The sequence below is a fragment of the Sebastes fasciatus genome, chromosome 8 (assembly GCF_043250625.1).
Source record: "Sebastes fasciatus isolate fSebFas1 chromosome 8, fSebFas1.pri, whole genome shotgun sequence".
NCBI classification, from domain to species: Eukaryota; Metazoa; Chordata; class Actinopteri; order Perciformes; family Sebastidae; genus Sebastes; species Sebastes fasciatus.
In genome coordinates this window covers 16779422-17024535 of record NC_133802.1, presented here as the reverse complement: position 1 = coordinate 17024535, position 245114 = coordinate 16779422, and the positions used below count along the sequence as shown (strand labels likewise).

The following is a 245114-nucleotide window of genomic DNA, read 5'->3' as shown; positions in this document are numbered from 1 at the left end:
CTCTGTGATAACCCTGGCTCTGTGATAACCCTGTCTCTGTGATAACCCTGGCTCTGTGATAACCCTGGCTCTGTGATAACCCTGGCTCTGTGGGGGCAAGCGTTGTCATCTTAGAGGATGAAGTTAGGTCCCAGATTGTGGAGATATGGGATCGCCACTGGCTGCAGAATCTCATCCCGATATCTCACTGCAATGAGATGGCCTTCAATGATGACAAGCCTTGTTTTGTTAGTTAGCATTTTGGCAAATTTTTCTTGGGCGCTACCCACATAATCAGATGTGCTGCTCATCCCACAAATGCATGATCCTAACAAGTTGTACATCATTGTGAAGGTAAATAAACAGGCTTTCCAAACATGGAAAATACAATGCCAATTAGCATTGTAACAACAGAGAAATAATCGACCAAACACAAGTTTCCGAACTTTTATTTCCCAGTTTATATATATATACACTGTTGTCATGGCACATAATAGACAAACTGCGTGTGCATCTGCTACTGTCAGGTAGGCTGTGCATGCAGGCTTCTCTCCCCCTGTACAACAGGACACTTTGAAGCTCAGTTTCTCAGCGCTGCAGCCTGCAGCTGAGGTGCAGTACCATACACATGGGGAAAGGATGAGCAGCAGCAACAGGGGAAGTGGGACTGAGGTAAGACATTTGAAACCATGCTCTTTTTTTTTTTAAAGGGAAACAGGTAAATTGTGTGCTGTGCAACACTAAGCTTTATATGTGACCATTTTTTTAAAAGTAGAATAGATTGTGGGTTGCAAAATTACAACTGCAAGAAAATGAGAGAATGCAACATTTCTCTGCACCACCACAGGGTTTTTCATACATGCTTTCTTGCAAATAATTGCATCTAAATCCAAACATAGGAAACTCCAATAAGTGCCAAGCAAGTGCTCAAAGATGGACCTGGAAAACTATGGAATTCAAAGCAGCAGTCAAGTTTTCAAGCTTACATTGTTAATTTTTTGTCTGTCAAGGCGGTGTTGATTCAACTTTGTGGTAATTTCCGCAGCCTTAGTTTGTGGTGTTGTTGCATTTTTGTGTAAGGTGATCATGTTGAAGTATCCACCCCCTGTGGTTTTTCTGCATTTTCATCTCTTCTCATATTGCATGTTGTCTATATGAGGGGTGGGGGGGACTTTACATAAACTTTGCAGAACAGAAATGATGCACATCCACACAGAAACAAGTCAATAAAAGAAAAACTTCACGTCTGTTTCAGGCATGCACGGTCAGATAACAGTCTGCTGAAGCATTGTTAGCACCTGAGTGACCTTATAAATAATGAATGCCCTCCTTTGTTTCCACTTCACTAGCCAAAACGCACACACGTAGTTTCACTTTTACATAATGTCATCCTACGTCATGCCACAACGAGGGGTGTTTATTGTGTTTTATGTGGCGATTAAAGTTGCCATTTGACACGTAATTACAATATATAGTAGTTCAGATGCAGTTTTACAGGGCAAGGAAATGGGCATTGCTATGTCATCTCCGCTGTCTTTATAGCATCATTTAATTTCAGATAGATGTTTAAGTGTGTGTTTGAGGAAGAAGGGAGGAGGAAGAGAGAGAGAGAGAGACCCTGGCAGCCAGAGACACTTCCTTGTGACTGTCAGAGCTCAGCCAACAGATGCAGAACCTAATACCCTTACGCTCAATAAAATGAGCAATTGGTCTCATTTACAATGTGTCTCGCACCAGTGTGAGTCAATAGGAATGGAATCAATCCATGGTGTGGCGCGAATATCGTATATATGCAGACTTTCCACAGGCTTTTAATACCTGTGCTGGTGTTGCACTGAAATCTGAGACCAATCTGATTCTGTCTCAGCTGCCAGTACAGTGCCAGCACATTCTTGAGCATGTCCTTTTTGCTAATCAGTAGGTTTTAAACTTCTCTAGAATGAGAAAGTCCTACAGCGGGATAGACCACGCTATGAAACAGCCATGTTTTCTTTGCACTGTGTAAGGCTGTAAAACCAAAAGCCCTACAGAGAATCATGGAAATTAGATTTACAGCTGGGTCGATCCTCATCTGGACGAGGGCCAGAGTTTGAGGTGAGCGAGAGAGGGAGGCTGCTGATAGGACGTGATGGATGGAAGGCAAAGAAGTGCTGATGTATCAGAAAAAAAGAAACAAAAGGAAGGGAAACACACACATCCGTGCAGTAACAGATGCAAGTTCATTTGCTTTTTCATCGTGTTGCTGAACAGCAGCAAGTTCAATTAGCTAAATAATAAATGCAAGGTCTCACCGTGTCTTAAGTGGCGTTTTGCTGCAAAGAGCTTTCTACATGTCAGATGCAAAGCAATAGTCATGGCATACGCTCACAGTAAGTGACATGCAGGTATTTAGCTTAGCGGTAATCATTTAGTGTGACGATGTGGGAAATGGGGAAATATTTAGGATTAGACGTGCAAGTTGAATGAGTTCATTTCTTTTGCTTGGAAGTAAGCCAAAACTTAAGTTGGATTTTGAATACACAGAGTAAAACTGTGGTTCATCTCAGGAATATAGAAACTGCAGCCTTTCCAGAGGCTGCAATTTCAAAGCAGGTGACTTATTGCACTGCACCTATAGCTATGAGGCAGACATAAAGATAGTTATTTATGATGGGAGACAACTATATTCACTGATGTGTGCTGTGGATGTAAAGAAGCAGTCTTTTATTTGTTTTTAAGACACTGCATAAATTATTGTAAATTTACTTAAGATCAGCATCAAAAAAATTGTAATCTTATTTGGCTGTTTATTTTCCTCCTAACAAAAACATGTATGCATATCTTTTAAAGATAGAGTGTGTAGGATTTAGTGATATCTAATGGTGAGGTTGCAGATTGAGTACCCCTCCAATCATTCCTCCCTTTCCAAGACTGCAGTAACGTGAGCTGCAGAGTGCAAAACTGATAACGCTGTTCGCCACACTCAGAGGCCATCCTTACCATAATAACACTTCTTTAGGAGCAACAGAAGTCAGACGGTGGCTGGCGGTACCACGGTTTTGCTCTCTACGGCTCACGTTACCGCAGTTTCACAAGCATGTCGGAGAACTACGGTGGCCTTCAGTTAACGTAAAAACGTGAAAGGCTCTCTCTAGAGCCAGTGTTTGGTTTGTCCGTTCTGGGCTACTGTAGATTCTTAGTTTCAGGTGATGATACACTAATGAAAACATAGTTATGAATATTATATTCCATTTCTGCCAATAGATCCCCTGAAATGTTACACACTGTTCCTTTAATCAAGTCATAATTTCTGTTGAAATTTAGTTGAGTTAATGAGTTGAGCTTTCCTCGTACCCCCATCAGGAAAATGCAGAAGTACTCCTGGTTGGGAATCACTGCACTATGAGATTTTATTCCTCAGATTACTTTTAAAATCCTGTCAAGAAGATCTGTTTCATTACTCAATCTACACACATGACTGTGATTGTTCCTATTGTATCTGTTTTGTGTTCTTTGAACTGTGCTTTCACAGTTTATGTAGGCCTATATATAACAAAAATATTATATTCAAACAATTTTAGAATAAGAAAATGTTCTATATTTCCTAGTTTTGGCACAGGCAGTCCAGGTTGTTTGGGAGGTATATATTTATTTTCATTAATTGATTCATTCATCAATTTATAGAAATGTACCTGATCTTCTCAGTATAGCATTTTGGTCAACATTAATCATTCTTTAAATAAATGACTTATTTAACCATCTGATTTACTTTGAACCACGTTCTCTTAAACCCCTATCCTGTAATATTAGTGACACCTGATCTGATTCTACGGAGAGGCAGATATGTTGAATATTATTATGTGAATCTATCTGCTGTTCCACACAGTGACGCATTGATCTGACAGTTAAAACAGATTCAAACAACTTTTCTATCTCTCTCTTTCCTCCCTCCCCTCCTCTTCCTCCTCCCTTCCTCTCACTGTGGTGTGTCCCCTGAGTCTGTTCCAAACAAGGAACACAGTGTGAATAATTCATCACAAAAAATAAGCATTGAAACCCAGGACCAGTACAGAGCGATTGACTTAATGAGAACCTTTCGTTTTAGATTGTGCAAAATAACAACAGATGTGTAACGACTGCGTGACTGACAGGCGCTCTGTTTCTCAAATGGGGAAACAAAAGGCAGTGCAAATATGGGTTGTTATGGGTGTTTTTACAATTTGTAGTGTTATTCAAATGAAAGCTTGGATCGTGTCATATGGGTTTTTGCGTGTACACATGTATGACAGGACAGTGTGACCATGGCCTATATTCAATATCTTTTTGTTCTCCTTTGCTGTGATTAGTTGTTATCCTATGTTCTCAGCCATGTGATATGAGTAGACAGCAGGATTAAAAGCTTGGACTGGCCTTTAGCCTTTGCCTAGTATATATACAATACTAAACTATATGTATATACGTCAAAAAAAGTTCTTTATTTGCTGGTGAATCTCTGAGAAAATCCATCTGTTGTGTTCCTAGACATACTGACTGCATGTTTCCAACCTGTGATCTCACAACAAGCATTATCTCACTGTTGACTCTGGGATAAAGGGCTGTCTCTGAAAAAGCCTCTGTCAGTGTTTGAGAGCAGATTGGTTGACCCTGACACGTCATGACAGTGTGCCATTTGGCACAAATCACAGTCACAAGGGCGCTACGCCACACCACGTTGCTTTTCCCGTGGAATGTAGGGAAACATGTTTTGAAGAGCTGTTTGATACCTTGTTATGAGTCTTACCACGGGGCATTATGGCTCCAAGTGAAAAAGATTTGGAAAACTCCCCATGGAGACGTTTTTTTTTTTTTTTGAAGGTTTGCTGGATGTTGTCGGGATGCGGTGTTCACATGCCAAATTATAAAATCTGAAATGATAGGTACGCTGCCAGATGAAGAACTTGGCCTGTGACACGTGTAATCCATGTCCTGAAAAGCGATGGCTTATTAAGAGAATTAAACATGGCCTGTCCAGTGGTTATCACAGGATTTAAAAAAAAAACTCATCAAAATAATTACTGCAACTAGAGCTCTTCTCCAACCCCCAGGACCACACCTTCTGTACAGTTTGTACTTCCCCCTCATACATCAACTTAACCATGCCAGCTGACTGTTGTGGATCTCTTAAATACATTGTAATTCAGCTGTAGCCGACCCATGTAGAAAATTAGAGGGTGCAGTTCTTCTTTCCTCTATCTCTTGAGCAGTGGGAAGACAGTTCCTACCAGCTCTGTGGTTTGGTTAATCCCTGACAAACTATGCTCTCTGCAGCTGCAGGTGGGGGGATGTTGTGAGAAAAAACGGAAGGCTTCAGTGTCAAGGACGAGACTGATTATTTTATGTTCGCAGAGAGTGCGCAGGTTTTGGCCTTGACGACTGAATGTTCAGTGATGATGCTCAGGTGTTAGCCAGGCATCACTGAAAGGTAGCTCCAAGTTCATTCAGCAGCAGTGCTCTGAAGGAACATGTATTTTCAATCATTTTAAAAATGAGTGATTTCTTATTCATCAACAAGCATACTGTTTATGCAGCACCTGCTGGCCCAGTAGGGGAGAGCGGGGTCGGTTGGGACACTTTTGTATCGACACCAAATAACCTTCCATTACTCACAGACTACAGTAATGAAAATATTTAGGTCCCTGAACAGATACAGGTGTCTGATAACAATTTTTCAAGGTTTTTAGAGCTCAAACGCGAAAGGCACTATTTAGTGTTAAAGTTAAATGTACAAGGAGTGCATTTTCCCAAAATGTACTCCTTGTACTCCCTAGGTCGGTTGGGACACCTCGTTCTGGGCTAAAAGGATATCATTTAAATTTTAAAAAATTGCATAAATTGTTTAAATATGAACACTTTATATTTACAATGTCACTTGTTCACAAATTGCTGAGATATGGAATTAACAAGGTAGAAACGATAAACAATACTGTCCCAACTGTCCCCGGGAGAGCAAACACAATTTAGACTCCTGTGCTAGCTACCAACAAAACTTCAGACAGCTAACACTAGCATCAACTGATAGGCCAGCAAATAAGCTCTCCAAGATACTTAAAAGTATACTTTTTATAAATTGCAAAATGGGCCAATTTAGTCAATTGTTACATCCATTAGTACATTGATATTATTACATAAAATATACTTGGGATTATACTTGACCTATACTAAATTTACTTCATAAAATAAACTTGAAGTATTCTTTTTTTGTAAGGGATGACCCATAACTCATATATCAGACACACTGCTTTGATTTGATAAAGTCAACAAATAGTGGAATAGAGGGCTCACAGCAACACATATGATATAATACACAAAACATGTGCAGACTGAATGTGATCATTTCAAACCGTAGAAGCCTTGAACACTGTGCATGCTGACTTGTTCATGTCAATGGTTCTGCTTTCAAAGGTCACTCCTCTGTAATGGCTGCTTGTTGTGCTAATTAGGTCAGAATGATAACTAGATCCTTACCATCAATGAACAGGAAGCACAAAATTACTCATCAGCATGCTGCCTTGTTGCTCTACTGGGAGAAAAGAAACGCAGCACAGAAGCATGCCTTTCTGTTTATTTCCAAGCGTTCTTCTTTCAGGCGCTTTATCTCAAATCCATAAACATTATCTATGTTACTTTCTTCTCTCCCCCCAGGCCTCTCATCCAGATGTTGGGCCCAGCAGCCTGGCCCCTCTGAATATAAACCACTATGCTAATAAGAAGAGCGCAGCTGAGAGCATGCTGGATGTGGCTCTGCTGATGGCCAATGCCTCCCAGCTCAAGGCCGTGCTGGAGCAGGGGCCAAACTTCTCCCTTTACGCCCCCATCATCACCCTGATCAGCATCTCCCTCTGTCTGCAGGTCACTGTCGGGGTCCTGCTCATCCTCATAGGTGAGAAAAGAAACAGCCCTTTTGGTATATATATATACAGTATATACCACAGGGGCAAGCTCCACATCTGTCGACCTTCACCAGCCCTCTGTGTGTCCCTCAGCAAGATTCACCAATGTCAAGTCCACTGACTCTTGACAAACATCCCATTACCGGTTGGTCTCTAGCCGTAACCACGGCAACCAGGCCTGACACCAGGTCAGAGTTCACAAGGTTTTAGTGCTGCTGTCAGCACACGTGGGAGTCTGCTTCGATTCTCTGCTGTGTACGTGCCTATAAATGTGTCGATAAGTGTCAGCGCTCATGTCAATGTGCATATGTTGGAGTAAATAGAAAATAGACAAAATGTAAAAATGCCATCTATTCACACTTCCAGAGATTTTGAAGATGTCTGCATTTAACAGCCACATGGAAAAACGGGTCCATTGAGAGGGGAAGATGAGTTAGGATGAGTTGAAGCGATGTACGTTAGACTGACTGACCAGCAGGTCAGTGAACTTTAGCCAGGTCACAATGACTCATCTCAGCTCTGACAGCAGGAGTAAATAAAAGACTGTTTGCAGTGTTGAAATGTAACTAAGTACACTCAAAGTACTGTACTTAAGTACAAATTCCAGGTACTTGTACTTTACTTGAGTATTTCCATTATATGCAACTTTATACTTTTACTCCACTACATCTTATAGGGAAATATTCTACTTTTTACTCCACTAAATTTGTTTAAGTTTAGTTACTTTTCAGATTACAATTTTCCATATCTGTTCTGTCCTGTGTGTGAAAACCATGTATCTCCAGATATGGAAAATTGCATCAAAGCTGAAACTAGGGCTGTTTTTCTGAGCTCATGAAAAGTTGACTTTTTAGAGATACGTGGTTCTTGCTGGACAGCGACGCTACAAACATATGATGAAGTTATAGACCATGATGCATTGCTGTAGATTAAATTACCCAACAGTATATAAAGAATTAAAATTAGCACAATCTTAAACATCTACAGCAGTAAAATACAACATAGACATTAGTGCAGCAGTAATATTAATCCAAAAACATCATATATAAAAGTTAGTACTTTTACATAATTAATGGATCTGAATACTTCTTCCACCACTGACTTTTGTCAGTATCCTCTCCATATCTGAAATATAACCACCCTATGGTACATATTAATTTATCTCTCTTGTAATCTATAATCATAATAATCCAAAAATAATTAATCAAATATTTTAGGCCATAATGTCATGAATGTTTGGTTGATTTTCCTTCTTACCTGAACCTCTCTTTCTATATATTTCTACAATAGAGGTATTCATTATTTACCAGGTTGTATGTTTGTCTGTGTTCACAAAAAGTCCCAATAGTCGTAATTAATCATCATTATTATAATCAATCCAAATTAATTGTAAAATAAGATTTGCACATTTAGTTTCTTGCACTGTGAAAGATCACGGGTCAGAAAGAGGGTCGGTCAGCATGTGAGAGTCATCATCACACTTTCATGAAGACCTGCCCCCTCTGACCCCCTCCATCCACCAAATCCTCTGACTCCACCGGCCCCCCTCTATCGTCTCCTCCACCAGAATATCAAACACATCTCATTCTCATCGCTCTTTTCATTCCTCCTCCTTCATTTCCTTTGGCTGTTCTGAACCCCGCTGCCCTCCCTGCTCCTCCCTCTCCCGTGGATCCAGCTCTGTCTAATGGAGCCAGTGGTGCGTGATGAGAGTGGCCTACATACCACCGACCCCCCAACCCCACTCTAACCCAACCCACACACACACACAGCCAAGCGGGGTCCTTACACCGTTTAACCTTTGGTAACCTCCCTCAAACACACACATACACACATGGACACATGTGCCTGTAGAGTCACAGCTACTGTATACTCCCCCCCTTACACACACATTTCCCTGAAACTGACCTAATTTACCGTCATTCACAAGCCGATCCCCGTGATGATGAAGATGACAACCTTTATTAGTTGCTATGTCATTATCACAACATGGATTACTTGTTTTCTTTTATCATTTTGATTACATCAAGGTGCTAACAAAGCACAAATGAGGCAGGGAACACAAGCTTCCCTTGATCAGGTTACTCTTCTTTGTATTGTTCTTTCTGTTTATTTCCATGTGCTTTGAATCAAAAGCTTGTGTGTCTGTCTTAAATGACTGAATCCACAGCAACAGACTGATGCCGAACATATAATAACAGGTATTTGGATGTTAAGTTGAAAGTAAAGACACTAATGGCTCCACAGGTGAAAAAGTGATAAAACTATATTTTATCAGTCATACCTAAAAATAATCAAAACAACCAACAGACAGTTGTAAGTGTATACCATACATGTCCACTACATCTCTGAAAATTAGAATGAGTTACGGTCAAAAACATGTTTTGTGAGGTCAGTGACCTTTAACCTTTGACCACCAAAATGTATTCAGTTCGTCACTGAGTCCACGTGGACGTTTGTATCAAATTTGAAGAAATTTGTGTGGTATTTGTACTTTTACTTATGTAATGGATCTGAATACGTCTTCCTGTTTGTCCTCTCCATACCTGAATTATGACCATCCTATGGTTCATCTCTCTTGTAATCTCTCTTGAAATTGTCATAATTATCATATGAATTCTTGAGTTACGGCCAAAAACGTGTTTTGTGAGGTCACAGTGACCTTTTCATCAGTTCATCACTGAGTCCAAGTGGACGTTTGTGCCAAATCTGAAGAAATCCCTTCAAGGCGTTAATGAGATAACACATTCACGGACGGACATACGTAAGGACATTCCGATAACATAACGCCTCCGGCCACGACGGCGCATAATGATATCCGTCTTGTATGGTAAACATATAAACACTAAATTGTTCATGGAGTTTATTGTGTTTTGTTGACATTAGCTTACCAATACTGATTGTTTGGGGTCACACAGATGTATAAAAATAGCAATAATAATTTCACAATCACTCAATCTGTCCTTTAATTTGTCTTCTTTTCTTCTGACCTTATTAAAAAAGCAATAAGGGTATTACTGTGTAAACAGCTACTGTCGACACAAATAACAAATATATATAAAGCAGGTTAATCCAGTGTATTTAACCAGGTTTTACAGCTGGAGTCTCTGAGACAGAAGTTGTGCAACATCTGAAACATTTCATCAGATCAAAAAATCATGTTTATAAGCAATGCTCATAGAATTGGAAAAGTCATGAAGTATCAAGGTGATAAACAATGTGAAGTATATTTTTTGAACTACTAAAGAGGGCCAAAACATTAGTATTATATATTTTATACAATATTTTTTTCACATACTGTCGTGTTTGTTGTTCTGTTAGCTATTCATTAAAAAAAGATGTAATTATTTGTGAAAATTAAATGGTATTCTGCACAAATGTTATTCAAAAACTCATCAAAGGAAAATAACAGATTGCAGAGCGAAAACTGAATCATGACTGCTTTATCCTCATATGTCCTTGTCAAAATTAAATATTTGATACTCTGCATTTTTTTGTGATTACTCATAGACATGAGAATTAAGTATATATAGATTTATGGTTGACAGTAAATCTGTGTATAATGACTTGGCTTGAGTCCCAGAATCACGTAGACGGCTGGTGTTTGGTTAGACATCCACTGAGTGTGTGTTTGTGTTTTGTTTGATTGTATTTCCTTGTTTTGTCTGCAGTTCGATGGAACCTGAATGATGAGCAAAAGCACTGGAGGCTGAACATTATGGAAAACGTGGCCACAGCCCTGGTTTTTATCATAGTGGTAGTCAACGTCTTCATCACGGCCTTTGGAGTTCACAGGCCATTCCGCAGCGACTGACCAAGAACACACACACACACAGGTATTCTTTCTATTTCTGCTGCTCACATAGATCCTTTATGCTCAACTCTCTCTATACAAAGGTATTTATCTCCTGCTTTACTGTGCAGTTGTCTCCTATAGACATCTATGTAGTCAGCATGTTTTTGGGCCCTACCTGACCTACAAACACACTGACCTCTCCAGGCTCTCAGAGAAATTTCCAACTCACACAAAATCCGACTGTTCATTTACCAGAAAAGCATTGTCCTGCAGCAAACAAGAGAGAACCGGCAGTAGTGACAAAGAGGTCTGGTACATCAACAACACAACATTTGTTCCTAGTTGGACAAACAGGAAAGTGGAGACAACTGCAGTCACATGTGAGCTCACACTGTCTGTCTCTCCTGCTGCCCGAGAGTGACCCCGAGCACCGGCCAGACACAAATCCACAGTCGCACACACACACACACACACACACACACACACACACACACACACACACACACACACAGACAAATGCTGACAGCAGGACAGGCTTCAATTTTTAATAGCACTGATGACGTTCGAGCAAGATGTCATAGTTCTTTTCCAGACAGCTCGGACCAGGAGGTTTGACGGACAGAGCAGGGTGTGCCTCATCTGACACAAAGCTCCGTTCAACCTCCACAGCGTTCACCTTACCAACACATCTGCCCCCGACCACAGGCGTCATGCCGAACATTCAATTATAACAATGTTTGGTTATGCCATGACTCTCGGTGCTCTGAGCGAAGCTGGAGTGCGTCTGTGGTTCTCTGGACTGGCAGCAGCTGGTGAGTCAGAGTCAACACAGGACAGACCCCAGCAGAACCGCTTGTTAAAATGGAAGCCTTAATTAGACCCGTGTTCAAGCAATGTCAACGAAAACCCCAATTAGAGCCCAAGCAAATGCTCATTTAATACACTTCAGTGGTTTAACACAAGAACATAAAAGCAGTTTGAGCCTGTTTCACATAATCATCTGTGAAGAATATTCATGTTGCTATCTATAATTTCCTTCAACGCGATTGTGACAAAGCACCTTTCAGATGACAAGCCGACGTCACAATCTGATCCTTTTCCTCCTCCACAACTATCATCGGTAACCGTGGAAACAGCCAGACAAGGCGAGAGCCAGATTGATGACACACACAGCTCCACTCAGGGCAGATCTGTGGACTGATATAAATTATATATAAAATGTATGTGTTTGGCTCCTACACTGCTGGCTCCGTCGCAGTCCTGAAGTTGAATATGACTGGCTTTATGGGGGTCCGACATCAGAGGAGGCTGATGATCATCGAGGTCGTGCGCAGCAGGACTATTAATAGCTCCCTCGTGGGAATGTGGATGCCAGTATTCGAACTGAACAATAACCCTGGTGACACTTCCAACCCCCTTTAGCACCTCCCCATCCCTCCTCTCTCTCATCTGTTGCTCTCTCTTTGTAGAGAAGAAAGATGGGGAAAAGTGCTGCAAATCTCCTGAGATGAGACACCTGAGGTCTCCTCCCCCCCAGAGCTGTACCGTACAAACCATCATTTTCCCCACTGATTCATTACTTATACTGAATACTTGAAAGGGCTTCAAAATGATCCGCCCTGCACACAAGTCTTTCTTCAGCAGTTAACAGCGCTTAATGTAGCGTTTAATTAAGTTGACTCCATTCATTCAATCAATTTGATTGTCATTATTAATTAATGAGGGCTGTCTGTTGCTCCAGTTTGTCATTGTTATAGCACACCAGAACATTTTCCATCATCCTTGTGTTTCCTACTTTGGTGCACTGAATGAGCAGCGCCCTCTAGTGTATTTATGGATGCTGTTCAATCAAATGTTTAATCATCTCATCTCCATTTCATGTTCAAAGTGCCAGACACAAACCTATAGGACAGCTAATCACTGTGAATGTTGTATTTGATGCTGATTAATTGCTTACATTTCTGTGAATGGCTTTGTCACACTAGATTAATAACACGATACAACTCCAGCTGATGTCAAAATGTGCTTTAATGGAGCAAAAACATTATTATAGTGCACTTTAGATTTTTCAAGAGTCTCTTTATCACAGTATTAGAAGGCACTGAAAGTGGGTGAGCGGGTGGAAATGTCTGTTGTGCGTATGAGAAACTGCACTGTAGTGTGTGTTTACGTGCACGGCACTGTTAAATTCAATTGAACCCTTACCAAAAAGAAGTGTATTCAAGTGTGCGGTGTAGTATACTTCTTTTAAACTTAAAATAAGAGAGTATACTTTCACTTTACTTTCTATGTACTTATCAGAGATCAGAACAGTCTAAGTATTCTTGCCTTATAGGCCTACAGAGAGGTATACTTGGCTTGTAGTTGTGCTTACTTTATGATAGAGTAGACTATTAAAGTGTGTGCTACAGTACTTGGTTCCTGCACTCTAACACAGGTGTTTTCATGTATGTTGCCTATTTAGTTCAGGACAGTATGTGTGTGTACAAACTGTGCTTGACTGACATCTCCCTTGCCCTCCTGTTGGTTTAGTTGTACCTTTTAGGGCAGGACAGCTTCACCCTTTATTATTCATATTAGCACATAGAGTTTGGTGACACGATGTAATAGCTCCGACCCAGCTTTAAGCTGAGCAGTCTAATCAGCCAGAGTGACTGAACACAGATGTTCATATTACGCTTCATTTTAGCTGATAATGTGATTGGAATTATTATTGTTCTGTACACGCAACAAATCCAGATAAGACTCATTAAAAAAAATTTTCTCATGTAAAGAGATGTCAGCTTTGGGAATTCAAGACAGGATGACTTGCGTTGATGTCAGCTCCAGATTAAAAAACAAGTCAATTAGTGCTTACAAATTCATATAATTCTTAGCTCTCCAAGTGTGTACGAGTTTGGCACAGCAAAGTGGCACAGCGTGTTCTTCTCACAGGGATACTTCTTAATCATTTCAGCATCTTAACGGCCTCATTTGTTTTGCTTTCCAACCACAGCGTAGGAAATTAAAACATCTTTACTAAATCTTGCTGCAGAGCCGTGAAGAAACGGACCAGTGCCTCTCAGAGTCTCGCCCTCTGTGGGCAGAAAGAGTGGCAATAAAGAGTTTTTGAGAAATATGGAGAGAGTGGTTTAGAAATGATTAAACACAAACACAGTGGAAAGTATTATTTAAATGTGAAATAAAAGAGTTAGAAGGGGCTTTGGGTACTTTTGTACACTGGTAATTCTTGATATTCAAAAGAGATTTCAATGCCCAAGGAAAGTCTGAACGCTTCTCCATCTTTCTGTATGACTCACCTCCGTAATAGTAGAGCATCGCGATACCGACTGCAAAACTGAAACAGCTCAGGAAGAACATTGGTCCTGCAGAAGGAAAGAGAAGAAATAAAGTTCTCATCAATATAAACATATGAATATCTGATCATTTCTTTGTATGACTCATGATCGGGAGTCACCACTGATGACCTATGTCCCTTCTGACACACCTTTGACCCAGTGGATGACCCCTGACTGTTCAGAGGAATGCAGGACAGGACAGAGGAAACCATTTTGGCCACGTGAGCTTAACTGACCCACAAAGCCAGAGCCCTGGATGTAATGGGATGATGAATGGGCCCACATTCAGATGCTGGGGGTTAAAAGGTTCAGCAGACAACTATGTTTGTTGAAGAACAAAGCTTAGTTGGGCTTAAGGGGCTTATCTGAGGATCAGAGAGGGGTACAGAGGAACCCTGACACACGCACACAAACTGTAAGACCACCACATTAAAAAAGAAAACACCCTATAGTCATGCTGCCAAATTAAACTTCTACAACTGCAGAGTAAAGGGCCATTAACTACAAATTATTATAACATTACACTACTGCCCACAATTTCCCAAAGTTTTCAATTGGTCTTAAGAAAGACTTCCTACCTTTCAGGCAGCCACCGGTTTCTGTTCATGGATAAAAAAAGTAAATTTGCAAAGACTAGACACCTTTCTTAAACAGGTAATGCATCACAAGGCCCATTGTCTGACTGTATTTGTATTCACTTATTTTATTGTATTTAAGGTGTAAAATTGTATTCTATTTTATTGTTATTTTATTAATTACTTATTTCATTTTATTTAAGTTGTATAATTTTATTCTATTTTATTTTAATTTTATTAATCGCTTATTTTATTGTATTTAAGTTGTAAAATTGTATTCTATTTTATTGTTATTTTATTAATTACTTATTTCATTGCATTTAAGTTGTAAAATTGTATTCTACTTTATTTTAATTTTATTAATCACTTATTTTATTGTTTTACTACTATTACTTTTAATTAAATTTATTAAATTTTTATAATTATTTCATCTTTTCTGTTGTTCTCCTGGTACACATTTGTACTTTTTTTTATTTGTCTGTTTATTTTTCTAAGTTTGCACTAACCTGTATGAAAGGTGCTATTCAAATAAAGTTTTATTTTTAAAAAGAACATGAAAAATAGTATTACAGATTAGATCATCCAGGGCAATATATACATTGGGTTGTGTTACTTTCCCCATTTTCCACAAAGAAAATCAATACACATGTCATTATTAAAGCCTTTACCACCTCATATAAACGTACAACTCACAATGCACATTTTTTTTGTCTTCCTCTAAAAGTTATGTAATCACATTTTAATGTAGTTGTGAGTAGGGACATTCATGTTTGAGAGATGGCTGCTAACAGTTTTGCACTTATAAGCTCTGTTGTCATGGAACCAAATCAAATATACTGTAAATCAATGGAAAATAAATCATGGATTGTACATACTTTATGTTGCACCAACACTTAAATAGTATATGTCTGCATATCAAAAACATAAAGCTCATATTATGCTCTACTGTACGGTGTTGATTAGACTTACCTCTGTCATTAAGCACAGCTCTCTCTGGGTGGATTGCAGTCTTAGTCCATTTTGGATCGGCCACTTCTAGAACAGAGAGTGAAAATGGTTAATGGGTAAACCCCACACTTTAAATAACAGCTCGTGTCATGTCACATCCACTACTTGAACTGCAGTCCAGGCAGCACATTGGCTTCCGTCTGTATCTTGGGATAGGATAAGCCTACATAAGGCCAGACAGGGCTATTACACAGCGGGGGATCCACCGCTATGGGACACCGGGGAAGCTGCTAGTGAGATCTGCCAAACCATCTCACTTAAAATAAACTGGGTAAACTGCACAACAAAACTTTGAAAACATAAAAGAAAAAGAAAGAGTGCACTTATGGATAGACGTACTAATACAGACAACACCAGGTTAAAACCACCTCATAATGTGTCAGTGTACTGCAGTAAACTTTAATAACATTATGCACAGGAATTTTAGAAAATGATGAATGGACAGTTTCTCTGTTTGAACGCTGGCACATGACTATACCACATAGATGTAGATTAACACACCTTTTGGTGTTTTGTCACTTCCATTTTATTTGTGATTCTACTGTACATTTCATTTCATCCTCCCACTAAATTACTGCAACGGCAGGCCTGGGACGATATGCTTATCTCCTGACTGATTCAATACTATCAAGGTACGCGGGTGCTGATTTGATATGAATTGTGACTCTACAAGTATTGCGATTCGATATTACTATTTATTGTGATTTTTGTTAACTTTTTTAACACTAGACCATGGGAAAAAGTTGCATCACACACTTTTAAGGGACTTTTACGTTGGAATATCTCTAAATTGATACAGTAGAGATGTTTGATTTTCAGCATGTACTGTATGTTGTCAGAGATGTACTGAAGTCATATATATCAGCCATTGTCAGGAATGATGGCAAAATGTGTCGTTATAACACAAGCATTCAGAAATGCAGCTATTTCAAGGTACAAATACGGGACTTTTACTTGGGAATATATCTAAATTGATACAGTAAAATGCTTGATTTTGTGTTTGTATCTAGGCAGATATGTCCTGAAGTCAAATATATCAGTCATTGTCAGGAATTATGGGTTGATTTTCTTTCCAGCAACCCAAAAATAAAACAATAAAGACATTTCCCTCACAAATTAGTGGTACTTTCTTTTTAATTTATAAGGTACAAGTAGGCATGTTTTATACTTCTGGTGAATATAATCCAATTAATCTTATTTCCATATATGTATTTTGTATACAGTATACCCTTTTGTTAACACCTTTTTTGTGAAAACAGGACATAATCACACATGTGCAAGACATTTCTGCATCTCAAAAATATATCGATATGCGAGTGTGCGGGATCACATCCCTGAGAATAGAGGGTTCCCACCTACTTGGCCACTAAAACCTACTCAGTGTTGGTACCTCTCTGTATGACTCTGGTGGGCAGGTTGGAGTAGACGTCCTCAGCGTGGATGTGAAGCCCTCTGTAGAATTCAAGACATGCCTCCTTGCCCTTTCCATGCAGGTGCTTCAACAGATCAGCTAACCTCACCTTGGTGGGCACGCTCAGCTTCCTGAACTGCAGGGAGACACATGCTGAATCAAATCACTGCACACCTGGATACCTGCACACTGAGCTTCTGCTCCAAGACCAAATTCAGTTTAGCAGATTTCAAGTGTAAGGACATGATGACTGTTGAAACTGGATGTTTTGTTTGTTGGGACGGTGTCAAATGTTATCTGTAGTGACCCTGTGGGCCTCCTTGTCACTGAGTATCTGGGGGTGGATCCTGTTCAGCTGCAGCACCAGTCTGTCAACCAGTTCAGTGTCCATCCTCTGATCTGAGCACAGGAACTGGGCGTCCCTCTGGAGCTGCTCGTGGTCATCGTCAGTGTCTAGTCAAGAACGACAGAAATGACAACATTAAAGACGAGCAGAGAGTGTCAAATAAACTGCACTCTACACTACATGCACACTTTAATTCCTGAATTTATTTTCATAAAGGCATCAGTTAGAAACAAGGTTATGACCCTGTAAAATTAAAGCATGCTACAAAAGTCTAATTGAAGGCCGGCAGATTTTATAAGTAGTTTTTTAGTAAGCTGGTCTTGGCATCAGTCCTGTTCTTAAAATAAAAGACTAAGAGGTTTATTCTCCTGTTTAGAAAGGTGAATACAGTTAAAATTGTCCATTTGGCAACACTTTATGTATGAACGACATGTTTACTGAGTGAGGGTGTGCATAAATAACAGACGTGTTATAATAGAAAGCCTGTGAGGCCTGAGGTAAATACCAGTTTGGTAATATTATTTGTTGACTGTTAAAGGTGCTCGTTCAACTTGATGGTCATTTGAGGCTGTATTTTGTAGACATTTTTAAACGATACAGCGCGTGATTTCACCATAAAATCACACAACTCACTGTTGATGTCCTCCCCAGATCACTAGATCAACACTGAGGTGTGAAGGAAGACTGGGGGCATTATGCCAAAAATGTGATGTGCAGCATAGAAGCAGATCTCCTCTTAGTGAGGGTTTACTCGTGAACATTGCTTATCTTTGCCTGTGCAGAAATGTGTATAACATCCGTCATTAGGATTTCTGAAAAATGTCCACATTACACAGGCAAATGTGTGTTCGCAACTGATCTTCAACAGCTAGTAGAGATGCAGCAAATATATTAAGTAGGTAAGAAACTGAAGAGTTAAGGGGAGACACCCCAGGCAAAAAGATCATTTTCATGCACTTGTCAATTTTTAGATTTGGGCTATTTTACTTCCTTAACACATCTTCTGTCAGACTAGTGGAAAGAAATTATCCAAAATACATATTTAGCTGTTCATTTTACTACTTTGTCTGTCTGCGTCTGTAGATTTCTCATAAATTCATCAAAAGTTAGCAATGGATAATGCCTCATTTGCATATTTAAACATACATTTTTCAGACAACTTGATGTACAAAAAATAATTGTCTTCATGTACCTAAGTAATCAACTGGGGACATTTCATGGTGATATCTATTAGTTAGAAATGTTTATTCTATCTACCTGAGGTGTCTTCAAAATGTATGGAATTTCCCAATAAATATCTTTAAATGCCGTTTTCTCAAAATATTTTTTTTTTCTCACTCTGAGCCAGAAATATCCACTTCAGTAGCACTTTCATTCATCAAACTTTCCAGTTTCATTCCTATCTATATTCTGAAGGGTTTTTACAGAGTGGTTTGTTCATACAGTATATCATTCATAGCCTGATTTATAGACCAATTTATTCCCGGCGAAAAACATGGCAAAGTTTATTTATGCCTGTGGACGGTATTTTCTGATTTATGTAGTGCTAAAAAGAGATGACATATCCAAAATTCCCTCTATAAAAACCGTTGACTCCAATATAATTTATGTCAACAAAATGAATCAAGAATTTTGAACCTGGCTTCATACAATGGTCAGATTAGTGTTCTGAAAATGTATGCAAATTAGCACATATTTCATTATATAATGCCTCAGTTTGCATATTTAAACATAACATTTTCAGAAACTTTTTTTCATGGCGATATCTATTTAAGTTAAAAATGTTTACCCTATTCACCTGGAGCGTCTCCACTTGTTTGTCCTGTAACATTTATCATAATTTAATCTCTGTAAAACTGACAAGAACTGCACTTTACTGTACACCAACTGTCTATCAGTACTGCTCTGGTGTAATTCATACTGTGCAATATCATTTTCAACTTGTGCAATTTTGTTAATAGTCTGTTTATTGTCAATACTGTATATAATGCTCCTTTTTTTTTTTATACTTCCTTCTATTTAAAAGGTTCATATTTTGTTACACTTTGTTTAGCTCTTTTTTTACTGTGTTAGCTGATGCATCTTGTTTTTTGCACTATCCCCTTTGCTGCTGTACACTGCAAATTTCCCAACTGCTGGACTAATAAAGGAATATCTTATCTTATCTTATCTTATCTTATCTTAATCTATTGGCTAGTTTTATTTTTCTTTATTCAATACAACTGGCAACATCTTGTGTATAGGCAGAATATCTTGCTACAAACAAACAAACAAGATGAAATAAAAGTGCCTCATCCTATAATGTCAGATTTAAGTCAGCTCTTTAAGAGACATTATTCTTAAAACCAAACTTCAGATTTAGATGTGACTGACAAGAGGAGCTTCATCATGCATATCTTAATTGGCTGCAAAGCTCTATTACATAACATCATGGAAATGCACCTGTCTATCAAACTGCTCATGGTTTATTTATACTCTGGATATCTCAATAGAAAAGTAGGTAGTAGTAAGTAATTAATGTAGTCCTATCTGATCCCACATTGCTGTAGCAACAACTAAACTTATAGATTTGATGCAACAGGTGGCGCATCGACGCAGCACAGCGGGAGGTCAGCGCGCACTGATTTCAGTAAATGATCCAAAAACGAGCCAAAACATGTTGTGATTCACAAACCTGTCATACTGACAAACAACGTGCTCTTTCCAGACCGACAGCCTCCCGGTGAAAACTTCCTGGTCCCCCCGGTGTGACGGTGTCTGTTGTCCCGTTACATCCGCACCACATGACCGCACCTCGGAGCCACATGGTGAGTATCAGTCCGCAGACAGACAGAGACACTGTGGAGCAGACTGAGCTGATTAACAGACAGCAGCTATTGAAGCTTTCTCTTGCACTGAACACTCTACCAAAGAGGTGTCATCATTATCACTTTATTTTATTCCCCTGCTTCCATTTATACTGTCAATTAGCTCTGTCAATAATAATAATAATAATAATAATAATAATAATAATAATAATAATAATAACATAATATAATAATAATAATAATAATAATAATAATAATAATAATAATAACATAATATAATATAATAATAATAATAATAATAATAATAATAATAATAATGATAATGATAATAATAATATTAATGATAATAATAATAATAATACTTATAATAATAACAATAGTAATAATAACAATAATAATAATAATATAATATAATAATAATAATAACAATAACAATAATAATAATGATAATAATAATATTAATATTAATGATAATAATAATAATAATAACAATAATGATAATAATAATAATAGTTTTGCCTTTTTTCACCATTTCACTTGAAATCCCTAGGTGTGTATAAACAATAAACATTTGGACCCTCAAAATGTACACCGTTGCACTCCTTCCACCCCAATATAGTCTCACTCATAATAATCAGTAGAAGTCTTTCATTTATTTACATTCTTTAAAAAAAAATTATATTTACATACTGGTGCCAGTGCTTTTCAGCTATACTCTCCTCAGCCAACAAACGGACTTTACAGTTCCTCAGACAACTTCCTCAGCTGCCTACAGTGAGTTATCCCAATAAACACCTTAATTGTAAACTTTAACCAAAACATAACAATTTGATGGGCTTGTGAAAAGCTCAGTTTGAGGGCATGAAAGTCCCTGGACCTTTTAATAACAGGGAGTGACATCCAACAAGGCCGGTGTCCTCAAAGTGCAATGATTCCCCTTTTCCAACAGAGGGCAGTGTGCCATTACAGTTTACTAAAAGGCACATGTGTCTGTCAGATCAGTATGCCTATAGAGCCTTTATACTGTGCAGAGCTGCAGACATTATCATTTTCAACAAGATCAGGAATGTTCTTCTCGTAGTCCTCATCGTACCAGACCAGCATCTGGTCAGTAAACAGGGTATTCACCTCCTGTGTTATAATGTGTCCTCACACTGATATAATCCGAATGTTGGATTCTTTGGCAGGGTTCATACTCCTCGTGTTGGTCTCATCCGTGTTTGATGGCTTCACCCCTGAAAAAGTGCTCTGCTGTCCTCCATACTGCCACACCACACCAGGCCCCACTGCCGAGATCTGGACCAGGCCTGGGCTGGTGGTCTGAGGAGGTCCGCTGTATTCAGGTGGACCAGGGATCTGTGCAGACTCTGGGGTTCGGGGTAAGAGAAGCTGGTTGTAGTCGTAGCCGGGGAGATTAGACAGCGGAGGAGGGGGGCCGCATGGACCGTAGGCGTCCTGCTGGTGACATCTGTGGAGGAAAAGACAGGAAGTTGTTTCTTTAAAGTTTCTACTGGTGTGTTCAGGGACATTTGCTCCCCTTTTTTAACCATTTAAGCAAAATTCAGTCCACATCTCACCTGCAGGGTCGCATGTTGTCACACATGGCCGGGTTACGGGTGTCCCACAGTGAAACCTTCTCCTGGCTGTTGTTGTTGTTGTTGTTCCTGCCTTTATGGTTGTAGCGAGACCTGTCGTCCTCCTGCTGTTGGGCCTGCTCCTCCCACTGCCACATACTATCAGACTCCCTGTTTTAAAAAAACAAAACACATTTAAACCTGCACGTCAGTATTTCAGTTTGTAAATGCATCGCAGGAAACTGACTGATAACTCTCTTCTTTGTTTCTTCTCCATTCTTTGCTTCGAGTGACAGAAAGTAGCTAAAGTACATTGCTAAAGTAAACACAATTTTGAGGTAGTTAACTTGAGTATTTCCATTTTATGTTACTTAATACTTCTACTTCACTCCATTTCAGAGAGGAATGTTGTAGTTTTTATTAAATTACATTTATTTGACAGCTACAAGCATTAGTTACTTTACAGATTTTGTATACTTTCAGTACATTTTGCTGATAATACTTAAGTACTCTTACATAAGTATTATCATCAAATAATTTGTTTTACCTCCAGTAGCTATGGAGCTATTTCGTTTGTCTCATCCACGAGGATGCACATGCATGTTCTGCCACTAGTTTCACACCAATCCACTGATCCACACGTAGCGGGAACTTGCCAATATATGCAGCAATGCACCAACAAAGGCAGGGAAGAAGAAGACTGACGGCTAGTAAACAATACTTAAAAATCAACTTTGCAAATGTTTTATTAGGAAGGAAACGCCTTCAACACCTTTGTTAGATACACTCACCTTTAGTTACTCACCTTTTGGTGAGTAACTTTAAAGGTGCAATGTGTCTACAAAGATCTGGCACAAATTTTTGTTTAAAACATCGTCCTGAAAAACATTCCAAATGGCGTCAACATTTGGTTTTGATGTGGCTGTTTTTGCAACTATGTTCTTGCTAAAACTGAGTTAAGCAAACTATAACATAAATGTAAATTTTTGCATATTCTTACCCTGCTTTTAGTTAGTAGTTGGCTTTTTTTTTATCAACTGATGACTGTAAATGTAGATTGTGTGGACCCAGTAGTAGAGCTGAAATGCTGCCCCCTATTTGTTTGGAGCGTGTGGCCAGGTTTTACACAGTGCACCTTTAATGATTTTAAATGAAGGACTTTCACTTGTAACAGAGTACTTTTACATTGTGGTATTGGTACTTTTAAGTCACCTCTCATGCTTTTTCCTTTCGTCCTCTTTGATGCAGTCGAGCAAACAGCAGGTGATGAAGGCCACGGACATGAAGAAGATGACGGCCGAGCTTACGATGGACGCCAGCACGGCCACACGGAAACCATAGTCCTCATATGGAGTCAGAGCTGGAGGGTGAGAGAAGAAGACTGTTGACGGATTTATCGACTTTATTTCCATGTCATGCACTCAAGGTATAAGACAGCTCCATTCATCACGCTGCAAAATCTATGTACAACAACTCCTTATCAGACTCTGCCACCTTTACAAATAAAGGCCGCTGTATCACAAGTCTTTCATTAACCGGAGGAGACTGGCAGCAATAAATTCGTTTTACATGCCAGCTCATCATGGAAAGGACAATAAAATATAAATTCCATTTTAATTTCTTTCAGTTTCACAGCGTCTTCTCTCCCACGATGACTGACCCTGAAACATAATTAAGATCCGGCTCTCACTTTTTTCCACTCACTCATCAAAAGAGCGGCTAACTGTGCACCTGCTTGAAATTATTCCTCTCTGCCTCCATTAGCATTAATATTCTCCTTTAATGAGCTTCATCCCCAAGCAAGGAATTATTTTCTCTCCAATGTGTCCTCACATAATTTAGAAGAATTCATTATTGCAAAGCCAAATCATACCTCAAGTGTCTTCATGTAACATTGCCCACAGCCACAGTGCCTATCACATAATGTTTAATATATATCCCATCTCCTCAGAATAATGAGCAGACAGTTCAGGGGAAGTTTTGCAGTCGCTGCAATTCTCCCAGTAAAAGCATTTGGAATATTTCGGTTCTAAATGAATGAGTGCCACTCATTCTATATTAACTGTCACATCAAGGTCTTAGTTCCTACTCACGTTTACAGTAGTTCTCCCCCACCCAGTGGGTGCTGTTGGTGTCCATGACGCACATCAGCTCACCTCCTACCAGTCTGTGTTTGGCGGGGCACTGCAGAGAAAGGACGGTGCCCACAGTGGTGCCGTTGCCCTGGATGATCCTCTGGGTGCCCAGGGCTGGCAGGGGCATGGGTCTGCATTGACCCTGGGTCTGACCTGTAAGAAAGAGCACTTGATGAATACATTTTACTTGGGCGGCTCACATGTCGATGTGTCCTTGAACAAGACACTTAACCCCAAATTGCTCCCGAAGGCATAGCCACCGGTGTGTGAATGAGTATTTAGATTAGATCCTGATGGGCAAAGTTGGCACCTTAGCAGCCTCTGCCATCAGTGTATGAATGTGTGTGTGAATGGGTGAATGCTGACATGTAGTGTAAAACGCTTTGAGTGGTCGGAAGACTAGAAAAGCGCTATATAAATGCAAGTCCATTTACCATCCATTCAAGTCCCCACACTGACCAAGTACGGAGTGTGGACTGGTAGCTGGAGAGGTGCCAGTTCGCATCCTGGGCACTGCCAAAGGTGCCCTTGAGGAAGGCACCTAACACTGCTCCCCGGGCGTTGTATAGTAGCTGCCCACTGCTCCTAATATACTAGGATGGATTAAATCTAGTAGCTAAATTTCACTGTGTGCTGTGCTACATTTACATTGTGTGCATCAAAAACAGTGGCTGTGATTGAGTTATGTTGCAGATGTTAGATGTGTATTCATCACCAAAAGTTCAGCTAAAGTTTGAATTCATGTATAATTCATGTATCCTCAGAAGAAATGTGTTTTCACAGAGATGATCAGACAACTCAGAATTCACAAAACAACTATTCAGGGTGTGGACAACAAAGAAGAATGGAGCACTGCGGATGAGATTCAATGTGGGATGGGACAATCATTCCACTTGAGCTATCAGCGCTGAACCCCTGTAGGGCTGCATGACAAAACTCTGCCTCCCTGTAAACAGCCTGGTGCTGAGCTGCATCCAGTTCTAACAGTATCGAAGCAGGAAATGTGATAAATCATTAAACAAAAGGCCTGCGAGGCTGGTGGAAAACACACGGGCCATCTGGAGCCATGCTAAACAACCGGTTATCATACAGCATAGCCAGTACAGTGCTGCTCAGCATATTACAGGAGGGGAGGTTTCTCTCTCTGTGTCTACTAAGTACGCCAGCAACCTACAAAAATAAGAGTATCACTTCATCATGACACAAGCTGTAGGAATGCATATAAACACAATGACATCAAGTCGGTGATTTCCAACAAGGACTGGGAGGGAAGATGTGATCAGGCGTCAGGGAAACCGGTCATTAACTGAGGGGAACCTCCTAAGAAAACAATGGATTATGGCATTGGAGAGATTTGGGATTGTTAAACATCCAAGAATGCGAGGAGAAACATGTGGTGCACTTTTATCACCACAAGGGGTGCCGAATCACACCAGAAGTTCAGACAGACAGTCAGAAAGAAAGACATGAGGTTAAGTGAAGCCCATTTTCTTTTTAAAGAATTACCCACACTTCTGATCAAACTTTACTGTGACACTAGACCAGACTCAACTGGGATAAAATGCTCCCCTGAAGGCTATTAGCATTTATATTCAAGTTTATGTAATGACAAATAGAGAGCATCACTTTTATGTAACTTGTGTGCATGTGTCTGCGTGAGCTCCATATGTTAAAGCCACCAGAGACCTCCCCTTTTTCACTTCCTCTTTCATAAAAAAAATTTAAATAAATTATGACATATGGAAGAAAGGTGTGCGTGCATGAAGTTCATTTAATTGAAATAATAATAATTTATCATGTTTTATTAATAATCACAATTTAATGGAATAAAAAAGGTTAATTTTCCCTTAAAAAAACAAACAAACCAGAGGACTCACTGTATGATGTAAATTGTATTTCTTAAGAAATGATCACACACCCATTAACAAAAGATACAAGTCTGCAAATGCATTACATGATATACACCTTGACTATTAATCCTATAGAACAATTGCTGGGAAACTGCTGTCACAGCAAGTACTGTAAGTCCCTAAAGGGATATTACACAAGAGCAAATATATAGGTCTAGCTTTAAGGTAACACACAGTACATCTCTATAAAATGTACTTTGAATAAATGACACAATTTACATATTACCCTCTCACAAAACATGTTTAAGTAAAATTCTAAAATAGCTACAGGCTTTTATGTTAATACTGGACCATAAGAGCAAATTTTCTAAGTCCCTGAAGGGATATTGCACAAGAGGAAATATAGGTCTAGCTTTAAGGTAACACACATTACATCTCTATAAAATGTGTAGTGATCTTTGAATAAAAGACACAACTTATATATTACCCTCTCACAAAATATGTATAAGTAAATATGTAAAATAAGTAAAATCCTAAAACAGCTACAAGCCTTTATGTTATTATACTGGACTATAAGAGCAAATTTGCTAAGTGCCTAAAAGAAATCCCCATCCCACACACATCCATACACACGCTCAACTCGAGTCTGCTCTAGACACCACACATTTGCTTCGCTGTTTCTTGTCTTACCTGACTTATTCCGCTCATCTTTGTTTGTAAAAGCAGTCCTGGACACATCTGCTATTGAAGCTGTTGCAGCTGACATGGTTGTGACAGACAGACAGACAGACAGACGCACTCCTCGCTCCTGCTCTTTGGGTTGTGCGTAAAAGCTGCTGCGCAACGGTGCAACTGTGTGCCCGGTACCGAGTAAACAAGTCGGGATTCCGTGCGCCTCTGTCTGTCTACCGTCCACTGAGCAGCTTGTCATCCACAGAGTCCTCCTCCAACAATGATCTCTCTCTCACTGCAACATGAGGCTGTGGCTGCGGAGCGGATGAGAGCTGGAGAGGTCGAAGAGAGAGGAAAGTGATCGGTCGAGACCTTGTCTACCAAATGCATCAATGACTTTGTGGATTACACACCAGGTCAGGTCAAGTTGGATAGCTGCTTGCGCTTTTTGTGTGAACCGGACAGTGAGGATGAGGAGGAACCACAATAGCTACCTGCTCTCATTGTGGGCAGGATGTCGCACCCCTGCTCTGAAACAGTCAGGATGTGGTGCTTGCTTCAGACACGTGATGAAAAAAAACACACATAATCAGTGATGTCAAACTCATCTGTAATGTGGAATATGAGGCCATTAAAGCAGCAGTGGGTAGAAATGGAGCAAATATGGTTAAAAAAAGTTAGTTTTGTAAAACGGTCACTATATCGTGACAGTAGTGCATGAGACAGGTAATCTGAAAAATAAAAATCATGTGCTTCTGTGTCCATATGTGTCCTCCGGTGCTCCAATCAGAGACGAGCTGGAGCCTGCCATCTCTGAGCAGCTGTCAATCACTCGCAAACGGTCAAACTAGGCAACGCTGATCAAATATGAATTCTGTTACTGTAATGCCTATTTCTCTCCTCAAATGTTTTCAGAAACATCTTGTAGTGTACTGTTTAGCTGTGAAATGAGAAAGTTTGTGATCTGTTGAGGAAATACCAAGCACCGCCCACCAGCCGGAGCACAGCCAATAGGAACGCTCTCTCTCTCTGAAATGACCTGTGGTTGGTCAAAGTCTCCCGTCACAGGCTAGATTTTTTAAAACCTGAAAACAGAGCCATGAGGAGGTGCAGAAGTCTAGTTTTCTCTCAGAACACTTGAATTGCAATATGATGAAAGGTTATTATGGAACTTATGACCAATGATGACAAAAGATTTCTGTCTACTGCAGGTTTAAGAGATTCTGTTTGCCACTGCACAGCTTACAATCAGTATCCACATTTCTACAGCTAATGTTTGCACACACACACACACATCAAGTGTTTGAGAGAGTGAGTTCCTAATGGAAGAGAGCTGATTTATAAAGAGATTTGTTGCTTGATTGTGTCCAAACTGATATTCATCATCGGCTTCAAAGTAAGATAAGATATACTTTATTGTCCCAAGGGGAAATTTTGCTAGGGCAATAGTGCTGTACACAGCTGCAATCAGCTTAAAACAATACTTAGTCAATAAGACATAACAGTAGATAAACATGTCAAATATTCCGCATTCCCTGAGAAGTAGGAGATACAGGATGCTCATTTAAATAATGCAGGCAAGTTGCAACAGTAGTGGAGCCAAATACAGAGTGATATTAGCAGTCCATGGGAAACATTTGACTGTACGATGTCAAAAGTGCTGTTTCCCTGTAAGTAACAAATGTTACCACACCTCTGTCTGATAACACGTCAGGCTGATTTTCACTTCTCTGTCTGTGTTTCCCTGTGACACAGTTTGGTTAGGCTTGTGGTGGTGAAGGTGATAACCGGTGACCTGGATAATATGAATCATGTAACTGCTCTGTTTTACTGACATGTTTTTTAACCTGTTCCACTCCCCTCTTTTTCATAGACACATTTTTGTCTTTCTAGGGGGGGTACAGGGGGTCTTTAGGGGGAGATAGCAGGTCAACAGTAGATGTCACATAGAAGTGGTGTACATCATCTGAAAGTTGGGAACCTGAAGAGTAATTTGAGATGCAGCTCATCACTGTGTGTCAAGGTCTTCTAGTTATTAATCAAAAATTTAGAAAAATAATTAATTAATTAAAATAAATTGTTAAACTGATAAGGGACTAAGAACATTATGATGGAAGTATATGATGGTCATTCCCCATGCTCTATTATGTCTCATAAGTTGTTGCAGCAATTTTGGGGTTGATACCATTTGTTACACAGATTTGGTGCTAAATTTAACCATTTTTTACCACTTGAGAATTGATAAAGATGATCATAAATCCCTCCAAAATACCACAGTAAGACACCAAGACCTTGAGGAACACCATAGAAAAAGCCATGCTGTTATTTGGTATCATATGATTGGTATGATTGGATGGCAAGCACTTCTGTTCTCCCTAGAAACCCCCTTATTGTCAATCTACCTAGGAAATCCATCAATCCCCTGAATGCTCTAGGTCTCTAGTTTGTGGCTGTAAAGTTTCATGAGGCTGTGATTATCCTAGAGGTCACCACAGGTCATTTTATACAGTGAGGTCAAGTTTCAAAAAATGGTCTCACTACAATGAAATGTCTACTATGGGGACTAACGTCATCACACATGAATACAGTTGGGCTCATTGGATCCACAAGAGTCTCAGTTTTACAGTCAAACCCAATTTATGTAATTCCAAGACTGTTTAGGGACAAGAAATATTGAAACACACCATTTTAGAAAAGGCAAAAATATTATAATAATTTATACTGCATGTAAAAAACTGCATGGTTTTTGCCCCAAACTGCATGTGATAATCATAAAGTGGGCATGTCTGTAAAGGGGAGACTCGTAGGTACCTATAGAACCCATTTTCATTCACATATCTTGAGGTCAGAGGTCAAAGGAGACCTGTGAAAATGGCCATGACCTCTACAACCTCTGAAAAAAGTGAAGTCGGCCGAGGAGTGACCCTCACGGAGTGGAAGAGGTTGAATGAGTTACCATGGGAAGTTGCCATGTGGAAATGTAATGATGATAAACAGCTATGAATGAAACAAAAGACAAAATACCTAGTCCATTATCTTTACTTTAACATTGAGAAAATCTATCTACACACACAAACATAATAGAACACAAGCAACACACAAACGCTGCACACATAATGTGAAGGTTCCTGTTTTCACTCTGCATCCTCATCTAAAAGCAGCACTTCTCCCCGTGCTCAAGCTGCACTTTGGCCGGTCTCACGTCATTGAGAATTCTGGGCATGCATGAGACTGTTTCTGCTGTGGGTGATAAGTGTCTCCACAGGCGCAGCCCTGTTCACCTGAGCAAACCCCCACACACCACCTCAAACACACTGGGAGCCTCTGTTCAGACAGCAGTTTGCCTCATCACTCATGAATATATTAGCATAGCTGATTAGTGTTCATACTTGAGACTTAAGGACTATGTAAATGCTCAAGAGTTATGTTCAAGACTGTCCTGAAATGTGCTGCTTATTGTGCCCTCCGTGTTATTTATCAACACTGTTCTTTAAGATGCATTTATCGATAGAGAAAACGTGACAAGTTAGGAAGCCAAGTGTTACGGTTTCCAGGACAAACCTTAAAGGAACAGTGTGTAACATTTCAGGGGATCTATTAGAAGAAATGGAAAACAATATGTTTTCATTTGTGTCAACGTTGCAGATGTACAATAATTATTGTATTTGAGCGATCATTTGGCCCTCTGAACTACCACAAATAACGCCCAAAGTGCCATAATATACGATAATGTGACCATTTTGTGATGGTTACATTTAATAGTTGGTTTTCGTCTGCACTGTCATTCATTTCCGGATGAACCCTACGTCTGTGTTTAGGCATCTCTTCTCATGTGACCTCTTTCCAGCCAATTATGCTTGGTGTAGGCTATAATGTTGATGAACGTGACTCGCGAGCACGGCTGTCACTCTCTATCCCTCCGATCTTGTGATTTCATTTTTTGATAATAGGCTACAAAAATGGTCAGACTGATGGAGTTATGGACACATACCCCCTTCCACGTATCATAGCTACGTCAGCTCGCTTTAAAGAAAAAATTGATGAGGGTAGATTTATAGGTGTGTCAAAAAGTTGTTTAAATACATGTTTTGTAAAATTACATTAACATATTTTTGTTCTCGTGGTTATAACTCGCATATACTGTAGTTTAACATTTCGCATCTGGCAATGCTGATTAGTGTAAAATCCCCTGAAACTAAGAATCATGTTTTTGTTAGCTTAGAATGAGTCTTTCATATCTACATAGGGAGCGGTTCCTCATTACAGAGTCTGTCATATTTCTACAGTAGCTCAGAACGGAAAAAAACAAACACTGGCTCTAGAGAGAGTCTGTTTCATGTTTTATGTTACCTGAAGGCCACTGTAGTTCTCTGACACGCTTATGAAACTGCAGTAACATGAGCCGCAGAGTGCAAAACCGTGGTCCACCAGGCACTGTCTGACTTCTGTTGATCCTAAAGTAGTGTTATTATGGTAAGGATGGCGAACGGCGTTACCATGGTTTTGCACTCGGCAGCTCACATTACCGCAGTCTAGGAAAGGGAGGAGTGAGCGGAGGGGTCCACAGTTGGTTGCAATCTGCAAACACACCACTAGATGCCGCTAAATCCTACACACTGTACCTTTAATTGTTTCTAACTCTTCATCAGGAGACATGAAACAAGTCTAAAAAAAAAATCTAAATTTGTGCAACTCTGAAAAACAGGCTCAAGTTCCCAGTGCTCCCAGATGTTGTTGAAAGTCAAATCCCTTAAATAAACTTTTTGTTAAATCAACAGCTGAGTGTCCACAGTTACACCACTTTGGATTCTACGAATTCAGTGTTCAAGGCTATGTTTAAATTACCTTCAGAGGAGGAAGGAGATAGAGAGGACGAGGACATTTTGAGAAAATTAGTCTGCTTAAAGTGTTCGAGTTTTCTCTCGTAATTTGGAGACGGTTGCTACAGCAACAGTTAATGTGTTCTGGCATCGTCTCAGTGGGTACAGTTTGGGCTCTCAGTGCCTTCTACTTTATTCTCTGCCTGGGCTCGTGTGCTCTGTAATCTGTGCAGTTCAATAGACAACCAGGAAGCTTGCTAATGAAGCCCCGGGACAGTCAATGATGCCTCTTTTGCTGTGTTAAAACTGGATAAAGCTGATATTGAGTATATTGCTTACCGAGTGAAAAGCAGAAATGGACGTCGTAAGATTCATTTGACCAATAAGAAGATGCTCTACCGGCTGTTGCTGTTTTATTATTAACCTGATCTGACAGCGGAGACAGAGAGAAGGTGAGGCAGGTGAGAGTGGTCAGCTCGGCGTGTCCGCACTGCCCCTGACACAGTGTGACACAGTGGCTCCGCTGGGTGGGGAACCACTCCATCACACAGGTAATTAAGTAGAGCAGGAGGGACATCATCTCACACCGCCATCAACACTGCTGCTCCAACCAGGCCACATATGGCCGGAGGTCTGGGTGGAGGAGACTGAAAGTGCCCTCTCTGAAGTGCCCTTGGTTAGTTAGTTAGTTCCTAAAGTGTTAGGACAGTTAGATGTTGATGTTAATTGCTCGGCTGCGGTGCACCATCCATGAGGCAATTATTTTATTCAAAGGTTTCTTCTACACGGGCTGAAGAGCTTTATTGAGTGGGTCATCATAAACCTGCAAAATAAGCTCTATTTTCAACTGAAACATAAAGTTGTTTTAAAAAATAAATTACTTAAGGCTGAAATACTTTCCAGAAACCATTTAATGTTAACACCATAGTCTCATTAAGGATGGACTGTCTCTGTCCTGCTGAGAAATGCATATGTTTGAACCCCCTTGTTAAGTAAAGTAGAGACGACTTCCAAAATGACACCCACATTATCTCTCACTCTTTCTCACACACACCTGGCGATCTGTCCATAACATCATTATCGCTCCTTTCTCTGTTTCCTGTGTCTGTAATCTCTGAACAAGTCACTTGCTCAGGCTGGATTGTGGCCACCAACAACTGAGACGCTCCATAAATCTGCACCTCCACACACACACACACACACACACACACACACACACACACACACACACACACACACACACACACACACACACACACACACACACACACACACACGCTGGGAGAGAGCGGGGAAATAGAGGAGATGGGAAACGGGTGGCAGGAAAGAAGAATGAGACTTTAGGAGGAAATTGAGGTGATCAAGCATCTCTTTGCCACAGACGTGCACAGCTTGCAAGGCATGGGTTACAGATGCACAGCATTTCTCACACAGCACAGAGGCTGAGGGACAGTATTACTGTGGCGGTGCAGGCAGGAGAAATGGAGTCAGTTATGGCATATACTTATTTTTGTGAGGGATTTGTTTAGTAAGGCAGATTGAATAGCAACCTTTGCTTAAATATCCATAAGTTTATATGATATATAACTCCATTTCCAGCTGGTGATTGGATTTCATCACACAAGTGCATAATATTTGAAGCATTAAATGTAAGAGGCACTAAAAGAAATAGCCTTTTGAGAAATTGAGCGGTTAGACTGACTTTGGCTTTTGGCACTGACACTAAAACAAGAGCCATGCCGGTGGCTCTGTGAGGCTGTAGGCTTACTTAGGCTTTGAGCTAAATGCTAATCTCAGTAGTGACAATGTTAAAGGAACAATGTGTAGGATCTGACGTTATCTAGCGGTGAGGTTGCAGATTATAACTTCTCGTAAGCATGTAGGATTGGTGGCCGACGCAAAAACCCGAATGTCCCTATCTAGAGCCAGTCTTTGTAAGTGTGTGTGTGTGTATGTGGGAAGTGAGTGGTGAAGCTAGAGAGAGAGAGAGCGGCGGCGACGGCAGCGAGTAACGTTATCGACTCCAGCTGAAGAAGGAAAAGTTAACTTCCTCCAAAGCCACTCCCCCCAAATTATTAGATTAACAAGAAAAGTTATGAACGTATCATAATGAATGTAAACAACGAACATGGCTGTTGTTAGTACTCGCAGCTGTCAAGCCAGCAGCTTGTAGAAGACTCCATTGACACGCAATAAATGCAATGATTGGACGGGTTTATTACAGTCCTGCGACAGATATCGATTTTACTCTTTTTTTCGTCAGAGCATTTGATATATTGATTGCTGTCGGGATGTAATGATATATTCAACAACATATTCAACAAATATAGCAAAAAATGTCTCCAAAATCTTTACCAACCCTACCTTTAACATGCTGATGTTTAGCAGGTATAACGTTTACCATGTTCACCTTTTAAGTTTGGGATATCAGCATGCTAACTGTAGCTGATATCTGATTGTCAGACTGACAATTACTCTTCAAGTAACGCAAATTTCTGTCTGCGTATATGTTTCTATTTGTCTTTTACGAAAAAAAAACACACAAGCACACAGGCTACAAAAATACTTTTCCTAAGAGTGAGGAGCATAAATTAATGTTCATTTGATGTGTTAATATCACACACGAAACAGCATTCTGACGGAGTGTAAGAGGATGTGGCATATAGGCTATTGTATGTGTGCAAAGTTTCTGTGCGCATGTCATCAAAGGTTACTATAATGTAGTTTTAGTTCCACTCCTTTTAATTTCATGTTCACTTCCAGTTTTCACTTCAGTTTAATTTATGAATAACGAATGAAGATGGAAGTTAGGATTGATTTGGTATTCAGTTGTTAGCCTGAATTCAAACAGTGGTGCTATGAGACAAATGCTAACATGCTGATGTTTAGCAGGTACGGTTACCATGGTGACAACACAATAATTCACCAACGTTATTACAGTTCATTCTGACAGGAAGATGAATGTCATGTCATGTCATGTTGGATGGACTGACATGACATTCATCTTCCTGTCATGACATGACATGACAGGAAGATGAACGTCATGTCAGTCCATCCAACAGTCATTTCACTCAAAAACACAAATGTCGACCCCATGATGGGACAAGAGAAAAAAATCAGGGGATCACAAAAATCAGTCAGATTCATCATCTAGGAACAATGAATGTCTGTACTAAAATCCATGGCATTCCTCCAATAGTTATTGTGATATTTAAATCTGGACCAAAGTGTTGGACCGACTGCCATTTCAATCCCTAAAGCCACACTGCTAGCATCGCTAAAAATGTAAATATTGTGAATAATGTATGACTTTATTGACCAATGAAGAGAAATTCTTATTTTTTGACACCCTTCACAGAGATATAGAGTGGCCAGTCAGCTGTTATATCACATTGCTGCAATACTTCCAGTTAAATATTCCTCCGACAGCCCTCCACCCAGAGGCTCAGTTCCTTTCAGCATCCCCCGTCACCAGAGAGGAAGAGAAATAGACGAAGAGCAAAGAGGGAGAAAGTGTAGGAAAGCACGAAACATAGCAAGAGAGTTGCAACAGCTTCATTGTGTCACAGCTACCCTGCAGGTTCCTTAAGTGTTTGGACTTCCATGTGTGCCAAGCAGTGTTAATATGACTGGGGCAACCGGGGATGGTTCCCGCTGAGGTATTGACAGAGAGCTAACAGCGAGGCGCCCCGGCGGTGCTGAAGACAACAAATGAAAGATGAGAGAGTCTGGAGGGAGGCAGGAATGAATGTACTGAGAGAAAACAGGAGAGAGAGGAAAGTGATAAGGTGGCTCAGCCTCAACGTAGAAGGTGGGGAGGTGAGAGATTGTGAAAAATGGAAATCTCTGAGTTCAAGTGAGGGGGTAGTGCGCTACTGCAAATACAGGAAGCTGTATCACTTTTCGAGAGTTTTGCAAAGGAGAGACACAACAGAAAACAGAGAAACTCCACTGTGAAGTTCATCTACTTCTTATCTTGGGTCTGTCTCTCTGTATGTTCATCTTCCATCATTCACATGACCAAATTTACAAGCTACACCTTATTATCACCCGATTCGACTCTCATCAGGCCATTAAATAGGCGTTATCAGTCGCTATAAGCACCATAGATGTGGGTTATTAGGGGCCTACTACGCCCACTATGTTGTAAAAGTGACAGTGAAACTTAAAAGCAACACGTTCCAACACGTAAGAGTGAATGAAACGTCACTTTTTAAACACAAACAAAAATGTTTCTTTAGGTTTAGGCAACAAAACTACAGCTTCTTTAGGTTTAGGCAAGAAAAAACACGTAGTTAAGTTTAGGGACAAATATTGTCTTTTGGGTTAAAATAACTACGAACACAAAGACAACTACACTGCTCCTGTCATAATTACTATGGTCGCTAGAGGTCGCTGTTGTGTTCTTTTATACCTTCTTTCAGTGATCTACTATGTGAATAGATGATAAAACCTACTAGTGGGTGTAGTAGGCCCCTATTGGACCACATTTATGGTCCTTTTAGCGACTGATAACGCCTATTTAATAGCCTGAAAACGGTTAATCGGCTGTTATTATCTAGGACATTTGAAGAACAGGGTCGCAGCAAACAGTACATAATGTCCACACAGACCTCTGGGTCCAGCAGAGCTTTCACTAAAACCTCTTCATGTTAAGTGTCCTCTCCAAGGTGAGTAATTGCTCCAGTATAGTGACTGCATGCGGCTCTATAATAAAAATGTGTTGTGTATCTTGGATAAACAGTGCCTTTCGAGGTTATATTTATGTATGTGCACATTGTGATTCTGTTTAGCTGCATCTCCCTTTACTTTTCATTTACATGCTGCTGCCAAATGACTCATTCTGAAATGATTGCTGTTATCTAAAATGACTTGTTGTTTCTTTCAGGGAGCTTTAGACGCTGCCACATCACTCCACAATGTTCCACACAAGCTGATGAGATATTAGATGTTCTGTGTGTAATAAGATATTCAGGTGTGGTGTTTCACAACATCATTTGTTCAATGGCCCAGAGTAGACAGTGTTCAGTTATGGATGGTGTTTTCAGTCATTAGATGTGCTCATTTAGGCTGCAACATAATTAAAATAGTGCGAGTGCATTCAAGTTCACACTCGTTTGCATATCTGTCAGAATAAAAACAGGTGAGGAATAAATTAGATGTTATGTTTACTTGGGAGTGAATTGAGAAATAATGCTGCTTTCTCTAGAAGAATTTGAGGAATTGAGCTGTAGATAATGCAGCATCTCCGAGGCCATTCTGGTCATTCACTTAAATAGACCTCAAATCATGATCATCAAATCTATCTTAATGATTTCTAATTAGCATATAATGACAGGATGAGCAACCATCTCCAGTGGATGTGAACCTGAATGAGATTTATTTTGTCCCACCTCCACTCAGGCTGTGAATGAGACAAAGATGTGAATGATGTTGTCTCTGGTGATTGATTGTCACTATTACAGCAATTCATCATCATCTGGTAAATCTCTGTCATGTACCTTTCGATTCTGTAATTACAAGTAGGACATTTTCCCCAGGGCGTCTTGTTGGACGTGTGTTTCAGCGAGGAGGAGGCTGGCGTTGTGACACGTTCACATTCTACCAAGAACAATGGTTATGAAATTTGATTTTGAGTAGCATTTAACCTTCAGAAAGTAATTTGTTTGATGAGCTGTGAGAAAGAAAACTGCATCAACTTGCGTCAACCGCACCCAGGATATGAAACTCAGGGGGCAGGAGGACAAAACCTCATCTTATCTACAGAGCACAAAGCATGAACATGCCAGGAAACAGTTGCAACCACTTCCTTTGCAGTAATAGAGAAGTGTTCGCTTGCTTTCAGCATTTGTATGTTTGTGTTGCTGCATATATGATGGCTGACTGCAGCATGACACAACAGATTCTTACTATGATATGTATGGTAGGTATGTATGACCCATGGTTATCAAATGCATTTTTAACCAAGGGTGAATGCTCCAAGTGGAAAATGAACCCAAACACTGAAATAAAATTGTTTGGATGGATGAAAAATTTAGACTTTGCTATTTAATACTACTGGTAATACAAAAAATGTACAGTTTGACCCGAGGGTGATGTCAGAGGAAAGGTTTATCTGCCGTACAGTGGTTGTAGAGGACACCTCAGATTCAGCTTGTCAGGCTCCGCTGTATACAGCCACACTTGCCTCACCTTTCATTAGTCTAAACTGTAATCAACTAAAAAGGTGATGATGTCAATCAGTGTTACTGCAGTCTTAACTTCTCAGCCTCCTTGGGCCGGTGGTTCTCAACCTTTCTGTCTTATGACCCTTTAACGTGATACAAAGTTTTCTCATGTCACCACCTTACGGGTCCCATATGTCTATGTGTTGAGCTCTTCTCAGATTGCTTCCTTTTGATTGCTTTTAGAGGCCTGCAAAACTATCCAGTAGTTCACAAAAAAACTAAACAAACAAAAACAAGATTCAAGAAAAGTCCGAAAAAATAACCAAAAATCGAAAAACTCTAGAACAGTTGTTCTCAACCTGCGGGTCGGGACTGTTTATTACATTAGATCGCCTGTAGCAGTGATATAATTTGCCTCAAAATAGATTTTATTGAGTGTTTGTGAGAATCAAAGTGTGTCTGCAGATGAGTTTCTGAGGGGGATTTCTGGCGGGTCAGGGAGAAAGGAAAAAGTCAAGAAACGCATCAAAAATCCACAGTACCAGGAGCACATTGGACAACGCCTAGGTGCTAGCTGTTCAAGCTAAACAAAACTGGGGGATCGCGACCGCCAAACTGCTTATTCTGGGGGGTCGTGACTTGAAAAGGTTGAGAAAAACTGCTCTAGAAAATGCTAGTAATTGGAACTTCAGTTAAAGGTGCAGTGTGTAGGCTTTGGCGGCATCTAGTGGTGAGGTTGCAGATTGCAACCAACTAAAACTTCTCCTGTGTACCAAGCGTGTAGGAGAAGTATGTGAAAACAGGAATGGCTCCGTGAAAAACGGCTCATAAGGTAACAAAAACACAACAATTCTTATTTTCAGGTGATTATACACTAAAGAAAACATATTTATAAATATTATATTCCATTTCTGCCAATAGATCCCCCTAATTTTTACACACTGGTCCTTTAAGAATATTTCGTGAAACTATCCCTGCGTTACATTTGAAATGGGAAGTCGGAATTTCCAAGTTCCTAGTCGGAAATTTCAACTGGAACGCCCCCTGAAGTTGGATTTCCAACTCGGAAAGTCGGACGAACGTCACCAGCCCCGACCTCAAAATCCAAAAAAGGCTGCTCTGTGCATCAACAGTAATAAAACTGTAGTAAATACTGTTTATTAGCACTTCTGCCTTACTTGAGTCTCACTAAATCAGTCGTACACACAGTACTATGTTACTTCTATTTGCGGACGTGTTGCTACGTTGTTTGTATGCCCAAAATGTGACAAAATGTGACTTCATTCCCGGCTCCGACCTCCGATTTCTGAGGTAAATCGAACTGTTTCCTTTTTCCTGTTTTGTTGATCATCTTTCAGCTTCTAATACTGACATTGTAAACCCCCTGGGAGCTCCTGACCCCCTAGGATGGGAACCACTGCCCTGGGCTAAGGCTGTGCTTTGAGCTGAATGCTAACACGCTACTATTATCAGCCAAACCGCTACTCTTAGCATTAATCTCAGAGTACAGCTGAGGTTAATGGGTATTCAGTCATAGTTTTAGAGGTGTTGTTGGCACTACATAAAAAGTCAGGGTTCCTATGAATCATCCTCAAGGGACCAAGAACCGAATGTCATGTCTATCCATCAGTAGTTCTGTCACTCTGGACTAAAAGTGTTGGACCGACAGGCCAGTCAATCTGGACCGCTGGTGCTTGAGTGGCTAAAAAGAGCTTAATAGAGTAGAAGAGAAGAGAAATTGGAGGCACTGGATGTGAAAGGCAGGTGGTAATAGGTTCTTCCTACTTTCCTCAAATAGATAGGTCAGCAGGGTGGTGCATTCAGAGATTTGGGAATGCAAAATGCAAATGTTTCTGGGCCACACAGATGCACACACACACACGAACAGCTGGTAAGAGGCTTACGCTCCAGCGGCATACGACAGCTTTCCCATTAAAACCATTCCCCTCAGCTGTTGTGGGAGTGGAACAAGCCTCACAGAGTCGTGGACACAACCTGAAACCCTAAACAAATATAATCATTGGAGGTGAACTGCTTTGCTTTGCTTTTACCCACAACTGTTCTGTAATACATTTCTGGCGACAATAACGGCTCGTCGGTTCAACAAACTATGCACTTTGTGCTCATTCAAAGAGGTCTGCGCCCTTGATGAATAGAGCCATTAAGGGAAGCCTTGGAGGTAAATTTGACATATTTACAGTTCCACTGTAACCTTGGTGGAGCTGTTACTGCAAACACACATAAAGAAGTGAAAGAAACAAAGAGAGGTGCGATGCGCGGTAAAAAGTAACTTCCTGCCACAAACTCAGGTTGTTAGCCTCAACTTTATTGTTGAGAAAAGAGCTGCTCGATATATTTTCAAAAGGAAATAGAAAGTCAAAGATTAGTTGGAAAGAAAAACACAGAGACTGGAGTTTTCTCAGAGAGGACTCTGGAGAGATGATGAAAGCTTATCTCAGCGTGGTCTCCGTCCTGCAGCAGACACAGTACCCACCCTGCTCCACTCTGTTACAGCATGTAAAATGACAGAAGGATGCAGTCAGCACTTTGCTCTCCAGCTCTACAGAGACACCAGCCTTCCAATTCATCATTTTGACACCCAGTGTTGACTCGCTAAATAAAGAAGTTACGGTTCACACAGCCTATCAATAGCTGTCCGCGCCTTTTTTTCCTGTAAATGTACATTAATAAGTTTATGTCTACAAGAACTGCAAAAACAAGGGTGATGACGACAAAGTGGAGACAAAACAGAGGGAGGGAGGATGAAACTGAATTAAATCAAGATGTAGAAAAATGGACAGCTTTTATACACACACACACACACACACACACACACACACACACACACACACACACACACACACACACACAGACACATATCTGAGAGTTGAAATCAGCCATAACTCAAGAACCCAACCCTTTCAGTAAATCGGATTTCCCTATAATTTATACCTTCCCTTTCTCAGTTTTGCATTGTCCTGTCTTTCGAGGGCTGCATAAATAAGTTTTGAAGTATCCAACCACTATACACTCTGCATACTATACATTGTTCAAACAAGCACGATATATACTGTACAGCTGTGGCTCCCTGGAGTCATTATCCTCTGATATGAGATAGAAAAAGCAGTAATGAGATGATGACCATGAAGGGATCGGCCTGTGTTCAGAGTTTCAATGCTGTTCTCATGGTGACTGCTACAGTATACTGCTGCACACAGCAGTCAACGTGTGTACCTGACTTCATGTCCCACCATTGCTATATGGATCTATTATTGTCCAGCAGTTTGAATCCATATTAAAACAGACAATTGCATGCCAACAAAAAAATTCACTGAGCCAAAGCAACTTAAAATTGCATGAAAAACAGTAAACAAGGAGGTGGAAAAACCTGAACTCTAAACTGAGAAATATTTTTCATTATCCATGCTAGTGGCATGGCTCTAGGTGAAGGCAGTGTCTGTCTGTCAGTCGACCACTATTAGGTGGATTGCCATAAAATTTGGTGCACACATTCATTTCCCCCCAGGATGAATTGTAATCAATTTGGTGATCCCTTAAAGTAACAGTGTGTAGCATTTAGGGGGATCTAATAGAAATGGAATATAATATTCATAACTATGTTTTCATTAGTGTATAATCACCTGAAACTAAGAATCATTGTGTTTTCGTTAGCTCCTAAAGTAGTTGTTCAGTTTTGCACTCTACAGCTCACGTTACCGCAGTCTTTGTAAGAGAGGGGTGAGAGGAGGGGTACTCAGTTGGTTGCAATCTGCAACCACACCACTAGCCAGATCCTACACACTGCTCCTTTAACTTTTGATGTAGCGCCACCATCAGGTCAAATTTTGTTTTTTGGAACAACAATTTTGGAACAATATTCCCATCAGGTTTACTTTGTGTTTCGTGATAATTAGAAAAAATAAGCATGTATGTAACACTATAGAATTGTCAAGGTAAACAAACCTGCTAAACATCAGCTGATGTTAGCATTTATCTCAAAGCACCACTGTGCTTAAGTATAGCCTCACAGAGCCGCTAGCATGGCTGCAGACTCTTAGTCCTGTTTTTTAAATAAACATTGTTTTTATTTTGTCCTCTGCTATTACAGTGCAAAGTACAAAGAGAGTCAGGCAAAATACTGAATACCAAATTGTAGTGAAAACTGGAAGTGAAGTTAAAAGGAATGGAACTAAAACTACAGTATAGTATCCCTATATGACACAAAAAACTCATTTGCACACATACAGTATACGCCACATGGTCATTAATCCTCTTACATCCCATCGGCTTATTAAATCAAATATCTGCTGGCAATATTTCATATGCTGTTTTGTGTGTTATATCAATACAAGATCAGTGGTGTCTGTAGTGAATGAGCATCAATTTATGCCTGTTTGTGATTGGTCTTTCTCTCACTCTTTGAGAAAGTATAATATCTGTAGTGTGTGTTTTATAAAAAGACTAGGGTTGTCAAAGTTAACGCGATATAACGCGTTAACGCAAATTCGTTTTAACGCCACTAATTTCTTTAACACACTTAGCACACTGACACACTGACAGCGTTGTTGCCTGTTGGGCTGCAGGTTTCTGGACAATACTTGTCATTGTTTTGTGTTGTTAATTGATTTCCAATAATACATGTATACATACAGTACAGTTGCATAAAGCAAGCATATTTACCCACTCCCATGTTGATAAGAGTATTAAATACTTAACAAATCTCCCTTTAAGGTACATTTTGAACAGATACAAATGTGTGATTGAGTCCCAATTAATCATGGACAATCGTGCGATTGATCACTATTAAATATTTTAATCGATTGACAGCCCTAAAAAAGACAAACAGAAACATATCTGCACACAGTAACTCATGACACGTGAAGATCTTGTTGGACAGCGCGTACTGAATGAATCACAATGTCTGTTTATTGATGATATGCTTGACTGCTTTTCCACTGTGCACAATCCATGTTTAAAACACTCACTGTGGCTCACTTACAGTACGACAAGAATGAATCCTGGAGCATAAAAAGAGGGACAAGGGGCAGGATTTCAGAGCACGGTACATAAATATGATGAGTGAGTTTACATGCACAAAAAGATCCAAATGACAAGGTTTTTTTTGCTACTTTTGCTTAAAGGCTGGTGGCTGATAGGAGCAAGGGATGGGGGGCAAGGCAGAATTAACAGTTTTACAGTACAGTACTTGGTTTCCATCACATCACCAAAGGGGGAGAAAGCAGGCAGACGGTTGCTATGCTAAGAAAGAGAGAGAGAAGTATATGGAAATGATTTATTAAGCATGTGTACAAGTGGAGTTATTGAGGGACTGAACCTGCAGCACAGGGTCAGATTGAGGCCACTTGATCCCATTCTGGCTGTGTCCACTCATGTGGATGAGTCACAGACATGACAGAGTGGAAATGTGGTGGATCAAACTCAGATTAGAGGTCTCAGAGTCCAAGGACAATGACGGGGGGGAGTTATTACCTCTATAGATGAGAGAAGTATGAAGAGAGGGTCTGTAAGATGGGAGCTGACAGTGGGAGCATCAGGTGGCCAGCCACAAGCGTACACATCTCTGTGTCTTCTTAAGTTAAAATGTCTTTTTTTCTTGTTTTCTTACATCGCACTATAGTATACATACTGTACAATATATCCACTGAACTGCCCCTGTGTCCCCAGCAGGAGTGAAGAGAACAGAACAGAGGTTTCTTACACTAACGTTCAATACTTAATAAACACGGGAGGGGACTCGCACTCAAACATACATACTTTCGCACAAATGGAAAGACGGACACATAAGATTTAATGCTTCACAACACAGTCGCGTAATGTACAAGAAACTTCATCTTTTAAAAAAATCATACAGGAACCTTCTTCAGCTATATTACAAATAAAACATTTAGTCCTCTCCACCGTTTGAAAAACACTAAAATATCCGAACCACACACACATACATACAGTGGCGTTGGTGGCTTGATAGCAAAGTCCTTGTTATTCTGTGTGTTCAAGAGAGACAGGGAGATAAAAGAGAGACGTAGCTGTGTGGTCATGAGGAGAAGATTGAAGTGGCATAGGAAGGATTGAGTGGTCCTTTCAAAAGGGGGAAAAAACAAAAAGTGCCAAGGTAAAGTGAATTCAAGTAATGTGTGCTCTAAACACACGAGAAGGAGGGAGGGGGAGCGAGTCCTGTGGCTCCAACATGGCCGCTACTGTCTCTTCCTGTGTTCAGTCAGGCTCACGATGTGTCTGTGGGCGTTTCTCCACGGGTAGCTTTGGAGAGGACGTCCACCCACTTGGCCTGAAGTTCTACATCTTGGGCACTTAGGAGCAAAGTTTGCTGGGCGTAACTGAGCCGGAACGCGTATTTGATGTCCGACTTCTCGCCTCCCGACGGCGGCAACACACTCACTTCGAACCCAGGGAGAGGCACCATCCGCGCCCCCTTGGAGTCCTACGGAAATGAGCAAAATAGGTCAAACCAGAAGAAATCTGGTGGTGAGTTTCTCTTGAATAGAGAGGAAACATACTGTATATGCAGCAAGTGACAGCTTGTCTCTTCAGCTGGAGGAGAATATATCCCACCAGGCATGTATAATGCTCTCTCCCTTCCCCCTCTTTCTTTCTGTACAATCAGGAAATGCTTGTCCAACTCCCATTAATCCTAATCTTTGGAATGGCAGCTTTCTGCAGTGGGATTGGGATATTAGTCTTGGAAATGAAACCGGGTGAGGCTTTAACAGGCTCACTTCCCTTCTGTGCCATCCGCTATGAATGACAGAGAATCACAGTCTTTAGCAAAAAAGCCTTCCAAACATGATTGCTTTGAGCAGTCGTGTAAACCACTCGTGAAATGCATCTCCTTTTGATGTTCTGAGCAGATTTACTGCTACAAACAGAGCCAAGATTTCAAGGAACGACTTTAAATCCAAAGAGTTGCTTCATGTGGTTGGTGCAAACTCGTCACACACAGTTGAGCAGCGTCGCCGACAGCAGCAGCAGCAGCTATACCTGAGGTCAGACTCGGGACAACCAAATCCTCCTGGCCCAAATCTACAGAGCACAGACAGTGTGCAGACAACCTGGCGCAGGCAGGATTGGATAGATCGGACTTACACATGCTCACTGATGTGCCCAGGCGCTATACTGTACATATGTCCTGCTTCGAAAGGAGGAAGCAGGCGGGACGTATAGAAAGGCCAGACGGGTGTAGCAAGAGTTTATGACGCACACGGTTTATGTGGCCATGTAAGGGGAACTTGTGTGCAATGTTTACTGTCCCTTTATTTCTACAATGCTTACTTTAACAGGGGGAACACATGTTATATAATATATGTATTGTAAGTGATGACTATCGTGAGTAAAATAAATAAAGGGTAGATTATTTATACATAAAATATATAATCCCATAATCTGATAAAAAAAAAAAAAAGTGGGATATTTTGTAATGAACAGCTAGATCGTCATCCTATCTGCAGATGTGTGTGTGTGTTGACCTCGTACCTGTCCGCTGCTCTGCAGGTACAGCACCAGTGGCTCAGCCTTGGTGACAGCCACCCACATCTTGGACCAGCTCTTCCCTTTCTCCTGCACTTGAAGGTGGCCACATAGCAGGCAGTTGTCCCCCGTTAGAGATGTCTGTCTCTAAAAAGATGATACGACAATATAGAAGTTTATATGTATATGTATATGTATATGTATATGTGTATGTATATGTATATGTATGTATAAGAGGACAACCACTGTTATATCTGTATATATAAAACACCTAAGGTGTTATAAAATACTGTTTACTATTATCGATTTGGATAAGCTTGCAATTGAAATCCGTCTGAATCATATTTTGGGGATTTGAACTTGACGAGCAACTGACAGCGCAGATCTTCCGCTGTTCACCGTTACGTAACGACAATGTAGGACACAGTGAGATTTGTACATGGACAGGTGTTCAAGCTCCTGCTGCCCCTCGTCTAATCCCTGTATGGCCTACAGCTCCCTCATCTGGTCACTAATCTCACTGCAGATAGATGAGCTCTTTTGTCTCTTGTCACTGAGGCAAACCGCCTGAATGAACCGCCCGAATCTTAAACAATTTCGACAATATATATGAATAGTATGGTTGTCATCTTTTCGGTATAACCAGAGTAGACTGTACTGTACATCAATCCACTAAAAGGAAATGTATAAATAAATGTATAAAGAAAAGAATACAGAAATAAATAAGTTTGGGGAAATAAATAGGGGAGAAATGCAAAGGGAAAAATCCTGCAAGTACATAAATATATAAATAAATACATACAATTTAATAATTAAAAAATAAATCTAAAATAAAAAATAAATGCAAAAATAAATACATACATTTAAAAGTTAATAAAAATAAATAAATAAAAGGGGAAATTAAATCGTAGAGTAGATAGATAGGGGAAGTAATGCAAAGATTAGAAAATTAAAACAGAAATATCAGTTTACGTCACGTTTTATCAATAAAAATTAATGCCTACATTTATTTTTAATATTATTTTTGTTTCATTTAATGGCATATTAATTTATTTATTTATAGAGTCATTTATTAATTTTATTCTGGCAGGTTCTGTCCTCCATCCCCAATATCCCAGACAGACAGAGACACCTGAAGCCGCAGCTAGACTGTGGAGTCAGCGGAGACGACTGGTCATCCATAAGCTGAGATCTCATTATGATATTAGTCATCAAAGAGGGATTAGTTGATCTTTCAATGTGAGTCTGTGTTAATTCAGAAATGCCCTTGTACTGCATGTGTATAATGTGTGTTAATGTGTGTGTCCGCAATGATTTCAGACAACACAGTGACTTTAGTGTTCAAGAGAGAGAGTGGACTGGACTCAGTAAGTAAACTATTGTGTTTCTTTCTTTGTTGCCAGCAGTGCAGTCTGGCTGCTGAACCCTGGTTGACATTGACGGTTGGTTATACTGGGAAACGTGGTTCTAACTGGACTGGCATGAATCGAGGCAGAAAAATAAACTATTATGCACATGCTGCTAAATGTGTGTGTGTTCTTGTTTTTGTTTGTGTCTCACCTCAGGCACAGTTTTCCTTTTCTGTTCACTAACACCTCGAGTCTCAATGCTGAGGCTGGCTTCGAAACACTCCGGGCACACTCGGCTCGTTTTGTTGTCCAAGGTCTTTGAACACTTTGCACAGATGGCCTGCAGAAGGACAGAGAGAGAAAGAGACGGCATTGAGAAAGCTGCTCAGTTGCTAACAGTTAATTGTCCGAAAGAAAATTTCCACTTGTCCTTCCGACTTCCATCTCTCCATCCTTTCATTTTTACATCCTGCCAAACAATGCCCAAATGTCTTCTGTTCCATCTATGCTCACCGCTGCGCAGGACTTGCAGTGGTGTTTGCGCTTTGTGAAGTTGAAGGTCTCGTTGCAGCCTTTACACGTTTGCTTCTCTTTCTCCTTTTTCCTGGAACTCTTCTGGAAAATGTAAAAAAACAAAAAACACACAGGAGTCATGTGTCAAGGTCTTCAGTCTGTTCAGTTTCAGCTCAACTGAAAGAATGTCTGACGGCTTCATTCTTTGTTTGTCTGGCTGCCTGTCTTTCATTTCTCCTTTCTATTAACAAAGACACAGACACACTATCCCTCTCTTAAAGACAACTAACATGGAGGTCAGACGGAGGTGTCCACAGGCTGTCAGATTGTTATTATAAATGCATTGTGGGATGAGGAGTTAAATTCATCTCCTTTTTTATACAGATAACAAGAGAGCCCTCTGTCTATTAGCAGCAGGCTGGTCAATGAGGACAAAACCTTTAATCATTTAAGCCTATTTATCAGCCAAATGTTCTTTTATTAAGAGCAGGGTTACTCCAAAAAATGGACAGATGCACTGTTGCAGTTTCAAACTTTCTGTTTTACTTTAAAGCCTGTACACACCAGTGGTTAACCCGCACAGGCCTCTTCTCATCGTCTATCTCATATCGTCTTAGGTTTTGGATATCGTAATAGCATATGTGTTGTCTTTTCCTGGTTTTAAAGGCCACATTACAGTAAAGTGATGCACTTTTTCTGAACTTAAGAGACTGTTTTAGCTCTTCTATTATTTTTCTTTTACACTTAGTCATTATATCCATATTACTGATTATTATTTATTAAAAATAGTAAAATTAAAGTGTAAATATTTTGTAAAAGCACCAATGGGCAACCCTACAATATCATCGCAATATCAATATTGAGGTATTTGGTCAAAAATATTGTGATATTTGATTTTTTCCTTGTTGCCCAGCCCTAATATAAACAAACAATATTTCCTGAGTAAGAAGTCAATCCCACCCGCTCTCTCAAACTGGCTGGCATTCGGAGAGCCTCGCCGTTTTGTGTGTGTCAAAGTTTAGGCGAGTCAAATTTGTGTCTGTGCTTGATTGGCACTCCCTCCCTCTTTTGTTAGTTTTATTGCGCGTTAAGGCGGGACAACTTATAATACACAGACTTGACGTCACATAATAGACCTTTTTCACAGCCGTCATTTTGACGAACAAAGGTGTAATTGATGACATTAAAAATGGCCACATTCCATTTCGATGAGCTTGTTCTAGGGTGGTGGTATTGTGCATGCTGACTCACTGTCATGGCTTACTAGGACACTTAATACCACTTAAGAGCCATCGTTAACTAAATTAGTTCCACCTGTGTTTTTCCTACTATGACACGTCAAAATGTCTGCTATGAAAAAGGTCTATTACCAGGACAGCTCTGCCCAACTCCACCCTGAGCAGAGGCCTAAGCAGCCGGGAGGATTGAAAACACCTGTCCTTTAAAATCATCATCAGGAGCAGGTAGAGTTACCAGGAATTAACAGCTAATTTATACCAGGTGTGCTAGCTGATTGCATCAGTTAGGATGATGATCAATACCACATATATGTACATCAACACAAATCAAACATCAAATCTCAACATCATGTCAACAACTTTAGTTCTTAAGAAGCTTTTGGATCTGTTCAAGGAAGATGTATATCTGCTAATAACATGTCTCTAGCTTCTCTTTTCTCTATCATACAAACCGGAGTGTGGGCTTCATCAGACTGATGCAACTGAGCAATCAGCTGGCACACCTGCTACACCTTTACCTTTAGCTTTAAAACCAAAGCTTGGAACTGCAATACCTTTGTCCTATTTTGGAGTAACTCTACTTTACTTAAGAGTTGTTGTTTTCCCACTGCAATAAGACACCAACCCTGCCCGAAGGCTTCACGTTCAACATGTGGCAATTTGTTTCTGGTAATTTAATTAACTGCAAATTAGTTTGGTGCTGTGTGCACAGTTAAAGTACATAAACCAATAGGCACTTGAAGGCAACATCTGCATGATTACATAATCTTGAGACGCCATCTTTTAGAGTTAAAATCTAGTTTTAAAGAAGTTTATTATTTCTGCATTTACATGGTGCATATTCCTGAATAAATTAGTGCTTAATCAAGTTACAAGCTTGTTACTAATGACTAACTAATACACACACAATACACAGATAATACACAGACAATGGGAGAAATGGGGCAGACAATAGGGGCCCATAACTAATTACTGCTCTGGATTAACCCGGACCTGCTGCAGAGACGGTGTTCACTTGTTTATAGTAATTTATAATCTAATAACACACTGTGTAAATGAGTACTCATCCAAGCACAACCATATAAAGTATATATACTAGTATCTTACCCTTTCATGCAGTTTCTCACCATCTGAGTCAACGGATGCGTTGCACCAGGGACCCTGAGGAGAAGTAAAAACACATTTAGCACCAGCAGCTCCAGCCTGATGTCATACATCATCCCCACCACTAGGTGTCAGAGTAGACCATCTGAATCAAGTCCTCTGGCTTGTGTCAAGTTACGTTTGGCCAGCGTCCAGCTCCAGCCGGCCCAAAGTGGGTCAAAGCAGATCCATAAGAGTTTTGTATACACTTTGACTTGGGCCTTCCCTATTAGGTCATGAGAGAGTTCTGGGAGAGGAGACTCACAGACGCTACGTGTGCAACTGTCAGGGATGGAAAGACAGAGCTTCTTTATGTGTGTGTATGATACTACCACATCCATAGATGGGAGAGCTGTTCAGGCAGACAAAGACCAGACTATGACAAACTTGTTTGGTGTACCACTCGTCTCCCGTGATTCATTGCACAGGATGACCCACTAATTGACTGATCAATGAGCTGATTGATTAAGGGAGAGTGAGACTGACCGGTGACTCAGGGGGGTGGTCATCTTCCCGGGAGAAGGAACTGTTGAAAGCTTTATTGAATGTCTCGCTGTTTTGTTTGTGCCGTTCGATAGTGGCCTGGATCACCTGAGAGTCAGAAGAGATTTAGAGGACAGAGGAGGAAGGATGGAAAGTGAGGGAAAAAGAAAAAAGAAGGGATGGATTATCAATCAGACACATTGAATGCATTTATTCTCACTTTGCTATGCTAAATTGCAGGATTACAGCGTGATGTAAAAGTGTCTGATCTGATTTAATGTATCATACATTCTGTTACTTGTAGGAAGTGAAAAAATAAGTTTTAGGGAGGTAGAAAGCCAACTTTCCTTTCCATGTCTGATTGGGGAGCAAAGACAGCGTGTGTGGCGTGCTGTCTGGCCAGACATTGCGCCAAACGAATGACATCACAGCTCCAAAAGCATCATGGTCCTACTGAGCCTCACAGCCAGTGTCTCACTCCAAGATCTTTTTAAGTTTACATTCCACTGTCTTTTTTGAATGATCCCTCTATTCATCTCATCCCGTCTCTCATGCTTACACACAGACGGAAAACAAACCTCCCAAACCTCCTATGTAATACTCCCACCCCCTCTTCCAACACGCAAAATGTTTTAATCAGCTTTACTCTGCTGTAATGGGCTAAATGAGCAATAATGAGGGGCTTTATTTTTGAATATAATTTCCAAACACACTGAATAAATGTGGGGAGGAAATCTTTGCTAATTCTATTCTCTAATAACGCAGAACTAACAAAGGCACAGGTCCAAAATGCTGCATGTGTGCACAAGAGACCGTGTGCATAATGTGCGTGGGTGTACTACTATATCTATACGAGCATGTGTGTGATCCTTGCCTGAATCCAATCTTCTTTCTCCTCAGCTGTCCTGTAAAGCAAATAAAAGATCATGAGATTAGATTTATCTTAACAAAAAAAAAAAAACAAACATCACAATGAAATGGCTTGGACTATTCAAATATTCACCTCAAACAGTGCAAGAAGACATTATGAAATAAATAATCATAATCCGAACAAGCTTAGTTTACTGGCTAGGTAGGTAGCACGTGCAGCTTTATGAAAGTAAGAGAGAGGATTTGTTACTGTGTCTGTCCATTTAGAGAAGCTAACTGGCTAATTGTGTGACAAATCTCCCTTTAAGGTGCATTTTGAACAATTAAAAAATGTATGATTAATTTGCGATTAATCACGATCAAATATTTTAATCAATTAACAGCCCTACTTATTTATTATTATTATTATTTATTTAATACTGAACGCTTTTGGGGTTCCATAAACACATTTTCAAATAGCGGGGGATTCAGATGTCTTTACCTTGCTTGCAGCTCCAGTGAACGCTGCTTGCCATTGATGGCAAACGTGTGAGGAAGGTTCTGCTTCACTTTCTCCTGCACCTGAGGTCAAGAAACAGAGGAAATTGGATTTGAAGCCACCAGAATAAGTAAAAGGCTAGAGGAGGAGAAAACAAAAGACATCTAACAGAATGAGAAAGCGGAGCTGCACCTCCATGCCAGCGATGTCGATCCTCTCTCTGACACTGAACTTCTGTCCCATCAGTCTGAGTTTAGGCACGCAGTATAGCACCATATTGTTGAACTAGATCAGAGACAGATGATGCAGTTAATGAGAAGTACAGATAACAAGGCTCACATATACAAAGATCCTCCAGCAGTCTGACATTTCTCTTATTTAATACTTGAGTCCTCTCACCAAGTAGAGGTATCGGTCTTGTGCTGTTCCGTTTTTGGCTGACATCTTCTTGATATGTCCTTCTTTGATGAGCTCATTGGCTGGGTTAACTATGTCCTCCTCTCCTCCGAGCCTCTCGTAAACCTCCAGCAGCTTGTGCATCTTCTCCTGAAAACACAAGGCAACAGGAGGGTGAGGAAAGCAGAAGTAGAAAAGACAAGAAGACACTTGAGAGTGGGAAGACAGATGGAGCTATAAGCCACACTTCCACCAGAGGGAGTTATTTTGTTTTCAGGTAAGAGTCTCATTCATTGATGGGTCTTCCAGCAAGGCAGGAAAGCAGGTATTATATTCCCTTATTGATTCATAAACACATTTAAGTTGTTTTTAAGGATGTAAGAAATATGAGTAAGATGGCCAGACAGAGGAAAGAGATGAAGAGGATGAAATAGTCAGGCTTCCGCAAGCTGTGAAACTCAAGGCAGGAAACGGCAACTTCCTGTCTGTACTAATTCAACTTGTTCACTCCCTCAGACGAACACTTGCAATGTTGCTGACTGACAGTACAGCATCAGCAACTCTTTGAGTAATTGAGTAACACATTAGCTGTTTTTCATAAAGTTCAATGAGACTGAAACAAAAGAGTTTAGAAAGAGATGACGACAAAAAGAAAAAACAGAAGAGTGAAGTTTAGTGTTGAGTCAAAAGTCTTACCATTTTCCTGATTGCTGCATTGGAATGGTTTGCTGCTGTAGAGATGAGCTCCACTGCCTCTGTAACAAGCATTCACATAGACAAATGTAAGCATGTTAGCAAAAAAATACAGAATTAACAACGATAAGATCATGTTTGAGTAAAACTGAATCAAACTGCAGATATAAATCAATCTCTCTCTCTTTTAACCACAAAAGTAATGTGTCTGTTGCTCACTGAAAAATAAGAAGATGTCACACTAGCTATATTATATAAATGTAACAGGATCAAAGGCTTACATGCACTGTCTTAACATTAAACACACTGCCTGCATTAGGCTGGCTTTTAGCCAGCGGAGAGCCTTGCGAGCACCTGAGTCAGCCATCTTAATCATGGACTACATAAACAGAAGAGACACACAGCCGAGGGAAATGAGGCCAAAACAACTGTGATGAACTGCTTTTCAACTGGAGTGGAGGAGAGAAAACCCCCTCCACAGACTCCAAACAACACCGTGTGGTGAGGTTAATGCTCAGGTAAATGGAAACACGGATGTGGGAGGACATCAGATCATGTAAAATGGAATTTTTTGGCATTAAGAGTGACGCACCGACGTGAAGTGTGTAATCTGTCTCTAACAGGCAGCAGATGAAACTACACACAGAGCGTCAACTGTGTAACAAGAGACACTGGAGCTGCTGGATGTCCTGCCGTGATCTCCATGATAGATTAAATTATCCTGTTATCCTAATGAGGGCATTGTTGTCTCCACACAACAGATGAACTGTTTATCTTAAAGAAGAACAATTCATTTTGTTCTCTCATCACATCGATTCTTGTTGGTGTATGATGTGACTTTTGCTCGCTTGTGCAAGTCTCCTTGGATTTGAAAGGCCAGTTAGAGGAAGCCGTGAGTCAGCTTTACAGTCCATGTTTCCGACAGGGAACTGAAGATGTTATCTATACTCTTGCCAAAGCAACCAGACTCCATAGAAAAAACAGTCATTTTTACCTCGCAGAACACAGAAGTTGTGAGTCTACCGCTGCCTCAATCGGTTAGTTTGTTTGTGTTATTGTGTGACTTTGGTTAGTTCGGATTCACCAAAGTCACACAATAACACAAGTAACCGATCGAGGCAGTGGTAGTCCAGCATCCTCCTGTAAAATTACAGTTTTTTTTTTCCAATGGGGTCTGGATGCTTTGGTGAGAACATAGATGGATACAACGGTTTCAGTTCCTCGTCGCAAAGGGCTGTCTGACGGCAAGGTAAAGCAGTGAAAATATTCTAAATATAGCATACATTTAAAATGATATTGATTTTTTTGGTTGGGCCTTTCTTTTAGGTGGCTAAAATACGTTTTGCTGCCGGCCCCGTCCACAGCAGTACATTGCTTTGCTTCCGTGCGGTAACTCCTGTCTGCTTCTCTCAAGCTGGGGGGATGCTGACCGTCAGCTACTGTAGGTAATACACTGACTATGGATAAGTACCTCATACAAACCCACTTCAAAACACCCAAACTATCTCTTTAAGCCAGATTCTGTGGGCCCTCCTCATCCGTGATGAAAGAGCCAAGACATATTTAGTTTGTTGCAATTTTAAGAAAGTAAGTTTCTGAAATCAAATCTAATCTCTATCTAATCTGGAACATGTGACATATTAACTTCTATTGTTTATAGGTGTGTAATAATGACATTGTCTAATGTAGTACAATGCACAAATCCGAAAATGTGATGATAAACGTCACGGACAATCATGGAAACAATGAATCATGGTATCATGTAGGCTAAATCTTATCTCAACTAGCTCCTTATCAGTTTCACTCATTTTCCTCCAGAGCCGCTACTTTTTACTCCTCCTGCTCTTCTACAGTTACAGAGCCATTTAACTCAGGATGAACACAAATGTTCATCTGTGCATTATCAACTCCAGTAGACGTGTCTTTGCTTCACCTGCGCTTTCTGGAATGTGAATCTGCATCGCTTCACCTACTTTCAGTTCTTTTCATTGACCTTTTTTGTGTTCGTGCCACCTCTAATTATTGTCTCACTTTGGCAGCACTCTCCTTTGCAATGGAAATCTTGTCAAACCAAGTTCAGATATTTGCTCCTTATCTTAATGAGGACTCTGTCATCTAGACATTGCTTATTCTTGTATTTAGGTTAGATAATGATTGACAAGATAATAGTTTTACAAGTCAATCATTCAACCAAATTGTTTTTGACAGATATGGTAACATGATATACATGACACCTACGCGTCATTCCTGTGGCACAGGTGAAGCAGAGGTAAAAACAGTTTGACAGGAAGACAGAAAACTGTTACTGGAAGAGTTCTCAGTCGTGACCGAGCAGTAAAAAACAGTGTGTCTAATGTCTCACTCTCTGCGTCTTTTCGGTCAAGGGCGTCATCAGGCAGCTTCTTCAGGTAGTCTTTGAGCAACAGCTCGTAGCGAGGAATCCTTTGGACCGGCTCCAGCATGTGGTGCTGCAACGTCAGGTTCCCACACACATCCTGTTTCTGTAAGGTTCAAACACAAAACAAAGATTTCAACTGATTGAAAAAATCTACTTCTAAAACCGGTTATGGATCAGAGAATACTCGTAATAAACAATAGTTAGATACATATGACAGGATTTTTTTTTCCAGTACAGGCAGTTGTGCATGACAAAATTAAAAAAATGGTCAAAAAAGCTTTGAAATCTACTGCTAATTAATGGACAAGGTGTCCAATACGGAGACACCTACCTGTATATTGTGGACAGTACTCTTGAAAATTGAAGACCGCTGTGTCCAGACGCTGACCAGTTCCATGGCTCGGTCAAAGTTCTTCACATATTCTCCGTACATCTTCATGAACGGAGCCAGTTTCTGGAGAATGTCTCCAATACGAGGGTTGGAGTCCCTACAGCCAACCCAACCAACAAACGGATTAATACAGTACAAGCAGGGTGTGATTTGCTGGGTGGATGGGGGGGGGGGTCTATTTTTTATACTGTCTCATATGAACCTTGGCGGGTTGAATGCACATCGGTAGATCCTCGCTCGTCTCCTGTATGAAATGGCTGTATCCTCACTGTCCTGCATTATTATAAACTATAGTAACCTGGTAATGGGTCAGCCATACACTCCCTCTTCCTCTTCTCACAGTTCTCATGCTTTAGCTCTGTGTTGCTGACTGTGGCTGCTTCGACATACAGTATATTAATGTTCAAGTTTGCTTTTCTAAAATATATAGATGCAAACGCTACGAGTTACAGCTGAGGAGATACAATCCTCAAAACCTGTTTCCAACTTGGTGAAGTGAGGTTGATGATAAAAGGTTTGCTTTAGCTGATTCAATTACATCTTTTCTCCTGACAATTCACAACCACAGGTTTACATGTTGAACAAGGGTTACACATCACCACAGATATAAGACAGGAAGCATTGATGTTAATCTTTCTCCCTGAGGTGCACTTTTCTGACTGGTTGTGTGGTTGAGTGTACCAGTTTTGAAGTCTTTCTATCAGAGCCAATTCACTTTAATGAGTTCCAGAAAATAATGTGGGGAACCATCATGTGACAGGTGATTTCCCTAAACACATCTCTCTAGAGAAGTCATTATCTACCAAGGGTGGCTGATGTTGGCACAATAACACACTCGGGGCAAATTTAATGCTTACTGTGAAAAAAAAATACTCTGACACACAAAAAACACACAACCTGGCAACCCGACACCACTGAAAACCTGACAATAATGCCCTCCACTGCCGTCCAGCTGTCGGAGTATTACAGCCAACACTAACTGCCTAACCGGCCACAAACGGAGCCGAACCATCTTTACAATGACGTCACACTGATGCTGTTTGGAAAGCCGTTGAGCTGCCGGGTGTTTATTCCTCACCATTCTCCAGTGATGCGTGTCTTGAGCTCAGGCAACAGGAACTTGTCATGGAAGCAGTAGATGGAGGAGATGTTGGAGAAGATCCCTGTAATCACATCCTGAGGGATTCCAGCCTCTGTGAGCTTAGTGCAAAATACCTGCAGAGAAAAAAAAACGCACATATGTATACAAACACTCGTGCAACGGTTTCCAAAAAAAATAAATCTGGCTCCTATTCATGGAGCAGGCATGTAAACATGGACACAGAAGTTTCCATGTTGTTGTTTATCCACATAAACATCCATTTTCTCCAGCTTTCGCTTCTTAACTGTGACCAGCAGCTATGGGACACGCCTATAAGCTATAAACTTGACGGATACGTCACTTTGAGTTTAGTTTTGATCGTAAAACAACAGTTGACATTTATAATTGACATGTTAAAAAATGTTTTGTGTGACCAACAGTCTAAAACCGAAAGATATGCAACTTACAATGATATAAAAAGCAGCAAATTGTGCTTGATAAATTACTTCAAGGGGCACTAATCAGTGGTTTAATGTAACGTACTTAAGTATTTTTTGGGATTATCTATACTTTACTTTCACTTTTTTTTCTCCACTACATTTCCTAAATAAAATGTATACTTTTACTCCGATACTTTTCCCCTAAGCATCTTCGTTACTTCGTTACTATTACAAGCAAGCATCTTTGGTGAATCAGTGGTCCTAGCTTGCAAGTTAGATCATTCACGTGATGGGCAATTGCAAACCAAGTGCTCTCAAAGCCGTAGTTAAGTTTTGATTTCTGCTTAAGTCCAGGCAGGCTGCGACTACGAGAGAAGGGTAAACAGAATTTTGCTCTTTAAATCCTTTAAATTGTGGAGACCTCGTTTTTATTAAAGTGTAATGTAACTTCCATTTTTTGAGGTGGTGTGCATGTTAAGAGGAACAATAAGGGCACGGTGACACATGCACGAATGCAAGCGAGTGACCATCACCTGCTGGGGTGATTTTCGAACTGAAAGTTCACCAAAGTGATCTGCATTTCGAATGAAAAGATGCACATTTGGTTCACAACGGGAAGCAAATGTTTTTCGCACAGTCGCTCGCATAGAATGGAAGTAAACGGGAGGTGAATATCAATTTTGCGCATGTGTTACCGCCCTATACTGTAAACTTCATAAATCTCAAAATTCTCTCAATAAACAGCATTTACTTTTAATTTTACTTTCAATACTTAAGTATATTTTATATCAGAAAATTACTTTTGATACTGAAGTACAGTAAATATCAAACTCTTTAAGACTTTTACTCAGGTAATATTCTAACAGGTGACTTTAACTTCTACTAAAGTCATTTTCTGGTTAGATATCTGTACTTTTATAGTGTGGCTTTCAAGTACTACATCCATCACTGGCACTAATACAGTTGTATTATGTCTTTGTGGCTCTGGAAGAGCGTTGTCAAGTCTGAGAAAATAACCCTGATGATGTCATAGTGATGTCATAAGGGTTATCTCAGCTTGGAGACGAATTTGTAACGGAAAACCTGCGTGTTAAGAACTGGAGATGCGTTGCTTGATAGGCAGGGAGGATCTAATGAAGGAGTCTATGGGTTTGGTTGCATTATGGGAAATGTAGGAATCATGTTTTTGGAGATTGAGGTCAGGATATCTCAGCCTTTGTGAGTCTCACAACGTTATGGAAGTGCAATACTAACTCATTTAAGTTATTAATCGATTATCAGAACTGTTAGTGATTCATTTTCTGTCAATGGGCTGGTAGAATTAATCCAGTAATTATTTCAGCACTATTACCATTTAATGTCAGCGGGGAATAAAATCTAATCTGGCAGAAGCACTCTGTTCAGGTTCAGTTAATGGAAATGATGCATCATTATAACATAACATACTGTAACTCCTGTGATACAGTGCTTCACCTATCACTTCCATCATCCGGTGCTTCTTCCCTGCCAGTCACAGCAAAGAACTGACACAATCGTTTCGTGCGAAAGTGCCGTGACAAAAACAGGAAGCTATCTGTGAGAGTTCTCTGCCCTCAGTAGCAAATACACCGTGTCTGTTCTGTAATGGTGTGGCTGTGCATCTCTGTACCACATGAACTGAACATTGAGGAAGAAGACTCAACCACTGCGAGTAAATTCCCATCACAAACGTGAGTGAACACAAACAGAGGTCAAAAGTATGCTGAAAAATATATAACCCATTTACAAAAAGCAGAGATGATCAAACAAAAGAGCCAACAGAGCAGAGTGCAGGATCAGGTCATGACTTGTGAGAGTAAAGAAGATGGAAAGCTTGGTTTAAAGCACAATGAAAAGAGTTTATATATGATGGCAATTAGGCAGACATGCTCACAAGTCATTTTTTGTAAGTGCAAGTCAAGTCTCAAGTGTTTGAGCTAGAGTCTCTTATGGTTGTAATGAACATTTTATCATCTGCTGCATGCCATCCGGTCTGCTTAGACCACGGCATCGCTATATCTAAGGAATTAAAAGCATGTACTGTATCATCACTCCTTTTCTGTATTAAAAAAACATTTAAAAAGTTTTAGTTGTTTGGTATATGATCAGTTTTAACAGGTTATTGCAATGCAATATGAAAAAACACACACAATGAAATCTTTCCTTTAAAGTAAATAACTGTATTTTGCCCTTAAAAATGGATAAAGACTAACATTACTCAGGGTAACAGGAACATATTGCTAACATTATTGTTGTTAATTAGATCAAACAAGGAATTTGAATATGTCAATATTTGAAAATGATCATGGGCATTAGTGACTATTTCCTGATATGTTATACTCCAAATTAGGGATTCATCCATGTATTTATTTATTTATATATTTGTTAGGAAAGCAATGTTTAAGTCAAGCCGAATGTTGCCTTGCACATAAAAGAATGATCCCAGTCACGTCCACAAAGAGAGGCACACATCTTATTAATCAAACACTAGTATTGGATCGGTACTCGGTATCGGGACTGAAAAAGTTGGATTGGTGCAACTCTACACCAAGAGACTAATGGATTAATCGAGAAAATAATCTCGTGAATCAGAGCCTTGATAGAAGTTTAGCTCAGTGCTAAACATGGAGGCTACAACGATTAGCTAAATTGTCTTGAATGGCTGTCACCACAATTTAATCTCACATCCTTTTTTCAGTAGCGATTAATACAAAAGAGTAAAAGAATCGGAGAAGTGCTGCTTAAAACTCTACTATAATGTGTGTATATTGTTTATAGTGCTATTCTTAAAATGTATGGTGCAGAATTATCCTTCAGTGACATCAAAACAGTTCAATGTGGGCATCATGATCGAGCCCAAACTGTGTTTTTAAAGAGCTTTCTAATTATAAAGCCAGCTACGAGTCAGGAAACGCATCTTTAATCCACAGGATTTACATATAAAGTGTCAAAGAGGGCACCGTGAGGGCATGACACCGCAACACACACACCAATATGTGATGCTTTATACAGTGGACACATACAGTGAGTGCACATGCTCTAGTCTGTGGTGACAAAGCTGTATTTATAAATATAAAACACACAAACAAGGAGTTTCTCACATGACCGTGCAAACACTGCTCTGAGTAATCCAGTCAACAGAAGAAGGGGTTGTTGTTCAGTGGCTCACACACAGTGCCAGTTTTTAATCCAGCTCAGCCCTGATCTAAATCACTAAAACCACTGGCACACAGATTGAAATGTGGACCAGTGGCACCCAAAACACACTGTGTCACACTTACAGACACGCTAAAGGAGAGGCACAAAGACGGAGGCACAATGTTACCTGGTCGAGGAGGTTGAGTCTTTTGACGTAGGCCTCTTCAGTGTGGAGAAGCTCTTTGGCGATGTTCAGGAGCTTCTGAGTCTCTGAGCACTGAGGGAAACAGACAGACATCAAGGATTACTGCACGTCTGAGGCATGAAAACAAAGATATATATATAAACAGACACTCCATCATCGTGACGAAGGAAACCTTCCAGTTCTTCAGTATTAGAGATGAGTTTTAAGCACTGAGAGTTCAAGGCAGACGGGCCACAAAGCTTTCTTTGAAAAAAGATTATATCGAGGCATTGACTTTTTTGTTGTATTAACTAAGTTAAACAAGCTCCACATCAATGCATTCATATTCATATTCACGCATAGTCAACCAAAACACACAATACACTGCAAAATCTTCCCTCCTTGACCTTTATGCTACTTCTTGCAGCAAAGTCTTTTTAAAATTAAATGATTTGGTGCCAAATATTTAAGGATTGTTGATACATCAGTGTTAAACAAGAATTATATAGGTCAGTTTGTTCGACTGAATTTAAATGTGTACTGTAAAAATAATCACCAGCTTGTTTAGGGCAAATTTGTATCACTGAAATTATTTTGTTCAGTTGTGCACTGTGGTCCATTTAAAGCTGTTGTCCCAAATATTTGAGGAAATCGTCACTTCATATTTGGTTTGTTGGCAGCTCGACAATTAATCCTCATTAGGTGAAAGGCTGTCTGCTCTCCTTTCATACAAAGGATTAATGAGGTCATAATGTGTGGTTAAGTTGATCACTTATCGCTGTCTTATTTCATTCATCTATTTTTCTTGTTGATTCATTGTAGTTGTATCTATTTATAGCCTTGAATCCTTTGTATTTCTACACCTACAGTATGTATTTGTAATATAAAGGGCTTACAGCAATATGATGCACTTAGTTTTTTCAATTAAATGTGTGAACATAAACATATGGAGTCTGCTGTTTAACTGTAAAATATGTCTATTTTTTTCTTTTCTCTGTCATTGCTGTTGTCTGCACTGATAATACTGTTTAATTGGCATAAATGAATAAATAAAGTGTTAAAAATGACAATTTTTGGGAAAGGTGCACAATGGAGTTAATATTAGCAAACATGAGCTTACTTACTGAAATGCATTTCTCTTGGTAATGTTAGTAAAGGTCAGTTATTTGTATGTAGACTTGTATGTAATACTATAAACAGTGTTTCATGCAGACGCCAATTATTTATTAACCAAACAAGGCTATATGTTAACCTCTTAGAGTTAGGGTTAAATGATGATCAACAATGTTTTGAAGGATGGTAAAAGGTTTTATAAAGAAAAAGGTAACGCCTGCACACTACTCCATTCCACAATATTCTTATTGACTAAGTTTCAATCCTACTTGGATCTTCATCAGGTCAAGGTAAATGGCTTTTTAGTCTTCAAAAAGCTTCTTTATGTTTTCCAGTGTCACAAAAGTGACAGTTGGCTGCATTTTGATGACTATAAATCTTTTTACCATCATTCAAAACATTGTTGATCATCATTTAACCCTAACCCCTCTGTGGGAATAAGGCTGGCAATATTCTACATTTGTGTTCATTGTCAGCAAACCCTATTGAAAAAACAAAACCAACAGTGTAATACTCCATCTCCCAGTACTTCCCATCATCCCCAGCATGTCTGTGGCTCTCAGCCTCAAGCCCATTCGTTCCAACCGAAGATGTAAATCCTCATAAATGGCCCAGTTTCATTTAAAAAAAGTAAATGAATAATTGATCAAAACAGCTGGGCACTGTAGTCCTTATGAAAAACAGGAGTAAATTGTGGATTCTATGCACTAGTGAGTATTTACAGCAGCAGGATGGTGTATGTGGGCTCGCCTCAGAATAAACTACAGTGCCCACGCTCATTGTAATGAACAAACATGTCAGCCAGTGCAACAGTAACAACAATATAGCTCTATGGTATAGAGAAATAACCTATATCAGGCTTTGTCTACACAGACAAGACAATACCTGTTAGTAGGATGAATTCATTATTGCTTTTGTTTTTTTTCCACGGGATGTCTTTACAATAAAGAAAAATATAACATATCAGCAGACTTATTATGGCTGAGGCAACAGTCAGCAGCATCCGGAGCAGATTACTGTAAACTGACGTTCACAAAGCTCTATTCTAGTCAGTGGTAACGTGTGAAACCGATGTGAGATGTTATTAGCTGAGGTGGTGAAAAGGAAGGTCTGTCTCTTTCTCTCATTATGATTTGTCGAAGCTGAGATGATGTAAAAAAAAAAAAGATTAGAAATGATGTTGCTGATAAAGTTCATCCCAGTGACACAAAACAAACTTTAGGGTCACGTAACATTAGCCTGTTGCGACAATGTGGGTTTCACAACTGCTGTCGTAGTTACACAGCACAGATGGGAGGATTACTCTTTCACCACAGATCATGCCCTTTATGAAAATCTAGCATTACCAGAGATATTAACTAGGCTACCAAAAGTGAACCTCAAAATGTTCTTTGTTTTCAAAAAGAAACTTCTCTTAACCTCTTGCAAAGCTTGAACGTCACTGACAAGTTGTGTCAACCCACATCCTCTACTGTGACGAGGTTGTCATTATAACGCCATCAACATGACAGCTGCAGTGCCACAAACATTCATGCGGACACATACACACATAACAACACACCCAGCTTCCTCTGCATAGCAGTGTTGGGATCAGGAAGCACTGGAGAGCGGAGATATACCTTTCCCCAAAAGACTTTGGGTGTGGGCTGTCAGCAGAGGACGCATTCGTGTGAGCTTTGGGTGTGTTTTACCGCATTATAACAGTGCTACGAGAGACATCTTCAGCTAACACCCACAATAGCAATGCTATTTAAATCTACATGACTGCCCTGAGTTTCAGATAACATTTTCTATTTGTCTAGTTGATACATCACCTCCAGAATCTCTATTTCTTTAGTATGCTACTTTAAAGGGTAACTTCTATTTTTCAACCTGGATCCTATTTTCATGTTTTTGTGTCTAAGTGTCTAATGGGGACAATAATATTTGAAATTAGCCCAGTGTTGAGGGAGAACGCTGCACCCTGCATTTGCTAAATGAGCTGTGTGTATCATTTTAGGGCAAGCGAAAGGTAAAGAAAAACGTTTCATTTCTCTGTAGGGTCCTTTCCATAATGGTGTCAGACACTCATATTAACAATCTGAGCCTGTCAGTGGTAAAAACAAGCACTTATAGTAGACGTAAATTGACGGTACCAGGCTGTCCCCATTAGTTACTTAGACACAAAAACATGGGGAAAATAGAGTCGAGGTTGAAAAATACCAAAATTACCCTTTAAGACTTTACCCTGATGCTTTTATCATCAGGGACTTTGTGTCTCCAAAAAGGACACAAGATGTAGTATGTGCACTGCTTGAGGTATCAGTGTTGTTTACAATCAATAGTCAAACTGAAGGACAAGAGAAAAGTGAAACTTTAGCTCAGCTGTGGGGAGATATCCGTCTCTAGACTCTTTTATCTAGCAGCCATCACAAGCTCCTCTTACAGCTTTTGGACAGGTATTCATCCTTTTATGTAACGACGGAGCTGCTTTTAGATACAAGCCAGTCACTTGTGACCGGCAAACCGAGGCTGTAACAGTGTCTAACGTTTCATGCAGAAGTATTCTTTGAAACTGTTCACCCAGGCTGAGATAATAATAGACACAAGCTACTATTTTCCACTACATGAAAGGCAGTCTGACTGTCTGAGACGAAGCTTTTAAACTTTCAGGATGTGCTCAATTCGAACATGAAAATTCCTCAAAATCATGATGTAACATGAAATATAGATTAAAAAGTGTACCGCGGTGGGGGGGTGGAGGTGCGGGAGGTTTATTCAGACTTTAAATTATGGTAGTTCAGGTTTATGGTTATGACTTGATGAGGCTTAAGCATGCGAGGTACTCACTTTGTGTGCCTCTGAGGGTGCTTCTGTCAGATAGCCAGTCTGTGTGTCTGTCAGAGAGTGGATTTCTCCACTGCTCCCCTCATCCAAGTCACTGTCCTCATCCTGCGTTGAGTCTCGCTTGTTGCCAAGGGTAACGCAGGACACGCTCTCCGTTTCAGTGACGCTGTCGTAATGGTCCTCCTCGTCGATGGCGTCCTCGTTGGGAAACACTTCCCCCTCTGCAGCGCAGGACGGGCTGTCGATGCCACTGTCCCGGTTGGGAATCTTCCCGTTCTGCTCCGAAGAGTCCGGATTGTCTAGGAGCTCGTGGGAGGAGCCTTTCTCCTGCTCCATGTCGTCAAGGCAACCGACGCTGTTTGTCATGTCACATTCGTCCAACGGGGCGTCATCTGAGCCGTCGATGTGCACAGAGGCCAGAGAGGAAAGTTCGGACACGTCGTGAGTCCGTTCGGAGGTGCCAAGTGAAAGTTTGTCCACAGGGGAGGAGTCTCCTGCGACATCCGCCGTGGTGTCCTGGCCGCAGGAGGAAGTGATGTCAGATGCAGTGTCCATTCTCAGACACAGGTGCAGCTGGGACCGTGGGAGCACCCCCAGGATGGGAACCCTGGGAAAATAAAATAACACTGTCACACCTGCTTTGATCAAAAATGTGTATCAATCATAGCCGAATGAAGAATCAATACACCTTTATACTGGAAAATAAATGAGAGGACAAAAGTCTTTTAGGTTTTCTTAAAGTTGATCCTCAAGCAATACAACTCAAGCAGACCACAAGAGAAACAGGTACAAGTTAACGTGATTAAACGTCTCTTTGTATGTCGACACACACATCAACACATTTCCAAACCATTACAGAACAAAAATATCGATCTTACTTTGAATTCTCGAACCTCTCGATGAGCAGCCCCACCTTCTGGGCCTCTTTCTGTGGCTGTGCTCTTGAGATCGGCGGGGTTAGAGGGACCTTCGGTGGCTGTGCTCTTGAGATCGGCGGGGTTAGAGGGAGCTTCGGTGGGTGTGCTCTTGAGATCGGCGGGGTTAGAGGGAGCTTCAGTGGATGTGCTCTTGAGATCGGCGGGGTTAGAGGGAGCTTCAGTGGATGTGCTCTTGAGATCGGCGGGGTTAGAGGGACCTTTGGTGGATGTGCTCTTGAGATCGGCGGGGTTAGACAGACCTTTGGTTTAGGCGGAGGAGGGGGAGCCGGCAGAGGCCTGGATGGCGGCGGAGGGATACTCTTAGGTTTCTTGTCTTGCCCAAGGGCGAGCAGGTGCGAAGGTTTAGGGGGCACTACAGATGCAGAAATCCAGAAGAGCAAGAGAGAAGCATTAGGCTGCAGACAGTAACAAAACCAATCAAGTGACACGTAGAAATCCGAGTGAGAAAACCTCCATGGCTGAGTGCATAAGTGAAGCCTGCTTGTTTCCTCTTGAAAAAAAAAAAATCAACAACCACAAACTCCAAAGGGAACAAAATACAGTCCAGGGTAGAAACAAATAGTAGCGCTGCAGAGCGAGTCTAACAATGAGATTCAGCTATCTGACAACTTCCTTATTTCAGAACAGGATGCTGAGATGAGCGTGTGCGTCAAGTCACCGCAGTTCTAGTTATGTTGAAAAAAAAAAAAAGCAGACAGAGAAATGACAAAGCGGTCCTTAAAATGCACAATGCACTCATGCATGCCTGCACACTATGTGCTTACAATTTTACTGTCTAGTCGGTATATTTGCATTTTCAGAAATCTAGGAGGTCTGAAACAAGGACATGTGATGATGTGTTACCACTGGTAATTTGAGCACTTCCTCTGTGTGTGTGTCACTGATACAAAAAAAAAAGGTTTTCTTTACAAACATGAAATGATAAACTAAATGACAGGACTGGTCCATTTTCTCCTGAGAATGAAGGTGAAGATGTGACTCTGTGACATCTTCACCTTCATTGTTCTGTCACCTTCACCTTCTTTTGTCATATAAGCAGTTATATACTTTAACATGTTGTTTTCCAGGAACCTTTTGAGGGACTCAGGATCTCGCGGGACAGTATCTGCCTTTTCACCAGAGGAACTTAGGTCCAATTTTAGTTCCTGCCGCCCCTGAAAAAATCCCTGCTCCAGAATTATTACTCTCTCAGGATGAGATACAAGTGGAATAAAAAGGCTTTGGAGAGGAAGTTGGGAAACACTATAAGTATTAAAATACACTGTCATTATAAGGATTGTGCTTAGAAATAAGGTGCCTGGTCTATTTTGATAAAGGGTTTTATTTCCTCCTTAACAGAATACTTTCCTTTTTAAAAGCCTGTTTATATTACTTGTGGTTCATTTTGATATATTTTTTAAAATGGTACAAACACTAGTAAGGAACTATCTGGATGCAGCACTAGACGTGGCAATCACTGGAATTACACACAGGTGACAAATCAAAGGTCAAAGGTCAGAAGCACAGCAAATGCAGATGATCTCATACAGGGAATATCATTGTAAATTGATTATCGCTCAAAATATCTTTTGATATTGTTTTACCTCCAGAATCTCTATTTCATTAGTATGCCAGTATAGTTTAGGACTTAACCCTGATGCTTTATATCAAGAATTGTGTATCCAAAAAAGGGCACACTGGCAGCTCATATAGGGCACAAGATAAAGTATGTGCACTGCTTGAGGTATCAGTGTTGTTTATAATCAATAGTCAAACTGAAGGACAAGAGAAGAGTGAAACTTTAGCTCTGCTGCGGGGAGATATCTGTCTTTGGACTTTTACACACGTGGACAAAATTGTTGGTACCCTTCCGTTAAAGAAAGAAAAACCCACAATGGTCACTGAAATAACTTGAAACTGACAAAAGTAATAATAAATAAAAATGTACTGAAAATTAACTAATGAAAATAGAGACATTGCTTTTGAATTGTGGTTCAACAGTCAAAATAATGTGACCATAGGGACATATTAAACTAAGGTGTGTCCTGTAATTAGCATCACAGGTATCTTCAAACTTGTAATCAGTCAGTCTGCCTATTTAAAGGGTGAAAAGTAGTCATTGTGCTGTTTGGTATCATGGTGTGTACCACACTGAACATTGACCACAGAAAGCTAAGGAGAGAGTTGTCTCAGGAGATTAGAAAGACAATTATAGACAAGCATGTTAAAGGTAAAGGCTATAAGACCATCTCCAAGCAGCCTGATGTTCCTGTGACTACAGCTGCACATATTATTCAGAAGTTTAAGGTCCATGGGACTGTAGCCTACCTCCCTGGACGTGGCCGCAAGAGGAAAATTGATGACAAATTGAAGAGACGGATAATACGAATGGTAACCAAAGAGCCCAGAACAACTTCCAAAGAGATTAGAGGTGAACTCCAAGGTCAGGGTACATCAGTGTCAGATTGCACCATCCGTCACTGTTTGAGCCAAAGTGGACTTAATGGAAGACGACCCAGGAGGACACCAAATCATAAAAAAGCGAGACTGGAATTTTCCAAAATGCATATTGACAAGCCACAAAGCTTCTGGGAGAATGTCCTTTGGACAGCTGAGACAAAACTGGAGCTTTTTGGCAAGTCACATCAGCTCTATGTTACAAAGATACAAAGAAAAGACCACTGTACCTAATGTGAAACATGGAGGAGGCTCGGTTATGTTATGGGGCTGCTTTGTTGCTTCTGGCACAGGGTGTCTTGAATCTGTGCAGGGTACAATGAAATCTCAAGACTATTAAGGCATTCTGGAGCGAAATGTGCTGCCCAGTGTCAGAAAGCTCTCAGTCGCAGGTCATGGGTCCTCAAACAGGATAATGACCAGAAACACAGCAAAAAACACCCAAGAATGGCTAAGAACAAAACATTGGACTATTCTGAAGTGGCCTTCTATGAGCCCGGATCTAAATCCTATTGAACATCTGTGGAAGGAGCTGAAACATGCAGTCTGGAGAAGGCACCCTTCAAACCTGTGGGCCAAAATACCTGTCGACAGGGGCAGAAGTCTCATTGAGAGTTACAGAAATCGCTCGATTGCAGTGATTGCCTCAAAAGGTTGTGCAACAAAATATTAAGTTAAGGGTGCTTTAATTTTCAGTACATTTTTATTTATTATTACTTTTGTCAGTTTCAAGTTATTTCAGTGACCATTGTGGGGTTTTCTTTCTTTAACGGAAGGGTACCAACAATTTTGTTCACGTGTGTATCTAGCAACCATCACAAACTCCCGTTACAGCTTTTGGATACAGGTATATCACAAAACTGGCAACTTTGAATACGTCACTTTTAGGTCATCACCTTTTACTGTAGAATGTTTTCATGGGCATTTTTCACAATTTTTTAAAACTTTTTTTACATCAATTAGGCTGAATTTTCCTTTAATTTGTCACCCAACTGTATATGTTGAGATTAAAGCTGCAACAATTTGAAACAAAACAAAAATGCAAGTAATTTTTCATGCAAAAAATGTCAGAGAATGCTGCTTTCAGCGTCTCAAATATGGAGATTACCTGCTTTTCACGGTTTTATATCATATTAAAGTAATATGTTTGGGTTTTGGACTGACAAAACGAGACATTAAAGACATCACCTTGGACTTTGAGAAACGGGGACGGACATTTTCCCATTTTAAATACTAAACAATTAATCGATTAATTGAGAAAATAATCGTTAGATTAATAGATAATGAAAATAGTCATTAGTTGAGATGCTAATCATGATCAAATGATCATGAATAACAACCCTGACAATACAGTATATAGTAAATAATGAGGATGATCAGTCTTGCTATAATCTTGCAGCAAACTTTGAATAGTTGTGAGCCACTTAAATATCGGGGCCAAGTCTGTAGTGTGATGTCCTACAATGTCTCTCAGTAAATCCCAAAACACAACACATGTTGTTCATATTTAGCATTCTTCAAATGATGCCCAAACATCAACACTGGGGAGCCGCTGGCCTGCTTTACAACAGCAGCTCTTTCAGAGGTGGCCTACTGAGCTGTGTGAGTGACAGAGTGAGGTCGGACAGCTGACATGTTATAGAAGAGTGTTTGTCAGAGCAGAATAAATGACAGTTCAATAACAGCAGTCTGATCTTGCTGCACCTTTCAATTACAGTGACCGCCCCAATGTCAAACCTGGCCTTGAAACGGGGCCACACTGTGTCACAATATTTTACCTTGAGGTTTCTGTGCGGTTGGCGGTCTGGGCAAGGTGGAGGACTGGGGCCGGGGTTTGACGGCAGGCCTGTCGTGACATGGTCTGGGGATCGGAATTTTCTTTACCAGCCGTGGAGAACATAGGTACTCCACCGACTGGTACGGCAGAGAGGAGGCAGGGAGATCTGCAGAAAAGAGACAATATCAAGAATTGATCAATATGATGAGTTTCATCTAAGCACACATTCACGAGCCAGCGTAATCCTGCTACAGCGATGCAGTGGTGTGTGCAGCGATAGCAGCACTGTAGGTGAACGACCTTGAGCTCAGTGTGTGTTTCAGGATGTCGCCCTCGGACAGAGAGCTGTGGGACCAGAGAGGAGAAGAGAAGCTCTGCAGCATCGATCGTGACACCACGCCTCAGGCAGCAGACACCGAGCTGCATATTGGTTTCTCTCACGCCCTGTATCTGATTGACTAAATCTAATCTTCTCTGGACACTGTCTGTAAATAGATTGTGTGTGAGTGAGAGAGAGAGAGAGAGAGAGAGAGAGAGAGAGAGTGACAGAAAGTAGCTTGTGTGTGAGCCACATCAAAAACAAATCTCCATTTGGACAATTGCTTTTTTCCTGATTCTGATTGTGTCCTTTTGGAACCTGATTTTGATTTGATCAGTCCGACCTTTACTGTCTTCTGAAGAGCCTGGACTGTATTTCGTTTCATTCATTTTCATAATGATTTATACCTAAAAACACACAATTTAAAGACAGATTGGTTTTTAAGTTAAAAGACTAAAACCAACCCCAAGCACTAAGCTCATTCAGATGTAAATATTAAACCTGTAATGACTGATATTTTGGCCACAACATTGAAATATCATCACATTTTCAGTTGATATGTTGACATGAATTGTCAGCAAGCAGTTGTTTACACATCCAGCAGTCACTAAATCTATAGCTGCAACGATTAATGGATTAGCTATCAACTCTTAAATTAATTGCCAACTATTTTGATAATCAATTAATCAGTTTGAGTACATTTTTAAGAAAAGAAAAAAAGTCAAAATTCTCTGATTGCAGCTTCTTAAATGTGACTACTTTGTAGTTTCTTTACTCCTCTATGACGGTAAACTTAATATCTCTGAGTTGTGGACAAAACAAGACATTTGAGGACGTCATCTTGGGTTTTGGGAAACACTGATCGACATTAGTTGCAGCCCTAACTAAATCTGTACCCTAATTTGAGTAACGTAGCATGTACAGCATTTATTGGGGACTATTTTCAGCTGCGGATTTGGTGCGCTAGTGATGATTTACATCACTAGAACGGTGCATATAGGATCAACTCAAAATAAACTACAGTGCTCATGTTTATGGTAATAAAGGAGCATGTCGCCCAGTGCAACAGTGTGGTTCAGTTATGTGTTTCAATGTGTTTCTGGACAACAATGGAGGTACTGTGTATGTGGCAAAGATGAATAAATAACTAAATTAGTTATATGAGGCTTTAGCTACACAGACGATTCTTTCCTGCAGTAAGAAGTCCACTTGTGATGAACAGAAAATCTTCCAGTTAGACGAAGTGATAAAAAAGTGGTGTGAAAACAGAAATGAGGTGCTAATTATGCGTCAAAATTCATCCCCAGTAAGTAACAAAACAAGCAGTTAAACCATGAATGTATTTTCATTCAATTTCCAGCCAGTTATTAAAGATTTTTGGGGGAACAATACAACATCACTTCAACATCACAACACTTGCAAATGCAGGATATAAGTTATAATGTAAATGTGGCAGTAGCCTTACAGTCAGCAGTAGATACTAAATCTTAGAAGTCCATTCAAGGGGAGAGAAATCCAGCTTTTGCAACAATCACAATGCTTTGTGAGTGTCTGTATGTGCTCTAGAGCCACACACCTTGGCTGCCGTGGCAGTCGGTGTTTTTGGCAGTTATCTGATTTGTCTATCCATTAGAACAAAGTGACGCCCCTCAGTAGATTATATGCAAACTACAGCCACACAGGTCTGTTTCTTCCGGCTCATGGATTCGTTCTAGTCCCCCCGACTTTGTCTCAACTGGATTACAGCCCCGAAATTGCAGAGAGCCCCCACTAGAGCCCGGGCACATCTAATTTGGTGTTTTTCAGCCGTGCTGCCGGCAGAGGAAGGAGAGAAATCAGTCAGTAATGAGTCCTGTTACGCTGTCTGCCCCATGTGGCACACTGCAGGCTTTCCCTTTCCCACCATCTCTGCACCACAGAGAAATAAGAGTAGGCAGGGGGAAAAGATGAGGCTCTCACAACTCTATAGAGTACAGAGATGAACAAAAATGTGTTTTTTCCCCTCAGAGAATCACAAATCCTACACTATGTAGGTTTTATAGTCACTCTGACTATCCTTGAATTGCCTTGCCGTGGTCTGTGCTAATACTATCTGTAAATCAGACATGACTCGAGGGTTGAGTCAGAGGAAACGCTTGACCTATGATCAAGTGAACAGGCATGAAAAGCCAAATGGCTGCCTAGTGAAGAGCTATGTGACCCAAGACTGGCTGGGGGTCGCTCCTGGGAAAAACAAACAGCAGAGGAAAACGGAGGCATAGGGGCTGGTGGTACCTATGGAAACTCGGTGTAACCATGGTTACCTGAGAGCAAAACCTGGCCCTCATATGAAAACTGCCTAACACCAAACAGGAACTTGACGACACAGCAGAGAGAGAGGAGCTGACACTCACAGTTTCTCTTAATTAAAATCTCACAAGCCCAGGGAGAAAACGACACATCATACTTCCCCAGTAACCAAGAAATACACAGTGAAATGATCTCTAAACTGTGTGGAATCAAAAGGTATGTTGGCATTAAAGCTTATGTTAATGCAGAGTAGAAAAGAATATATAGTTGTGCAGTATGTTCTGAGAAAGGAGCTGGGTAATTACCTTGCCTCCAACCAGTCAGTTTCACATATCCAAAGTCCAAAGAACAAGTGAACGGAAAAATCTCCCACAAGACCCAGTCAATACCAAAACAAACCCTGCCCTTCCCGTTTGTGCGCGTGTGCAACTGAGACTATAGCCTTTGTGGCAAACTAAACACACACACCCTAAAAACTACTTCAAAGCTCAGTGCTACATTATGCCCAAACACACATTCAACTATCATTTCCCCAGGTGTGTCTGTTCACCTGCCAAACCTGATCCAAGCACCTCCTCCCAGAGCCAAAGTGACATGCATGTGAGTCACTGTGGAGCCCAGCGATCCCAGCATACTCCTACAACTGAGCCGCCGCACATAGCTTTTCCCATAAACACACAACTCACCAAAAACTGGCAATAACCAAAACAATGTTTGAAGTTCTGAGTCAGTCACCTAATTGATTTGGACTCTGAGGGATGCATCAGATGAGATTAACATTGTAATTGTGTAATTTCTAAGAAGGCTTTTGTGGAAACACACAGGAGATCTGGGCTCATTAATTTCCTCCGCTTATTTCCAGTTACCGAGGGACGGATGAATAGTACAATTAGACCAGAATTACACATCCGAGGACATTATCACCACCGCACCCAGTAAGGATATGGGTTACCATGACTACCTTTCCCAGTTTCAGCCATTATTAGTCACTGTATATCCCTTAATTTAAAAGACAAATAACCTTCCTATCTTACCTGTTCATTCATGTCTGTGATGCAACTCAGATGAGAACAGAACGAACGGGAAACGGAGACAATGTTTTGGGTCGTAACCTGAAAGACTGCATTACAGAGTATTTCTTAACATAGTGAAGGGCTGTTGTGTACCACTACTCACAGAAATATTCAGATACTTTCAGGTATCTGACGGGGATATTTTTGGAATGTTTTCATTTTGTCTGAGTGAAAAGCACATGGCCTTGACAAATGTCTGGTGACACTGTGATGCTGCTGTCACACGAGAAAACCCTGAGGAATGTCTCTCTTATGTCACCGTACATAACAGCAATGTGTTTGACTCTGAGTGTCAGTGTTTTCACCGCTTCTCCCTGAACCCCAACTTTTAGGAAATGACATAATAATAATAATAATAATCATTCTTAATACTTTCAACTTATCAGTCACATTATGAGACTTGAGGTATTTCTGTTTTAAATGGCTGGGTATCATTTAAAAGTTTTTGATGCTAGTGCCGATACCACACCTTAGTTTCAGTACAAATACCAAAACAATTCTTTTTTCTACTCCTTACATTAGGTACAGAAAGACATTCATATCAGGATGAATTGTATATAACTTACTGTAATAACTGTTGGTTAACTTTCCATCTCGCGTCTCGATACACTTTGCTCTACTTTGTGTTTATTGCTGGTTAGCAAATGATAGTAAACTAACACAATAAACTAAGATGGCAAACATGATAAACATTAGGCTCTACCTGCTGAACATCAGCCTGGAAGAATTTTTTCTGAATAAAGATCAACATTTTTATTTAAATCAGGATTTATCTCATCAAGTAATAAGTAGACAAAGTATGAATTAATACTAGCTTTCAGTACTTGTTTTTGATACTCAGAGTTCTGTCAGAACCAAACCCGTACACATCTTTGATACACAGCTATACTTGCAATAGTTTATTGGTAGGTTCTGCATTAAATAGTCAATGTTTGCCTAAATGAATATAAAGCGTTCTGGGGAAAAGTGCGACCTGAAACAAATTAAACAATATCTAGAAATACTGCCTTAAGGTTGTACTGTATGCATCCACCAACCAGTCAAGTTGCAGTTTACATCCATGTCTGTCAAAGGGGTCATCATAATTAGCATATGAATTCTTGAGTCATGGCCAAAAACATATTTTGTGAGGTCACAGTGACCTTGACCTTTGACCAACAAAATCTCATCAGTTCATCCTCATGAGTCCGAGTGGACATTAAAAACGCCAAATTTGAAGAAATTCTCTCCAGATGTTCCTGAGATATCACATTCACAAGAATGGGACGGATGGACATAAATACAAATTATTACTAAATATAACCTATTTCCTTAAAAAAATAGTCTTCAGTACAAACCCATAATTTGCGTCATAATTTCCTTGCCTTTCATGGCCGTAGCGAATCGGACACAGAAGCCGTTCTGTTTTTAAAAAGCATTTTGGAAGAAACTCTTCACTTGTCCTCTCTCCTTTTCTTTAAACACCCAAGAGACACGCAGACTCAAACACACGTCCTCAAAAAGTGCAGAGAGTGAGCTGGCTGTCAGTCACCGTCAGCCCTGAGGCGACCCCCTCAGAGTCATTTATTACCCATCATCCCTTGAGTACAGCCCTGCTCTCGCCCCAGTGCTGTCTGGGAGACAGATCACTCAGATTCAGCAGAGTCTCCCCAGCCAGGCAGCCAGTCAATCAGGTCTCCTACCCGCCAACCAACCCCTGGTGAGGCTGAGCTGACAACCCCGCTCCCGTCACTTCAATCGCCCGCCGATTCCCAAGCAAGACCTGGCTGAATCCCAATGACATTCCTTCTGAGTATGGCACCTCATTATTCCCATATCACCATCATATACCCCAGTCTCTCTGCTTGCATTAGCCTGTACCTGCTCTGCTCCTCTCATTCAATCTGTGACCACGTCTCGTTCTCTCTCTCAACCATATTGATCCGTTTTCTCTAGTCTGTTACCCTGAAAGACTCAGTCAAAGACAGGCAGTCTCTCTCATCTAATGGCTCTTCGATTTATAAAGGCAATCGAGCCACAGAGCTTAAAAGGACAGGTTCACAATCAACACTGAAACATGTTTTTTCTTGCTGTAATCATTCCCTCTGCTCACAGAACCAGGACTGTGGATGTTGTTACCCCATTAGGAGGGGATTTTTTAATGGCCAGTATGAACAGGGGGACACTTGAAAAATGTTTACCTGTCATTTAACTCGTAAACTGTCAGACACACACACACATATTGGGCTTGACTCACTCAATATTGTATTTAGACATAGAGCATTTCAGAGCAACACAGGGTGAAGAGTAGAGAAAGCAAAACCAAAACAACAGCTAGGAGAGAGCAAAGATGACGGAGAGGTTAACAGCCACCATTAGTTTTAACAGCATGTCATCTCCTGCTCCATATCCACTCCTATTCCCTCCCTGTGCAGCTTTGACCTTGACCTACTTTTCAGTTATCACCCCTAAAAAACCTTGAGCAAGAAATCCACAGAAAAACACACACACACTTGAATACACGCTTTTGAAGTGCATCGAGGTATCAGAGCTAGTAGGGACAGGGAAATGGGAACGTCATACTGTTAAATAAAGTAAACTGAAAATTGAACAGGTTCCCCAATCACACAAAAGGCAATGAAATGATCTACACAGCGCACAATACAAGCCCTATGCCTATGAACAAGCTACGCCTTTAACAACACCTTTCAAGTCTACAGGGTTTTGGGTGGAGCATGACTTTATAGGACCGGTGTGTAACAATGAGGGGGATCTATTGGCAGAAATGGAATATAATATTAATAAGTATGTTTTCTTTAGTGTATAATCACCTGAAAATAAGAATCGTTGTGTTTTCGTTACCTTAGAATGAGCTGTTTATATCTACACAGGGAGCAGGTCCCCTCTCCACGGCGTTCGCCATGTTTCTACAATACCGCCAGATCCTACACACTGGACATTTAAGAGGATCTATCCAAATGCACACACTGGGAGAGGAAATAGAGCTGAGAGAGGAAACACTGGTGTCAGTACAACAACAGCTGCTCCAGGATCTCCAGTAGAGCAGATCCTCAATCTCTGACAATCAGCAGATTTCCCTCATAGATGCTCTAACTCCCGCTTCACACACAGGGTTTATTAACACACACATATATAAAAGGATCAACAGCTATCCAATCACGTACAGAAGCATCTGGCCCCAGATTACAAATCTATATTTATCTATTTCTCATCATGCTCTGTTATCATAACCAGTCAAACCCTCCGTTAGTGTGGAGCCTCCTGTAGAGACTATTTGTTGTGTTGTTTACGAATTAGTGGCGTCTTAAGTTTCACTAGTATCATGGCTTCCCATGGGCTGGGGGCAGAGGAGGAGGGGGGGGGGGGGGTAAGTCATCTTGTTAGGTCTGTCCTCTGCCTCTAAATCAGGTCAGTGGGCACAGCGGGCTCACTGACATGTCTCCCACACTAAGTGGGAGGATTTCTGCAGCTCCCACAGATTAGGACCTGCGATTTCGGGGGGATGAGACAGGGAGTGCTGGAGAGGGTGAGGAGGCAGCAGATGGCTGGAAAAGTGTTGAAGAAAGTCATAGCCTGCTCTCATGGAAGCACAACACAAATAGAGAAAGGAAATGAGTGCAAAAATGGGGGGATAAGATAAAGTACAGTTGAGCGGTTTTGCTAGAAAGTCTGAAGCATGACAGCGATGAGTTGCGTGTTAGCAAACATACAGTAGTGAACGCTGTAATACAGTGGGGAGAAAATAGGCCCATCTGCTTTCAGTTCCTGTAATGATATACTGTAACTGTGGAGAAAGCTAAACATGAGCACAGACTGACAAGTTAATATCAGGGCATTGTTCTTGTGGGTTCCCAAACTAAAACGCTCTAGACAGGATTCTCCGTCACTGCGCCCCGAGAAACCCAAAGAAGAGGCTATTGCCATGGCAACAATGCTGATCTATATTGCTAATATAGTAGGTAGGTCATGGTGAGCTATAAAGAACCAAGTTTACGTTCAGTAGATGCACAGCTCTGACAAAAACAGACATTGGGTCTCATGCAGCAACGTTCCTTTAAATTTCTCTTATATTTTTGCTAAATTTTCTGCTAAATAAGAGAAGTCAACTTCAGATGCACCAAACGTTCTTAACCATCCAAATCTGCTCTTACCCAGCTGTGCTGAATCATGAATCCCACTTGATTGTTAAATGGAGGCGTGTGTTCTATTGTTTATTATTAGCATAGGAAACGCCCCCTAAACACAATATAAGGGCAGGTGTTAGCATAGGTAATGCCCCCGTAACACAATATGAGGGCAGGTGTTGTGCCGTGTGCCCAAGAATTGTACAGATGCCACCAAAAAATGGTGTAAGACGAAATAAAGAAATAAAGAAATAAAGAAAGACAGAAAGAAAGAAAGAACAAAGTAAACATGTGATTTTCCAGACCATCAGTACTGGTGTTTACAGGAAATTTGAAAAGCATTGAATAGTAGTATGTAAGCCACGCAATATCATCCAAGGGTTTTTATAGTCTTAATTGGGATAATGGACCAATAGTGTTTCTTTGGCCCTCAAATTTAATAATACACTCATTATAATTACTCTGAAACATATAATAATCTAATTTGATTATATGTTATTCATGCATTTTTTTTATGTTACTCAAATGTTTCCTTGCGTTTGACAAACAATTTATGGACTATGAAAACAATAATTTTTTTCTTATCTTGGTAAGAGTACTCTCAATCACACAAAATGTTCTCTTACCTAAGAGAGGAGCAAAAATAAGAAAACACTGGTGAATCCTAGAAATCAATGGGTACTAACATAAGAACAAATCGTAGATACGAACAAAATGTGTTGGTATATCGCTTCCTGCATTAGCCTGTGACTTGGCAAATTAGTAAATCAGGAAGCATCCTGGCTGTTGTCCATTAAATCTATACATGGAAGAAGAAACACCTCCCAGCACTTAGTCAGAGCCAGTAAATGTAACACACGCACATGAATATATTGCAGACATGCACATGACATGGGTCAAAGAGCAGGCTATGTTCCCCAGGGAGGAGAAAAGCAGGGGGTGAGGTATGACACAGTCACTGACCTGAGACCTTCTTCCTACAGTGTGACTCAACGCCGTTTAACCCAGCTGTCAAATGCACAGCGGAAGTCATTACAGTAGAATTTACAGTAAGTAACACAATGATGTGAGGACGTGACAAGGGGGTGATTACTATTTCATATTCATCATCATCAGTCACATGACTTAATAGCATGGCTGCACACACAGTGGCGTCTCTAACTCACAGCCTCCCCCACAACCACAAATGCTTCAAGAAGGACTTTTATGAGGCAGAGTGCAGAGAAGTGAGCCTCTGTTTGTCTGGATGCAGCGCAGTGCAGTCGCCCAGAGCATTACTGTAAAGGAGAGCAGCCACAGATTGGCAATTAGGGCAACACACACACACACACACACACGGGAGAACAAGAGGGGGTTTACAAACCTGCCTGTGGAGATGACTGCCCAACTGTCCCAGAAACTACTGAAGCCTACTGTAGCAGCTCTCAATGGTGGCTTTCACTGTTAAAACCCAAATGGCCGTTTTGCACAACAATCGGGGCAAAGCTGAGCAGGAGCGTCCATCTTTTCCTCTCAGTGTACTTACACACCTTCACTAGCAAGGGAATATTTTAACTGCTACTGGTGCTGGAAAAAATACTCCAGCTCTTTCCATTCCCACTGGGGACGGGGGTGGGGGGTGGAGGTCTTAACAAACACAGGTCTGCTCCATGAGTCATCATCGGCACCCAAAGCCTGAAATAGCATTTTCAAAACAAATTTCAATCATTCCCTGTCCTAAGAAGGCCATATTGTAATGAGGATTATGCCGTTTAATCTTCTGGATCGAGGCTTGATCACTCTTCATACTGACTCAGGGTCTCTGAAGTGTGAATGCATTGATTATTTTACCATATATTGATTGGTTGGATTAACCAATCATTGAGGTGGACAGGACCAGTTAAAAACCAGCCATGTGGTTGACTGCATGATTGATTCATTGCTGACTGATTGATGACTCAGACGCTGAATAATATTGAGTACAGTGCCTCCAGGACCAACCTCCACACCAACCTCCACATGAATGCAGACACACAAACACATGTATATGCATATAAACATGCACATGCATACATTTTGCTCTGCGGCTAAGCCTGCTCGCTTAACTTTATAGAAACCCATCCGCAGCACAGACCACAAAATTACTCTGACACTTAACTCGTGTCAACAACGTTGTTACCAACAGAAAAACATTCAGCAGCTACCAGATCATTCCCTTTCCCAAATAAAAAAGCAACCCACGCTGAGAGAACATTTCACAGCCAACCAAATCACACCTCTCACGGCCACAATTACACCTCTGGAAAAGCCAATCTCCCCCAACAGAACAACAGAGGGAAGTGGTGTATGCAGAGCACGTACACTGAATCCAGCGTTTCCACTGAACATATACGCTTGTTTGTTGGAAAAAAGGCTGTTTATTGTTATGAGAGGAAAATGGGAAAATTTGAGGGAGGACAGGTTCCCTGTGGGTGTAGCTGTCTAGGGTTATAACTTTAAAATCATTGAATAACCTATGGATAATTCAGTGTTTCACCTAAATACATTCCATAGCCCACCATCCAGCCGAGGGTACTGTATTACATTTACTACTGTATGTGAAAAACAAGAAAAAGGGTTAATACTGCTTGAACACAGCCGATTAGACGGCCTACTACACCCAATAGTAGGTTTTATCATTTATTCACATGGTAGATCACCGAACGAAGGAAAAAGAACACCACCATAGTAATTATGACAGGAGCAGAAGTGGAAGTGGAAGTCAGGTGCTGTAGTATTGACAGCGTAAAGGGTTTGCATCCCTTGTGAAAGTTGTCTTTGTGTTAAGTTTCACTTTCACTTGTGAAACATGGATATCTTAAGCCAAAACACAATGTTGTTCCCTGAAACTTAACTAGGTGGTTTTGTTTCCTAAACCTAAAGAAGCCTTTTTCTTTGTGTTCAAAATGTAACATTTCATGCCGTTTTACAACTGGTAGAATGTGATCCATGTTTTGTATTTTTGCTTGATAAATAAAAGCTTAAACACCATCAAAAAATTGTTGTCTATTAATTTTCTGTGCTGATATACAATTGGCTCTTACACATATATACACACATATTCATGTAAATGTATTTCTTTATGCCAATGATTTTCTTTTGCTGATGGAAAATGAGGAAGATTGCATGTGTTGGTGAGTGTTGTAAAAAGTGGAGGCTTAACATAAATAAGAAAAAGTTATGCAGCGGAAGAAGTAGTTGGTGACAAACAACTTGAGTTTACAGATAAATATAAGTACAGTATATTGGTTTTCTAGATGAACGTATGTCATTTTATGAAGTTTTGAATCGATTTCCAGTAGAAAATCAACTCATTTCATGACTATTTCAGCCCTACGTCTTCTCACACACTGTCTCCCACAAAATTACATTTCCATACAACTAATTTGCAGTCTCAATTATGTTTCGAGGGAAACGTATTTCCTCCCAGATTACGGTCGCAGTTTTAAACACGGTTATCATTGTAAATTGAAACAAAACAAAACAAAACAAAAGCTACAAAACTAATGTATCTTCTGGGGGAAAGTCCGGTGTTAGTTTGACCCATCCAACACCCCTCCCTCACGCCCGTAGTGGACTTGCTCGCTTATTATACTTGTTATTATACCACATAACTTTCATTAACGTTCGCTGAATGCACTCAGCACCTGCTCTGCGCATTGCTTGCTGTACTGCGTCACTTGCTGCAGCCATCCGCAGGATTTGTGATACGTCAAAGAAAAACGTAATCCGCAACAAAATACGTTTCCTTCTGAATGTAACTGAAAATGCACTTTAGTTGTATAGGAACGTAATTCTTAAGAAACACGGCTGTTCTCCCACATCTTTCCACCACATGCATTCACCGTTTACAAACTTTATCCAAACTATAAAACTATACTTTGTCATTTCTGTGGCCCCCGACCGAGCCTCCACTCTCAGAGCTGTGTCCTATAGGTGAGGTGGAAGGGTGCCCACCGCACCACCCTGCATCTGTTCCAGGCAGGATGGATGTCAGCATGCGGAGGGGAGTGTCTACAAGGCTGCTGACAGTCAAAGTGTCCCAGAGCGGCACAGCCCTGCCCAGCACAGGTCAGTTCAGTCCAGTCTGGTTGGTCTAATCCAGAAAGGGTGTAGATATAAAGGGCTGGGTGAGGAACCGGGGGTAACTCAGAGCCTCCTCCCTGTCACTGCTCCTCTGTGCTGATACACACTGGACTCCTACCAACATACACACAGAGACAAAAAGGTCACTGTGCACTCAACACCGCCGCGTCTTCTTTGACGTCAGAATAATTTTTAAATGTCACTTGGCTCCTGAATGGCAGCGTCAGCAATGGGAGCTCTCTCCGGCAAGGAGCATCGGAGGCATGCAGCTCCTGTCAGTCTGTCTAACAACTTGTGAACAAAGTGTTTGACACTCGTTCACAGGGCTGCACTTTCTTAGATGAGTCACTTTACTTTGAAAATTGAGAATGCCTTTCAATGCCAATGAGGGAGAAGCTTAAATTAATGTGTGTAGGAATGGAAAGCTAAATCACTGACAGCTTGTCAAGATGAGGTTTGCGGAGGGCAGAATTAGCTAAGACATGAGAGCAAAAAGCCAAGACATAGCAGGAAGCACACACACACACGTCACTGTACAAGGAGCGGGCTGTTATAGAAGCCAGGTGTACACTAGACAGACTAATAAAGGCTCCCGTTTCCTCTCTAATGGCTCCAGTATTTCCCCTTACAGCAGCGCACTGCTGCGCTCTGAACCATGTTAGTGTACCCACACAGGAGACGGCAGGACTGCTAGAGCCCACTTCTTATACACCGACTGTAAGTCTAATATAGGATATGATATAGGATATAGGCTGGTGTCATTGCTCCAACCCAAAATAGAGACGCTGACCTACTGCCGCATGTACATTCAAATCTTCAGAGCTCCGGAGATTAAATCAAACAGTTCAACGTGATTGTGCTATAATCCAGCCGACCCTCTCGGCCTACATCAATTTACAGAAAACAGCTTTTCTCCTTTGGGAATAAAATCTGCAATCATTACAATCCATTATGTGCTTCATTCTTCAACGTGTAAGTCACACGCGCACAAGACATAAAGGATCCTTTTGTAATCTTTATGAATATTAAAATATAGATCCAATTAGTGATGCAAGCAACTAACCGTTATTTTCATTATTGATTAATCTGCTGTCAGAAAAAGGTTAAAAATACACTACCACAGACACTTCCTAAAGAGCAATGTGACGTCTTCAAATAGCCAAAACCAAAATATTTTCCTTTTACCATCACATAAGTCTAAGAAGAGAAGCAAATCCGCACATTTGAAAAGCTTGAACAGGGTAATTTATGGCATTTTTTGCACAAAAATAATACTTAAATGATTAATTGATTATCAAATAATCGATTTTCTGACAAATCTAGTAATTGACTAATTGTTCACCTCTAGATCCAAGCATGCAGATTTCATCAAAGTAAATGAGAGATTCACATTCAGCTTTCACACAACATGCTATACTATATACAGTTTTATAGAGCTTTGTGATCGAGCTTTTTGTCTTAACTTCTCGTAATTCATTTTTTTCCCCTGAATTTGTGTTGTGCTGTTCTGATCTATTACCACCAAGCAAATGTGCATTCACTGTCATCTCTCTTTCGCTGAGTCGAGAATAAAGGAAAGCCTTGACTGATGCTCTAATGCAGTTTATCTTTTTCTGTGCCAAAGTCAACAAGCAGAAGCAGGAAACTAAAGTACCACAAAGGACCTTTAACTCTGTTACTAATGTAAGCTACAGTATATGGCAAGCATAATAGCAACACAACGTTAACTGACTTAACATAAAAATAAACACAAAATCATTACAAATACACACTCGCCACTCTTAATTTCATAGCTAAACTCAATTTACACTCTTCAATTCAGACGTTATAATTACAAATCTCCATGAGCTCGAAGTTACCTTTCTATACCGTCAATACCTTTTTTTCAGTTATACTGTTTTATTACACGGCTTTGTTAAATACTCGATTCTGATTGGTCTTTTTACAGCGTTCTATGATCTGTTGTGATGTCGAACTCTGGCGGACCGTTTTTTGTGTCAAGTTATTGATTTCTTAAGTACGTAGCCGTGTAATACGTGGAATAATGTACAGCTGGCGGGTCATTGTTGTGAAATAAAACCCTTCAGGGTAATGCAAGATCCTGAAGGGGTTTATTTCACAACAATGACCCGCCAGCTGTACATTATCCCTTACTTGTTACATCTGATTATAGTCCTTTCCAGTTCACAGGAAAGGACAAAATAAAATAAAAAATAATAAAATATGCTTAAGAACTCAAACACGTTTGTTCTACAGTCTACCTTGTTCACATTATCTTTCACATGACCAATGGCTAAAACATAGCCGTTGTTTAATCTCTTTAGAATGAGCTGCAGAGAACCACAGTCGCCTGCAGCCGGCGGCTCTGCCCACCTGTCATCTGTCACCTGTGTTACCTGCAACAGATTGTCTCTCAAGGGGGTCTGAAGGTTGAGGGAAGGAATTATGGAAGAGGGCTTAATTAGAGGGCTGCTCTTATTGCTGCTACTTGGTCAACGTCAAGGATCCACCAGGGATGTATAGAAACGGCACTGGGCGAGAGCTGTTTCTATACATCCCCCGGGGTGATTTGGCACAATAATGCTGCATTTGCCGCACAATTTATACTTTTTCTACAGTGCTGCACAGCCACAGTTGGCCTAGTAAGTAAGTATTACAACCCAAAAAATATACATCATATTTTTCCTTTCTCTCCCATTTCCATATTTCCACATTTCCACATTTCCACATTTTTGCTGCCGAAAAACATCAGTCAAGCTTTGTGAACTACAAAACTGGGAGATCACTTAGAACAGCTTACTGTCCTGAAATTTACCATTTATGGTAGTTCCCCAGCTACTGCAAGCAGCTCCATGTGTGCACAGGTACTGAGTGACTTTCTACTTTACGAGGAGACATTAAAGTTCTCCCCTGAAGTGAATATGGCAGGAAAGGAAAAACATCCCTAAAGGAAAATAAATTTAGTCTGTTAGCTCGTGTGCACGAATGCATGCAGACAAGCACATAGACACGTGTACATGCACTCACAATATGCCCTGCAGCAGAAATTCATTAAATATCTTGTTACTGGCCTCTGGAAGCCATCCCTCAGCCTCTCCAAAGCAGTAGGACACAACTACAAAGACAGTTCCAACGTTTACACCGAAACCTTGGAAGCGTTTGAAGTGAGCAGCGGTTTTTAAAACGGGAGGTGACAATTATGGCCTCTCCTCCCTGAAGGAGGTCAAATTAAAAAAAGATGTTACTCATTGATTAAATCTGCCGAGGAGGGAGGGTGTTGCTTGTGAACGTTTTGTTTGCGTGTGATTTTTCTATCCCTCTCAAGTCTCTTAACAAAGACAACACACATGCTTCACTGGAGACGAGAGAGCTGCTAACACTTTCCGACTGCCTGCCCCGACCACACGGGGAAGTAAAGGACAGACAAGCATATGCACGCAAAGACGCCAAGGACACAGTAGAAAACAACACGCTTTGTGTCCTCTTACTGAATGTAAGCGAAAGTTCAAACAGAAAGTGCAACAGACAGCAACTGTGCTGCCTTCAGACGCCTGCAACACCGGTTAAAACAGTGGCAGCAGTGTCTTCTGATCATGAATTTATCACTTGACTTTTTCTTTTTGCCGATTCCTATAATTATCATGCCAACACCACCACAGGAAATGCCATCACCCGGTCTAAGTGGAGGAAGACCCCAGGTGCCCTGGGTAAAGAGGAAGTTGTGGGTGTAATTACCAGTACACTAATCGGGGGTGACTGTTAAACATGGTATCTGCTGTGTGTGTGTTTGTGTGTGGCTCGGTTAGGATCACCGCAAGTTCTCCAGCATCTCTGACCGATATTATGGAGCACTTCCTTTCTCTTGATCCGACCGAGGAATGAAGAGAAAACCACCAGCGTGACTTTGAGTTTATATGTACAATAGGTGGACAAAATAATAGAAATACCATTAGAGAAAAGAAGGAAGTGTACAGCGCAATGACTCCCACAGAACTTCTACCCTCAAAGTAACAGACCCACCCCTGTATTAAATATTTGTGGACACTGTGGGATAAATACATCCTTTCCTTTGGCTTTCTCTAAAAGTAAACCTGTCCAGACGTTGGAAAAAGGGTGAAACATGACTCACTACTTTTTCCACTGCCCAGGGGTTCTAGGATTTTTGCCTCTCACACAAGGTTACTGTGTGAGTCTTTGTGTGTCGGCCTTGAGTAGAGGCTTTTTCTACACGGCAGCCGTACCATAAACGCCAGCTTATGGTGTTTATGGCTTGGACTGACGGCTCACGATGGACTGTTTTTGTTGAGACTGTGCCACAGAGGTGCTGATTCAGTTAATTTTTCACTTTTGACTTAAGGCCACTACTCTGCGTTGCTGATTGTCTGTTTTAAGGCTTCCCACCTTTAGCAAATTAAAGAACTTTGTACTTGTTGTTGTAAAGCACCAGTGATTTGAACACTGCTTTGAAAACTCAGATAAAAGCTAATGATTGTAAGACATTGGTAAAACGTACTGTTATCCTATTATAATTTGGCAGCGTAGCTTTTTTCCCATCTGTACTGTGGTTTTAGTTCTTTTTCATGTGGTGTTTCTGTGATTTTGTCCATCCTGTGTATATGTAAAATGACCCCACTTCAAGGACAGCGAGATTAGAATATAAGTACCAGCAGAGACTTGGATATTCAAAGGTCACACTTTAATTACACTTTAAATAAATCCATCTAATTTGCACGATTATGTCGATATACGAGAACCCTGTTTCTACACTAATACTCCACCAATCTAAGAGGATCAGACCGCTCTGACGCCAGTGAAGCCTGGCGTGATCCAGGAAATGTAAGCAGCTGTACAGCTGTACAACACCGGCGTCGTACTACTGTATATGTGTCAGCCAGACCCTGTGGCTGCTTGGCTCAGCTCCATCGCATTGATCTGGGTCAAAAGGTCGTTGATTAGAGTCTCGCAGTCTCTCTAGGCAATGCCACAGTGTCTGCCACACACTCAGCCTCGGCTCGGCTCACACAGCTGCTGCCGGTCGTCATGGAAACACTCAGACTCCCCGCTCCTTAAGACAACTCCCTAGTCAGCTAAATTATAGTGTGCCAAAAAAAAATCCTAAGAGACTGAATACAAACATACCAGCGCTGAAGAACTGACAAAACACAGAAGTTGTGGCTGCGCAACCGTTTAGGCTTTAAATCATCTTTGAAGTGGTTGTTATGCAGTCATGTAATGACATCATTGAACTAGTGGTGGTCATCACTGTGTCACATATATTCAACAGCACATCAGCCGCTCCTTTAGTGAGCATGGATTAACTTAATGTTGTAAAATTGTCAGAGGAAAATAGTGTGTTTTATTGGAGAGACAGCACAGGGGGCAATGAACTGAAAAAACATCGGCACTGTTCGCTGCTCACTACGTTACTCACCACACATCACTTGTTCAAGGAGCCACAGGGCTCAGCTCTCACTCCCAATTACCCACCGTAGAGTAGATGAAAGAGAAAACCAAACAAACTAGAAGCAAAACACACGTCCCACTCAGAAATTCCCTGAAAAAACACTGCAGGGAATCTGAGAATCAAGGCAGCAGAAAATTGCCCCCAATGTACGTCCTCAATAAAACATGCAGAGCGGCATGTATATTTCAGAGGGCAGTGAGAATTAGCCCACATTCAGCAGACAGCTGGAAGCCCACCCAAACATAACCCAGACAGAGGTTTGGTTTGGATAACATGCATTTTGCAAAGCAGCAGCACCTGCTACAGTACATACACTCAAACTAGAATACACATAAATCAAAGGCAGACCTGCAGGCAAGGCTCAAGTGTGCACATGTTTATATATATCTATGATTTAGAGACGATGGAGCGCCATTAGTAACTCACCAGCTAAACTCAGTTTGCCATCTGCTCTTTGATGTTTTCACTCTCTGTGTGAAATCTCTGTAGATCCTGTCGTCTCTTGCTGTGCGACACCGACATAAACACAAAAAGTCCGAGCCACGAGCAGGCTGTCTGAGGAGCCTGGATGTTTTAGTAGCGCTCTCAGGGAGACTGCACGTACTGCTACTACTCCTGTTCCCTCATCGACTCTCTCTACCCTCCACCACGCTGCCTCTCTCTCCTCCTCCTCCTCCTCCTCTTTCCTCCTCCCCTCTTCCTCCTCTTCCTCCTCCCCTCACCCTCTACAAACGCACTGTCGCTGCCCCCGAAAAAAGGGCTCCCCCTGTCCTGTGCTCTCCCCGTCCTGATCCCCGCACCATTCAGAGCAGCGGACTAAACAATGCCTCCGCCGCCGCCGCTCTGAAAGAAAACCCAGGAGCAGTTCTCAGCCGGCAATAATGCTGCCCAACTGTCACCATGGAAACTAATGACGGGCCCGCTGGAGGGAGGAGGGAAAAAAAGGGGAGATGGAGCGGGAGGGGAGAGTTAAGTGAGAGAGAGAGAGAAGAGTGGAGGAGGGAGAGAGGAAAAGAAGTGGCTGAATGAAAGATGGGGGAAGTGTGTGTAAGTATCAGAGGGTGTGCCTGCGCAGTTGTTGCATGAGTGTGTGTGTGTGTGTGAGGATATGAGTGAACTGGAGAGGAGGAGGGAGGGGAATTCTTCAGGTATTCTTGGAGGTGGAGAGGCCCTTTTAAGCCTGCAACTAATTATTCTCATTACCTATTAATTGCTTAGTCTATAAAACACGAGGAATTAGTGAACATTTCCAGCCAACGGTCCAAACACTGAAGCTATTTAATTTACAATAATGTAAAACACAGAAAGGGCAGCAAATTCTCACATTTAAGAAGCTGAAACTTGCAAATGTTAAGTATTTTTTTCAAGTCAGTTAATCAACTAACCTGTGGAAAGTAGTTCTCTAGAACTTTCCCGTAAATAATTTGGATTTCAAATGCGTAAATGATTATGTAAAACAGAGAAAAGCAACGCTTGATGGATTGCTCAAATGATTATCCGATTTACCAAAATTGTTGTTGAAATATTCTTCTGTCAACTGACTAATCGAACGATCATTTAACCACCAGTTCTTCCCTTAAAATAATTTGTGTTTCTGATGTGTAAATAATAAATGTTGTTATATCCCTCGGGGAGCCACTTTACCACGAGTCTCCGGGGAGTACATCCGTGTCTCTGTGCGACTTCCCCCCACAGACATGTGGATCACAAAAGCTGCCAGGATGACGCGCCCAAGCTGCTCCAACCCTCTTCATATGCACATATAATTACAACAACCCCCCCTCTCCATATCTCCCCGTGTACCCCCTTCTTCCCACTCAATAGTTGGAGTGACATCGGCCTGAAAGACAGGCTGACATTGCCCGACACCGGCTCTGAACCCACAGACGAATGTCACTGATAACCATGGAAACACTGCTGGAATATCCCCAGTTCCTAAACGATAACAGGGCTTTAAAGCTGGGTGTGAGGAGAGGAGCGGAAGAGAGGGAGAATGTAACGGGGGGGATGGGTGGCTGTGTTCGATTTAGATTCAGGAAACGCAGGAGCTTTTAAATTTGAGAGTGCTTGGAAGTGGGTTAAAACGGGCCCCGATTGATCCTCTTGTCCTCGTGTTAAAGCAGCGACAACATAACAACATCCACCTCCGGCAACTCATTGTAGGCCACCTCTGGCTGAACTGATGGAAATCCTCAACACAGTGAATTATGCATCGTACTGGACGGGGGGAACAGGTGCTGCTCTCCACGGCAATAAAGCTGGCTGCTCAACTCGGCAGAGGTGAAATATTCTCACGAGGGGAAGACGAGATAGAGAATCGGTGCTGCAGCCACCCTGGAGGGCAATCCAAGAAAAATGGGGGGAAAACCAATTTCAAATAAGAATAGGAGCCTCGCCTTTGTGGGTTATCTAATGAGGCATGGTGCTCGTGCCCCCTCTTTACACCAAAGGAGGAATGTGAGCTGCGGGTTGGGAGGAATGTTGAACCTCTCGCCATCTTGTTCATCACGTTTTAGCTCGTGTAAAGCAGAGATTGATGCTTTAAAAAAAGGCGCAGCTGGAAGTCTTTGATTTCCCGTATTATAGCCTGGAATAAGCCCGGAGATAGAGGTGCATTCACTGACGGCGACTAGACAGGAAACACGCTGGCCTGCATGGCACAGTTCTTCTGCCCTTCTGTCACCCTTTACCACTCTCACTAATTACAACAATGATCTCTTTCCATCTGTCCACAAAGAAGAAACTTGTGTTATTATTCTCAGTCCCTGTCACACACACAGACACGCCGCAATATTGACGACTAACACTAGTCTAAATCTTCCTCGCTCTACTAACCTAAGGAGGGCATCTGTCACACATCTGCCCGGTGGGATCACCAACTCCCTTCCATCCTGTCAGTTATACAGGGATGGAAAATACCACTCATTGCCTCATTTTTAACCTAAAAAAAGATGTTTCTTTCCATATTTAATGTGAAAAATAAAGGTCAGACAGTGAGGCCAACTAATCTTGTGCCATCCCGTCTGTCTACTGAATTTATGAAATTGAAGCATATGATGATGCGGTTCATCACCCACCACGCAACAAACAAAGAGACATGAACAACAATGCTGTCAATAATATGCAAAACACTGCATCAACGCTGTTTGAATGCTTGCCAAAGTTCTGTCAACCAGCTTTCAAAGGACTCTTGATCTAGTCCCAGCCTACTGCAGGGACACTGAGGACGTAGCCCAGTTAGAGTCAGAGGGGACTTGGTACAGAAATCTGCATAAATAAACAAGTCTTTTTTTAAATAACTCAGATCAATCAGCGAGCTGATGCCATGATGGCACCCTTGGTTTGGCTGCCTCGGCACGCACCCTTCGGATGAAAGCCGGAAGCAGGACACTGGGCTGTTGTCATGGAGACAATTCACATTCCACAGCATGTTGACCCAACTCCAGGATTTTTCCAAAAAGCCCTCACACAGAAAGACAACACAGGCATGCATGCATATGAATAATTCCACACACTCAGCGCTCTGGCTGACACACACACACACACACACACACACACACACTAGACAGATATACACAAGCTGTGAAAATGAATAACTTTTACATTCACACGCGTCTCTGAAGGTCCTGGAGTGCCAGCAAGACACAACATTCAGACAATCCTCCGCAGAAGACAGAGGTCGGTCGAGGAAGGACACACAGCCGAGGTCTTCCACTGTTACTGACACACATTCATGTTGACTCGGATCGGCTTTCTCCGAGGGGAATTGCACACCAATAGAGGGATCAATTAGAGCTTTCAGAATCGAATAAGGTTAGACTGTAGTTATGAATGAAGACGGGTGATCTCATGTGTCAGATTTAATTGGTATGCCTCTTATGTCCTTGAATAAAAGTATCTTTAATGGTCACTCCCAAACCTGCTCAAATATTGACCCTGACAGCCACCCTTACTTTAACTCCTCACACATTCAGCAGCTAAAAATCAAAGAGATGTTTAAAATCACTCTAACAAGCACACTGCCATCCTCAAAGCCTCTCTTTAAAGAAGAAGGCATTAATATTTCACCCAGAGGAGAATCTTTTAATTCATTATTAATATTTAAACCTGCTGGTGTGGAGAGGTCTTATCTGAATTACAAAGAGGCCGGAGCGTCTCATAATCCACGTATCTACTGTAGAAGCAATGCACTAGAGCTGCTGTCTCCCTCTGTTAGAGCAGAGCAGGCTGCTGGAGGTGAGATCTGGAAATTGTATTTCTATACTGGTCCCATGCTGTCTGAGGGTGTCTGGTGGCCCAGGGGCATGGTGGGGATGGAGGGTGCAGGGAAGAAATCAAAAGGAGAAAAGATAAACTTGAGGGGGGAGAAAATGAGCTACTTTGTCCTGAAAAAGCTAAACAAAGTCTAGGAGCTGAAGAAAGAGATCCTGAAAGGAAATACTACTTAAACTAAATACAAATTACAAATATTTTTTCTAATTTTTCTAAACTACTACTTTTACAAGGTAAATATTAATATCCACTTATAGTATATTTGCAGAACTGTTAGTAATCCAGGAATTGCATTAAAAATATTCAAATAAAAGAATATTTTTTTGTATATTTTTTAATGTAAATTAGGGCTGGGCGATATAGCCAAATTCTTCTATCACAATATAGTTAATTTCATATCTTGATAAAAATATATACTGTATCATAATACAGCATGTTTCCTGGTAATTCAATAAATAAAAAGTCTATGTGAAATAACCACATGGTAAAGATTATTTTTGTATAATCCTGTGTGAATTAAATAAATACTTGACAAATTAGAGGTACTGGGTATTTTTTCTCAATTTAAAAACTTGAGTGCAAAATGAACACAACAGTTTTAAGTGAAATTATAGAGAAAAGGCCAATATTGTGATAGAAACGATAAAGAAAAATATATACGACAGACATTTTTATATCGTTTTGACGATACAAATCTTCATATTGCCCAATCCTAATGCCAATCCTGGATTATATATGTATAAAAATAGATTTAAAAAGTAATAAAAAAGTATTGCATTTGGTTGAAACATCTCAATTTAATATAACCTCAATATAAATATAATATTGCTTTTCAGATATGAAATTACAGATTCCAAGAGAAAGGATTTAGTCCATATTGCCCAACCCACGCAGACACTTTGACTTTATTTGACTTGGTCACTATCCAGTCCAGTGGATCCTCTCATGGTGCACTATGAATTAAATCTTACTGGATGTAGTTGCCAAAAATAATACATGCTGACTGATGTCCAAGATTATCAGAGCAATATATTCTTATCTTATGTATCCTTCCTCCATCTGTCCAATGCACCAAACAAGGCATGTGGACATTTACACTGATCAGCCACAACATTATGACCACTGACAGGGGAAGTGAATAACATGGATTATCTCGTTACAATGGCACCTGGCAGTGGGTGGGATATATTAGGCGCATTTTGTCCTTGAAGTTGATGTGTTGGAAGCAGAAAAAAATGGGCAAGCGTAAGGATGTGAGCGACTTTGACCAGGGTCAAATTGTGATGGCTAGACTGCTGGGTTAGAGCATCTCCAGAACTGCAGCTAATGTTCCCGGTCTGCAGTGGTCAGGACCTACCAAAAGTCGTCCAAGGAAGGAAAACCAGTGAACCGGTGACAGGGTCAGACCCGAGGCTCATTGATGCACGTGGAGAGCGAAGGTTGGCCCGTGTTGCCCGATCCAATAGAAGAGCTACTGTAGCTCAAATTGCGGAAAAAGTTAATGCTGGTTCCGATAGAAAGGTGTCAGAACACACAGTGCATCACAGTTTATTGCGTATGGGGCTGCGTAGTCGCAGACCGGTCAGGGTGCCCATGCTGACCTGTGTCCACCGCCAAAAGCGCCTACAATGGGCACGTGAACATCAGAACTGGACCATGGAGCGATGGTAGAAGGTGGCCCGGTCTGATGAATCACGTTTTCTTTTACATCATGTGGATGGATGGAGTTTGAGGTGTTGACTTGGCCTCCAAATTCTCCAGATCTCAATCCAATCAAGCATCTGTGGGATGTGCTGGACAAACAAGTCCGATCCACGGAGGCCCCACCTCGCAACTTACAGGACTTAAAGGATCTGCTACTGACAGCTTGGTGCCAGATACCACTAGCGTACCTTCAGAGATCTAGTGGAGTCCATGCCTCGACAGGTTAGGGCTGTTTGGGCGACAAAAGGGGGACCTACTCAATATTAGGCAGGTGGTCATAATGTTATGGCTGATCGGTGTATATACACAACAGACAACTAAACAGATACTGATACTGTGGGTGCTGCTGGTGTTTATTGTGGCATCAAGATTAAAACTTCTTCTTTGCTTTAATTCATTACCTCCTAGGGAGTGGCTTTGCTGATGTGTGGAATAATTATAATATAATAAGGGGGTCTCAAACATCATTATGGTATAATATGTTTTTCACACTGCAGCATCTATTAAGCCAGAGGGGAAGGTTTCAGAATGAAACTAACCAGCAGTCAGCATTTCAGTAATGATGCCCTCTGAGAAGATGAGCAGGGAGACAGTAAAGCAATATTAGATATTATAAACAGCAGACAATAAATACAGTGGACATGGTATTTGATTTGAATCCCTGTCTGGGGGTCAGATTATGAAAAAGCAAAGACTGGCTGGACAATGCAAAAATGATTATGACATTTCCAAAAAAAAAAATTTGGTTTTGGAGACTCAGATAGTAAAATTGTGTTTTACTATAGTTGTGTTTGATCAGCTTCAAAGCGCGACATTCTGCTTGTTGAACATCATTATGTGGCGTTGAACAAGGTGTGATTTGCTTTCAAATGACTTCCTGTTTATTCTCACTGTGTTACTATGTGGTTCTGTGGATGGTTTTTATGTCCTTGAGTTAGGTCTCGAAAGGTGTGATGGGAGTGAACATCCCCGTGATGGTTTGTAGCTATTAAAAGGTGTGACTGTGTGTATATATAATTGTGTGTGTGTGTGTGAACGCGCGTACACGAGTGTGTGTCCACCCACAGCGGGTCTGGTCATCTGATGAGCTGCGGGCTCATCTCTGCCTACAGCGCCCAGATGGCCTGTGATTATGCACGGCTCAGTGGAGATTACTGTGAGTGCAGCACAGATAGAAAGAGATACAGAGAGAGTAAAAATAAATAGTTCATATGAAGGAAAAAGTTGGCACGAAATTAAATGAAAATGTGAGGTATGTCGATGTGGAGGTCAAAGAAATAGAGCGCGGGTGATGATGCATCAGCATCGACAGAAGGCAAACATGCACAAACACCTCCTTCTGCACAGGAGCATAAAACATTTCAACTACATTTCCACTGCAACACCTGCGACCAAATACTATAAGCTCAGGTTTCATGCGTCATTCTTAAGAGGAAAAGGTGTGTAGGGGGTGGCAGGTGATGGATGGCGAAGGTCTGCATACATGTGTGTTTGAGTATCTGATGGGAATATCTCTAGCAAGGGACCCACACACACGAGGGCATTGGTCACCAGCAGCGATGTGACATGATGGCAAGTAAAGCACACCCAAAAGAGCAGCGTGAAAAATGATCAACGCTTCACTGAACCAGCATCATTTAACTCTCGATGTGTTCACTAGGAGAGCTTCCTCTGGAGGGAAATCTATAGAATCTGTTCAACAATGACATCTGGTTGAAGTTCACGTGCCTGTAGGCTAATTTGTACCTCCAGAAATACATTTTTACATAGAATACTGCTATCAACAACTTTTAAGCTACAGTCACCTCTAGACTGTTTCAACCATATACTGTATAGATGAAAGACAAGTCTCCACCTCCTCCCACTGTACTAAAGTGAAGCCAAAATGGAGGAGGTCGAAATTATGACCTATGTGGTCATATGGGGTGGCTGTAGCTTAGTTGGTCGAGCGGGTCGGCCTTTAACCAGTAGGTTGGCAGTTCGATCCCCGGCTCCTACTGTCCGCATATCAAAGTGTCCTTGAGCGAGACACTGAACCCCAGATTGCTCCCTCGGTGCTTTACAGCACTTTTTCATGTATGTACCTGTATGTATGTATTTGATGGTTTTAATAAAGTTTCAGTTAACTTGTTGCAGCCAGCCACCAGGGAACGATCAAGATATTTTGACGTCACTTTAGATAGCCTTCATGTCGTCCATCTTTACATACAGTATATGGTTTCAACAAAATTGCATTGCTAGGCAACAGCTTGGGTCCATGTTTACTTCCTGTTAGCTGATGAGGAAATGAAGTGGGACACATTTGGAATATTTACACCTGTGAAACGGTCTATAGAGGAGCAGCTGCAGACAGTGACATGCGTGTGATTTAAACACTAGAAAAACAGTGAGAGCGATGGCAGAATGTAAAACATCCAAAGCTTCCAGCTGTGAATGAGGCAACGCATTCATGCTTCCGACAGTTTGGCTATTCGGCTATCACAAACAGTGAAACCGAGAGTGGCACTCTCCTATTTCTCACACTGGATAAGAAACAACAATGATGCAATCCTTCACGAAGAGTCATTTAGAGAAGCAACAAGCCCACAAGCTACTTATTGTAATAGGGCTGAAGCTTGTTGTGGTTATGAGTGCTTTACCTATAAGTGTGTTGCTGGCATACTCTCCCAGCTGTCAGATAGATTAGAGGAGGATGACGCGCATCTAGATGTTTTGTTTTTCTTTATCACTTACTGAATGCAAACAGACAGCAGCAGAGTCATGCAGCGGAAAGCCAGCGTGTGTGTGTGTGTGTGTGTGTGTGTCCTAGCTTAATGAGACTCATCATTCAGCTTTGAAGAGCTGCAAAGTGATAGATGGCAGTTTAACAACCTGCAATATGAGCATTTCATATTTCAAGGATGTTTCTGGAAGGAACAATTCAGCTTCAGGCATCAGCAGACGAGGAGCAAGCTTTTCGGGGAATCAGCTGACGCAAACGCACATACACAGACACACACGCGCACACACACATGCACTAAAAACACAGCTGCCAAGCAGCCTGAGGCAGTTTGTTGTATTATTACGTTTTGACCTTTCAGGATCGATGTAAATCTAATGAAGTGCTTATTAGTGAATTAGGGCCTCGACGAGAGAATGCTGAAAGCCCGAAATAACTGTTTGAGGAAGATAATCCACAACGGGCCACCACGGGAACAGGATCCATCTGTGTGGATGTAGCTCTCATCTCCTCATTAGGCGCAGGGTGTTATGGCTGTCCTGTGATGAGAGCTGATGCTGGTGCAAGGCATGCCGGGAGAGGGCGGGAGTTCAAATCCCTGGGTGACGGTTTAAAACAAAGGGAGGATAGGTGTAGCACCTTAACATCAGGAGGGAGAAATTCTCAACTATACTGTCGAAAGTCATCTTATCGTGTCGTTTTCCCCTGCAGCTATTAAAGCGGTAAGTCCAGATCTCGCTCCCATGAAACGGTGCTATCTGGTTTCACAAAGTCATTACAGAGGCAGAGCAGTATAGCATGATAAATTGCTGACAGGCAGCGCAGACTATAATAGGAGAAAGGAGAGGAGACAGTGGAGAGAGTCGGCCTGCTGTTGCCAGGGTGACCTTCAGTTTGAAGCACCTCCATGTCACCCAGAATGAGAGCAGCTCGGCCACTGAGCTCCGGATGTGAATGGAGCACGGAGAGAGTGAGACAGCGAGCCAGCACGGAGAGTGGTAATGATGACCAGAGCACAAAAGCTGTTGTCAAAGACCTTTTAAAAAGGTACTATATGTGACAATTTACATGTATTAATTGCTTTGTATTGCCATTGTGTGAACAGATTGTAATGTAGGCCTAACTTAGAAACCGAGACCTTCCACGACCTTTGCGGTTGCCTATAGCAGCCTGTAGTTTGAGTTCTATGTAAAGGACTCCGGACGGTTTTGCTTTGTAACATTAGCTGATGAAGTAATTTGCAAATGGCAAGCTAGTTAGTATTATGGAGATTACAGATAGTAACGTTTTTCTATGATATATGATTGTACAGGATGATCACTCACACCTACAGTGGGCGAGCAACAACAGGATTCTCTGAAAGTTACATATAGTTAAGAATATGGGTATAAAAGAAGAATCTTTTTGGCTTGTGACCCTTTAAAACAAAGCAATGTCTACTTGTGACCTCTCACTTGTTGCATATCTCCAAAGAGCAATTTGTTTTCTTAGGCCTGAAGAGGTTAAATCATCCAGTAACTCACAAGAAAAAGAAAAATAAACATAATTTTGTGTTGCAGAAACATTTTTTATCTGCTTTCCTCTCTTGAAATCATCTCACGACCCCTCACATTTAATTAGCGACCCCTTGTTGGGGACGCGACCCCCAGATTGGGAACCCATGCTGTAAACTAAACCCCTGCTGTAAAAAGTCTTAAGTGAATATTTGCTAAAATCCATCCTAAAGAGAAGAAGGTCATAGTCTCCTGTCTCTCGTTTCAACTGCTGGGTGAAATAAGGAACTTAACAGGAATAACGTAACAGTGCCATCTAGTGGTACAATAACTGTTGCACACTCAGCAAAGCATCAGTACAGTACAGAGATTTCTTTGGGAAAACATGGTGAATAAAATCACTGTTTGTGACATTATAACTATCTAAATAAATAAAAAGGTTCAGACAGTGTAAGACAAGCTGTTTCTTCTGCTTTATATCACGAGTCAGCATTTTATGGATGACCGTAAAACGAGCTGAGATTTATAGAGCGACAGGATTACTCTGAAAGCAGCCGGGTTTAGTCAGGGCAGTTAAATCTACATGGGATATGAATTATAACACAAAGCTTTTCAACTGACAGCAGCATCTCTCCTCATCGAAACACCAAATGACTGTATTAATACCATACGCTTGTTCAGGAAGAAACAACACTCAGAGCAGTGTGAGGACTGTTGATATCCAATACAGAAAGGCTGCAAACAATACATCTTTCACTCTCCGGCGATGCCTTATAATGCACTAAATGAGAGCCCTGTTCAAACAGTGGCGCCGTTTAAAAAGGAGCTAATCTGTGTCAGGCTAAGAGACTGGTGGTGGTGGAAAGAGAAGAGGAGAATAGAGCGAGGAAAAGTTTCCTGCTGACCGACATAGTCTGCGTGTGTGTAACTCACCATGAAGTGTGAAGTGTTTTTAAAAAAGAATGTCAGAAATGTTAAGCAGGTCGTGCAAGTGTCGGGTTTCGGTAGCAAAAGCTAGTGCTCTGTCCGATTTATTCTGTAACAATAATACACAACGGGCTTAAAAGGGAGGAAGAGGAAAGGGAGAGACAATGGTTAATGACAACAGAAGGGCAGAGCAAAGGGGGTGGTAGTGGTGGTGGTGGGGGGCACCCAGGGGAGAATTCAACACAGACCGCCTTTGTTGGGCTGCAATCAGCCAGACTAGGAAGATGTTTACAACATGGTTTATGGCCACGTCAGGTGAGTGAGTGTGAATGGTGGAGTTTGTGTGTGTGGTAATAGGGGAGTGGGCTAAACTTAGCTGTAAGATATCCAGGATGAAAAGTGACATACAAGACATGTAGTTTACATTACTGCTGACCATCTTCTGCAGCATATCATATCAGGTTTTAAATTGATTTCCGCACCTTCCAGGAAGCCACGGGTTTCATTTCACTGAGGTATAAAAATCCCGTTCTGGATATTTGAGACGGGTAATTGATTGAATTGTCGTAGTTGTATGATCAGCATGATGTGGAAATGCAGCTGCAAGCAGGCACTATTTTAATAAAATCATTATGGGACGCTCTAACGTTTACAGTAATAGCTGACTGACAAACAAAAAAGTAACCAAACTCACCCTATCCTTTCAACCACTTCAGTGTTTGGTTATTGGTTAATACTGAACTTCTCAGCAGCTGACTCTCAAAACCCCAGATGAGCGTCCTTGAGAGCACGAACGTAGGGAGTTACTGCTCATAAACAGAATGACGCATACGATAATGTGACCTTGAGAAAAATAATAAGCTGTTTCTGTACGTTTTTTATACCACAGAGAAATCTATGGCAACCGATTTCTGCCTGGAAGATAATAAATAATACATCTAAAAACGTACTATATACTTTGGGGAAATGGTCAACACTAGAGCCCAATCATTACTGGATTTATATCAGTATTTGACCATTCAAACCTGATGAGGATCCCTTAAGTATGTTTTTTTTCCTATATTATTTCTTATTGTTAACAAATCGCATGAAAAGGCCAAAACCAACAATGCATCAGTCCATCTCTCAATTATTTCTTACTTTCCCAGCTTGTCTTTGGCGCCCGGCCCAAGACAGTTTGATCCTACAGAGAATGCACATCTTTAAAAACGTGTCATGAATATATGACCTGTAGATTTTAGCAAACGTTACTTAAACAGGGGAAACTAGTGTATTTATTGGGGACTATTTTCAGCGGCAGATTTGGCGCACGAGACAGTATTTACAGCAGCAGGACGCTTTAAGTGGAACTGACTCAGAACAAACTACAGTAGAGCTGCAACATTTAATCCATTAATCGAATAGTTGTCAACTATTTAATTAATCAGCAACTATTGATCAATTAATCGGTTTGAGTCTTCTTTTTTAAAGTCAAAATTTTATGATTACAGCTTCTTAAAGATGAATATTTTCTGGATTATTTACTCTTCTATGACAGCAAACTGATTATACTTGAGTTGTGGACAAAACAAGACATTTGAGGATGTCATCTTGGGCTTTGGGAAACACTGAACATAATTTTTCACCATTTTCTGACATTTTATAGACCAAACAACTAATCGATAAATCAACTATGAAAATAATCGTTAGATTAATCGACTATGAAAATAATCGTTAGATGCAGCCCTAAACTACAGTGCCGAGGAACATGTCACCCAGTAAGATGGTGTGGCTCATTGATGTTTTTAATAGTTTTTGGACAACAATGAAGGTCTGTGGCACAGGGGAATGAGCTATATTAGGGTTTGGATACACAGACAATACTTGTTAGAACAATACATTCATAGTTGGCTTTGTTATTTTCCACAGGAAAAATATAGAATATCACCACATTCAGGATTTAGTGTCGCCATTAAAGCTGCTCACGATCTAACCTAGAGGTGACCTCCACCTGGCTCTATCTCTCTCTCTCTTTGTCTCCCCCTCCTCTTCCTCTTCCTCCCTCCTTTCCAGATCCCCCTGCCTCACCCCAGTGTGTACAGGAAGCCCCGATTCCAGCGAGCCTGCTCTTCTGATGATCAGAGAGGAAAAACACAATGCCTTCAGTGTGCTAGAAAGGAGCTCTACTCATAAAATGCACACACACACACACACACACACACACACACACACACACACACACACACACACACACACACACACACACACACACACACACACACACACACACACACACACACACACACACACACACACACACACACACACACACAGAGAGAGAGAGAGAGAGAGAAATAGAATGGAACATGCTTTTACTATTAAGACTCTGTGTGTGTGTGTTTTTTTTTTTTTTTCTTTCCATATGACTTTCCCAGGAAAATCCCCCTCATCAGGGTAGGTCCGATCCAGACAGACAGCAGACTGGAGAAGAGACACACAGACAGACAGGCAGACACACAGACAGACAGACACAGAGGGCTGTGCAGAAACTGACCTTCCCGTCCTGTGACACAGACACAGACAAAGACTTTTAGGCTTCTGAACTGGGCCCTTTCTTTGTCCTGTTTACTAGATTTCTAAGCAAAAATTGCTGATTACAGATATATTTTTTTCCCATTTTTAGACTAAGTCAACGATCCGATGAGCTCTCCCACTCTCTCACAAGCTTAAACGTTCTCCAGGCTGGCATCTGGCTCACACACAACAGCTCTATGTAGACGACCGACCGGTCCGGGATGAGATTCATTTAGTCTCTGGGGTAATGCTCAACATCTAACATGTCACTCTTTTATTGGGTGACACCAAGTGATTCTGTTCATTTCTAGAAGGCCCCAACAGTTGGTACCATTTAGGAAAACTAGGTCACTTCCGCCTTGTGCGCCTGTGTGTGTGTGTGCATGTGTGTGCATGTGTGTGTCGGCCAGACCCTACTGTAAGCCAAGAGACCTCCAGTATAAACATATTGTGCAGGAAGGAGCGCGACTCCTGAACAGAAACATCCTAATACCAAACAATATTTGACTCATAACTAGTGCTACCTTCACTCTTATTAATCTGTAAAAACACTGTTGGTGTGATCTTTTCATGTGGCTTCTGATATAGACAACACTTCAGCTCTCAGCTCTAAAAACTGCTTTGTCACAGGCGCCAAAGTTTAGACTTCTGCTAAAAAATGAAGAAGTCTGTCGTTTATAGTGTTGTCACAATACTGGTATTTCTTACTTTGATAAAATAACTTGAAAAATATCAATATTCAATACCATTTTCGACCATTTTTAATTGACACACTTTGAGGGCATACAACTTTAGATTTTTATTAAAAGATAAAAGGTGATGTGCGTGTCAACTCGCTGTCAGAGACGAGAGAGAGAGCAGAAAGCGCAGCTGTACCCGTGTATCGATACTGCAGAAAATGAGCGTTAAAACCGTTTCAAATATTCAGTATTGATATGTATCGATACTCAACATAATACTGTATTGATATTTTTGAAAACACTGGTTGTTTAAAAGGCCAATTTGTTTGTTGCTTCAAACTAGGGCTGTCACAATATCAGATTTTCACTACACGATTATCGTGGCCAAAAGAATTCACCATAACAATATTATTGTTATATCTATAGATAATCTATAGTCATCTTTAACTTTGTTTATTGTGCGTTTTGTCTCTTTTTTTGGCAGACAAATCACATTCAAAATCTGAGTGTAGGGGGGTGGAGAGAGAGTCTATAACCATAACTGTATATATAAAAAAATATTTAAGAGGTGCTGGATTATTTACACAATATTATCACATGTGTATTGTTAAAATGATATCATTTTTTAAATATCACGGTTATCGTCAATACCGCTATATCATGACACCCCTACTTCAAACACTACTACAAGGCTGCCTAACTGTGGCTACGATTATAATACAGATAATTTTTCTACGAACAGTGTTCATTATTTATTAAGTATAATATATATAAAAACACTTGTATCATCATATTGCTGTAGCTCCCAATCTGGGGGTCGGGACACTAAGGTGTCCCAAAATAAATCTAAGGAGCCCTAAGATCATTAAAGGTAGAACAAAACAAAGAAAAACTTTCTGTTACCAAAACTGTATTCATCTTTTTTTTTAACTTCAGGCCTTTTAAATCTTTCAAACGAAACAATCACTCTTTGGTTGAACTCATGTCCACACTACAACGTATGATGAGGGGGTCAGAAGCAGACATTTAACTTCACAGGTCATACGTCAAAGAGGTCAGGAACCACTGTTTATAGGCCATCTCCAACTAAAGAGGACAGGTGTGGTGAAAAGTACCGTCCTTGTTCCGATACTCTTTTCCAATTACTAATAGTACACAGAAATGAGTCAAGAACCTGTTAAGCAGGAGGGCCAATATAACTCCACAAGCTGTGTGGCTGCAACAGTAGCAACTCGTCCACCTCCACCAAAGTAATTATTGGTCGGCTGACACTCGTACAATTTTGTCGAGTCATCGATGAGTTTGTTTTATCATCAGATCTGTAAAACTGGAATGGACTGAAAAAAATAATCACACAAAAGCACCACTTTAAATCTTGTGTTTACCAGAGATGTGCTCATAAGTTTCTTGGAAATAAATCATATCATAAAGCATGAAAAAAAGCATTAAAAACAACTAATCAACTAAAGAAATCTTAGTCGACCTACCAAAATGACCAATTAGTTGACTAAGCGGGAGCAGCCCTACTAGTTTCTACTCCCACTCCTGCGTAAAGTCAGTTCTGGGCCACACCAGTCTAATGATGATAAACCAGCAGACCTAATAAAGTATCTTATCTTGTGCAAAGACAGACTTGTAGTAATTTAACACAAACACTCTAGAAACTTGACATGATAACAGACATTTACAGTCTATTGGAAAGCTCAAGCAAAGAGGAAGAGGAAACTTCCCAAAATGGCCTGACAGAAAAGGGGTCAATCAAATCAGAGGCCTCTTTTCTACACACACAAACTGCAGTGCCGTCTCAGCTGAAGCCTTTGGAACAGCAGGACCCACACACATGACCACCATTAGGAAAATCAATGTGACACTCAGGCTGGCCCTGAAGCTCCTGAATGGGCCGGGAACTGAGTCATGCTGTCTCTCACACACAGAATAAGACACAGAGAAGTGTAGGGGATGTAAGGGAGATTGGGGCTTACAGGAATACACCAAGTTGTCGGGTGACTGGTCCGTTGGTCACCTTGAGAACTTCATTTAGAAACATTTTTGCCATTGTGATCTTTGTGACTCCGCTGTCTGCAACGCTGTCGGAGAAGAACGGAGTATTCAACATTTAACGAAATGCGCTTTCGCTCTAAGAAAGAGATGAAGACTCATATCTGTGTGTCATACGTACGGAGCTGGAGTTAAGACACCTTAAGCCTAGCTTAGCATAAGGATCCAAGCAGGGGGAAACAGTTTAGATCTGTCCAAAAGTGAAATCAAATCCAACACCTCTAAAGCTGTCTAATGCGTTGTATCTCATGTGTTTAATCTGGACACAAACAGATATGAAGCGTGAGAGGGAGGTGGTTGTGGGAGCTATTTCATGGCAAACAACAGTTTTCCCATCTGCTCAGTGCTTCTGTTAGGGCTGTACGATTTTAAGAAATTATCCAATTGTGATAATTGTAACTGATAACACAATAGCGATATGATTTTGCGATATTAGAGGGAATGATGATTTTTACATCATTATTCTCATTTTTATTAAAAAGCGATTTTTGCAGGGGTTTTGTACCAAACACAGATGTTTTCCTGAGTCTGTAGAATATGATATGTAGGCCAGGACATCTCTAAACATTTAAAATGACACACATTTCACCTTTTAACAAATACTGCACCTCCTGCGATTTGAAAATTGCAGTATAGGCCATATTGCGATTTCAATAAAATTTGGATTAATTGAGCAGATCTAGGTTCTGTGCAGCATCTCTGGCAGCAGTGTGTTGTTGTTTGGTCTCTGTATAGGCGACGGTACCACCTGCACACCATAGAAACCTCACTGTGACAACTACACTTCGGCATGCTGTGCACACAGTCACTGCACCTGGCTGTTGTTCTGCAAAGAAATGAGCTAATGTCTGTAAATAACCAGTAGGGTTGCATACAACCCAAAACAGCTAAGCACTGGTGATATTATAGGGAATGCACCGAGAGTGGAAAAATGTTCCTCTTCCATCCACCAACACATTTACTTCTTAAATGGAAAGGAAAACTACTTCCTACTCAAAATTGTTCATCTGTGTGCATTTTATAGATATAACAAAAAAGCTAAGCCACTATATTTCAATCACAACTCCTGTCTAATGATTTGGATTCAACTTTCTCCAGACATTGTACCACCTGGATGATTGAGATGGACCTTCAGAAACACATCTGGAGCAGCATAGGTCTGCAGTGCGCTTGGTGGATCCTGTTGGGTCTCAAAACTATGGTGTACGGTCATAGACCTGCTCTACATATAAAGCGTCTTGAGATAACTTCTGTTGTGATTTGACGCTATACAAAAATAAATTGATTTGATTTGATTTGATTTGATTTGATTGCATGGATAACTTCTGTGTTAACAGGTAAACTGAACAATGGAATGAGCCAATTTTCAAAGACTTGGCCGTCAACACAAGTTCACAAAACTGTGGGGGAGCAACAGCAGGGTCATCCGAGCTAAAAAAACAAGTGGGAACAAAGTGGGAGCTGGATAATATTCTCACCATCCTCCTCTCTGACTCCCGTGCTCTGTGTTTATCTAACACCGAGGGGAGATGTTTACATTAGCTTGGTTAAACACAGACGGGCCCAATAGCTTTTGTTAATAATAAATAACCTAAACAGCCAGCCAGGAAGGTCCACGCCAGAGCATCTAGCTGCTGCCACACGTGGACTTCCATTGTCCTGCATCTGTGAGAAGAGGTTAAGACATTCAGAAGATCGCGTACAGTAAAGAAGACAGAGAGTGAAGTCTGTCAGAAAAGTTTTACGGAGTTGGAAACATGTCTGAGGAATGAGGTGGAAGAAAACCGAGAGGCATGCCATCTATCCCACCGCGGTTTGTTTGTGATGTGGTTTATTTTAATAGATTCTCCGATGATCTGATGCGAGCAGCCTTCAACCCTTTTGACCCTCCCATCGTAAACACAAAAATAAGCATTAGAGAGTGCAACACAGGCTGGTTGGGTTCCCATGTGGAAGGAATAGAGTTGGGGGGAACTTCAGAGAAGAGAAAAAAATTAGATGTATTTCATTTGACGGCGGTTGCAGTGTGTGTGTGTGTGTGTGTGTGTGTTGGGGAGGGGGTTTAAGGCAGGCAGAGAGATTGATCGGGGACAGTGTGGGAGAGAAAGAGGGAACTGCAAAAAAAAACAAAAAACGAGCAAGGCCTTGGGAATGAGAGTGTGTGTGGGAGAGAAACGATGCTGGACTGCCGGAAAAAGAAAGTCAGCCAGGAGGACGGCAGATCGATTCCTCCCCTGAGCCTCACAACAAACACACTCTCCTTTTTCTCTCTCTCTGCATAGCTCACCTCTGCTGCTGCAGCCTGATATCATCCCATCAGCACTTCATCTCTATCACTATACAACCCTCCCCCTTTCTTTGTCTGCATGCTATAGCACTTTATTCCAAAGGCCTCTGTGTGAAAGATCTTGAGATTTAGCTGAATTTTCTATTGGAGTTTTGGTTCTCACAGTCACTCATTGTGGTTAAACTGATATAAGGAATATTAAGCCACATGCCCCAGATCTGTCATCTATAGGAGATCACGAACAATGATCTGGACACGGCGAATAATGAATTTGAAACGAAAGAAAAACAAAAAAAGTTCCCCCCCTCTTTTGTGATTGTGGTGGTATGGTATAGCAGAGATGCATCTTTCTCAGGGCCAAAAATATCTGCAAGTAATGCAGAGAGGAAACCACACACTGACACACACACTTCCTCAAAGACAGACAAAGCTGTCCTCATATACCAGTCAGATGGAGAGACAGACAATTTAAACACAAATCCTAATCTCATGAGCATCGAACACACTCTCTCCTCCACTCAAATACCACTCTACACTGTGACAGTGGAGCTGTTTGGCATATATATATATATATACAGACACTACAGTAAGGAGGAGGATGAATGACTCCTGTTCTACTCACCATTATCAACTCTAACATGCTCAATGTTTCATTCCTGGTCATATATATATTTGTATATATATATACTATACAGATAACTGTGTGTGTGCCAGTGTGAGGGGCCTCTGTCAGATTGAAAAATTATGGAGTAGCTTTTCAAAATCTATCAATAAACTGTTCATCTGTAAAATTAACATCTTCAAAAGTCGCTTAAAGGGTCATTTAATTGCTGTTTTGTAATTGCATTTCCCCCATGTTGTCCATGTATCTGTTTTATGTTTTTTGGGGGGTTTTTCCACTCACAATGTTGTTTGAAGAAGGCTTTATAGATATCTCAATCAATATCCTCCTCACAAACACTAACCATACACTTCCATGTAACACACACACACAAACACTTGTCTTTTTTGATATATTTACTGTATTGTTATTGTTGTTATTATATATATCTTGTCCTAATTGTTTGTTATCACTATTATGTAGTCATATTATTTCTTTATATTAATCTTGTCTCTATAGGTGGAGGCTTCAGATAAACCCAGTGGGGTTTTTGCCTCTTCCTGCACTTTATATCACTTATTTATTTTTTTGTTATGTTGTATAGTCTTAAATTGTGCAAAACAAATAAACAAAAATAAACAAATTGGGCCAATTGTGAGGTCCTTCTTCTCTCAGGGTTTTGGCACAGCTTTGCTCCTTATTCTTGCCATGTCAGCTCCCCAATAACACCATTAACTCCTGCTCCTCTCAGTGTGTCTCTGTGTTTTGTGAAGCAGCAAAACAACTCTTTTAGGTTGTTGTCTCTGAGAGTTGATGCAGGCCTGCAGCAGCTGCCCCGTTGACAGCTGGCAAAAGCATTTTGGAATTCAAATCCTGTGCGCAATGCGAGCCAAGAACAAGAGAAACAACTTCAAGAAAAACGCATTTTGTTTCTGTTTAAAAGAGGACAGAGAAGAAGAAGAGCAAAGCCTTTTATTTATAAGGTTAATTCACTCACCAGTAGCTGAAACCCCCTGCATCTTGCACAAAGTTCTTCTCCGGGCTTTCTCTGCTGGATCCCGTCTTTTTCTCGGAGGAACTGGCAACATCAGCGGCTCCAGATTACTAAACTCAGGAGGAACGCCTCCACTTCAGAGATCCTCTTTTCCTGTTTGTCGATAATAAAAAACAACACTATGAAACACTGCACGGTTTCCTAACGGACGCTGGAGACTTTAGGTCATTTTGTTAGTGCAGAATAAGAGCAGTGTAGTCCTCCATGTAGTCCCTTCTCCTCCCTCTCCTGAAACCAAACTCTCTCCTCTGAGCTGCTGGAGAGAAAAAAGAGAAAAAGAAAATGCGCGCTCCCGTACGAGGCGCGAGCACGACAACCCCATTCATTGAGTGCGAATACTAGTAGTATATATATATATATATATATATATATATATATATACTATTTTGAAAGATTGGAAAGAACAATAACCAAGTTTTCTTTTTTCAACATTATATTTATTGTTTTTTTGTTCATTTTGATACAACAGAACAAACATTCACAAACGTCCCCAATAATAACATTATATTATTATAATATTAGTATAAAATAAGCCAGTATAGATACAGGAAAAACATATTATATACAAAAAAATAGATATATAAGTAAAAAGAATATACACAAGTAAAATAATAATAAAATTAAATACAATTTAAAACAGTAAAATAAAATAAAAATCTATTTATATATCCTCCCCGAGTAAAAAAAAGTCTCTTCCAATTTTTTTTTGTGTGATTTCCTTCCTATTTAGGGTTAAAAGAAAATCTTATAATTTATACTTTTTAATTTTTATTTCTAATTTTGCAATATGTCCACTGTAGTGGACCACAGGACCATTTCAGTATGAAAAGACAGCCGAATTTAGAAGATACAAAAAATAATGGCTATAGAATGATATTAAACCAAGAGTACATTCAACTCGATTTAAAAAAAACACATGACATATCACTGGAAAGCCCATGATGTCCTGTTTACAATACCCCAGGGGTTGATAGAGTAGGTCAAAAGAGTAAGAGGATATGCACGTGGACAACATTTTCACTACATAGGACACATGTCAATGGGCTGGGTCTCAGGAGGATATACATATATATACTGTATACATATATACATACATACACATATACGCACACGCAGTACATACACATACAGACACACATATACATATAATCAATAAAAAAAAAAATCTGTGTACAATCCAGTCATCATCCTATTCTATCTCCCTATTCACAATCATCCCGCTCCAGCAATGATACAAATTACAAGCTATACCTTGGAGTGGTAGCACCAATCCTTATCTGATCACAGGGATCTACAGTCAGGCCGTTCATAAAATGTATGAAAGGTTTCCACATCATGTAAAAATCCTCAACTTTACCTCTTACTGTGAAAGTCAGTTTTTCTAATGCCAGACTAGAAGACATCTCTTTAATCCATTGACTAGAGTTCGTTCTCAGAATATCCTTCCATTTTAAAGCTATGACACGTTTGACTTGTAGCAAACAGAAATTAATCAGTTTACGTTTCCTTACATTTACAACAATAACCAAGTTAATGTTATCCTTTAACCCCCAACACTCCACTTTAAATTCCTTTCATAGATATTTTCTTTAATCCACCGTGTCTTCTTAAACTCTAGTTTTCTATCTTCAATAGTGCATTTTTCAGTCATGCCATGCCCATCGGCACAGAGGCATGTCATGAGCTGTCACGTGGAGTCATGAAAAGGATGAGGCCTATTTCAAGAGATAGCTGTGTGCTTTGAAAACTACACAGCATGCCTATTAGTGTGGAGAAGAAGAAGAAAAAAAAGAGCCAAACTGGCACACTGTGTTTCCATGTCACTGCTCATGGCTTTCTCCTCATCTTTTAATTGATTATCTTGAGTTTCCAGCCAGCTGAATAGATGCTGCCCGGCTCCCTCTGTGGATCATTGTACGGAGTAATAAGGAAGGACAAAACTCATTTTGAATTTGGAGATTGTTATAGTCATAAAATGTAGTTTTATGTTGCTTGTATTGTCCTGTTGAAGTTCAAAGTCTGATAGTATTATTAGGTCACATTACTGTTTGAAAGCAGTGACAACTCTCTTGTCTGCAGTGGTGCCAATAAGTCACATGACATTACAGTAGCCTGCTGTACATTTAGCTACTCAAGTAGCTAGCTGCTCTACTTCTTTCTACATCTTCTACATTTCAGATGGAAATATTGTATTTTGCTTTTTTACTTCACTACATTTATCAGCTATAGTTACTTTTCAGGTTATCATTTAACATAAAAAAACATATAAGTTTATCGTGCAATGAAATATAGCATTGGGAGCATTTCTGTTGCCTCTCATCAAATTTCAACAAGGCAACAGCAAGAAGGCGGCTAGCAGCTAACGGTGCTTACCTGAGAGGGAACCGGAGGGTTGGTGCTAGCTTCCGCTACGACGCCCTGGTCAAGACCATATGGTCTAGACAGCGTTATCAGCAGTAACCGCCATATATATGAGAGCAGTGCAGAGCAGCAGCCATGAGCTAGCCAGTGGGCAGCCCGGCGATGTAAACAAAGCAAGGAGAAACTCTGATTACAACACATACAGAGGGAGAGTGACTTCATTCTCTGCTCAGGTAGACATTAAACCTTTATATCCTTACATAGTTGTTTGGTGCTATATTAATGCTCTGAATATCAGATTTAGCCGGATTAAACCAGTGGTTCTCAACCTTTTTGGCTTGTGACTATTTACAAAAATGTAGTTGTTTGCATTATCCACCAAAACGTTATTTCCCCTCTAAATTTCGTAGACGGTTTCATTTAAATAACTGTTGGAGGCCCAAAAGATACGATTATTTAATATTACACCAAAAATGCCAAGATTGCAGAAAAGTCCAAAACATAATAGAATTTTGTGTTGCAGCTTTTTGGTTTCCAACTCTCATTATTCATCTCATGACACCTCAGATTTATCTTGGATTAAACTTGACCAGCTCCACCTACAACAGTAAAATTATGCTTATACACAGGGTCCATTTTTCTGCAGAATTAGCACTTCTACATTTGATACCTTACATACATTTTGCTGATAATACTTCTGTGCAGAACTTTTACTTGCAATGGAGTATTTTGTAATGGGACTTTTACAAAGGTAAAGTAATACAGTCTGTATATCAATGTATTTTGCCTCAATGATGGGATTATTTTTAACTCCAGGAGCACAGCTGTGTGGCCTCCAACCCGCCTCACCCCTCTCTTTGTCCGTCTACATCTGTGCAGCCCCCTCATCTTTTCGAAACACGTGTCAACTCAGCTACGCATCATTAACCCCTTTTGTGAGTGGCGCTGTTGCTGCACGCTTTTCATCTGCCTCAGATCAACACAGACAACAGCAGGGTCTCTAATGATAATGCCTCCCTGTCTGGCTGCTTGCCAGTCAACAGGCCACTTCATTGACCTGTACTCCTCTCTAATAAGCTGTATCTATATAATTTATCACCTCTTCCCTCAGTTATACCGGCTCACACTAATTACAAATTTGAAAAACTTTCATTTTGCAGACACAAGCAAATACAATAATAGAAAAACACATCCCCTCTTTTGCTTTAACCTCTTTTTTTTGCTTTAGTGAAAAATTCTGAACACTGAACATGTCATTGCAGAGTCTGAAAGGCCAAGTTTTTTGTGGATGACTGAACTGGTGTTTTAAATAGACCAGAGGCCCCTGTTAGTGCCTCCGAGTGCATGGAGCTGCCTGTCAGCCCGTCTGGGGCATGCTGGTCCACAGAAAGCAGAACACCAAACAGCCCCCTGGGATACATCCTCTCCTCCGCTTCCCTGGGGCTCCTCCGGTCTTTGCCACAGAGCAGCAGGGTGAAGCAACAGCATTCACAGACAGGGAGGAAGGAGGAAGAGAGAGGGGAAGGGAAATAAAGGGAGAGAAGGTGACAGACGGAGTAAAATGTATGAAAAAGACAATTAGGATTAACAGAGAAAGGTGATTGAGTGCTGAAGGATAGGTGTGAAAGTCGACGCAGATAAGTGTGAGATGAGCCACGTAGTGCGTTTACACTCATCTGAAAGCCTCATGGTGTAAACGCCCCAATCACACGACTAATCACACTCCAGTCTGGGGTGCCAGTCGTCATTCATTCACTCTCTTTCAGGTGCAAATTAAAGCTTTGTACTGATTCAATCAACACCTCATCTGTTCTACGGCACAGGCGATACTGTGGCAACCTGCAATTCTGACACCACACCAAAAGTTTGGTGGAGATAATGCATGAGTCACGGCTGAGAGGACACTCAGACCCTGCATCCAGTGCCAGGACGGAGGAATGTTTTAATGCCATGTGGCTGAGCTCACACTCCACAGGTCATAAATTACTTAACATCCTCAGTGGTATTATTTCTGCTCCAGTAGAGCTGTTCAGAAATGTGTGTGTGTGTGCAAATCCATGTGAGGGATGTGTCAGCTGACCGCGGTTCTCTGTCTCTTCAGGCTCCACATGGATTCATCACGACAGAGCTGGCTGATACACATAAAGAAGACTCTTTGTAAGTGCAAATACACACTCTTGTTTCTCTCTTTTTTTAAGGCCACAGACCTTAAAGCAACTTTTAAAGCTGCTCGTTAAGATGTCAACAGCTGTATTATAGTGCCCCCAAGTGGTGAAACTTAATAGTGCATCACAGCTGAGATAGGAAACAGCTGCACTGCTGTATGAACCCCTCCTCCATCCAGCGTATAATCACAGCACCTGCATATTAATAGAGCAGGACTGATGCCATGGAATGAATCCCACTGACCCATATTTCCAGTGGAGCCCTGGTTGGGGAGGATATAAGAGGAGACTGGCACCAACAAAGGCTCCACTGTGGCTACGGTGATGTCATCGGTGACTTGACCTCTTCTGGCTGGCTCTCATTAATACTCTGCCATTCGAATTCAATCAGCAAGGCATATGGTAAATGGTGGCAACTGGTTTCGCCGTACTAAATCACAGCGATGATGTGTGGCTGTCATGATAATTATGGTTCCATGGTTATTCTGAGAGGACTAGGAGCGGTTAAGATTGAAGCTGTATTGTATGATAAGTAGAAAGTACTTAATTACTGTATGTGAAATACCATTTTATGTATGTTTGAGAGCACTTTCTAGAATCAGTTATTGTGCATTCACTTAAAGGGAACCGGTTTTACACAGGAAGTTCAGTTTACTCGTCATGAGGAGTATTAATCAGCTGCTGTCTTCTGTGGCTCTGGAAGGAGCTTCCAAACTTGAAAAAAAACATATCCCTGATGACTCAACCCTATTACATTGCATTATGGGAAGTGTAGTATCCAGGATTTTTAGAGCTTGACCCACACTAGGGACTAAAAGTGAGGACATCTCGGCCTCTGTTGCTTCAATTTGGACCTTTCTTTTGAAAATGTGTCACTTGTGTGTCCCACCAAACTTTATGGAAGTGCAATACTAAATTGCTGGAGGAACCATTCAAGAACATTTTCGTTGGACTACATTTGGCAAGGTCCAACTTGTGCCGTTTTGCTGTTAAGGCTCAGTCAAGATGATATTCAGTTTGTTTGGTTTGAACTTAATTTATCAAGTAAATCTCTCAAATAGCTTCGGGAACCCCCTTCACCCTCAACTGTCGGATTAGGGGTGGCCGTGTCTGACCATTCCTGTAATAGACTAAAGATAGTCCCCACTTTGTAGAGCCTCTCTGAATTGGATTTGTTTGTAAGGGCCAAACAGGTGAAATGGTTTAAGTCAGAAATAACACACGTTCCCTTTTATGGTAAATGGAACTGTGTTGGAGTAGTTTTCATTCGACCAACGTTTGTAGTTTTTAGAACAAGTCTGCTCGTTTTTGTTTGAGTAATATTAAAATCATTTATGTATGTGTAATATTGATACACCTGTTGGTCCCTGCTGCAGTTGCCATGGGGTATGTGGGGAAATTGTGGAGTAGCTCAGTTAATTTGAAAAGAAAAGAAAAGAAAATGAAATGATAATTTGGTAAAAAACTAAAAACATCTCAACATAGCCTCTGTGAAGGAGGATAATTAACATAAAAAATGGTGTGAGGCTGATTTTTGGTATATTATTTGTCCCAAAAACCAATAAACTACCAGCTACAATAAGCAGACAGCACAAAACACACACCTCTAACCAACCAGAGACGGTTTTAACACCTGAAAATCACATGCTGTGACTGAGAGTGTGTTGATTGCAAAAGGTAAAGGATACATGGTTAAATCATTCAGCTTTTGACACTATCAGTGAATGCAGACTTGACCAAAGCTACAAAAACAGAGTCAAGCCAGGATCACTATGTCATGCATGAGAATATGCAACAGTATCTGTACCTTAGAGGGATATTCTAATAATATTTCCCTCCTTTGTTATGGAAGGCTAACCCTTTTGCTTCCCATTGTTCATTTAGAGTAAGCTACAAGTTTAAAATTACTTCTATTTGTGCCAGCACATCCCATGATACTCACAAAAGTCCAGACAAGAATTCATCCAACATTTAAAAGTTGAAATCATTTATCTGAATTCAAGTATGGGTTGTTTCTGAAGGAGCCAAACAGCATTTCTCCTCCATTTTAAACTGGCTGTAAGCATTAATTGGGAAGAGCGCCGGCCTCCAGAGCCTGGACAGGAAGTGCTGGGTGCACCAAAGGTCAAAAGAAACTGGCTCGGATCGGTGTGTGGGCGTATCTCCAGACGGCGGGGAGAGGGGAGGAGAGGAAAAGAGATGGGAAGAGGGAGGAGGGAGGAGCGAGGTTTAAGCGAGACAGCAGAGAAAGGACAGAGAGGGAGAGAGAAGGGTTGGGGGGGTAGATGGTGGAAGTGTTTTTGTGCATTGTGTGAAATGTGATCATGTCCTGGAGCCGCTCAGACAGCTGGAAAGTTCCCCTGCCTCTAGCTTCCAGCTGGGAACACTCGGAGGAGACACCATATACTTCCCTGGTTAACCCTTCGTCTGCTGCTGCTTCTGTGGAGGAGCTATAAATAACAACACTCGGACACCGTGGAACTTAAGTCACATTTATTGATTTTAGCCAGTATGACTACCTTTACACAGACATCCCGTCTCTCTACTGGAAAACAAACAAAACACTTTCATCGGATTAGTTCAGCAGTAATACATCAGACTTCACTCGTCTTTTCATTTTTTTTTCTCTCCAAAATTGTTTTAAGCACCCTGACAAAAGTTTACATGTTTGTTTTCAATTCTGTGTAAAGGTCCCATGACTGGGAAACATGCATATGACATTTAGCTGGAATCAATATGCCACTAATCATAATGCACATTATTGATAAGAATACAGTACTGCATGACAATGCAAATAAATACCAACGTACAGGTGAAGTCGTTATTTCATATAAAGATATCAAACTCTCATTATGGATCAATACTGAAACACAATATGACAATATAAAGTTTGCACAGCTAATTGTATTATCACAATGCTATGGCTTCCAGCAAACAGAAAACTTCCTCTTTTTTTTTTTTTTTAAATGTAAAACGTTATCTGAATTGCACTTTTATTTCCTAGCTTCTCGTCCATATTGGTAAGTTTAACGCCTCAACAAACAAGCATTGGCTGTAATGGCACTATTCAAGCTTGTTGATGCTTATTTTGTTTTCTGTTTCCTGAAAACATAATGCTCAAAAATGATGTAAAAAAAGATTTAAGAATAATAATAATAAAAAAAAAAAAAAACTCAAATTGGACAAAAAGAAAGAGAAAACGCGCTCTCTGCACATTTTTTCCACAATACTATTGATATCACATTACCTTCACCAAACAAAGCTAGAGATGCGTAGATGTTTCCAATAGTACACCAATCTACCCAAACACATTACAGATGCTTGGAGCATTTTGTTCAATAGCAGGAGGCCAAAGGGATTTCATTTGGTTCCCACAGTTTGATAAAAAACAACCTTTTTCTTAATACCCCTGAATTTATTGAGTGGGATCACTGACCTGAAGAATTCAATACAATTTCAGTTTTATTGAGCTAATTTCAAAACTATCATCTCACTCATGCAGACGGGATAAATTCCCTTTGCACTTATTGCTGCTCACAGTCATTTTGAACCCGAAGTCCTCACCTATAAAAAAAGCAAACATAAAATACTAGTCTAAGATTCTCCCTCGAAACAATGAAAGGCACTACTGGTCAGAAACGAAGAACTAAACAAACCAAAAGCAAAACCCAGACGCTCGCTAGGAGAGCCCCGACTACGTCTTCCTCAGTGACGGTTTGTCTTCTTTTTCGAGTCTCGATTCTTTTCAACCTAAACGGTGCACCAAGATTTGGCACGATAAACGAAGAGAGAATGAAACAATTCCAATTTGGAATTTAATTGTCGCACTTGCAGAGAATTCTGAAAGTCAGTGATCCCGTTTCAGTGGAACGCCCTCGGTAAGAAGTTAGGAAAAGCATATCATCACCGCTGTGATTTTTCCCAAAACACAACTTACCTATTGGAGTCAGAGCGATGTCAAGTTTCACCGTGTTATTTCGAACTATTCCTAGGAATAATAAATACATGAAAAAACCCCAGAATTTGAATCACCCTGGATTTTTTTGTATAGAACATGGCAGTAGAACAAACACAAAAAAGAAACAGCATAACATATGTTGTAACAAAACAATTTAAAACATGATTATTTGATGGATAAAAGCTTGAGGATAAAGTCGTAATAGTAGGTCTGTGGTTTGTGGAGCCTTTTACGAGAGAAAATAGTTTCTGTTATTTGATGATTCAGGAGGACGTATATAATCCTATAGTCCTATAACGTATACTGAATAACTCACAAACCATAGTACTACCACGCTTTCCCATACGTTAATAATAGTCTGTTATAATCCTATATAATGAAAGTGCACAGATTAAAAAATAAAATAAACTAAAACAAAACAAAAAGATGAAACCAGACCAAACAGCTTGTTGATTTACATTGAGAAAGAACCCCATGTCCCCTGGCTTCTCATTGGAGGGTTAGATTAGCCAATCACAAACTGTTTCAATCAGCTCATTGGACCTGTGAGAAACTGGCTTCCAGCAGCAGCAGCACGCAAATGTGTCATTTTAATAGCCATCACATTTTAATAGCAGTTAGGAGGAAGTAGGTCAGTTTAGTCGACTGGAAATCAGTGTTTTTATTTAGCATTTTTGTTTTTTTTTGTCTTCAAGTCCAAATGGCCTATTAATGCTAACTCTTTTCGGTGAACTCAATCAGCAGCGAGAATGGACCTTGTGTTGGTACTTCGTCATCCACGCGGAACTACTGTAATTACTGCAAAATGGAGAAACAAACAAATGATCAGCATTAGCATTATTTGTCAATTTCGAGCGATTGTTAGCGTGGCAGCTGAGTCCACACAGACAAAGCAGGCGGCGGCTGTAGTTAGTCAAAGCAACGGGAGACGTGTTAGGAGCCCTGAGGCAGTTGATTTGATGCCAGGAGCTTTTTACTGTCACATCAACATCGTCGATATGTTTGTGAGGAGCTGATGCGAGAGCAGTTAGGAAGCCAATGACTCACAAGTACCATGAGCTTAGATTCATAGGACAGAGTTGAAGCCGTATCCCACCACCCCCAGGCCAAAGGAGATGGGTCTTTCTCATATGCCATGCAAGTTAATGAAAAAAAAGGGTTGACATGCAGGCTTAACTATAAATCAGAAACTGGATGCATCATGTGGTAAAAAAACTTATAGGTGACGTGGGAGGAGCCTGCAAGCAGAGGTAGGAGGAGCTTTTTAGGTGGCATGCTGTTATGTCACCAGATAAGCCAGACATTGATTTCAAACTAGACGGAGCGAAGTCGGAATTCATCTATTTAAAAGGAGAGAAGGGGTTCTAGTCACAATCACATCCTGGGGTCTATCTACTGCTCCGTGGTTCCACAGAGCACTATACAAGAAGAAGGGTTTAGGGGCTCAACTAATTTGAATCAATGTCCTCTGGTCGACTGAGCGACCCAGCCTTCAGTTTCTTTATTTTTCCTCCAAAAATTACCAGGAGTTTCTCCCTCAGGAAACCCCTGGATTCTTTTATTTTTCCACAGTATGAGAGTCAGCTCTCAGCCAGACATCTGGATTTCTTCACCAGCATGTTTGGCTTTCTTATCTCCTCTCTCAGGAGCTGGTTTTACAACAGGAGTAGTTCTCCCTCCTCTACTCCCCCAAAGTCTTTTCTCCGTCAGCGCAAACTGATAGAAAAGAATATATATATCACGCTTGTAAGTTAAGTGAATCTCAAACTTAAAGAGTGATCGACCTCTACGGAGGTGTGTACACGATATATCGCCTCGTCTCCATGCTGTGTGCGGCGGCTTATGGATGCACACTCAAGCAGGGTTGACCGCTGATATTATTCCATTTTTCAGAGGAATAATTGAGCTCCCTCTCCTTCATATAGGAGAGGAAGGAATACTGTAGTGGGACCCTGCAAGATTATAACCTGAACATGATCGTATTAAGAATATAGATTTTTCATATATAGCATAGTGGTAGTAGAAAACGCATAATTTGATCAACCTTGCAGGGTTTCCCTCACATCAACCCTGCTTTTAGCATCATAAAGCTAATGTGTCTATGATCCACAAGCAGTACATGGATTTATTAAACACAAGCCCCACTTGTATTTTTTTTTCCTATTTTGCGTAATGCTAGCTTGCAAGGGGTTAAAGCTATTGTGGATACAAAAACAGTACGTCGCTCTGTCCTCTCACACCAGAAAACAAAAGAAAAGAGCGACCCTCCATTTGCAAAAGGTTAAAAACAGAATACACACATGAGGGCCTTTCATGTAAACGCTGATATACACACACACAGGCAAATATCAGAAACACACCGTATCTGTGAGGACGTTACCTGACAAAAATATTCAGAGGGCAACTTCCCCCACAATTCCTCGTTCTAGTTAAAGGGTGAGTGGTGATGCTGGGGGAGCAAGCTGCTGACAATCTAAAAAAGAGAGAAGGTCGTTATGGCGACCGAGCGACAAGACACAGATTAGAGACGTGAGGAAAGGCTTTTCAGCCACGTAACCACAGAGACATTATTTGAGAGTTCGGAGCAATCTCCCAAAAATAGACCTGGGAGACGGAGGATGAGGGGGGGGAAGGAAAAGAACGCTCAAGTTGAGACACAAGGACAGGGCTTTACATCAACAGATAGATAAATATATCAAGTGTTTGGGTCGACAGGCACTTTTGCCGAGCGGTCGGTTGGTTTCGTTTGCAGATTTTATTGTGCACATGTGGGTGCCTTTTTGATTTGTGCTCTTTTAGGATTGACTCCGTATTTTAAAAAATCATCTTTGATCAAAACTATATTGTATCTCTGTATCACAGTAATCATTGTATCCATTTTAACAGAAGTAGGAACCTGAGGCACCTATGCTGAAGTGCACTTAATTTGGGTGTGGAGATCGATTTGTCAAACGTTCTTTCCCTCTTATAACATATGGCTCTGAAAGAATCCATCGCAACGTGATGGTTCACATGGAATAGCCCTCCTGTATTTCACCAGACACCAAATAACTCCTCTTTTTACAATGCAGAGCCCTGTAGTAGACAAGGTCGTCTTGTACCACACACCTGACAACGGAAAAACAGTTAAAAAAGCGTTTTCAGCTGCAAAGCCATGCGATTCTACTGACCCTATTGTATTGGTGTGCTAGCATCACAGCTTTTAAAACGATCCTGAAATAAACACCTGTGGTCACAGGTGCTCCTTTTTCTGCCCGAACAATTCCATCATAAAACCAGTAGCCAACCCACTGAGGAGTCTTTTTGAATTTCTGAGTAGAATCATACTGTGCTCCCTTAGCAAGACAGCAGAGGGAGATTGCATATTTTAGTTACTTTCTCTTCAAAGTTCCTTTTACTTTAAGAGTGACCTGATTGGACAGTGGGCTGCTGGACACAGGTCAGTCCTGGGGGGGCCAGGACAGAGAGGCAGGAGAGAGAAAGGGGGGCTTTTTATTAAAGGAGCACCAATGCCGACAGACACAAGACCGTCCGTCAGATCGACATCTTCTTTACAAGTCCCCACCCCCACAATGTGTTACTGTTATACCAGGTAATACACTCAGGGGGCCGGAACAAACGAGCACAAAAGCTGCCACCTTATACATCATACGTACAGCACTATGACAGCGGAAAGAATAGACACTCCATTATACCCACAAAACCCCCAATATAACCGGGGCCCTATAATCCACATGCCATATATGTCTACTACAGTCCAAACGTCTAGTGCACACTGTACATACATCTGCATTCCCCTTAAGCGTTTACACTAGCACACACGAGCAGCCGGTTAGTCACACAGCAGTCCCTAGAGGAGCACGGGCTGGCCAGGGAGCTAAGCGAGCAAGTGGGGCTCTTTAACACTAAGGCAGGGAGGGTTTGGCCCGTTAGGCCCCCTCCCCTCTGTACACAGCAGTCCCTTGCGGACGTCTCAGCCGCCTCAGTCACAGTAGATCTTGTACTTCTCGCTGCAAAAGACCGGAGGGCCTCCCAGAATGCCGTTGGGCATGGCATTGCTGAGCTCTGGCCGACCGGAGCCAGAGCAGGTGAGACTCTGACTTACGTGGGGGTGGTTGAGGGCGCCGCTGGCGGCCTTGCTGCGGGCCCTAGCCCGGGTGGCGATGCCTCCCCGGCGGACCTGCTCGGTGTCGAACTCCAGGTCTTCCAGCCGCTGCGTCAGGGCCAGTTTCTGCTGGATAGCCATCCGCAGCAGGGAGTTGAGGGTCTTCTTCTCATCCTCTGCTGCAGCCAGCTGCCTCTGCATCTGATCCAGCTGAGTGACGTACTCGTCACAACTGCAACAGAGACAGAGAGAGAGAAAATTGTAAAGTCAGTTATGTATTTCTTCACTTTGAACTGGAATATCAGCATGTTTTTATACCATTAATACTTTCCTGTGAAATACCACAAGGGGGCACTGGCAGTTCCAGTAATACCAAACAGCCTTTGCCTCAATGGAGCAAAGAAGTAGTTGGCTTTTTGTTATGTTTGGATCAAAGCTATTGCAAAACTGCATACACGACATGCAAACCTGAGCTGCATGTTTGAGATACCAACATCCAACAGACATGAAGACTAAAACAACTGAAACTGGAGCACTGTCACCATGACCTTTCCCCTGGTTACACAGTGTTTTTGGCCACCACCAGGTGGAGTCATTGATCCACACAGGACAGACCTGATGAGACCAGCAGAGCTCCTGCATTAATGATTTCATCACACATTTCTGTCCCCTCCACCCAACCTCACAAACTAAAATGTTCTCAGCTCATTTTGTGTAATTTCAGCAGATATTTTTACAAGATACAGCGACAACTTCTGTCTGTCCACAGCTTCCATCACTTGGTGATGAATGTCTTCACTGAATACTGCAACACAGTAAACTTCATCCAGCCCTCCCTGAAAAAATACTCCACATTTCAAGAGCAACTTTAACAGATGTTTCACTCTGTACCACACACATCACATTTCTTACAATTCTTTATACATTTCCAAAAAACATTAAGTGTTGGAAATAAACTTTTTGTCTACCTGCCACTGTGGCTGGTGGATTTCAAAATCTAGCTTACAACTTACATATTTCACCAGCATTTGGCTGGTGGCTGGTGATAATTTCCAACCCAGTTTATATATGGTTTATATGAGGTTTATATGAGGTTTATATGAGGTTTGTATGGCTGCTAATAGGTTTAATTACCATTCATGAACAGGGGAGACGTACACGTCTGAGCGCAGCTTACGGCTTCTCCAAATAATATGTGAGCGTTATGTGCAATGGAAGTTAAGAATAGAACACATAAACAAAGGATGAAAGCATTAACCTAGGGTTCACTGAGAAGATCCTTTGTACGTCACCTGAGGAACAGGCTGAGGAGGGGGAGTCAGAGAGACAAAATGAAGATGGAGAAGAAGAGGAATATGGTCCATTGCTCCAAGCTGAAGCTGTTCACACCTGATCTCCACTTTTCCAGTTGGAGTGAGACTGTATCACTTCAATCCATCTCCCATCTCTGTGCCAAATAGCACAAGACATGACAACTGTCCCCCTCCTGCTGAATATCACTGAGTGCTGCACTGCGACACCGGTCTCCCTGTGCCCTTGTGTATGTGTGTATGTGTGTGTGTGTGTGTTGTGTCTAAGGCTGGACAGGTATAGAAAGTGGGTCACCCAAAGGGATTTGGAGATGGGGGGTTCATATCTTCACTCTCCATCTGCTGTTGTTGTGCTCCCCTTTTTATTTTCATGCTTTCCTTTCCCCCCCTTTTCATTACCTTGCTCTCTCTCTCTCATTCATCTCTTTCAATCCCATCCTCTCTCCTCGCTCTTATCTTGCCCCTCAGCCTTTTTTCCCTCCGTCGCCTCCTAGCCGCTGTCTCCTCCTGCCAGTCACTTTCTCTCTCCCCGTCTTGGTCATCCCTACTTTCTGTGTTGCTGACAAAGCAGTCTGAGTGACATTCTCCAGTAATGACTGACACACCTCTATGAAGGGAGGGGTTGTTATGTAGGCAAAGCAGCGCCTTATCCTCCAACGATGCCACACTAAAACCGTTCTGAAATAGTGTAGCCTCACCCTACTACCCTTTTCTCTATCTGGTATTAAAGTATTTACTTTATTTGGGAACGCCCCAACCTGCGGCGACACTTCACAAACTCTGTTTTGACTTTGAAAAACCACAAGAATGCAGAAATCTTCATTATGTAACGCTGTTAATCTTTTGTATGCAAGCTATAACTGTCGTTTTCTCAGCAGGCATGTGAGATCTAATGTTATTGTTTGGTCAGCGGTTAGTGGCTGCTTCAACTGCTGCACTGCAAAAAATACCCTTCAACTTAGATATCATGTTATTGTTGAGTCAAACAAGTGAAAACAAGCAGAAAATCTGCCAGTAGGATGAGATGCTTGACCTGTTTCCAAAGAAAATGAACTTGGTTTGGAATATTTTATAGATTCGAGTGCGATTTTGTGATAGTTACGTACAGGGACTGAAACTATTTTTTTTCCTCACCTGCAACTGTGGCAGGTTACTGAACATTTCTACCAGTCATTACATTTTTCTGTCTGCCTTCTGTTATCTAGCTTTTTAAAAATATTTCTTAATACAAGGAAAACCTGTCTGCCATGGTGGCACTGAAATTTTGTACCGGGTGCTAATTCTGTGATTACGTATTTCTAGACGCTGCACTCGGAACAAGTCTTGAAGGCAATATCTGAGACCAAAAAAACGCAGCTGTGTGTGGTGCTGCACGTGGTTGTGCGCCACATGAACTCTGGCCTTACCAGACCACCATACAAACACAAACCATACCCTCCTCTCTTGTGTATGCAGTTTGATTCCCAGTGGGACACACACCCAGACAATAGGGGATCAGTGCTGCTTCATTAAAGCCACTATGAGACGGGGGGACGACCCGGGAGGGAGGGGTTGGGGAGGGGGTGCGCTGGTTCGCTTTCAGACGGCTCAGACACTCCTGCGTGGGGGGTGAGAGGGCGTGCGTATTTCCCGGGAAAAAACAGAAGAGTCTATTCTAGAGACCGGAGGGATACAATGGGAGCCTTTTTGGCCTGCTGATGGGGTTTGGTGGCACAATGGCTGAGGGGGGTCGAGAGGCGGCTGCTGCTGGCCTTTTGAGGATGAACAGTCATCATATTCACACCACTGACACACAGGCACTTTATCTGTGTTTTTGTATTATTTAGAGTAACCAACGGTAAGCCAACGGTATTCATGGCTGCATACGGAAACCTCAACTCTTGCGACATTCATGCAGACATGGTACACGATCAATATCAGAAACAAACACACAACCTCTTCAGCTGTTGTCTGGAGCTTGATTGGTCACGGTGGGATGGATGTCATAGAGAGAAGAGGGAGGAGGAGGAGGAGGCAAGAACAGAATGGAGAAAGAATGAATGATGGAGAGGGAATACTACTAACATCATAGCAGCACGATGATTGAGGGTGTAAGTTTGAGGAGATAATGTGACTTGAGCGAAAAGTTTGACCGTTAATCAGTATGAGAAAGAGCTGAGAGCATGTCGAGGCATGTCTCGGGAATGTTAGAGGCAGGCGCTTAGTGTTAACATGACACCAGAGACTGCAGCTGGAAAGGCACACACACACACACACACACACACACACACACACACACACACACACACACACACACACACACACACACACACACACAGAAACAGAGGGAAGCACGTACAGACACTTGAAAAAGCCTGTCTCTCGCTGAACAAAATACAAGATGCAAGTAACTCTAATCTCTGAGATGAACACAATGGATCCCACAAAAACCTACACATTCTTTCAATTCCCCTCAACTTTCTTCCCCTTTGTCAAAGACCACACATTTATATCTGAGAGTCTCAGAAAATCCACCTTTACAGACTTTGTCAGAGGGGTTGATTACCATGAAAAAAAGACTGTCAAATGAGGCTCCTGTAGTGGGCTTTAACTGAAGGCCTGCCCCCTTCCTCTCTTTCTTTTCCAGATGACCAGAGAACCGGGTGTTTGGCGGTGAGGAAGGACGGAAGGGGGGACGGGGATACAAAAGGGGTGGGAGTGTGGGAAACCTTGCTCAGGCGAGTCCCCCAGCCTCTCAATGAGTCCAATGACCCAACTCTGTGTCGTATTGGACTGGATTTACATACCAATACGTGAATCCCATAAACAGACAGATTGTAACTCATGCATAGGCTACCAGAACGGTGACAGGCTACTGGGGTTTGAGCCTCAAGACCATCGCCATCAGGGGGAGGAGGAAAACACATGCGTTGATGTAGGCGGTAAACAGCAAGCTGTAACGTGTTGACATTATCTTAAGCCTCATCTTTAAGCAAAAGAGGCTTAAAAACACGGACCCTTCCTGATGGCTCTACGTCTTCACAGCAAATATGATCTCACACCTTTCCATCACTGCTGTAACAATGAAAAGTGATACAACTGCTCGGCGGCGCCTAGAGGGTAAAAATTATGTCACTAGTAGGAGCAAGATCTGGTTCCCTCTTCGCCCTGGTTGCCTTTGGTCCAAATGGTTTAGTGTTACACCTACATCCTCTAACCATCTGGTTCTGCAGTGCGCCAAAAACCCCACGACTACACGCACTCTCGTATTTGCAGACAGAGGAGTTTTCCTCCCGTTTCTAATTGATTAGCCACTGCAGGTATATGGAATTACTTCAGCAAGCACACGGATAGGTATTGAGCTACTGTATAGGTTAAGATGAGGGGTGCGGAGCGGCCCACACATTTCCTGCAGCCTCTGTAATCTGTCTATCCCAAACCCTCCCTCCTCTTCTACCTCTCCTCCCCTTCTGCACAGCTTGAGCTTTGCTGTGGATTGCGGAGGAGTCTTAAATGCAGAAGGAAAGACTGTCTCAGCGTCTCAGCGCAGCCATCTGGACCAGAGCTGATATTTACGGGGACGGGAAGTGGGCATCAGCATCTTAACAGCATTCACAGACAACTCAAGAGGGGAGTTATGCATCCACCGTGGAATCACAATAATCACATCTAAAAATACATACAAGTGCACTAGCACTCATTTTCTTATCTTTCCCAATACACACACAAACAAACAAGCAGCGTGTGAGCACTTAGTCTACTACGTGTTTGAGGGGTGAATGTGTAATCCAGACCAAGATGAGGTGGGATTATGCACAGAACCTTTGACCGGCTTCTCCTCAGAATCAGAATAGATTAGTGCGTGTCAGCCCATCTGATACACACACACACACACACACACACACACACACACACACACTAAGTCACTGGTCAAAAACACTACTTAAATGACATATTTAAAGGATACCCAGATTAAATACCTTCTGTGCTCTATAGTCAGTATCAATGCTGGTATCCCTTCCTGACCGCGATTCGCAGAAACAAACAATACAAACACGTCATGTTACAATAATACTACAGAGACGTAGCCAACACATGGTAAACATGGATTACATGATGATGATAATCTTTAGTTCACCTGTCTATATTGTGTATGGTGCATGTGCAGTAGATGTAAGAATAGCTATAGTCTGCTGCGCTACTGCTGCCTCTTCAAACTAATGGCAAGGTTTGGGATTCATGCAAAACCATGTAGGTAAATAAAGACTGCTTATGTGACAATATAAAGTTGGGCAAACATTTGTGACGTTAGAATGGTATGTCAGATAAATGCTTTTTGTATTTGATTTGGGTTTCTTACCGTGTGGCGAACATGGCTCGGAGAGAGGAAAAGGTGGCGGCGTCCTCCTTCAGGGCTTTGAGCTCGTTCCTTAGCTTCATCATGGTCTCGGTTACCATGGCCTTTTCGTTCTCGTACTTGCTCTTCAGATTGGCCAGAGCGACTTCAGCTGTCTGTGGGCGGACGAGAAGAACAAAAGGGGTCAGAAGCTGCTGGAAGGCGCCGGGGGAGTATTTCCTGTCGCAAAAAGTCTGTTAATAAGGAACATATCACCTATTTATTCAAGTCATTAAGGCCCAGCAGCCTGTAGTTGTTATTGTTAGCTGCTGGTTTAAACTCATAGGTGTGTGGTTTATGAGGGGCTTTCATGTCTGTGCTCTAATGGTCACTGAGTAACCACACACATAGTTTAAAGGGCTACCAGAGCAACAACTGCATACACACTGTATTTTTGTTCTTTGGAGGGCTGTTCTCCGATCCTAACCACAAAGATTCTCTGGACAGCTGACATCATTTGCTGCCGTCCCCCACCAGTGTTTGTTATAGATCTTGTCTGCAATGCATTTGCCGCAACAGCTGAGTAGACCTGAAATAGCCGACACCCTCTGTTTCTGTCTTTCAATGAAAACTGACAAATGTTTGGGAGTGGTGCCCAGTTAGTTAAACATACATTGAATGCAAAAAAAAAAAAAGACAACCGACCTGCTTGTTGGCCTTGAGGACGGTCCTCAGGGTTGCGATCTGTTCCCTCTTGGTGCTGAGCAGGGATTTCAGTTTGAGGATCTCCTCCATGCAGGCTTCTTTGTCCTTGTCGGCCACGGTGCCGAGCTCCAGAGACGCCACCCTCTGGCGCGACAGCTCTGTGGTGCGGTCCACAGCCAGCTGCAGGTGCTTGATCTGGTCTCTGATGATGGCCACCAGGTTGTAGATGTTCATGGGCTCGCGGCGGTGGTCGGACACGGGAGAAGGCAGTGAGGAGACCGGTGAAGGGGCTCCGTCGCTTAGGTCGCTCTTACCGGGCTCAGGGAAGAGGCCCTTGGTGAGCAGAATGGGAGAACGGCGGCCGCGGACCTCTGGGCTGCTCCGACCGCCCTTACCCTCCTTGTAGAAGTCGAGCATGACGCGGTTGGGTGTCTCGTTGTTGCACATGCAGACGTGGTTGTAGAGGGTGGCCAGCTCTTCGCTGAAGGTGACCAGCTCGTCCTGCGCCACACTCAGACTACCCTGGGATTCGCCTGCCACGTCGCTCAACTGAGGAAACAAAGAGAAAGGAGTCAATTAGGCACGTCAAACGCCAAATCAGCTACTTCTCAGAATGTCGATATAAAGAGCGACATCTCACCTTGCGCAGTTCCTTCTCTAGCTTCGCCTTCTGTTCTCTCTCTGTCTGACTGGTCTTCTCCAGAGTTGCCAGCTTCCCCCCCAGCGTTGTGACATCGATCTCCAGAAGGACGCGCTCCTCTTCGTAACGTGACTGACAGGCCTGGTATTCTGTCTTCAGAGTCTTCAGTTCCTCCTTCAGCTCTCCTGCTTCAGACACAGCAACCTAGCCGAGCAAGGTCAATGGTTGAGAATATATAAAAGCAAAGACGATACGTATTGTAAGACGTTTAACTTTTTCTCACTGACAGAATGTTAATTACTCAATTTTAAATATAAGCTGACATTTTGTCCTGTCTGCCCTCGACTATAAGAAGACCGGTACCTTGTACTTGCACTCCAGAATCTCAGGTCCATTGATGTCCACCTCGTAGTAGTCTCCATCTTCATTGCTATCACGTTCTTTCTCATTGTCCAAGGCAGACTGGCGCTCCTTGCTGGCCTGGAGCTTGCGGATGGCATTGAGGTTCTCTGTGAGGCGGTTGACCTTCTCCTGATGCTCGGACAGAGCGCCGTTGACCTGCTCTAGCTGCTTCTGGGACTCCTGCAGGGTGGACAGCAGGTTGACCTTCTCACGCTCCATCTGAGGAGAGAGGCAGAGACACAAAGAGCGATAAGATGTGAGGTCATCATACTGTATGAATGTAATGAAAGTACCGTAGCTTGGCTTATTGCACGCACATCATTTCACATTTGAATAAATGAAGGAATTTTTCGGTAACTTGATGATGTGAACGATCATATTAAATCAGTGGATTATCTATTACATAGTGGTAACTCGACACACTATCGGTCTTGTGATGCCAAGGTATGTGAGGCTCATTGCCCAGTAGCTCCGCATCAGAGTCAGGATGACCTTGACAATTTGCTGGATTGGGTTCAGCTCAGCGCTGGCAGAGACACTGGACGGGTCATTTTACACACATGCACACAGCTGTGATGTAAGCACTGAGCTATTTTAGTAGCTGATAAGTAAATAATGTAAAAGTATCACGTACATGCTCATCTGCTTACATTTTTTATTAGTGCGGGATATATAATGATTAAATTAAAAAAGAGATGGAAAGTTGGATTACTACTATTAGTTAACGTACTTTTATAACACATGTTAAAATACAAAGTATGAAAGCATGATACTAGAATGCACGATGCTTTTGTCACATTTAAAAATATTTAAATAAATAATTATATAAATCAATGGCACTGATGTTCTTACATATTTACAACATCACTTAAATGTGGAAGAGGGCTTGTGGGCAGCAGACACACATCCCCGCCCATCCTCATATTGGATGTTGTTATACATTGCCAGGGACTAATAGGGTGATATCCGAGGAGCGGACGTCTAGGATCGATCATTGAGTACCTGATCAATAAAAAGAGATAAGCTAGGAGAGGCTAAATGAGTAGAGGAAGCTTTTTGTTTGCTCTGCTCTGACTCCGGCCTGGAATCTGTGGAATGACCTGGCAGGAGTCTTCAGCAGGCAGAGTGACATGCTGCTGGGTCATATCAAACACGGGGCTTTGTCACAGCCTGCCAGATTTACCACAATGGTGAGGTTGAGAACCAGAACGGTGTCCTTGGCAGGGCAGCATTGAGGTAACTTCAACTTTACTTTATTAATCCAGCAACCGTGTTTATGTTTGATGGAAGGAGGGGAAAAAAATCCCTAATCCCTTAGACCTCAAAACAATCATTATCCACAGGTTCCCCGTACGTTCTGGTAACCATGGCGCCCAATCAGGCGTGGCCTTGGACTCATGGGGTGATGAACAAGCAGATGGCAGGTCCACTGGTGCCACCACCCGCTGCCTCGCAGCCCGGCGGAGCCTGAAGGGTGTTGTGTGCCTCCCTGGATTAATTTTGCCAGAGGGGGATTTAGATCGGTGCAGCAGCCTGGATCAGGATCTACTGACTCTCTCACTCTTTCAGACACACCTCCAAACTACTCAGCTGTCTGGAGTTATTTTGTGGTAACTACTGTCAATCTATTTTAGTTTGAGGGCGACCACTAGATTAGTATTAGGATAGTTGTTATTCACTAAAAGTGGATCATAGAGGTCAATGATATCTTTTACTGTTAACTACCATGGAAAACCAAAAACATTGTCAGTTAAGAACAAACCTGCATCAGCTGCTGTTTGAGCTTCTGGATCTCTGAGATGTTAAGTTCGCTCAGCAGGTCATCCACGAGGCTGGGCGCGGGATGGAACAGCTCGTCCTTCTTGGGCGTGGAGATGCGGTTGTCATAGGTGATGGCGTTGGCCAGTTTGGTGAAGCCATTCTCGTATCCGTGGAGAGCGTCGTCGTTGTTGGGTTCGGTGGAGGCATCGTCGCTGAACTTGAGACCATCCAGAGAAATGCTAAGAGGACTGAGGGAGGAACAGAGTGTCATTTAGTGTTCTTTACAGTGCATGCTGAGGCCCTGTGAGCACGTTGCTTGTCTGCTTTTTTTTACCTGTGACAAAGAGTGTCTCCGATGTTCATGTAGTGGGAGAGCTCTTTCCTCAGGGAAGCCTTCAGCTCACGCTCAGTCTTGATGGTCTCCAGGGCTTCACTTAGCTGACGCTCTGCGATCTCTTTCAGTCGGATGGCATCCTCCAGCTGGCTGTTAAGGAACTGAGTGTCCTCCTCTAGACGACGGATCTCGTGCTTCAAACCCTCAAACTCCACCTGGGAAAAGGAGGAGAGGGAACACGTTCAATGAGAAATACAACTAGATGCAGCTCCAGTGAAAACAAGCTGTCAGGCTGGTTCATGTGTGGCAAAACCCGCCCGGATCAAAAAGAATGGCATTATTCAAGATAATGTTAATTGAGAACATATCCATGTCATTTCCCTTTCTAATTAGTTTTAAGTTAATTGGATTTGGGAATCCTTTTTATATTGGATGTCTAAAAAGTAGGAGCCGCTTTTGTTTGGTTTCATGCCCTCCGCGATGAATATAGAGACCGTAATCCAAGATGACAAGGGGGCATATGGAAAGAATTAACAGCTCAAGCATAAAAGCTAACATCAAATGGAAATATCCCACTTGGAAATGCAGCTCTGTTTTTATGTTTGCAGATGTGTGAAGGGGATTTTTTTTTTTTTCCCCACTCATTTGACTAAACCCAGGAAGTGTGTTTTCTACCATGAATCTCTGGTCTTTAGAATGATAGCTGTTAAAAGAGTCTGGCAAACACTTCTACGACCAGACGCAGCTCCAAGCATTCGAAAAACAAAGGCAGCTGCTTATCTCTTTACTGTATCAGAGGATGCTTTTATTATCGTAATTACATCGGAATATTAAAGCGCTCATGCTTCTTTGGGCTGTCTAATCAGTACAACAAGGAGACAGACTGAGAGCTGATGAGTGGGAGGTGGAGGGCCTGTAGGGTTACTAAGATGCTGTAAGATAGTACAGAGTACATGTGTACTTGGACGAGATGCCTAGAACTACCAGTTTAATTATGCCTGACTAAGAAGACTGCGTTATAACCAGCAGCGAAGGCAGATATACCAAGAAGAGGATGTTCTGCGGCATGATTCAAACTTTGTGCATCCAGAGCTTGCAGCCCTGTTTCTTCTGTTTCTCACCTGGCTCTGTTTGAGCGCGGAGACCTGCTTCTGCAGCGAGATGTTCTCCTCCTCCAGCTCGGTGTAGTCCTGCAGCAGACGAGCCTCCCGGAACTTGTACTCCTTGACGTCATCGCGCAGCTGATTCCTCTGGAGCTCCACCATCTGGCTGTTCTGTAGGGCAAAAACGAGAAGAGGAAGAACTGTCAGTGACCACTATTTCAATCTTGTTTGATTGATTGTGGGAGAGATGCCGATTGATTGGATGTTGTTGCCTTTAGTTTAACCGTTCGTGTCACGTTGGCCCTTAAACACTCTAAATCTTGCTGGATAAGAAAAGGGCTCCCATCTGGCCAAACCCCGCCGTGAGTGTGTGTGTTCAGTGCGTGTGCCTGTTGGTGTTTGAGAGGGAGGTGCCAGGTGTCTCTCTGGGCAGTGGGCCACAAGTGTGCCCGCCTGCCAGCTCTGATGGTACCACAGACACTGAAGCCTACTTATCTCTCTCATGGTGACAGGCATTCAATGGCCGGGAAGCACTGTAACGGTCTAATTTTCTATAGAGGAGTTAGATTGGGCTTGGCTCGCTGTACAGAAGGATATAAGGACTAATCAGAGCGTGTATCACTGTAGAAATCAGAAGTCTGGATTTCAGTTGGGATTCAAAATCGGATTTTTTTCAGTTCATATGTGCTAATATTTGTGTCAGTGAGGCAATACGCTAATACTTCAAGATAGCACTAGTGTTTGTAATATACTGTAAGGGCATCTGGCTCTCTCTTGCTGCTCAAGAAAGGCATCATTAATTATATAAAGGTTAGAGAAGTAAGAGACGTGCCCTTCCCCCACTTGTAAACTGTGACACAAACTGAAAGATCTGATCAGCCATACTGTGTCCTTATTACTACCTCGTCTATCGCCTTGTTTAACCCTCCGTCCTCTTCTTTCAAGGTTGCCCTCCCACCCCCTGCTGACTGACTCATCCCAAAACACAAGAGCCCCACGGGACTTTTGGGGTGAGGGGGAAATCTTAGCCGGTGGCTCTCAGAGAAATAGCAGATAAAAGCTCTGAAGTAAGAGGATACTCGCTGAAGGAAGGTGGGCCTCACCCTTTTTTGAAATGAATAAACGGACATGCACATGTGTGTACGTAATGTGAGAAAGGGGGGGGGGGGGGGGGGGGGGGGGGGGAAGCATGTAAAATTGATCTGTTTTTCAACATAGTCTAAACTGACCTTGAATGCTCATGCGTGCAAGCGAGTATTCAACTTTGTGTGCAGGTGGATGCAGAGGATGACAGCTAGCATTGTTGTCTCCAGATTGCGTGTATATTTATGCATGTGAGGCACAGCAGTCTCTGTATCTACAGTACGGTTAGGATTTGCATGTGTGTGTGTTTTCCTCTCAGGAGAGTTGGCAGAGATAAACTAATAATACCAGAGAGACAATTAGCCTCCCGATCCCGTGCCAGGAGGCCCCCTTCCTCTCACGCTGTCGCCACGTGGCCGGCCGCATCACAATCCCTGCTCTCGGATCATTGCAGCGACCACTGGAAGTCAAATCCTGAGAGGCTTTCACTTGGCAGACATCAGTAATATTACTTTTCGAAATAGAGTAGGTAATAAGCTGGTATGGTGGTGCAGGTATTCTGATGGTTAGAAACACCTTTTAATAACTAGGAGGACCATTGGTTCGATCCGCTTAGCAGTGATGTGCTCAGACCCCGTTAACTTCCTAGTCACACACTATTCATTCAACAGTATAGCATTACATAGGAAATACAGCTTCATTAATAACCAACAATAATTCACGCTCTCTAACTAATGTGACTCAGGAGACTATCACGCAACAACAAACATTTTGTTTTAGTTACTCGCTCTGTAATTTGAATTTACTCGCTTAATTTGGCTTACTGAGAGAGGAATTCACTGACAAACATTATGTTGCTGGATCGGCGCTGATGAAGAGTACATGCTCCTCGTTTGCTCTGGGTAATAATTAATCGCTATGTGCAGAGCTGCGTCGTGGCTGACGTTTGAAGGTGCATTAATATTCATCGGGGGGTTTTGCGCATGTCTAATGAGCGTGGGTGTTTGCTGGTGCGAAAGCCCTGATGTTAGTGCATTACTGCATAATGCATGAGCTTACAATACAGATCAGTCCTAGCACTAAGCCTCTATACAGACAGTGGTCCTGACTTCTGAGAGGAATCTGAATTAAAGCAAAAACGAAAAGAAAAAGAATCAAACCATTAATAGAGTCAGATACTCTATTGGTCAGCTTTGGACTATCAAGCGACATATACACTATTATTTTATTAAGACCTTCAGCATAATCACCACGCTGCTGGAGTAATCTCTTGTTTTAGACTCAACAAAGCTGTGCCAGCTGGTTGTTCAGGTCTCTTCCTGGCCAGGGTTATGTGCATCAGCTGGAGGGTCAGTGCTGTTTGGTCCTGATGAATACAGGCCACCTCCGAACCTGATTAGGATCCTCCTCCAATCTGATTACAATGCATACCAGGGCTTTGACCTTTCACCTTGCTTCCACATCCTCCTACTGCACTGAGCCCCTCAGAGACTGGGGGGTGGGTTTGCACACTGCCCTGTTGCCTGACAGGAGTTGATTTGAGTAAACTCATCAGGGTTTGCGGTGGCCATGTGCGTCCCTGCTATAAAGTGTGAATATTAACATTTAATCATGAGGAGCACACGCCTCTCCTGGGAATGTTTGGGACATATTGTGATAACGTGTGTGTGTGATTAGATACCGGGGTGGGGTATTTTGAAGGCTATCTGAGGTGCCAGCCTGTGTGTGGCTAGTGATGACCTCCCCCCCTGCCTGCCTGCCTGCTGTCACTACAGGTGACGTCTGGACAGCTGCTTGAATACGCCCACACACACAGACAAATGTGTCACTTCCATGCAAAGTGGGTGGCTTTTACAGCCATACCATAAACTTGCAGGATAAACGTGAAATATAATTGATGTTTAAAAGTGTAGTGAGGACTAGTGGATGCATGTGTGTATTAGGGCTGTCAATCGATTCAAATATTTAATCGCGATTAATCGCATAATTGTCCATGATTAATTGCAAATTAATCACACATTTACTATCGGTTCAAAATGTAACTTAAAGGGAGATCTGTAAAGTATTTAATACTCTTAACATGGGCCTGGACAAATATGCTTGTATTATGAAAATATGTATATACAGTATATTTATTACTGGAAATCAATTAACAACACAAAACAAAAATTGTCCAAAAACCCTCACAGGTACTGCATTTAGCATTAAAAAAATGTCAAAGCATAACATGGCATGTCAGTGTGCTGACTTGACTATGACTTGCCCCAAACTGCATGTGATTATCATAAAGTGGTCATGTCTGGGAGGGGAGACTCATGCGTATCTATAGAACCCATTTTCTTCCCTTTGAAAATGGCCATGACAGTTTTTCCTCGCCAAAATTTAGCGCAAGTTTGGAGCATGGCGTGGTACCGATGGATTCCTTAGGTTTTTATAGTTTCATCTGATGCCAGTATCTTCACTCTAGCTTAAAAACTGAGCTCACTACAACCTCTGAAAGACTGATTGCGTTAATGCGTTAAAGAAATTAGTGATGTTAAAACTAATTTGCTGGATTATCCTTTTAACTTTGACAGCCCTAGTGTATATGCATGATAAAGCATATTAGTTCTAATGAACCCTCTCTAGGGCATACAGTGCTGCAAAAATGTCACGAGAGCAGCACACATTTCTGTGGGTCAGAGCTCCTTCCAACTGTACTGTATGGGCTCTCTCACTCAACTCTAAAGCTTTCTCTTCACCATTAAACTGTATTTGACAGCACAGTGGGGCTGAGCCTGCTTAAATCTCACTAAAGCTCTGAGTTATTTCTCAATGTGTTTGAGCCCCTATAACCTCTACCTCCATCAAAGTTTCAGGCTTAACACTAGTGTAGATTAGGAATGTTTTAGTGCTTTGTTAAAGGCTCCGCTCCGGTTTTAATAACTCCAGAGAGTTTTGTATATATGCATTTCAGCAAATCCATATTTACTAGCTTTTTACCCCGATTTGGTTCCCTTGAAAGTGCAGCTGCCCAGACTCCCAGATGGTACAAGACTGTATTATTGATGTAATAGCACAGACAGGCTCAATATAATATATATATTATTTTTATCTTTACTCCGCTGACCTCTATTTCACTCTCCATCCTGCCCACTTTGCACTTCAGTTAAAATACACATGCACTGGATTCCTTCCCCCAAATTACTATTCCTACAAAGTGCAGAGGGGTTCCCAGTTGGTATGACACAGAGTGCAGGTCAATACTGCTTTTTTTAACCCCTTTTCTCTGCTTCTCTTTCTGATACCACTGACCTCCATTTTTCCATTTCACCAACACTACCGCTCTCCTTTTTCCGACCCCCCCACCTCCCCTCTCTCCTCCACATGTGTCAGTGTGCTTTTAGAGGCCATGCATCAGTCACAGTTGATCTCCTTCCTCCTACCGAACTCTAGTTCCATCAAATCTATCTATCAGAGAAATAAGAAGTGGACGGGACCTGCCATGTTCCGTTCTGTTTCTAGATCCCCGGTGATATTGTGCTCCAGAGAGCACTTTTGGTCTTCAGTGAGCTAATGAGAAAAAGAAACTTCTGTCCTGTAGGCTGTGCAGCACGTCAAGGTCACGTCAGCCCGAGTTAAATCTAACTCTACCAAGCCGAGCACATCCCAGGATTACCTTCAGGAGGGACGAGAAATGAATCATAGATGCACTACAGCTCAACCCCCCTAGTATAGGTTTAGACAGAGCAAAGGAATAATGAAGCTCAGGGGCCTATCGCTGCTGTCAGAGTCAAGAATGTGGGTGAAAGCAGATCTGCTTTTATCCTCATCTTCGCTGCAAGCAATTGTCATTCTATTCAGCCTACCCAGACTCCATTATGGAGAGAAAACACTGCCAAGGTCGCACTTTCTTTCTTTCTTTTCTTTTTTTCAATTAAAAACTAAAAAGTGAAAGGAGCCTTGTGAGTGCGTGGCTGATGGTACTTTGCCCAGTGTGTGACTGCTGAAAAGCCCACAGGGTGAGAGTGTGCCTGCACGCACTTAACAGTGAATTAGTGATTCTGAGGTCATTTAGATGAAAGTGGAGAAATGTGCACGTGAGTGCGTTTACACCCGTTAGCTGAAGTGAATGTGTAGGCCTGTTTGTGTGTGTGTGATTTATCAGGATTCATTGATCCGGCATGGAAAACCTCTTTAGTGCTGTGAGCCAGGGGGCTTAAATCAAGATCGACACACTGTCAGAGCTTCCTCAAAGCTGATACCAAAAGACAGACATCATTAGGGATCAATGGCACGTCCTCTAAATGTATTTTAGAGACGCACCCCTCTTAAGGGCTAAAAAAACCATCAATCTGTGAGACATCTGTGAGACATGCCACTCGTGAGGCAGCTAGCTGAAGTGGGAGGTGATGCTGGTTGCTGTGGCCAGATAACCCACATCACATCTGGAGGCTTTAGAGTCAGTTGTGGGTCACACGTGACAGTAGTAGTAGCAATGACTGGTGCAAAAAATGGAAACTGAAGACGCATGTGAGTTTTCACACTTCTTCTTGTTATATTCCTCTGCCGTCTCAGTGAGTCTTTTTCTTTAACTTTTCGACCTTTTCTCCGTTTGTCTTTCTAAACTGCCCGCCCCCTCCAACTAGCACAGGGCAGGCGGTGATCTGTCTTGGCATTCATGTCACAAGAAATAATAAGGCAGTCGACATCAACACCCCAGAGTCCTCTAGGAGTCTTATTACATTAGCCTCACGTCAGACGGGGAACAAAGAGCAACCTTCCTTGGATCTCTTTACCACTCAACTCTGACCTTTCAATAATCAAGATAAAGTGTCAGCGCTGCAGTGACAGCTGAAATTCTGCTCTTATGTCCATCTGTAGCTTTGCACTCTCATTCTTCTGATTGTAATAACTACAATGGCTTTCCTCTTTATGAGATTTTAAACTTCTGCCCACTTCTGACCTTTTAAACTCATCCCATCAACGCAGATACCCTCCCTCGTCTCTCTCTCAATCCCCCGCCAATTGAAACAGCACTTAAATTAAGGGGAAAGCCTCGTGTCTGAAAGCTTCATCGACCGCGTCAACGAGGTGGAAAAACCAATCATGTTTAACATTTGAATGGCCTCCACATTACGGTGATTGACAAAAAGCACAACACCATAATTTATGTGTTTGTGAGGGGAAAAATGGTCAGAGAAAGTGAATCATTTCAGGATGACAGCTGTTTTTTTAAATGGAGAGAAGGCAACAAGAGCAGTTACTGTGTCAGCACAGCATCCTGCAGAAAGGAAGCACTGCGAGCAATCGTGGTGATGCTGCTGAGGTGGAAACACATTACATTTTTTATGAGTGTGACTAGAGTGTAAAGATAGACTGAACCACACTGATAAACACTTCTCAGCATTTTTTTTATATATTTGGCTTTGCTTTATCGTTTCCAGAGAGGCAGGCGATGGGGATGCCCATCCTGTGAGGATAATGTGCAGCCATCACTGTAGGCACATTCCTCTCAAGACATGAGATTGAATTTAATGAAGTCATGCCTATTAGAGTGCGCCTCCTTACAGTGTTACTGGCTCTTTGTGGAGGTTTTAATCCTGTAGACTGCAGCGTAGCGGTGAAATGTGTCTTATCGGTGCTTGGGGCTAACATTCGAGTCTTTGGCGAGGAAGACTGCCTGGGAGGTTCGAATGTGATGTCGGTATACAGCTGAGATGCTGTAACTAAATGGTCGTGAATGAAGCGGCCTGTACAGAAACAAAAAGGCGTTTTACACTGCGAAGCTTCCAGATATGTGGGATGGTGGAATAATGACATTATCTAGTGATGAACACACAGTCAAAATAAATACATCTACATACAGAGGAGCCTTGTAGATATGCAGTAACGGAAAACACCAAACACAAAAGGCAACAGTTACAGCCAAACTGTCAGTTGCATCCCATGATGAAATTGAGACATTCACCTAACCTCCTGACTCAATATGATGAGCCAAGCTGTCATGGTCCACCACTGGTGCTGAATTTACTCTCATTAAGCCTTTTCTCCTTCTCTAACGGATTTTCCTTCTCTTTCTTTCGTACCATTCTCATCGTATCCTAGTGCCCCCTTCTCCCCTCCACTTACTCTCCCTGCCTGAGCTTTTGGGCTAATTTGAAACCCAGGAGACAAAGGCCTCTTTCAGTCCTGGTCACAATGCCAGCTTCAGTGCCCAGGCTGCCTCCATTTGCCTGCCACACACACTCCTCCTAGCGCACACAGAAGTACCATTAGACGGGTGTCATTATCCTCCATACATGAGGCAATTTACACTCCGGCCCCTTTTATCTAACCAATTAAAGCTGGCTGGGGCCCGCGGTGCTGCATCGGGGTGTTTATAATGGGAATGGCACCTGCAGAAAGGCCGCCATGCGGACCACCAGTGCATCACTCGTTACGACAAAGCTGTAGATCAGGCATGCAAGAAAGACTGTATTCCCTTTTCTAAATAATCTCAGGTGGGAGATTGAAGAGGTACAGTGTCTTTGTAGAAAGTAACAATGTTCAAGTTGACTCTTGAACGGCTGCAGGCGGTAAAGTTTTACACTCGTATTCTGTTTCAAAAACGTGTCCGCTGAGACACATCTGGCTTCCATTATGCCAACTTATACCAACTTAAGATGCAGAGCTGAGCAGCAGCTGACCTAATTATAGTAGAATTTGGAGCTTTCCGGAACGTAAGTCGTTTTGAGAGACAGGCCATTTTTAAGTCTTTTTTTTCTACTAATCTCAGTAGGAAACGCTGTTGACATCTGTGTCAAGCAGTGACTCACAGAAAACAGCAGTGATTCCTGCAGCTGCCTGCCAAAGACTTAAGACGGAGGGGAGCCCCCCTTTTAACTCACCCCCCCTCCCAATTACACTGGAATTACCAACTTGACCTGCAAAACAGAGGACTCAGCTAAATCTGCTGTAACACAAACACAGGAAGATTTGAATACTGATGGGGTTTAACTACCACGTAGCGAGAGCATTATACAGAGAGGAGGGAAAAAAGAAGAGCCGAATGTCACACTGCAGAATGCCTAATGTGAAGCCCAGAAGCACATGGGCCTACTTTTGATTCTTTTAACAAAACAACTGTGTGGTGCTCGGTGCGGGTAACAACACTGATGTTTTAGCACCAAAATGCAGTTGTGGTAAAGCCTAGTTGGAACCAAAGAATCCCTGCACAAAATACTGATACTGAAATAAGAACATATAGAAAATAGAGCTCCTTCCTGGTGCAGTATGTGATGTACCATGCAGCTACCTAGAGCTGTGCGTGTCACATTAATAAGTTAAATCGAGTAGTCTGTTCCTTCTCTCCTCATATAGCCCAACTCCTAAAACAAGCTGCTACTTCAAAGTTCCTACCCCCTCTTTAATTTAATATTCTAGCCTTTTCATCCTTTCATGGCTCCCTGTCTTTGTGTCAAAAAAGGCTTCCTCAAAGCTCCGCACATCTCAGTCTGTGCGATTTCAACCTGTACTGCTTTCCTGTTAATGCAATCTCTTCATCACCAGCTCCATCACACAAAATCGCACATACATGGCCATTGGCAAAGACACACAACCCACGCTCTGCTCTGCTCTGCTCTGCTCCACTCCGCACTGCACTCTTGTCTCTTCTAATGAGGTCAATTAGCAGTGAGTATATGTAAATGGAAGCAGTGAAGAGGTCAGACATTGTCCAAAGTGGGCCGCAGACAATAAAGGTTAGCATTATCATAGTTATGGAAGCTTAAGAGAGCAGAACGTGAAAAATGTTTACTGGAATGTGTAAGGATGTGCTGTGATTTAGGGAGATGGCTTGGTTATGAGTCACCAAAAAACACATTTCAGTTTACAGAAGGCTGGTAAAGAGTTTGTATGAGGTGAAGTGTTTATAATGACACATGTTATTAAATGCCACAGCTGGGGCAACAGGTTGAGCACCATAATCATCCAATGGTTCACACAAATTTAAGATAGTAAATGATTCAGTATTCGGGTAGGATCATGTAATCTTTTCCCATGGCCTCAGTGTTTTTTCTCCATCTGTAATTATAACTCCACCCTGCATTACAATAGGGTTGGAGAACATCACATTAGGCTTGAAGGCAAAGTGTTGCTTCCATCAGCCTGGTCTCTGACTGTCATTACAGTGTAATTAGTCTCATCTTAGCATGTCAGGAACACACCAGTCGTTGACTCTTCAATCACACCCTAAATCTATACAGGCTTGAACAGAAATATCTTGGCTCAAATCAGTGATGAATATCTGTTATGTTTTCTGCAGCTTCAGACAGATAAAAAGACAACATCAACAGACACGCCTGTTGTTCTCAATCGCTGCAGGCAAACAACAGCAGACGCCCTCTGCTTCAACTTAGAGGTGAGTTCATTTTCAAAGTATTGACGCAAGAAAAAGTCTTCTGTTGAACAGTAATAATCTTTGAAATGACTTTACACAATCCTCCTGTGTTAACGTTTAATCATATGTGCATTAGTAGCATCCTATGATACATCTCCAGCTGACCGAACACATTAAATCGTAGCCCCTTTTTAAAACCAGGAATACTTCTGTTCTAATTCTGCTCGTGTACCCCCCCGACTCTTACCTCTCTCATGTCCTGGGAGATGGTGTTCAGGCGTTCGTTCTCAGACTGGGTATTGGTCAGGATGTTGCGTGCCTGGCGGAGCTCGTTCTGCAGCTCCATGACCCTCTGCTCGTAGTAGGCCTCCTTACAGGCTGACTCCTGGATAAGAGATTCCTCACGGCTCTCTCCGTCCGCTGCCACCTTCCTGTGATTGGAGTAGGCTTGTCCAAAGGCCTGGAGACACAGCAAAGAAGGAAAAGAGCTGTTGTTTAGAAGCTATAGTGTTAAGAAATATGGGTTTTTAATTCACCATTAATACTACAAACTAGAGATATATGTACATCAGGGGATGAAGCATTAACTGGCTATTACAATTCTTATATCAGGACTGTAACTGACAAACGTTTGCTTTGTGATTCAGCCATTTTAAAGTGACACTAATCTCCACTATTGTGGTTCAGCTGGGGACTCGGGCTCAAAAAACTCCCAAAATACTGCCGTCGCCCAGTAGGGATAATCAGTTGGGCTCCATCTGGGCTGCATCATCCCGTCTTCCCCCTTTGCTCCCCCGTCCCTCCCTCCCCTACCCGCAGGATGTTGGCCTCCCCTGCACGTGCTCTGCAGTGACTCCACAGATGGGAAAATCAAACGGGAAAAGTAGAGCAAATGGACTAGTGTCTGGGTGATCATGTATTCTAATGCTCTTAATACCTTAGGAGATCAGAGCAGAGTATGAGAAGGTCAGCAGATATTATTTGACTTGTAGAGGGATGAAATGATGAAGATTAAATAACTATGGAAGACATATATGCTAAAGCTTTCTCTAGGGGGATATTCTCAGTTGAAGGGCTGCAGTTTGACTGTGCAATATGACCACTATAAATAGTGCTGCCTTAATTTTGACCTAAATTTGTTAATGGCCTGCGAGGCAGCGACATATGAACAGAGAGACAAACGCAGAGAGACAAAGAGGGAGGGACAGAGCGAGACTTTAACTACAGCAGAATCTAGGTTAGGCTACATTCCGCCTTCTCAAAATAATCATCCCGTTGATTACAGATTTCATTTTCCAATCCTGTAACCACCAGTGATCCGATGGAACTTCTGATTCTCATCTCGCCTCACAGCGCGAGTGCAGGCGGTAATCTGAAATCACCTGAGGCGCCGACTCTGACCTTGTTTGCAGCTGCATGGCACTCTCTCTTCTTTCTGACCTGCTACCCCACTTACATCTGCACGTGACTGGCTGCTGCGGGATTTTCTCTGTTTGACCGCATATTGTATTAATCCCAGTAATTCCTTTAGAGGAAGGAAAATCTGGAAATTTGCACTAGTCGAGCTGGCCTACTTGCAGGACTTAGACGAATATGTGAATGTGTAGAACTGTTTCAGTGGGTTACAGAAGTGCGTGACATCATGTCTCGTGCAGGGCGGCTGCAGTATCTCTCCACGTTCCAGGAAAGATGACAATCCAGACAAGGATGTAGAGATAAACCCTCCTACTGGGTTGCAAATTGCAACAAGTTGCAAAAATTGAGTTTGAAATGGTGCTAACTGTCACTAACACGAGGAACCACATCTCTGGCAAACCACATCTTAACACATGCCTGATTGTGTTAATGTACAATGTCACAAGACTTTTTAAAATTTTTACAGATGACTGACTAACTGATGACTGACGACATTTTCAGCCAACACACGAGAGCTGAAATGAGTTGATTAATCAATGAGTTGAATGGCAGAAAATAAATAAATCACTATTTTGATGATTGATTAAAATGTGATGTTATTTTCCAAGTCTAGTTCAACTTCTCAGCTGTGAGGATTTGCTGCTGTTCCTTGTCTGATGTGATAGCAAACTCAATATCTTTGTGTTTTGGACTCTTGGTTGGAAAAAAAGATATATCAAATATCTATATTTCTGACATTTCATGTACCAAAGAAATTGATTAATTGAAAAAAGAATCTGCAAATGAATTGAAAAATAAAAATACTAGTTAGTTACTGCCCTACAACACACATTGACCTGTATTCAGTATAGAACTGCTACACAAGACGTACGGCATATCTAGTAATCACGGTGCCTTAACCACTGGACGGTGAGTAATCTTACAGCCAAGGGTTCAATAAACAACCAATATCAGTAACTCTGGATAAGAGTATCTGTTATAACTCCTCATACCTTCCCCACCACCTCCCTCCTCTCCAAAAAATCACACCATCAATCAGCAGGAGACTGTATTTGATTAAAAAGTCATTACAAGAGAAGAGACAGGATTAACCTAATCAGAAACCAGGGGAATCCCATCATTATAATCTTGGTGAATGGTGATATCGAAGGGACTCCAATCAATCCAATCCAAGAGGCCTGTCCTTCAAACATAAACTAGAACCCCTATAGCCAAAACCCTTTGACCCAAGGCCTTTAATCTCAACTCCCCAAGCGTGGGTTTAGGCTACTTTTAAGGGAGGGTGAATTGGGGACACACGCGACCAAGCCTGTAATCCCACAGTGAGCTGCCCACCCAATTTATAATTCATCTTTAGCTTGCCATATGTTGCAGGTTTTTTTTTACATGTGAGCGTGGATTATTAATCTCTTGTAAAGCTAATCAAAGGCAGGTTTTTAGTCACGCTGTCTGGGCTGGATTTCCTCACAGAAGGCTATATGATATCATGATGCTACATAAGGAAAAGTCAATAATTCAAGAGATGTATCCCTCTATGGAACCCGATGTCTGATTCCAGATGAGTACATACATGATGGGCTGAGGTTAGACACCCTGCTGGGCTGGTCTTTTATACCGTGAGCTGCTATGTGGAGATCAAAATACATAATCACCGTGATCAAAAAGCATCATGTGATTGAGGATGATTGATCAAATGAGACGAGTCACCTCTGATCTTAGTTCTTTTTCTCTCAGCCGTCACAGTTATTTTCATTACTTCCTCATACATTGCTCACACCAGAACAGATGATCTGACTACCCTAGTCATAAGATTAGCACATGGATATTTAAAAAAAGGTATAAATAAAGACTCTTGCATGGGTGCATGAATGCAGACTGGTTTAAGGAAGGATGTCGTTGCTATGCCTTCTTTTTTAGTTTTAGATGTATCAAAACACTGGTTTCCCTAGTAATGAGGTATATTTTACACCCAGGGTGGTAAACTCAATCTGCTATCCGTAGGTTAATCTTTCAGCAAGACAAACGTTGCTACGACAGCGCGACTGCTCGTGTGTTTGTGTTCAAAGCATGCTGGAACGCGATATAGCCGTTGCATTGTCCTCTGACCAGAGACACAGCCTTCAGAGGCAAAGTCCACTGATTAGAAGGTGAGATAAATCAGGACTCAACGGTCAATCGCGTCTTTTAGCCATGTGATCACAGTTCAGTAATAGAGGTGGAATGCTAAACACTGTGGCTTCTAAAGGCTACAGCCCGGCTGCGAATGTCCGACACCTTACATGGTGAAGGGTGTTGAAGCAGAGAGAGAATATAGGTCGCAGGGTTCACCCGCTCAGAATCTTCCTGCGCATGTTTCTCTGATCCTTTGAGTCGAGGGCACAAGGGAGATTGGCTTCGGGTCTCTGACAGGAACCAAACAGATCGATACTGCCGGTCTCAGAGGCCCAAAGGAGCTCAAATACACCTAATCTAAAATTCTATTTTCGGTGTTTCTGTGGCATGAAGCAAGAATAGGGCGTAGGTAGGGATGTATCCAGAGATAGGACTACTGTAGACCCTCTGGAGTAGAGAATAAAAACCACTGGGTACATTCAAGTTAACACATACACATGTTCTGGTCACAAAGCTGGATTTAAGTAAGAGGCCAGGAGTATTTCAATCAATACGAGTGAGTCATCTTGAAAACCCTTGCCTTTAAACCAAAACCCAATTAGGAAACTCTACGGATTTGGATCCGATTCTTCTATCACTGGTCCAGCTATAATCATCTCATTTGTTAAAGTTTCCATTTAGCCCCCTGTGCTCTCACAGCCTGGATTTAATAAGAGAGTAAAGCTTGCTGCAGGAGGAGAGGCAGACAGAAATGGAGAGATGGAAACAGAATAAGACAGAGAGGAGTCAGATTGCTTCTTTGTTGCTGAGCCAGATTGAAAGAAGCTAACCATAACCATAGAAGTTAACCATATCCTTTGCTTAGCTGTACATATCAGGGACTCAGTGACCATGGTATTTTCTATTGGTTAGACCATGAGGCTGATTTTGAGGCATAATACTGACATGATAATCTCACTAGATGATGCCAGATAGGTCACAGCAGGGCATGCCTACTGTGCAATATCAGACCACAAAACCTAGAGATCCAGAAACGTGATATGAGAATGCATTTGGTAAGACTTTTGGACTAGAGTGGGCTGAGATTTTTCAGTCTCCCCGGCAGCATTCTTGTGCTATGACAAAGACGGCCTGTGACGAATGCTGAACAATATAACGCTATGTCATTTAGATCTATTTAGTTAGTCATACAGATGGAGAGAGAGAAAGAGTTGGGGTTGACCCTGTAGGCCAAAAAAAAAGTGTTCCAGCAACCCCTGAGGGCTGGTCAGTGTTCGAGTTGTCATTGTAGGCGATTGTGGAGGAGGAGAGCTGGAGCAGGGAGAAGAAAAAACACACACTGAATGGATTCTTCTGCCTCGTGAATCACAGCTCACGTGGAGTCAGTTAGTGATGATGAACAGAGACAAGCTCTCTTGCCCTCTTTCCGTCTCTCTCTCTATCTCTATTCGCGGGCCACTGTGCAGCCAGCGAGAAGTGACATACTGCTTCGAGGTGTGTACAGATTCTTCTATATTTAGCTGTCCATTATCAACTGTTCATAATTTACAACACATACATATAACCTAGCACTGCACTTTGACCCACTATTCTACACTCCCTTTATTTATTCCTTTAGGACCTGTTAGCTCATCATGTTTTTTGTTGTTGTGAGGAATGCAAACTGTGTCACATGGCAGTGTATGCTTGTTTAAGTTAACTGACAGCACTGTTGCTGATTAGCGCGTGTTATGCCAAAGCCAATGACACTTGGTATAATGAGTAACAGAGAAGCTAATTATTTACTTCAGACTTTACTCCTCAGTGGGATGGAAATTGAAAAGACAGACACTCGCTTTCATCCTCTGACAAATCCGTGGAGGTTATGATTAACTCTCCGCTGGTTTTGACTTCTCCCCATTCCTGCTTTTTCTGACAGTCTCTCACCAAATCGTCAACTCTAAAATTGGACCTTTCAAGCAGGGAATTTACTATGGCAAAATTATAAGAGGTGTAATTCAAAAAATAAGTAGAAGAAACTGTGATATTTAACAGTTGGATATGTGTGCGAGTCGTTATATATGTGCCAAACTAACAGAAGGAGAGGGGGGGTGGGGAAGAGGTGAGAGAAATGGGAGGGAGGCAGAGATATTAGCTGTTGCCTTGGCACAGAGCCACATTGATTCACTGCATAGCACAGAGCCGTTGGGTTATTATTCACACGCAGGCCTGGACGATTTCACACACATACACACATCCCGTTTCCAATTTTCCCAGCGTGCCCTGCAGTCAGCCATGCTGCAGCACCTGGTGTTGCCGTGTTGAGGCTTGCTCTCCCTTCTGAGATAAAGGGAGGAAGAGGCGAGTGTTCAAAGCCTCGTAGGGGTTCAACCGACACTGTGTGCAACTCGTGTTGTTGTCAACATGTACGGGCGTTGCATTGCATGCCAAAGGCAAGGGATGCTCCACAGAGAATATAAGACAGCAGAGGTTAGAGGAAAAAATAACCACATGTGAGTTTTACGAGACACGTATTTCTTTAAAAAGAAATTATTTCGCTGCAAGTGGACTGGCTGAACGTTGTAGTCTCATCATGAGCATTAAAGGGCGTGAACCTCCGAAAAACAACTGCAAAGCTTGCGAATCTCTTGAGTTGCAGGGCAGGACAGAGAACGAGAGAAAGCCTGGAGGGATGGAGCCACTGGGAGAAGGTATACACATGCAATTAAAGCACACACACACACACACACAGGTCTCTGCGTATGAGAAATGTACTAATCAGACTCATGAGGCCCTTTACAAGCCTCACTGAAGAAGTCGTCCTCAACCATAAAAAAATATCAGAATAGCCTAATTGGGCTGCAGGAGCTCAGCGATACAAAATCTCTACATACATTTTTCCTGCTTACATCAGGCTGTAATGATTAAGCGCTGGTTAGTGCTTTCATCACATCTGGCTGGGGAAAACTACACTTCATATTTTATTCCCCGCTTCATACAGGCCACTAATCTGAAGTCAGCATTAGCGACTCTGTGTGAAGTCAGTCTTTGGTCAGATCAGACCACGAGTTCAAACGTGCTGCTCATCTATATTCATCATATGTCTACAAAGACAGGAGCTTTGAGAAAATATACCTCCTTTACAAGGTGAAACATCTGCAAAGAAAGGACAATCAAGCCCCCCCCCCCACTGCCATTATAGTGTCTGTGTCAGCCTGAAGGTGCTATACTGTGGGTGTTCATGGACTGGTTCCTGTTATTACAGGGTGAAAACAGTCATTATGCTTCTGGCAGTGAGCTAAAGAACCTGACTTCTGAGCACAGTTTATTTAGCCTCCAGTGTATGTGATATATAAGACGAAGGCAGCTTATCGAAGCTACAGAATGGGCAGTATGATGAGAAAAAGGTCATTTTCATGCCACTCATGAGTGAAATACAAGCTAAGTCTAAAAACAAACCATTTTCCACTATCAACATTTACAGAAAAAGCAGATTTCTGTGGGGTTAAGTGATTCCTGAGAAGGCTTGTCTTGACTCGAGTTACTGTTTTTGTTTCTCTCTTCATGAAAAATTGTCTGTTCGGTCTTGTGCAACGGGAGAGATGAACCACAAGGTTTTAAACTCTACTTCTGTCTTCCGGATTTAATCTTAGCAGTCAATTAATCACAAGGAAGCATCTGTTTATCCCTGGCTGTTTAATGGGTCTATTGTTCAGCTGCTAAATCTGCTACAGAATGGAGGAAAAAGCCGGTGTCTCGAGGGAGAACAGAGATTCAATAGGTCTGATATATTTCGCCACCGTATCGCTGTCTGAGCCGGAGCCTGAGTTCTTTATCATCGTTCGTATCGTGGCAATGTTCCATGCCAGCCAGCGTCAGGCATTCACAACCTCAATCATTTGCAATGCAAAGACGGCCTTATCGGTGACTGCCTGCAGTCAGGCTGTCGGTTCCCCTTTCTGCCTGACACTCTGTGGCTGGATGAGATCTCCCAGGTCCACGCGCCCGCACCCCAGGGGAACAGCCGTTGTTATGGCTACTATGCCAATTACAGTGACAGAGCGAGAGGCGGTCAGTAGAGGCAGGGCACCGACACAGATGGCGGTTTCAGAGAGCTCAGCCTAGCACAGATTGCTTTCCTCCTCCCTCCTTTTCTGGTGACAGTCCTCCTCGCCCTGTGTCCCATGCCTGTCCTATTTGTTTGCACAAAGAGCTTCCTTTGAAGTATTTTTGTTTTTGCTCTTTGCTATCTGGCCAAAGCTACACCATAGGAAACAGGCAGTGAATAAGACTGAGTCTCTATTTAAGTGTGTATTTCAACATATTAACCCAAAAGAGACCGCTCCCCTGTGGAGCCTTTACGTATGATTTCCACAGCTGAACAGCCCCTCGCTGTTGCTGACATAAATGACAGACGAGGGGAGCAGCTGGAGCCACAGCTGGGGCCAGGCATACATATAAACACACACATATGAATATATTTGTGAACTCAGGCACCCGCACATGTGCGATTACATTTTCTTCCAAGGTCAGGTTTGCAGGAAGAAGGGGAAGGTGCAGTAGACATTGAAACTATTTGTTTGTGTATTTGTTCACGGTTAGTGGAGACGGTATTTTTTTTAATCAAACCCATAGCCTGCCACAATCTAACCTTAACAATACTCATTTATTACATTAATGCTGTATGAGACCCTGATGCATTTCCCCTCATCATCTTGGGGTCTCATCCATTAGTGCCGAGACATGTCTAATCAATAAGGGTGAAGCATTGACAGGATGGGGGAGGGACTGCAGAAACTCGATTTGCCTTCTTCCCCTTGAGGTTTTCCATCTAAGGTACCTCATATGTTGCCACTTGAATTCAACTATTCATCACTCCTGATCACATTTTCCTCCACTCACAAACAAGGCTAAAGTTATCTCCCAATCTCTGTGAAGTCCCTAACTCCCCTCTAACTCCCATCTCTCCATTCACAATCCCAAACCCAGAAGACCGTCCCTTGGGCAGGTCCTGCCTTTGCTCCCAGCCAGACAGAGACTAATGACCTACCTTCCCCATTTGCAGTAATTAAATCCTGTATGTGACTGTGTGTGCGCACTTTCTCTCTACCAGAGAGGTTAAATCTTAGGTCAGGGTGGAAAGCGTACCATATGAGGACATGTCATGTTTGTAAAGAATGGGGGCGGGGGCTCAGTAGCCTCACTGCAGACAATATGTGTGTTTGTGCAAATAGTATTGAAGCTTAAACAGAAAACAGTACATGCATACAGCAGACAAATAATTATCTATGGTTAGCATTACATAACTTCTTTCATTCTCAACTCTACAATACCCACACATCTCTCTAACAACAGAGCATTCAAGTAAAAAATAATGAAAAGAGATGAAAGATAAGCCTAACCCCTGACACAATGCCCCTTAAGTCCTGAAAAAATCCTGGAAACACCCTATCGCTCTTTCACAAGATACATGTGTGTTAAGCTATGTTTGTACAAAAGAGATAGCTGGTTATTCTCTATTTAAAGCCCCGGCACTTTAAACTCATTATGCCAGCTGATGGAGGAACCTCTATTCTTCTCCCCATTTAAAAAGGGAGAGAGCTGGTTCCCACAGGAAACCCAGAGCATCGCCTGGTGCTCCTCCCATCCAAACCTCTCTGCCTTTCTCTGTCTGCTATCCCCATTTCTCAAGGAGCCCCTGAGAGACTGGCACACATCCAATTAAAACCCCTCCTCTCCTCGCTCTCTGTGGGCCCAAACTCTTAATGCTGTTATTGCTGTACAGGCAACCCCCTGCCTGATTATACAACTCTGTCTTCTTATCTCCCCTCCCTTTTACCCCTTTTCCTATTCCCAATTCCACCCTCTCTCCCCCCCCCCCCCCTGTTCAACCATGCCTGAGGGTTTCAAAGTGTGGGCTCCGTGAGACTCGGGTGCGACACACTGCGACAGGGGGACCCAGACCCACTAGCCTATTTACAATAGGAGCCTGCCCTGAAGGAAGGAGGAGGACAGGAAGGTGGCGAAGTAGACATACTGCTGTTCTCTGATTGCACTTTGGTGTTGAAGTTAAAAGGACCCCCAGGGCAAAGGGACAACCCTTTGAAATTGGGTTCGCTAATGTTTGAATAGATAGCCTATTAAAAACGAGGAGATGTTTTCATGGTTTAGTTAATTTAGGTGAGATGGGAGGCACTACTCAGTTAGCCAGTTAGGAGATAATTGAGATGAGTGGACTATGTTGAATTTTAAGAGGAACCAGAGAGGGGTGTGCCACAATGTTCTCATGTAAACGTAGAGAGCGCTATCTGTCTACATCTCATCCCTGATCTCTTCATGTACTGCACCAAGCAACTCCCCGGGACAAACTGCACAACAAAACTCCTCTTTAGAGGGAGGATATGGGTGGGGCAAGTCGTACCCTTTGGATACATGTGCATGTGTGGTTATATCTCTAGGGATGGAGCCGGGGCACTCACCATCTGTCCACTTATAGCAACCACAAACTCATTCCCTGCTATTCGTATATGCTAATAAGCGTGGAGTGTTGCACCCCCATCTCATATCTTTTGTTTCTCTAGGGATATATTCAACTCAAGGGGATAAAAACACTCCTAAGGGAAAAACGCGATCTAATTTTTGTGTGTCAAAGCCCAGGAAAGTAATATACAATATGGGGAGATGTGGACTTTTGATTTCAGGAGGTCATTAAAAGGACATCAACATTTGTGCGTCTCTGAATGTTTGCTTTGTGTGTTAAGATTAGATTAGTTTATAGACTGGAAACTTGCAAAAAGCAAATCCACCTCTAACCAGTCTAAAAAGATTCCCAATGCATCTGGGATGTTAGTTAAGTCTGCTGATTACTAAGCACACTTTTACTTTGAATACCTACAGGGTATGGAAAAATCTGCTGATGGACAGCTTTTGAGGCGCAAAATATTTAGTGTGAGCCAATTGAATGTCAGTTCCTGTCTCTGTTGCCGTGGAAATGGCCAGAACACTGTAAGGAAATGCAGCATAATGAGTGTTGATGTTAACACAGCAGGGAAGGCGAGCACATTCCTGTCATTAAAAACAATCTGCAATGTAGAGACGTATTTCTTGTTGAACAGAGGTGACAGAAGTGACTTCCCTGATGAACCATCTTCCTCTGATCCAGTAAAAAGATATCCGGACTGATACAAAGTCATATTTCATACACTTCCTTTCTGCTATAAAAAGCCAGACTCCACACAAGTAAACAGGACGCAGAGCGGGGGGGCAGGGGACGTGAGCTCTGACTTCATTTCAATAGAAGGAAGAAGAAAGATTTGATGGAGCAGAGCTTTACCTAGACTCAGCAAGAGTCCTTATGGTTTACAGGAAAGCCATAGTCATTTTTATTATCACAACACAAAAGCCATAAACAAGCATATTTTACACGAGGGTGTCATTCTGTGTTAATCATGTTGCTTGGATTCAGTGGCACGAAAGATAAGGAGGGTTAGAGGGGAATCAGATACAGTCCTCGGACTTAATCTAGACTCTATTAAAGGAACGATGCAGGCGGGGATCAAAACTAACACAGTCACAAACTTGTACTCTACCCACATGCCTCGCTGATTCATCGGTTTATGTAAGAAACCAGTGTCTCAATATAAATAAATATGACCCCGACTTGAAATGGTTAAGTTGACGTTAAAGCTAAAGTGAATAGCAGTTGACAAGCCGAGAGCTAGCTGGACCACGTGTTTCAATGGGAAAATAGAGTATCTATCCCAGATATTATGTAACAGACGTGGTATCTTGAGTTACCAAAAGCTATACAGCAAGGTAGTATTACTGTGGAGCAATCTTACCTAACACAGAGGCTAGTGGGTTTTTGTTTTCAACATAGACCATGGCCACAAAAAAACCCCACAAACAATAATTTTAATCAATTTAAAACAAAATAACACACTAGCAAAAAAAAGGCGATTTGGTTGGTTTAGGTTTCACTAGTTGGTGAAAGTACAAAATTGGATGCAAGAGACACAATGAAACTACACAATAAAGTCAGCTGGACATGTAGGAGAAAGGGTAAGAAGCCATTGTATTTCTTACACACACATCTCACGTGCACACACACTGGCTTCTTTGTTGACAGATTCGTGTTAGTTTATAGTCATTATGCAGTGTAGGAGAAGGGAAACTGGAGACTGGCCTATTGCCTGAGTGAACCATGTTGTATTGTCAGAGGCATACAGCCATTACTATGACCTCATCCTCTGCTTTTAGCCTGGGCTCCCGCCTGATCTGGCCCAGGTCTTCAGTAATTGGATTACACTGGTAGAATCATGACCCTGCTGGGCTGCCGTACAGCTTCTCTACATGCACTTTTGACTGCTGTGAATGTTTTAAAGAAATCTTTATAGGCTAGGCTAGGGTATTTCAAAAAGGAAATGAATTTAATAATAAATGGAACTGTAGGGTTTTGAGGAATGCAGTAAATACTCCAAATAAAAACCATCCACCTCATTGCTGCTAAACTCTGGGTTAAATTTTGCGGACACTTTATTTAGAATACCTAATAACTTCATCCATATTTACTGCAGCCAGAAGGCAGTGTCTCTGAGTGTGACCGGATGGCGCATATTAGATTATACAATATCCTCTTGGGCAGTCACAATGCTTCACTCTATCAGTAGGCAACAACAACTTCCAAGCTTGGAGAGAAACTAAGATTCATTGCAGACCCTCAGTCATGTGTCGGTCAACAAACTGCTTTGTACCTAGAGTACTGAATACAAGTTCCTTCTACACCACCCATTGTTAAAGCAGGACTTCATAAATATTTTTTTCTTTTCCTTTAAACACACTGCGCTACATTACTCCAAGCAGCCCAAACAATTCACCAACTGAGACCTGTCAAACAGCCTTCCACTAATGCTTCAGAGTAAACCATTTATGGCCTCCACTTGAACTGGGGACGGCCGCTGATGGTATTTTTTTTTTTTTAAAGAGTTAAGGACAAAAGCCCTTAAAATCATTACGGATTAGCAGCGAGCCATTTTACCTAAAACTGGGCGGAAGGACTCTTTCATTACTTTGTGATACCATATGGTCGTCCTTCTGTGACACAGAAGGCAACACTAGTCTATGTGAGTGGATATTGTGGATTGACCAGCAGGTCTGGACACTTACTACAGCTCTTCAGTGGACATTTCTTCACAGAATTATTGTGTGGGCGGTCTTTACAATAATTCGCACATTCTTATTGAGGCTGAGATTCATATAGCAGAGTGCCAGGCCCGACAGCTCTCAGAGAACAGACTGCTGGGCTTGGCAGCCACTAGAGTAGGCTACTGGGCCAGGGACAGGGACAACAGGGCAGTTTCCTAAGAGCACCAGTCCAGCCTTACCCCAAAATGTGCCTACCTGTCCCTGGCTATGGAGGCTGCTGAGTGTTACAGGGCCTGGCTGGCAGAGTCCCAGACCGCCGTAAGCCCTGTGCATAGCGGCTGGGATTCATCCTCTTAGGCCCAGAGGGTTGGGGATTTAGGACTTTATTTAGTGCCATTTAGAAAAGATTACCCCTTAACTGCAGACTTGCTATTCAGCAAAAGACATTACTGATAAAAGAATAGCCCAAACAATGCTGAAAGGTTTATATGCTAGGTGACAGATGGAGGCAAAAACAGCTCAGTGAAATAAGACAATTATTGAGTACAGAGACTTGAATGAGCTAATAGGATGGGTCGAGGGGTTTGTGATAAGATACAAGAATGGCTAAAGAAAAGACAAAAAACAAAAGATTATGAGTGTAAGAGATGAAACCTAGCTTGGTGTGACAATCCAATAATATGAGACTGACTTTATTTATGACTCTTCATATAAGGGACCAGATGGGTTTTGTGCCCTCGTATTTTTTTACTGACATCCAATCAGCGTCCAACCCATTTAACACCACAGAAAGGGATAGAGTCACAACAGATATCTTTGTTTAAGGGCATTGGGATATATCCTTTAGTGATCTGCCATTTCAAAAGGGACAAAAGTGCCCAATCCTTTCAAATGTAGCCACAATGGGACGCCTCTCTCACTCTCCTTTGTCATACAGTGTGTTCTGCGGCCATTTAACCCTCTCTTCATCTGTGACACCCAAGACCTGCTAACCCCAGTTGGCTCAAATACACAAAGGACCAGCGAGCCGAGCACAGAGGACCCAGGTTTTACTGAGCTTAACAATATTTAGGGTTCTGATTGTCTGGTTGAATTCCACAACGCCGTACACAGCTGCCGCTACACCGATAGGAGCGTTGCACGGGGAGGAACAGGGGTCTGTGTGTGAGTGAATGACTTCAGTGCGGGCTCGGACACTCGTCGCAATGCAACAAGGGCCCGAGGAGCTCTAGGCCTTTGTTAAAAATGCCATTGTCTGTAGTCGGAAAAAGAAGGAACCCGAAAAATAAATAAAAAGTGGGGACTCTGGGGTGCTCTAAGGGTCTGTTTTCTTTGGGTATAAGATGACGTCTTTATGGCCACTGTGTTATTACATTCACACAGACCTAAGAAAGGCAGATGAGCAAAACATCGAGCCCACAGCAGATGTCAAAGCCTCTCCAGTTCATTCGCATATGCAGCAGCCGGCACATCCCTCAGAACTGCATTAACAGTTGGAGGTGTGGCACGTGATGTCACCTGTGAGTGACTTAACTTAAGAATATCAACAACAGCTGAGGGAACACTACCTTCCGCTGTTACGCTGCTTGAGTGTAGTATAATGTCATTAGCTACTTCACCTTGTGACTTTGACTGTACTCTGCAATCTGCATGATAACTGGGAAAAAAGTCCACACAGCCTTATCATATCTTCTGTAGCAGCCTAGCATGCAAGGGTGCCTTTATCAGAGCACTGTTTGAGGAGGGAACAGCTCATTGTGTACAAATCAGCTGTTGACTTAAGCTATAATGTACTGTGTGTCAAATGAAATATTCTTGAGGAAAATGTTGCATAATCACAAAGAAATGCGCGATCAGGCAAGTGGACATATAAAGTCTTAGCAATGTTACACTCTCCAGGGAGGTAGCACAGGGGGCAGTGGGCCAAGTGACTCACATTCACTATAATGTATTAGCAGATCTGGCGGGCTAGTGCACTGCAAACTCTGCCAGTGGGCTACAAGAAAATGGTAAAACTAAATACAGTCAGCTTAGTGCGTACCTAATTTTAGTAGAGTAAAAGAAGGAGAAGATGGATAAAGATATGGAGACATCAACATAAAGATAGCAGGCTATCCCTAGTGGCAAAAGCCAGTGCACAAGCAAATAATGAGTGGAGAATAATTTTGTGGATGGAGAGCAATGAAGTGAATGAGGAAAGGGTTAAAAGCAGGGGGTCTGTCACTGTCCCAGCTGAGTATGCCAATGATCGTAAGATATATTATACATACAAATATGATAGCTACATCAGAGAACAGAGAGGAACGGCCTATGAATACCATTAAAACCAATACCTGGTTACTTCCAGCCAATTACAATGCGTATATGTACTATTCTAGCTAGCTGTGTGAGATGATCCATAAGCAGTCACCGACCAACACACTCGGAAAGCAGCACCTGCTGAGGCGGCAGCACAGCTGCTCAAATTAAAGCACAGAGCTGTGCCGTTACTAAGCAACAGCAGAGCATAGGATTCCTCCATCTTCCTGCCTCAAGAGTAGCGTGTATGTGGGGGTGTGTTTCAGTGTGAATATATGTGCCCTGCCCAAGGGTATAGGTGTCGGTGAGAGAATTGGTTAAACGGCAGGGGAAGTTTGCTCACTGTCATGATGATTTCTGATTGGCTGTTTACATCCAGCATGAGACAAAAGAGTGGTATCTGGGCATTTAAATCACCAGTATGAATACACATTAAACTGGGCAATTTTGTTTTATGTTATTTGTGCATACCAGTAAGGGAGAGGAGAGGTTTGGGGCCACTGGAGAGGATCCAGTGTTGAGCTACTCTATAAATCTCCGAGACAATCTATTCTAGTCTGTCCAAGTCCTCGAAAAAAGGAAGGGACATCCAAACATTGCTGCCATTGGTGTAAATAGTTGTTCTGTACCAAAGAGAACATGGCATTTATACCTGACCAAAGAAATAACTGTCTAAAGTGCTTTTGTAACAGCTGCAGACAAAGCCACACTGGTCAGTTTGACCTATCTACTTCAAAATGTCCCACAAATCAGAGCAACAAAAGAAGATAGTGTCTTTTCACAGTTTTAATGACATCTTGAATTATAAGTTTGGGTTCTGAGTGGAAACTGACTGCTGAGATAAGCTTTAATTTTAGCCATTGTTATGACAGTAGCTTATCTTGTGTTTGCTCCCCACTATCTACTGTCCCTCCACAGACAATAAAGGGGGAAGTGGAGTCGGATGCCAGAAGAATGTGTTTGTATTTCTCATGTGATAGCATCACTTCTGCCCTTCATACAGCAACTGGGTTCCGGGGGGTGGGGGTTGGGTAGAGGGATAAAGAAACATAGCTATGGTGCTTCAAAGGTTAACATCTGATCAGTGATCTACAACCAGTATAACCCAACCCTGAGGCAAAAGAAAGAATCTCTGCCACAGCTTTGAGCAAACAATTGAGTTTATTGCCCACACAGATGGATGTTTGTGTTCCATTATGAGACCGAAAAGAAAGATCGGACACAGTTTAGGAGTCCAGACTCACAATGAGAGCTTCTTTTTTTAGACATCAACTGGTATATTTTGAAAAACCTAGAAAAATCTTCTCAAATGGCCCTGCTAAGTTTTATTTGCTTTAGTTTGCTGCCATGGTTACTCTTTGAGAGCGTTTCCCGTCCGTTTTCTTCTATTCAGATCTTTTTTGCTGTCATTCCTCTTGCCAATGGCCTTCTTGCCAAAGAGAATAACAACGACTAGAGAGAGGGTCACTGGAGGACGGAAAGAGAAGAGGGAGAAGCAGAGAGCTGAAAACCTCTATGTAAGTCTCTCTCTGCTGAAACAAACAAAAACCCTAGGGGGCAAGGAGCAGATTTCTGGCAAGGCAATAAGGGGTTTATCATGAAAACAGCTTTCTCAGCCATTGGTTGTCTGGCCTAGTGAGAGGACACAGGAAGAATCCATATCTCAAAGGAGGATGTGAGCAACCATGAACAAGCCTGCGTCAAAGCGGGAAGCGGATTTTTTTCCATGACTACTTGTGAGCACAGAAAGAGTTAGAGGCTGCTGCTGTTGGCGGGACTGTCTGCCTAACGTCACTCTACAGTTATACTTCTCTCCTTCTCACAAGAAAGTGACAAACTGCAGCTCTGGTGAAGAAAAGTGGACACACTATGACGCAACAGTAGGGAATAAGTCCGGCCTCTGCCAGAAAAACAGACAATCCTTTATCTGACTCTCTAGCCCAGCTTGAACCGTCACTCTCCACATTCTTTCCATTCCCAAGAGTCGTTACTCGTCTGGTTTCCTCTTTTTCATCCCTCGCTCTTCTGAGCGGGAAGGTTTGAAATTCAAACCTACTCCCGCCCCTTTCAACTAAACCAGTCATTCTCGTTCACAGATGAAGGGAGAGGAGACACTTAGACAAGATATCTAACGCCAATCAAACATGTAAAAGTGCTGATTCTGAATGTGATCTCAACATGTAAATGCTATTTTCAAAGGTTAAAATATGCCTGAAGAACAGAACAGAACAGAAATTGACGCAGATCAGCTTTTTATGTCCCATATCAAACATGCACAGCAAAGTATTGCAGCTCACTGCCTGTAATAATGGTCATATTTGTACAGTAGATCTTGCTCATGATTACACATTACAAAAGTGGGGGATGGAAACACACCAGGCGTAGACTAGTCAGACAGGAATGTCTTCAAGAAGGAGGCCAAAAGAGCTACATAAATAAATGAAGGTGGCAGTGCAATGGGGGACACCCTGAGTAAAGAGGGGGTAGGGTGTGAGAGGAATCATCCCCTCCTCATCTTGCAGTTTTGACCTTGTAGGATGAAAGACAGATGGCTATTTTATGGCTGTACAAATGTCACAGCAAACCAAGTCCCTATATAGAATATTGTAGTGATGAGACCATATATAATAATTGACAAGGTCAATGGAAACTATTTTTGGCAGCCTATAATAAAATATAGAATAGAATAGAAAGCTTTATTGTAATTGTATTAAATACAACGAGATTCACAGTTGCCACTTCTGGTCAGAGCTTTAAAACAAATACTTGACAAGACTAAACGAGACAGATAAAACATATAACAGGTAAAAACACACACAGTTATAAAGCAAATAAAAACAGGTAAAGTAGATGTAATAAATAAATATAAACAGAAGTGTTACACTAGAAGTATAAAATATAATATATATAATAAATATATATATATATTATATTTAAAATATATATATATATATATATATAATAAATATATATATATATTTATTATATATATATATACATAATTAAAATATATATATATATATATATATATATATATATATATATATATATATAACAAATGGGTATAGCCTATTCCCCAAATAAATAATAAGGTCATGATTTTAGGGGTTGATGGACAAGATGATGTTATATTCTGTGATTTTTAAAATGCAGCCTGTACCTCTTTCAGCTGGTCGACCTCCTGTCTGACGACCTCATACTCCATCTCCAGGTCATCGTACTGCTGTTTGATCTGCTGCTTCTCCTCCAGCACCACCAGTCCGTACTCCGCCGCCTGGATCTTCTCCTTCGTGGTCTTACTCAGCTCCCGGGAGAGACGCTCGATCTCGGCCTTCAGCAACAGCATCGCGTCGGGGTAGCCCTGCTCTTCCACGGACATGGACATGGTCGAATACCGGTGGACGAGGATCAACCAAGGGACGACAAGAGGGAGGATGCTGGGGCGTCTTCAAAGCGGTGTAACCTTGAAGCGGTTGCTCTTAAATTCGTCTGTATTTAAACTGCATGATTGTTACGCTGACGTTTCTCGTTGTTTCTTTGGTCATGTAGATTACTCTGTTACCTTACGACGGGGGGAGTTCGTCGTTATATCTTAAATGTGCTCCATCGTTCAGAGTCCTGCGGTTCCTTCACCTCTCCCCCCGGCTTGTTGGAGCAATAGCGCCGGAGCATGAGAGTACCAACTGACGAGACAAGAAAGAGGATGTACAACTTCTGGTTCTTACTTTCAAAATAAAACTCGTGTCGACGGCAGAGGACGAAATACGCTTCAAACCAAGCGTGTTTGTGGATTTGTTTTGCTTTGTTTACGTGCTGAAAAAAGAACTGAAATGAACTTAAGAGAGAATAAATAGTGTGTTGATAATTAACGAGGATAAAGTCATAACTTTACAAGAATAAATTCGTAATATAACGAGAATAAAGTCATAATATTACGAGAAGAAAGTCGTAATGTTACGAGAATAAAGTTATAACTTTACGAGAAAAAAGTTGTAATATTACAAGAATACAGTCATAAGGTTTACGAGAAAAAACGTTGTAATATAACGAAAATAAAGTCATAGCTTTACGAGAAAAAAAAGTGGTAATATTACGAGAATAAAGTCATAACTTTACGAGAAATAATTAAATAACACTACTTTATAATATTATGACTTTATTTATCATTTCCTAAAGTATCAGCGCTCTCCTATTTTATTTTGAAGGCACAACCGATCGACTTCCGGTGAATTCATGTTATCAACTACCGGCTTTTTTGAAACAGCTGAACGGTTTGTTTGAGAGGAGGCGCACCTACGCAACCAGCTGGGACAACTCCTACAAGACGGGCAGTGCATGACGGGAAATGTAGTACTTGTTACACGTAAAGCCAACGAAAGGTGCTCTGTCAAAGCCAGGAACTGAACTCATTTTCCCAATAGGCTTTGTTTAGTTGCTTATGTGGAGCACGGAAATCTCTGTCCGAGCGGTTTGTTGTCGGATAGAAATAGAAGTATAGAAGGAACTGACAGGCTTGCTGAATGTCTCTGCTGCCATCTGGAGGACAAGTCAGAGATTTAATCTGTTCAGATAAATGCACTGCATATTCACATATTATACAGATATTCACACATTTTTTCCCCAGGCCCCAAATGGCAAGGGCCCCATTTATTTACACTAAAACTAGCTTGCATTTTGTAAACGTTAAGGCAGGTGTCAGCAACCTTTACTATCAAAAGAGACATTTTAGGCAAAAACAAAAACAAAAAAAATCTGTCTGGAGCCGCAAAACATTTGAGCATTGTGATGAAGGTAACACAGTTTATAGTCTAAGCATATAGTATATAAGTCTAATGCAGTGAGGGCCAAAGAGCAAACGTACTACGGAGTATTAGGGCCACATTGAGGGAAAAAAACATCTGAGATTTACAGAATAAAGTCATAATATTATGAGAATAAAGTAGTGATATTACAAGAATAAAGTCATAACTTTACGGGAAAAAGTCATAATATTACGAGAATAAAGTCATAACCTTACAATAAAAAACGTAATACTACGAAAATAAAGTCATAACTTTACGAGAAAGAAAGTGGTAATATTACGAGAATAAAGTCATAACTTTAAGATAAAAAAGTCATAATATTACGTGAATAAAGTCATGACTTTATGAGAATAAAGTCAAAACTTTATGAGAAAAAAGTCAGAATATTACAAGAATAAAGTCATAACCTTACAATAAAAAACGTTGTAATATTACGAAAATAAAGTCATAACTTTATGAGAAAGAAAGTGGTAATATTACGAGAATAAAGTCATAACTTTAAGATAAAAAAGTCATAACTTTACAAGAAATAATTAAATAACATAAAATTACTACTTTATAATATTATGTCTTTATTCTCATAATACTACGACTTTCTTTTCTCGTAAACCTATGACTTTATTCTCATAATATTTGACTTTATTCTCGAAAGCTCCGATTTTTTTTTTCCCCCTCAATGTGGCCCTAATACTCTGTCGTACCGTCGTACATTAGACCTACAACAATGATAAATAAAAATGAAAATGTAAACAAAAAAACAGTTATTCATTTCCATTTTTATAAATCCACAAGGAGCCACTGGAGAGGAGCTAAAGAGCCACATGTGACTCCGGAGCCGCAGGTTGCTGACCCCTGCTCTAAGTAAATTGTATTACCTCAAGTTTATTCAGTCACCTGTTTGTTCTTAAATGTATGTTTTTATGAATTGTATTATATAATTTATTATACAAATGCAGTGTGGCCTACCTGGTACTCCATATCTTATAGACCTTTTCACGGCAGACAATCTGAAGTGTCAGGATAAGCACAGGTGTGATTAATGCAATTAATGATGGCCCTGATTTAGTGCATGTTGACTCAGTGGCTTTGCTTACTGGGACACTACTGTAAGTAGAACAGAGCCATCGTTAATGTTATCAGTTACACCTGTGCTTTTCCTGATATGACAAGTCAAAATGTATGCTGCGAGAAAGGTCTATTGTCAGTGATATGATGCATATAACACAAACTCTGGCATTATGAAATGTAAATGTAATTATATTAGTTTTGTCTTCTTTTTTGCTTTTTTTTTCAATTGTCTATTTATCAGTTGGTACATCTGTAAATGAGCATGTCTGCAATAAAGAAGGCATTACAAAAGAGGCCTACTGTCAGTGGTGGACAGAAACTAAGTATATCATATCAAGTAATGTACTTGTGTACAATTTTGATGTAGGCCTAATTGTACCTAACTTGTACTTAAAAAATTAAAAAAATATAATATAAAAAATATTATGCTGCGTTATACTTCAACTACATCTTTGATGGAAATGTTGTACTTTTTACTCCACTACATTTATTTCACAACTATCGTTAAATACATATACTAAACCTATGATGAACTAATAAAATGCATTGTTAAAGATTAAACTACCTAACAGTATATAAAGTAGATTGACATGTATTAGCGCATGTCTCAACAATCCAGTAATATACTGCATGTATAATATCCACAGGGGCCATTTTTCTGCACTACAACTTTTAATACGTTAAGTACATTTTGATGATGATACTTCTCTTACTCAAATACTATTTTGAATGCAAGACGTGTAGGACTACTTGTAATGGAGTAATTTATGGTATTGCTAGTTTTACTGAAGTTGAGGATTTGAGTACTTCATACACCACTGCTTTTAATTTACACCATGACATGTTGTTTGGCAAACTTCTTAGCTGTATTGTTGTATATGGCAAGAAAGTAATGAATCCTGCCTTCAAGGCTTCCCCATAGCTGTCTGGCTGAAGCAAACTACTGAGTTTTAGGAATATGGGTTTACGGCTAAAAGATACCGATTAGGTTTACATCCACAGATAGGAATGTGCTCACCCTAAAGATTCAATATAGAGCACCACATGCTTTGCAACACGTCCTTTGTAACTGTGAACACTGGTTTAATTTGGTTGGAAAAGTGTCTTTCTGCCTGTGATCACATTTTTCTTACATAGTTACAAATGATCATGAAATCTGCAATACAGATCATCTGTATTAATATTTGCTTTACTCAGCAACATGCAATGTCTGAAGTGCAACATCTTACTGTCTTTATAGGTCAAGCAAATAATTTTTTTTTAAATTCCTAATATATATTTTTGAATCTTTTTTATTTGTATTACTGTCTAATATAAGTGTCTGCACTGTCAGGATTGCTATTTATTTTATTGTACTGCGATGGCAATAAAGGAATTCTATTCTATTAGCATCTGCATCCTATAATTTAAAGTAAGTATCTTAACTGTCAAAAATGATTTGCTGTTATTCTATAGCCTGCTATGATAAACAGTTTCTGATTTATCTCGATGTAAATGTTATTTTTTTTTCTGAATTGTTCTGTTTACAACACAGTATTATTTCATAAAACAAATTAAGGCAAAAGAAAACACAACATTTCACAAAATGGAAAAGGGAGGGACACACTATCTTTCCCATTCATAATTCTTAACACTATCAAACCCTCATCAGAACTGGAGTGGATGTTATACATTCTTATGAATAGCGTTTTCTTTATTTGTTTTGTGAAATGTTGGTGTGTTTTCTATTGTCTTAATTAGTTTTTCTGTTTTGTACTGTACCTTTACTCTTGTTCAGAATCATATGGCAGCATCCTATATGGTTGGCTCTTGGCTCTGCACTCCCTTGTCATGGTAAGATTGGTGAGATGTGCCAGAAATTCAGATCAGATCAAATCGGATTTTCTGGATCCGTACAGACCAATCAAAGACCTTCAGAGATGTGAGTGTAAATATGTATATCTCAAGTTGTAAAATGCATAATTTAAATAAAACATTTGACCAGTTCAAATTAGATAATAGGATTTATGATATATGATTTAGTGAAAATATACAGTATGTATACATGTATATACAAACAGTAGTGACTATTCATACTATGATGGTACTCAGTTGGCATGAATTATAAAAAAAAAAAAAATAGTACGAGTAAGGATAAACATGAAGAATCCACAACTTTAGGCGGCATTGATACAAACTTAAATCTCTGATATGAGAAAATATGTATTGAAAAAGGAATAGGAATGGATTGTTCTGCTCACACAATCAGCATATTTTGAATTTTTGGTATAGATAGAGATAAATCCATGAAGGGTTTCTATCAGTTTCTACTATAATGTGGACCGCAGCATTTTAGGATTGCATTGGGATTATTGGCTTTGAAGTCTCTCCAAATGATTTACATCTGATCTCTCCCCACTAACCTAAACCTAACCAGCTTTAGCGAGGTGCAAGGTAAGCCAATCAGATTTTATCTACTTGCTATTTGTAGAATTGGGGTAGGAGAGTTTAAGTGTGTTCATTTCAGAAATGCTCCGAACTCTCTCATGATAAAAATCGCAAATCTACTTGTATTTATTCATAACAATAGACAGGCATGTCATTGATCAAATTCATATTAGGAATATTGAGAATCTGCTCAGGTGAACAGTTGGACATGTCTTAACTAATGACAATATGTGTCATTAGTGTAGCAGTGATGTGGCTATAGTATGAGTTTTTGTTGAGGAGTTGGTGCACTATTTTATACCTGTACACTAATAAGATTAGTAGTCTAATCCAGGAGGAGTCAGGAATAGCCGTACACCCCCCCCAGAGCTGCAGACCTGTTCATGGGGATAATTACGAAGGACACCATCTCTGCTGCTTTTCAACACATTCTTGAGGTTAATTTATTTACATGCTTGATCAGTCATCCTGGTGACATAGATGGCTTTCCAGAAAGGAGTGCAAAGGATCCTGTGGGTTTCTTGAGTTGCCCCTCCCGGCGACACAGGGATAATCTGAGACGAATCAAATCAAGTGAGGCCACGGGATTGACTTTTCCACAGAGCTGGAGAGGGAAAGACAACGTCAGAGATGTGAACCATTTATGTTCGTAGATGGTGGTTACAAGCATCTCGTCTCACTTACATCAGGTAAATATATTTTTTCAAATTAAATGTATTTTATTCTATTTTATATGTATTATTACATTGGTGTTTCCTTGTAAGCTAATTCAAAGTTGATTATTGTGCACACTGGTCTTGAAGAGTGATAATGAATGTTGTACTGTGATGAGCTACTGAGGTCAAACTAAAAACTAATAATAGCAGCTTGCCAATCCTTTAAAACAGATTATGTCAGCTTTACATTTGACTGAATATGATTTATGATGTTCATCATTCAGAAAAATGTGTATTTGTAAGTGATTCTCTCTAATTTGTCGTGTCATGTATAAAAACATATTGATCACTGAAGCTTTTTCAGTCCAAAAATAATAAAATCCAGAGCTCTGGTTATGAATGAGATGCCTTTTCCAGACTCTGTTAGGAAACTGCATAGGACAGTATTTCAGGCTTAAGGTAAGGCTCTAAAGCACAACTTGTTTACAGAATGCATATGATGAAGTGTATCATTTAGTGTAACAAAGTAGATTTATGTGTGTCCAGGCTCTGCTATGACTGTGGATGTGAGCCTATGTGACTGTTCATATGGCTATCCATGCAAAGACAAGCGCTGGAGCTCTGATGGAATACAGTAAGTAAGGATGGTAGTTGGTCATCCATTAAATGTATCTAAAGGTCAATTTTATTTCACCAAAATGCTACATTAAAAATGCATTTCACATGTGCCAGAAGAGTGGCTATTTTTATTGTAATGCCCTGATGACAGATTTGCAATGCCAGCTAAGGATTACACACCTCTGTAAGGGAGCACTGGTGATCTTAATCATTTAGGTGTTACAGAACGACCTACATTTGGTGGAGTCTCAATGCTGCACTGGTTGCTAAGGATATAAAAACTTCTCATATGATTTTATGTGTTTACTCCGCTGAGAAACCACTCATCTAATAGCTTCCAGTAATATTTTGAGAGTCAATTTTGCTCACAATTTTAGATTAAAAGTGTGTGTAATATCCTATTTTTCCTTTTTTCTCTCCCCCTATAATAATAAATCCAGTCAGAGCCCCCAGGGCGAGGTACACAATAGTAGGAGAAGCTATACGTTACGTCATTCCTGGACATATGCAATGCTCAATCGGATGTGGAGGTCAAGCCTGCAAGTATGACAACCCAAATTACTGGAGTGATAACCTACAGGCTATAAAAGGCCTCTACTCATCCTGGTACACATCTACTTTAGTTGTGATTGTACAACAAAATCCATATATATCTATAAGTATCTACAGTATATACCCCTCTAACTTTGTTTTTTCTATTGTTTTAGGGTTTCTGATCATCTCCTCGCTATGTCCCGACCCTCAACAGAAATCATTGACAAGTATAACATCATTGATCAATTCAAAAGGTATAGACAACTTTTGTTTCAAGGACCACAAACACGCAGCACCTGAGGAGATGAGAATAATGAATTCTTCATGTCTCCTGTTTGTGCGTGTGTGTCTGTGTCAAGGAATGGTATTAAAACAGTGATCAACCTACAGATACCTGGTGAACACGCCAGCTGCGGAAACCCTCTGGAGCCAGAGAGTGGCTTCTCATACCGCCCAGAGGTCTTCATGGAAAACAACAGTAAATGCTTTATGCAATCATTCTTAATATATCTGTATTAATGCTCAGGTTTTTACTGAAAAAGCTTTACCATTTCAGTTTATTACTACAATTTTGGCTGGAGTGACTACGGAGTGGCAAACCTCACCACTGTGCTGGACATGGTGAAGGTCATGGCCTTCGCTCTGCAGGAGGGAAAGATAGCGGTTCACTGTCACGCTGGTCTCGGCAGAACAGGTAGATTTGTGAGGAATGTTGCGTGAAGTGTTCGGGACAGTCTGATCTTTCATCTGTACAATGTGACATACGACGAATGCTTTCCCATTTCTACCCTGCAGGTGTGCTTTTAGCATGTTTCTTGGCCTTTGCTACCAGGATGACTGCTAACCAGGCTATTCTATATGTACGTGCTAAACGCCCCAATTCCATCCAGACCCGAGGTCAGCTGCGTTGTGTGAGAGATTTTGTCCAGTTCCTCGCCCCTTTGAGGAGTGTGTTTTCCTGCGCTGAGCCTCGATTCAACCGAGTCACCCTGTCCCAGTACCTGAACCGCCAGAGACACATACTGCATGGCTATGAGCGGAAGGAGCTGATGTACCTACCAAAGATCGTCCAGCTAGTGTCTCGGCTGCTGTTTGACATAGCAGAGAATCGACAAGTGATTGAGGAAGACATTCTGGAGGCTCCCGATATTCACGACATAGAGATGACTCTCAGCGTCATTGAGAAGATGGGCCCTGAGTTATTTACAAAGGAGCCCCGCTTGCCAGGGGTGCCCACATTACCCAGACATTTCCACGAGCCAGCCATCTTCTACCATCGCAAAAGTCTGAGCTACAGTGAGTCCGACTTGAGGCGACTGGGCTCACAGCTCAACCTCCTCACACAACCTCTGGGCTCCATGTCACAGAGTAATGTTGACGTGTCCCCATCCGAGGACACTCGCCATGCAACCCAGCATCAAGGCTGGAATTGCAACAAGTCTGCTGTTCCACGCAGCCCGACAGGCTCACTCTGGCAGATCAAGGATGTAGAAAACCAAAAAGGTGGATCCATTCTGATGAGGAAAGTGATGCGGAGAACATTCCAACGTAGTGAGTCTGTGGGAAACAGTGACTCTTCCGAATACGGCAGCATGTTGTCAAGGTGGAAGACAGAGCAGCGGGAAGAGTCAGTAAAGAATGTGATGAAGCCTCAAAATATAGATGAGGAGCACTCAGAGGTGCCCTTCATCACCCTGCAGACAGAGCTGTCCCTGGAAGCCAGGAGGTTGCTAGTGGCTCAGTCCCTGGCAGTGGACCTTTTTCTTGTTGGGGAAGATGAGCACAAGAGCAAAGTCTTGGCCTGGCAGGTAACTGACCCATACAAATGATTGTAGATATGGAGGGCATGCATGTTGAAATGCATCAAAAAATGATGTAAATACCTGAATTTGTCCATCACAAAGACTGAAGTTTTGGTAAAATGCTAGTTATGTCAAAACAGACTACAATTCACAGCCACCACAATTATTGCATTGCATTGTTGCAAGCACACTTGTCCAAAATGAGCAGACATGAAATTGGAAATTTGATTTTTTTCTCTGAATGAATAAACAATAAAGTGACCTTCCCTAATTAAAAGTAACAACCCACACAAATTGATCCATACAGTGAAAATACCTCCCCATGTCTAGAATAATTTAAAAGATGCTATAATGATATGCAAATTCTACATGTAGCTGCTGTGACCTCAGTCACCCACAGACAGACAGGGTCTAAAACAATTGCCCCAAATGTGTGCAGGCAGAACTGAACCAAGGCGGTGGCTGGGAAAGGCTGTGTATGGAGCGCGATCCCTTCATCCTCACTGGGCTCATGTGGGCATGGCTGGAGCAGCTCAAAGAGCCGGTCATCTCCATCGAGGAAGCCAAAGCCCTGAACCCCTACAACAGTGACGCTCAAACTGTCCTCAACACACTTGACCAGGTCAGTGTGTACTCTGTGCTGATTCACATTTGAAACAACAGATATACTACAATGAATTGCCATGAAGCTCCCAAATTTACACATATTTTTTATTTTTATGTTTAACCCTCATCTTAATCTCTTCCAGGCCCCTAAACAAACATTAACGTGCATACTAGATTGTATGGCTCACATGCTGGCGATACCAGAAGAGGTTGAAAATGCGTTTCTGGATCGTACAATTAGGGCTTTCACCTGGGTAAGACAATCAATACACCCAATTATTTGGAATTATTTCCTTGTCATTGGTTTTGTTTCAACAACTTGTTTGCTTTTGAACAGATGGAAAATAACTCAGAGGATAGAAGCAAAGTGTACGAGTCCATGACTACAGCCCTACGGTGTGTACTTGAGGACATGAGATATATGGCCATCGAAGCAGATGAGACGCCATCATCTTCCTGCCCTCAAACATAGGTATTACCAGTCATGTATACTGCCTGTACCTCCATGTCGAGGCATGAGAGAGGAAAGGATGCTTTTGTGCCTTGTGACAAAGTTATTTAATATGTAATAATGTTTTCAAGATTTTGTCAATTTGGGCTAAATATAAACATTTATGGTATGTAGATTAATGTCATTAATACATAACTAACACGCCTTAGTATTTATATTTATTTATATTTATTTTCTTACCTCAGTAGAGAGTGGAGAAAACATATTGAAGAACAGGTGAACCGAAATATATTTTGCAAACATTATGCCTTAAGTCTGGTCATGTTCAACAGTGTTAGTGTTACATTCAGTTTTCTGTAAACAATAGACTTGTCAAAGAACATCCTCATGTCTGCATATAGTATGATGTACAGTTCATAATAAAAGCAAATGTTCCTCCTTCCAGTGGTTTGTGCAAATTGCTTGTAGGCACCTTTTTGTGGAGCAGCGCCGCTCAGGAGGTGAAAGAATACGCTTTTAAGACGTCTTTCCCATCCTTCCCTTCTGCTGAGGCCACGATGCTGGAGTAGTCACAGGTGACATGAGTGAACCCTCTAGGAAACAGGGCACAAAGCATAAAGTAACAAGATTAGGAAATGACTGACAAGGCAACATGAAGATACAGAGAAAATACCAGTATTTGGGCTGTTGCATTAACTTGGCTGTTGCTGATACAGCAGAACAGGGGCCAGTCGGATAAACTAGTCATGGCCTTAGACTGGTCTCAAGATGTCAGGTTACACTAGTCTAATTAAGTCTGTCTGTTGCATTAATATTAAGACTGACTTAATTTGAGGTAGAATAGTTAGCCACCTCTCCCCCTGGCTAATGATAAGCCTGAGGTGAGAGCTTTGCTGCCATGGCATCAATTAGAAGAAGTTAGAAGGTCAGTTAGCTAGCTGTGTCATCTGTTTATCAATTACTATTAGCTAACTATTTCAACTGTTTACCCATTACTATTATGTAACTATTTCAACTGTTTACCCATTACTTTTAGCTGAAGTTAACTTTTAGCTAACATTAAATATATCAACTGTTAACCAATTACATTTAGCTAACTGTTTCAACTGTTTACCCATTACGTTTAGCTAATTTTTAGCTAACTATTTCAACTGTTGACCCATTAACGTTACTTTTAGCTAAGTATTTCAACTGTTTACTCAATGTTACTTTTAGCTAACTATTTCAACTGTTGACCCATTAACGTTACTTTTAGCTAACTATTTCAACTGTTGACCCATTAACGTTACTTTTAGCTAATTTTTACCAACTGTTTACCCATTAATGAGCTTTTAGCTAACTATTTCAACTGTTGACCCATTAACGTTACTTTTAGCTAACTTTTACAACTGTTTACCCATTAATGTTACTTTTAGCTAACTATTTCAACTGTTTACCCATTAACGTTACTTTTAGCTAACTTTTACAACTGTTTACCCATTAATGTTACTTTTAGCTAACTATTTCAACTGTTGACCCATTAACGGTACTTTTAGCTAACTATTTCAACTGTTGACCCATTAACGTTACTTTTAGCTAACTATTTCAACTGTTTACTCAATGTTACTTTTAGCTAACTATTTCAACTGTTTACCCATTAACGTTACTTTTAACTAACTATTTCAACCGTTGACCCATTAACGGTACTTTTAGCTCACTATTTCAACTGTTTACCCATTAACGTTACTTTTAGCTAACTATTTCAACTGTTTACTCAATGTTACTTTTAGCTAACTATTTCAACTGTTTACCCATTAACGTTACTTTTAACTATTTCAACTGTTTACCCATTAACGTTACTTTTAGCTCACTATTTCAACTGTTTACCCATTAACGTTACTTTTAGCTAACTATTTCAACTGTTGACCCATTAACGTTACTTTTAGCTAACTATTTCAACTGTTGACCCATTAACGTTACTTTTAGCCAACTTTTACAACTGTTTAGCCATTAAGTTTAGCTAACTTTTAGCTCACTATTTCAACTGTTTACCCACTAAAATTTAGCTAATTATGTCATTATTATTATCATTATTTTATCCATAACTTCTTTGCATTCTAGTGCCTTATTCTTGAATTGTTTCTGAACATCTTTAACGGTTCTAACGACGGTTGGATTTATGCTGTTTAACTTTTCTGTTATTTTCTCCCATCGTGTGGTGTCGCTGTTGCATTCGCCATTTTTCTCTTATGTGAAGTGTCTTATTTCACCCATAATGCATTGCGCGACAGAAGTCAGTCTTACATTAGTGGGAAGCTTTATGCAACAGGTAAATGTACGCATAGCAAGTCTGAATTAAGTTATATTTAAGACAAAGACTAGGTCTACTTTAATGCAGCTGGCCCCAGTACTAAAGCATACAGCATCATACAGTACCTGGACATTGTGTGAGAGCCTCCCAGTAAGTGGTATTGGCTCTCCAGGGTCAACCCACGGTCTCTGTCATTCCTCCATGTCAACACTCGTAAGGAGAGGTCCTGAGATGCTGTCACTACACGAAAGCTATCCTGTAAATGTAAATGTGAAGACACTTATACTTGGCTTTTATCACACAGATGGCATGCTGTGCTGTATAAAACAAATAATTTCAACGGGTGATGGGATATTTCTTTGGATTCCAAATAAGAAAACAACCTACCACAGATATAGAAGAGATAGGCATAGTATGATCTTTAAAGCTAGCCAGCAGGACTCCTTTCAGAGAGTAGACCCATAGCTCCTGACCGGCTGCCAACACTAAGCAGTTGCTGTCTTTGGCCTCTAGAAGGATGTTTGAGGAAGACCTGCTGTTCAGTGTCAAGGGGAAGGACTCCACCTGCTGGACTAAGATGAGATTCAAAATCATACCAGCACAAACCAACAACAATATTTAGGAAAAAAATCCATTTTTAAACCTCTAAATTGTAGATTTCAGGATTAATTGTGAGATATTAAATTGTCATGACCTTTTTTGGGTACCCACTTTCATTCAACCTATTTATCTTATATTTATTTAAATTTGTATTCAACTACACTCCCCAGAATGACATTAATAACATCTAATAACTTTAGATGTGTTAGAAATATCTTGAAGCATACACAACGATCCAATGTAGCAGTATCTGTACTAGCAGCTTCACAACATCTGCAGTCAATAGTGGATTTTCCTACAATGATTCACCAAATGACTGCTATTTTCTAATGGCTAATAAAATGTTCAGTTGCACATTTAAAGCATATCAAAGTCAATCTGCACATTTCTCAGTCCTCACCCTGGATATCTGACTTGTACTTAGTCTTTTTAATGCTGACATCGAAGACAGTGAGGGCTTTGTTGTTTGGACGCTCGCTGCGGTGGATGATGGCCAGTCTGGCAGGCTGGGTGGGTATGAAGACAGCAGCCTGGCACCCAGAGACTGGCACCGACTGGCACAAAGGATCTTCGTCCTCAGACGGTGAGGTCAAACTCTCCGTGTAAATCACCTGCCAACAAACCAAACAACCAAAATCTGCCAATCGTGTACGTAATGTTTCATTGTTCTTAACCATGAACACCTATTTTCCCACTGCGTCATTTGCAGTGAGGTAATGTGGTAAAAGAAAACACACAAGGAAGTCAGGCTGTCAAAGACAACAAGAAATACCTTTGGACTTAAATCATCACTGTCCTTGGTTCCAGCAGTGATCCATTTCTTGTCCGGTGAAAATAGGAGTGTGTTGACTTTAAAGGAGTCACACACCATTATGCTGGACGTTTTAGTCAGAGCTGAATCAGCTAGTGTGCACACAGATCCCTGACTGGTTCCAACCTGGCAGAGAATATAATGAGAAGCACAAGTTGCTTTACTAGAAGTAAGATACTTTTCAGATTTACAAACCCAGAAATTCTGAAGTTACTTACAGTCAGAAACCAGTTGTTGTTGATATTGTACTGTAGTAATGCACAGTGTGGAGATGCAGAAGAAAAGGAGGCCAGCTCCTGGCCAGTCTGACTCTGCCAGGTCTTGATGAGACCTGTGGAGTCTGCCGTGATCACGACTTGATGCTGTTCATCACTTACAATCCCGGTCAAAGGACCCTGCACAGGACTGCACCACAGGAGTTCACCCTGAGAGAAAGAAAGGTGCAATATGAGGTTAATGCCTCAGTGAGGGCATTTATTCAGTTTCAGTAGTGTTTAGGTGGAATAAAACCTGCGTTTTGCAGGCTTGCAGTGGCACACGACTGCAGTACATTTCACTTATAGCTTAGTGTAGATAAAAGACCTAACAAAGCAGTGCGAAGCCCACATTCAAACAATGCAGTGGTGGAATGTAACCAAGTACATTTACTCAAGTACTGTACATTTTATGCCACTTTATTCTTCTACTCCATTACATCTCAGAGGCAAATATTGTACTCACTACATTTATCCTAAAGATTTAGATACTTTGCAGATTTAGATTATTAAAATAAAATATAAATCAACTAATAAATTATGATTTGTTATTATAGATTAAGCTACCCTGCAGTATATAAAGTAATTAAAATGCCCCCCCCCCCCCCCCCCCCTCCCCCATTGCAGCTGCAACATTAAAGTGATGAACACATTATTACATCAATAATTCTAATCTAATAATATAACATACTGTATATTTTTCTAAAACGGGCCATTCTGAATGAAGAGCACTTTTACTTTCGGTGCTTTGAGTATATTTTGATGCAAATACTTTTGTACTTTTACTCAAGTAAGATTTTGAATGCTGGACTTTCTACACTGTGGTATTACTACTTTTACTTAAGAAAGATATCTGAGTACTTCTTCCACCACTGAAACCATGTCACTTTCACCTCTGTGGCATCTCAGTTTTAAGAAAACACACTACATGGAAATGTATTGTGTGAATGTATGTTTTAGATATGGCCTGATAAGGACTCAAAGCATGTGACACTTAATGTTGAGTTTTACATGTTTTCTGAGGCTTTATCTTTAAATACTGTTCAGATTAAAGCTAAACCTATATACTGTACATACATTCGGATTAAGTAAATACTGTATATCTTCAATACTTTAAACATGATTATACTGAGAATGCAGGATGATATACTGAAGGTGTTGGTACTGACATTTAGGATGTCCCAGGCTCGTACTGTCCCATCAGTGGAGGCGCTGCACACTGTGGCACTGCTGTTCCAGATGTCAGGATGCTGAGCTGAATTCCCCTGCAGGTACACCAACCCTACCACCCTGCCTGATGATGGACAGCATGTCAGATGTAAACATGAGATGAGAGACTTCATGAAGGCATGCAAGGGAGATCCCAGAGAGAGAGAGAGAGAGAAAGAGAGAGAGAGAGAGAGAGAGAGAGAGAGAGAGAGAGAGAGAGAGAGAGAGAGCATACCTGTGTGTCCTCTGAGGCTTTTGCAGGTGTAACCTCCTGACCTGCCTTCCTTCATCTTCATCTCTAAGTGGCAACGTCTCAGGAAGTATCTCTTCCATGAGTGATTCACGCGTTCACCCCCCAGGACAGCGAGGTTACAAAAACTCCAGCGCTGCAGACACATCTTCCTGAGGGGACAGAATGAGAAATGTTTTGTTGTTGTTGTTGTTTTGAAATATTATTCACAGGTGCATCATAAACATAAACATAAAAATTTTTTAATCAGCAGTGGGTAGAAATGGAGCAAATATGATGTAAAAAAAAAATTATTTTTATATTTTTGTGTCATAAAGTGCTCATAATGGCATCAGCAGGATTTCACAGACCAGAGGAAAACCACCAATCAGAGCCGAGCTGGAGCCAGCCGTCTCTGAGCAGCTGTCAATCACTAATTGATAACTCTGATCCAACGGTCAAACTAGGCAGCGCTGATCAAATATGATTCAATATTCTGTTACTGTAACGCCAATTTCTGGCATAACATTTTTTCAGAAATATATTTTAGTGTACTGTTTAGCTGTAAAATGAGAAAGTTTGTGACCCGGCAGCCATGCTGAGATCAGTTGAAGAAATACCAAGCACCGCCCACCAACTGGAGTAGAGCCAATAGGAACGCTCAATAGGAACTCTCTCTCTCTCTCTCTCTCTCTCTCTCTCTCTCTCTCTCTCTCTCTCTCTCTCTCTCTCTCTCTCTCTCTCTCATTTCAATTCAATTCAATTCAATTCATTTATTGGCATGACTGTCAGTTGAACAATATTGCCAAAGCATCAATTCAATAATAAATAAAAATAAAAAAAGTACAAAATAAAAACAAAAACATATATATATACATATATACAATTCATTAAGCAAAATACAATATATAGATATAATGGAAGAAAACAATAAAGAAGTAATGAATGTTTGTTGTTTCAATAAAACAAACAAACAAACAAATAAAAAACAATTAATAGAAATATATTGCAATATCAATATCTCTGAAATGACCTGTGGTTGGCCAAAGTCTAATATCTCTCATAACACTTGAATTACAATATGCTGAAAGGTTATTATGGTATATTATAATAAAAAATATACATTCTACACCCACTTTAATTTCTTGAGATAAAGATAAAAGTATATACAAAACTCACCTCCATAGCCAAGGAGTCCCTGCAGCTTCATTCCAGTCCTAGAAATAATATATCATTGTAATCAGACAAAAGTTACTTTTTGGAACCATAACAGGCTCTCTATTATTGCACATTATAGCTACTTCCGCACACTGGACACTCCTTACCTTACACACACTGGAGGAGCTGATTAAATCTCCCTCATTCAGGAATGTAAAAATATGAATAAGGCAATCACTGATCAAGTGTGGGTGATCGATATCCATGCTGACATCAATAATCTTGCCCCCCTTCACCACTAACTAACTATCTATTTCCTTACAGGTCGTCAAAGCGACAAAATCCAAGCTACGGAATGAATGCAGGGACAAAAGGGGCGAGGTTCGCGTCGCTCTTTAGCCTGCAATGTCACCAGTGCGCCACCAGATGTCGCTATTGTAAAGGGTTCAGGACAAGAGACGCACTACAGGTAGCGCACCAGAAGCGTTATACAAATGACAAGTTGACTTGATTTTTTTTTTATTTGAATATTAAAAACAACAAAAGTAAACATATGTTTGTATTAAATATCATAAATGTGTGATTTAAACCACCTGTTACCAGAGTAGAGAGAGTATCATTCAGTCTATTTCTATATAATAATAATAATAATACATTTATTTATATAGCACTTCTCAAAACAGATGTTACAAAGTGCTTCACAAGAAAATAAAAGCAGATAAATAAAGTAAAAGATATGGTAACTGTTAAAACAGAATATCAAACAATAAAAGCAGATAGAGTAAAAACAAATATGGTAACTGCTAAAACAGAACATCACAGAACATATCAATAATAATAGAAATGGTAAAATGGAAGGACAAGTTCATAAAACAAATATACAGTATATATACATAAATGTGTGTGTTCTAGGTAATAATTCATGTAGGCCTACTTGTCAAAAAAAAAAGTTCTTCTTACTTGTCTTTGTTTTAATATTGTTTATCTGCAGCGTTTTAATGATGCTTCTTCTAAGTGTTTAACAATATTATTAATACTCAGTGAAGGAAAACTGGTAACTTCTGCGTAAAAATAAGCCCCATTAGGCTTTAGCCATGACCCACTTAATAACCAAATAAAAAGCCAATCAGTCAAGGTGAATTCACAGCAGAGCCGTGTGAGTGTCTATGTGTTTGTGTGTCTATGTGTGTGTGTCTCTTTGTGTGTGTGTGTCTGTGTGTGTGTCTATGTGTGTGTGTGTGTGTCTGTGTGTGTGTGTCTATGTGTTTGTGTGTCTATGTGTGTGTGTGTGTGTGTGCGTGTGTGTGTGTCTATGTGTGTGTGTCTATGTATGTATGTGTGTGTGTGTGTGTCTATGTGTGTGTCTATGTGTGTGTGTGTGTGTGTGTGTGTGTGTGTGTGTGTGTCTATTGTGTGTGTCTGTGTGTGCGTGTGTGTGTGTCTATGTATGTGTGTCTATGTGTGTCTCTGTGTGTGTGTGTGTGTGTGTGTGTGTGTGTGTGTGTGTATGTGTGTGTGTATGTGTGTGTGTGTCTATGTGTGTCTATGTGTGTGTGTAGAGATTGAGCCCTGGCGGGATTGTTGAGCAGGGCCTCCTCATGTCTGCTGTTGAACACGCCCCAGATAGATGAGCCAGATATATAGGCAGACCTGCGGGTAGCAGAGGAACTGTGAGAAAAGAAAAGGCATAATCGCACTTGCTCACCTCAAGGGTTTACCTGTTACCTGTGTGACACCTCGCAATGACAACAGGGCCCAGCGGAAAGAGGCCACGTAAAGGGAGTTTTTGGATGATACCTTAGCAAACAATCTGTAAAAAAAGTTTTGTTTTTTTTCTTTCCTCGAGCGTGTCATCTTTTTTTAATGCTTCTCGTCATTTCGGAGTTCCTGTGGAGTTACCTGGGCTGTGATCGACCGGAAAATAAGAGAAGAGAGTTATTCATCAGCTCCACAGATCGGTGCATGAAACAATGAGTCGGAGAACGAGACGCTGGATTTTACGAGTTTTACTTTGTCTGGGAATTGTTTATTTGAAAATTGGGTGAGCTGCGCTTATTTGACTTCACATTAGTGTGTTGTAGGTTATTCAACAAGGAGACTTTTATCCGTTGTTGGTCCTTGAAAAGCGCCTGTTGTATCACATATTTTCTCAAAAAGCAGGCAGGTGATTTTTACAAACTATATAGGATAAATAAAACATTAAGGAGAACAGCGTCTCAGTTAGTCTCGTGTGGCAACTCGTCATTATTACCATTAATGAGATTTCCTTTATTATACATTTAAAGGCTGGTAAACATACGGGTATAGTCATTAAAAGTATCTATAACTTTAATGTAGTAGCTTTTTTTTATTTACACATTTGGTGCACTGTAGCTCAGACATGTTATAGAACAATTTGATGATAATTTCTACTGTTAAAATGCAATAATCCCAGTAAAACAGTTTATTTTACACATGGATATAATAGCGTAAATGCATCTCAGTTAGACTCGTGGCAACTCCACATTATTACCATTAATGATATTTCCTTTATTACATTACATTACACTTAAAGGCTGGTAACCATACGGGGTATAATTATTACAATTATCTACAACTTAAATGTTTTTTTAATTTACATATTAGTCTAGTGGTGCACTGTAGCCCAGGCATGTTATAGAACAATAATTTCTACTGTTAAAATGCAATAATCCCAGTGAAACAGTCTATTTTACACATATTAATATTTGGATTACAGCCATCAGTTAGGGTACTATATAATAAACCAAACAGTGTAAATGCATATTTTAAAAAGTTATGTTAACACTTATAGGTAAAAAAAATATGTAAACTCAAACTAACAACAAAAAATTATAGGAATGGGAAAAGTTTTTCTCAGTCTATTTTACACATGGATATATTTATATATATTAATATTTGGATTACGACCATCAGTTAGGGTACTATATAATAAACCAAAAAGTTGAAATGCATATTTTAAAAGGTTATGTAAACACTTATGGGTAAAAAAAATATATATATATATATATAAACTCAAACTAACAACAAAAAAATTATAGGAATGGGAAAAGTTTTTCTTAGTCTATTTTACACATGGATATATATTAATATTTGGTTATATTTTGGATACTATACTATACTTTATACTATATAATAAACCAAACAGTGGAAACGCATATTTTAAAAGGTTATGTAAACACATATGGGTAAAAAAAAACCTCAAACTAACAACCAAAATGATAAGAATGGTAAAAGTTGTTCTCAGTCATGTATCCATGTTGCATCCACAGTGGCTTCTCGTCGGTGGTGGCCCTCGGTGCGAGCATCATCTGTAACAAGATCCCCGGTTTGGCCCCCAGACAGCGGATCATCTGCCAGAGTCGACCCGATGCCATCATCGTCATCGGAGAGGGAGCCCAAATGGGCATCAACGAGTGTCAGTTTCAGTTCAAAAACGGTCGCTGGAACTGCTCTGCACTCGGAGAGAGGACAGTCTTCGGAAAAGAGTTGAAAGTGGGTATGTTGCTGTCTGTTAACGTTTGTTTACAAAAGTTTTAAAAAGTTTCAAGTTTCACTTTCAAGTTTATTTGTCATATGCATTTAAAAGTACAGTGTGCAGTGAAATGCAATGAAATGCATTTTACCCTGGCTCTCTCTCAGCCCTTAAAATCTATAAATAGTATAGTTGATAAATACTACAATAAATAAGACAATACCTGAGAATAAAATTACAAAACAACCTAAAACATCCATAAAACAATCCACAGCTCTGCATTCATTTAGTGCTACTAAAAAAATGTTTGGTTCCAGCTGTAAAAGTGGATTAATATGTAAAAAAAAGATGTAATTTCTTCACAGAAAAACAGATCTCTTATATTGGAAACATACAAAACAGGATGAATATGAAAGGGAACATTGTTTCCTCAAATTTTACATTATACGATACGATACGATACGATACGATACCATATTATACCATACGATACCATATTATACCATACGATACCATAGGATACAATACGATACGATCAACTTTATTGTCAGTTTGCACTGAAATTCATTTTGCATCCATAGGCAGCTCAGTTTGAGAAAAAGCACACATAGACAGACAGACAAGTATAAGACCCATCAGACAAAAAACACAAAACACTTCACAATTATTCATACATAACCCATTACAAAATTGCCATCTGTCCTCTGGATTTACATGTCTTTAGCAGCACATTAATTATTATTTAGCAACAAGATGGACTGATGGACAAAAGCGTTCTTTAGCCTGATGCAGGTTAAATGTAGGGACTCTGAATCGCCTCTTGGATGGCAGAAGTTGATATTCCCCATTTAAAACATGTAAGGGATCAGAAGAGATGTTGTTGGCAAGTCTGAGCATTACTTTTGTGAGCTGCTTGAAAGGAGGCTGTCACAATGATCTTCGCTCAGATTTTGATTTGGCTATAAAGTTTAGTTTTAAGTTTTACAGCTATACTACTGAGCCAGTCTGTATAATAGTATAATAGTTTTACTCCAAGCGTCAAACCTTCATTCTGAGCTCAAATCCATGCAAAACTCTAGTTTTCATCACTAAACTCACATAATATGTCTTTCTCATCCAAAACCACTTTTGTGATTTACCTCAAAAATATGTTAATATTTACAAAAAGAATTTCAGAGATTTATGCCTATATATCAAGTAGTTAAATTAAGACCTGATACCTTGGAAAAAATAAAAATAAATGACCCTGACATGCTTTTCCATATGTCTCACAAATATATAATCTAATAGCTGGTGCTCTTGATCTCCAGTCAAAACCTGCACCAACGTCTTCTGCACATAAGTGCTCATCTGCCCTGCATCCACAGAACAAGGAGCATCCCATAAGGAGTCAGTGTCATTTACAGCAGGCCTAGTTTTGCTCCAAACCTTTCATTGAGCAGGGCTTTTCTATAAAGGGCTATCTGAAGCCAGCACTGTAACAAAGCTCCTGTGAATGTTGGCAGCCTTTCTTTTCAGCCCGGCAGAGTCTCTGGAGACACATTTTCACTGGTCTTTATCCTGTCTAGTGATGGGTGCTGTGGCTCTCACTGTAAGGGATGTAGATCTTACCACGGGTATAAGTTACAGCGGGGGCAAAGCCAAGAAGGAGAGCAAGGCCTGAAAGTACTAAATTAGAGAAACAAATTAGTTCAAATCGATGTTCCTGCGGAGACAGAAAGAAGTCTGCTCTAAAGAGTGGATGGACTTCAGGGGATGTTGAAATTGTGGCTGGAGATTTGTGGCTCATTTGATGAAGTGATAATGTGGATTAAAGACTGTTAGATGTTGAGGATATCAATACCAGGAAGACCTAACAAGGTTTAATGAAGTATGATGACATTTTGTCGAATGATGCCTTTAAGGCTGCAGTCTGTGTAAGATTTGAGAACAGAGGATGCTTTTTTTAAAACCATTTAGATAAAAACCTTTAAAAAATGTAATATATTTGAGTTCTATTGATGTTAAACAAAGAATACAAATACTCTTTTACACAATGGCCAGTAGCTTGGACCAGCTGTTTGAGGCCATCTTGCCCGCTGCTGCTGCTGCTGTTGGAAAGAAAGGATTATCTCTTCATGCTGTTGAAATGAAAACAGTGGCGTTTGACAGTCTGTTCTTTTAAGAATGAGTGGTTGTAGCTCATCAAGAGTCTTGGTTTGTGTTTCCAAGACAGGAGTCTTGGACAGCCATACCAAATAGATTGGTTTCACTGATCAGATTAGCGTAGAAGGCCAATGGCTGCAAACGAATGCCATTGTTGATGCCCAGGCCGAGTGGAGCTGTGCGGCTCGCGGTATTGTTCTTAAAGCGAAGGAGGACTGACCCGTGAGCTGACATAATCCTTATGGGTGATGCAAGGTGCATCCAGCTTTGAGCCATTTCAGGCCTCAACTGTGTTTGCACTTGAACTCTGGAGTCCCACTAAGCTGTGTGAGATGAGGTCCATATAAAGAGGCCGGATACTGAGAGGGGCAGAGATGAAAGAGAAACAAACATGGCAGAAGAGCAGCGAACTGGCACTTTTAGTTCAACTTCGACAGGCGTTTGGATTCTTTTTCGTCCCACCTCTCTTTTTAATATCTTCCACCTCTCATTACAAGCTTAGGAAGAATTCATACCATCTCTTGCGGTGAACTCATGCACTCAGAACTGCAGGGGAAAAATTAACAACGGTGCAGTCAGAGCTGACTGACACACCTTCTTTTTTGGCTCGGAGCCCATCGACTCTATAAAAACGTCCACATAATTGATGCTTCAATATGAGTTTTTTTTTTTTTCAATAGCAAGGGCACACATCCAAGATGTTTATCAAAAACATGGCAGCTTTACGTAGTGAACCGGGTGGCAGTAGGAAGCACAAAGATGTTTGTTTTGAACAGAGACAAGAGGAGTTTGTTTACACATAGATATGCTGGGTGTTATAACCAGCAGTTTCCTGTTTGCATGATGATAAATCACAGATCTGAAAAGTAATGGATTTTGAATATTACATTATGGGCTGTTTTCACATTGTATTAGGAGGGAAAAGTATTGCTTTGTTAGCATTATATAATAAGAATAAATGTTTCTTTCTCTGCTTATGGAGAGCTTTGCTTCAGGATCTGTCCGTATGAATCCTGTCAGATTAACCTTCACTTATTTGTCGATATTTCCGTGTACGTGTAAATGATTTATTAGCTGGACTTGGTGGAGATAACAGCAGGATGAAGATTCGGATGTCAGTGCCTTATGAGTTTACACAGAATGTGACAGTTTTCTGAGCGGATCAATAGCCCTTCCTTCGCCGACAGCCCTCTTATTCATACCGCTTTGTTGACTATACCACCAGCGGCCATTTTGGTTCACAGGCAGGACAGTTTCCAGGTCAGGTTTCAAAACACTGCAGCCCTTGAGTGATATGTCACCAAGACTGTGATGTAAGCACACATACTATTAATAATTAATCTCGTTTTTAGGAGGAGAAACACCATGACATTCTTTTATTTAAAAAAATGTCAATGTGTACCTGCAACATTTTATTCATCCCCCTTTTTTTCTGCTCCACCAGGCAGTAAAGAGGCTGCGTTCACCTACGCCATCATTGCAGCGGGGGTGGCCCATGCCATCACAGCCGCCTGTACGCAGGGCAACCTGAGTGACTGTAGCTGTGACAAGGAGAAGCAGGGTTTCTACAGCAAAGACCAGGGCTGGAAGTGGGGAGGCTGCTCGGCAGACATCAGCTACGGCCTGGGCTTCTCCAAAGTATTTATCGACGCTCGGGAAGTTAAGCAGAATGCAAGGACACTCATGAACCTCCATAATAATGAGGTGGGACGCAAGGTAAGTGATTAGAGTTATGTCTCTTTACTCAGCACAATTTGTTCCCATCTCCAAATTTGACTTCTTTCAAGGCACAATTAATATAAGTGACGACTAAATGGGATGGCGAACCGGTGGTTAACTAGTCTAAGTCACTACTAAAAGTCTCTGGCGTGATGTGGTGTGGCTGAACTTCGCCAAAGATGTGGGCAGCGGGGGCCAAGACTGAACAAGCAGCGGAATAAAAGGCTGCTTTTAAGGGAAGAGCTGTCTAAGTGGCAGGGTTTGATTACAACCCAGATCTCTGCACTGAAACCAGATTGACACTGTACAAAAAGGCATTAGCCCCCACCTCCTCCATGGGATTTGCACCACTGAGACAGTGTACAGTTACCTTTATGACAATCCCCACACACAATTTCTCTAATATCATAAACCCACATCAGGTGCAATGTGCTTGTAAAGGCACCACAGGGTTGTTGACTGTTTGGTTACCAGGTTTCGTCATTATTGAGTAGTAGGCTATGTGTCTCTGTTGCTGTATAGTGTAGTTATATGCACTCCACCTGCATACCAACTCTAATCAAAGGTTATAATTCAGTAAATTGGATCTTCATCAAGTAAATATCTGTTTCAATATACCATGCTTACTGTCAGACCCTGCTGCAAAAGTCACAAAGGGCGTTACTGCATGAAAACAGAATGGGAGACAACAATAATACAATAAGGAAAGGATGGTTTTCACAATGTGTTGATGGCTTCTCTGCATGCATGGCTGCAGAACACTGCAGACGTAAGTCTAGAGGTTAGAGATTGAGTGGAATAATGTGCCAAACGGCTAAAGTGAGGTTGGAGTTAGTGAAGGATAAAGTTAACTCATATCCTCTCTCTCTCTCTGCTTCACTGTGCCAAACAGCCTGATTCACACAACCAACACGTCCATCCCCACACTGGGCTGAAAAGCCTCCTAGCACACAATCGTACCCGGTAGATCATTTTCTACGTGCGTCTCAGGACCATGAATTCAAATTGGCTTATCTGGACAGCTAAATTGCCTCCCAGGGAAAAAGACTGTACTCGTAGATTCCAACTTTTGCTACTCTGTTTCTCTTCTTTCTGCTAATAAATGGCCCCTCTGTTCCTTTTATTTATGCTAATCAAAAGCGGTGACACTGAGCGGGAGCGCCGTTCACAGCTCCCCGGTCGAAGACGTCCACACAAAGGCTGTCACAAGTGTTGGTCACAGAACAACTGATGGATTAGCGAGTTGAAGCCAAGGGTTTTATGAAGTGGTTTGCTTGGGGAAAAGTTTTTTTTTGGTTCCTGTTCACACGTCTGTATTTGGGTTTTATCGTTACAGTTTACTTGCCAAGAACACGGAGGCATAAATATCTCGTCAATGGCTTTAGGAGACCACATCGCATACCAAACCCCCAGCGTTTTAGCAAAAGGAAATGGCAATTGACCTTGCTGCTAAAGAAAATTCCAGTTTCTGTCAATGGCACTTCTCATTGTCATCAGTTCAGGCTTTAGCAGTAATCCCAGTCACTCGGCGCCTTGTACAGTCACTCTTGACATTTGTACGTTGTGTGTGGTGACTACACACACAGAGCCTGAAATCTGATACATTATTTTGGCTTCTGTGTATATGGTATCACACAGCTATGCGGCAGGGCTGTATTTAATCCCCAACTATGGTGTATTTGTCAGTCACATCGTTATTAGGTTGCACGTTTGTAATTTGCCTTGAAGTGCAAGAGCTGAAATGTGAATTGAGACAGTTTGTAATACACCAGGGGTTTAGAATATGTGGCTTGAATTGTAATTTAACCAATTAATTTCTGAAAAATAATAACACAATCACATTTCTTGAGCAGATAAAATCATTATTGTCATAAACTGCACGGTAATTGGTTTTTAATAATCCACCATGGCTGTTATTAACCTATCATCAGAGTGTATTTGTCACTCATCACTGGAGTGTTTTCACAGTTACTACTTTACTAACTTGTTTTTGTGCGTCTAGGTCCTGGAGAAGAGCATGCGACTGGAATGCAAGTGTCATGGCGTCTCGGGCTCCTGCACCACCAAAACCTGCTGGACTACACTTCCCAAGTTCCGCGAGCTCGGCTACATTCTCAAGGAGAAGTATGCCCACGCCGTGCATGTGGAGCCAATCAAAGCCAGCCGCAACAAGCGCCCGAAATTCCTCAAGATCAAGAAGCCTTACTCTTACCGGAAGCCCATGGATACAGACCTGGTGTACATAGACAAGTCGCCCAACTACTGCGAGGCGGACCTCGTGACGGGGAGCTTGGGCACACAGGGCCGAGTGTGCAACAAGACTATGATGCAGCACATCAGCGGCTGCGACCTGATGTGCTGCGGCCGGGGATACAACACACACCAGTACTCCCGCGTCTGGCAGTGCAACTGCAAGTTCCTGTGGTGCTGCTACGTGAAATGCAACACCTGCAGCGAGAGGACAGAGGTGTACACATGCAAATGAGAATATTTATTGGATGGTGTGTGTGTGTGTGAGAACGTGTTGGTTCATGTCTTTGTGTTTTCATGGACAAACTGGAACTGTTAAACCTCACAAATAAGGCTGTTATTGCAGTCTTTTCATACATAATGAGGAACTACTGTACTGCGCGTACAGTAAGCTGAAGACGGGGCGTCATGGTTCTTTTGCACACAAAGCTCTTCACCCCCTCTTCTTGGACTGGTGTGTTTGTCGGGGTGCAATGTCGAAAAAAAGTGTGACTAAAGGGAAAAACTGTACCCTGGCATGTGGGACCGGGGGCCCGCGGCGTGAGCCAGTGATGCAAAAAATTTCAAGACTTTTAAGCTATACGGACATTTAGGAAATGGACTTTGCCAATGCAAATGAATTATGGTGGATGTGATTGCTGGGCAGGACACACTGCTGTAGTTCTCACTCTGTACGCAGATGAAATGACACAGCCATTTGGAATATTTAACATGCTGTATTTAGAGAATGAAAATAATTAATATTAATTTATTCTATAAGAAAGAAAACTACTGATTTTTTCCGTTATGGATCAAAAATAACTAAATGTTGGGGTTTAGTTTATTGAATCAATCCACACACTTGTTAACACACTGGATTTGAATCCGCCTGGAATAATAATGTGTTTTTAGAATAACATTGTTCCAGATGAAACTGCTGTAGGCTACTCACATTGACCTCCTGACCCTCTCATGAGTTCGCCTTCCCTCTGTTTGCTGCTAGTCTAGAGATGTTGAGGTCGAAGGCTGTACGCTCTACTGACTGCCTTCAATGGCATTGCTTACTTCAAGCTGATTTAACAGGACTCGTTCACTGATCAAAAAACACAGGCACATTTTCCACTTTTGGTAAATATTGGTTCATAGAGTATATTTTGTAAAAGCCTATTTTTATATGAATGTCTTATTTATATCTTTTTTGCATATTCAATGTCAAGCTCGGACACCTGTTTTTAAATCCCTGTGGAAAAAAAGCTGATATATGTGTAAGTTGGCCCCTGCTGTCACTGCCATAGTTGTATATTGTAAGTGATAGGAACTGTTTATTTGTGTCTGTGTTCAAACAAATGTGTTTACTGCGTTTCATGACTACTACTGATGGAATACAGGAACAGAATAACACTAATGAGATATGATTTCCATTATTGCTTCCTCCTACATTGAGTCTCAATCTGATCATGACAAAAGACAAAAATGGGAATGCCATAAAGAAAAAGACCTATGGAGAACGTGTAGTTTTGCAAGAATACTTGAACAGTTGTATTGTGCTGTAAATGGCTAGATAACAGTAAAAAAGAAGAAGAAAAGGAATATGGACCATAACATTTTCTGGCCATAAACCAGCATAACGGTGGAGTTGTTGAATTTTTATGACATAAATTATTAGGGATGCACCAATCCGACTTTTTCAGTCCTGATACCGATACGATACCTGGGCTTTTCGGTATCGGCTGATCAGATCCAATACCAGTGTTTAATTAATAAGTGACTGGGATCATTCTTTATGTGTAAGGCAACATCAGGCTTGACTTAAACATTGCTTTCCTAACTTTGTAATACAAAATGTAGCAAATAAATACAAATATAAATTTACTGAATTTATATTTATTATTAAAATAAAAAATCATACACCAGCAACTTGGTAAAGAAATCTTCAAAATTAACAGGAATTAAAATTCCAGTATATAATGTATAAACATAGAATTGAATCGAATAGATCGGCTCCAGTGACACCGATACCTGATCCAGCTATTTCAGTCAGTATCGGCCCGATATCTGATCCCGTATCGGTGTATCGCTATAAATTACCTTAATTGCTCATTATATAGGAATCAATTAACTGTTGAACATGAACAATAAATGTAAATCTTTAATAATGGTTGCCACATTGTGGTTTGCATCATCATCAGGCAATCGTAAAGTCATAAAATAGGGATAAATATTCTCAAATATCATATGGTCGCCATGGAGATAAATCAGCCCTCAAAGAGCTTATCGTACAAGTACAATGTGTGCAGCACTGGGCTGTAGAAAGAGAGACGTCCTTTGAGAGGGGAAAGTTATTCAGGCTTAATTGAGGGCCCATCTTGCAGACTGGGAAGCAGTTGAATGTGTCAGAGGAGGAGAAAAGTGTTTGTGCCCTAATGGTAGGGTACCGGAGTAATTGATGAGAATGGCCGGGCAGACTGTCACGGAGATGACTTGCTCAGTCGGGGGAGTGGGAGCTGTCAGGTGATAGATGACTCGCACATCTGCTTCATTCACTCCTGGGCCACTAGTTGCTACAACAACTCCAGCGCAGCGGAGAAAATGCAGGGCAGTCTCCAAGAGAGGCCGGGCCGACGTGTCAGGGAAATGTTAACGACGCTAAAGCCCACAGTCGTTACAGATTCCACTCTCATCGGCCTGGAAGTGTGGAGTGGGGAGACGGGCCCGAGGTGTTGACGGAAAACCTGCTCCCAATAATCTCCTGGGATTGACAAATGTGGCCTGTAAAGTTTTCACCTGTGCGTATTTTAGAACATTCCCACGTGGGCATTTTTATTCTTGTAAAACCTCCTTTTTTTCCTCTCAGAAAAAGCTGAGACACATGAGGTTTAATTTACAGTAAATTAGTCGTATCATGTGTCACTGGCGGCGATAATCTGCCCAGAATAAAGAGAAAAGGGCGTGAAGGGGAAGGCTTGTCTCCGTCTGACAAAAGCTTTCAGCTTTCATAATATTGATACAAAAGACTTGCGCATAAGAAAAGGCAGCTGCTCCAAAAGCTCTGGTTAAACCTAAACTAGGGGTTTTGTGTGTAAGATGCACATCGCATTATCTCACGAACAAAACACTCACATCACAGTGTCCTTTATATGTGTCACTGATTTACTTTCACTTGCGGTAGTCTAACATTTGAATGACAAGGGTTCGTGTGGATACCTTGAATGTGGTGCTCCTAATGCGGATTAATCAGCAGGATTTACACCATCAAACCTACGATGCTACTATTTACAGCATAACAATGTAGTTTAGCTACTGTTCCATTGTAATCCACCTGCAGTGTTTTCCAGTCAGGTGCAAAACACCACCGGCACACAGAGGCCACAGTCACTTCATCCCCATTGAGTCACAAGCACAAAGTACCACCTTCTTTGATATGGCAGCCTATAAGTCAGACACCCTTCAGGATCACTGCAATGCTAATTATACTCTTAGCCGTGTTTCTCCATAAACAGGACCAGGCCCATGCCAAGATGTTCAGGGGTGTAATATCCATGTTGCTGTGAAGTGGGGTTGCGTTCTACCCTTTGGAGTTTTTAAGAACACACACACAGAGAGAGAGAGACACACAAACACACATACTCGCCCGTCACCTGCAGTAGTTGGAAATTGGTGGTAGCAGTAGATTTATGGTTGGTAGTCTGGCTCACTCCCTGTGTTATTACTGGAGGCCTGCCACGGCTTCCCTATCTGCTCCCATGACCCGTTACACCAGGGCGGCCCGGCGGTGTGCTCCAGCCAGAAATTAGCATCTAAGCCAACAATGAGTCTTTTAACACATATTTAAGCAAGATCCATCCTGCTCTCTGTTTTATCATTAGATCGGCCTCGTCTGCACCGGCGATCAGATAACCGATGATGCACGACGTTTGTTGAAACCGGTGATATAGAGTTCAGGATTTATTTCCAATTCATCTCAGGAACCTCAACCTCAACTGCAGTGTACACATTAATCATTTCTTTATAACTGTTCTGGTCTCTTTTGTGTCTGCATGACAGCTGAATTAAAGTTACCCACGAAACATAGATAGCATCCTGTGTTTACTTCCCCAAAGACGACTGAAGATATACCACCAATGAAGAAGGAAATGACTCATAATTTCACAGTAAAAGAGTTGTTAAATCATATATTTTACAGGGCCTTCATTAACCCAACGCTCTCTCTCTGTGTGTGTGTGTGTTTCAACAGCTTCCAACATTTCACTCAAACAAGTGGACAGCGCTAAAGACAATAATTTGAAGGAGGAGGAGCGAGAAAATGTGCTCTCCAGTTTTTTCTCTCCCCTTCGCTCTCTCTGACCATAAATCTTCTGACACATGATTATGTCAGTCATACTTTTGTTTTTCCTCTGGTTGAGACATGCACAAGCACCTGAGCGCTGCTGCACAGTAAATTGCAGAGCACAAGGTTGTCTTTATGTGATTCCAGAGATATACTGCACGGAGCGCAGCAGCTCATTCATGCACTCTCTTAACAGAGTGCTGTTTGAGACTCCAAGCGATGGAAGCCAGAGATAGCAGACAATATCCACTCCCCGCAAGAGAGATCCACAACTGTTTGGCCCTCACAAGGGGGTTGTCTATCTGACTTCCCATGGTCTATCTGATTTTACAGGTAAACACAGTGGTCAAATAGCTTCCAGGCATTGTCAGTGGCATTAAGGTAAGAACAGGAGCAGCTCTTTGTGGGGATTTCGGAGGAGCCATTTACAACGACACACCGGCCCGCTTAACCTGCCTTTGAAAGCTTTTGAAATATTTAATCATGGAACAGTGCTGCATCTGAGAAATGGGGTAATAAGTGAGTGTGTTAAAAGCTGCCTTTGATGGTGTGTATCTTCAAATGATCTGAGCACCCCATATGATACTTTTCCTTGTTTTTGGAGTGGTTAGGAGCAGGGCTATGGAGGGCCCTCATACCTGCCTCCCCCCTTTCCCTCCCCTAGAAGACGTCACCTGAGCCAAGCTTACAGTAATCCTCCGACGTCTCGGGCGTCCTGACACGGGATGTTTTGAACAAAAACACCAAACTCACTACAACCCCGTAAGACTCTTTGGAAATATCACTGATCTTCATCCAGCGTCATTGACAGCCAGCCAGCCAGATTCTTAGCCGGAAAGCCCTTACAGATCTGGCATCTTCTCTTCTTGAATTGATTGTTTCTTGTTGGTTTGACAAGACGGCAGGTTTATTATAAACCACATGCTTCATGAAACCTTTTCCTCACCAAGACACAACTTGTAAACGAGACAGAAATTAATCTGGAAACACAGCCAAGCATGATCTTTCCATATCTGCCTATTAGCCAATAAATTAACAAAAGAAAAAAGGTGCACAAACAAGTAAACACTCAGCGTCTGCTTCGCTGATGGTGTCATAGCTTCCAAGCTCCCGTCTCTTTGGCTGAACAGTTCAGAGGGAGTTGCAATGAGTTCGCTCCTCGAGCATCTTACAACCTGTCCAGACACGCTCCTAAATGTATCATTGCAGAAAAGCTATGAAACAATTTGAGCTGATGCTGCCAGTTTAAATAACTACACCATGTGGTCAGAGCTATTATATCATTAATCTTCTCCCTCTCTCCACTCATGCTCTGCCAAGAGATGGAAACACCCTCACCTTCAACCCAAAGGAGGTAAAGAGATACCTGAAAGTACTGCTTTTGATATGTATCCCACAATGCTGGTGACAAAAGTGGTTTGAACTCAGTGCCACAGAGCTTTTCAAACATGTTATCTTCCTTTCATTCCTGTTGCTGGACTGAAATGCATCCCAGAAAAGAAAAATATTGCTTCAACAACACGCAAAAGAAATGGGTTCTGCACAATGACAGAATGTGTGTACGGGTAAGCTAAAGTGGCCTATAAGCATGAGGTTAATTGCGTACACAGATGACATGAACTGAAGTAACCACTTGTATGAAGTTTGGCTCCCTGTAAATAACAGTGTTGGCTGTAAACAAGGTAAAGGCCTCCGTAGAGATGTCTGACAGGTGGTATCTTAGGTCATTCTGTTCATTCCTCTAAACATATTTTTCCACTCGTCACTTATTCCCCAACAATACATGCACAATCACTATCCCGTTCCTAATCCACCTTGAAACAAACCTGAATTGAAACAAGTAAGTAATGTGCACTGACTGACCTCGCAGTCGGAGTCGGTGACAGTGCTAGATGAGGCTGTGACAGTGGTAGATGATCCTCCAGTTCAGCGCAGGGTCAGAGGTTTGTCTGTAGGGCAGAGGAACACAGCTGGATGCTGCTGCTCTGAGGTCAGCTTCAGTGATGGTAATGAGATAAAGAATAGGACAAAAGGGAAACGGGATAAAGAGAGCGATGAAGGGGAGAGAATCTCACTTTCACTCGCCGTTAATGATTTTACAGAGGCTTTATATTACCTACAGTATGTTGATTTATGGTTATTGTAATGTTATATCGCTGTTGTCTTTACAAAACAGAGCACAGGCAATACAAATGGTTCTTTTTTTGGGCTGGCCATTCATTAGTGAGTGTCTCCTCTTGGCCTGGTTGAATCCAGAATGAAAGCTTGATGGGTAGTGACTCCTGATACTGTGCCAGACAGTGACAAACACCCTAATGGGTTTCTGGCAGGAAGTCTTTAGACTCTTTGCTCTTTTGCAGCCAAAGAAATGACCCTGTCATGCACTGACATGAAAATAGACGTGTATCACCTGCAGTTGCTACAAGGAGAAGAGTATAATATGATCTGGATTATGATCTGATGTCACCTGCGACTCCTGAAGAGGGAACAAAAGCAGCCGATGCATTGTCAGTGGCACAGATCACTTCCATCATAAATCACCACTCCTCAAAAGGATAGGTGTCTGGTGACTGGACAGGCAGGCCCAATAAAGCGACGTCTGCTCTGACAGAAACTCACATGAAGTGGAAGCGCTTCCTCGTAGCGCCTGAGCTGATGGTTTCTGCTGAGAAAATGAGGATGCATACCAAGAAGGGCCTTCTTCAAAAACAGTCAACAGTCAAACGAGTTTTCCTAATCTTAAAGGCAGCCTCATATCATCAGTGGCTGAAAAGATAACGTACACAATGGTGAATATTGATGATAATATAGATAGATCTCTCATATGTGTATTATGCTGCTAATCAGCAATTAAATTGTTGATGTGTGAAAATGTTTTGGTTACTTGGGAGCAGTGGAAACAAACTGTAAACACGACATATTATCACCTTTTAAGTTGATATGCTTATGCTTATTTACACATCCAGCAGAAACCCAAACCACGATCTTTCCTAAACCTAACTAAGTAGTTTTGTTGCCTAACCCTAATCAAGTCAATCTTTTCCTAAACTTAACCAAGAAGTTTTGTTGTCTAAACCCAACCAAGTCGATCCCTTCCTAAACCTAAGTAAGTAGTTTTGTTGCCAAACCTAACTAAGAAGTTTTGTTACCTAAACCTAACCAAGTCAATCTTTTCCTAAACTTAACTACGTAGTTTTTTTGCCTAAACCTAGCAAAAGTTGTTTCCTGCGAAGACGGAAGTTTATTTTGAAAAGACTGCATCTATGTAACGAGCGGAAATTGAAATGCGCGTCATGTTTTAGTGGACATTCGTAGGAAAACGCAAAAAAAAGGAGGAATAACTTTTTGTAAGATGTCATACGAACCGTTGTATGAGGATACGTTGCAGTAAACAATGCCATAAGAACCGTGAGAGTGAACCAACACAGCAAAGTTCATGGCGTAAAGCCAAAACATTGAGCTGAAAGATGCTAAAAAGCTCTGTTGAGCAGAGTTGGTGACAATTTTCTGTGAGTCCATCATCTACGAGCAACCACTTTCACAAACAGTCATGTGATCCATTGTTAATATTAAGATTATAGCCGTCTTGAAGAAAACAAACAAAAGACTTGTGATATGAAACAAATTGCCAAAAGATCTACAATTGTTGAATGAAGATGACAGGAGATAGCGGGAGACGTTCTGTAACAGGTGGAAGCTTGCTGCAGGTGGCAGGCCTTCAAAGGCAGCAGTGGGAGACATGTTAGGACATCAAACAACTGTGCTGCAGCGTAAAGGGAAGCTGCATGCTGCCATTGTAAAATCATGAGCATCCACAGGTCAGTGAGGTCAGATGAACAGCAGAATAATCATGTCCCGGTTTTACAAACAAAATCTGTAACACTCAAGAGTATTATAACGAGGAAATGAGCAACCTGGGGGCTAAAATAACTGTGACTCAATCATTTAGCAGGAAAAGAAGAATGGTCTAATATGTATTATTAGAGAATGCAAAGTAATAGTGTCGCCTCCTACAGTCAGGGACCGGTATCATAAAGAAGATGAGTACATTGGATCACAACATCCAGGTAAGTTCGGCACATCTTGTCTGAGAGGAAACAAAAAAGGAAAACAGAGTGACAGGTTTTAATGACAGGTTTATCTTGAAGAGAGACAGAGACAAACATTACCTCAGAGCTGCCTCCTCCAGTTGCTGCTGCAGACTTGCCGCACACCCCGAAGACATCGTCAGTTCACCGAGTCTGTACTGATTTGTCCTGGGGGAAATTCCTTTCTACTACTGTCCCTCTCTGCAGCAGACTGTAGTTGTCAGCGTTGGGTCATATGATGATATATTTGTGTGTTTCGACAATGGAAAAATTCCACTATCATGAATGCATGCATGAGCAGCAAGCGGCTGAAAGCTCGAACTGAAGAAGACACGTGCGGGATAAAAGATGGAGACCAGACAAGAGAAGACAAAGCTCAAAGTGAAATCTACTCGATGGATCGGTAAAAGCCAAGTCGTCAACAAATAAAAAAGGACTGTGCCAAAAGATCCTGGATCGACAGTTCAATTCTAAAGAACACATTTTAGAGCGTAAATTACACTTTATATAAGAGAGCAGTATCAGGTGCCAGTACACATTTCACACTGGTGCTGTTCAACCAGCCTGTTTACCATGTGACACACCTGCTGTATAAGAACTCTTAGATGTGCCCGACAACATTGGACTGAAAGTGAAACAAGTGAAATAACCTCTTGCTAATAGTAACTGGTTAGATGCACTGTACAGTGTAAGAAAGACTTGGTTCCTCCTTTCACAAGCTGCCTCAAAGCCAGTCAGGCAGGTTTTCTGTAATTACATGAAAAATGGCTTTGGTCCCTCCGGGGTTTTGGCCACATCAGAGACAGAAGAAGTGTCTTTGCATGGTTATATATGTGTGTGTGTGTGTGTGTGTGTGTGTGTGTGTGTGTGATTGAGAAACACTGACACACAAAAGAAACAGTGACGGGTTAGTATGTATTTATGTGGATGGTCATCTCTCATTTTCTTACCTGTCTGTTTGATATCAATGCTGAGAATCACATTGTCTCTCAGCCTTTCTGTGATATAAAGTATACAGTAAAGTTTCTAAACCGTTTCAATTAACAGATCTGTCAACATCACGAATAAGACCAGTCGTCTTAGCTACTGTTGCAGTCTGTTTCAAACTGTGTAAAACTCTAAATACCACTGGCAACACGCATCCCTGTGGTTTATTCTCACAGTCTTTCATGATTTGTGTTAAATTGTGCGAGATTCCTCCCTAAATCCTGGTGATCAATCAAAACCTTTCGAAAGCAAGCCTTGGGCAACATATTCAGGAAAAACCCTGCAGTTTCAGAGCTGCGGAGGGAGATGATGAAGATGACTTAGGTGAACCCTCCTCTCCGGGGTGAATTTATGATTAATCTGAGTTGTGTCCACAAAATCAATATTTTGTTCTGCACAAGAAACAAGCTAATTGCAGTTCACAATATCAGCTAACTAGGCTAATCTATGGCCTGAGCAGATGTTGCCTCTGTGGTTTGATAGATTTGGGTGAGAGCAGGATCTGTCTGGGGCTCAGAGGCCTGCCAGATGCTTCTGTATCAACACCTCTTTTATTACCTGAAGAGAGTCATCATGCCAACTATGACAGTAATTCCATCTGAGAGGGCCACACTGACAGAGGTATCATCCCGGCATGGATGAGTGGGATTGACTGAGTGCACACATTCACATTTGGTAACATGCTTTCTGAGAATCCTCCTCGGGTAGTGAGCACTGTCGGCCGATGTTTGGACTTCCTGAATTTATGCATTCAATAAAAAGAAGAGCAGCACATTCCTTCAGAGTTCTGTGCCAACCTGCATAACTGTATTTGCACATGGAAGCCTCTTTTAGGTGAACGGCAATAAAAGGGCTGCCGTGATGGCAGGTTAATCCTCCCACATTAACACCCAAGCACACAATGATTTAACATCAAAACTCCAAATGCTTTTGCTGCAGGTAAAAGCAAAGGAAACAGTCAACGCGCTGCCTGATACTGTAACTTTCTGGCTTAGGTAAACAGAGTGTCTTACGGTAGGAAAACTCATGTTACACTTGTCTGATTGTACAAACAATCCTGAAGTGTGTCTCATGCTATAATCAACTAATCAAGTAGCATATAGAGCACATAACGTGCCGAAATGCAGCAGTGTGCGTTAAACGGCCCAAGGTGTTTAGGTGGGTTGATTTGTGCTCTGCAGGATATACACTGCACACTGTGGGACACTGGAAGATGGATTTGGCAGCTGCTCATTACATTCACAACAGCTAATTAAAATGTGGTAAACAGTTTTGTTTGTTTATCAATGTTTATCCTCTTCTCAAAACATCAGAGTTTGTTTAAGACATACCTGTTGTCATGTCATACATACATCGCCGGCCGCATGCGGTGATTCTTGCCTCTCGTGTGCTGGAACTTCTTCATTTTAAAGGGTCCATGATTTGAAAAGAAGAAATGCATCCAATTCAAGCCCTAGAAAAAGAACAGGTATGTTTTCAGTAAGTTAAAGGCGAGCAAAGGTGAGTGTATCAACAGATTAAGGCATTTAAAGAGGACCTATTGTGCTTATTTTCAGGTGTTTATTGTATTCTGGGTTTCTACTAGAACATGTTTACATGCTTTAATGTTCAAAAAAATGTTTTATATTTCTCCTTCCTGCTATGCTGCAGCACCTCTTTTCACACTCTGTCTGAAACGCTCTGTTTGAAACTCCCGCCCCGCCCCCTCAAAAAGCCCAGTCAGCTCTGATTCGTCAGCTGACCCACTCTTGTGATTGGTCAACTGAACCAAACTCTTCGGACTCCGCTCCAGCTTCGCTCCAGCTCCGCTCTAACTAGAATTGTTTGTGACAAACAAGCTGCTAGGCTGGTATTATGCAAGTGTGTTACTTGGTGACATCACCACATTACAGAAGAAATGCAGGACTTAAAGCAAGGTGCTTCAGGCAGTTCAGGAGCAGCGTTTCTGTGGGGGAGAGTAACTCCCTTTGGCATGGCTTTGTAACTTTGCAGACCTTTTACATGCACAAAAACAACACACTAAAGGGGAAAAAAGCACAAAAGCATAACAGCTCCTCTTTAAATCACCAGAGGTGTTTAGAGCACTTGACAAGCAAAAATGCAAACTACCCAAATTATAATCTTCCACTTAGATATTTTATGGTGATTGCAGGGCTAAATGTATTATTCATTATGTTGGAAGAATTTGGACAACAGCAATTGGAAATATCAATTTCATCCAGGTGGTGAGGAGAGATTTATGCACGGCCCCACTTTGTGATGAAGCTGTGGCTAATCTCTCAAATCACATTATGTTCCAACTTCATATCCAGTCTATTTTTGGATTCTGGGTGTGTTTTTTTACAGACCGACTGTATTTTTTGACGCCAATAACAAATCCCGCTCCGCGTGTTCCTTTGAGTACAACATGCCACAGCACAGTCCACAACTGTATGACTATTGCACCTTGAAGAGGAAAAATGCCTTTTGAAATAACAAACACTTGAAGTAAGCTCATTACTTGGGTGACATTGTTTCTTCCAAGGAAGGCAAGCCTCAACTCTTCATCATTATACAACTCTGCCCATTGCTCACCCAAAGAAAATGTATTACCGTGACTCAAATCCACTTGTAGACTGCATGCATACCGTAGCTGGTTGGCTGCAAGAGCCAAACAGCTGATGAGATTTCAGGTATGAAGCCACGCCTCCAACGCTTTTAAACATAGATTATTGCAGATTAATAAATGCAGTCTTTTGAGGACACAAAATACCATGTTTATATGAAGGATATAGTGAACAGCCAGTGCTTTGAGCTAAACGCTAACATCACCATGCTAACATATTGATGTTTAAAATGTTTACAATGTTCACCATATCAGTTTAGCATATTAGCAAAGTGCCTTAAACTTGCGCTTTCTAATAGCCAGCTGGGGTCGACTCCTCTGGTTGCAAAAAGAAGTCCGATTGTGCAGAAGTCTATGAGAAAATGACCCTACTTCTCACTTGATTTATTACCTCAGTAAAGTTTATGGTCTCGATCGCTAGTTTCAAGTCCTCTTCAATACAGCATGATGTTCATTTAGTAAATTATGGTCCCATTTAGAGTTAAATAGACCATAAAGCAGGGGATGCTTTAGAGTGTGGCTACCTTGTGAGTGACACGGCGGTTTCCAGTCTGGGAGTTTGTCTTACAACTGTAACCCTTTCACAGTGTGTTTTCAGTTCATTAAAGTTAATTGCTACCTTTTTGGTCCCCTAACAGGGCTTATTCAGCGTTCGGTTGTGCTTAGCTCCACCCTCTCGCGTCACTTCTAGTTGCAAAAAAACTAAATGGTGACGGACAAAATGACGGTCTATGGTATTAGTGTGGCAAAGAGTGGTGGGGAAAGTAAGTTGGAAGTAGACTAGCCGACAACACCACCTGGGGACCTGCACCCCTGGAAATACTAAACAAAACCTTGAATATTTTTAGGGGCTGCGTTCAATAACTGCAGACACCATTAGGTGAACCAAAAAATGCACCGTATCACATAAACATGAGTTTATGGTCTCAATCGCTAGTTTCAAGTCTTCTCCAATACAGCATGATGTTCATTTAGTAAATTATGGTCCCATTTAGAGTCAAATAGACCATAAAGAAGGGTATGCTTTAGGGTGTGGCTACGTTGTGATTGACATGTCGCTCCCATGGCGTTGTCCGGTCTCGGAGTTGTCCGCGTTTTTGTCTTGCAACTTTAACCCTTTCACAGTGTATTTTCAGGTCATGAAAGTTAACATTTTGGTCACCTAAAAATGTCTGTTATTGCTTAGCTCCATCCTCTCATGTCACTGCTGGTTGCAAAAAGCCAAGATGGCGATGGCCGAAAACCAGGATGGCGACGGCCAAAATGCCGAACTCTGGGTTTCAAAACGGCAGTCCACAAACCAATGGGTGACGTCACGATGACTACGTCCACTTCTTATACTGTATATAGTCTATGGTATTAGCATGCTAGCATTTGCTAATCAACACTCAACACAAAGTGCAGCTGAGGCTGATGGGAATGTCATTTGTTTTGCAAGAAGTCTGTCAAAGTATTGGACAAATTACATTTTTGACCTGCAACATGAAAGATCAAGGGATCACCAAAGGGATCACAATTCATCCTGTTGGATCAGCCAACACTTGTCATGAGATTTCACCAACCCAATGGTGGTGCCAGAGGAAAACTCAGGGATCACCAAAATCAGACAGCTTCTTCCTCTGGTGACCATTCACCATCCATTTTTTAAATAAAATGTCACGGCGATCCATCCAATAGTTGTTGAATTATTTCAGTCTGGTCCAAAGTGGTGAACCAACCATCAGAACAACATTGTCATTTAAAGCCCCACTGACTAAAAACTAGTAGTTGTACTTATGACAATATACTGTATATTTGACATTGCAAGCTGCAGACTCTTGCTATATCACAGTCCATATTTGCCCTTTTTGCTCTGGACTCTTATTTTAATTTCTGTTCTAATTCAGTTGTGTTCAGAAACTTTCGTTGTTTGCATAACCGATCTGATGTGGAGGGAACGTGACTGGGTGTGGACTGGGGAACACACTTGCCTCAGGACCCCAGGGCGTCTAATCTGCACAAAGTACAGAAGAGAGAAACGCAGCTGTCATGACGTTTTTTTGTGGGCCTCTGCATTCAACGTTTTCTACATTTAACTGTCTTTGAAGTTTTGATTAGGGTCTGTAGGATAAATCACAATAAATCCAGTAAGTTTCAGACCACAAAGATCTGCATTCTCATCATGCATCTTTGAAATCATTTTGAGTCATCAGCTCCTGTGGGAACAAGTCTCAAGATAACCCATTCAGGAAGCCCATATTAGAGTCAATGAGGCAGAGTAGAGCGAAAACACTGAAAACACAGCCCTGCAGGTAAAAATACTCATGTAGAGAGGAAGCTTGAAACTGGTTGAATAGACTGCCGTGCAAAAACCGAATAGGTCACGTCATTAGATGTCAAGAGAACGGGTAGAATATGCAAATATGTGATTGTTTTGCATTGCACCTGGAACACAACTTAGCCACCAGGTTAGGTATGATCTTTCTAAGATGAGAGATTCGTCATTCAGACCAAAAAAACTTCTTGCGTCAGGTGGGATACATCTCACTGAGCTGTTGGGTCGTGAAAGATCTACTCCCATCTTGAATTTACCTCACACACAACAAGGTTGCTTGATTTGAAAAGCGAGGACTAACACAAGATAATAAACAAAATGTTTCCGGAACTGCAACTTCAAAGCAGAAGTTGTATGAGATTGGCATACAGTAGATAGTCACAGTTGTATATCCGGTTTTGACTCTTTTAGGGCCACCCAAAGGTTTGGTATCACCAAACAAATGTCATCAAGGTAGATAAGCACAAAGCCAAAGTAAATAAGACCACATCATCATTTTATTTTTTTTTGTCTTTTTTTCGGATGCAAAGCGCCTCACGGAACTGAGTAGTAGCTCACTCACAAACTCATAAAGCCTCCCACAGTCGTACAAATGTCAGTCAGCGCCACCTACAGGAAAGGAAAGTAACATCAGCAGCGGTTTATTGCTGCATTCGTGCGATGTCCCCATCCAAATGGAATAAAATGAATGGAATAGTTCCACGCTTTTCAAATCAAGCGACCTTGTTGTGTTTGAGGTAAATTCAAGATGGGAGTAGATCTTTCACGACCCAACAGCTCAGTGAGATGTATCCCACCTGACGCAAGAAGTTTTTTTGGTCTGAATGACGAATCTCTCATCTTAGAAAGATCATGCCTAACCTGGTGGCTAAGTTGTGTTCCAGGTGCAATGCAAAACAATCACATATTTGCATATTCTACCCGTTCTCTTGACATCTAATGACGTGACCTATTCGGTTTTTGCACGGCAGTCTATTCAACCAGTTTCAAGCTTCCTCTCTACACAAGTATTTTTACCTGCAGGACTGTGTTTTCAGTGTTTTCGCTCTACTCTGCCTCATTGACTCTAATGGGCTTATCAAAATATTGTAATATTCCTTTAATTGCTGTTATAATTTGCACCACCTGTGGGGAATGAGTGTTACAGCAGCATTTTTTCCCACTTAATTCCACTACATAGCTTTTTATTTGGACAAGAAAAATCTGGTAAATACTCCCCTTCCAACCATAGACTGTATACGAAGATGGACGACATGACAGCTCCCCAAAAGTGAAGCCAAAACACCTTGATCACCCCCTGGTGGCTGGCTGCAGTATTGGTCACAGGTCAATATGGCAGCTCCCGTATCTAGGTAATTAAGTACAGTCGGAGGAAGTGGAGATGCATCGTCCATCTTTATATACAGTCTATGCTTCCAACCAGGACAAATGACACACTATTACCGGCAGAGTAGTGTGAAGTCTTCCCAGTATTTGGCTGGAAATATTCTCCAGCCAACAAAAATCATTTTCAGGTTTTGAAATTATTTTTAGTTTTATATTAAAATTAAAAAACTGAAGCTGTAGCACACTTTGCCTGCAGGTGATAGATGTGGACACTGGCACGTCTGCATCTGCAGGTGTAAACTGCTGCTGCTTTTATTACCAGCCACAACAGCGTGTGGCTGGCATTGTTTTCACCTTGCAAGTCAGTGTGTGTGTCATCATGGCAAAATGTGGTCCTGGAAACACCTACGGTAGCGGGAACTACCACAGAAGCGGTTTTGAGTACTTTGCCAGGTGTTTATATTTCTGTCTGTCTGTGGACAGATGTTGTCAACACAAAAACATCGCAACCGTGTAAGATGCAATCACGAAACATTACAGGTGTGTAGTTGAGATCAAAATGAAGGCTGATTTTGAAGAAGGGTGGGGTTCGAGCAAGGGGGCCAGAAGTAGGGGGGTAGGAAGTGGAGAAGGGGCCAATTTGGCGTGGCTGGTGTGATCCCATCACAAGTTGTTCTCTAGTCTTCCTGATCTACGGCGACACAGATTTGAGTGGGACTGCAGGTCCAGAACTGCAGGTCTGAAACGGGATGACAGTGACTGAGCCTGGCTGTTTCAGATGTCCTGCATCAATGAGCCTGTGTCCTTTTTAATGCTCTATTGTAAACCAAAACAAATGCACAAAATCACACTTTCAAGACTATAATATGTGTAGTGAGTGTCAAAGAGTTTGGGACGCCAGATTAACCATTCTGGGCTTAGTCAACAACCTTTCATGTAGCTGGACTACTTCATGGGCACACCGAACCATTCTAAAACTCAATAATGCAGCTTGTTTCATGGGATCTTGAATATGACTTAAAGTAGAAACATTCCTGTGTGTTTTTGCTCGTGCAGCCCATCTGTTGTCTGGTCAATTACAATGTTCAGCATTTGAATCTGAGCACAATCAGGTGTTTTCAGGGTTCTGGGTAGATATGCATCTGCAGGCTCTGGCCACGGTGCAGGGCTTCATTTCCACTGAATTGTTGGCTCAGAGCTGCCCTCTGTGTGCATACCTGTGCTTGTGCATGAGTCTCGGCATGTGTCTGTGTGGCTCTTTGTGTGTTTGTTGCTTGCACCTTGCTTCATACACAGTTCAAACAGGGCAGCGAAAGAAGATATGTACATTTGGTGCCAGGATCTTTTGTATTAATGCATAATGTTCTGCTATATGCAAACAAGTCATGTATAAGATATAAAACACATTTGTTGACAAAGGAATGTTCTAGGTCTTAAACTACATCTGAAATGAGCTCTTATCTTCCATCTCTCAACACTACTTTCATACTTTCCCTTGGGGCGTCTGAAACTTCAAGAAATCAGCACTAAAGGTACATTTCCAGAGTGGTCACATGCCTTCTACCTTTTTATAGTCATGATTTTGATCAAGGAATGCCTCCTGCTCATCTCTGATCAACTAAGTGCATAAAAAAAGATGAGACTTCTCTTTTAAATCAGGCAGAAAGGAATGCACATTTACTCTCAGGTCGCCTTGGGGCCTTTAGCCTGCACCAAACATGTTTTTGGAGTACAGAAAAGAAGACTAATGGCACCTACTGGGGGCTCCCACATGCATACAACTGTATCATAAAATGCTGTTATGGCACACTTCCAAGTTCTCCCGTAAGATTGGATATATTTTTTATGGTATCATAAACAAATGATTTACAAATCAGGTGCTAATAAAAGTGTAGCCTGAGCAAAAATGTACCATAATCAGATCGTCCTTTTTTTACTTTGTCTCACATCTGTACATGTGTAGAAAATTAGGTTACGAAAACAATATACTTGATTTTTTTTTTTTGCTTTACAATTGCTGTAATGTTATTGTCATACATTACCCCATAATTAGTTATTATCTGTGAAGATTTGAAACTAATCTCACAAAATGCCGATTCGTCTTTCTAGCGCCAACTTTATAATCCTATAATGAATCTGTCCTTTAATTTTAAAGTCAAAAGAGCTAACTGTCATTCCCTTGTTGTGTGTGGGGAGAACACACATATGCAAGTGGAGGCATGAGAGCGTCTGCACACTTTCACCTAACTTTTCTAACACGTCCGTCTGCTGCTGGCTGTTTTTCTGTGTGATTTTCTGTCGGTATTAAACTGACAAAATCCTGAACCCACCAAGAAGATGCCCACAAATGATATCAGAGATACTTCACGCACCCCTTTGTGGTGAACTCAGCTCGAACCAAAACATTCACAGTTCAATAGATCCTCTCGTAAAAAGCTGTAAGTGAGATAGAGGTGGCACGCAGCCTTCCCGGCACTGTCGCAGCTTTTAATGAGCTTTAAGCTTCCCGGGGAGAAGAAACAAACTAATGAAAGACTACCTTAATGAAACAATGACTAAGGTTTTCAAATTGGGAATACCCTCTCTCATTAAAGACTCATAATTAAGATTTCCCAAGCCATCTGGTTCATCAAATTATGCCAACACAAAGGTGGATTTCACAATATCACACACACACAGTCAATTACACTGTGTTCATGGGAATGATTGGAATATTGAAAATAACAGGGATACATCTTTTCTGGTGTTCTTAGAGTCGGATCAATGATGCTACCTCTAAATGGGCAAAAAGCCCTGATGACAAAGGTTGAAAGGCTTCTCCAGCTTATAGCCTTAACCTTAATAGTGGCACTGTGGGGACACAACATAGAATTAAACGTAATTATGAAAAAATGTTTCCAACCCAAGAGGAGCCTGTGAGAGGGAAACCAGAGGAGCTGTATTCATTTCACACAGCCGCCGGCTGCCGAGAGGATATGGCAGTCCTTTTCATATTGGCAGCTGTTTGATCAGACTAACAGCACTCTTTAGCTGAACCATAGCTGCAGGTCTGATCTAAACTCCTCATCAGATTCAAAGGAGACACCGCGTCTCCAATGCACTCCAGGCTCTTTCCATAAACACAGCTGAATTATTCCTTTGAGCGCCCTCGCTTGGTACTGGCCTTCATTTTTCGTTCAGAAAGCAGAACAAACCTCAGCGTGGTAGATATGGAATAATGTTACCCGCAGTGTGTCACTGTGTTATATCTGCCAGCAAGGGTGTGAAATTTTACCACGAGGGCATCTGATAGCTAGATCAATTGTGGCTGATAGTCTACCCTGTGCATTGTGGGAAATAACAGGGAAAGTAGAAAGAATTCACCAGACGCTGACAGTGAATGGAGGTGTAGCTAGCATGGCACTGTGTTGTGCGTTGATCCTGGTTATCAGAGCCATAGTAGATGGCTCTGATAACTGAGGGTGTGGTGTTGTGTAAGTGTGTGTGTGTGTGTGTGTGTGTACCTGTGCGATCTGAATGACTGCACAACAAAGAGTCTGAATGGATTTAGTCAAAGCTCAAACTCTGATGCAGCTGCATTCCGGGAGGTTTATGATGTGAAACACCAAAGGAAAGGAAACAATGATCACATTCATGAGATGTCATTTTCTTCCACTTTTATCTGAGGAATTTGTTGAGTTTTTTCCCCTCCTTTTTTTTCATAACGTAATGTGTCCACCTTATCCAAAGTGGGCCTTTGTTAGGAGGCTTTGTTTGGGGAAAAGCTTGACCTCATTCTCACTAATAAGGTGCAGGTAAGTTACCTCTACAGTAGCATCCATCCTTAAGTAAAATGTAAGGATGTACATAGGCCTTAAACCTGCAGTAGGCAGAATGTTTTTGGCATTTTTGGGCAAAAATTCCATAAAAACCTTTCAGCATATTGTAATTCAAGCATTCTGAGAGATAACTAGACTTCTGCACCTCCTCATGGCTCTGTTTTCAGGCTTTAAAGCCTGTGACGGAAGACTTTGGCCAATCACAGGTCACTTCAGAGAGAGAGCGTTCCTATTGGCTGTTCATTCAACGGAGGCAGCTGTAAATCACTCGCAAGCTCCAATCAAACGGTCAAACTAGGCAACGCTGATCATCCATCCATTATCTGTAACATAAAGGGGGCTGGAGCCGATCCCAGCTGACATTGGGCAAAGGCGGGGTACACCCTGGACAGGTCGCCAGACTATCACAGGGCTGACGCATAGAGACAGACAACCATTCACACTCACACCTATGGGCAATTTAGAGGCAACAATTAACTTAACCTGCATGTCTTTAAACTGTGGGAGGAAGCCGGAGAACCCGGAGAAAACCCACGCTAACATGGGGAAAACATGCAAACTCCACACAGAGGGGCCCAAGCCGGATTCAAACCTGCGACCAAATGTTCAAATGTTCAAATTTCTTCAGAAACATCTTGTAGTGTACTGTTTAGCTGTAAAATGAGAAAGTTTGCTCCAGCTGGGCGGTGCTTGGTATATCCTTAACAGTCCGGTAGCCCGTCCAATCATTTCATTCCAGCCAAATTAAATGATTGGACGGGTTTATTACAGTCCTGGGACAGCCACAGATACCAGATTTTTTTTGGCAGAGCATTTGATTCATTAATTGTTCTCAGGATGTAATGAGAATGTCAACAAATATAGCAACAAAATTTATTTGAACAGCACCACCAACCCTAGCTTTAAAACATGCTTAAACAGCTTACAATGACCCATTCATCATGGTCTTTTTTGGGGTGTCTTGGATGTATTCAAATGAGGGAAAAGCAGAACAAGATGGGAGAAAGATTAGATGAGTCAGATGAGGAGATGAATAACAATGTTTTTATTTTCATTCTCATGTTGGCAACTGTAACATCTTAAAGAGGAAACAGCAGAAAGCCGCTGAAGGTTGTTCTGTGATAGTGGTCATCCCAAACTTCTCCCCCAATATTTACCGAGACAACATCTCCCACTTCTAACTGCAACACTACACCATTGGATGCGTTGTCCTCAGCATCTATACTCGTGGTGTGACGGTCAGCAGCTGTAACTGTGGGATGTCCGTTCTTGAAAAGTCTGTTTTTCATAGAATATTTACTGTGTGCTCCATGGCCAGTAAATCTGAAGTAATACACTCCTCTTACTGGTGCAGTGAAGTAACCTTAAACACAAAAAGAAATAAAAACAGTCACCACTGATAGATGTGAAGTATCCAAACCAACAGGCCAAAGAAGCCTCATCAGACTACCTGTGTTTGGGTTGTAGTGGTTTCCAATGTTTGTAAAGACATTTTTGTAGATGAGTGGAGCCCAATCTGCGCTGCCTGTGTTTCCTTCACCAGATGCCAGAAGGGAGACAGAGAAAGCCAGTTTCCTCGCTGTGGCAAAGTTAAACACAGTCAGTTCTGAATTTATTCTTGTATACTCACACATGCACAAAAATACACAGAGAGGCAAACATGATTTACCTTTGTCTGTATTCTGAAGTTCCTGCAGTGCAGCATTTTGTCCTGAAATCACAGGACACACATTCATATCCATAATGCACACAATTCATGGCTGCACCCGATTCGACTGTTATCAGGCCATTAAATAGGCGTTATCACTCGCTCTAAGCACTATAGATGTGGGTTATTAGGGGCCTACTACATTGTTAAAGTGTAGTTGAAACTTAAAAGATACACGTTCTAACACGTTGTAAAACTGAATGAAACATCACGTTTTGAACACAAACAAAAAGGCTTCGTTAGGTTTAGGCAACAAAACTACAACTTCTCTAGGTGTAGGCAACAAAAATTGTTAGGTTTAGGCAATAACTACCACTTCTTTAGGTTTAGGCATAAAACAATGAGGTTTAGGCAATAAAACTACAACTTCTCTAGGTTTAGGCAAAAAAAAAAATACACTTAGTTAAGTTCAGGGAAAAACATTGTGTTTTGGGTTAAAATAACTACAAACACAAAGACAACTACGCTTTGTTGGTTTCACACGTGATGCAAACTCCGGTCTCCTGGGTGAAAACCCTGTGTTTTGTGTCCCATCCATCACCCCGGACCTCCACCCCATATGGAGTTTCACACTGTCTATACTACAGCGCCTGACTTCTGCTCCTGCTCCTATCATAATTACTACGGTCGCTGTCGTGTTCTTTTACACCTTCTTTTGGTGATCTATCATGTGCCTAAATACAATGCCAATTAGCATTGTAACAACAGAGACATAATCGACCAACCACAAATTTCCAAACTTTTTTTTCTGAGTTTAGATGATAAAACCTACTAGTGGGTGAAGTAGGCCCCTATTGACCCACATCTATGAGGCTTATAATGAATGGCAATGCCTATTTAATAGTTTGACAACAGTCTAATCGGCTGATTCATCACAAAAATCATAAACCCTTAACCTTTACCTTCCTGCTGTCTCTCCAGCTCCTCCACGTGGCTTTCACTGACTGTCAGTTTTTGCTGCAGAGTGCTGAGCTCCTGCTGAGTGACTGCAAGCTCTGTAGCTTGAACTAAAGAGACAGAAAAGTGGAAATATATTGTGTAGATTAACAAGATACAAAAAATATCTCAGTTAGTTTGAGTACAGTGTGTGTTTACCATCATTCTCCATGTGCAGTTCCTCGGCCAAGCTCTCAGCAGCTGTCATCCTGACCTCCATGGCTGTAACGAGAGTGTTCATGTCATGTAAGCTCAACTACATCTGTTTTGTTATAAAGGGAGTCCTTTATTAAAAACTTAAAAAAACTTTTACTTGAACTAAACTATTACAGTGTACCTGTATTCTCCTTCTCCAAGGCGTCCACCAGTGTCTCAGCAGCTGTTACTCTGGCTGTCAGGTGCCTCAGCTCGACTTTCTGCGCCACCACCATGTCTCTCAGACTCCTCAGCTCAACCCAGATGTCAGACTGAAACACCAGCTCTTCATCAGCTTCAGTCCCGGGCTTCTGCGTCTGAGCCTTCTCTTCATCGCTCTCAACATCAGGAGCCTGATGCAAGATGTCATAGTCACCGCTGTGTTTCTGAGCTCTGCAAAGATGGCAGAATATCAGTACCAGTAAGAAGGCCGAGGGAGTCTTCATCTTCGTTTGGTGCTCTGTTCGCTGTCTGTGGCACAGCTGTGCACCAGATCGGGCATTTAAGTGTGTATTCAAGGTCAGATGTGTCAGGTGGGTGGTAATCTGCCAAAGCTGTGAGAAAGCACACCTGTAACTCTGAGTTATGTGGCAGGTGGTGGAGATAAAAGGAGGGTGAGGACACAAACAGAGAGAGCAGTAACAGTGACTTCGTGGAGTTGTGTCTTGGAGTCCTGCCATCTTTCCATAGCTCTATTTTTTTTAACTGCTTTTCTGATTAATTTAATTATTTTACCAAGTAAAACTTAAATAAATAACAGTGTTTTTTTAAACACGTTACTAATGTGTTTACTCAAACTACATAGAAATGTGGTAACTTTATTAGGTACACCTGCAAAATCGAATGCACTTCAATCCAACTGTTCTGACACAAATTCTACTTTTACAAAGGTTATAATGTTCAGTTTTGATGACACTGTCAGATAAAACTACATGTTTTTTGTTGAGGTTGTAATCTGCATTATACTGAGAGGTGTTTCTAATGGTTTTCTCACCTCATTTACAAACATGAAGAGGGAAGAATATTAGAAACACATATATACAAAATATAATGCAGTCCAGCGCAACACTTAACTACGACCTCAATAATCAACATATGGTTGAATTAACACCGATTCCACAGTGTCAACAATAAAGGGATCATTATAATCTTAAATATAATCGACATTATAATATTCTACTTCAGTGTAGAATTGGTGGCATATCTGTTGTATGAAATACAATAAAGTGCCCATGGAGTGTATTTTCTCACTTTCCTAAAATGGTAACTTGCCATGCTGATAGTTTTCTGCCAAGGTTTTTAGATTTTTTATTTTTTATTATCGTTTTAGCCAAGATAATCACATTCAAGTTTTGAATCTCATTTGCAAAGGGGGCAAGTATAGAAGTTTCACACAAGCACCGCATAAAAACACAAATAACAGACTTAAAAAAACAAAACAGCAAAAAGCTGAAAACATAAAAACACATAAAAGAGACAACAGATTTAAAACAAAAAGCAAGTTTCATCAAACAAATTATTTTGGGGATCTATTAGCAGAAATGTAATATAATATTCACAACTAGGTTTTCATTAGTGTTTAATCACCTGAAACTAAGAATCGTTGTGTTTTCGTTAGCTTAGAATGAGCCCTTCATATCTACATAGGGAACGGGTCCTATTCACGGACCTTAAAAAAAACAACTTTAAAAGCACTTTCATATATCAGTCAGTGAGTTTTCTGCAATGGAAGTGAAGGAGTTTTGTTTGTGGTATTGGAAAAATCGAAAAAATTATATTTTACAGAAACAGCGTCCCATGTTACTCGGGATAAACCACAGGCCAGAGACAGCACTCCCTATTTGCTCTAGATACAGTATAGGCATAAGACAGATATCTCAAAACCTGGCCAAATAAAACCAAAGCTATATGGGGGTATTTGAGTTTAGTCAACATTAGCGATGACCTATTCTCAATGCCGCACACAAACAGCATCTTCTGTCATTGTCCACTCTGTGTATCAGAGAGGAAAACAGAGCTGACAGGACTCTGAACTCATTCTCTGCCATACCTTTGCAGTGACACTGTTTCAACATGATGAGACTTTCCACCGGGAATCTTTTTTGCTGTCAGCCTGAAAAATGGCTAGATGTCAGGTGGAGTTGTTTTCCAGAATGGATCTGGAAATATCTTAAACACCTTGAGTGCAAACGGGCATCTGTACAGTTCCCTAGGCTACCCGCAAGTTATTGTGAAGAGTTAGGGAAATTTCCCACTGCCACAAGACCATTATCTGGGCGTGTTGATGGTGAGTCATAAGCGTGTGCATCAGTGACAAGTTAGACAATTAGACAGAAATAACAACAAATCAAGCTGTCGTTAAAAAAAATATTTCTCAAAGCGTATAAAGTGCAGTGGATGACATGATTTATGCTGATTGCTGCTTGTGTTTATGAATAAGAATATTGAGCAGCTGTCAGTCAGAATGAAACATACAACAGGATTTACACCAGGCATCAATCTCTCTAACAAAACACTGCCAGCGCTCAGGGGAGCACAACTGACTGTTGTCTTTAGCACAACAGCAGATATATACTGTGCGGTTTCACGTCTAATCACTCAAGAATAGGCAGAATACAATCTCACATGCTCCTGTTTTCACTTTGCTTTCTATAAATGACAGACCCGTCATAAGAAAAGACTTTGCTGTAGGGGTAAACACAAACAAATGTACATATCCCACATACGTTTTAAAGTAGAGTTTTTTTCTGGAGAGAGAACACAGGGTTTTCTACCCTGGTGCCGGAGGGGGGCCGAGATAAAGAGAGTAATAGTTAGACTGCGGTCACATTGGTATGCAGACAGCCATGAAAGCAGTGCAGTAACCTGTTGCATCTTGCAAATTCATTTGCTGAATATTGTGAAATTTCACCGCTTAAATTGGGGAGGCCCGTTTTTTTTAATCACAACTCAAGGGATTGATGGTACGGTTAGATAAACACAAATGATTTGGATTACAGGTGATCTACTGATATACACTGATGCATCATCATCCTCATTAACATCTTCATCAAAGAGACAACATACAAATTTAATTATGATGTTGAGGACTATAAAATGGCACCAATAATTTCGTGAAATCTGGTAAATATCAGTTTGAACTAAAGTGTACGCCCTGAATAAACTCTACAACGCTTATTATCTTTTTCTGATCTTATCAATATAGGGGAGAACGGGGTTGGTTGTGACATTCGTTAGATCTCGCTCCGTAGAGGGCGCTGTTAAAATATGTTGGTACTGAAAGAGGTCATCTACAGGGTCATTTCAGGAGTGAGACACTTGACATTGAGGTGAGAGGACTTTTGGTGTTTTTCACGTCAAAATGTAAATATACACGTCTTCTGTGTTTCTCTTCCGGTATTTTCACAATGGGTTTATAATAAAACAAGTATTATCATTAAAACTATGAAGGGAGAGCTATAGGTTAGATAGGTTGTTAGCTTAGTCTCTAGCAAAAAATCCCAGTTGGGGATCAATCAATCAATCAACATTTATTTGTATAGCCCTTTACAATAACCAAAAGGTACCCAAAGTGCTTTACATTAACATGCTTGTCACATTCTCTTCAGGGTAAATGGACTTGCATTAATTGCCCCACTGCAGCCCCACAAGGGTTGGTTGTCACATGCAGGGTCTGAAATTAACTTTTCTCACTTCCTGCCACTGTGACAGACAAGTATTTTTTTTGTCTGCCACTCAAAAATTGTATCTGCCATTTTTGAAATCTCTGCGCTAAATGAAGGAATAACATTTTAGATCTGATTTCATTCAATGTTCAATATATTTTAAACAGAAAAACATTATATAAATGGTAAATTTGAGTGTTGGAATTACAGCGGGGCAGGGAGCGTACTGTACACAGTACTGTACTGTACTTTTTTATTGTCATCCATAGTGGTTGTTTGCATAAAAACAAACATTTCAAATGATTATGATTATTTAAAATAGGGTGCTTCCCTCAGGTTTAGCAGCGCCAAGCTGTTGAGCACTTTTTTTTCTCTCCGCCGTGTTTCCGGTCCAAAACAAACTGAAACATGATACAGCGTGCTTATGCGTCATTGTGCATGCGTAACTGTGGGGGAGCATCAATACAGAGGAATCGATAGTCACGGAGGCATGAGATACCAAGGAATCTGACTGGGTCTCTATTCCCATCACTAGCGTTTTTCCTGTTTGCCAAAGTGGCGGAAGGCCTGCCAATTTTACCCGCCACTGCCAACAATATTTTCGCTTTTGGCGGGTGGCGGGTACTAATTTCAAACCCTGGTCACATGTAATTGATAGTGAGTGACTGACATGGGGATGAGTTGAGCATTATATTATATATTATAGGATAAAAAATGCACTTATAGGAAGGATTTTACCGGTTTATACCCTCTCAATGCAGGTGATGTGTTAGGTTGCTTAATTGCAATGAAACTAAACTTTTTATACTTTTAAATTAATTTTTAAGATTGTCTCCGTTTTTTTATATGTATTTTTCTCCATTAAAATAGCATAGGGACAACCAACCCCATAGTGTGTGACTACCAACCCCACGATGGGAATGGTTGTCACAAGTGCACAAGACGTATTTAACAGTCCATATCTGTTGAATAGAATAAGTTTAAGGAGAGTAAGGTCACTCCTTTCCTACCTAACACTTTAGGCTTCCATTACACATTGAAAGGGAATCTAGGGATACCGTTTTTGAGAGGTTCAAATGAAAGTAAAAAGTGTGACAACCAACCCTGTTCTCCCCTATTGTTGACTTTTTAAGCTGAATTATATCAGTCAACTAGTCTACATAAATGTATCCCTGGTCCCATATCTGGAAATTAACAACTGGTCGTTAAAGATTTCCCCAAATTACAAACAAGTCCAGTTACAAGCGTGTCTCTGAGCATCTCCGTCTGAGCGTCTACCTCAGTAGAGTTTTCTGGAGAATAGCACCACAAACTAAATTCTGTTCACTTCTATTGAACTGGGGTGGCAGGCACGATATCTTTATACATCTGTACATTAATCCAAATCTTTTTTATATATATATATCATTTTGGCGACCTGACACGTTTCATACTATACATGTAGTCGCTTTTTGAGTACAGTACATCCAGAAGGTAAAAAACACGGTTTGTGGTGTCAAAAGTCACACATGCCGAAGATGTCTGGCATTACATGCTGTCAAAATGGCAGTTAACAAGGCAACGCATCATCCGCGGCTGCTCTCCCATTGGTCGGAGAAGCTGCTTCCAAGGTGTCGACCTGTGATTAGGACTCCAGTAAATCTTCCCACCCAGGGAGCCTTGGAGAAGATCTTCCCCTCAGGTCACTCCACTCTTGCAGGGATGAGCATCCCTTTCCTCTGGATCTGCCCTCGGGGCTCAATCTGTAACCCGAATCTCTTCCTTCTGGTCTTCTCACAGGTCAGACTCGAGGCTAAATGTCCGTTTAAAGGGATTGGTTTGATTTTTCTGTGCGTGCACACTGATCAATTCCACTGTAAAAGGTGGAATATTAGGGATATGGTGCAATATCTGCTCAAGTGTGATAAGATGACACCCAGGCAGAGCGATCAGGCGCCTCAGAGTGACAGGCAACCTCACATACCTTCCTTCATTCACCTCTCAGGCAAATACCTCTCTTGCTGTCTTTCTTTCTGCATTTCTCAACTCTTCGTCTCTCTTTTTTTTGCTTTTCCACAGGAGTTAAGACAAACATGATATCTTGCTCCATACTTTTCTATCCTGAGGTTTAACCTTACTGTGCTCGCCCTGTGTCTTTTCATGCACAGTCCCCAGGCCAGATAAACGTGACCCACCCATGGAATCTAAAATTTGCTGCATAACCTTTTAATAAACTCAGCTACTGGACTTTTCACACGAGCTCTCATAGGCAGCTCTATTGTCTCCCGATGTAATTGTAAGGTGTTCTGTCAGTGATCAATCATCATACCCTATTGTCAATATAATTGCTTATAATGGAAATGTTGACATATAACATAATCTAGAATAATAACTATCTGTGATGCAGATGATCACTCCACAAATTGACCAATCATACCGCTGTGCTCACATCTGACCCAGCCAATCACACGCTGAGCGGTGGGAGTCCGCAGGTTGAGTGTGCTAGCTACTGTATGAAGTGGGCCTGACTGCAGGTAGTTAGCCTCAGCCTAATCTAATGATGCATACTTCCCCATGTTTATGGCAGCCAGAGAAGAAGGAGCGCTAGCCTGTGCTTGTCTGCTTCTGAGAATGCCCATTAACGCTCTGTTCCCCCTCGGGTGATGACCACCTGAGCTATCAAAGACAAGTGTGTCTGTAACACCACCCTCCCCCTCCTCCCCCTCTCATCACGCTCCATCCCCACCCCGCCTCTGCACCGACCTCCACCCAGACAAATGTTGTACAGACGGTTAAACAGTTGATTGCAGTTGCTTTTTTCATCTCCAACAGTGACATTGTAAGAGCAGTTCTATTTTGTATATCGTCATTATCATCATAATTTTTTTAATACAGCACAGACTGGCAGTAGTCACACAGTTTGAAGTGTATTTTTGAATATATGTCAATGTGCCCTTTACTTTACATACTACAAAAGGCCCACAGCTTTGTCACGCCCCTCGGCATTGTGACACCGATGCACAAGGCACCCTTTAGTGTCTGTATGAGCGGCACCAGGCTTTCAAGTAACTACAATGTGAACTCATCCCCGTCAATATTAAATGCTCAGAGAAAGTGGTCGGGGAGCGTGGTGACGTAGTTTAAAGAGCGAACACATTCTTATCCCAGCTTGTCACATACTAACGCTTTGTCATGCCACTCGGCGTCAAGTTACGTTCGCAGTAAACACATGCTTAATGTTGTGAATTAAACAAAAACTTGCTTAGGTTTAGGCAACACAACCACTTAGTTAGGTTTTGGAATAAACATCATGGTTTGGCTTAAAATTACTATGTTTTTACAGTGAAAATGTGACTGAACGTTGTGAACACAGGATGTGAACAAACAGCTGGTTGTAAACGGAAAGTGAAACCTGTCGCACGGGAAACGAATAGCGGTCTCCTGGAAGAAAGCCCTGTGTTTGTTGGACCCATCCACCACCCCTCCCACCTGCTCTGTGTGTCTCTTTTACTCTTAAACTACGTCACCACAGCAATTTCCTTAAGTGTTTAATATTGACCCAGATGGGTTTACATTGTAGTGAATTGAAAACCTGGTGGGTCCCATATCGGCGCTCAAGGTTGCCTTGTGCGTCGGTATTGAATTTATATATTGGTATTGGTATTTGATGCCCTGGGAATGAGAACAGACTGGAAACCAACAATGTGTTGTTTGTCTTTGTGCTCACAACGTTAAGTTTCACTTTCACTTTACAAACAATCTTCAGCCAAACCATGATGTTTTTTCCTAAACCTAACAAAGCGGTTTTGTTGGCTAAACCAAAGCAAGTGTTATTGTTTGAATTCACAACGTAAACCACGTGTTTACTGCGACCATAGTTTGATGTACTGGGCTACCCGGTGCATTAGAAAGTGATGCCAAGGGGTCCTGACCAGGTGTCAGTATGCAACAAGTTGGGAATGACAACGTCGTAGCTGGACTGAAACAGTTTGGCGCCTTATCCCCGAGGCAAATGGGCCACCAGTGCAGGATTGTACTGAGCATCTCTTGGTTAAAATTGATCCAGTTTGGGTTCGACACAATGAATTAACTTTATCCAGTACCAACACGTTGTTTTGACCCATTATTTTTTACATTACTGTTGGGTTATTTAACCATGGTTAATTTGATCCAGTGAACAAGTTCAAGTTTTTACCTTAAAACTGTTACAAATGTACGTTGTTACAAAACTAGATTCACAATGTTCAAAACTGCAAAGGATACACATATTATATACAATCAGTAACAAATACTGACATGTAAATTTAAAAAGAGCTATAGTAGATTATAAAAGTTTGCAACGTTTGTGTTAGTAGCTCAGCAGTAATATAAAAAATAACACCGAAGGTCATAACAACCCATAGTCCTGGGTGCTTTTCAATGGGTACTAGGTGAAATGAACCCATATTGTGTTGATGCTATATTGACTCAAATTAGGTCGATTTTGACCCAGTGATTTTCACTGGGAAACATTCTTCTGTTTTCAACTAAAAAAGCATTTCAACTGGAGCGATGTGGATTGAGTGCCTTGCTTAAGGGCATGTCAAGACTGAAGGGTAAGCATTCCCCATTCATTTTCCTAACCCAGATTTCCCCAGAGCGTCCGTCACATCCCCTACATCCCCAAAGACAAATTAGTTTAACACAGAAATTCTGCAGTATCATATCATTCAAGGCCTGTGTCTTATTCACCTCACTCAATAATTGTTTATTAGGAGTTGTTATCATAGATATTTTGCAAACATACTTGGGATAACACCTTTGCTATATATCTGTTTCTCCTGTAACTATCCAGTCCTATAACTCTCTTATAGCCCCTCTTCCTTTGTACAGGACATTTCCAAACTTCCTGTCAGTGTCTCTTAACCCATAATAGATGTGTGTATCTTCCCCTGTCTAGGCTGCGTGATTCACTGTCCCTGAAACGCAGCAGTACCTAATCTTGAAGAGCAGATAAAGCTAATTAGGGGAAAGAGACATCAATCACAGCTCCAGGGCTCGTTATGTACTGTACATACCAAGAGTGGCATCTCAGTCGCTGGGTGTGTTTGAGAGCTTGCGCCAGTCATACACACACGTAGCTATTATTATGAGTTATGTCAGGAGGAACGTCTCAGACTCTGTATTGAATGTTTCCTTGACTCTTTTGGGAGGAACCGACTATTATCATTTTCACCAGGGACTAAAATTAGTGTAGAAATCACTGAAATCAGTCTCTTTTGTTGACCTTCGACAGTATAACTCATCTCAGAGACCAGAAAGCTGGCGAGCAGCTCTGTTTGAATGAGCAACACGCATTAATACAGCTGTCACAGAGACACACACACCCTTTCCGATGATTACAGCAGGTCCGGGAGGTTCATTGAACTCTGAGAAGATCACCTCATAGCTTAAAGTAGAGTTTATTAAAAGGAAAATCTTCGTTTCGAAATTATTTATGCTTTAATTGGCTCAAATTTCTTTATAATTAATAATAATTCTCTGTTTTTTAAGTCTGTTCTGTTGTATAAGACACTGTTGTTGCCTTGGAGGGAAGCCAGAACATGAGGGTGTAGCACTGCATTCATCCTGTAGGTGGAAGTGTAACTCTTCCTATGTTACAACCTAGGATGATGATGTTGATAGACGTTACACACACATATAAGAAGACTATAATTACTTTAATTTCCGATATCAAACATGATCATTGCTTTTATTAGAAGTCATAAAATGTGTGTGTGCGTCAACCAGGCGTGTGTTGATGATGGATGACGCTCTTGTTGAGTTCACTAGCGAAGTGTGAACAGGTATGTAAATAGGCCTGGATATTTACTGTGTGACATGTCCTGACAAGAGTGGATTATATACTTTTCACTGAGGATGATAATGTTCACTATATACAGCATGTTAGCAAGAATTGGTGTGTAATCAAACAAGTGAAAATTACAAATAATATCTCTCCAAATAAATAAAATTATCCAATACTCACCAAACCACATTGATGTTTTTTTATGTTTTAATAAAATACTTTGCAACTCATAAATCTAGCATAAAAAATATGATACATCCATCTATAATGTGTCTGATTACAAGGATACAAAAATACACCATATAGAGTAATATAATATAAAATACAAAACAAAAACAGCAGCGCAGGGTAAAAGAAGAGAGACATGGAAACTCTTACAAAACAATTTCTTCTGCTTTCACCACAGGGTTATCAAACTACACATCATCATCTGATAACTGGATGATATGAGCCGAAAACTGGGATACAAGTGACTCAGTATGAAAAAAAAAGAGCTGGCTGAAGCTAGAAGCTAGTTATCACTTTCATGCTTTACTCACATCTGGTTAAGATAATCAAAACAATGGCAAATGTTTCATTCGGGTGGTATAATAAATATCTTGTATCTCCAATGTTATTACTTCGGATTCAGATTTGAATGTTTTCCTTAATATGGAATGTGTTTTGCATGGGTCTCTTGAGCTGTGGAAATTAATGACATGAACAATAGCAATTCAAGTGAGAAATTAAAATATATATATTATTTGACATCATGCAATTGCAGTGAAAACAGACGCTGACACAAAGCAGTTTCTTTCTGAATATTCCATTAGGCCTACTCTCACAGCAACGTTTTAATATTAACTTCAACTGGACGCAGGAGTAGCTACTCAAACCAATCGTGACAGACAGTGGTATACTTTATGACATTGTTAAACAGTGATATGAAAAGGTCCACAGTGGCCAGAGCACAGCTCTAACTGTTAGAGTGAATTGGCTGTGATGAAGACGAAGATCTTGGCCTGGAACGTGGTGAACGTCCCCTGTCTCCAAAGCTTCATCTCCACATTGATCGAGAAATCCCTCGGACGCTCGACCTGTCGATTTAAGTACACAGCGCCCGTGTAGGCGTTCAGCTTCCTGGTGCTGAAGTAGTTTTCCTCGTTCCCCTGCGTGATGCTGACGATGACGTTGTCTCCCGAGTAGGCGGGGGAGGGTCCGATGCGGAAGATCTGAGCTGGGATGACGATGTTGGACTGGAAGCTGAGGTAATAGTAGGTGATTCTCAGAGGGGAGTTTTGACACTCCAGGTAGTTGGGACAGCTGATCCGCTCACAGCGCCTACAAAGGACCGAGGGAAGGCAACTTTATTTGTAGCCCACTTTTCAACAACAAGGTATTTCAAAGTGCAAGACTTGTTGTCTTATAAGGAAGGGCATCTTCAAATCAATTATCTCCAAAAAGAGTAATAATGCAAACAAATAATACATATGTATTAAGCAGGTTCCCCAACAGTTAAACTGATTGATGCCCTCTAATGCAGATTTACAAGTTGTCCATTGGTTTTTCTTGTCATTTTACTCCTCCCTCTTGTTTCTAAAGGTGCAGTGTGACATCTAGTGGTGTGGTTGCAGATTGCAACCAACTGAGTACCCATTCTATTCACTCCTCCCTTTCCGAGACTGCGGTAACGTGAGCTGCAGAGTGCAAAACCATGGTAACGCTGTTCGCCTCGCTCAGAGGTCATCCTTACCATAATAATGCTACATCAGGAGCATCGGAAGTCAGACGGGGGCTGGAGCTACCACGGTTTTGCACTCTGCGGCTCATATAAGCGTGTCAGAGAACTATAGTGGCCTGCAAGTAACGTAAAAACGTGAAAGGCTCTCTCTAGAGCCAGTGTTTGGTTTGTCCGTTCTGGACTACTGTAGAAACATGGCGGAGCAACATGGCGGACTCTGTGAAGAGGACCTGCTCCCTATGTAGATATGAAGGGCTCGTTCTAAGCTAACGAACACAAAAAATCTTAGTTTTAAGTCATTATACACTAATGAGTAGTTATTATTATTATATTACATTTTTGCTAATAGATCCCCCAAAATGTTACACACTGTTCATTTAAAGGAAAACTCCCAAAAATGGTATCCTTCATAGAATTATCTTCCCTCATATGCATCATAAAAACATAACAGAATGTCAACCTCATTAAAGATCAATGAGGCATCATATTGAACATTGGTATTATCACTTACGTGTCGGACACTTTGCGGTAGTTTGGTGGACAGTCGAGAGAAAGGCATCGGTACCCTCCTTGGATGTTGTAGCAGGTCTCAGCCAGAGAACAGTTATGGGCCCCCGTGGTGCATTCATCGATATCTAAAACACAGTTAATGCACGTGAGCTGGTTTACTGCCTGGAGACGAGTCACAGCACAGTTGAACTTTGAGGAAAAGCCTCATTGCTGAACCAAGTTAGACAAAAACTAGTCCTTGTGGGGGGGAAAAACTGCTCAAGTAAAAAAAAATCAAATTAGCAAGACAATATTTTTCGGCCAATAAAGTTTTACAGCCTGCATGTAATCACTGAGCCACTGTAAAAGTACCAATTATATTTATCTGAGCATAATCATTACTATGCACTCACACACATGAAGAGTTAAATGGGTGCAGAGCCACTTTTTCTATTTCAGAGGAGAACTTAACCCTCGTAATGAAGCAGCTACAGTACGGTGAGTGCATGCATTTTTAGTGGGGTATTCACCTCTGCAAGAGCGTCCATTTGGAGACATGCTGTATCCATACTCAGGACAAGCACACTGGTAACTGCCGGGAACATTCACGCACTTATAGGTGCATAGATGGCCAATGCTCTGGGAGCACTCGTCGATGTCTGGACAACAAGGAGGAAGTAAATCATGTGAAATTGATTCATAAACTTGTCCAAACATATGTTATGTTTGGTGGTATTTGTGATGTGTAATAGTGCGCCCCACCTTCACAGGTGTGCCCGTCCTCCCTGAGGTAGTAGCCCTTTCTGCAGTAGCACTGGTAGGAACCGTAGATGTTGGCACACTCCTGACTGCATGGGCTGGCCAAGCACTCATTCACATCTGGAGATTAGAGGTTGGAGCTCATTACTGTCACAACTCACTTGATCAAAGCATTTTCAATGTTTTCATCCTAACATATAAACACAATGTTGTTATTAAGCCAATTAAGTTTTTACTGGTTTGTGCTTTAAGGCATGGCATGATATACAGTGTAACTCTTTAACACCCCTCTTCAGCAATATGCTGCACAGTGGCCAGCTTTAGTATCAGTATTCATGCACATACACAAACCTGGCACAAGAACAACACATACACACACACAGGCATATTTTCATGCTCAGATCCACAAAAAACATACAGCCACATGCACCAACACGTACACACGGATGCACACACTCTCTCACACCCAGGCAGGCAGGACGTTAATACACACACACACACCTTCACAGTTCTTGCCATCGCCGGATAAGCGGAAGCCAGAGGTACACGAGCATTCATAGGAGCCCGGGGTGTTCTCGCAGGTCTGGGCACACAGGCGGCCTGGGTAGCGCCAGCACTCATTTACATCTGAGAGGAAGAAGCAGTGTCATCAAACCCCTGTTAAAGTGGCAGTAGGCAGTACATTTTTGGCATCATTGGGCAAAAATTCCATAATAACCTTTCAGCATATTGTAATTCAAGTGTTCTGAGAGACAACTAGACTTCTGCACCTCCTCATGACTCTGTTTACAGGCTTTAAAAAATCTCGTGGTCCCATGACGGAAGACTTTGACCAATCACAGGTCATTTCAGAGAGAGAGTCTATTCCTATTGGCTGTGCTCCGGTCATGTGACCATACAACAGATTTCACAATGGCTGCCGTGTCACAAACTTTCTCATTTTACAGCTAAACAGTACACTACGAGATGAATCTGAAAACATTTGAGGTGAGAAATAGGCATTACAGTAACAGAATATTGATTCATATTTGATCAGCGCTGCCTAGTTTGACCGTTTGGTCGGAGTTCGCAACTGATTGGCAGCCGGCTCTCACAGACAGCAGCTGGAATGCAGACCTCAGATCAGCTCTGACTACTTGTTTTCCTCCAGTCTGGGAAATCTTGCAGATGCTGTTAGGAGCACCGGAGGACACAGAGGCACATGATTTTTTTCAGGTTACCTGTTTCATGCACTACTATCACAATATAGCGACCGTTTTATAAAAATAACTTTTCTTAATCATATTTGCTCCAATCTCGCCTACTTCAGCTTTTAGTGTGTGTTGCAGTTGTGTGTTCGCACCCAAAAGCAACCGAGCATGAGCGGGTTTGTCGCCCTGCTCGACAGCCGCGTATACACGTGTGCATGCCTGTGCGTGTTTTGGGTGCGTGTCAACGAGAATGCGATGTGAGGGGACCAGCTGCCTGCTGATAGTCTAAACACTTGAGCAGAGTCCATTATTATGAGAGTCACAACACAGTGAATCACAAACAGAGGGAGCAGCAGCAGCAGCAGGGGCAGGGGCAGAGCAGAGTCCTCTGCAGCAGGAGACGTGATCTGCCCAGTGGCTATACTGCAGGAGCCAGCAGCAGAGCCTGGGAAACAGCACCGCAGAATAATAAACAGGAGCAGCAGAGTATAGGCAGACAAAGAAGAGGGGTGGCTGTACAGTAGAGAGTGAACAAGTGATGAAGGGCGAAGGGGAAGGGAAGGAGAGAACAGAATGAGCAAGAAACTGAGAGACAGGGGAGTAAAGGCGAAAAGCTCCACTTTTCTTTCTCTTAAAACTTGTATGTGCATGTACGATGTGTACGTCTTCTGCATGATGTATGATGTCCAACATACCGACACACATCCTCCTGAATGAGTCATACTGATAGCCTGTCTGGCATTCACAACGATATGAACCAGGCAGATTGTGGCACAGCTGGCCCTCTCCACATCGATGCAGGCTGCTCTGACACTCGTCCACATCTGCAACACAAACAAACATCAATAAAAGTAACAATGGCGACATTCAGCTGCCCCCACTTCATGAAGGAAATAATCATCACATCTATGTCCTCAAGTCTGTATATCAAACCATCAGATTACACATTCTTCACGCGTGACGACTACAAATCCTACCGATACATCTGGATCCATCAGGACTGGCGTGATAGCCACGGCTACATATGAGCTTTCTCTGGTGGCAAACGTAGGATCCCACTGTGTTGATGCAGTTGAATCCCGGGCTGCACGGCTGGGCCGAAGCGCCACACTCATCAATGTCTGTTACGGAGAGGGAGGGAGATGAAGAAAGACAGAAGAAGCACTCAGGGCATGAGAGACCAGCGGGCAGCTCTTTAGCCACACCGTGATATCAAAGCAAACGCACATCACACGGTCGCATTCCCTCGGATAACTTTGTTGTGTGCGTGTGTCTGACATTTTCTAAATTTTCTCGTTTCTCAGAGCATTTCTTTTACGCTGCTTTCACATGGGGCGTGGGCTGCCTCGACATGCCCCAGTTCCTGCCCCTGGGGGCTAATTCCACAGCATCAGTTTGTACTGGAGGAGGACAGAGGGTTGGCTTTTATCCACCCCTCTGCAGCCCCTAACAGCAACCTGTCTGATCTCCTGTCTGTGTGGCATTTAACCCCTCTGTCAAAGAAGCCGTGCCAGTTCACCTGCACGGTGTACAACAACCGTGCGTCTACAAGAGACATTTCCTGTGGGGAAATGTTGTGCTTTGGAACAAGATTGTGAATCTTTAAAAAATTAGGGCTGTCAAAGTTAACACGATAATAACGCAAATTCGTTTTAACACGACTCATTTCTTTATTAATGCAACTTGCGATTTTTAGGTTGTAGCGGGCTCAGTTTTAAAGCTACAGTGAAGATGCTGCTATCATATGAAACTAGACCTTAACCTAAACCTAAGGAATCCATTGGTACCAACCACGTCATACTAGCTTTTTGTGAAGGAGGCTAAATAACGCTCCAAACGTATACGCTAAATTTTGGCCATTTTCAAAGGGGTCCTTTGACCGCTGACCTCAAGATATGTGAATGAAAATGGGTTTTATGGGTACCCACGAGTCTCCCCTTTACAGACATGCCCACTTTATGATAATCACATGCAGTTTGGGGCAAGTCATAGTCAAGTCAGCACACTGACACACCGACAGCTGTTGTTGGGCTTGAGTTTGCCATGTTATGATTTGAGCATATCTTTATGCTAAATGCAGTACCTGTGAGGGTTTCTGGACAATATTTGTCATTGTTTTGTATTGTTAATTGATTTCCAGTAATAAATATACAGTATACATATATTTGCATAAAGCAAGCATATTTGCCCACTCCCATGTTAATAAGAGTATTAAATACTTGACAAATCTCCCTTTAAGGTACATTTTGAAAAGATAAAAAATGTGCGATTAATCTCGATTACCTACGGGCAATCATGCAATTAATCGCAATTCAATATTTTAATCAATTGACAGCCCTACTAAAAATAAAAACAATATTGACTGTTATGTAAAACAAGGCTGAAGACGCTTGTTTGCTTGCTAAGTAGGATTTAACCCACATATTCATTCATTTATTTGTTTTGGCCCCAAACAAATATCAGTTTATTTCCTCTATTAGCACAGTTAAAACCAGGAAAAAAAGATAATTGAATGAGAAGAGTATAATGAAAACCTCCATACAGTTTGCCCTCAATCACTGGGAACAATTGCTAACCTCGCTGTAATGGATATTAGCAAATATATAATCATCTCAGTAAGAAAGTGTCTTCCCTTACCTACACAGTTGCCCTGTGCACCCTGGTTAAAGCCTGCAGGACATCTGGGTTTGGGGTTGCACCTGAACGAGCCCTCGACATTCACACACTCGAAGCCAAGCCCACAGTTGTGGCTCCGCTGCACACACTCATCAACATCTGAGGAGGAAGATGAATAAATGAGCTCATGAGGACTGAGTAGATGATTAATTGCAAATAAAGCACAAATCAAACGCTATTAGTTTCAGTCTAATAATCCATTACATGCATGTAATGCCATATTTCACCACTGAATGGCACTGTGGTTAAATGGCAGATTGTACAGGTGCTCACTGTTACTGCTGTTCATCCATCACACAGCTTTCCCGGTCAATACTCAAGGAGTTAATCATTGTGATCCAACTCACGGATCTTATCTACACTAATCACTCTGCTACAACCAAAATGGCCTGAAATATTTCAGGTAGATGAATACATCTAATGAGTCAAACCAGCAATAGTCCTGTGTGTGAATAATGCATGTTTGTCTCAAGTTTCAAGCAGGCTTGCAGGATTTTACCACTATAATTGCTGTATAGAGGCCTAAAACAGCTCTGGCAAGCAGCCCTGCTGATACAGGGTAGGACTCTGAGCAGCAGACAGTGATTGAGCATCTTGCTGGTGTCACAAGCAGCCTGGCAGAGTCGGCAGGAGCTGAGTGAGCCCGACACCGACAGAGAAAAGCCAGGAAGCAGGATAAATGTGTGAGAGATTGGCCGTGACCTCCTGCCAAAATACGAACCCTGGCTGTTTTCACTCCTTTTATTTACAGGATTGTGATACAGTCACTACATGTGTTAGCAAGACATGTGATATATTGTTATTTCCAGGATGAATTTGACTGATCAAGATACTGTGTGCAAGGACACATTTTATGAAAAGAAAATCTTAATGCACTTTTAAATGTTTGTTTTTTTGCAGGGCAAAAGGTCTGTTGTTCGGTCTGTTGGTCCGCCACTGTGATAAAGATTAAAATATCTCAACAACTATTGGATGGATTGCTATGAAATTGCAGGGATTAATGCATCCTAATGACTTTGATGACTTCTCCTCTTGCACCACTCTGAGGTTGAGATGTGATTCTGACGGATTGCCATGACATTCATCTCTCCCCTTAGGACCAACTGTAATGACTCTGGGGATCCTCTGACCTTTCATCTCGCGCCATCATCAAGTCAAATGTTTAATTCGTCCAATACATTTAGTTTATGACTAAACACCTGCAAAACCAATGACATTCCCATCAGCCTCAGCTGATTATCAAATGTTAGCATGCAAACAAACTGCTGCTAAATATCAGCAGCTTAGCACTGTGATTGTGAGCATGTTGTCATCAGTATAGCCTCACAGAGCCGCTAGACTGTAGACTCTTGGTCTTGTTCGCCTCTATATCTAAAATGATTTCTTTTAAAATGTATATATGAATGAAACATGACTGCATAAATTAGAATATCGGGGTGTATGATGTAAATCCGCTGATTGTGTAAAAAATTAAAAAACTATTTTCATAGATTAATGATTAATATGTTTTGGCCCTATTGTCCTTACCATGCTTTGGATAATGTAAACAGGAAGTGTAATATCACCATGAATTACTCAATCAGCTTTGGGCCACACCTGAGTCCCCTTTTACCTAATATTGAGTACATTTTAGCAAATCTGCACTGAAGAAATTCATGCTGCATTCGCTACTAGAAGATCAAATTTGATAGCTATAACTGGAGAGGGTAAGTTGCACTGATTTAGGTAATATGTGTATGATATCTGGGCATTCTGGTTTGATTGAACATTGATATCGAAAGGAAAGGATGTGATGTGTGGCACAAATCTGGTGTTAAAGATTGATCACTGAGTTAGGAAGACAGTGAATACAGTAGGCTACTGTACTGATGCAAGATTGCACATCATGGTCTTAACTGTTTAGAGAAAGGAAAAGGACACAACTCAGTTGGTGACTTCCGCTTCATTTGTGAGAGGAGGCAAAAGTAGCGTTTCATTACAGCCCCATTGTAAACCACGAATAGGGAATAGTTAGCACAGCATAAAGACGATGACAACCTGAAGTGGCAGCTGTTTGGAGGCTTACCCTTAAACATACGTTCTTGTTAAATGCTCATTTTGCCTGATTGAACAGTCTTTAAGCTCACAAGGAGCTGCAGATGAGCCGAGTCTCCATCTGCAGTGGCAAACAGCACTTACTGTACAATATAAAACTCCTCTTAGGGGTCTGTCTTCCTGAACACGGCTGCTGCTTTATGAATGAGACCTCGGCACAGGCACAATTTATGGAGCATGGAAATAATGAGACGTACAGGGAGGTTTACTATTACATCGCAAAACGTTGTGCACCACCCACAAAGACAAGCCAGGAAGCAGCTCTTCATAGTGAGAGTTAACAGCAAGCGAATACTATGGATATAGCTCTCTGGAGTTCTTATTATTCCCCCATGTTTGTGTGGTAACATGTGAAAATACATGATCACTTCACTGGACGCGTGTTAGGAAAAAAAAATCTCATTTTCAATACTTACTCTCAAGGGTGGTACCAGCGATTGTTTGCCTGAACAATGTGCTTTCCTCACATTGTGAACATGCAGTGATACAAATGCTCTCCTGCTGGTGTTAACAACATGCTCACTGTGGGTGGAAGTGAACACTGTGATGCTGATAAGGTGTGCTGTACCTTCACAGATGTCGTTGTTGATCTGGTATCCCGGGGGACAGGTGATCGGTCTCTGGCAGACATAACTCCCCGCAGAATTCACGCAGCGTTCATTGAGCTGGCAGGCACTCGCGGACAAACACTCGTTTATGTCTGGATGAAAAGAATAAAAAACAAATGTGTCAGTGTGAAGGAAGAGAATAAAAGTGCACAGTAAAAGATACTGGATGAATAGGTTTGGAAAAAGCTAAAGATGAGAAGATGTACTAAAACACTGAGCCGTGTAGCAGTTAGAGGCAGATTAAAGAGACAGGTCGGACCCTCCTCTGGGAGAGAGAGATTAGGGGCAAGGCCACTGGGTACAACATCCACACAATGAGGAATTTGTCACCATACTGAGCTACTCTCTGTGTCACTGCTACTGAGACAGACCAGTGGTTATGGCTTAACTTAAAGATATACCCCCAGTGAGACAGTTTAGACCCGTAGTAGCTGATGATAAAACACATAGTCCACCACCATCCTGATTGGAAACAAAGGGTACATATGGGATGCAGTTGTTATCGTGATAATGCATGGTTAGTTGGGATGATGCCTCCCCACTGGCATTTATACACATATATTGTTTTGGGGTGTTGCTGAGAGTGAAGGGGATTAGGGCTGTATCTCCTCTGCACATCTAGAGGCGCTGATTACAGAAAGAAGACAAATCAGTGCCAAGAAACTCTCCTCAACTGGAACCAAACTCCTCTGGCTGAAAAAGACGAACTGAAATGAGCCCTTTTTTTTCACTTGATTGCACAGAATTTCCACAATCTTATCCTGGTGTGAAGTTAGAAAGTTAGAAGTTAGAAGTTTTCAGCATTATATCCAAGTTTTAGTTCCTTACCCTCACAGGAGCGTCCATCAGCCACAAGAGAGAATCCTGTGAAACAGGAGCATCGTGGCCTTCCGCCCACTGAGGTGCACTGTTGCTCACATGGGCTGTTTCCTGAAAATAATACCGTATAGGGAGGTCAAATGAAATATACTTTACTGCTACTCCACACAACAGTATTTAGGGTGAAACAGAGAGGAGCTTTGTGGCTCTGGGTGGGAGACAGGACATTATTTACTGTATTGTCGTTACTAATTTCCAGGTTGATCCCTGACCTGGTCATATTGCATTTCCTACTTTTGGCCCACAGTGTGGTACATGCCGGCCTCCACCCTGGTGCCATGGCAACCAAACAAGACATGACCCTGCACAGAATGCCGAAAACAATCTAACCTTTGATACCATCTCGACGCTTGTGTTTGACATTTGCAGCACAATTACATTTCGTGGAGAGGGTGAGTTTGACATAATAACATGTCAATCTACAGCAGCCTGCGCTGGCTTCTCCTCTATTCGACTGCATCAAGATGCATGTTCCAGTCTACCATTACTGTGAGACGTAAGGATGACTGAAAGTGCTCATTGTGGGCTCCCTTTCCCCTCATTACGCTGTATGACTCTAACCTTCACAGGGGTTGGGTGGGACGACGGGCTGGGTGGGGGGTGGAAGCGGCAAAGTGGGCTCCACGGCCGGTGTTCTGTCATCCTCCTGCAGTCTGTTCTCCTCGTCCACCGTCTCTGCAGAAACATGAAAAATCCCGTCACATGAATTACACTGTAATCAAGAATTCCACCTCTCAATCTACTGCGGTCTTAGTTAGAGGCTTAAACCTCGTGCAATTCCTACATCCTCATGCAACGATATAAGGCTCGTAGCTACAGATGAAAGTTATAATATCAGTGAAGGTGAGACAGGAAAAGACATTGCCTGCAGACAAACATTTGGTTTTATTAGTGAACCCCTTCCCTCACTGTAATTTGCTGAGAGCTCTGGCATTAGTATCCTGTTGAGACAGGCTCATGTTGGTGTTGATTAAAGTCTGCTACACTGTAGACAACATCACCTAAGCATACTTCTAAAGTGTACATCTGAGTGGACCTTCAGTTAAGTGCAAAGAATGATTTGCAAATCGTGAAAATGCTTTTTTTCTTCAGCTGAAAAGCTTTTTGACAACAGCAGAGATGTGATTAGTTGAGTGTTGCTGTCAGTCCAGGAAAGGGATGTTAGTGTGTGATTAAAACAACTATTATTAGGCACTATCAGGGCTGGCAGACAGGAAGGAACTCAAAGAGACCAGGAAAATAATACGCTGCGAATGTGTAGACAAATTACGACAAATGGGGTCTTCCTGGCGGGAATGCAGACTGTAAATCATATCTCAAGGAGTAAAATGGCACAGAGATCTGCTTTCCTGTGTACTAACATCACTGGAAATGTCTGCTAGCGCTGTGTGACAAAACATGATTGGTGGTCTTCACTTTACCTTGTGCACAAGTGAAAGCGTTCTCCTGCAGCACGTATCCGGGGAAGCACTCGCACCGGTAAGAGCCCGGCGTGTTGACACATCTGTGGTGGCAGATGTTGCCCTCATACATCAGGCACTCATCTATGTCCTCCACCTCAACAGGACCCTCCACTGCGTTCTCGCTATCCTGCTCCTCACCAATGGAGAACGCCTCCTTAGGGTACGGGCTGTCAGACACTACAGCACATGGAGGGAAAGAGAGGCTGTAAAACTGCATGATATGAATAACTGAATAAAAAGTTGTAAACTTTCAATGAAGGAAAACACCTTTTTGAATATCCATCCATCCATCCATCCATTATCTGTAACCACTTATCCTATTCAGGATCGCGGGCAGGCTGGAGCCGATCCCAGCTGACATGGGGCGAAGGCGGGGTACACCCTGGACAGGCCGCCAGACTTTCACATGGCTGGCACATAGAGACAGACAACCATTCACACTCACATTCACACCTACGGGCAATTTAGAGTCAACAATTAACTTAACCTGCATGTCTTTGGACTGTGGGAGGAAGCCGGAGAACCCGGAGAAAACCCACACTAACACGGGGAAAACATGCAAACTCCACACAGAAGGGAGCCCCAAGGTCTCGAACGGATTCGAACCGGCAACCCTCTTGCTGTGAGGCGACAGTGCTAACCACCTGTAGCCTCACCTGTAGGCATATACTGTATATATAACTTTGTGTTACCGGAGGATGTCTTGCTGTGACGGTCCAGTTTTTTCCCTGTTTTAGTTTGAAAGTCCTCTTCTTGTATCATGTCTGGTTTTACTTCCTGCCTTTGTTTGCTTTCCCGCCTTTTTGATTGCTTGCCCCGCCCTGATCAGTTTTACCTGTCCTTCCCTAGTCCTGCACTCACCTCACCTGCTGCTCACCTGTTCTCACTTCCCCAGGTAGTCGGTCACTATTTATTCCGTCGTCTGTTCCTTTTTTCTTTTTCAGTTCATCTTTCATTGTATGTCATTTCATTTGAGTGTACTTTTCTGCCTTTTATACCTGAAGACTTTTGTTCTATATCTGCGTTGAAGCTGCTCCTATCTGCATTTGGGTCTTTCCTACCTGTTCTGCTCCCTGCACTGTGACACTTGCTGTATTTCTGATGTTTCTGTGCGTTGTCTAATCCCTAATGGGACAGGCAAAAATGTTTGTCACGAGGTGGAAATAAAAAATTAAACTAACTACCCGTAAAAGAGAAAAACATCCTAATGAGAAGCACCTGATCACCCATGGCTACAAGACAGATCACTCACCTTGTAGTTGCCAAACCAAATCAGTACAAGAATACGACCAACAAGGGATTAAATGCAATGCCAGACAGGCACTAGATCTCCTAGAATTACAGCAAAGGGGTGAACTGGGCTACTATACTTTGTTCTGGGAGGCCAATGAGGCGCAACCTTTTTCAGCAGGGTAGGGGGATCTTACTTTCCTTTTAACGAAAATGGATTGTCTCGGATTTAAATCAGTACTTTTCCCTGGCAGTGCACTGGTGTGTGTGTATTACAAGCCTCCTCCCAACAACATCCCCTCCCTTGGCATGGAGCACGCAATGCATTCACATTCTGTGGTGTGTATATTTGTGTGTGCAGATATTTGTTGACAGTACCTTTCTTTGGTTGTGGAGTGGAGCCGAGAGCGGGCCTCTCTCTGACAGAGTGCCAGCCGTCTTGATTCCCAGCGCTGCTCTCCTCTCCCTCGCAGCAGGTCAGGAAGACGTGTGTGCAGTGGAATCCCAGGTACTGATGGGCTTCACAGCGATGCCCCGCGCGGCGGAGCTGCAGCCCCAGAGAGCAGCAGTCACAGCACTCCTGCAGGTCACACAGTACGTCTTTACACATGTATTCATGGCTCTTTAGAGTAGCCGCTGTGCATTTTATGAAAAAGACTACACTGAGTGGTCCATACTGTATGCAAGGTCTTTTCCACTAGGGCCACCATGAGTGTCATGTATTTGCAACATGTTCTCATCCCGACTCGTTACATACCGCCCCTAAGCGTCACTTTATTTTTGGCTTCAAAACCACCATAGTTCCCCTTGCCGTCATTATAAGATTAGACCAAAAACCAAACCACTATAGTGATGGTTGGGCTTAATATTGGAGAAAAATTACACTGAACGTTGTGAACACGGGATACAAATGAACACGGATTGTAACATGAAAGTGAAACTTAAGACACGGAACATGTACAGCGGTCTCCTGGATGAAAACCAACCATGTCTGTTGAACCAACCATGTCACCTCCCCTCCCCTACCACCTGGCTGGTGTGTCTCTTTTCTCTCTTTAAACTACATCGCCAAAATCCCGGCAAACTTTCTCAGAGCGTTTTCTGTTGCAGCGGATTGGTTTATATTGTCGTTAATGGAACGCCCGGTGTGTTCGATACCGGCACTAAAGGGTGCCTTGTGCGGTGGTATCGAACGCTGACGGACGTAACAAACACTCCGTATTTGACGCCCTGGGAATGAAAATATTGGATGGATTGCGATGAAATTTGGTAGAGATATCCACGATGTCAGGAAGATTAACCCTAATGACTTTGGTGATCCTTTGACTTCACCACCATCAGGCTTTTGTTGTTTTAAGTGAAATATCTCAACCACTATTGGATTACCATGACAATTGATAGCCTACATAAACTCATGTTCCCGTCAGGATGAATTGTAATTACTTTAGTCATCCCTTAACTTTTCCTCTTGTGCCATCATCAGGTCAAATTTGATCAATACCTGCAAAACAAGTGACATTCTCATCTGTACTTTGCTTTTAGTTCTAATTAGCAAATGTAACTGAGATGGTGAACACAGTAAACATTACTTGCTAAACATCAGCATGTTAGCATTCATTGTAAGCATGTTAGCCTTTAGCTCACTGTGTCTAAATGGCCTCACAGAGCTGCTGGCATGGCTGTAATGATAGACTGTTAATCTTGTTGAAATGAACTTTCATAGTTAGAAGTGTGAATCCGGGGCGAATACTCTCCACTTGCTCACAGTCTCTCACTCTGCTTCCCTGTAGCTCTCAGCAGGATCACCACTTAGAGTGCATGGGGGCATAGTAGCGAAACATAAAACTGAAGTAATGACCGCTGTGGTTGTAGATGGCATAATATTACTAAATCTACAGGGGTCATACAGAAAAGTGGTGGAAAACGATATTTAACAGCTATATACTGCAGTATAGTCGATGATGGTCCCACGCTGCTCTGAGCAGGTGTATCCTTCATCACACGGGTCAGATGGCAAATGAGCGGCTTTGGGAATGTGGGCGAACACGATAGAGTTACACAGTCACCGTGACTTGACCCTCATTGACCGCCATAATAGCCTCGTGTCTACCGCTGCTACTGTTTTACCACATCAATTATCAGTCTGTGTTTCCACAATTTCAGAGAGGCCAACCTATTGACATCTGACATTTCCAATTGGTCTGCTTTGATAGTAAAGCTTTGGGACTGTGGGAATCTTCAGTTGTAATTGGCCCTAAATTATTTTGCCTAAATGAAATAAACTAATTGAATAACAGAGAATTGGCACCACAGCAGTAATGCTCAGAGGACATATCTGGAATAAAAAGAGACTCTCACTGGCTACAGAACCATCTACACGTGTTTTCAATTCTACAGTGACTAATGCATTCATCAATTGCTAATTCAGACTGTATTAGGCTTAAATTGAAATTTACAATGTTATTAAGTTTGACTGTGAACCCAGTGAACTGTGTTTGCCCTTTGCGGGGCTGTCAGGTCACGGATGCTTGCCTTGTAGGAATCGATCCCACATTTATTGCTGGCGTCCTCTTGACACATATCTCCTGCTCTGGCTGCATTCATTCCAGCCAAACACCGACTTTCTCCCCGGGAACCAAGGCAGCACTGTTGTTGGGCAGTCCTGGCAGAGAAAAGCACAAAGGAGAAAAGGACTGCTTAAGTGTTTGGACTGCAACAATGAGTGGGTTGGCTGTTCTTCCCAGGAGTGCTGCAGTGCTGACTGAATTGTGTTTTCAAAGAAACTGAAATCAAAATCGTATTAATTTGCCAGTCAAAGCTCTGAGGATTCAGTGTTTCCAAAAACACTGAATGGTAATTTCTTTGGCATTATATCTTTTGCATATTTTAATCCCTAATCTAACTTGTTAATAAGTGAAATGAGGTGGATAAACAGTCGACTGCTGTTCCACAGAGGACTATTCAAGATAATTTATCGCGTATTGTATTTAATTATAAGAATTAAGCTAAATGAGGTGAGTGGGTGTTTAATAATGGCCTCACCAGCAGATGGAGTTCCTATCTTTTGTGGGTAGCTCCATGTTGTTGCAGTGACCATTAGCTGAAGCCCATTTCTCCCCTGTCTCGCAGCAGGTCTTCACCAGCTCCTTGGCAGAAACTGTAATGAAACACAAACAGTTCCAGCTTTATCCCACTCAGTGCAGCCATGTGTGTTAGAGGAACGACATAAAATAATGGTTACAATGTGAATCCAGCTGGAAGAGGACGGTTAACATTTACCATCACCGAATCCCATCAGTGAGATGCTGTAAAATGTGGTTACAGGGTATTTGAAGTGTAACTGACTTTCATCTTTGGTGGAACACTTGTCTCAGAAATAAACATAGAGTTTGAGAATAGCAAGCACAATGTGTGTTTTTCTTTTCAGAGACTCATTTTCATTGGCAGGGAGAAGTATGTAACCTAAAACTCTATAAAATTACCTTCAGAGTAAAATTGTCCTTTTTTGTTACATCCTGGCTGATCAGAGCTGGAGCAGAGTTAAAGAGCAACACATTAGCACTTCATTTCAAATTGGGTCAGGGAAGAGACAGAGCAAAAACACATTATCCAGTTTAGAGGGAAAAATGTGTCCGTGTTCCTTCAATAACAGGGCAGCACATTCCTGCTTTGATTTGTGGCTCCTAGACTACTGTAGGAGACGCAACTCATGACATGCATGTCTTAACAGTCAGTCACACCATATAGGACAAGACATTTGTCTCTCTGGATATACGTCAAACTAAATATTTCTTTTGCCATTGAGTGTTTTAACTTTAACTTAAAGGTCCCATATTGTAAAAAGTCTTTTATATTATAAAGCAGGTTTAAGTGATATATAAATACTGTGAAAGTATCAAAACACTCAATCCATGGAGAAATACACACAGCCCGTATTCAGAAAACTGTGCTTTTGAAACAAGCTGATGGGATTTCTGTCCATTTGTGATGTCACAAATCTACAATATTTAGACCATTTCACAGTTTTAAACGTAAATATACTAAATGTGTCCCAGTTTATTTCCTGTTGCAGTGTATGTGAATGACATAAGCTGACAGGAAGTAAACATGGACCCAAGCTGTTTCCTAGCAACGCAATTCTGTTGCCATTCCGTTGAAATACGCTAACCGGAGCGTTTCAGACAGAGCATGAATACAGGTATATTCAGACAGACAGTACGAGAAAAATAATCTGTTTTTTGAACATTAAAGCATGTAAACATGTTCTAGTAGAAACCCAAAATACAAACATGAACCTGAAAATGAGCAAGATATGTCCCCTTTAACTTATCCAATCAGAACCAGACTTAAACCTCTTAAATTTAAGTCTTATTATGTTTTATGTGATAACACTAGCCCCCATTGGATTTATGATTATTCATCATGTTCGCTGTTTATATAATACAAAAACAATAACAGAAAAAAACATATTAGAACCAGAGTCTAAAGTCATGGTGACGCTTTGAGCTAGATGCTAATGTCCGCATGTCATATCAATGCTAACATGTTTAGCAGGTATAACAAAGAGTATAACGTTCGAAGCCATTTTGGGCTGAAAATGCTTATTATATTTATGATAGTGTATTTTTCAACACAGGCCATTTCGGTATAATATGATAAAAGAATAGAAATAATTTTGTTTTACCTTATACGGCACTTTTTAAGTAAACGTTTTACCGGCGTACGGTAGTCACTTTCAGTCCAAAATGGCGGAAGCGTAGCTTTGCTGCTGGGCGCTGATGTTGCACTGAAACGAACGATTGACTTTCACTTCTTAGCAATATAACGTTACGTTCTTTGGGTATAATGCTCACCATATTCACCATCTCAGCTTAGCCATGAGTTTAGCATGTAAGCATATTATTAACTATTTGCTAATTAGCTCTAGCTCTAAACCATAGACTGACGGACGACGCGTCTCCACTTGACATTTTGACGTAGTTTTGAGCCAGAGGGTACAGGTACATACATGAAGTTTAACCTCTGCATTTAACCCATCCTTAGGAGCAGTGAGCTGCTGTAAATAGGCCTATAGCTTCTTTATATACAGTCTATGCTCTTAACCTACATCCACGCTGTAAACACAAAGTACAGCTGAGGCTGATGGGAATGTCATTAGTTTTGCAGGTATTTGGTCATCAACCAAAGCAAATTCAAATTTTGGCCTGATGACGGCTCCAGATGAAGTCAGGGGATCACTTTAAATTAAATGGCAATGCATCCAATATTTGTCAAGACATTAATCACTAAAACTCCAAATGTACCTATACAGGTGGGACTATAGAGAAAAAGTCAGGGGATTACAAAGGCGAGAGTCCATCCTACATGGGGACCATAAAAACCCATTACAAATTTCATGACAATCCATCACATATTTGCTGAGATATTTCAGCCTGGACGAAAGTGGTGGACCAACTGATCGACAGACGCTGAAAGACCGACATCACCATCTGAATCCTCCTTTTAAATCTTTAATTGGTCTGTTAAAGCCTATTAAATGAAAGTGGGGATCACTCAACAAAAATGTTATTGCAATTCTAAATACTGTATATGAAACTCAGCACAGACAGGCGAGAGTGCCTAGGTCATTTCAACTTCCACATCCACTTTATTTTAGCTGAAATAATACCTCTCCTTGACTTATCTATACATGATAAGACCAATTACTCAGAAAAGAGCAAGTAACTGCAGCAGTGTGCATAATTTAAAGGTTTACACAGGAGGAAATCTAAACCTTGAAAGGCACAATGATACAGCATCTGTGCCAGACGTGCAGTTAAACACGTCCCTTTGAACCTGAGTGAATGTATATTAAAAGACAGAGAACATAATTATTCATCCTCCTTCTTTTGCCTCCTATTCATTTTCTCCAGGTGGAATTGTTACGCAAATTTGCTCCATGTGTCCATCCAGAATGTGGGATGAAAACAGACTTAAAACACAGTTTATCACCATGTTTGCAAAGGATTTAGTGGATGAAATGACTTTGGAGGGAGACTGAGTTTCACCAAAATAACTACTGAGGATGAAAACATTGATAAACTATTTTAGGCGAGCTCTATCTGAGTCTAACCAGGTCTCTTCCTGTCTCTTTGACAGACCTTCTAATTAAAAGACTATATATCGCAACTTGTTTCATTCAGCTTGTGCAATAATTAGCTAAGCTGATTTATCGTGCTTGCACAATGGAGATCTGGAATACACGCTTGAAAGGTCGCTGAGGAGCATCTCTCTGTTCCAGGCCTGTCATTATATAGTTCCATTAGACCAGCATTAACACCAGATGCTTTGCTCTTGTCCAAATCTAAAACGGGTGACATCACACACTTTAAAAATACGAAGCTAGAATAACAACCAAAAGAGGGCAACTCTCAACATGTCTGGAGGGGTCATGAAGCAGCGCACCGCCACTAATCAAGGCTCATGTGTCTTTTCTTTTGTGATTTATAATACAGGTGGGCTGAAGAGAACATGACCGACAACGTGAATAGCAGCACATGCCAAAAGGTCCATGACATACAAACCCACGTGGTTGTCAGATGATTGATGCTGAAAGCTTAAAAGCATGTCTGTGTTTGTGCATGTATATACTATGTTATGTGTGTCTGCAGGCCCGCGTTAAACTCAGGAGGGAGTGACACAATGCTCTTCTCACCTCCAACATGAGTGCTTGCAGAGATATCGTGTCTTTTGAAACAAATAATCATTGTCCGAGAACAGCTGGATGTGACATAACAGGGAGGGCTCCCCTGCCGTCACCATGACTTCATTTCAAAAAACGGCCAATTCGGGTTTCAATTATTGACATCTTTGTGTATTAATCTCTCTGAGATTGTGAGCCAGCATTCATGTGATCCATCTTTTTGTAGTCTTAATCGGGGTTAAGGTTAGTTGATGCGAACCCAGAGAGCTTGCCTCAATCTTTGATGCTTTCGCACAGTATCCTCCAATCCAATTACACCTCCTTGTGGTTAGATAACCTGAATGAACATACACACTGCTAGGAGGACTTATCACTAATGGTGCATTGAATTATCATGATTTATATGTTGTGTTTCCTAAAGAGGCCACACATGTCCTTGACACACAAGCATGCACACACCCGTGATGCTTTGTAAAGCTCCTGCTTTTTACATATTAAATTGGTTAAGTATATTCCACTGCACGCCTCCAACCCAATACTCTCCACATAGTCTTGTAATCTCAACCTGTTTCCCATTGCCTTATCATGCCTTATATATTCCAAGGTGCTCACAAACCAGAACACAGGAAATTTGCTCATTTCTTGCCAGAGGAAATCTGTCAAAATCCTGATTTTGGACCTGATGGACGAAAATAACACGGAGGGATAATAATTGGCTGGTTTCACAAGGCTCATCAGAAGTTTCTACATTAGAAATCATTATGATCAATGAAGCATAACTATGAATGTAAGGTTTCATAAGAAAGGTTTACTGTGTTTCATATTCAGAGTCTGAAAACATCTGCATACAGCTGCCTGTATGTTAATGACAGAAATACAGATGGAGACAAGAGGCAGATCTGTTATTGTGCTGCAATTTATCACCAATCACTCTCTACTTATGCAGTGGCTCTCTCTTTTATGAGTTGTTTCCTGCATCTGCAGCAGATGTTTATTTTTATTTATAAGCACTGGCGACATGCGGATCAGGCGGTTTTTCAGTTAAGGACATGTTGCGGCAGTGGTGGAAGAAGTACTCAGAATCTTTACTTAAGTAAAAGTAGAAATACCACAGTCTAAAAGTAAAAGTCTCAAATTAAAAATGTTACTTAAGTAAAAGTACAGAAGCATTATCAGCAAAATGTACTTAAAGTATGAAAAGTAAAAGTACTTATTATGTACAATGGTTATATTTCTATAGTATATTATATTATTCCGTTTTTGTCACTAACACATACATGAAAGAGCATTTTAATTTTGTAGTTCCTCAATGTGGACACAATTGTAGATACTTACTGCTTACTACTGGGTACATTTGAAGTATAGTACAGCATCATATCATATAGGAATAGAATATAATGTGTTTTTTATGTAAAAAGTGTCAAATAAATGTAGTGAAGTAAAAAATGAAATATTTTTCTCTGAAATTTAGTGGAGTAGAAATGTGAAGTAGCAGAAAATGGAAATACTCAAGTAAAGTACAAGTATGTCGAACCCTAATTATAGAGTACGGTCTAGACCTGCTCTATATGAAAAGCGTCTCAAGATAACTTCTGTTTTGATTTGACGATATATCAAAATAAATTGAATTGAAACTGGACTTAAGTACAGTACTTGAGTACTTGGTTACATTCCACCTCTGGGAGATATGCCAAAAGTCTTGGAAATGACCTGGCAGGCACCCTAGATTAACCAGAGTGAGCTATATGCTCTTCAAACTGATGTTCACAGCGGTAAAGAAGGGATGAACTCTCACACGGTCGGCTCTGGAATTCACCTTCCTTTTCATCCTTTAAGGAAAATTACACATCTGCTCAGCGCCCTCCCATACCCAGCATGTTGTGACAGCACTGTTGATAAAAACAAGCAATTCGTCTTTTGTTCCACTTCACCTCGGATGGTTTTTATGCTTCAGTTTCATCAATTTGACCATGCAATATTCTTCTAGTCCAATGTTATGGCTGGTGCTAAAGTGGGAAGGGAAGTCACCGAGAGGAGAATGTGTGGAGGTGTGTGCTTCAGATGAGATGATTACTGGGAAGATTGGGAAAGCAGCAACCTCACGGGAGACGGGTAATCACACCGGCTCATGAGGGAGCAGTGAGTAGCGTCTGGCAATCAGGCCACAACAGTGGTCTCATTCATCACATGGGTATTATGCCGCTCGCAGGTACAACCCCCAAGAAATCCTATACCGGGTCCAGCCCAGCATCAGAAAGCCTGAACAACCCCATCCCCCTCCTGAGCACACACACATACACTGTGTCTGGCTGGAAAGAGAGAGCAGGAGTTATTGACTGGAAGAAAAAAAAAAACATTTGTTTTGGGCCGTGTTCCACTGCAAAGGCAGACCACTTATGTTTAAAGAGAAATGGTTGTGTTCTTGTAATTAATGCTTTCTCTCCAAATAACTTTAAAATAACTGTTCTGCTAATGGCGTTGATAACAGCCATTAGTCGAGGCCCTTATCAGCTGAGTTGTTCCTGTCTGTGTTTTAACATGTCACCGCTATGGAAATCCTCCCTCAGTCCAATGACCTTCACCAACAGTGTCATATCATCTTTCAAACTGAGCAGCCAGAACAGAGAAAAACATTTTCAACTCAATACTCTCTTCCATGAAGCTATAATTCACAATTGAATAGCTGGATTTTATCCTAATGCACTCATGGACATTGTGGAAAATCTGTGAAAGCAAGTATCTGTTTTTTCCCCTGAATGAATAAAAGAGTTTCTATATTGGCTCGCAGACGTTTCACACAGAGTTTCACATCTTACCCAGACATGACCCGAGTCTGTGGCCCTCCTTAATGCAACACGTCATGGCAAACAGCAACAAACAGTCAATTCCTAACCTATATTCTCCAACTGTGTGAACTTGACAGGTAGTTTCACTCCCACAGATGCATTCAGCGTGTACTATACTACACATACCTATGGAGGCCAGTCGCTGAAAGGAACGAAAAGTCCTGACAGGTCTCAACAAAAATCAAAGTGTTGTAAAGTAGGTTAACTTAACGCCTCCAGATAGCGGTTTGCTGGACAAAGCACCAATAATAAGTTCTCAGAATCCTGACCCAATATATTTCAGTCGCCAGAGAGGTTGTAGGGATGAAATGATGAGGCTAATAAATTTCACTCCTTCATAATTTAGTTCACTCACTTTATAGGGAAGTCTTATAATATAGTGAGACTACCTTGTGCCATGAAGCCATAAAGTATGGGGAATTATGATGCAATTAGGTTTTCCTTGGCAGGAAGGATGTTAAATCAGTAACTCTTATGAAAGTGCATCAAATCTGATTAAGTATGTAAAGCAAAGATGATGGCAATGTATGAGATTAGTATCATGGGGCAGATGTAACCTAACATCATGTTTTGGGGTTATGTTTTTCTCATATTTTCCGCAGTGCAGTGTAACTCATCTTCTAGTAATCACTTCATCATCTGCTTCCCTCCTTGTGCCGGCAGCGGATCGGCCGGTATGTCCCGAACATGCTCATAATCACATGAAGGATGCAGACAGGAGACACGACCCTGGAGCTCTCACCAGAGCAAAGTAGGGGAGAAATTGTAATTTCAGCTGCTCTTAAAGGATCTATCAGATATATTAGAAGCATGATAATGTAAATATGGTACCAGGCTGAGTATTATTCGCTACTTACAAAACCTCTAGAGAAATAAATACAGTATTCTCTCAACTTGAATGCATGAAAATGAGTGTATAGTTCTTTTCACTTCTGGGTAAGGTAGATAAATGCTATCGAGGGAAAACAGACTTTCCATGAACAATTGTTTTTCCTGGACCTCTGCCAGCTCGACTACAGTGATTATGAATTCCTCTTCAAAAGGCAGGATGTGAGAGAAGGAAAAGGAAGATGTTTTCTGAAATAGTAACGGCCTAACATCGTCATTACTAGGCTGTAAATCATCACACTGTGATGTATTGTGATGTTGAATGAATCAAAACATTTTATGTTTCAGATTTCTTTTCAATTCAACTGCTTTCAACCACTTTATTTAAAGGAACGGTGTGTTACATTACACATCTATTAGCGGAAATGGAATATAATATTTATAACTATGTTTTCATTAGTGTATAATCACCTGAAACTAAAAATTGTGTTTTCGTTAGCTTAGAACGAGCCCTTCATATCTACATAGGGAACTTGTCTCTTCAGGGAGTTCGCCATGTTGCTCCACCATGTTTCAACAGTAGCCCAGAACGGACAAACCAAACACTTGCTATAGAGAGAGCCTTTTATATTTTTACCTGATACCTGTTACCTGAAGGCCACCGTAGTTGTCGCGTGAGCCGCAGGGTGCAAAACCGTCGTACCGCCATGTGGCATCTGACTTCTGTTGCTCCTAAAGTAGTGTCATTATGGTAAGGATGGCCTCTGAGCGAGGTGAACGGCATAACCACGGTTTTGCACTCAACGGCTCACATTACAGCAGTCTTGGAACAGGAGGAGTGAGCGGAGGGGTATTCAGTTGGTTGCAATCTGCAACCACACCACTAGATGCCGCCAAATCCTACACACTGTACCTTTAACAAGAATGATACTGTTGATTATAAAAGGTCAAGATTATTGAAAACTATCATGCTGACGTACCTTCGGTGTCTCCTTCCACATCCTGAAGCTGGTAGTTGTGGAGGGTTTGGGGTTGTCTCTGAGGCTGCTCTCCATCCTCCCTCATCCTGACTGGAGCTCTGCTGGTGGGGCTGAACTGTATTGTGGGATATGAGGTCTGCTCCTCTCTACCGAGCGGCTGCCTAGGCTCCAATGACACTTTTTCTTGTTCCTTATGGCCGCCATGACTCCCTGTGCGACTGCCTTGACTGTGTTTGTGATGGCCAGAGTGCCTGGCCCCCTTGTTTCCTCTGGCGGTGTGCGCTGTTTCTTTTAAAGCATCCGGTACCACTCTGTTTCTGCCACTGTTATGTCTAATGGTCCTGTCACTGATTTCCTGTGGCGTCCTGTGGTCGTCTGTGGTCACTCTCTGCGTGATTGTTGTTGTTTCACTCTCAGCCTCTGTAGTCGTTGCGTCCATGCTATACGTGACCTCACTGCTCCTCTCTGCATCATAGCCTCTTTGTGTCTCCCTCAGCTCCTGTCTTCTGTCATCATGGGAGCTGAAGTAAGTGGAGCTTGACTCTGGGTAAGCCGGTGGTGCCGTAGTAGATTCCAGTGGTCGGGCCAGATCTTGGATAGTGGAAGACATCGGCCCTGCCAGCGTGTAGTCATAATCCCCTGTGCCAAAACCGGGTGGGTCCTGCTTATACAGTGGTAAAGTGTTTCCCAGTGCCAGGTTGGAAAATGGTTCCACAGGACTCGTTTGTCGGCCGTCATGGCGGCTGCTAACGTCTCTCAAAGGGTCGTTGTTCTCAGTGGTGGTGACCCACATGGGCTTATTAGAACCACGAAGGTCACACCCGGGGATAGGTGAACACATTACCCTTCCACCGTTATTAGGACAGTGGCACACCTGACACCGGTCAATATGAAAGGAGTGTCCCGCCTCGTACTTCTTGTTGTCATGGGTACAGCCAATCTTCCCACATTGCGGACATCCATCTTGAGGTTGTAAAATGTCAATGCAGTTGGCGGGGATTTCAGGGCACGGGATAAAATGACAGCTTATCTTCCCTCCTCCCTGGGGACAGGAGCATTCAGTGCTTCCAAAATCCACAAAGTAAGATTCCCCCTCTGGGACTTTCCCTTTCCGGAAGCCTGCTTGGGTGCAGTCGTAGTACTGGTAACCTTCACAGGTGCAGCCCCTTTGTGTACAGGTGGGACAGCAGGCGCCCTTCTCTAAAACCGTCTTGATGCAGGTCTGCAGAACGGGACAGTCCACACCTGTGCAGTCTTTCTGGCTCAGACAGGTGTCCATGCACAGAATCAGCCAACATAAAGCCAACGTTGCCCTCTGAATATTCATTTTGCACTAAAAAAAAGGACAAAAAAATAATATTCTAAGTCAGTTCTTCAAAGTATGCGTCTCTTCAGGCTAAATGTTATTCCAGAGGAAAAAGAGTTTTAGCCTGTGAAAGTAAACAAATGATATATTTACAGTACAAACATTGTCTGACATTCAACTTGATAACAATCAGCGTCCTATTATTTTTTGTTTGTTTTCACAGTTAATATCAAAAGCACATGTTTTAACTTAATAACCCGTCTGCTTTAATTTGGCCACCTGCCAAATGCACATTTTTCCATGCCTACTCTTTTGGCACCACAACAGGGGATGAAAGCTGGTGGTTACATTTGATGATTGCACATGGAAATTTGGCCAAAGGTAAGATTAACTGGGGGAAATATGTACAAAAATAACCAGACGAAAATTGTCAGATGTTGCAAAAACAATGTTGAAATAACAAAACCTCCCTTCTATGACATAGTTTTCCATATAAAAACAGAGTGCTAACTGCTTATCTGAGTTATCTATTTGCAGCATATGTTAGTTTATTCTCATGAAATGTTTTGCTTCCCCACAATATGTTGTGCAAATACTGTACAATCATTTTGAGTCCATTGTTCATTTCTGCCGATAATAGCTGGTGGAGCTTGTGCTCCTGCAGGGATAACACACCACTGAAATACTGTGTAAACTAGCAGAAGTGCTGTTATGAAAAATGATGACATATTGTAATGAATAAAGAGATTACTGGAGCAGAGACATAGTGGCAGCACAAAGTCAGAAAGTGACAGGCTTGATCCTGTGAGTAAGTGATGTGACTTTGAATCAGCGAGCACATTGAGAACCAGGTGTTTTCTATTTTACTTTTCCTGTTTTTCTTCACTGCTTGCTTTTGTGCCAATCGCGAGAGACTTATGTGACATTTCATGCTTAAAAAAACAAAACAAAGTCTGGTTCAAAATTGGAGATTAACTCCAAATCGTTCTGCATGACAAACTTGTCTTAAGACATTTCCTGCAGAAATGTTTCTAAGCAGTTTCAGTGGTGCTCTTCCCACAGCCTAATCTGTTATCACATTTTCCCCAAACTGCATGTCCTTGAAACAGATTCCCAACAAAATATGAGCAGCTCACAGAAATCAGAGGATAGAAGATGTTTTTCTTTAATAGAAACATACTTATGTTCTTGGAAGTATGGTGCTCCTGCTGCAACATACAGTATTTACAAAGTACTTGACTTGACTCCGGATCATTTTAGAAAATAAAGACATGTGTGAACCTGGTTATTTCAAGTGCATCTACCTGACTGTGCATTGATACTGGCGAATCTAACTCCAGCTGTGCTGAGCTAAACATGCAGTTCATCTATATGAAAATAATGAAAACACTATTAAATCTAGAGGCCTTCAAAATAATCAACACGGTCTCACGGCAGTTCATGAAGTAGTCATGAAATTTTATATAATATATTTGATTTGTGTACATAGACGCATATTTCCCTCTTTTTTCGTGATGCTCAGCGCAACTTTCAACAACATATTCTTCGTGCGTTTTCCAGCAACACGTGACTTACTTGTCAATTTCCACTCCAGTCTTTTCAAAATAAAACTACTTAGTTAGGTTTAGGAACAGATCGACTTGGTTAGGCTGAGGCAACAAACTACTTAGTTAGGTTTAGGAAAAGATCGCGGTTTGGGTGAAAATAACTCCATAAGTGCTGTAACTTAAGTACAGAAGTTAGGTGACAAATAAATCAACTTTGACTTGTGGTTTCACACGAGGTATGACCACCGGTCTCCTGGGTAAAAGTCCTGTGTTTTTTGACGTTTTGGCGTGGATTACATACAAATTGATTTTGTGCTGTCCATCACGAAAAGAAATGTGAAATTCATGTGTATGTACACAAATCAATACATTACATTTTGTGAGTATTTCACAAACTGCTGTGCGACTGGGCTGAATAATCTAGGGGTCAAAGCCATGAAACAACACAAAGTGCACTGCAGCTCTGTTTAGGGAATCAATGATGTCTTTGTGTTCTGCTGGTACCAAATCATTTTACCAGATCTTGGAGTCTTTAACAGGTTCATGGCTCACCGCCGTGGTCTGTGGAGCTCTGTTGAACTGTGTTTGTCTACAACATTTAAGTGAAAGGGGGAAATATCAAAGGGACTGTTTGTAACTTTTTACACGTATAAATGTACCGGGTCGGGATCCCATGCGCGCTCGCATATGTGTGCTCGCGTGTGGCCAGAGTATCCGCTCCGCTGCCTGCTTGCCTTCATTCACACACCGCGCACGTTTTCGCTGTCCTTCTCCACCTCTAGACGTGCATGCGCGCTCACTACACACTGCAGAAGAGTTAGTAGCTCTGAGAATATCTAGTGAATGTACAGTGGACGTTTGTGCAGAAATAACTGCTGCAGCTCCTCCAGACCAACAGAGGTTTCTCGTGTCTTGTGAAGTGACGGGTTACGTTATCATCTCCGACCGGGTGCCGGTGTCTCCCTGCGGGCGCAGTTGGGAGGCGATAACGTTTCTCGCTGAAGCAGGAAAAGCCAACACTAGGATCAGCAGTGATTCATGGAGAGACCTTCGTCTGGTCAGCTAACATTACTGCCAAGCAGCTGAAATATAGAGTGATATTGTGGTTTTAGCTGACGTGTGTCGCCTCACTGTTTTGAGCGATGTTCGTTCATGTCTATTAAGAGCGAGCAAGCGCGAACCCGACGATGACTTTCGTTGACTTAACGGCCACAGGTGTCGCTGTGAACTAGCACTTCTGAAACTTACAAACAGTCCCTTTAACACAGGAAAAAAGGCCACTTGGTGATAATGAGATCTGATGGAGTGAGAATGAAACTCATGTGGTTGTAGCTCTAAACACCTTGATTGGCTGTTTTCTGTCTGTTGGGTTGTTTGTTCCCCTATCAGCTCAGGGAATGTCCCACAAAGGATTTCAAACAGAGACTGTGTGCCTTGTCATCCCAGTAGCCAAAAAATGACCTTTATCCTTTTGGCTCACTGTGACCCCCGGCTGCAGGCACGCACACATTACGCACGTGCAAACACTGTTTTCACGCATCTACCAGCTCCTGAACGCACGAGCTGAACACGCTGAATCACTAAATATTCCAATGACCTGACGTTAAGGAGGATGCATGTGTGCGCCCATGTAAATGATATTACTATATATTTATTTGTTGATTTAATTTATTATTACTCTCGTATTTTTGTATTATTATTGTTTTTTTTTTGTTATGTGTGTTTTTTTGTTGTTGTTTTTTTTAACTCTATTCTTTCTTTTTGTCATTATTATTATTGTTATTTCTTTTCTTGGTTTTGTTTCGGTTTTGAATGTTGAGGTTGTTTTCTCTAGTGTACTTGATGGGTTTGGCTGTAAGCTCATCTACTTAAAAGTTGTTTTATAGACTGTTGTAATTACGAACTGTGGATTGCATATATGAAAACAGCCTTGAAAAAAGGGGAAAAAATAAAGCATATATAAAAAATATATATATCTTCCTATGAATTAAAAAGGACTCGTAGCGTACGTATGTATGACAGATTATTTGAAAATGCACATTCGCTGTCGGATTGGGGACTTCAGCAGCACTTGTCTTAAGTTTGATCAAACCTCTAAATTCTTTTCTCAAGGCAACTTCAACATTTGGACTCCACGGGCACACATTAAGTAAAGCATGCAGGACAATTAAAGTGCCAGGATATTACCAGGAACACACAAGAAATGACCTCTCAAGTAAGAAACAGACAAGATCAATATTGATCACAGAATTTATAATCCAAAAAAACCCAAATGCTCAACATATCCAAATTCGTGCACTGACTGATCGATTGTTTTTATCCATAAGAGATAAGGTTGCCTACCTTGCGTCTCTGACCTGCAGCGCTGCTCTGCAGAAGGAAACTTGTGTGCGTAAAGTTTGTGCGCTGACTCCGACTTGGGAGTCTGCTGGGAGCAGCCTGCTGCTTTTTAGTTGGGGAGGGAGAGGGCGGGACAAACTTACATAGAAGTATTTCCAAATCTTTCGAAATGATGCATGTTCCCTTTTTCTGCATTACAATCATCCAAATTACGAGAAATGACTTAAGATGGAGCGACTTCAGTGGAAAATGATTGTGATGATCCCAATGATACACTGTTAAGAATTTCCCAGTAAATTAACAGTTAAGAACTGATGGCAGCAGGGTTGCCTTTATGTTACTGTAAAATTAACATTATTATACTGTCGCTGAAATGTACAGCTTTGTACTGTTAATGAAAAATACAGTTTGAACTGTTTTTAAAAAAAAAAAAAATTTCACAGTATTTTACAGTTAATTTACTGTTTAAAGATACATCATATAGCTGTTTTTCCATCTTTCTTTTCCATTATCTTACTGATTTGTTTTAATGCACTATTTA

At 41.4% G+C, this 245114-nt stretch overlaps 10 protein-coding genes across 16 annotated transcripts; 3 read left to right on the top strand and 7 right to left on the bottom strand.

Moving 5' to 3' along the window:
• The first annotated feature begins 6422 nt into the window (after positions 1–6422).
• On the top strand, positions 6423–10770 carry LOC141772653 (ninjurin-1). Its single transcript, XM_074643885.1, has 2 exons — positions 6423–6877; positions 10559–10770. Exons 1-2 carry the CDS (start codon positions 6499–6501, stop codon positions 10699–10701), a joined length of 522 nt encoding a protein of 173 aa, XP_074499986.1. The 5' UTR covers positions 6423–6498; the 3' UTR covers positions 10702–10770.
• Positions 10771–12670: 1900 nt separating this feature from the next.
• LOC141772652 (caspase recruitment domain-containing protein 19-like) lies at positions 12671–20194 on the bottom strand. The gene is made up of 6 exons (XM_074643884.1): positions 20036–20194; positions 17323–17468; positions 16995–17151; positions 15566–15631; positions 13983–14048; positions 12671–13759 (listed from the first exon to the last, which is right to left on the bottom strand). Exons 1-6 carry the CDS (start codon positions 20040–20042, stop codon positions 13653–13655), a joined length of 549 nt encoding a protein of 182 aa, XP_074499985.1. The 5' UTR covers positions 20043–20194; the 3' UTR covers positions 12671–13652.
• A 605-nt stretch (positions 20195–20799) lies between these two features.
• On the bottom strand, positions 20800–26888 carry susd3 (sushi domain containing 3). Its single transcript, XM_074643883.1, has 5 exons — positions 26418–26888; positions 23836–24030; positions 22955–23102; positions 21746–21913; positions 20800–21636 (listed from the first exon to the last, which is right to left on the bottom strand). The coding sequence occupies exons 1-5, from the start codon at positions 26656–26658 to the stop codon at positions 21318–21320; spliced, it is 1071 nt and encodes a 356-aa protein (XP_074499984.1). The 5' UTR covers positions 26659–26888; the 3' UTR covers positions 20800–21317.
• A 15295-nt stretch (positions 26889–42183) lies between these two features.
• On the bottom strand, positions 42184–106759 carry fgd (faciogenital dysplasia). 2 transcript variants are annotated; one of them, XM_074643881.1, is made up of 20 exons: positions 106454–106682; positions 68791–68955; positions 67243–67317; positions 64517–64928; positions 63642–64245; positions 59703–59792; positions 55917–56053; positions 54779–54935; positions 54412–54550; positions 52053–52111; positions 51360–51506; positions 51153–51245; positions 50964–51043; positions 50487–50517; positions 49616–49720; positions 49094–49147; positions 46749–46850; positions 46447–46575; positions 44893–45033; positions 42184–43843 (listed from the first exon to the last, which is right to left on the bottom strand). In XM_074643881.1, the coding sequence occupies exons 1-20, from the start codon at positions 106542–106544 to the stop codon at positions 43628–43630; spliced, it is 3027 nt and encodes a 1008-aa protein (XP_074499982.1). In that variant the 5' UTR covers positions 106545–106682; the 3' UTR covers positions 42184–43627. The 2 variants fall into 2 exon arrangements, with proteins under 2 accessions (XP_074499982.1, XP_074499983.1); XM_074643882.1 differs by lacking the exon at positions 67243–67317 and having other exon boundaries at positions 106454–106759.
• A 6753-nt stretch (positions 106760–113512) lies between these two features.
• LOC141772649 (protein bicaudal D homolog 2-like) lies at positions 113513–157740 on the bottom strand. Of its 5 annotated transcripts, XM_074643878.1 has the most exons (12): positions 157221–157740; positions 139359–139571; positions 129688–129840; positions 128567–128781; positions 128234–128480; positions 126433–126690; positions 126070–126273; positions 125430–125978; positions 124749–124900; positions 119100–119331; positions 117375–117467; positions 113513–115792 (listed from the first exon to the last, which is right to left on the bottom strand). In XM_074643878.1, exons 1-11 carry the CDS (start codon positions 157443–157445, stop codon positions 117420–117422), a joined length of 2496 nt encoding a protein of 831 aa, XP_074499979.1. In that variant the 5' UTR covers positions 157446–157740; the 3' UTR covers positions 113513–115792; positions 117375–117419. The 5 variants fall into 5 exon arrangements, 4 of the variants coding, with proteins under 4 accessions (XP_074499979.1, XP_074499978.1, XP_074499980.1 ...); XR_012594937.1 differs by having other exon boundaries at positions 117375–119331; positions 157221–157739; XM_074643877.1 differs by having other exon boundaries at positions 113513–117467.
• Positions 157741–162787: 5047 nt separating this feature from the next.
• Positions 162788–167136, top strand: ptpdc1b (protein tyrosine phosphatase domain containing 1b). Its single transcript, XM_074643874.1, has 10 exons — positions 162788–163046; positions 163560–163647; positions 164072–164237; positions 164339–164419; positions 164525–164643; positions 164722–164859; positions 164961–165973; positions 166407–166589; positions 166717–166827; positions 166911–167136. The coding sequence occupies exons 2-10, from the start codon at positions 163602–163604 to the stop codon at positions 167043–167045; spliced, it is 1992 nt and encodes a 663-aa protein (XP_074499975.1). The 5' UTR covers positions 162788–163046; positions 163560–163601; the 3' UTR covers positions 167046–167136.
• Positions 167137–167235: 99 nt separating this feature from the next.
• fbxw12 (F-box and WD repeat domain containing 12) lies at positions 167236–173933 on the bottom strand. Its single transcript, XM_074643872.1, has 10 exons — positions 173743–173933; positions 173597–173634; positions 172424–172590; positions 172149–172273; positions 170944–171150; positions 170687–170851; positions 170315–170525; positions 169702–169886; positions 169440–169570; positions 167236–167617 (listed from the first exon to the last, which is right to left on the bottom strand). The coding sequence occupies exons 1-10, from the start codon at positions 173839–173841 to the stop codon at positions 167518–167520; spliced, it is 1428 nt and encodes a 475-aa protein (XP_074499973.1). The 5' UTR covers positions 173842–173933; the 3' UTR covers positions 167236–167517.
• Positions 173934–175212: 1279 nt separating this feature from the next.
• LOC141772647 (protein Wnt-7a) lies at positions 175213–184845 on the top strand. Its single transcript, XM_074643873.1, has 4 exons — positions 175213–175616; positions 176866–177092; positions 180658–180929; positions 182935–184845. Exons 1-4 carry the CDS (start codon positions 175546–175548, stop codon positions 183415–183417), a joined length of 1053 nt encoding a protein of 350 aa, XP_074499974.1. The 5' UTR covers positions 175213–175545; the 3' UTR covers positions 183418–184845.
• An 18806-nt stretch (positions 184846–203651) lies between these two features.
• Positions 203652–205955, bottom strand: LOC141772077 (uncharacterized). Its single transcript, XM_074642737.1, has 6 exons — positions 205608–205955; positions 205430–205492; positions 205237–205341; positions 204296–204337; positions 204077–204205; positions 203652–203989 (listed from the first exon to the last, which is right to left on the bottom strand). Exons 1-6 carry the CDS (start codon positions 205909–205911, stop codon positions 203706–203708), a joined length of 927 nt encoding a protein of 308 aa, XP_074498838.1. The 5' UTR covers positions 205912–205955; the 3' UTR covers positions 203652–203705.
• A 9174-nt stretch (positions 205956–215129) lies between these two features.
• Positions 215130–244699, bottom strand: LOC141772658 (fibulin-2-like). Of its 2 annotated transcripts, none has more exons than XM_074643904.1 (17): positions 244577–244699; positions 239381–240713; positions 231087–231201; positions 230577–230706; positions 228423–228624; positions 226773–226991; positions 225913–226026; positions 225301–225402; positions 224433–224564; positions 221732–221869; positions 220072–220215; positions 219790–219918; positions 218406–218531; positions 217908–218024; positions 217676–217804; positions 217168–217291; positions 215130–216256 (listed from the first exon to the last, which is right to left on the bottom strand). In XM_074643904.1, exons 2-17 carry the CDS (start codon positions 240705–240707, stop codon positions 215899–215901), a joined length of 3606 nt encoding a protein of 1201 aa, XP_074500005.1. In that variant the 5' UTR covers positions 240708–240713; positions 244577–244699; the 3' UTR covers positions 215130–215898. The 2 variants fall into 2 exon arrangements, with proteins under 2 accessions (XP_074500005.1, XP_074500006.1); XM_074643905.1 differs by having other exon boundaries at positions 239381–240810; positions 244577–244672.
• Positions 244700–245114: the final 415 nt, after the last annotated feature.

Coding starts and splice junctions, on each gene's coding strand:
- LOC141772653 (XM_074643885.1), top strand. CDS start 6,499: ATGCTGCCTTGTTGCTCTACTGGGAGAAAAGAAACGCAGCACAGAAGC. Junction 6,878..10,558: donor GGTCCTGCTCATCCTCATAG/GTGAGAAAAGAA, acceptor TTTTGTCTGCAG/TTCGATGGAACCTGAATGAT.
- LOC141772652 (XM_074643884.1), bottom strand. Junction 17,152..17,322: donor GTGACAAGGAGGCCCACAGG/GTCACTACAGAT, acceptor GTCTCCCTGCAG/TTCAGGAAGCTGAGCGTGCC. Junction 15,632..16,994: donor CACCAGAGTCATACAGAGAG/GTACCAACACTG, acceptor TCTCTGTTCTAG/AAGTGGCCGATCCAAAATGG.
- susd3 (XM_074643883.1), bottom strand. CDS start 26,658: ATGACAAGCTGCTCAGTGGACGGTAGACAGACAGAGGCGCACGGAATC. Junction 23,103..23,835: donor GGGGGAGAACTACTGTAAAC/GTGAGTAGGAAC, acceptor CTCACCCTCCAG/CTCTGACTCCATATGAGGAC. Junction 21,914..22,954: donor GAAAGGAAAAAGCATGAGAG/GTGACTTAAAAG, acceptor TTTTTAAAACAG/GGAGTCTGATAGTATGTGGC.
- fgd (XM_074643881.1), bottom strand. CDS start 106,544: ATGTTGCCAGTTCCTCCGAGAAAAAGACGGGATCCAGCAGAGAAAGCC. Junction 54,936..55,916: donor ACACGCATCACTGGAGAATG/GTGAGGAATAAA, acceptor GGTTGGCTGTAG/GGACTCCAACCCTCGTATTG. Junction 46,851..49,093: donor GTGAGAAACTGCATGAAAGG/GTAAGATACTAG, acceptor TACATTTTCCAG/AAGAGTTCCAGGAAAAAGGA.
- LOC141772649 (XM_074643876.1), bottom strand. CDS start 157,445: ATGTCCATGTCCGTGGAAGAGCAGGGCTACCCCGACGCGATGCTGTTG. Junction 126,274..126,432: donor TTCTGGAGTGCAAGTACAAG/GTACCGGTCTTC, acceptor TTGCTCGGCTAG/GTTGCTGTGTCTGAAGCAGG. Junction 124,901..125,429: donor TCCTCAAGGCCAACAAGCAG/GTCGGTTGTCTT, acceptor GTCCGCCCACAG/ACAGCTGAAGTCGCTCTGGC.
- ptpdc1b (XM_074643874.1), top strand. CDS start 163,602: ATGGCTATCCATGCAAAGACAAGCGCTGGAGCTCTGATGGAATACA. Junction 163,648..164,071: donor TGGAGCTCTGATGGAATACA/GTAAGTAAGGAT, acceptor TAATAAATCCAG/TCAGAGCCCCCAGGGCGAGG. Junction 164,644..164,721: donor GGTCTTCATGGAAAACAACA/GTAAATGCTTTA, acceptor TTACCATTTCAG/TTTATTACTACAATTTTGGC.
- fbxw12 (XM_074643872.1), bottom strand. CDS start 173,841: ATGGATATCGATCACCCACACTTGATCAGTGATTGCCTTATTCATATT. Junction 170,526..170,686: donor GTGATGATTTAAGTCCAAAG/GTATTTCTTGTT, acceptor GTTTGTTGGCAG/GTGATTTACACGGAGAGTTT. Junction 169,571..169,701: donor CTATCTCTTCTATATCTGTG/GTAGGTTGTTTT, acceptor TTACATTTACAG/GATAGCTTTCGTGTAGTGAC.
- LOC141772647 (XM_074643873.1), top strand. CDS start 175,546: ATGAGTCGGAGAACGAGACGCTGGATTTTACGAGTTTTACTTTGTCTG. Junction 177,093..180,657: donor CGGAAAAGAGTTGAAAGTGG/GTATGTTGCTGT, acceptor CTGCTCCACCAG/GCAGTAAAGAGGCTGCGTTC. Junction 180,930..182,934: donor ATAATGAGGTGGGACGCAAG/GTAAGTGATTAG, acceptor TTGTGCGTCTAG/GTCCTGGAGAAGAGCATGCG.
- LOC141772077 (XM_074642737.1), bottom strand. CDS start 205,911: ATGAAGACTCCCTCGGCCTTCTTACTGGTACTGATATTCTGCCATCTT. Junction 204,206..204,295: donor ACTTCAGAATACAGACAAAG/GTAAATCATGTT, acceptor ACTTTGCCACAG/CGAGGAAACTGGCTTTCTCT. Junction 203,990..204,076: donor CCACTACAACCCAAACACAG/GTAGTCTGATGA, acceptor TTTGTGTTTAAG/GTTACTTCACTGCACCAGTA.
- LOC141772658 (XM_074643904.1), bottom strand. CDS start 240,707: ATGAATATTCAGAGGGCAACGTTGGCTTTATGTTGGCTGATTCTGTGC. Junction 218,532..219,789: donor ATTCAGGAGGATGTGTGTCG/GTATGTTGGACA, acceptor TCTTCCTCTCAG/ATGTAAATGAGTGCTGGCGC. Junction 218,025..218,405: donor CGATGGCAAGAACTGTGAAG/GTGTGTGTGTGT, acceptor TCTAATCTCCAG/ATGTGAATGAGTGCTTGGCC.